The 243,793-nt window shown below is 39.4% G+C and overlaps 1 protein-coding gene, 2 long non-coding RNA genes and 1 pseudogene across 6 annotated transcripts; 1 reads left to right on the top strand and 3 right to left on the bottom strand.

Annotated features, from left to right (window-relative positions):
* Positions 1-5,027: 5,027 nt before the first annotated feature.
* MAP1B (microtubule associated protein 1B) lies at positions 5,028-117,859 on the bottom strand. 3 transcript variants are annotated; one of them, XM_072606304.1, is made up of 7 exons: positions 117,422-117,859; positions 109,912-110,013; positions 29,511-29,593; positions 27,507-27,647; positions 11,961-18,489; positions 7,004-7,242; positions 5,028-5,570 (listed from the first exon to the last, which is right to left on the bottom strand). In XM_072606304.1, the coding sequence occupies exons 1-7, from the start codon at positions 117,597-117,599 to the stop codon at positions 5,415-5,417; spliced, it is 7,428 nt and encodes a 2,475-aa protein (XP_072462405.1). In that variant the 5' UTR covers positions 117,600-117,859; the 3' UTR covers positions 5,028-5,414. The 3 variants fall into 3 exon arrangements, with proteins under 3 accessions (XP_072462405.1, XP_072462406.1, XP_072462407.1); XM_072606305.1 differs by lacking the exons at positions 109,912-110,013; positions 117,422-117,859 and adding an exon at positions 32,275-32,688; XM_072606306.1 differs by lacking the exons at positions 109,912-110,013; positions 117,422-117,859 and adding an exon at positions 32,133-32,260.
* Positions 117,860-118,971: 1,112 nt separating this feature from the next.
* LOC140502025 (uncharacterized) lies at positions 118,972-121,008 on the top strand. Its single transcript, XR_011966483.1, has 2 exons — positions 118,972-119,084; positions 120,767-121,008. It is a non-coding gene; the product is annotated as an uncharacterized lncRNA (long non-coding RNA).
* A 41,289-nt stretch (positions 121,009-162,297) lies between these two features.
* On the bottom strand, positions 162,298-168,588 carry LOC140502024 (uncharacterized). Of its 2 annotated transcripts, XR_011966482.1 has the most exons (4): positions 168,518-168,588; positions 166,117-166,294; positions 164,019-164,120; positions 162,298-162,865 (listed from the first exon to the last, which is right to left on the bottom strand). It is a non-coding gene; the product is annotated as an uncharacterized lncRNA (long non-coding RNA). The 2 variants fall into 2 exon arrangements; XR_011966481.1 differs by lacking the exon at positions 168,518-168,588 and having other exon boundaries at positions 166,117-167,861.
* Positions 168,589-225,656: 57,068 nt separating this feature from the next.
* Positions 225,657-225,941, bottom strand: LOC140498671 (small ribosomal subunit protein eS24 pseudogene; annotated as a pseudogene).
* Positions 225,942-243,793: the final 17,852 nt, after the last annotated feature.

The raw sequence follows: 243,793 nt of genomic DNA, 5'->3' as shown, positions 1-243,793 counted from the left end.
TCCACACCCTCCCTCACTTCTGCCTTATGGAATTCCAAGCTTCTTTCCAGGCTTAGCTCAGGTACTTCCTTCTACAAGAGGCATGTCCCGGTGATTTCCCCTTCCTAGAATTACTTTGTATTTGCTTCTCTATATCCCTAGTCTCCCACTCTCACAAGGAAAAAACCAAAAAGTTGCCTAAAGTCAGGGATGGTTGCAATTTTGGCTTAATATCCCCGGATGCTAGCCCAGTATCTGGCATGCCAAGCCCCCATATTTACAGATAAAGAAGCTGAGCACCAGGGAGAGGAGGTGCCTTGGTTGAGGAGGTCACACAGCTGTTTTATTGGCAGAGCTGAGACTAACAGGTCTGTAGGTTAGCTCAGAGCTTAGCCTAGTGCTCTTTTGGTTTGCACTGAGACTTGGATCCAAAACACTTGGGAAATTCTACAATGCCATGTAGTGTAAAGGTTTATTATTGTTACACCCCAAAGAGGAAAGGAAATTTAATGATATTGAATAGATGTTTCCCAAACACAGCTGTGGAGAAAATTCTGTTTTGTTTCTCCATTGAGTTGCTTTCAGGGAATGAAGGTCCTTCTAGAACCTCTACATGTTTCGTTAGAGATGGTCCCTTTTTTTAAAAAAAATTCCATCCATCTTCCTGTCGGACACACCCACAGGCCCACTAGTGTATTTATGGCAGACATTCCATGGCACTAACGATGCCACCATGCTTGTTTTCAACAGAGATAATAGGGATCCCAGAGTGGAAACTGGACCCTGTTTTAGCTATTGCCCAAGTCCTTAACAAGTGTAGTCTGAGAAGGAACAGTGTTATCAACTGGCAAAACTGTAGGTGGCCAATCCTTAAGCTTTGTGGAACTGAGTCTCTGTTTAAATCCTAGAATATCAGAGCTCTAGGAGGCTTCAAGGATGACTCCATGCAAACCTTTCACATAAAGATTTGGAAGCCCAGAGGTGAAAAGACTTGTCCAAAATCCCAGTGGTGAGGCTGGGACTTGAACCTGTGTCCAACCAACCAGTCAATGACGAAACACATATGCACACACGTACACGCAGAACATCTTTTTACCACTTTTGTATTTTATTGTGGAACTGAGTTTGTTTCCTTTACATCAAATGGAAGAGGGGATATTGCACACGAATGTCATAAAAGCACTACATATTACTTTCACTGGAAACTAATTTTCTACATTAGATATGACTGAGTAGAATAGAATGATGCAGGATTATAAGACATAATACCATACACAGCTGCAGACCGACACAAACACCATTCAGAACAAGAGAGAGGAGTGTGTGAGGTGCTTCTCAGCCCAGCTCAAGACCTTCTCCCCGAGGTCAGCAATGGGGCAGTGGCGTAAAAGGGATGTCTGGCCACAGCCTCCCTCGGTGGTCGCTGCCACCGTTCGGGCAGCCCAGTCTTGAATGCATATATCCTCAGTACCTCTCATCATCCGGAGAGCCAAACTACTTTAGTACAGAGAAGTTTTTGTTGTTTTGTTTTGTTGCGTTGTTTTTCGACTTTTCATGGGTGCTGCCTTGTCAGTTCTCTTTAGCAGAAGTTACAACAAACAGGTTGGTTTTTGTTAGTTGTGGTTGTTTTTTTTTTCAATTTATACCAGGTGAATAACATAATTGCATTTAAAGAAATGCTCGTCCCTAGATCGCTTTTGGTGCGTTGTTCAGTTAAAAGATCAAAGTTTACAGTTCCTTTCAAATGTAAACAGAACCACTTTCTGATCTACTAAATTAAAAAAAAAATACTAAAACTCTCACAATATCACCACGCAGCAAGAACCTCCCAGGGACAGGTGCCTGAAATAGAGGCAAGACAGTAAAGTAGCACAGCAGCTTTGGGGTGCTGTGGGTTTATTGGAGGGAGAATATGGGATGGGGAAGGGACTGTAAAACACCATTAACCAAATGATTAGATCTTAGGGAATGAGCCTTGGAAAGCTCCTAAATTGTGTAAACTATTGGAGACACTTAAAAACATTCATATACACTGTGGGATCTATGTTAAGTAAAAAAAAATTAAATGCCATGGAGATGGTGTTGGAGGAAGTCAATGTATCCAGTCCCACCACAAGACTGAAAAAGCATGCATGGGGAAGTGGGTGGAAGGAAGGAGAGCTGGTTCACATTGTAAATGGAGCGTCTTCTCTAATGTTCATTCTCCATCAAATTTTGTCCAGAGTACTACCACTGAGATCATGATGAGGAATGTTGTCATGGGGAATATACCGTCGTTTAAATTGAGTGTGCTCTGCACTCGAATATTGGAATCTATGCAAGTGGAGGAATCCATATCAAACCATGCTCCTAGAAATCTGTGCTGATTTATAGAGCTCATCAGAAATGTACACAGTACATTGGGATGACTGGTGCTAAAAGAAGTGGGTAGGCTTGTAACTAGCAAATTTATTCACAGGGGCAGGAAAGGCTTTGGGGCCATAGGAGCTATCCCACCATAAACCTTGGTTTGCTCTGTAACACTCAGGCTGTCGCCATCATTTGGAATGGAGGTGGATGGAGGAAGCAGTTACTGTATTTTAGAGAAAAAGCCAGCAGACCAATTGCTTTCTTTTCTTTCTTTCCTTCTCTTTCTTTCTTTCTTTCCTTTCTTTCTCAAATTCTATAGCAGCAAAAAAAGAAAATATACTAGAAGTGGAAATGGCCAAAATATGCGTTCATTTTCTTAAAAGCAAAACTAATGTACGAGCCAAAGCTCCCACCCTAAGTAGACCTCCTGCCAAATAAAAACTACCAGGAGCTGTCAATTGGGCAAGAAGGTGGCAAGTTTGCTCTTCCTCCACTGAAACACACTTTGGAATCTTATCTGCAAAAGACTGTGGCAGAATTCAGATGAATCAATTAAGCAATAAATTGTTTTTTTTTCTTTCATTTCATAAGCTGTCCTATACAATAAATTCTAAGAAAATGATTATGAACTCAGCAAATTTGATTTTCTTCATAATTCATTCCCTTTCTATGTGGGTTTTTTTTTTGTTCCATCATAATTCTGAGGATTTTTAAAAAGGATTTTGAAGATACAGAGTAATAAATAAAGGCTGTGTTACTAGAGACATCTAACAAAAATAGAATATTAATTTTTTTAAATTAAACATTTGAAAAACTTAATTCACAGCATTAAGTGGACTGCATGAGCCCTCAGTGAAAGGGCTCGGAAGCACATTTTTAAACCCTCATAAAAGTTAGCAGTGCAAACATATACCTTATCAAACAAAAATAAACTAACAATGTTAATTCTGAAATAAATAACAAACGGAAAATAAAATGAGGTCATTGTTCAGCTACTTAATGGACCTTAGAGTCTGCAGGAAATGTGAGTTGTGCAGAGCAGCACAATTTCTTTAAGTAAAGTATTCTTTTGAGATTTGGGAGCCGCGATAGCTCATCTGAACCTTAGCTTGATCTGCACCAAGCTTTCCAAACTAATGTGTCAAATGGCTGTGATGGGAGAAATTATCTCCATGTTCTAGGTTATGATTCTGTAAGAACTGGGAACCTAACTGCTCTCAAGTTAAAATTTTTTTTAAGGAAAAAATGCCAAAGCAAAAATTTGCTTGGGTTCTTTAAACGTATTTTGGCTCATTCATCTCATTGCTGAAGGTGTTGGAAGAAGTAAAACATCAGATACTGTTGAGTGCCATACCTGTCCTGCTGGTTCCCCACTCTCAAATACCACTAACACTTCGATGCAAATGTTGTTGGGGGTGGAGGGAGGGGCATGTGACACCAGCTGGTAGGGAAAGAACCATTATTCCTGGCAGTTCAGGGGCTTTCATCAATACATGACTGCAAAACCAGACTTCATTACCATCCAAACTTCAAACAACATTATTGATGGGCTTTCTTGTTGGTCTTACAAGACTTTAAAAATGAAATAAAATTACCTTCACCAGAAATGTTTTTCTTTGCATTTTCCTGTAAACAAAAACTTGTGTTAAAAAGTTCATCTATGAAAAGTTCACACATAGCTAAAAAAAAAATTCTTCTGTACACTTGTTCCTGTAATTGCTCTGAAATTAACTGAAAATAAAAAGCCAATGAAAGACAAAAGAAGGTAAATACTGTACACTCGCTGAGAACCTCTGTCAACATATGGTAAGAATGGTTCACTGTTTCCCACTTCTGGTCACTGATGCCACTTTCAGGCTCGATCTTGCCGTAATATAAAAGAAGCTTTCAAAGACGCTTGTCTTGTTGGGTTGAGGGGCTGCAGTGCACTGATGTGGAGCTGGTGGTGTTCCATTGACATACTGGTCCCTCAAAGCACCAAGCTGTTGGACCAATCAGGTTGGCTCCTAATACCCCACAGGCACACTCACACTCCTTTACTGGTGTATCTATAATCCTACACAGATGTTTTATAAACTTGCTGTCTCACATTAAAAAATAAGTGCATCAAGTATCTTTGTACATTCAAGTCACTTTCTAAGGCAAATTGTCTCCCGTAGGTACATACTCCCAACTGCTTTGGTATTTTGCTTCAGGTAATTGGCTGTTGACTTGGGTGTTCACGCATGCAGGTCGAGTGATTCAGAGTGGACTAAGTGGTGGACACTGGGAGCGTGCCTTAGACCAACCTATTTGCAAGTTCTGAGAGTTCTGAATGGGGTTCCAACTACTTGTGGGTCCAGCCTAGGATTATGATGCTATGTCAGTATGAAGACTTCAGACTAGAAAAGTAAGATGGGAAGGTTGCATGTCCCTGCAGAGTCACTTCCCTTCCTCACGTTGTTGTGGGCTGTTTGTTGGTTTTCCAGCCAACTTAGTTGAGTAAGTGAAGACCCTTTTTTGAGAACTCAGACTCATATAAATTGAAAACTTGCTTTGCATGTGATAGTCTAAGTAAACTGCAGAAGTAAATACACCTATTGCCCGAGACAAGTACAGACCTAATTGTTACTTTCTCCTCCTTACTCTACCCCTCTCTCCTTTTTTCTCTGTGTATCTATCTTGCCAGCTTTCTTTTCTGTTCTCTCTCTCTCTCTCTCTCTCTCTCTCTCTCTCTCTCTCTCTCTCTCTCTCTCTCTCTCTCTCTCTCTCAGACAAATGCCTCTACCTGGCAGAAGTCAGATTGGGTTTGCTAGTGCATGGTTTCTAAACGTTCAGCGGAGATGAGCCAGGATCTGTAATTTTGCAGTAATTTGAACCCTAAGGTGGGAATACTGTTACTTCCCTTTAGCAATCAGCAAAAACTGAAAAATATTAGTGACTTGCATCACCATGACACAGTATAGCATTTGGCAGGTAAATAGTTCAGCATTTGAATTGAATGGGTTAACTTTTTTAGAAAAGGTGATTTCAAACTGAAGAATTTCTGGAAACAAAGTTTAAAGGTTGTGTTGTGTTCTTTCGTTGTTTTACGTTTGTGTTGTTTTTTACAATTCAATCTTGCATGCGGGGAAGGATTCATCTTGCATGACAACGGTGCTGCTGCTTGCCAGAACCATGATGTTGAGGTCCTGCTGTTTCTCGTGGGTCTCCTGGTACCATTCCCTCATCACTTCGGAGTCATGAGTTGGGATCAGGGTCACCTGAAGGGGAAGAAGACGGCCTTTAATAGCTTCAGCAATAAGGAATGAGGGAGAGGCCAAAGTAATAGCTTCATCAACAAATGGTTTTCAGCTCTCAGAAAAAGCACAGGGGCTTTGATGCTCCTACTTTCCAATCTGGTAGAGGTAGCCTCCATTCCACCCACAAAAATAAACCATCTATTCATTTGGGGTAGGGGAAGAGGAGGGAAAACAAAAGTTAAAACTAAAATCCCATTATTTAAAGTGCAATACTCATCTCATTCTAATTCTCCATTATGGAAAAAAGGGTTGCTGTAAGGTAAAATTTTCAGTCTTTCCCCATTGCAATCTTAAAAACAATTGAGTTCATGGGGTTTTGGGAATCACATTCTTGTACACCCATTGGTTAAATCTGGCTATTACATTAACCCCAGACCAAAGGTTCCCTCTATTTTCCTTCTGATTCTAATAAATCTAGAATTCCTGTTTCTTTTCTGGTTATCTGGTATGTGACATGTGACAAATTCAATACAACATAACCCCCCTGAGGGTAGGAACTATTTATCTTTGTCTTCCCAGAATAGTAGTTGCTTGATAAATGTTTGTTGAATAATTGATCTCTGCCTTGGTCTATGAAGTCCAGAAGAGTATAGGCCAGGGCTGGTCTCAAGGCCACATGTGGCCCTCTAGGTCCTCAAGTACTGCCATTTGACTGAATCCAAACCTCACAGAACAAATTCCCTTAACAAAAGGATTTGTTCTGTAAATCTTGGACTCAGTCAAAAGGCCGCACCCAGGGACTTGGAAGGCCACATGTGGCCTTGAGGCTGCAGGTTCTCCACCTGTTCCCTTTCTCTAAAACTTCTCCTAAAGCATGTAGAAACATGATTTTGGTCCACAAAATACTATCCATGAATTGGAAAGGGACCAGTTTTATAAAGATTTGTGGGTGTGAATATGTGAGTAGAAAGTAGTAGAACTATCCACATCCAAAGAAGGAACTATGGCGTCTGAATCTAGATTGAAGCATACTATTTTCTCTTTTTTTCTTTCTCATGGTTTTCCCCTTTTGTTTGATTCTTTTTTTCATTACATGACTAAGGTGGAAATATGTTTAATATGACTGTACCTCTATAGCCTGTATCAGATTGCATGCCATCTTGGGGAGAGGGGAGGAGAGGGAGAGGGAAAAATTTGGAACCCAAAATCTTATAAAAGTGAATGTTGAAAACTATAAGAAAGAAAAAAGAAGTCGAACTTCAGAAAAAACCCCTTTCCTAACTTCTTTGTACCAAAGAACTAACTACCTTCTTCAGCTCAAACCCAGGACCCATACTTTGTTCTGCTGGAGCACAATTTTAAGGCTTCATTATCACTTAAGAGTTTCTGTAACTGTCATCCTATTCATTCCTCTAGGGGGAATACAGTTTATCAGGATGTGTTGGTATAGTTACCTGCATGTTGCTTCCCCACTGAGCCTTTCCTTCCAGTAAGGAGTCCAGGACAGCTCTACTGGGCTCTTCGGCTGCAGGGTCATTTCCACTCACCACGTAGTAGGATGACCGAACTCGCTTGAAAAATTCTACGTCGACGTTTTTACTGTTGCTGTGGTTGGGAATGTAGACAAGGTCCAGATACACAGGAGGTCCTGGAGGCACAGCTGAGGACTTGGCTGTCTTGGTAGGCCCAGATCCTGGGGGAAGTAAACACAGAATGGGATGCATTACACCAGTTTGAAATAATCCTACTACCTTCTACCCATTACAATGATAACCCAATGCACACATCCTTCTTCCTTCCCCCTCCCTCAATGGATCCAGAAAGAGGTTAAGAGGTAGAGTAGGGGTGGGGGCCACCACAGTCATGGAGTTGGAAAGACCACATCTTTTTTCATATGTTCTTTATAGTTAATTTGGGCATTTATAATTGTCAAAATAACCTCTTCACTATCTACATCCAGAGATAGAACAAGTAAATAAATATGTATATCATGTATATTATAGAGAGAATAATTTTACATACTCATACACACACATATTTGTGCTTAATCGTGGCCACCTCCAGGGCAGGGAGAGGGAGGACAACAGAAATTTGCATGACATTCTTGGTGTATATTTGTAAAGTTGTACATAGTAAATTTACAGTTTCACATGTAATCATCTTTTTTTACTGTACTACATTATGGAAATGCCTGTTTTATCCCACAAATTAAAAAAAAAAAGACCGGGGTCAAAGTCCTGCCTTTGACAGATAGTGGATCTGTGACTCTTGGGCCAATCACTCAACCTCTTAGTTTCTTCAGCAGCTCTCTAAAACTGTGGATTGCAGTTGAGTTGCTCATCCATATCTGCGAAGGGAATTTCCATACCACATGTTCTCTATAGAAATAAAATCACACATCCAGAACGTCGCTCCCTCCACTGACCACAGAACCAATGCTTGCAGTGATACAGAAAAAGCAAAAATGGTTTGTGTATCATTTCAATATACGAAATAAGGATGCGGGATGATTTCTCCATAGAAACAATCCCCTGAATGGCCAGAGGATAGCTTTAAGCCTTGCATTCAGGTGCAAATGAAGGTGTTTAGAGTTTCTCCATTAGCCCATGCATGATAGGTGGTTTTTCTCGTCTCACTACTAGAGATGAGCCTAGGTGATAGAGTTGAGATGTCTGGCTACCTGCCCATCTCCAGAGCTTGTTCAACGTCATATGCCAACGTTCATGATCAATGTTGGCCCTGTGTCCCCAGAGCAGTGATCCTTTCAGACTGTGTTGGAAAGTTAAACTGTAACTGATAGAAGGAATGACATTGGCAGGAGGTTTTCAGGTTCTGGGGATAATGGTGTTGTCTAGCCAGCTGGGCCATACCCAACTGAGAGAAGTGAGGAGCATCTTTTATCCAGACCTCACACCTGCAATCAGAAAGACCCACACAAAGTCCAAATCCAGACCAATCAAAGGGCTCACTCTTGGAAGCAGCCACAGCACTGCCTAGTTTGGGTTCTGTCCCTAGCCTGGGAAGGTGGGGCCATGGAAACCATCTTGGCAGAGATCTCTGTCTGCTTCTCTAAGGAGTTATGCACTTGCTGCAGCTGAGCACAATCCTAGAAACAGCTTTTTGTCAGATAAAAACTACCAAGAGTTCCCAACAGCTTTTTCAGAAATCCCTGCATAGCAGTTTCCCTAGCTTTAAGACTAATCTAAAATACTATCTTTTGCAGGTGGCTTTCTGGGTCTCCTATCCCTTCAGACAGATTATTTATATTTTCAAGATAATTAGTTATTGACATGGTGTCTCCATCATTAAAATGCGAGTTCCTTGAGAGCAGAGACTCTATTTTTGCCTTTCTTTGTTTCTCCAGGTCTTATCACAGTGCCTGGGGCATACTAAACATTTAATAAATACTAGTTAACTGACAAAAAGAAAACGAAAAGCAGCTGTTTCAGCAGATTCTCATAGCCTGTCAATCAATGGGCAGGCAAAAGTGCTGGGAGATATCGCTGATGTGTTCACACACAGGGAGAGCAATATACTTCTGCTTATTGAAGTAGGTCATTTGAAGGATATCTAAAAAGGTCAGCAAACCAATTGGGGGATCTTTGGAAACCTGCTTGTGGCTAGAAAGGAGTTTGTAACTAGTACCAAAAGTTTGAGGTTAAACTGGGTATTTAATATTCAAGTTAAAATGAAGTGCACCTTGTGCCATTGGTAAGGATAAATCACACATGTGCACACATGGGCATACACAATGAACTTCTAAATAGAGAAACATCTCAAGTGGTTGAAAGCTTAATAGGGTTGGCCCTAGGACATTTGAAAGCACTTAACTATATTCAATATTTTTCAACTTTATGAAAACTGGGCAGTTAACCCTGAAGGATCCCTATTTTCTCTATGGAATTTACAAAGGCTATGCCTTTAAAAGTTGATAAACAATAACACCAAGGAATTCATTAAGCCAGGTAATTCTGTTTAAAATGCAATGGTGGCTTGTTTCAGTGAAATAGTCCCTTAGTCCTGAACAGCCACAGCCAAAGAATTTTCTTCACAGGCCCTGTCTACCTTTCAGCGGTCTATCCTATGAGTTGTCTTATAGACATGTTTGTCAGGAATTACCTTGTTGTGGAATTAGTAAAGTCCAGCAACCCTGACTAGATGGATGTTGTTGAAATATGTAATGACAGTAGAGAAAATGGACAGGATTTAGGGCATGTTTTAATGCAAGGAATGCCAAAATTTTTCCTTTTCACAAATAAGTCTATTAAATGAGTAGAAAAGCATCTTTGTACAGGATGGGCTCAATCACATCAAGAGTTTCCATTTAAAACTTGACCTCTAAATTATCCTTTTAAATGACTCAAAGGATAATGTTAACCTAGTAGCATGAGTATTACTGGTAGTCGATGACGTATTTCTAAAAGGTCACCTAGTAGCAGTTTGCTTTTACGTCTTTAGCCAGTTCACTTGTCACTGTTCTCAGGCTGAGGGGTTAATTTGGTGAGTTTCATTAATTCTAGACTCTCTTTCAGGGGACTGAGTTATGTTTAAATATGGAGAACTTCAATTTGCCTCTACATGAATGTACATGTCTCACTGGGAACAAGAACTATCCTGATTTGGACTGAGGAGTCTTGAAGCTGATTCTTCACATTTTAAAAAAGAAAGATCTGTAGCGTGGGATTTCATTATGGAATTCCTTTATTTAAGAAGGACCTGAACTTTAGAATCTCAAAGGTTTGCTAGATTTTTTCCAATAAACATAGGACATGCTATTTGTAAAGCATTTTACATACATATTTTTGTTAATTTGCATTCATTTGTATGTACTAGGACTTAAAAATATTGATCAAATATGTGAATATACAAGGAAACATTACTGTAATCTACTGTCATTGTATTAAAGCTTAATATTCAGAACCACTATAGATAGTTGGTAGTTGGTGATTTTTAGTTGGCACAAGAGAGGCCTTTCCAGTAAGCCAAGGTCAGCCCTGGGGAAATAATCCATCTGGAAAATGGGACCAGAATATGATCTATGCCCAGAAACCAGCAATATCTAGAAGTTCTAATGAAGTGGGGTATTAAACATAAATAGTCTTTTATATTTCCATTCATAAAAGGAAACAGAGTCTCTTCAACCACTTAAAAGATTTTTCTGTTTGCAGACCCATAAAAAGGAAGTTGAAGCAGAAAGGTTATTTTATCAGAATTTTCCTCAATGAATACTTAATGAATATTGGCTGGGACTCAGTTGCCATAGAAAATGGTAGATGACAAGACAATGAGCTGACAGGTTAGTGAGTTGACTTTAGTCTGGTGATTCATTCCCCAAAGTTCTAGCATTAAAAAAAAATCTCTTGGGGCTAAAAGACCCATTCCTTGGCTTGGTATAAATTCAATGACTTTGGGTAGGCCCTTGGAGCCTCTAAGCCTGAGCAGAGCCAAGACTAGGGCTAGGGAAGGTAAGCTTGGAGTGTAGCATAAATGGGCACAGAGAGAAAGGTCACTTAATGTGATTTAATATATACATATATATGTATATACACACATACATTACTGTATATAAATATATGTATATATATATATAATTTCTGTGAAGGAATGAAAAAGCACTTACCGTATGACAAACACTGTGCTAAACAGAGGGGATACAAATAGAAAAGTAAAAAAATTTCTCTTCCACTCAAGAAGCTTGGATTCTAACTGGGGGAATCGGATTTTTGTTTTCCATGGTCTTGTGTGCATGTGTGTGTGTGTGTGTGTGTGTGTGTGTGTGTGTGTGTGTGTGTGTATGTGTGTGTGTGTGTCTTATAAGTCCAAATGATCATGGTGATGGTTCAAAGCTATCAACGGGCAGAATTACAAGTGGAAATTTATTTTCAAATTTTGCCAAAGGACACACAAATGCCTAGTCCTAACTCCAAATTCAAGACCTGTTTCTGGGGATCCTGAGGCTAACCACTATGCAGATCCAAAGCTCTAACTAAAGCAGTCTTAGATATCCTGGATGACGGAGTGCAAGCAGAGAGCACCAGAATGCTATGGACACAGAATCCATCCTAGATATCCAATGGCACATCTACGTATTGAACTAGTCCAGTGGGATAATGTTCAAATGAGATGATACTTGTAAAGTGCTTAGCCCAGTGCCAAACATACAGTAGGTGCTTGATAAATGCTTGTTTTTTCCCTCCCTTCCCCCAGGGTCTGCTACAGGACATCTGGCTAGGTTGTTTTTTTTTTTTTTTTGTCATGGGTGAATGGGGCATGTGTGAGTGTTTAGTAAGGGAGGAACAAAACCAGTGAAGGTCTCTTTAAGGATCCTAGGTAGAGGACATCAATTTCTGTTGAAAATGTAATCTTTCTGCCCCAAATCAACTACTTGGGACAGCACTTCTCTTGCCTCACCTGCAGCTGCAGTCTTTGCTGACTTTGATGTTGAGGTGTTGGTGGCATTCTTGGCCTCCTTATCCTTCTCTTCTACACGAGAAGCTTTGACTTCTGGTGTGGCGCTAGTCTTGGTTGTTTTTTCTACAGATTCCTTCTTCTTAGGAGAAGTAGTTCTGGAGACCTTCTCTAACGATTCTTTCAAGCCTGCTGGTTTGGGAGAGGCAGCAGACTGCTTAGACTTCCCATCAGCCTTTTTCACAGGTGAGGAAGACTTGGTCTTTGTACCCGGTTTCTTTGTTTTTGTCTTTTCCTTGAGGTCCTTCTTCAGAGCTTTGCCTAGATTCTGCTCAATAGCCAGGGCCTCTGGATCTACCATGGAGACATCAGGGTGGCGTGGGGATGGACTTCGGTCTTGCATTGGAACAGGGGGTGGGTCAATGTGTTTGTATGTGACAGTTTTATCTGTGGGGATGGTTTCAGATTCATCTTCAGAGTCGATGTTGGCATCGGCCGTGATGGAAGGACACTCTTCTGTCTCAGGGGGAACATCTGAGTCTGTTTGAGATGGGGCTGATTCACTGACTGATGTGGGAGGGGTTTCATCACACTGACGCCCTTGCTGCTTTCCTCCTGGGGGTGGTGGGCCCCCTCCAGCTTGAGTGAGGGGTTTCTCATACTCCTGCGCCTGTTCTTCACTGGCAAACCATTCTAGGGGGTTGGGATTGATGAAGGAAGGTGAGAGCTCTGTCTTGGGGTGCTTATATTCACAGGAAGACACAAGACACAAATCGACATCTTGACGGGCTTGTGTGGGAGATTTCTTTTCCGCAGGGAAACAGTGGTCTGATGTCTCATAAGAGTAGGTAGAAGCTTGAGGAGTTCTAGTAATTTTCTCAGTTGTCTCATAACAGCAGGTGGGAGACTCAGGCATCTCGCTTGTTCTCTTAGATGTTTCATAGGAATAACTTTCAGAATCAGGGAAACTGGAGATTTTTTCAGTAGTCTCATAGGAGTAAGTAGAGTCTCCTGGTGTTTGGCTACCATCCTCAGAATCATCATAGCCATTGCTGATGTCATCTAAGAGTCTTGAAGCCCTCTCTGTCTTTTCATGGGTATACCCTCCCAGCTCAGGGGTCCTCATTATCTTCTCACTTGTCTCATAGGAGTATCCACCTTCTTCAGGAGTCCTTTTGGTCTTCTCTGTAATTTCATAGGCAAAACCACAACCCTCAGGAACCCTGAAGGTCTTTTCAATCGTCTCATAGGAATAGCCACTGTCATGGGGAGACCTTGTAGTTCTTTCTGTCTTCTCATAGGAATAGCTGCCTAATTCGGATGATCGGGAAGTTTTCTCGCAAGTCTCATACACATAGTCTTCTTCATCAGGAGACCTGGTGGTTTTCTCAGTTTTTTGATAGGTGTAGCTGTAGTCATCAGGCTTCTTCCTCTCTTGTTCTTTCTCTGTGCCAGATGAAGGCAGATGACTATTCAAGGATAGATGGTGTTGCATGGTATCAAATAACATGGAGGACCGGAAGCCATAGGTATCATCAGAGGAAGTGGCCATTGATGGAGATGGAGAAGGACTGCGGCAAGTGGCTAAGTTTTCTTTGAAGGCCGGGGTGGATTCAGAAAAACTGGGTGAATATAAAGGAGATGACTCTCTTGGAGTCAGTGGAGAGATATCAGACTTTGGTGAAAGCTTTTCTCCTTCTAGACTTTGCCTTTTCTCAGAGGCGAGTGAAGAATACAGTGAGATCTCTCTGGGAGGAATGACATCAGAAAGAGCATCCTCTTGGAGGGGAGAAGCAATCTGTGAAGGGGTATGTGCTGAAGAAGTAGACGGGGAAGCCTCTACCTGGGACACCGAGATGAGCTCAGAAAGATCGTTATCTTGGGTATAGGACGTGTCCTCAGCTGGTGGCATCTTAGGTGAATAACTGGCTTCCTGCATGTCCGGACTGTAATCCACTTCAGTAGGCCCATTTTCCGATATATGGAGCACACTCACGCCTGCTGCAGGATGGTCTGGAGATTGTCTACTGAAGTCCATTGCCAAAGATTGCTCAGGAGACTCCTGACCAAACTCGATTGACATTGAGGACTGTTCAGACTTATGCTCTTGCACTGGCGTTCTGGATTTGGCTGTTTTAGGGGAAAAATCTGGTGGCGAAATGGACATTGGTCTTGGGCATTCTTCCTTAGATGGAGACATTTCAGTTTCCTGGAAAGTAGTAGGTGTTTGTACGACAGAGACTGAAAGGGAATCATCCACCTCTGTGGAGTGTGGAGAGCCAACTTCAGCATGCAAAGAAGGAGACACATCATCAGTTGTTGGTTCTGGAAAGGAACTAGTGGCGACTGAAGCTGTGGAAACTGAAGCCACACCTTCTATATGGGAGTAGGTGTCTTCTGCTACACCTTCATCAACAGGGGTTGCTGATTTATCAGAGACAGTGCCTTCAGAAATGGACATTTTGGTGTCTTCTTTAAAGGAACCAAATTGACTGATATCTATCTGTGTAGGAGAAACATCTCCTGCTAATTTCCTTTCATCCAAAGTCAGGCCTGGCTGAGAACCCACAGCTTCAAAATCCTCCATTTTCTTTTCTTGGCCCAAATCTTCCTTTATTGGTATAAATTCGGCGCTTTTCTCATCATGTTGCTCTTGGAAAAGACCAGTGGAAGTCATTTCAGAAACAGGACTTATTTCAGATGGAGATTCCTGTTTCCCAAGCTTTTCTTCGAAAGGGCTCTCAATGTGTCTGCCAGAGGTCTTGACATCAGTACTCAGAAAAGTTTCATATGCAGATTCTGATCCAATCAATGGAGGACTGCGTAAAGGAGATAAGACTTTCTCAATTGGAGATTCAGAGTCAGGCACTGGCTCATCCATAGGACTTACTGAAGTTTTCCCATTTTCGTCTTTGGCATCATCAAATTCAAAACTTACAGGAACAGATGGTGCCTTTTCAGTAACATCTGATGGAAGATGGCTGGACTTCTCATCAGTGGGAGATTGGTAGTAAGGAGTATGTCCAGCACTGCCAGCAACAGACTGAGATGGAGAAACAACTTCCAGTGTTTTATCTTCTGGGCTTGCACAGTGTTCTTCAAGGACTTCCTGAGGTAGCTCAGGAGATTTGGGGATGACTTCAGCTTCAGCTGAGACTTTAATCTCATTGGGGGTCAGAGAAAAGTTCACACTGCGTTCCCCGATGGGTGTTTTTGCTACTGGAGATGGAGGAGCTGGGCTCAGGGATGGACTCTTGGCTGAACTAATTTTTTCATCTGAAACTGTTGATGAGTCATCTTTGATGTCTAGCATAGCAGTGGTTTTCATGTCCCTGTCACTGGAATGGTAAGCTTCTTGTAGAATAGATCTGCTAAATCTGTCTTCCTCCATTGATGAAGGTGGTGAGATAGTAGAAGCTGAAGCATTATAATCTCTGCCATCGGTGGCATCTGTTTTTGACCCATCAGATAATCCATTGAAAGCATCAGGAAGCTTGGGTTTGGTGTATTCTTGAGAATATAGTGAAGACTCGTATTTGGTGATGTTCACAAATTCCTGAGAAGGAGATTCACTCTCCTCGTTGTTAGTCTCATCACTCATCACATCTCGAGGAGTGGACATTTCATCCATGGGTGTGGGCTCACTGGAAATCTCAATGGTTGACTGTGTGTAGCCTGATGTAGCAGTGAATTCTTCAGGTTGGTCCTCTCGATTCTCCTCATCAGAAACGGTCGCCTCGCTTTCTGAGCCACCAGGCAAAGTCTCATCATGAATGGAAGAAGCAGGCTCTCTGGCTGGAGACTGGGCTCCTGATTGCTTGCTTGGTGTGAGGAGTAAGCCATATTTATCTTCAGCATCAGCAGCCTCTGCTGCTTTGTCAACTACAGCCATCACATAATCTTCCTCAGCTAGATGTTTTTCCATCTCATAGTCATCATCTCTGGCATCCTCTGTTTTTTCCTCCTCATCTAGTTCCTCCTCTGTTTCTTCAGCTTCTGCTTTCTCAATGATCTCATCCATGTCTTCCTCAGCTCGCTCATCACCACCTGCCAGAGATTCCCTTTTTTCCTTACCATGTCCATCTGCCTCAACTTTCATATCTTCCTCAGCTTCCTCTTCTTCATCAAGTGCTCTTGCCTCCTCTGTGCCATGCTTGGCACTGCTCAGAGGCACATTTTCATCTCCTTCATAGTCAGGCTCCTCAGCTTCCTCTGTCTCTGCCTTTTCTTCATAATCTCCAGCTTCTGATGATTCTTCAAAACCTGTTCCTTCATCCTCAAACTTTTCATTGTCATCTTCTCTGTGCTTCTCTGCTGGCTCCAGCTCCTCGGGGGTCTGTTCACATTCTCCCTCCACTTCAGTTGTGGTGATGCCCTCATCGGGAGATTCAGCAGGACCTTTAATGACTTCAGTTTCTTTTTGGATGACATAAGCTTCGACCTGTTCGGTTTCTGTCAGTTTCTCTTCATCTTCTATTAGCTCTAGCTGAGGTTTGGTCTCCTTGAGAACATCGACTTCTTCAGCTTTAAGTTCTTCGAAGTCCTTGGTCAAGTCTTCAGGGGAGGACATGAGGGATCGCTCAGCTTCAAGTTCCTTGCCAGGACCTGTTGTAGCGATTCCAGTGGCTGCTGCTACAGTGGCAGCTGTTGCGGCTGTGCCGATGGTGGCTGCTGTGGTTTCAGAGACCTTGCTTTCTTTCTTAACTACCTTAATTTTCCCTTTCTCCTTTGGCTTTCCAGCGGCAGTGGTCTCTTTCTTGATGGGCTCTTCCTTCTTCTGCACTTTAGGTTTCAATATCGGCTTTTTGGCTTCAGAGACAGGAGCAGACAATTTCTTTGTGTCTTTAGGAAGCTTTTTAATGTCTTTTTTGATTTCCTTTTCCTCTTTCTTAATTTCCTTTTTCTCTTCCTTTTTCACCTCTTTTTTGATTTCCTTCAGCGGGGTTTCTTTCTTTATCTCCTTCTTGAGTTCTTTTTTCTCTTCTTTCTTGACTTCTTTCTTGACATCTTCTTTTTTAGGTTTCTCCTCCTTCTTGAGAGGAGTTTTTTCCTCTTTTTTAGTTACCTCTTTCTTTGGTTTTTCCTTTTCTTCCTTCTTGTCTTCAGATTTTGTTTTCACTTCCTTTTTCACAATTTTGTCCTTGGTGACCTTGGGTTTGACGTCTGTGGCTTGCTTTTCGGCCACCTCAGCCTTCACCACAGACTGGTCTTCTTTGATAGAAATCTCTTTTTCAGGCACTGAAGGTTTGGCTTCTGTTTTTATTGGTTTTTCTTTTTTCACTATCACTTTTTCTTTGCTTTCAATTTTGGGTGCCTTTTCCACATGGTTGATTTTAGTTGTTTCAGGTGTTTCTTCTTTAGACTCTTTTCTCACTGGTTTGCTGGAGAGTGTCTTTGCAACAGGTTTGAGACTTTCCCGGCTATCTGTTCTCTGCTTCAGTTTTACTTGTTTCACTGCTGGACTAGCCACTTGGCCAGAGAGATCCTTCTGGGTGACCATGGGCTGCTTCAGGAAGTCTAAATGTTTGAGTTTTTCCAGTCCATCTAGTATGTTGTACTGGGTGCTGTTTCCAGGAAACAGGACTCGGATGATTTTCTCTGCAGGGTTTGCTGGATGCCACACGATCAAAGAGGAAACTGAGGTCAAATAGGAAATGGGAATATCTACTTCTTGTCCATTTGGCAGGATTAGTTCAGCCTTGTCTTTGTTGGTTCCAGTCCACTGGTTCATAAAGTATTGCATCTCCTTGCTACTCTTGACTGGGTTGAGCACATACATCTCAAGTTTCCCTACTCCCATCTTCTGAAAAAGGATGACAGGATCAATGGTGTTCCCTACACTTCTAGAGAGAGGTTCTGGTTTCATGGACAACTTGTTTAAGTATTGGAGGGTGAAACAAGCCTCTTCAATGCTCCTCTTCATCTTGATATTTGGATCAGGGTTTTTCAGGTTTTCAGGTACGTTGAGAAAGACAACTCCCAAATCAGGGGAGATCAGGTTTTTCATCCAGTCACTGTTGGTGGTGGAACCCTGGGACTGTTCCTCTTCCAGTTCAGCAATTTTCCTCTGCAGCATGCTATTGATTCCTGGCAAGTTGTCATCTCCAATGTGGGTGAGTAGAATGGAGTCTACTCGGTCCAAGTGTCGAATAAGTTTCCAGAAGCAGGATTTTCTTTCTGATCCTCCATTGATAAGCATATTGAATCCATTAACAGCGAACAGTGCTGAATCACCTCTCCCCCCTGGGAAAATGTAACAGCAGGGTTTGGAGAGCTTCAGAAATCCTCCTGATGTGGGAGGCTCCAGTATGTCAAAGGGAGATGGGACTTCCACTGATTCTGACAAATATTCAGTAAACTCTGAAAGTCCTTCCATTTCTGGTAATATTGAAGCTGAGTTGAGTTTAATGTTGATGAAGTCCTGAAGATTATGTCTGTCAAGGTTTGAATTCTTCCAGTCCCCTTCTTCGGGACAGAATAGGGTTAGGCTGGCTTTGTTGGCAGGATGGGTGGTACTCAGTAATTCCCCAATCTGGGATAAGGGGGAAAAGAACAGAAAGGAGATTTAGGTGAATGTCATCAATGAATCATCCTCATCCTAAATTAACAAGATGCTGACACAGAGACAATGAGATGAATGGCATATAATGAAGTAAACTTCTTTCTCTTTTTTAAATGTCAAAGGAGAAGGCTTTGACGAGTCATTTTGCCATCAACAGAAAACTTTCCCTTTGGTCCCACAATATAGTCCAGATCTAAGCAATCAAAGTACGTATGTAAATGTGTGTACATATGTGTGCATACACACATATGTGTGGCACAGACACATACATACACTTATATGTATATGCACACACCTGCATGCTCTCTGTGTGCACTTGCTGCTATAGATTGCTAATGTTTTGTTTTGTTTTTTTTACAGAGAATGCAGGGCTTCTTTCAAAATTCAGTAGGTGAGATGCTACTAAATTCCACTGTCTGGGTGATAGGGAAATACTCACTGCTCCAAAATGATTAAATTTTGGAATGAATGTAACACAATAGAATGCGTAGGACTGGGCATCACAGAATCTGAGTTTGAATCTCAACTCTTGTCAACTGTATGACCTTGGATAAGTCACTTTTCTCTGGACTTCAGTTTTATCTATAAAATAAAGGACTTGGACCAGCTGTTCCCTAAGATCCCTTCCAGCTCTCTATCTATGACCCTATAAGATTTTTTTAATTATTTTTTTTCAGTTTACCAAGATTTATTTTCTTTCTTTCTAATGCCTCCTGCCTGCTCCCAACACTCCTGTAAGAGTTTTTTAAAAACATGAGTCGTCTGCCCAGTGGAGTCGGAGACAACCGCTGAAAGTTCACAGCTCTGCAAGTACAAATACTGAGGCACAATTATGGAAACACTTGCACAATTTTACAATTAAATCTCAAAATTATTTCTTCCTTCATTTGCTCATGATTAAACGTGAAAATTATGCTCGAATATAATTCTCTCCTATTATTTTGGGTGAAGCTGAGTGAGTGGATGAGGATGAAATTTGGCCCCAGTGGCTCACATGCAGTAGCTAGTTTTTCCTCCACAATAGCTCCACAGTAGGCAGAGAAGGAGCCCACAAAATGGATTGTGGCTTAATATAAAAAGCTCATTTCTTTATAGATTCAGATTTATAGACACAGGTTTGATAGACTTTGTCTAGTAAGTTAGGAGTCAGGGGCCATCCTAAGCCCAGGATTCAGCAAAACTCAGAAAACAGCTGAGATATCACGTCAGCCTGGAGAGGAATCCTGGGTGCACAATAACAAATGATGACGTGGCAAAGAAAAAAGCTATGTCCCTTGGTTTCTAGGCTTCTCCAAACAATGCTAGTCTGAACCCTTATCTTCTCTTGAACGGAGCGGGATTTTCCCTGGCTCATACTTCTACCGCATATTGTTTTCTTAGAGCTTGTTTTATTTGATGATCATATTTGGAAAGAAACTAAATGTAGTCACATTTAGCTTCTTTCCAAATATGATCATGGGAAAGACAATATCTAATGTTTTCCTTCATTTGATTCCAAAGAAAAAGCTCTCTTGATATTGTAAACCTCTTGATTTGGAGCCTATACAATTTTCCCTAGAGGGCCACAAAGTATTTATGGCATGACTATCATGCTTTGGCCTTGGTATTTCTGTAGCTCTGACAAATGACAGAGGACGCCCACCCAGGGGTTGAGAATGCTACTTTTGCATCCAACAAAGATTCTGGGTAATGCTTCATGTATCTCCACTGATTGCATCCTATCTGCATAGTAATTCCCCTCCCCCATCCTGTCAATGTGCCACGTTAATCTGTGCTCTTCAATACTGGTTACCTAGCACCTTAGAACAAAGTTACATGTCCCTTCTTCCTCTTACAGAACTTTCAAATATAACCCCAGGGCAACTTGATCTAACTCAGAGTACTTCCTTCACTCTCTCTATCTCTGTGTCTCTCACTCTCTCACCTAGGCTAGAAGCGCAATGGCCACTCAAGGGCCTGACCCCACAGTTGATCAATAAGGAACCTTTGCCCTATTCCATTTCTAAGTTGTTTTCATGACACTGCTCCATCCTGCCTCTTATCCTACCTGTCTATCTAACCAATCCTTGGACTTCTAATCACCTCTGTCACACTCCCTAACAATGGGTATTTCCTCAAAGTTTGTCTTTGGGCTCCCTTCTCTTCAGTCTCTATACTTTCTCTCGTAACTCCGTAACTCCGTAAGCTCCTGTTTGATTACATTTTTATGCAGATGACTCACAATTATCTATCTGTCTAGCCCCAGTCTCTCCTGAGTTTTAAGCTCAGCATCAAAAGCTTCATTTGGATATTTCAAATTGGATATCCCAGAGACATCTCAAACTTGACAGGTAGAACTATAAACTACTATTATTCCCACCAAACTTCCTTCTCTTCAAAATTTGCCTATTTCTGTCAAAGCTACTTCCACTCTTCCAATCTCTTATATTCATAGAATTGTCAGGTACCACATCTTGCTTTGATTACCTCCATGATACATCTCAAAGCTGAATCCTTCCCTCTACCCACATATAAGATCCTTTTAGTTCAGGTTGTCATCATTTCTTACCTAGATTCCTGAGATCACATTCTAATTGGTTTCACTGCCTCAAGTCTCTCCCTATTCTAGGCCATCCTCCATCCTGCTGCCAAAGAGAAGCACAGAGGTGACCATGTCACTCCCTGACTTTATACACTCCAGTGGTCTCCTACTGCCTCTAACAACTAACATAAATTTTGCTGTTTAGCCTTAAAAGCCCTTCAGAACTTGGCTCCAACTTATCTTTTCAGCCTCATTGTACACTGCCCTTCCTTTCCCCTTGCTGCCTATATTTTTGGATCCAGCCAAACTAGCCTTTTTTGTCCCTCACACTACAAAGGCACTCCATCTCTGTCTCCATGCCTTCGTACCGGCCATTCCCCAGCCTTGGAACGTACTTCCTCCTCAAACTCTGATAGGAAACCCCTCCTCTTTTTGTTTGAGACAAAGCTCAAGTACTATCTTCTACATGAACATTTTTCTAATCTCCTCCCATGCTACTACCTTCCCTTCCTTTCACTCCTAACCACCTTGTATTTATTCTCTTTATGATTATTCTGTACATAAATTACTATGTTCTCACACTAGAAAGTAAGCTCCTATCAAAGAAAAAGAGAATTCATACTTACAAAATATTTATATCAGGGTATGTGTGTGTGTGTGTGTGTGTGGTGGCAAAGAATTAGAAACTGAGGGTATGTCTATCAACTGGGGAATGACTGAACTAGTTGTGGTGTACGATTAGATGGAATGCTGTTGTGCTGTAAGAAATGATGGAGGGGATGGTTTTAGAAGAATCTGGGAAGACTTATATGAACTGATGCGAAGTGAAGTGAACAGAACCAAGAAGACATTGTGCATAGCAACTGTAATATTTTAAGTATGACCAAGTGTCAATTACTCCAATCAATGTAATGATGCATGACAATTCCAAAGGACCCAAGATAAAAAAATGCTACCCACTTCCAGAGAGAGAACAGATAAAATCTGAATGCAGATGGAAGCATATTTTTTCACTATTTTATTTTTTTTTTGCTTTTTTCACCATATGACTAATGTGGAAATGTTTTGCATGACTTCACATGTATTCTCATATTGCCCACCTTCTCAGAGAATAGCGGAGATGGGGAAGGAGGTAGGGAATATAGAACTGAAAATAAAATTAAAGACATTAAAAAATTTTTAAAAAGTAATCTCCTTGAGAGTAGGAGTTATTTCATTGTTTTTATTTGTATTGCGCCAGTACCTAGCACATAGTAGGTGATTCATAAATGACTGTTGATTTATTGGTTGACTTCATGATCAGCCACTTCTTAGATTCAATAGCCACTGGCTTATAATTTCTAACTTTCTACACCTTCTGTCACCCTTGTTAATCCAGTTAATCCTCAAGTCTGGGAATTCCAACCTGCTTCCAGGCTGGTACACATTGTGTGGAGCCATAAAATTGTACTGATTTCATACCTTACAAATGAATGTCATCTAACCTCAGCAGGTCCCTCAATGCTGCTTTGCAATGATTCACTAAAATAGGGAGTCACTAAGAGCTGAACCAGTCATTTACCACTTATTGATTCATTATCTCATCCCCTACTTTTCCTTCTGTCCTCAAGGTTCCAATTCCACTTCATATATAGTCTCACAGCAGATGATCTCACCTTTTACTTTACTAAGAATATCAAGGCAATCTGACAGGAGCTCCTTCAGCTCTGTCCCTTTATCATTTAAAAACTCAGTTCTTCATAAAGTCCTTTACTTTCCTCCTGAGTCAGAAAAAGAGGCCTCTCAGAATCCTTGCCATAGTGGACACCTTCACCTGTGCCATTGATCTGGTCCCTTTTTCTGATGGCTTCAGGACCTCAATGGATGAATCATTAAATCATTCTCCCTCCTTCCCTTCCTCTCTCTCTCTCTCTCTCCCTCTCTCTCTCTCTCCTTCTTCTCTTTACAAATCTCAACCCAGGTACCCTCTTGAACAGCTGGACCATCTCTCTCCTCTTTTCTGCTTCCTCACCACCTCCTCACCCTACCCCCACCAGTCCCTTGAAATCTGGATTCTATTCCCACAACCCTGCCCATGTTCTCTCATGGTTCACTAATGAACCCAATGTCAAATCCAATGGTCTTTTCCCAGGCCTCACTTTCCTTGGCCTGACATTTCAGTTAGTCAATGTGCATTTATGAAGGGCCTGCTAAGTGCCAGTCACTCTATGTTAAGCCCTGCGGATACAAAGAAAAGCAAAAAACAATCCATGCTCTCAAGAAGTTTACTGTCTAATTGGAAAGACAACACACAAACCATTATATTTAAATAAGATGTTTAAAGGATAAATTAGAGGTGATCAACAGAGGGAAGGCATCATTAGTATTATGAGAGATCAGGAAAGGCTTCCTATAGGAGATGAGACTTTAGCTGGGACTTGAAGGAATCCAGGGAGGGCAGGAGATAGAGTTCCTAGAATGTGGACAGTCAGTGAAAATGACAATCCCATAAGAGTGTCTTGTGGGAGGAACAGCGAGGAGGCCAGTGCCACTGGATCATAGAGTATATGGCAAGGAATAAGGTGTGAGTAGACTGGTGAGACAGGAAGGGACTAAATTATAAAGATCTTTGAATACGAGACAGAGGATTTCATATTTGATCTGGGAGGTGATGTAGACACACTAGCCATGCTTCTCCACATTAGACACACTCTTCCCTTCTCTATTTCTACGTTGTCTTCCTTGGCAAATCATCTACTTCCATAGGTTCTTCTTTGTGATAAGACAGAAAGTTAACTATAATTTGCTTTAAATTAAAAACAAAGATGGGAAAAGGAAAGAAAGTGGTAATACTTGGGTTGCTGCTGCTGCTGCTGAGTCATTTGGGTCATGTCTGACTCTCCACAACCCCATTTGGGGTTTTCTTGGCAAGGGCATTGGAATGGTTTGCCATTTTCTTCTCCAGCTCATTTTACAGATGAAAAAATTGAGGCAAAGAGAGCTCAGTAGCTTGCCCAGGGTCATACACAAATATGGTCTAAGACCATATTTGAACTCAGGAAGATGAGTCCTCTTTATTTTAAACCCAATGCTCTATCCTCTGTGCCATCTAGCTGCCCCTGGTAATACAAAATTAATCAAATAATGATGAGATGTCACAACTCCAAGAAGCTGATAACTACTGAATCATCGCTCTGCTCCTTATTGACCTATTTCTCCTAGTCTGTGATAATGAGGTGGTCCTTCTCTTTACCAAAGCCAACCCCTATCCACGTGAAAACCTTCAACAACTAAAGCAGTAAGCTCCCTCCACAACCGATTCCAAAGACAACAACCATTAAAGACATTTCTTCATTATTTCTAACCTCCATCCTTTCATTTTGAGTCTGGCTTCCTCTTTTGTTTTCTCTGGCTGTTGTTCCAGTTTCCTGTGAAGTACCTCACTATCCGCAAATTCTAACTTCATGAATTAATACATTTAGAACCCTGAGATTTAAAGCTTGAAAGGTCTTTAGCTATTGGCTAGCCCAAACTACTCAGTTCCATTAAAGGAAACTCAGGGAGGGAGTATGTGACTAGTCTAAGGTCATAAAGTAGTTCCAACCCAAACCAACCATTTTCTATGTTCTTAAACAAAAAAAATTATTTTTACAAGCCCCCAGTGACTAAACATGACAGTTATTTCATTTAGAATCTCAGCTAAGACAACCTCTTCCTATTCCTGAGGTATTCTGTATATGTAATCTCACTATGAACAAAACAAATTCTGATGTCATGGCATGAGAGCTAGTCCTTAAAGGACTGCTAAAAGACTGTCCATGTACTTGAGAGATTTTTCCTGTAAATGAGTGGGAATATCCAGACTTGGGCCATGGGCGCTGAGCTGACCAGGAAAATGTCCATGACATTGAACCTTACAGCAGATTTTCTAGGCCACTGCTTCCCTTATTTCCCTTCCTCACCAAAAAGTATGGAAAGTGCTCAATATCTCTCAGATAGACTCAGAAATTTTCAAAGGCATGGCTTTTTTTACTAAGTAATAAAATATATCTTGCTCTCATAGTATCAAAGGCGTTTACTGCAGGGGTTATGGGGGCATTTGCAATGAGAATTGAAGTCCTATTAATTTGAAAGAAGATCTAAAACAATCAATAGTTCTCAGGTGAAGTGCCAGAGGTTGAGGAAATGTAGGGATTCCATTGCAGAATCATAACAATAATCTTAATAATAGCTTATGTTTATACTCAAGCACAGCTGTTCGGAAAGGCCTAAGGACCTAAGTCTGCCACATACTGGGTGGGTGAACCTGGGCCAGTCACTTAACCTCTCACTATCCCGAGCAAATCTCTCAGTTGCAAAGGAGCTGCTGACCTGCTTGAGTGGAGGGTGTTCTTCACTATAAAACCACAGGTCTGGTTTTAAAAATAAAAAAATCTCTCTATGTAAATTGAGCTTCATGATTCCAAAGCATTTTCATACTCTCATTTATCCTCCCAACAGCTCTGTCAAGTTTTATAGAAAACCAAAGCTCAGGGAGGGTGAAGGACTTGCCAAAATCATGAAGGCAATAAGCAGTAGCCTTGGGCTCAAGTTTGGGTCTTTGATGTCCAAGTTCAGGTCTTTGAATACACATGGGGAGGAAGCATGGTTTTGTGGGATGGAGCTTGGGGTCAAGTGATTTCTGCTCAAATTCCTCCTTTGAGACTTATTCTCTATGGCATGGGCAAAAGTCACTTAATGACTCAGTTTCTTTATCTATAAAATGGGAATAATAACTCTTGCCTTACTTCCCTTAAAGGATTATTGTGAGAAAAGTGCTATATAAATGTGAGTTGTTATTATCAACATAGTATTTCGAGTTCTAAAGAAGCTTAGAGATTGTTTTATCTACCCTACTCATTTATGGATGAGATGCCTAAGGTCCTGAGAGAGGAGTGCTAGAGAGGTAGTTAAGTAGAAGAGTTGGATCCAAACTCAGGTCTTCTGGCTTCCAATCCAGTGTCCTTTCCACTTGGCTTCCCTCCAAACCTTACAGGAAGGAGTGAGACAGTGGACTCTTGGCCCATCTCTCACTTCCTTAGGCTGTGTCCTCTGCCCTAAGAAGCAAACTTCATGAAATCTGGGATTTCAAGCTACAGGTTAAATGTTCCTTATGGTCCCTTCCCACCACTCCCCTTTGGTGAACTGAGAGAGAAGTCCAGCTATGTCAGCTGACTGGTGGGTTTCCAAAAGCACTCAGATGAACCAAATGAGACAGGACAGTTTGTTTACAGCTCTTGCTAGATAGGAAAAAAAAGCACACCCAGAACCTTTAAGGAGACACTGCAGTAATGCAGTTAAGTCATGGAAATTTGAGTCTTTCATGGTACCTAGAAACCCAAGAGTCTACCATCTTTGAAACACTGTATAAAATATGAAGCAGATCCCTTGTCAGCCCCTCCATGTAGTATCCCGCTATCTATCGGCTGCTGACAGGCTAGAGCTTGTAGTGACAAAGACACTGGATTTGATTTGGACTGATGCATCAGAACAGACAGGAAGGAGCCACCCACTTTAGAGAGAATTCTGTGAATACTGTGACCTTAGCCCAGACTCTCTGTTCTGATGGTTTTCCAGTCTGGAACAAATTAAAATCCTTTATCCATTTGGGCATGGTTTTGTAAAATTCACATCGTAAATGACACATCATTCAAGATGTGAATGGAGCAGAAGCATTGAGGGCCTGGCATTAAGTCAGATACTTCTGCTTGCTTATCCTTTGGACTTGTCTCTTCCGTGCAGGTCTCTGCTGGCCAGCGAATGCATCTTCCCCTTTCTACATTATCTCATCACCTTTCCCAAGTCCACACAAAGAGATTAGGCATTAAAATAGCAGGCAGCTGAGATATATCTAACAGGGATGGAGAACCTGCAGCCTAGAGGCCACATGTGACCTTCTGGGTCCTTGGGTGTGGCGTTTTGACTGAGTGCAAGTTTTACGAACAAATGCTTTTATTAAGGGGATTTATTCTGTGAAGTTTGGACTAAGTCAAAGGACTGTATTTTAGGGTGTAGGAGTGGGAGTCATGGAAGGCTGAGATTGCCTGCTAAATGGTTATGATTCAAGTGCAAGAGAAAACTGATATGCTGGAATTAAGGGCAAGACACCTTTTTACCAGCTCTGTTATTGATTTAATCTATGGCCCGTGAAATGATTATAATGCCTACCTCCTACTTATATCACCAAGACACTATGAGAATTGATTAAAAGAATGAATAAGTGCTTTGAGAATCTGTTGGAGAGAGAGACCCTATGCAAACTAGATCAAGTGTCAGCCACATCCATGCTCATTTCCAATATGAGGGCATGTTCTCACTGTCTTGCCACCACCCCCACTCCATCCCCACCCCCCAGCTACCCAAATTAACCTGATATCATCAAGCTGAACCAACACAACATATTTAATGTTTGAACATAAGGACATGCCTTTTCTGGTCAAAAACCCACCTCTTGATCAGTAAAAATCTCTATGAAGTTCTGGAAGGAGAAAGAGCCTGACTGAAGGATCAGTTCTCCTGTGTTTTCAAAACATTGTCCAGTCAGCACAAGCAGTTTGTGTCTGGCGGCATCTGTGATCATCAAGCGCACCTAAAAACAAGGAGAGATGGATGAGGCCATGGGCTGGCATGACTTGAGACTTCTTGAGAGTGAGTAGGATACCCCAAGAATTCAGGGGCTTTGTTCTCCCATGCAGGGTACTGTCTGTGAATGTCATGCTGATTCCCAATTCCAGCTAAGGGCCAATCCTTGAGGTCAGTAGAAAGTCTATTAATGCTATTTTCAGAGCTAATACTAATTGACAACCTTTCCAACTGCAGTCTTCTCACAGCTGGTCACCCATATGTGGCATGGCTGTTCTGAAGGGTCCACTAACAGCATGTGGATTCTGAATCAGGGGCTGACTTAGCAAAGTTCTCCCAAATTCCACCAAGTACAGGCCATCATAGGATATCGTGACTGATATGACCAGTCTCATCCCTCAAGCGGACAGGCTGAACAGTAATAGGTTACCTGTGGACCGTACTTGGTCAGCCCCTGCCAACAAAGGTTCTATCCCTTCCTACTGGTAGCCAAAGGAATGCCCCCCAAACTTTGATGTCTTATCACGGTCAGCACAAATCTTCAATAGGGTCAAAACAAACCCTTCCATTGGGTTTCCAGTCTGACTACACAGCAGAAATATTCATATACCTCAACAAAAGTCCTCAATGGGAGAAGTCAGCCTGTCACACAGCAGGCTCATTAAAATGCAATCTTCTCCTTGATGGGTCAAGTCAATTTACTCTCCTTTTGGGGAAGAAGCACTGCTGAGTGCACTTTGCCTTCTGGTATGTTGCTACCATCTTATCTGTTCCAAAGGCATTGCTAGAGTCTTGAAAATAAATAAATGCCTGACCTTATCTTTCCTTCCTCCATGACTACTGGCTTCTGCAGGCAGTCTGCCAACTCATGTATAAAACCTCTGGCTTTTTTCAGCCACAAAATTGCTTCCTGACTTGTAAGTCTCTGATATATGGCTGTCAACATCACTTTCCTCATCATCCCTGTTTCTTAATGGATAGTCAAGGGGGTACTGCCAGTTTGAAGGTCAGGGGCAGAAGTGGGAATTAATCTCAGCATATCTGAGCACACTAGGCCAAGCAACGGGATATATGGAGAGCCAGGAGGAGGGATTGTGAAAGTGTAATGGAGGCCTCCAGGGACCAGGGCTACTTTGAATTCTGAGTGCCATTCCACTTGCTAGAGTGTTCCATATAATAAAGGAAATGTGAACATGAGACAGATCAATTCCCTGGCCTCAGTGACGAGACTCAGCCTTAGCTGAGTTCCTATTTCAGAGCACACTTTGAATGCATTGAATTTCAGAGCATGGGGCTTCTGTTGACTTTCTCCAAAAGGAGACATACAGAGCAGTGATGCAGGGGATACCCGAGCTATCTCTGAGATGGGATCCACATTCACTTACCTTACTCTATGTCCCTTAAACTCCTACTTCAACTTTCCTTTGTTCCACATGGACACCCAAGTCTCTACATGGGAGAGTGGATTCTGTTTTTTGGGGGATTTCTTCCCATCCCTCCCTACCCCATCCACATCAGCACACACATCTGGCAAAGAGATGCAACTCAGAATTTACAAGACCAATTCTTCAACCTTTGGTTTGCTAAAGTGAGATAGGGTCAAGTTCTGAGAAACCAATTTAGGATAGACCGTGAGCATAAACTGAGAAGGGATATGGGAAGAGAAATTCTTCCCTGATTAATAAGCAGAAACTAGGCTTGGAGGAGGTGTGTTCCTGGAGGTTGGCAAGTTTCCGGGTCCTTTTTGCTCCCCAGCCCTACTCCTCTACCTTCCTCTAGCTTGGGTGTTTGCCCTCTGTGAGTGGGGTGGGATGGGGAGAAGACGAGGAACCTTAGCCCCAGAATCATATTGTGACTGAATTGGCTTTACCTCGGTGCTGACTGCTTCATCTGAAGGGTTGATCAGAACAACAGTCTCTAAGACGTCACTTCGGTGGTGAAGAATTTTCTGTCCTGTAAGCATAAACACACAGAAAAAAGAAAGCTTTAGCTTTTCCAGATGAAAACCAACAGAACTGTTCAATTTGAGGCAGCAGAAAATTTTCTTTCTCTAACCTGGTGTCCCTTACTCCATCTTACATGTGAAACCAAATTCAACATTATTAAACACAAGTGCACAGAAATACAATCTATACAGTATAGACACTCTCTGAATCCCGTCCATGTGGTCTTAAGAACTTCAAACTTCCCTCACATGCCCTTCACTTTCATGATTAGTAGTGAGTCTGCCTCTCTGGGCTAGGGGCAATTTTCATCTGATACAAGGGGTAGGTTCTAGGAAAACTTGACAGGGATCCTGACATTTCCTTTCTCATGGTAATTGGGATGTTTCTTCTTATCCGCCTTTCTTCTGGTGAGAACTGTGCAGAGATTAATTAGGAGCCTCATTGTGGAATGACTGTCACCCAGAAAACCCAGGCTAGCAATTAGTCCAACGAGAATGGCTGTCTGAGGCAAGCTTACAGACTGTTGGTTATTAATTAATTAATTTTGCTCAGAGAAAAGTACAGGGAAACACAGAGCAAATCTTTCCACTGAGCAAGGTGGCCATATTGCTCTTGGGAGCATGATATATGAAGAAAAAAGCAAGATGTGACACTGGTGGAAAGTCTTCTGAAGATAAAGATTAAAAATTAGTAAGGCATGAATTCTGCTTTACTCGACTGCCTTTCTCCACACCTACCCATGGTTTTCCCACTTGAGTAGGCTACATCACAACTCCTGGGCAGAAATTTCCTCCCTTATCCTCCAGCTTCAACAGTATATGGTCTCTAAATGGGCTTTTTTATACAGAATCCTTTCCTCATGAACTGAGGAACAAAGGGGAGTAGGAGGGAGGTGTGGGGAGGGGAGGAACTGGCCACAGTGTTTCTTGTCCTTTTCATGGAGAGAAGAAATGTTCAGCCTAAAAGCAGGAGGGCATAGTCACATTCCCTGGGTCACACAGACATTTCTGCTACAAAAAGAACATAAGCTATCTAGAGATTTTAAGCTGTTTCCTTCATGTCTCTGTGTCCTTAGCATCTAGCAAAGGCTTTGGCCACAAAGTGGGCACTGAGTAAATTGTTGCTGAGTCTCTGAGCAATTGATTGCCAGACAGAGTAGAACTTGTGGTTCCAAGAAGAAACATAAGACAATAAAGGGGAAAGAGTGAAAGCGAAGGATGGTACTATGGGGAAAAGCAATTGTTGCTCCTATAAAGCTAAAGCCAGGTCAGCAGAATTACAGAAACATCTGAGAGATCCAGATTGCATTTGGATCTTTGCCTCCTACCATCATCAGGGACCAGAAGGGAAGTAGAAGCAGCAAATGTTGAGGTCCTTTGTGAGGGGGCATGAAAAACAGGTTCCTGATGCCAGGTTGGCAATCAGCTTCATTTTCCCTCTCAACTCGTTTTCGGCAACACTCACTGGGTCAGGCACAGAACACAGATGGGCACAATCCAGAGCCACAACAAAAGGACAGGAGGGAGGGGTCAAAGAAAAGTTCTGATAGTGACAAAAGAAGAATCCAGAAACATCTTAGCATCTTTTTAAAGAAGTAGGGAGACCCAAAGCATAAGTGAGAGAGAGAGAGAGAGAGAGAGAGAGAGAGAGATATACTGGATGGAGAGAACAAAAAATCAAGTTGAATGTATGAATGTATTTAGAAGATGGGCAGAGGTTTCTCCAAGAAAGGAAGAAACTCCAGAGTAGAAAAATGTTGCCTTGTATGAACTAGCAAAAAAACAAAAACAAACAAACAAAACCTTAGGAAGAAAGAAGAGCTCCCAAAAAAAAAACTAACATGACTTGACCAAATCAAAGATTCTTTTGTTGCTACCTTACAGTCTGCAACAGACGCCTCGATCTGGCAGCCTTTCTCATGATCACTTTGTGCACTTAAATAAAATGAAATTGAATTCACTAATCGCAAATGATATAAAAGGAATCCAAACTCTTAATAAATAATATAGCCTGCTGTCCAGATTCATCCTGACAGAGCATTCGTAGAAACAAAGAGATGACTGGGGCTTCCCTGAAGCACCCACAGAAACAGATTCTGCTGCACCTGCCCAGTAGTTTCAGACCCAATGGGGATAAAGAGCTGTCTCCTTGGTCACATCTTTGACATGATAGTTTTCAATACACAACAAATAGCCCAATGCCCAAGCCACACATGCAGTCCTAAGTTCCTGATACATGAACCGGCAAAAGCAGACCTCTCCCAGATGTCACTGAAAAAGGCTTTCTGAGTTCTAACCCCACTCCAACAGGTGATAGAGACATTAGTCACTTACTCTCTCTTCAGTGACCTCACAGGGACACCCTCAACATGGCTACCACACTCTCCAAAATGCAGGCATCCTCATCTCTCAGCAACAATAGCCTTGCACACCATCTCTGGGTCACACCCTCCAGCAACCACTTTTGCTCCTGGTTTCCCCAGCTGTTTTTCCTTTCTCAGAAAACTGGCTACAAACCTGACACACAAAACTTGGGCTGATGCTCACCGATCCATAGGATCCTGTTTCTCCTCTGTCTTTGACTTTCAGGGAGGGAACTCAAGCAGGGTCACGTCATGCGGTAGCTGCTGTTTACTCCTGGCCACTCCAGGGGTGGCTTCAGAGCTAACCCTACTGGAATTCAACTCACCCGTTCCTTCTCATCCTGCTCGCTAGAAACGCTCAGCACCTCAACAAAGACCTTCACCTAGGATGCCAGGGTTCCTCCTCCAACAAAAGTTTGTTTTGTTTTGTTTTCCTTAAGTTGGATTTGAATGAAGATGAGGCATTAAAAGAAAAACAGAAGAAAGCCTGCAGTGGAGCTCTGGTCACAGCCAGACTGTCTGTTGGCCAAAATTCCTCCACAGGACGATGTAACCAAGGGCTGGGTCCTTGAGGCATCTGGCAACTCTGAAGCTGGCAGAGTGGCCTCTGAGAGCAACCCCCTCCTTTCTCCCCCCAACACCCACCCGATGACGCCAGCTCTGCTAGCTGCAGACAGTCTTCGGGGCAGGCTGCTGGGGCTCCCAGAAAGTGGAATATTTGGTGTTCCCAGTCTCCAAACTGGGAACATGGCCAGGTTTACTGAGGAAGAAGGCTGCCACCGCATTTGTAAAGGTCTCATTCAGTTGTTTCAGAACAGAAGTTCCCAAGAAAGAAAAGCAACGCATTTCCATCACTTCTTTTGGACCATTGTGCAAACTATTCTGAACCTCACAAGAAAACTGTTATGCAGCCCCCGTGAATGGCCTGCTTTCCCCAAAGCTCGCCAGAGGGAGTGCAGAGTGTGGGGCTTAAGAGGCTCTGATTTTCTCACGTATGGCTTTGATACAGAAAAGAGCCCTCAATTGTCAAGATTCTTCCTGGGCAGTCCATACAATATTGTTACCTTAAGGAAGAGAAATCAGAACCTCTTCATTATAAAGAAAAGACGGGATCGGGGGGAAGAGATACTTGAGAGCAAACTCTACCATCATTACTGATTAAATAATTGTTTACGCTATGCCAAAGATCATGAAAAACTCAAATTGATTGACCTGTCCATAGCTTTGTAGATAAATTTTAGGGCATTGCCGGAGGTTCAGGAAAGTTAAGTGATTTCACAACGATCTTACAGAAGGTAGATTTGAACACAGATTTTCCTGCCAATTCAGGCACTTCATTCACTAGCCCAAGTTGCTCCTAAAATAAGATTGTGGTTTTCCACATAGCCTTAAAACAACAGTATCCTTTCCTTTTCTTAAAAATCTTAAAGATTCAGGAGATCTATGTCTTCTAGGAGTTAGGATACTTGGGGCAGGGAATGGAGGACAGATGGGAACCTTAGCTGTAAATTATTTTAAAATATTTTAAAATTGATTTTTAAAAATTCCTTGAATATTTACTGTGTATTTCCTCCAGACAACTCAAAAATCTTACAAGAATGTTCACACATAAAACTACGTTTTTTTCTTTAACCAGAAGCAGAGATAGAAGGAAATGGGGTACAATAAGGGACAGAAAAAGGAGTATGGAAGGACACAGGATTAGAGGAAAGGGAGGGGAAAAAGGCATTATAAGAAGAGCTAGCCCCTTATATGTTGGTAGTACCCATACAAAACTGGGAAAGTCAACAGCACCCAAGATTTCTTATCATCTTACAATGACTATCCTAGAGTGTGGATCCCAGTTTCCATCTTTAATCTCCATTGAATAATGCTTATCAAGTCTGTGATCATAGTTCCCACTGGCTTTAGAACAGATGAATTAAAAATTCTTAAACAGGGGTCAACAAACTTTAGGTTCTTATTTTTTTCTGTCACTTTGATTCCTATATTTTATTTCCTTTTGTAATCCTTTGTATTTATTTTATTTTATGCATTTAAAAAACATCATTCTAAGAAAGGGGTAACTCGGTGTTGCTGAGCGTCTGAAGTCAGGAAGATTCATCTTCCTGTGTTCAAATCTGGCCTCAGACACTAACTGGGCAAATCATTTAACCCTGTTTGCCTCCATTTCCTCATCTGTAAGATGCCAAAAGAACCCCAAAGGGGGTCATAAAGAGTTGGATATAACTGAAAAACAACTGAGCAACAATTCTAAGAATTCTCTAGATTGCCCAAGGGGTCTGTTGACATAGAAAAAATAAAGAAGCAGAGACCATGATGCTGTGTGCGTAGCTGATCTGAGAATGAGAGATATTTACATTCATTCTTTATGGATCTTACAGGGTGAGATTAACTGATGTTCACATTTGAGAGACTGAACATGTTCTAGATTCTCTGACCCATTCATGAGAAATGCTTGGAGCTGCCATATTTCACTTTGAATCCTGTTGGGGAAGGGAAGGGCATGGTTGCTAAGTTGAAATATCTGAAAGGCTGTCATGTGGCAACCAACTACATTTATACAGCTCCAAAGCAAAGAGCTAGGACCAATAGGTAGAAGGTAAAGAGAAGCAACTTTTCCAAGGGTTAAGAAGCAAAAACAACAACTAATAGCATTTCAAAATGGAAACAGGTGATCTTGGACGGATAGAGAGTATAGGTTGAGCCACCATCCTTTAAAAACTCCTCAAATGGGTGGGAAGGTGGATTTCTGAGTTCCCTTTCAGTTCTGAGACTCAACAGGATTCTATGATGCATTGACATGCTCAGAAGGAGAAGGAGGTGGAATTAGACAAGCTCCCCAGGTTTTATTCACCTCTGAAATTCTGGGCCATGTTTTCATCTGTATCCCTACACCTGTGTTTGTGTCTATCTTGTACATCTTGAGAACATAAGCTCCTTAAGGGTGAATACTTAGCACCTCATGCCTGGATTATAGAAGTAGTTTCTCTGTGTCTGGTCTCTCCCTCCTTCCCACATACCAGTGCAAAAGCAATCTTTCTCAAGTGTCTTTAAAAAAAAAATCATACCATGCCTTTACTCAATGCTTTTTTAACTTTTTAAACCCAACCTCCCTTACCTGGCCTTCAAGGTCCCTCTACCAATTTGACTTCACCTTTACCCATTTCACCAACCCAGTTTCTTCATATCATACTCCCTTGTCACTGATTCTAAGAAAATGTTTAACTCTTGCACATGATTTGTTCATTTCTGCCTCCCTGACATTAAAAAAAAGCATTAATGAAATGTTTACTTCAGGTAGAGTACTCTGCAAAGTTGATATCGGACTTGGTCCTCGCCCTCATAGAGCTTAGTCATGAAGAGTCAGATGTGATAAAAACGACAAAAGACACCAAAAAGAGAAGATCAAGCACAGTGCTGTGCTGAGGCCAAGGGAGGAAAGTCATCATGGGGAGCCAGGCTTTTGCTTATTCATTGATTCAATGTGGAAATATTTTCTTCTGTGCCAATATCCAGGTTTGCCCCTTTTTGCAAAACTTCCTTGGGCCAGGAAATTCCTTAATGAACTTAGTTCTTTCACATCATACCCACATTGTGCTTTTGAAGTCCTGCATATTTGAAATGTCCTTATACTTCTGAGTGTGTAGCTTAGGGATCCCTACTAGGACGAAAGCTCATTGAGAAGAGAAGCCAAGGTTTCTTTTTATTTTAAGGCATTCTTCATAAGATCATTGATTCACAGAGCATGGGGACCGCAGAGATCATCTCAGTAGCTAAGGTATACCAGTAAATAGAGTACTGGACCTGGATTCAGGAAGACCCGAGTTTCAAAGCTGGCTTCAGAAAGTTGCTAGATTTGTAATCTTGAGCATGTCACTTAAACTCTGTCTTCCTCAATTTCCTTATGTATGTTGTTGTTCAGTCGTTTCAGTTGTGTCCAACTCTTCGTGACCCCATTTGGGGTTTTCTTGGCAAAGATATTGGAGCGGTTTGCCTTTCCTTTCTCCAGCTCATTTTACAAATGAGAAAACTGAAGCAAACAGGGTTAGGTGACTTGCCAAGGGTCACACAGCTAGTCTGAGGCCAGATATGAACTCAGGTCCTCCTGACTTCAGGGCCCACACTCCATCCACTGTGCTACCTAGTTGTTCTCTCTATGAAATGGAAATAATAATAGCACCTACCACAGTATCATAAGGATAAAATGAGATAATACTTATAAAGTGCTTTGCAAACCTTTAAGTGCTATATAAAACCATGCTATTATAACTATGTACTTCAAGGGTTCTTAGCTTCTTGCATCATGGACCCCTTGAGCTATCTGGTGAAATCTATGGACTCTTCCTCAGAATAAGGTTTTTAAGTGCATAAAATAAAATACAAAGGATTACAAAGAAATGAATCCTATCAAAATGCCATAATCAAAATATTTTTAAAAAGCAAGTTCACAAACCTCAAGTTAAGAATGCCTGATCTGATCCAAACCTCTTATTTAGTAGATGAGAAAATTTAGTTATAGGAAAGTTTAGTGACAAGGTCACTCAGGTCTATTTATTCTAAATGCACCACTGAAGAATGGACACTAAGGGCGTATTCAGCAAACAGTTGACTGAGGGCTTTGGTTTGCAAAACCTCCTACCTGCCTATCCAACTGGAGAGTCTGAAGGGAGAAGAAGGCTCACAGTGGCTACCAACTTTGAGAGGCAGCAATTTAAAGATAAATGAATCTACATTCCCTTTTTTTTAACAAAGCAGATTTTATACCAATAAATACAGAATTAAAAAAATTATTCCAAGGGGATTTCTTATGTTTTTACTTATCTATCTATCTATCTATCTATCTATCTATCTTTCTAACTATCTTTGGTATAACAATACCAGAGTCATCTCCAGTCATTCTGATTTACATCGAGCCACTGGATCTAAATGGCTCCAGAGGAGAAGATGAGGCTGGTGACCTTGCACAGCCCTGCCTCACTTAAATCCAATTCACTTGCATGTCATGGCCTCATCTCCCTGATGTCATGGTCCCCTTCTAGAACAAAAGATACACAACAATTTTTTTTTTTTGGTAAAACAAAACAAAAAGCAACAGCAAATGAAATTAGAGGTACATGAACTAACAGTCCCATCAGGTTACCTACCCATCAATTCGAATACCAACTTTCCATTTAACCAGCATCCAGGTATCTTTTCTGCTTACATAAACAAAACATTGAGAGTCATGGAAATTTAAGGCTACAAAGGGTCCTGAGAGATCACCTCACCTGATCCTCTCATTTTATAGGTGAGGAAACTTAGCCCCAGAGAGATTAAGTCACTTGCCTAAGTTCACACGACTAGTTAATGGCACAGTCGGCAGAGCTATAACCTAGGCTGTCTGGAGTTCAGGCAGTCATTCTGTTCCCATTACATCTTCCATCCCAGCTGCCTCTTCAGGCATGATGTTGTTTGTCTGGGGAGAGAAGGAGTTGGTGGCCGAGGGGAGGGGAGGAGAAGGAGGGAAAGAGAGGAGGGGTGTGTGCATGTGTGTGTGTCAGATGGCTGAGTCAGCAGAGCTCTCTAATGAATCTTCTGTTTTTCTGGAGAACAGAAAGTGAACTGTTAGCAGCCAGAGTCCCCCACAAAAATCCTCTCTCTCCTTTTTAAATTAACTTTGAGGCACTGGGGATGCTACAGTTCTCAGTCTATCTGGGGTTTTCTTCCTGGGCCCCCTTCTTGAGGGTATCAGTGAGGAAATGATACCCCCCTTTAAGCAAAGCACATGATGATTTTCTCCTTTTTGGGGGGAGCCTTCCTCACCTCAAAATTCCACCTCAAACGAAATATTTGTGGAGTGCTTAGTATGGTACCTGGCATTTAGTGGGTACTATATATATACCACCTTTTTCCCTTCACAATTTCCTTTTTAAAAGGGTGTGGGGTGATAGTAGAAAAAGACCGTGAAAACTCCTGCTCAATTGACCCCAAGAGTCATGTCTGAGAAGCAGACAGTAGCAACATGCCAGTGTTCAGCACATTTAATTCCATGTTGTCCACATTTGGAACAGGGGGTGAGGTCATTCAGAATGGGAGCCCATGCTGCTAAGGACGAACAAAAGGCTCCATTTTGTTCTGCATGGTACGTATTTACCCACTGCCTATTGATTAATACACGAGATCAGAGCAGACCCTGGGAACAAAAACTCAACCAAGCTCCTGGCCTACACAAATAAACCTTTCTGCTGGAGAACAGAGCCAGCATCTAGGCTGCCAAAGCTCCAAAGCCCTGTTTCACTGGATCTGTGGAGGCTCAATGAAAATACACAAAGGTGTTGGAAGACAGCGTTGAGGCTCTCATAACGAGGCCAGGAGGTGGCCAAAACATCAGCTAGAGTACAGAAAATCACTAAATACAGGACCGGGAAATAGCTCCCTGAGCTTGCCTCCCGGGGTGTCCTAACTGTCCAAGGACATGGGAGGTAGCAGTGAGGGGGGACCCTCTGATGACTAGTTCTTTGATTTCCCAGAGAGTCCGACACATCAGACCAAACTGGCCTCTTTATATGCATCTGCGCTTATTTTACTGGAGAGCTTAGCTTCAGGCTCAGAAAACTCCATTTCATAAAGTCAAAGAATCTCCCAAATGGAGAATCTTGGAGTTGAAGGGACACCAGAGGGCTTCTGTCAGTCCAAAAGAAATATAAGAATACTGGATCCGTGGTGGGCAGGGTATTATAGTGGAAAGCACACTGTCCTTGCTGTCTGAAGCCTTGAGTCTGAGATCTAGCCTCACTCCTTGCTTTCTGTATGACCCTGAATGTCACTTTATAATATTTGGACCTCAGTTACCTTATCTGTAAAAGAAGAGGAGTTATATTTGCAGAGAATGAGTCAAAATCCGCTACCATGAATTCAACACTTTAAAAATGTTGGTGATGATAGGGGTGTGTGTGTGTGTGTGTGTGTGTGTGTGTGTGTGTGTGTGTGTGTGTGTGTGTGTGTGTGTGTGTGTATTAGATTTTGGTTGGATTAAATAAATGAACCTGGACATTTCTTGTTTTACAGAGATTTTAGGTGTAATAGAATCTGATCTGCATCTACTTTTTCTTCAGGTTTTCTGGAAGTTTTACAGACTTTACTTCCATTTTCTTACATTCTAAGTCATAAACAGAGCTGGAAGAAATCCTAGAGACAATCCCTATATTTTACAGAAAGGAAAACTGAGACCTAGGGAGATAAGATGACTTGCTAGTGTCACACAGAATATGGAATTAATATTTAAATTCAAGTCTTCATATTTCAAATCCAACGTTCTTTCTGCTATACTACCTCTCCTCTGTTAGATGTGGACAAGACCTTAGGGATTGTCTAGTACAGTGGTAGGGAACCTGTGGCCTTAAGGCCACATGTGGCCTCTAGGTTCTCAACTTCTGTGAGGTTTAGATTCAACCAAAGGGCTACACTTGAGAACCTAGAGTGCCACATGTGGTCTCAAGGCCATAGGTTCCCTTCTCCTGGTCTAGTCCAAGTCCCTCATTTAACAGAAAAGAAAACTGAGAAGGTCTAGAAACAGGTTCATGATCTTTTGTGTACCCTGAACCCCTCTGGCAGTATGGATAAGCCTACACATGGAACCCTTCTCAGAATAATGTTTTAAATGCACAAAATAAAATACAAAGGAACACAAACAAAACCAAGTATGCTGAAATGTAGCTGTAAAAATATATTTTAGGGCCCTTAAAGAAGGATCTATTGACTTAGAAAACTACATATTGACATTATCTATGTTCTACTGTATTTTTATTTCTTTTGTTAAAGATTTCCAAACTGTATACATTTTACTGATTCTCAGTTACCCTTGGGAGTGCTGTGAGTCACAGAGCAGCCTGTGTTTGACACCTCTGATGCAGAAGAGGGATTATGTTTATCTGTCAGTCCCAGAAGACAGAATCAGGAGCAATAATCAGTGGTTGCTAAGAGGCAAATTTCAATTCAGCAAAAGAAAAACCTTCCCAAGCACAGGAGCTGTCCATTGGAAATGGGCTGCCATGCAGGCTGGTGGGGTCCTCACCACTACAGGCTTCCAAGTGGCAGCTGCATGATCACTTCTGCGAGTATTCTTTGGAGGGCTCCTCCTGCTCAGATTCATTGGTCTCACGACATTGAAGTTCCATTTTAGCTTCCATATCCCGTGATCAGGCACCTTGACAAAGCGTCCCCTCACCTTACTAAACCTTGTTCTTAACTGAGAGAAATGAATATTTCTCTCTTCTATTAACAATCAGTTACTGAATTAGGACCAGGACTTTTTCAGAAGCCTTTAGATTGTTCAGTCTCTGAAGGACATTGTTGACAGATGAGATTTTTCAAATCCTCAGCGTACCTGCCTTTCCTTCCCGGATGGGAAACTAGAGAAACTTACAAAGAATTTATTCTAATCTGGATGAAATCTGGCCCATAGTGTTCTAGTCAGACAGGTAAAGTCATGTCCCCCAGCCCCTCACTAGAATAGGTTCCCCTCTCATTATAATAATCATTCTCCCTCTTTACTTGTTAATCAATCAGAGTCACTTGTTACCTTCCAGAACACCTACTCTTCCAACAGCATATAAGCAATGAGTAGGTTTTATGAGGGGTCATTGGCATTATTAATTATTAGCATGATTAACAAAATGATTAATTACTGAGAAACTACCTTCCTTGATCTTTTTATATACCATATACAGGTTACTATGGTCTTGGTTTAAAAAAACAATTTTTTTCATAGCTGTATTTCAAAGTAATTGGTTCCCTTTGTCATCATATATAGGCTGGGTTTTTTGTACTTTATTTTTTTTGGAGGGGGGGTGGATTTGAATGACATTAATTATTCTGAGAAGGGGTTCTTGGGTGTCACTAGACTGTCAAAGGGGGCTAAGACACACAAAAGATGAAGAAATCTTGTGTAAAAAGAATTCATGAGTAGATAGACTGCGCAGGAGGAGGCCTGGACTCTCCAAAGCTGCCCTAATTCCCTGTTATTAGTTTGCATTTGCATTTCACATTCCATTAGTGTCAGCACTTCACTTTGCTATCCATGAGATCTTGTGGTGTGATAAAACACAAGGGGAAAAGGTGTGGAATTCCTTTGAATAATAAAGGTTCACATCTACATAGTATTTTAACATTTGCAAAATGCTTTACATATTTCATTTCATTTGAGCCTCACAACAAATCTATGGGGGTTGTTGGTATATCATCCCTATTTTATAGATGAGGAAACTGAGGCATAGAGAGGTTAAATGGCTCCCCAGGGTCACACAGCCACTAAGTATTCAACATAACATTAGGACAAAACTCTTCCTGCCTTACACAATCAGAGATCTACAGCTGGAGGGAACTGATAGGGCCATCCTATTCAACCTCTTCAAAGATGGAGAACTGAGGGCTGTGGTAGGAGCTCTAAGTGTTTGTTAAATGGAAACAAATAAAAAGTGAGTTAAATTATTATGAGGGTCACTCCCGCTAAGCTTGTTGAGATATTTGAAGTTAATAGTTACAGAATATTTTGTTAGATTGAAAATTATGGATAATACAGTTTTAGAATGTCCTGATTCTCACTAAGACTGGCAGGTATTTTTTTTAATAGTTGGTTTTATATCTTTCAGCATGGTCTCATATATACCTACTGTAAGAATCTCCTGGAAAACCCAGCCTTCCTTAATGGAGAACAAGCTACAGCTGGGTGTAGACACCTATGTCCCTTTGCTTGCCCTCTCTTCAAGTCCAACACTATTACATGGCCCCTTCATTTCTGTAGGCATCTTACAAGCCTCCTTCATCATTCTTCCTTCCTTTATCACCCCTTTATCTTCTTTCAGCTTCCCTCTTTCCTTTTTCTCTCTTCTAATGCCAAGAAAAGGCAAAGGAACAGAAAGACCAGATTCCTAAAGGAAAGGAATACATTTCACCTTTATTTTCAATTCCTCTGCCTTATGTCCTGACTGACTATAACGAAAAAAAAACACCAGCAGAGATGGTGCCAGTTAGGTTCAATTCCCCCCCAGACTGAAACACAGACACTTTAGTAAGGAGCATCAACATTCCTTTTGGTAGCAGCTGAAGAGGCTAAGGTGGAGAAAGAGGTTGTTTATTCAAAGATATGGTACCTGAAAAGGCCAGCCTAAAAAGGCCAAGGTCTGCCATGGCATCCTGGGTCATCTCCAGGTATCCAGATGAATATCTGGTCACTGGACCTAGATGGCTCAGGAGGAGAAAGTGAGTCTGGTGACTTGCACAGCCCTCCCTCACTCAAAACAAAGTCAACGCAAGTAATGTTATCATTTCTCTGATGTCATGGTGTTTGAAAACAAATGATGAACACAGATCTCAGATAAAGTCATCACCCCTAGAAAGGGTGCCAACTTTAGGGGAGTGCCAATTCTAGATGAGATAAAAGTGTCAGTCTACTAGTAGGACAGCAAATAGGAGGCACCTAGGTGGGGTAGTGGATACAGCACCAGTCCTGGAGTCAGGAGAACCTGAGTTCAAATCTGGTCTCTGACCCTGACTGTGTGACCCTAGCAAGTCACTTCACCCTGTTTGCCTCAGTTTCCTCATCTGTAAAATGAGCTGGAAAAGGAAATGGCAAACCATTTCAGTATCTCTGGCAGGAAAACCCCAAAATAAATCACAAAGAGTCAGACAGGTCTGAAACAACTCAACAACAACGAGCAGGAAGGACCAGTGTCTTGAAGTGAACCTTCAATGTTCTGAGCAAATCAGCTGTGGAAAAGGACAAGTCTGACAGGCAGCAAAATGCTGAATTTAGAGTCAGAAGTCCTGGGTTTGAATTCTGCCTCTATTTACTACCTGTGACCCTGGGCAAATCACTTCATTCTCTAGATCTGACTTCTCTGTCCATAAAATAAAGGGATTGGCTTAGAAGCCTCTGAGGTCCCTTCTAATTCTCAATCTATTTCCCTGTTTTCCTTTTTATCCTAGACCAAGAGATGACCAGGGAGGCCTCCTTTAACCTATATTGACAGAGTAGCCTTTAAGAAAACCACCCCTTCTTGCAGACTTTGGGAAAAAGTACAGGATTTCTTATATTGACTAAGTCACATAATTTTTAAGCTAGAAAAAGACCTCAAAGTTTGTCTGTCCAACTCATCCACTTTGCTAATGGAAAAACTAGCCTAGAAAGGTAAGTAGGTGGCTAAAGTCACAGGGCAAACAAAGTTCTAATGGAGCCAGGATTCAAAACCCCCGTCTGTTGACTCCAAATTGGTGCCTATATAAGTCACACAAACTGAATATTTAATAGTCTCCCTTTGGCCCAAAACTTAGATCCCTTTTCCCCCTAGCAAATCTTTCCTTTTCCTTCCCTTCCTCCTTCCTAGTAGGTCTTTAAATCCCCAGAAAGTATTTAAATAACATAGAAACTGACATTTCAAACTGAGTTGAGGCTCCATAAAATTTAAATGTCCTTCTCCCAAGGCTAAACAGGCATCCTGAATAATGCAGTACTATACACAGTTTGAGTCCTTCCCCAGACCCTTCACATTAGCTGTCAATTCCGATTTAACACTGTTCTCTGGATCTCGACCTTCTCCACTGGCAGGAGCTCCCACACCTGCCCATCCAGCCTCATCTACCCAGAAGCTATTTTTCAGGCACCTGTGGTTGACTGTTAGATGGTTTTATTCATGTGACTGCCACATATAATAAAAATCCAGTTCACAGGCATTTCCTATAGGTTTTTCCTCAAGAATCATAGAATTATAGTATTTTCAAACTCTGTGACTCAAGAGAGCATATAACACTAGGAAGTTCTTAACTGGAATCCATGAACTTGGTTTTCACCAGACTGTCAAAAGGGACACACACATACACACACACACACAAACACACACACACACGTTAAAGAATCCCTGGACTAACCCAATTTCTTTCTTTTTTTGGTGAGGTTTCTGCCAGGACAAGCTTTTACTGGTGGGTTATGAAAAATCTCAGGATTTGAGACAGAGATATGTTTAGCTATAACTTCATGGCCATTTTGATACGAGGATCCAAAATTTTGATCTTAACTTGGATGGTGTAATGGAAAATGTACTTGAGAGAGTTAAAAAATCCATAAAGTCCATGTCCACTATAAGCGATGTGACCTTGAAAGGGATATTGTGGAGTTAACAAGTCAAGCAACCTCTTTGTACTTCAGCTTCCTTATCTCAATCAGTAAACATTTATTGAGCATATATGACATGCCAGGCACTATTTTAAGGACTGGGGATACGAAAAGAGGCAAACAAGAGTTCCTGACCTCAAACAGCTTACAAACTAATCGGGGGAGACAACATGCAAGCAAATATATACAAAGCAAGCTTTATACAGGACAAATAGGAGGTAATTAACAGAGATCACTGGAATTGAGTGGTTGAGGAAGCCTTCCTGTAGAAGGGGAGATTTTCATTGGGATTTAAAGGAAGCCAGGGAGGTCAGTAGTTGGAGTGGAAGATGGAGAACATTCCAGGCATGGAAGAGAGCCAGATATGCCTGGAGAGGGGAGATGGAGGTTCTTGTTGGTAAAACAAATGGGAAGCCAGTGTCACTGTACTGAAGAGTACACATTGGGGAGTAAGGTTTAAGAAAACCGAAAAGGTAGGGCTAGGTCAGGGATGGGAGGCCACAGGTGGCCCTCTAGGTCCTCAAGTGTGGCCCCTTTTTTCAGTCAAAAGGCTCAAAAAGCAGCACTTGAGGACCTAGAGGGCCTCAAAGCCACAGACTTCCCATCCTTAGGCTAGGTTATAAAAAGCTCTGAATGCCAAACAGAGCATTTTGGTTTGGACCTGTAGGCAACAGGATGCCTCTGGATTTTACTGAGTGAGGCTAGTGATGGGGTTGGACTTGCACTTTAGGAAAATCACTTTAGCTGCTTAATGGAGGATGGACTGGAGTGGAGAGACTTGAGGCAAGCAGACCCACCCATATTTGTAAAATGGGAGTAAAAATATTTGAACTACCTGTACCATAGGGTTGCTATGAGGAACAAACGAGGTGATGGCTCTCTTCCATTAGAATATAAGCTCCTTATAAACATACACTGTCTTACTCTTCACTTTGCATCCCCAGCCTTAGCACAGTGCTTCGTACACAGTAGGCAATTAAATTTTTTTATTCACCCATAGCCATGAAAGCACTATGTAACCCTAAAGTCTGTACAAATGTGGTTTTTTAAAAAAAACTGTTAACTTATTTATTTTTTATTTTATTTCATTTTTAATTTATGCAATAAAAGAAGCATTTCTATAACAACATAATTAAAAAAGAAACTGCAAATCTATTATGTACAACTTGCTATTATATCTTTTAAATATATAATAAAGTTATCATGTAAATGTCTTTTTTTCCTTCCCCCCATTGCTAGCATTAGCCACAAATATGTATATATGTGTAAAATCATTCTATACACACTTCTTAAAATTCTCCTAAAGACTATGTCATTAATGACAAGTACTAATGACTACAGGCTCCTTGTGCTACTGGAAGGACAGTGAAAGGAGTGGATGTGCAAACTTTCCAAAGCACCGAATGCATTCAATCAATGCCTTTGCATGAACGACTGTACATCAGCCCAAAGCGCTCGGACCTGAGATTCCATGAAATCCTGCTCTAGCCCGACTCCCACTCCTGCCCCCAAGTCACAGGGCAGAATAAGCCTCTCTGAAATCTGACAGCTAAAAAGGGAACTAAATCTGCTTAATGTAGCCTATAGGGCACGTTCTCTACTGGTTATGCTCAGGAACCGTTTAGACAGAATAAGTACACTAAGTCAATTTATCTCCACCAGAAGGCATATCCTGGGAGAGAGGGGGTGGAGCAGAGACAGCTGACTTTTCTACTTTTAGATCCAGATCAAGGGTGGGGAACTGTGTGATTTCCAGGTTACATGTGGCCTTCTAGGTCCTCAAGTGTGGAATCCAAACTTCACAGAACAAATCTCCTTAATTAAAGGATAATAATAGGCTGCAGGCCCAGCCCTGGTCTAGATAGAAATCAAGGTAAAAATGAACATAAAATGTAAAAAACAAATAAAAACAAAAGGGCAGTAACACAGATCTTGATTTTGGAGGTAGGATCATAAGGGGGAAGTGAAAAGAAGCCAGGAGAAAATCACCTTAGTGGCTGAATGGAGGACGGATTGGAGTGGGGAGAGACGTGAGTCAAGCAGACCCATTCAAATATTTGAATAATATTTGCTAGTCACTCAACCCACATCTTTGAGGGGTTTCTAAAAAGAGCCAAGTGAATGTACATATATCAGCAACTTGGATCTTTCTAAGCACCACTCCTTTCCTCTCATTCTCCTGAGGCTGACACCTGGTACCATACCAAAAGGCAGGGCCCAAGATCACAGTCCAGACTTGCTTCTGGGAGGGTCAACTCTACATATGACTTTTAATAACTAATCTGTTCTAATGAAGGAAAGTTAAGACCTTAGAAATTATTTACATTTGATGTTAGAATACCATAAAAACCCATAGTGGGATGCACTTGCATATTGGAGATTCAAATACAATCCCTCAAGACCTGTCTCTCCTAGCTCAGCTAAGATAATCAGCAGCCAGGAGCCATCTGGGCATGTGAAAAGACTGTGGATACTTCACAAAGTCATGGATCCATGCATATAACCCAATTAACACACAGCAGGGTGGCCCATTTAAGGCAGACCCTACTTAAAATCAGGGGAGGTGGTTGTTTCCAAAGAGCCCTCACTCTGTGCTGGTCTATTTATCACCATCCATCCTTAATATCTGAAAATCCTGCCAGACATTTCCCAGGGGTGTCAAGGTGACCAAAATGTCTGATGCAAAGCTCTCACAACTTTTCTCACTCAGTATTGATTTCCTGAATCATTTGCCAGGTTTATTTGACATTTAATTTGTTGTCAAATGCCTGCCATTTGTCAAGTCAAGGCAAACTGCTGACCTTTCACCCTCATCTGTTACCCTCACCCAACAAGGCACCACAATACTTTCCTTCAACACCAGCTGCCTTTAAAAAAAATCACATGTCATTTATGAATGGATTTTTAGAATAAGCACTAATGAAGGAAAACACGAGTAGCAAGCATATGGCATAGGAAACAGTAACTCATCATCACTGGGTCAGGGACCTTGCACTAGGAGCTGAATTATTCATCACAAATCCAAATTTCATAGCACCTCACCATCCTAACATTTTTTAGAATTTGGTACAAATCTGATCCATTCCAGACCTCATCCTTCAGTTTTACTCACTCATTCTTTCCTTTAAAAGATCTTAACGAATACCTACTGTGTACAATGTACTGTGTAATTCAAGTTCACCCAAAGAGAGGATCCCATTGCAAGAGTTAGAGTTAGGGTTAGAGTTAGGGTTTTTAAGCAAGGCCATCCAGGACAATGCTGGAACAAGTCTATATAGTAGTGATTTTCAAAAACTAATACAGGAGAAGAGTGGTCTTAAATGGATCATTTATTAGTTTGCCTGCCTTGAATGCTTACAGTTCTAATTTATCAGACCACAGACTTTATTATCTTACTTTCTAGGATGCCAAATGAGCGAATACAGTATGTCGTCATAAAATGAGAATTCTAGAAGAGTCAGAAGACACTCAGGTCAGGAGATTCACAGGCGCCAAGCTCTTTGACTCCTTCCTAAGCCCATGTTATAAACTACCACGTGCAGTGCAATTTCAGACTAGAGCATTTACTGTAAATGTAGATCGAAAATGATATTGTGTCTGGTTGGAACATTGGCTCAACTGGGATTGCACTTTTAGCACTCTACAATGATAAGAAATTTAAAATATTTCTAGTGGTTGAGAGACAGAAGGACATTTGAATTTATGGTAGATAGGTGGCAACCCACTCCCCGAAGCAAAGCTTTTAACTCTGCCGATTTCTGAAGGCCACAGGATGTTAGAGTAATTGGAGCTCATGATTCAGTTGGTGCTTAGACTGCCTGGTATCTTGGGCTCATCCCAATTCAACTTGACCTACTCCCAAATCAAGTTAATCTCAGTTCTCATGTCTCCCAGTGGCTGAGAACAAATCAGGGCATATCAAGTGTAGAAACTGAGGGTCCCTTTTTCCTTTCTGATTCACTGCCCTCACACAAGTAGCTTTGCCCCTTTCCTCTTTCTCTCCTCACCAAAGTAAAATTTCCTTTAAAATCAGGACTCTCCAAAGTTCTTTATCCAAGAGCTCTTCTAGCACAACTGAATTTGGGGAACACCTTTTCAATTTTTAAATCCATTTTCCTTGGTTGCCAAGGCCCACAACCAAGCCTTACCTTCATGACCCAATCTATTCTACTATTCTTCAGAAAAATAATTACCAGAAAAACACTATATTTACTCAGCAATTTCCCCTAGGATTTCCCTGTCTTTCCCTTGAAATTTTATAGAGAAACATTCAATTTTTTTCTTCCCAGATGATTTGCCTAAAGTGGGGTATTTTTGGTTGTCAGCAAGAAGAGGAAATCCTGAAAGTATACTAAAGAAAAGAAAGGGTTCATAGAGGTGTTCACAACAGTCATTTGCTCTGTCAGTCTTTGGACTGGGTCAGAGGAGAAATTGATCTCTTTAGAGGGGTCTCCGTTTACTAGAACAGAGGAAATTGGCCTGAAGAATTCTACATCTTAAAACCCTTTGACATTGTCCTCCATTCTCCCATTCCTCCTCTGCTGTACTCTCAGAGGCAGAGATGACCCTCCCTGCCAAGGACAATACCTTTAGCTGGAACCTTGATTCCCCCCCTCCTCTGACTTGCCCATGCAAGCCCATTTTCCATCTCTAATTTTCAATTCTCCCCCTCTACTGATTCCTTCTCTGTTCCCTGAAAACATATTCAAGTCTCCTCCATCCTTAAAAACAACTCACTTGACCCTCAGCTATTGGCCTATACCTCTCCTCCTTTCACAGCTAAACTCCTAGGAAAAACCCAACAACCTCCCTCAGTCCATCAGCTTCACGTCTCCTCTTATTAACGTTTCAGTCACTTGCAATCAGGCTTCCAGCATCATCCCTCAATGGACACTGAGCTCTCTAAAGTCATTAAGGCTTCTTAACTACCAAGTTCAAATGAAGCCTTTCAGCAGTTCACATCCTTCTGGAGTCCTCTGCATCAGTCGTTACCATGGACCATCCTCTCCTCCCAGATACTTTCTCTTCCCTGGGATTTCATGGCATTCCAGCTCTCTCTTGGTTTTCCTTTTCCTACCAATCTGACTGGTTTTCCTCTGACTCCTTTGCTGGTTTGGCTCCCTTTAGCATGTGAGCTTCTTGAGGGCAGAAACAATTTTTTGTCTCTCACACACATTCACATATATGTAGATCTGTGTGTACATACGCATGTATATGTATATGTATGTGTATATGTGCATGTATATGTGTGTATACCCAATGATTAGCCCAGTGACTGGCACAAAGAAGGTACTTAAATAATGTTTAATGACTGACCAACTTCATCTTCTTCACCCCATCCCATTTCTTGAATTTACAAATTTATATACATATACACATACACAAATATACACATATACATACTGACACGTATACGTGTGTATATGTGCATATATATATATAAATAACTCGATGATCTGTGTGCTTACTTTTGTGATGCTTGAGCACTTACCACAGTGGAACGCAGTAGGCCCTAAATAACTGGAACACGTGTCCATCAATGGAAATGTTCAAGCAGAGGCTGGATGAACTGCCTGTTAGGAATACTCTCTAGGGGATGCCGACATTTGGCGAGAGCTTAGTTTAGACAAGACCCAGACTAACCTCTTAGGTTTGAAAGTTTTAAGAAAATATCTCCAAAAAGAGTGACTTAGAGACATACGAGCATAGTGACAACTACAGGCAGCTCATGTAATTCACTGCCAAAGAGAACTTTCCCCTTTAATTATTCATTTATATAAGTTTCAGTGTTATTACTTATAGTATTATGTATATACATAAATGCACACATGCCTTTACATACACATATGTATATATATACCGTTTAGTTGTTTGACAACATGTGTATTGGCCAGTCAACAAGAATTTATTAAATGCCTATTACATACAAGGTATAGATGCTGAGGATAAAAGCAAAAAGCCATGAAGTTACGGTTAGAGGACGTTGTAAATACCTATTTTGGTTACTCTAGTTTAAAGAAAATTATATTAATTCCCAATTTTTAAAAAAAGAGTATTACTTGTACCCTTGCAGTTAAGAACTGGAGAAAAGGAGCGGCAGAGGAGGAGGAGAGAGGGGGCAAGAAAGGCGAGAGAGGGAGAGAGGGAGAGACAGAGAGACAGAGACAGAGAGAGAGAGAGAGAGAGACAGAGACAGAGAGACACAGAGAGACGAGAGAGAGAGAGAGAGAGAGAGAGAGAGAGAGAGAGAGAGAGAGAGAGAGAGAGTGAGTTGGTTGACTGCTCAGTCAAGGATTTGACAAGTGAATGCACCTAAGGGGGGAGCTGCTATGGGTCCCAGAATCACAGATTCCAAGCTGAAAGGCACCTCGGAAGCCAGACAGTCTAATATCCTCAGGAAACTGAAGACACTGTCATCTGGAGAAGGTCAGTGACTTGCTCAGTATCACTCAAGAGGAGGATGTGAAGCGGAGCCTGCTGGCTCTAAAAACAGATCTCCCTCTACTACACCACACTGGGTGCACGATCAGGTTCTCCCCTTTGCAGGTTCAATCTCTCAGCTTTATTAGCTCCTGAAAGGGCGGTTAAGACCTAATGAACAAATGCATCCTGACCAAATTTGTAAGGTGTAAGTTTTTCTTTGTCACCCCTTATAGAACCATAGTTATTGGTTGATTGCTTTTGAAAAAGGCCAACTGCATGCACACACACATATGACACACGTTATGTGTATTCGTGTACATATTTGACTTTTTGTACAATATTGTGTACATATTTGACTTTTTAGAAGGGTATCAATTTATTAATTTACATTGAGAAATGTAACTAAAAAACCAGCTAGAATATTTGTGTCGCCACATTTTCTTCCCAATAGCAAACAGATCAGAGGAAATCAGACAACCTTGGGGAATAATTTCCATCAAACTCTGACAGCCTGAGATACTCTTCTCCAGTTGAGGGATACATCTGACAAGTCAATGTGAATCTTACATCTGCCTGACAAGGCACCTCCTCCTCCCTGAAGGGACTGGATATAGTAAATTCTAACTCCTGGAATCTTCTTTTTCTAGACTCTCATGCAGACTTCCTTTTCATTGGATGATATATCAGTTATGTTTTAATTGATCTTGTCCCCACTTATCAGATACTATCACATTTTCATTATCTTGATCAGGAGTGGGAAACTTGTAGTCTCAAGGCCACATGTGGCCCCCTAGGTCCTCAAGTGTGGCCCTTTGACTGAATTCAAACTTCATAGAACAAATCCTCTTAATAAAAGGATTTGTTCTGTAAAACTTGAACTCAGTCAAAAGGCCATACCAAAGGACCTAGAAGGCCATATGTGGCCTTGAAGCCTCAGGTTCCCCACCCCTCGTCTTGATAAATCCATAGTTAAATGTTTTCCCTTAACTAGGTTGGTAACTTTCATTAGAACTGGAAAAGACCTTAATGGCACATAATGAATGATCCATGTCTCACAAGCAACATTTTTTTAAATCATGTTCCCAAATTCTCTCTACCCTGCTCTAGAGAAGGCTACCACCATTGCACACAAATATGTGTGAGTATGCATGTGGGTGTATGTATATACACACATATGTATATATGTGTATATGTGTGTATGTATGTAAAACTATACTATATACACTTCTATTTATTAGTTCTTTCTCTGGAGATGGATAGCATCTCCCTTCCTAGGCCCTTTGTCGTTGATGTGAGTATTTATAACACTCAAAATGACTTAATCGTTCAAAGTTGTTCTTAGAACAATATTGCTGATACATCGTACAACATTGTCTTGGTTCTTCTCATTTCATTTTTCATTATTTCATTCAAGTCTTTCTATATTGTTTTAAAGTCAACAGCTCATCATTTCTTACAGTAGCATTCCATCATCTTAGGATGAGTTGAGAGAGGCTGAGGGTCCAGGGGTATGACTGACTTCAACACCATGTAGACCAGGGCATATTGTACGTAGCTCTGAGTACCATATTTTAGAGAGATCACTGATTAGAGCGAGTTCAGATTGTGGTAACTATCAGGGACCTGTGAAATGAATTATTAGATGATCTCTATGGTCTCTTATAGTTCAAAAACAGCTCTGGTTACAACTTTAAATGTGAAAGCATCTAATGCAGAATGACTGAAACATTATCTTCAGTGTGTGCTATTTATGCATGTGATAAATTTCACGCAATGAAAACTGCAATTTCCACTCTCAACCCACATTTTTAGAAGATCTGTTATTATTTGTATTTTGGCTTGTGGATGTGTGCTGAACTTCAGTAGAGCAAGCTGAGTACTTATATGAATCCTCTGTGAAAGGAGTACCTCTTGGCTGTTATTTTTGGCAATCACTGAAAAATTGAGGGTGACACCATTTATATAACATGGCATGAAGAAGCCAACATAAATATAGCTATCCCTCAGCTGCCACATCCAAAACAAATTTAGATTTGTAAGAGCCTAATGTTTTAAGATCATGTCTATTTGATTTGCCCTGCTTGGTACCCAGTACAACTTTTTTCCATATGTTAATGCTCAAAAGAAATATCATAGAGGGCTGGTGATGGTCTAATATCCAAGAATGTTCCATGTGTTGAGAATGTGCCAACAAAGTACAGATTATTACCCAGTATTCCTTACTTGGTAAAGATAGAGTATTTCCAAAGGCTATGCCTGCTGCTGTAGCAAAGTTCCAAAAGCACCAGACTTGGATAGAGGATCTGGGTTCAAATCTAGCCTTGCTGCTTACTACCAACATGTGTGTGTTCATCCTTCATTGCCAAAGAAGATCATGCCATCAGAGGAATGATGACATGACTTGCACTTGATTTTGTTTTGAGTGAGGGAGGGCTGTGCAGGTCACCAGCCTCACTTCTCCTCCACAGCCATCTGAATTCAGTGGCCAGCTATTCATCAGGATGACTAGAGATGACCCAAGAAGAGGCAATTGGGGTTCAGTGACTTGCCCAAGGTCACACACAGCTAGTGAGCATCAAGTGTCTGAGGTGAGATTTGAACTCAGGTCCTTCTGACTCCTGCATTGGCGCTCTATCCACTGCACCACCTAGCTACCCCTTACTACCAACATCACCTTAGGCAAATAACTAACTTAATCACATTGGCCTCAATTTCCTCACCTATAAAATGAGGGTATTTAGATGGATGGCCTTTAAGATCCTTTTCAGTGCTATGATCCTATGATCATGTATGATTCATATGATACAGTCAAGTGTATCCTATCTCAGCTACTTTCTTTTCCAAAGAAATGAAATTCAGTAAGAGAGCAAGAAAGGACAGCAAATGCAGACATCACAAAGCCTAATTTAGGAGAACAATCCAAGAGGTTTTAGTCAGGAAGGACAAGATTCATTTCCAGCTCCTGCGTATAAGATGACTTCCTATTCTGCATGACTGAATCTGCATAAAAATCTATTTCCAACCCACTATAAAACTAGAATTTCTATATATATATTTATCTCAGATGTAATACTAACCCTAACCCTCTCTCACTCAAAACAAAGTCAAGTGCAAGTCATGTCATTATTTCTCTGATGGCATGGTCTTCTTAGGCAATGAAGGACATACACAAGATAACTTTGTGTCAGTGTGAAGATAGTTTAATTCATTTAAACTGACATCCAGGTAAGTCCAATAGACAAAGGACCGTTGTCCATAATTCTATTGAGAATTCCTCTCCCCAAGTTCCTGGAAACAAATGATCAAAATTAGGATGATCTGACTCTATTCTGGAAAAATAGCCTTCCCAGCTATTCTAGAGAAGAGAATGACCTCCTATAAGGATGTTCTGAAGATACTGGGAAGGTGAGACAGGAACTCATACAACACATTTTCACGTCAGCATCTGATATACCAAAAGCAAGAGGTTGAAATTAAGCAGTGTTTCTGATTTCATACAGAACTATTTCAGCCCTTGAGATTTTAAGGCCAAAAAATAGTTTTAGATATTCATGTGCATTTCCTTCAAATTTGCGTTTCAAAAAATTCCTTTAACTTTCAATTTAAATGCCACTGTCAAACCCATACATTTGTTCCATTACAGAAAATGTAATTCTTTTCACTGGATAATTTTCCATTGGATTTTAAACACTCAATGCACCATAATTAGGTCCATTAGGAAAGTTATTCCTTTTAACATGCTAATTTATATTTATAGTTCGAATGCCTATTGCCCTAGGGTGCATTAAATGGAACATACGCATTTCCATGCTTTGGCACATGAAGGAAGAATTATTTTTAATGAGTCTTTTCATTTAATGGGTCATTATTTTAAGTGGACTACATTGTACACTGCTCTGAACACTGCTTAGTTTATATCTAAATTGTCCAGTTGAGAAAAAACTCCTTCATCCAGAGATGAAGCAAGAAGACCCACAAAATGCCCAGCAGAGCTTCTGAGGAGCAGTGGTAATGATCAGTCTTGGCTCGCACCTAAACTTGCTACGTTTTTAGTCCCTAAGTTAAAAGTCTAATGCGGTGTGTTATCATGTGTAGGAAACTGACCCAGAAGCATGGGGCTTCTGGGAGAAGACCTCCCTTTGCCATGATTGGCTTTTTAACACTCCTTTGGCACCCCTTGGCTCCTAGGAAAATCACTTCTTCTCTCAATGCCCTAGGGCAGGGCTAACAAAACCACTCTAGCCTGCTACCCCATCTGCCTGACCCTTTAAGAATAGTTTTTACATTTTAAAATAAAAGTTTTATTGTACTTAAAAATGTAAAAACTATTCTTAGCTCATAGGTCATACCAAAACTGGCAGCAGCTAGATGTGGCCCTCTAGCCTTGTTCTAGGGTGACTCATTAAAGCTAAAAGTTATAGTCAAGGTAGTAGCCTACATTGGTAGAGTTCACTTAGAACAATGAAATCACAGGTCTAGTCTCTATCTCTAGAATTTAAAAAAAAAAATTGTTCAGTTGTGTCTAGTCTTCCTGATCCCTATTTGGGGTGTTCTTGGCAAAGATACTGGAATGGTTTGCCATTTCCCTTCTCCAGCTTATTATACAGATGAGGAAACTGAGGCAAACAGGGTTAAATGACTTGCCCAGGGTCACATAGCTGATAAGTGTCTGAGGGCAGATTTGAAGTTAGGAAGATGAGTCTTCTTGACTCTAGGTCCAGCGCACTAGCCACTGTGCCACTTTGCTGACCAAAATAATTAGTTGGCTAATTAGCCTTCCTATGGAATCCATTGAACAGAGGCTGAAATGCACACAGGAAACCAGGGCCTTCATTTACCTCTCTTGCTTTCCATAAGCTCCAGACCGTAAACTTTGAAATGCTAATTTTGCACAATTGTAAACCATTTTGCAAAGCTGGATTTGCCACGTCATCTTGTTATGCCCCACCTTTTTTTGCAGGAGAGGAATCTGGTTTCGTTTGTGCTACTTCTTATCTCAGACCTTTCCAACAATATGTTTTACTAGAACAGAGAAAATATGGTAACTTCCAGACAAACTTATCTGTAGTGGTGTAGTAACCAACAAACACACATTGATCTTTTAAATGAACTCCATAAAGCTTTGGCTAGCCTGTGCGTCTTGCTCTGCATCTGACCTCTCATTTGCCAAATGTAGGCACTCTCAGCTTTTCTAGCCAGTCTGTCTGCAAACCTCACAAGTTATTCCTATTTTAAGTCTTTAATGAGCTTTGGCTTCTAGGCTGGCCCTGGCACCCAGCCAGCCTCTCATTCTGAAGCCACTGCTGCCTCAGGCTTGTCTTTCCCTTCATAGCCCCAGAAAGAAACATGAGGATGCTGTGTGGAGGGCAGCCGTAGTCGGATCTCCTCACCAGTAGGATTCACTGTCACACATTACAGCCAAAGCTTGGCTGGTTACAGAATGACGCGGCTATTGGCTGAGGGCTGCCCAAGCCAGGTAGAGAAATGCCTGCAGATTGGTGCAGAAGAGAAAGCACTCCAAAGACCTGGAGTTAGAAAGACCTAGATTCTAATATGGCCTGTGATATTTATTAGTTCTGTGACCCTGAGCAAGTCACTTAACCTGTTTGCCTCAATTTCCTCATCCGTAAAATGGGGCTAATAATGATATCCACTTTCTAGGGTTGTCATGAGAACCAAGCATTTTTTTCTATTTTTGTATTTATTTTTAAAATACATTTATTTATTTACTTATTTTTAACATTCTTTTAAAAAATTTTGAGTTCTCAATTCTCTCCTTACCTCCTGTCCTTCCATGGCCTATCCCCTCACATTGATAAAGCAAAGCAATGTGCTTGCTATCAGTTATGTATATGATATCATGTAAAATATATTTCCATATTAGCCATGTTGCAAAGAAAAGGCAAGAAAAATAAAGACAGTGAAAAAACTATGCTTCACTCTGTACTCAGTCTTCATTGGTGCTCTCTCTGGAGGTGGACAGTATTTTTCAACACTAAGTCCTTTGGAATTGCCTTGGATCATTGTATTGATCAGAGGAGCTGTCTTTCACAGCTGGTCTTTCTTACAATATTACTGTTACTGTGTATAGTATTTTCCTGGTTCTGCTCACTTCACTTTGCATCAGTTCATAGAAGTCTTCCTAGATTTTTCTAGAACCATCCTGCTTGTCGTTTCTTATAGTACAGCAGCATTCCCTCACAATCGTATGCTACAACTTGTTCAGCCACTGTCTTGCTTTCATTATCTTCCCAGATCTTTCCATGTATTCCTTTGGACTTCAGAACTACACTCCCATATTGGGAAACTTCATTCCTCCTCATCCCACTACATTCCCTTTTCAAGTCCCTTTGTATGTTGTCCTTCTCCATTAGAGAATAAGCTCTTTGAGGTCAGGGATTTTTTTCTTGTGTTTCTACTTCTTGTGCTTAGCACAGTGCCTTGCACAGAAAGCATTTAATAAATCCTTCCTTCCTTCCTTCTTTCCTTCCTTTCGAATCCAGTTCTCCTAATGGTGGTCCAGTGCTCTTTCTGCTGAATCTTGTCCAGTCTCATCCCTTCCCCATTAAACTACTTTGCCTTCTCTAATAACAATGAGCCAAAACACACATGCTGATGCCAAGACCTCTCTTCCACTAACTGAGAAACAGCATTCGCTGACAGCCCCCTATCTTTTAAGCACAGGGTAATTTCTTTCAGACTTTGGGCTGAAAGTAAGCTAAGTAAGTAAAGAAAGTAAGCCTAAACTAGACCATACTAATAGATGTATAAGATGACAAAATTCAGTTGTTTTCAAAGGTTATAAAATGAACAGATACATAACATATTCTGGTTTTAGTCTTTCGATGCTCCAAAGATGTTCTAGATGCAAACAGCTGACCAGGATATAAGATACACACACAACATGTTACCTAGCAGATGGACCCAGTCAGAAAGGGAACCACTTCAGGGAGAATTGGACCCAAGCATTACCTTAAAAGTGAGGGCTTCCTAACAGTGGGAATCTAAAATTACTCCAAACAACAAAGGACAAAAAGTCTTTACAAGAGAAAAGCCTAAAAGCAAGCAATAATCAATGAACTGATGGAGGGTTTTCCCCACCCCAGGTGCTTCTAAATAAAGCAGAGTTTCTGTGGTCAGAACATCAGGAGCTTAAGATGTTTCTCCCTCTCTTTCAAAATAAAAAGCACATATCTATATCCAAAGAAAGTCGTCCTTACTTTGCTATCCTGTGTTTAAGTGCCATATTCACTCCTCAGTTAGCCTGTCAGGACTTGAAATGGTTCATGCCAACAGTGCTGGCCTTTAGCAGAGAGGTTCCACCACAGCATTACCCAGAAAGCAATTTTTTGCCCAAGTGAGGATCGACTCTTTTGGGGACCATAACAGGGGACACAATTGGCTTGCCAAGTTCAGGGACTCACGGGGAGAGAAGCCTGAGGCTGCATCAAAAGTTCCAACCCCCAATCTGATGAAAGTTGGGCAGAATTCCAGGCAACAGCTACTTCTGTGAACCATGAGATCCATTGTAGAGTGCACAGGATCACAGAGGAGAGCTAGGTGGCTCAGTGGCTAGAGCATCTGGCCTACAGTCAGGACCTGAGTTCAAATCCAGCCTCAGACACTCACTAACTGTGTGACCCTGGACAAGTCACTTAACCCTGTTTGCCTCAGTTTTGTCATCCATCAAATAAGCTGGAGAAGGAAATGTCAAACCCCTCCGGTATCTTTGCCAAGAAAACCCCAAATGGACTCAGGAAGAGTTAGACATGACTACTGAGCAGGAAAACAAAAAGATAATTTCTGAGGTCATAAGGATTTAGAGCTAGAAAGTATCTTCTGTATCATCTAGTTCAAAGGTCCTTTTGAAGACTATATTTCATCATAATTAGTTTTCCTTGTAATCTGTGTTTTATTTTGCACATTTAGAAACATTATTCAGAGAAGGGGGTCTGCAGGTTTCATCAGACTGCAAGGCAAGCTATGACATAGGAAAGTTTTAAGTACCCCTGATCTAATCCAATAGCTTCTTCTATAGAGGAGGAAACTGATGCCCAGAGAGGTTAAACTCAATGATCTTATGGTTGTTGACCCTGAGTTGGAAGGGACCTCAAAGGTCATTAAGTTGAACCTCCTCATTTTCACATGAAGCTGAGGCACACAACATACTAAGTACCAGAAGCTGAATTTGAACGCAGGGCCTCATCCTTAAAACCTAGTATTCTTTCCTCTATACTATGTAGTAGAATGAGATTCAGAGCCAGCCTTCGAACTCCATCTTCAATGCTCTTTCCACTACTCAACATGCATGATCTTCCCTCAAAAATTCCTACAGCCAGTGATTCTGTAATGGGGAATCCACTTAATCTACTTCAAAATTAAGGACCTCAGGAAATGTTCCATAATAATCCTATAATTCAATTGGGTTGTAATTCTTGGGAAAAATATTTAGAAATGGTGACTCAATGGTCTCTCCTTTCCTTGATGCACAATGGGCATACATATGCACACAAAAAGTCAGAAGGAAGATTTGGTGAACAGTCTTGCTTGACTCCTGAAACCTCTCCAGGATGGTGCAGGAACCCTAAAAAGTTCATCTAATTATGCAGCTTAGGCAACTGAAGGCTTAAAAATGTGTTTGCTTGTGAAGTAAGCCACTACCTGATTCTCTGTCCCTGTAAAAAAAAAAAAAAGAAGCTGTCTAAAAGAAACAATAACTACTCAGATTCAAGCTTATTTCACACTAACGACGGGCATGGAGGACAGAACAGATTTTGGCCCATAAGGAATAAGCTGTGTTTTTTTAATCACAGTTTTTATATTTCCAATTGAACACGGCATTTCTACCTTCTTCCTAGAAGGCATTTCTTTAGGCTTACTCAGAATATTGAAAGTATGGTTTTAAAATTAGAGCTACTAACCTTTCTTAGTACATGTATCATGGTGGATTGATGTGGAGCAATGGAAATCTGGCTCTGACATTAACTACTGGGTAGCTAGGGAGTACAGTGGATAGAGCACTGGAAAGACTCATCTTCCTGAATTCAAATCCAGCCTCAGATTAGCTAGCTGTGTGATCCTGGGCAAGTCATTTAACTTTGTTTGCCTCCACTCCTCATCTATAAAATGAGCTGAAGAAGGAAAGGGCCAACCACTTCAGTATCTTTGCCAAGAAAACCCCTAAAGGGGGTCATGAAGAGTCTGCCACAACTGAACAACAACCCAAACTTCAAGATGAATCTCCTGCTCCTAGGGGAGAGTCCTTGGTATTTGGGAGTTACATTCAGTTCTACATTTTAAGTAGTCAAAGAAGTCTCTAAAGGTACCTGACTGAAAAAGGAGACAGACAGAAAGAAATAGTCACAGAGAGAGGCAGGTGGCAAGGGATGGGAGAAGGAAAGAGAGATCAGGACTCCCAAATCTTGACAGGTTTTGAAAACCAGCTCTCTAAATTGTTCCCTCATGTACATTTCAGGAATAACATGAACACAGCTGTATGGTTTTAGCCAGTCTCTAATAAATTAACACATTTCAGAGACAAGTGTGGGTTTTAGAAATCAAAATCCACAAATATTTATTGAACACATAAAGAACCCCATGTTACAGAAGTGGGTGAATAGCCACACTTCTATAACACTTCCCAGTTCTCAAAGCATTTTTATCACAGGTCTCTGACCCCTCAGGCAGTGAGAGAATTTATTATTCCACTTTTACAGATAAGGAAACTGAGTCTCAGAGAAGATAAGTGACTTATGGTCATGGACAGACCCAGCTAAAAAGGTCAAGGTTGGATTTTGCCCTGTGTTTCCTCTGGGTCCAACCCAGATTTGAGTCAAGTCTGGGTTCTGGCATTCCCTTGGTGGGTTTAGGCAAGTCTTTCAACTTCAGTCTCCTTATCTATAAAATCATGAGGTTATCTGAGCATCAGATGAGCTAATGCCCATGAAAGAGCTTTGCATATTATAAGTACTTAGACATAAGATATTTTTATGATTTCAAGTCAATGTTCCTCATTGGAACCAGTGACTTCGTTCTCCCAGAGCCCCTGGAGGAAAGGGAAGGGCAGGAAGCGGCAGCAAAGAAGCAGCAATGTGAAGAGTGAATCTGAATTAAATCTGTTTACAGACATGGGAGTGGTCTTGGCTCTTGGGCAATTTCAAATATATAAAATAAAATACGTAGGATTACAAAGGAAATCATTTATACTGAATTGGAGTTATCAAAACATATTTTTAAAAGTTTGCTGACCTCAAATTTCAATCAATTTAATTAAATTAATAATATACATAATTAATCAACTATCTATAAGATAATATATCTATTATTTATATAATAAATCCATGCTATTTATACAATAATTAATAAATGAATAAAATTCAATTGAATTAATTCTAGAAGTATTTTTTTTTAAGTTTAGAGACCATGACTTGGAAAAACTTGCATGTGGGCTGAGTCCAAGAGGAGTATGGGTGCCCAGAAATGGCCTAAAGTCCTTCTGTAACCAGCTAAGAGGGCTGCAGAAAGAGTGGATGTTAAGGACTCGCTTGTGACCTCGGGCCTACAACCCAGCCACATCACTGCAATTAACTGAGAAGCAAACTCAACAAACAACTTAAAATCAAAAACTGAGGGAATTGTAGGGGTTGGAGAACGTGGAGCAGAAAGGAGCATTAGAGAGCACAGGATCATAGATGTCGGATTAGAAGGGACGCCAGACGCTCTTTAGTCCAACTGAGGTCTAAAGGAAGCCTTGTCCAAGTGATTTATCCAAGGTCATATGACTAATTAATGTCAATAGATCAATAACTAGCAATTCTAGGGCCCAGAGCAAATGCTGTGAAAGTTACCCTCAATTCAACTTTTGAACTTTTGGAGAAATCCAGTTTGGGAATAAGGGCAGGAGGAAAAGACATCTGGATACAAGGTCTTATGGAGAAAGACCCCTGGGGGATATGAGGAAGCTGATGTGGCCAGAGACCAGGTCAGGGAGGAGCCTATTTGATGAATGGAAGCTAGGGAGAGGAAGCAGGCCTTCCAGTTGCTTCCAATTTTAATAATTTAAATGGAAAATATTCCTAAGGATAATGGGAACTATGAAGAAAAATAGGAATTCTTGCTAAACTCAATTATTTCTAAATAGGAAAGGAATACAAGTGCTATCAATGACCTCTAAATTCTGGCACCCATGGTCAAAGCCCTAGTTCTCTTGCCTTAGTTCTATCTCTGGCACAGCCAGCTACAGAACTTAGGTCTTCTAATACCTAATATAATGTTCTTCTTGCTACTCTGAATTATAAACACTGTGAAGTTGGAAAGGACCTGAGAGGTCATTTTGTCTAATGTTCGCATTTTACAAATGAGGTCCAGGAAGGATCCAAGTTCATCTGTTGAGATGATCTGCACAGGTCAAAGAGTTTCCATATTGGGACATCCATGAAATCAGAGGTTGGACACAAAAAGAAACATCTGCAAAGTGTTCTGTTAGACAATGGGAGAAAGAAAGAAAGAGAAAAAGAGAGAAAGAGAGAAAGGAAGGAAAGAAGGAAGGGACAATATCCCACATGACACTTAGTCTAACACCTTGCATGTAAAGGAAGTATTCAAATTTTGTTGACTTGAACAAATGAATGAGTGAAAACCAGGACAACCAACATTCACTGCATACCTGACATGGCTCCCAATGATGGTGGAAAGGAAGAGGTGTTGCTTTAAAAAAAAATCCCACAAAAGAGAGGGAAGTATGAACCCAGCCTCCTGAATGACCCATCGCAAGAGAGGCAGAGTTGTCTTAAGACCATTTGACCATGCACCAGGAGACTAGAAGCTGCATAGCGCTAACTCCTAGCTTTGTACAGTTCCTTAAGAGATGTTACAAGGAGCGGTGTAGTGCCTCTGACTTATGGGACCCACTCAGTAGCCTAGTGCCCATCACCTCAGTCCTATCAGATTCCATCTATACACCCAGGTGCAAGCACTCAAGCCCAGTGGATAACTACTTATTTCCACTAGGATTCCAGCCTGTTCTTGAGCCTTTCCAGAAGAGGTCCATTATTTCTTGGACCTTCCTCGCTCAAGGGAGGTATCCCACCCGTCTAACTGGCTTTTTCCTCCCTACATTATTTGATTTCAATTAAATTCTGGAGGAATAAGAGGCTTCTTATGACCCATTTGAATGTCACCATATCTTATTGGTTCCTTACAATCTTGCCCCAGGTTAGAGGTCCCCAGGGCTTTACATTTGTAATTATTGGTGCCCATATTTTGGGAGGAGATGATTGTGACTTCTCTCCTGGGTTTCATTATTCGACCACAGAACTTGCAAAAACACAAGGTCACATAGACATTCATCCCCAGGTATAAATACTTCAGGCTTTCTCTGCTTCAGTAATTATGAACCTGGCTTACCTCAACACGGTGCCATCTCTCAGCCTGTTCCCATCCTGTACTCAGTTCCAAGACAATAAACATAGTGGCTTACATAACTTTATTTAGAGCTTTGTTTAAAAAGAATGCAGACTGAAAAATAGCACTTGTGGGCTCCAACAAGGCTAAATCCTAGTATTTCTCCTGATGAACATGTACCTTTTCATCAATGACATTCCCTTTCATGGTCATTCTTGAGAGCCAGCCCTGTAGCTACACCAGCTATTTCCACAACAGACTTTGAAAATAATCCTTTGTTCAGCCCCAAACCCACAAAGTGACAAGGCATCTTCCCTCCTCCAGCTCCCCACTTCTCATTGATGCATTAAGTGAAACTGTAAATAGAGGGAGGGGAGAAGGAAGCAGAGGGAGAGAAGGAAACAGATTTAAGTCTCCTCTTTGTTAAGTAATCCCATGTTGACTGGGTTCAGAACTGTTGATTTTTTTTTTAAAAAAAGTCCTCCCCCAAGGCCTCTTGATTCCAGGGAGATAGTAGACATTTATCTGGATGGTGTCATGTCTGACTATTTAAGTTCTCCCAACAGCAAACCACATGAATATAATTATCTTTCTGTTCACAGAGGTTACTTAATGTAAATATACTTCAGGTTCCAGTCCTTTAAGACAATAAACAACTCAGCCTTGGTTCTCACACTCTACAGTCCTTACATATCTCTCCTTTTCCAAGTCCTTTTTTTTTTACTTCTGAGAATTCTACTAGGGTATGATGGGAAATTGATGTAAAACTGCTTGGTCCCAAGAGGGTCCCTGAAACCTGGGCTGTGCCTCCACAAATGTTCTTTGCTTGATTTCTCCCACTCAAAGAGCCTTGTGTAACTCTCTCCAAAATCCATCAATGCCACCTTTTAATAGGCATTAAGAGGGGCCAGAAGGCACTTCCGCCCTCAGGGCATACATGAGCCAAATCATAGCTAACAATACTGTTCGCCTCCAAATAAGACAACACTGTCAATTTAACACAGCTCACAGTGCTTTACATAAACAACCCAATTAGAAGGGCAGTAAAACATTAATCCCACGTATCCTAATTTCTAACACCATAACACACAGGGTAAGTGACAATGAGCAGGTCCTCTCCTTCTGGTGTGTTTTCATTGTACCAGCTAACCTTTTGGGAATGTTTTCAGATATGCAGCCTCTGAAAAAGAAACAGATGGGTGATCTAGCAGATAGAGAGTTGGACCTGCTCCCTGGGAAAACCTTGGTTCAAAGTCCCCCTTTCATGCTTACAAACTGTTATCCTAGGAAAATCATTTCAATTCTCTGCACCTATTTCCTCATCCCAAAAACAGGGATGATAACTCCCCAAACTGCAAGCTTTTAAGTATCACGTAAAATGTTAGTCGTTATTATGCAGAAAATTTCCCAAGACCTAGAGACTTAATTGTAAATGGAAATTCTAATGAATACATCTTAGAAAGTTAAAATGTAAATTTGTTTACAGTGTTTATTTACTTTTAAAATCAGTTTTATTGACACATATATGCATGTATGTATTTAAATCACCACAGTTTCTTGCAATATTTCTCCTCCTTCCTCTCCCAGAGAATCATCCTATATATCAAAAAGTTGGGTTTTTTTCTTTTTTTAGAGATGATGTTTATTTTCTTAAGGCAGCTAGATGGCTTAGTAGAGTGCTGCATTTCAAGTCAGGAAGGCCTGAATTTGGATCCTTCTCACAGTGGGCAAACCAAACCTAAGCTCAGTTTCCTCTTTTGTAAAAATGAGAAGAAGGAGAACACTTACCCCATAGGATTGTGGGGGGCTAAAATGAGATCACATATTATGGTGAGTTAGCTATCATTAGGAATACGTACTTTTAAAAATGATGCCAATCTTACTTTAGAACAAGTTGTGGGTTTCCTTAATTATCCAAATGCCAAACTGTCATCCCTTTGCTGATAAATATCTTAGTGTCCTTTCCAATAGGCTGTCATAAAAATGAAGAATCCAAAAGACTTCTCCTAATTTAAAAACTGCCCCATCAGCATCGGAATCTCCAAGAAGCTTTCCATAGCTGATTCCACACTCAGCCACATGGCCTGTTTCCAGGACAGACACCTCCAACTGTACAATAAAGGAAGCTTGCTAAGATCATCCTCAATGCTCTTTCTGGTCTCCATTTTATCTGAAGAATTAAAAGCTGGTCCATCCTACACTTCTTTAAATGTTTGTGTATTAACAGGTTAGTTCCATTTAGTGTTCTTTGGATCATCAGATATAGACCCGGAGGGGCCTTAGAAGCCGTCTACCCCATGCTCTTTATTTAATTATTAGAATTTTATTTAATTTTTTTCAACAAACAAAAATCTACTTTTTTTCCCTCTCATGTTCCTTCCCTCTTCTACCCTCAGTTGAAAAAGAAATACAACTGGGGGTAGTCAAACAAAACAAATTCCCTCATTGGCCATATCCAAAAAATATGTCTCAGTTTGCATCAAGTCCATCATCTTCCTGTTTCATGATGAGTTTTCTGGAACAGTGCTTGGTCACTGCCCAACTCCCTCACTTTACAGATGAAGAGCTGAGTCTTTTCAATCATTCAGTCATTACAATTCTCTGCACCTGTTTCCTCATCCCTAATATGGGATGCTGTTCTGTACCAACCAAAGCTTTAAAGTATTATGCAAAATCTTAGGCTCAGGTGACTTGCCCACGGCCCAACATTAAGCAGTAGAGCTGAGATTACTTCTTCTTAGCTGAAATTAAAAAGTCTTCTGGGGTAAGGGACCAATGAAACCCTGGAGGAGAGTTGAGAAAATGCACCCACTTTCATGGCACAATGGGAGCATTATGGGTGTATTTGAATGCAGGGGATAGTGCCAAACATGGTTGATGGACTGGTTAATTTTGCAGAATTGATTTTTATCTGATTCTTTAAAAAACCTTTGTTCCAATACGTTCCAATAGGCTCATTGGTTATGGTAGGGAGGGATGATTACATTTGGAAATGAATATAATGTGAAAATAAAAGGGATTAATCAAATAATGTGATTTTCCTTTTTAAAGAAGGGCTGTCTAAAGACTCTTGGTGTAATTGAATACGTGGTCACCTCTTTGGATTTCCATGAGCAGACACCTTACATGGCGAGTGCAAGAGAATATCAAATAATAAAAATGGGAATAAATTTGGCTTACTTCACATGAAGTCCTCTTACCATCTTCCCTTTTCTTTTGGATGCACTGAAATATCATGTCTACCCCTACTGAACTGCTTAAATAAATTTTGTACTTCCATGTAAAAGAAACTAACTTCACCTGAAATTAATGGTGTGATTATCATTAGTGATTTGCCACAGACCTCAGAAAAACAGGAAAGTGTTCAAGGCCTAGATGATCCTTTCTTTCCAGTCTACTATAGCTTGTACCCGTTATAACTCGTATTTTTTACAGTAGGATTTCACATGAGCAAAGAGTGATTACTGGAAGATCTGGGATTTCGTGTTTATTGCAAGTGTCCATTAGGAGAGAGTCATGAATCCGATTAGGCACCTACAGGTCGTGTCTCCCAGCTTTCAGCTTCTAAGATCGATATTTCCTTTTAGTTTTTGCTGAACACTGTCTCCCAACATTTTCCCCATTTCCCATAATCAAAGAACCACTCTCCAAGTGTCCCCTGTGATTGTCTAAAAGCTCCCACAGCTGGCTGATTATTCCTTGGGAATCCCATTTCCATCTTGTTGCCTTGGCTTCCACAGCCTTCAAGGCATAGCTGCAGCTGGTGACCTGTGTGCTGCTGCCATCTGCACTTCAAAGGAGTTAATAAAAGTGATGAACTAAATAATAAATTGAAGATTTGTCTTGTCTACAACAACAACAACAAAGGCCTTTGATTAACCTTAAATACCAGAAAAAAGCAACTCAAAATATAGCTAATAACCCTTTGTAGAAGAGCGTGGGATGTGGGGGGAGGAAGCTTGTAGGGGGAAGGTCTCTGATACTTTACTGACATTAACTGGTTAATTCTGAGCGGGCCCACCTCCTAGCTGATTTCCAGGGCATTGATCTATAGTCCCAAATCAGTCAAAGTGTTAAGTCTTCAAAAAGTCTTTTCTTTTTTTTGTTAAATATTGCAGCTCAAATGAAGATGGAGATTGCCTTTCCATTCACACTTTCCTCACGCCCTTGGATTACAATGACAAAAGATGCAAGTTTCCTCCAGACTGAGGCTCCCCTCTCTCACTATTATCGCAAAGAATATGCACCACGTGAACAGCTCTTTATTCTTTCAATGATTTCTTAGGCCAGCGCCTCCAAATAGAAAAAGCTGAATAAAAATTTTGGTTAATTGGGGGACTCAGCATAGAAAGCGCATAATTTAGCTGTCAGGTATCCAGTCTATATTAATCTTTTGAAACTGCCATTTGGAAAATGTCTATTGATAAAATGAGCGCTGTGAAGCTTGCCATGAATCAGTGCTGCTACCACCAACAAACGCTTTAACACCAGCAAACATTTAACAAAAGCCATTTTCCTATCGAATCAAGTCAAAAGCAGCTTTTCCAATAGCACCCATCACACTCATATTCCATCACCCACAAGCTTCACTCTGGCTAATTTCCTCCAAATCTGCTCCAACTCGTGCTTCCTATGGAACATCCCCACACACGTATCTACAACTGCAAACAACTGAAATGTTGCTGAAAATGCTGACTCCACACTCCATCAACTCTCCTGAAATGCAGCCATCATCTTTACGATTAGACAAGATATTTCATCTCCTTACACCCCCTAAAGAACTCTACCACATTTCCTGCTTTCCGTTCTCAAGTAATTTACAGTAGCTATTAAAATGTGGCTTTGCTATTTGATCATCAGGTGATTTCTTTTAAAAAAGAAAATTAGATTCTGACTTTTACCTGCCTTATCTTTTGCCTGCCTGGCTCGCAAGCATGGGCTTCATTTGCTCCCATAATGCTCTCGTTTCTCTGTTCAATTCCATGCAAAGTTCTCTGCTTCTGATTCTAATGTTTATTCTAAGAAAGTGCCTGAAAAATTACATATGAAAGCAATTGATTCAATATGATTAGTAGGCAGGCTGTGTTGCAGGTCCACATCTGCAGCTTCATCGGAAACCTGCTGTCTCATTGCCTGAAATATTGATCATGAATGTAAATGGCATAGAGAGAAATCAATATTTTGGAAGCAGAGAAATAGGAAAGGAACAGAGAGAAGTAGGGATGACAGCGAGAAAAGGATGCAGGCTCCAAATTAAGAACCTTCAAAAGCTGTTGCATTATTTTGTCACACTATTAGAAGTGAAGTTCCATCTGAAACCTGGGGAGATTCTTCAGTGGTGAAAATAATTTAAGAAATAGCCTTTCAAAAAGGGAAAATTGAAATTGATAAGTGCAAAAAGACTCACAGACTTTTAAACATAAGCATATAATTGCAAAGTCAAGCTATGTTTATTCATATGGTTATTTAGATCTGGATGAGAAGACCAGTAAGTTATTCCATGACTATAGAATTCTAGAACCTTAGAGATGGAGGAAGTTCAGAGGCTATCTAACCCAACCTTGCTGGCCAAAAATTCCTTCTTTAGCATCTCAGACAAGTGGGCACCAGCCTTTTCAGTGATGAGGAAACCATGGCCTCCCAACGAAGCCACTTTTGGACAGCTCTCATTGTTAGCACTAAACTTTTTGAGTCTTAGGGGCTAGGTGTTGCTGGGGGTAGAGTTTTGGTCTTGGGTCAGAACCTTGCCTCAGACGTTTCCCAGCTATGTGACCCACAGCAAGTCACTTACGCACCGTCAGACTCAATTTCCTGTAAAATGGGATAATAACATCACCTACTCGCAGAGTAGTTGTAAGGTTAAAGTTAGATAATGTACATAAAGTGCTTTGCAAATCTTTAAGTGCCACATAAATGGGGATTATTATTTCCTTATATCAAGCCTCAATCTGTCTTTTCCACCCATTGCCCTTGTTTTTTATTTATAGATGTATTGCCTTCAGACACTCTGTATTTTGGAACATCACATTTACAGTAAGGTTTTTATTTCATCTCTATAGCCAGTGGCATTAATGGGAACCTTCCAAGGACTAGAGAACATTAGACTCTAAGAATACACCGTTTCTTTCCTCACAAAGAAGCAATCCCAATAATCATTTCAACATATTCTACTTCTACTGAGGCAACCTCAATGACTCTCCTTTGTCACGACATTCCTTAGTTTAACATTCAAGACCTTCCACCATGTGATCCCATGCCATTCATTCAACTTCACTTCAGCCTCTGACACCAACCTTCCACTAAAGCAGAGTTGTTCTTCTCACCGCCTCCCCAACACTATGGTCATTTACACCTTTGATGTGTCAGTCCTCTGGCCTGAGATGCCTGCTATCTTCTCTCCTTCTGACCAAATCCAACCGATCTGTCAAAGTAAGACCTCAAGTCCTACCTAATTCATAAGACCATCTCTGAATATTCTAGTTGTCTCCAATCTCATCCTCCTCTGAACTACTCATAGTCTGCATCCTGGGCCAACGCCAATCATTTTGACTTCTGTCCTGCCGCTGGACTTCAATGACTCAGGAAGAAAGAGTGAGGCTCATGACTTTGTACAACTCTACCTCATTCAAATCCAATTCACACCTGAGTCAAGATGTTACTTCATGATGTCACTGGTCCTTTTCGAAAGTGCAAGGTGAGATCAGTGACAGGTAGCAATGAGTGAATGGGCAGGCAGTGAGAAGGCCTGAAGAATCGAGGGGAGCCAAGAAGCAGAGATGAGGAGCTAAGGGGTAGGCATAGGGGAGAACCAGAAGAAATTCCCAGAGCCAAGAGTACATCAAGGGAACCTGTGTCCCTGGATCACAGAATACATGACGAGCTCTACCCACAAAGGGTTTAACAATCTAGCTGATGAAATAAGGCTTAAGCAAATGAAATGATTAGAAAATAATATAAGATAGTCTGCAATGGGTAGAAAATTGGTAGATCAGACAGTAAGTCATGAAGATATTCAGTATGGGCTCCTAGTAGGACCTCAGCCCAAGGACAAGCATGCCAACAGTCATACTAAGTACTTAGCTTTAGCACTAGCTTCCCTTTAGTAGGGTGTGCTCTCCTTCCACATCATAGGCTCTTTCATCTAGCCTTTGTGATTGATAGTTGGATATGGCTTAGGCCTTAAGAGAACATTAGTATCAAGGAATGCTATTAGGAGAGGCCAATAAGGAAGTAGAAATCTTTGTTTTCCACAGATATTATTTACCTAAAATGAATATATTATCATACACCATCATACATCACTAGTTTGAGTATATGATATAGTTTCTCTGATGTAATATAAGCAGAATTTTTTATTCCTGTTTCTGCATTAAGTTATTTTGAAAAGATCCTTAAATTCACCTCCAAAGACCTGTCTCACAAATCTGAAACATCAGCATTTTCCTGTGACTAATTACTGATGGGTCTGGATTTACAAGGACAAAAGTTCACCAAGGTATCAGTTACTAAAACTATTTTATTAATGAATGATGGTTCAAATGTTCAGAGATGAGAAGGGAAGTTCAGGGTTTGTTTTTTTCATTAAGCACACTGAGGGGCAAGAGTAAGGAAAGGGAACGAGGAGGAAGAATCAGTAGGTCTTGGTGTGCCCTAAACTTCCTTCAGCCCATTAGGCAACAGGGACCTGAAACTAGAGAAAATGGGAATGCATCCCCAAGGGCAGACTTGGCACACACTCTGGATTGCTTCCAAACTCGTCTTGTTCAGTCACGGGGACCCAAAGAGATGCCTGACTTGTAAGAGAAGTTCTGAACATAGCACTAGTTGGTATGGAACACGTTTATTTCCCAAATGACTGATCTGCCAGTCTAAAATGTCTGTAAGAGGCAGCTAGGTGGCCCCCATAGTACCTAGAGCACCAGGCCTGAAAGCACTTATCTTCCTGAGTTCAAATCTGCTCAGATACTTATTAGCTGGTGTCTCTGGGTAAGTCCTTCAACTTCTGCTTGCCTCAGTTTCCTCAACAGCAAAACAGAATAATAATAGCACCTTCCTCCCAGGATTGTTGTGTGGATCAAATGAGATAACAGTTGTAAAGCACTTGGCACCAGGCCTGGCACAGAGGAGGTGCTACATAAGTATAAGCTATGATTGTTATTCAGTTAATGACTAAACCGACATGTGCTGGGCAGAGACACCCCATCCGGCTTTGTGACTTTTTACAGCTATATCTATTTGTTGTTAGCAGATAGAAGCAGGAATAAAAAACTCTGATCACTTGCTGAGACCTTAGTTCCTGAACCCTGAAGAGCCAGGACGCCTGAGGGGAAGCCCCCCCATTTCACCATTTGTGAAGCCTAATAGCAGTAGCGGTATTGACTTGGGTCTATCACATTTCTTTCTCTCTGATCACACACACACAGCACACATTAGCTCATTTCCAAAGAATTCTGGGGTAGCTCTATCAGATTCCCTCTACTTTAGAAGAACAAACAACTTCAGAAACATGAAAGATTGGAGTGAGCTGAGAATCGGTGATGGGCAAAAGAGAAAACGAGCTTCCTGAGGGCAAGGATGTCGATACATAATTTTTAAAATACCATAGGATGCTATGAAGTTGTGGATGCTGGCCAGTCAAAATTCCTACTGTGTCCATTTTACTAAGGGACCCTTTCTCACCTTATCCTTCCTCTAGGTGCAAACAGGTTTCTGAGGGACATCCTTGGGGAACTGCTTCTCAATTATAGTTTCAAGTTCCAGGTCCAACAGTCAGAGGCTGTGATTTTAAGGCCCTGTTGTCACCTTACGGAAAAGAGACTTAATCATGGGGCAGTCACAAAGGAAGAAATGGGCTCATTGTGAGGGAGCCTTTGTCCAGCACGCTCACTGCAGGCTTCCACAGCTGGGGCCTACAGACACTTTTCCTTTCCTCATTTGCTATTCAGAGCAGAATAACAGCCTTCAGACAAAGGCAGAACAGTTCCCTTTCTCCGGCCTCTTTGCCCAAGAACAGAAAGAAAAAGAACTCAAGGAAGAAGGAAGAAGGGAACACAGAATTGAATTGGACATGTTCAAGGGTGTGTAACCTAAAAACTTTTCATCTTATTCATCATCCCTCTTCCCCCTTTCAAAAAAAAAAAAAAAATCCAGTAGTTCATGATCTTCTAGCATTCAAGTCTAATACCTCTCACCCTTAATTTTTCCAGGAAATAAATTTCTGTATTTGCCAAATACCAAAGAAATGGCTTTCCCCAAATGGAGTCAAGTGTGACCATCTAAATACCCTTGTGCGGATGAATTACAGTACCTTGAATTCATAAAAGAGCTATTTTCCCCACATAAAAGTCTTCATGAAATAGGATTCTGATTATATTCAAAGTTCAAACTTCAGCACCTACTAATCTGATCATACAATATTTAACAGTATTTACCTCCCATGTGATATTAGCCAGGTTACTTAACCCATTCATGCCTCAGCCTTCTCATTTATAAAAATCAAGTCTGAGGCTTAAGTGGTTTTCTTTGTCATAATTTGGAATGGGGGAGACTAAGTTGTTGGGGTGGGGCATTTATTCCAGACATGACTGTGATGAAAAGATAAGAGACATCAATAATTTATTTACTTTTTAAGGAGAGGGTCTGACCAGATGAGCATTCATATCCCCTCCAACTCTAAATTCTACAATCATCACATGACCTGGGACAGAGGTGGCGAACCTGAAGCCTGGAGGCCACATGTGGTCCTCTAGGTCCTCAAGTATAGCCCTTTGACTGAATCCAAACTTCACAGAATAAATTTTCTTAAGGGAAAAGGATTTGTTCTGCGAAATTTGGACTCAAGTCAAAAGGCCACACCCAAGGACTCAGAAGACTGCATGTGGCCTTGAGGCTGCATATTCCCCACTCCAGTTCTAGGGTGTGAGACCTAGTTTAATAGCTGTGTGGCCCTGGGCAAGTTGCTTCACTTTTCTGAGCCAAAGTTTCCTCACCTGTAAAAGGCAGGTCCACTTCAGCTAACATTTATTAATCATTTATCATGGGCAAAGCCATGACCTTGGGCCTGTTTAATAGGATGCAATTAGATAATGTAAAATATTTTGCAACCAAAGATGCCACATAAATGTGAGCTATTGTTATTAATTAGGGGTACATGCTCCATACTGTACAGAAAGTGCTTTAGCACCCCCAAGCACCATATATCAAAATGTAAGGCATCAGTGTTATTGTCCTTCAGGACATTCTCAAAACTGCACCAAGATGGTAGATTTCTGGAGAGCTACGTGTTCACTAGCGATGAGGAGATAGATTTGCATGAGCTCTATCCATGCTCTCTCAGCCAGTTCCTATACAGAAAACAACTGTCTATGTTTGTAAGAGCCCTGCCTAGGATTATGGGACAGACAGAGCCACCTGAGAGAGGAAGAAAGAAAACTGTGCAGAGTCCTTCTATATATTTGGTTTGGGGGTTTTGTCTTCTGGTTTGGTTTGGTTTGTGACATTTATGTCTTCTCTCCTTTATCCTTCCCTCTCCACTCCAAGAACCAGCTTTTATGTCTAGCTAAGCAAATTCTTATCTAGTCTGATCAGAATTCATAAAAACCAGACACCACACATCCCCACAATGCAATTTTCTGGCTAAATTTTGCTTTCTCCTATTTACTCTCGGGCTCTGAGATAAGCTTCTCTCCAGGGCCTTCATTCAGACAAAACTGCTTTCTTTGTGGTCCCTCTGTCCAATCCACAAGGCTGCCTCCTTAGAAAAGCTCACTCCAGCCTTGCCCACCCGAAAGGACTTTGCAATCAACGACGGCCACTTCAGTACTTTCTTCTTTCAAGGCCCTCCATTCTCTAGGGCTGTGCTGGCTCAGCAGTAAAATTCTCTCTTTGCTGAACAAACAGGCAGCCTAGGGATTTCTCCTCCCCCTGACTTTCTTGTAAATGTTTTTATTTTATAAAATCAACATCCTTTATAAGAAGCATTATAGAAAATCATGGGATTTTCAAATGCTCTCCTTTTCCGTAGAACCTCAGTGAATTAATTTTTTTCTTCATAGATCAGCCTGTGGTCTGTATAGAATAACTCAAAATGATAGGGACATAATTAGGAACAGAGAGGGATAACAGATTTTGTAATAACACACCAGCAAATGCGGACCCAATTCCAGCGTCCGAGACCTCTTTGCTGTTTCTTCCTCACACACAAAGCTTCATTTCTCATCTCGGTGTCTTTTCACTGACTGGCCCCCTTACCTGGAATGTACTCCTATTTCCCTTCTACATCTTTGCATTTTTATCCTTGTTTATTTCACAACTCTGCCCAAGAGATACCTTCTATATGAAGTCATTTCTAAGTGAGGAGGTGGTGGTGCTGGTGGTGCAGTGGATAGAGCATTGGACCTGGAGTCAGGAAGACCTGAGTTTAAATCTGGCCTCAAATCCTTATTAGCTGTATAATCCTGGGCAAATCACTGAATATGTCTGCCTCTGTTTCCTCAACTATAAAAAAGGGGATAATAATAGCACCCACTCCCCAGGGTTGTTATGAGGATCAGATGAGTGCCTGGTACATAGTAAGCACTTAATAAATGCTAGTTTCCTTTCTTCCTAAATTATCCCCCACTCCCTACAACAGCTACTGTCCTCAAATTTACTTTGCATTTATTTTGTATATATGTATATATTATGTGCATGTTGTCTACATCACAGGATGGAAGTTCCTTGAAGGCAGAAACTATCTCATCATGATCTTTCTATCCCCAACTATCAAATAGTACCTAGCATATAAAAGATGCTTAATAAATCCAACTCACAAATACTTGAGTTCCCTATTTAAAATAATCTCTGGAAGAGAAACTGAGGCTGGCCACAGACATCACTCACTGATGTCTTTGGTCTTCCTCAAAAATGAAGGGTCAACCACATCATCAAGGACAACCTCCTCAACCACTAATGGAGCATCTTCTAAATGGATCATGATGAACTGGCCAAGAGACACCAAATCTGCTGTGATGGGAGGGAGTTTCCCCAAATGAATTTCTTTAGACTATGGAAATCGCAGGTCTGGAGGAAAAGAAATAAATCTCCATCTATCCCACAGAACTATATAGAAATTACTCTGATTTTTTCATAGATCCTAAGAGAACCAGTCCTGGTTTTATCAGTAATTTAAAAATGCTCAGGTATCCAAAGGGAGATGAGATTGAGCAACGACCATTAATATTTTGGTTAAGCTATTAATAACATTTGTGTAGCACTTTAAGGTTTGTAAAACACTTTACATACGTTATCTCATTTGACTCTGCAATGTCAATACAACAATCTCCCCATTTTCCAGAGGGAGAATCTGAGGCCAACAGAGGGTAAAGGTGTGTTAGTAAACCTCTAAGATAAGAATCCAACATTGTTCTTCCTTGTTCCAGGTCCCACACTCAATTCACTTCACCAACATTTTTCAGATTTAATGGTTTCAAGACCCCTTTACACTTTTAAAAATTCCTGAGGATCCCAAAGTACTTTTGTTTATGTGGGTTAGGTTTATTGATATACTCTATATTAAAAATCTAAATGGATAAAATTTTTAAATGTGAGTTTAAAATAACTATAAGAAATCTATTACATGTTAACCTACAGATTTATGTGAAAAATAATTATATTTTCCCAGGAAAAAATGAGTGAGAGGAATAGCACTGTTTTACATATTTTTTGCGAATCTCATTAAAGTCTAGCTTAATAGAAAATAGCTGGATTTTCCCATCTGCTTTTGCATTCAGTCTATTGTGATGTATTGTTTTGGCTAAAGTACATGAAGACAATCTGGCTTTACAGATACGCAGCTGGAAAGGGGAGAATGCTTTAAAAGACAAATGACCTTTTAGCATTATTATGAAAACAGTTTTGATCTTGTAGAACCTTCAGGTATCAAAGGCCAACATTTTGAGAACCACTTTACCATATCAAGAAGTAGTAAATCCAGGGGAAAAGTCATTGAATTTAGGAGTCTGGACACCTGTATCACTGGACAGTTCCATCACTGTTCAGTTAAGTTACTTGATACAATCTAATTTCACCATCTATTGTAAAATGGTGATTGCAAGGCCTATTCTCTCTTTCATCTCATAGAAATGTAATGGGAGTAATGAGGTCAACGTGCAGTTTTTTCAAGGCCAAAGTTATTCTCTGTGAGTAAGTCAGGCCCACCAGAAGGCTCATGAATTTCACTTAGACAGCTGAAACATTAAAGCGAGTGGTACCTGAGAAGGCACTTCCACGAGTGCCAAACAACACTGGACAGTAACCTGCAGGGGAGAGCAGCGTGGAAGGAAGTACGCCAGGTACATTCTTCAGAACAACAAAAATATTAACGACAACAACAATAACCCATCTATATAACACTTAAAAATTTACAGAGAGCCTTCTTCTTCACAATCCTTTCGGCTAGGTCATGTAAGAATTGGTCTCTATTTTATAGGAGAAGAAACTGAGGCACAGAAAATTAAGTGACTTGCCTAGTGTCACACAACTATAAGTTTCACAGCCAGTCTATAAAATCATTGTACAAAATTCTAATTTAGCTATTAATATGTAACAAGATGAAAAAAGTGGCCAGAACCAAGAATAATCATTTTAGGGTTTCAATCATAATAACTCACATTTATACAGTGTTTAAGGTTTGTAAAGCACTTTACAAATATCATTTTATTTTCTTCTCACAACAACCCTGGGAGGTAAGTACTATTATTATCCCCATTTTACAGATGGAAGAACAAAGTGAAGTGACTTGCCCAAGGTTATACAGTATCTGAAACCGGATTTGAACTCACATCTTTCTGATCCCAAATCCTGCACTCTATTGATGGTGCCACTTAGCTGCTTCATATTATGTTTCAACAGTGTCCTTAGACAGACACACTCTAAGTAAATAGTTAATGAGAAGAATATTTCATTTCATTTTCATAGCTATATGAGCCCAGTTTCAAAACACAGGCACAGAAGTTGAGTATGCAAAACATGTGTTAGGGGACAGATGGCTAAGGGTGCAAAGCCAGCGGTTAGCCGCACAGAGGGATAGCTTTTGTTTTTACAGGCACACTTAGCTCCTGCGCTGGAAGTCAGGATAGAGTGTCCCTTATGCTGGCCTCTTTAGTCGAGCTGCTGTCACGTCATGAGCTATATAAAACAAATCCTAAAAATAACTTAATCCTATCAAGATTTTCCTCATTATCTTCCTGTGGGGTGCTCAGTTTACAGAGGTACTATATCTGGGGTATTACATCAATATTCAGAAAAAATAACCCAACATTCCAAGAGCCTGGAATGGACTTCAAGATTGTTACTTGAAAGTTATAACCCAGTTCCCTCCTTCTGGCACTGAAGCAGGTTGTGGTGAGCCCGCTGGAGTGACAGGGAGGAGAAAAAACTCTTTCCCAAGGGCCCCTCCTGGATTTGCTATTCAAACCAACTGGGCATGATGCCACTGTCTTGGGGATGTAAAACAGACATCTGTAAGTTCCAGAGCTGAGGCCCCTAAGCAAACAGGAGAAATTTTCATGGAATTTGCATTCATGTGAAGGAGAGATTAAATTTGGCATAAATTTGGAGCTGGAAGGGAATGTACAGAAGCTAACCCTCTTATTTTACAGATGAGGAAACTGAGGTCCAGAGAGTTAAGTGACCTACCCAGGGTCACACAACTATTAAGGATCTGAGGAGGTTTTGAAATCAAGTTTTCTTAACTGTCTCTACTATAACATGTTTCCTCATTCTTTCTGGCTTTACAGGGCAGGACCAGGACCAGTGAGTAGGTAAAAGTTGTAAGGGGATTGATATTTTACAATTAGAGCTGTCCAAAAGTGGGACAGAGCTGACTCAAGAAATGGTGGGTTCCATCTCTTTGGAGGTGAGGGGGTCACTTTTCCAATTTGTGAGGTATAGTGAGGATTTCTTGCATGCTTGGCCTAGGCCAACTGACCTCTGAGATCCCTCCCAACTCTCAGATTCTACAATCTATGATGGTCAAACTGGTAAGGGGACATTTTCTATTATCTGGTGTTATGATCTACAAGATCATTTTTTTAAACCCATTTTCAAGAAGCTGATGTTGTAGGTGTTTTAGAATGCCTGGGATTCCCCGCTTTCCCTTAGCCAAACTTAGTTTTTGAGACATGGGGGGAGAGGGATGGAAGGGGGGGCAAGAATGTAACCATAGTAGAGAAAGACCTGTGAGTGTGCGTATCTAGAAACAAATTAGTGAATCTGTTTATGGTGTGGTGAAAAGAGAACAGAATTTGGACCTAGATTTGAATTTTAGAACTGCCGTGTGATCTTGTACAAACTATTTCACTCTTCTGGGCCTTCCCCAATTCCTCTAGGGTCTTCCCTCTGTTAATTACTTCCAATTTTTCCTGTATATAGTTTGCTTTGTATATATGTTTGCATGTTGTCTCCCACGTTAGATTGTAAGCTCCTTGAGAGCAGGGGCTGTCTTTTCCCTCTCTTTGTGTCCTCAGAGCTTAGCACAGTGACTGGTACATATAAGCACTTAATAAATGTTTATTGAATTACTGAATCCATCTATACAATGGAGAGAGGAAGGGGCAAGAATAGATTTTAATTTAGATGATTTCTAAGGGTCCCTTTTGGTCAACATCTTACAATCCAGTTTGGCTGTAACGTAAGAGTAGATGGATGGAGGAGAGTAATATGAGAGAAGGGTGGAAAGGCAGGGCAGGGAAAGGTCAACTCACGATGAACGATCAATAAAAAACTCCAGCTCCAAATCAAAGAGGACTTAAGCTAGTCAGGAAAGAACTGGTGAGTAAAGACATCATAGCCTCTTTTATTTATCTATCTGTCCATTCATCTACCTATTTATCTATCCATCTACCCACTCATCCACCTATCTTTTGTCTATCTGCCTCACCCATCCATCCATCTAGTCATACATTTATCCATGCACCTATCCATCTACATATCTATCTACCCAATCTCTCTATCATTAATCCATCTCCCCATCCATCCATCTACCCATCTATCTACCTATTTACCCATCTACCTATCACATATCTATCTATCCACACACACACACACACACACACACACACACACACACACAACTATGACCATATGTATAAATAAGAGTATACAAAGTTTCCATAGTTTCCATAAGTTCAAATAGTTTAGAGTTTGAGTCCTGGGAATCAGCAAGACCTGAGTTCAAATCCTGCTTCAGACACTTAACAGACGTGTGACCCTGGGCAAGTCACTCAACCTGTATGCCTCAGTTTCCCTATCTGTAAAATGGGAATAAATAATAATACTACCTACTTTGCAGGGTTGTTGTGAGGAGAAAATTGGATAATCCAGGTAAGGTGTTTTATAAACCTTAAAGTGCTGTATAAATGCTAGCTACTATTATTACTCATAAGCATTTGGAACTCTCAGCCTAACCTATTTTGTATATGTTCTTTTCCATTCTAACATTAATATTAAAATGCTACTTTGCTCATGTTAGAAGGCCTTTTCAACCTGCAAATCAGTTCATAGAGACAGTAAGCTAGATCCTCTTCTACTTCACTTCTTAGTCAGTTGGGTTTCCCAGACAACCACTGCCCAGCTTTCAGCCCACTCCATCTTGTAGCTACCAATTTCCCCTCTTGACATCTTGCGGAGTCTTACCCTCCCCACAGCTATCAGGGACACACCACTAATCTTCTGTCTGAAGGGAGAGAGGGGACTGGCAGTCTTCTGGAGGACACATGAATTCCAGATCTATTAATCACTCAGTAGGGCATTTTCATTACCTAGTATTTTGTGTACTTCTCTGCCCATCCTGCTCAAGTCTCTGTTTAAATACCCATATAGTGGCTAATATCTGTTCTTGTGCTTTCAGCTTCTGTTTTTTGCCTTTCTTTGGAAATAATCCATCTACTCATTTACATTAATTTTAATTTCACATCTAGGACATAAGAGATTTTTCAGAAGTATTTTTTCCCCAATACTTATAGCGTTAAAAAAAAAAAAAAAAGGAGAGGCGTGGGAGGGGCAGGATGGAGGCAGAGATTGCTTAATTTGTCCATGGAGCTAGCAATGCTTTTTCTAAGTTGCTTTGCTATAAGGTCTGGAGTAAAAGTTTTAGAAACTTAGATAAGGGAGGACATTAAACATATGGGGCATGCTATAGGCTTGGATTTGACAATAATGAACCATGCTGGCTCATCTCAAACCTACATGTACAGCCCTGAAATACAGAAGACTAAAGGTAGCACGGTGCATGAGAATGTGAGTGAGAGGACCTGGGCTCTAACCTGATCTCATGCTTAGATGTCACTTTAGGCAAGTTACTTTACTTTGCTGGGTCTCCGTTTCGTCATCTATGAAAATGAATGGCTTAGACTAGATGGTCTCTGAGGTCCCTTCCAACATGAAAAATCTTGAGTAAAGAAATAAATGTTTTACCTTTTTGATATATAATCTTCTGTATAGCCATCACGCACAAAAATCAAGATGAGTCTTTTTCTCAAGCAGAAAGGAAAACGTACATGACTGCCTTGAAAAACTAGATAGCTCTGAGAATGAAAAACCCTTTCCCAAGGGTTTAGGCCTCAGTGGTCCCTAGAAAGGGGGCCTCCATGAAATTATCTTTAGACTCTAATGGAGGAAGAAATCTACTCCAAATGAGATGAACTGAATGAATCTGAGTTCTAGCCTGAGGCTTTATTCGCTTTACTGTGCTGGGTGGCATGCTGGGCTAAAATAAATTGATTTAAATGATATAATAGGAAAAATTGGGTACCGTCATTCTGACAAAACTGTGGAGGTCACAGGTGAATCTAAAACAATTCAACTGAAAAGATTCTATTTTATCCAAAAAGGAATCATCCCCCTGAGGCATGAGGGAGAGAGTTTAAGTTCACATATGGGAACTTTCCCTAAAGGTTTTCATTGAGTTTTTATTTGGGCAGTAGAATTGTAGGCTTATTTGTAAGCTGTAAGCAGCTGAAGGTTTTTTTTTTTTTTAAATCAGGATTTCCTTCCACTTGTGACACCCAGTGAATTGAAGATTTCCTTTCCTCTTGGGCCAAATTTAGAAATTAGCCATTGAAGCCCTCCTAGAACCATGTAGCAGATCTGCCCTACTTCCTACATAATGAGTAAATTTCTAAAAATAATGATGCAGAATATTAGCCATCTCTGTGATATAACAGGTCATTAACATAATTAGTTACACATTTAATACAACTCAATTTTCTAACACCGTAACTTGTATTACTTCTTGGAGTAGGCTCTTAGACTGTAACGAGAGAATTGTCAGGTAAGACTAGATTTCATTCTTAGTTGGGCCACAATTCCATCCCAAATCTGGCAGATTATGCAAACACTGAATAATTACACTGATTCTCTGCCTTCCACTTCATCAGAATGACAAAATGTGAGCACTGGCACTCCACTGCACATCGATAATGAAAAACATCAAGCTTTTAAGACCACCATCCATCAGAGGAAAAAAGGAACTCATTGAGAGGAATGACAGGTGCACAGCAGATTGAATGGGATTTTTTTGTATGGATATCACTGCCAAAGATCAAAATCATTCTATGCTAAATGTCATTCCCCTCCTTTGTGTTCCTGTGGGTGCAGTATTTTTTTTCAGGAAAGAAATGGAAAGAAAGGCATTAGATGGACCAGCTTTCCAGGGGGGCTTTTCTGTAGTCTAATATGATAGTAGTGCCTTTCTCCACTGTTTTTCCATTTTTTTAAAGCAATTTTTTCTTTTTTGTTTAAAAGCTAAAATGCCCTGCCTCGTGGCAGTCCAACCTCACAAGGTCAATTCTCCCAAAATGTTAGCAAGCTGAGCTGAGGAGGAGGTTTGTTCCAGACAGCAAACCACACCAGCTGTACAGAATTTCCCCTTCACCAAAACAGAGTGTAATTCATGGGCAGCATGGAGACAGGCAGTGATATGGGTCACCCTTCTAAAATGGTTCATAAGCAATCATATCTCCTGAAACTCCAGATGGCCTGCAGTAAAGGGGTGTTTATGTTCAAGTCCTTACATTTCAGCAACTCTTGGGGAAAATCATATACTACTCCTAAGAAAGGATTTATTCTAGTTCACTCCCCCTCCAAGGCTGTGTTTTCACATTATTGCATAGCGGAAAAAACTCATTGAATTTAGAGGCAGAAGACCTAAGATCTATCTGCTCCTAACGCCTGTATTTACAACATCTTGGACATAGCATATTACTCTCTCTTGGACTTTGTAAAAAGAAGGACGAGGGCCAGATGACATTTTGTTCATCTATAAATCTTTTGGTCTTATGACCACATTTATAGTTCTAGTCAAGAATACATTTCAAAAATATGTTGGGCTTTTTTTTCCCCCTTTTCCTTGCAAAGCATTTTAAGATTCTGATTATGAAAGTCCAACCTAAATTAGCACCTCACAGATCCAGAGGTGACCTATCTGGCAATCTCAGAGCTCCAGGACATAGCCAAAGATCTGGGAGCAAACAAAATGAGGAGAAGTAGAGAAGCTAAAAATCCAAAGCTCATGCCTATTATTCAGCTTCTGTATATGTATTTTTAACATTTATTTTTTAAAATTTTGAGTTCCAAATTCTCTAACTTATTTTTAATTATTTATTTTTAACATTCATTTTTTAAAAAGATTTTGAGTTGGAAATTCTCTAATTTATTATTTATTTTTTAGCATTCATTTTTAAAATTTCTGAGTTCTAAATTCTCACGCACTTTATTCATAACAGTGCATTTTCATAACCCCTCAAAGTCCTTTGAATGACTTACTCTTCATTTAACCAGAATTCTAACCACCTTGGTTACATGACTTAACAGATCACAGGAAAACAGGAAACTTGGGAGTCATCTGCATAGAGATAATAATTGAACCCAGGAGGATTTTTGAGATCATCAAAAGAGAAGGTGTGGATTGAGAAGAGGGCCAGAGAAAGAGCCTTGGGAGATACCCATAATTATTGGGCATGATGAACTAGAAGAGTGGAAGGGACAGCCAGAGAGGTAGGAGGAAACCCAAGTGGAACCATATCATGGTCCAATGCAAGGGTTCATGACCCTAGTTCTATGAACTAAGCCCTGCTGTCTTCCTGTAAATTCACCTAAAAATATTAAACAGGGAGTAAGAGTATACTGGGCATACCCAAGACTACCCTTGCCCTGAAAATATTTGTTATTTAGGGTCTTCTTTTTTAAATTTGTAATTTTTAAAGTAAAGTTTAGTGGCATGAGTAGAGAATGGTCTCAGAGCCAGGGAACAGCCGGGTTCAGACCCAGCTTCTGATATCTATCTATATATCTATCTGATATCTATCTATCTATCTATCTATCTATCTATCTATCTATCTATCTATCTATCTATCTATCTGATATCTATCTATCTATCTATCTATCTATCTATCTATCTATCTATCTATCTATCTATCTACACTAACCTTGTGACTCTGGGTGAGTCACTTAATGTCCTTGATCTCGGTGACCCCGTTAGAGTCTAAGTCAGAGAGAAGATGCTCACTTGTATTGGTAGACAGAGTTTCTTCATCCAAGAGTTCCCTATACCAATGAAATCACAAGCCTAGTCCCTGACCCCTTTCCTTAGTTAAGCTTTTACTTCTTTAGTTTATCTGGTAATGAAAAATAATATCCTCTATGGCTAAGTATTTAATAAGTGTTCACCTTATAGGGAAAAAAATTTATCTAATTTCAGCCTCCAATGAAGTCATGTAATGTACATCTCCAAGAGGAGTTATTTGTTTCCCAGCACTTCTATAACAAGTATTGATTTAACATGGGTAAAAGCACAGAAGGGAGACAACAATTTCTCCTTGCCTAATTAAACAATGCAGATGCGGGTGTGAAATCCAAGTCTGTGAGGCCCTAGAGACATGCTGGAGTGGCAGGAACCTTTCCGTGACTACCACTTGAAACTATGCGTTGGCACTGAGATTGAATACTAATAAACACCAGCTCATCATGGGAATGGGGGGAATTCAAATCACTTTACTCCCATTTGGCTTCCCTGGTGTTCTAATTAACCCTCTGCCACCTTGGAGGTAGCCAACCTGGAGCCTTAGCCTTCAGGGGTGTGGGGGTGGGGATCAGTAGGTGGATACTGCTGAAGCAGCCAATGCCATCCCTCTTTCCTTAGGATCTGAAGGTCAAATGAGGCATGTAGCCAAGACAGAAGGGTAATCCAAAGGCCATTTATCTTATCTCCCCATGTCTCTTCAGCTCTCTAACCTGTCAGTGTTTTGGGTTTTAGGGCTGAGAACCACATTCCCGAAATAATATAAAACACACCCATTTGCCTGAACGCGTGGCAGGATTTTATGGCTTCTCCTCTCCATCTGAAGCACAGCCTGGGAGAGACAGGCAGGATCTCACCAGCTGGGGATGCTTTTTCCTTCAAATGTTTTTCCACTTGTAGCACAAGGTCCTGACCTGGAGGAAATAGTCGGTTTGCTGCTATCCCAGTTACAACCCAGAATTAAGGTGGAAATGATTTGAGGTCGTCTTTGTTTTTCTTTCAACCAAGCATCTGGGTCAAATGATATCCCAGTCCTAGGTTTTTCACATGTCCCCCTTTACAAACCAAATGCAAAACAGATTCTCAAAACCAGCCACCAGGCTCTCCATATATGGAGCTTAAAGACAGAGTCAGATTCAGCCTGGGTCTTTATTTTTTCTTTTTTTTTGAGCAGAGTCATTTTAGGTCAAGCTTTAGCTTCTCTGAGTCATGAGATATATGGTGACTGGGAAGGGGGTCATGCCCCAAAGACCCTTCCCTTTCTAGGGGACAGGCCCAGAGCCAAATCTGGCCAGCAATGAGTGGGAATGGTCTCTCTAAACACTGACCCAAGTGAAATGAGCTAAACGGTTTCAAGTAGATCTCCAACCGACAAGTCTTTCCAAGACAGAGCATGCATTCTGCTAGGATTTCTGGCAGGAGATCTGTGCAGAGAGACCAACGGAGAATAATATTGAGCTGGCATTTATACAGAACCGTATCTCCATTATCTTATGTGATCTTGCAAAAGCCCTATAAGGTAAAAAACATACCATTATCCTTATTTCATAGATAAGGAGACTGAGGCACAGAGAGGTCTGCTCAGTTGGTCGGTACATAATACTAATAACTAACTTCAATATCATGTTTAGTCAGTGGTAGAGATGGGATTTAAGTCAGGTCTCCTGACTCCATAGCTACCACTCTTTCATGCATGACCCTTCAGCCCCAATAAGCAAACCCTCTGTGGAATTGTTGGACTTTTCTTCTCCTGATAGAATCTTTGGATCAAGCTAAATCTTTCTGGTTCCTAGGCTAACTCTCCAGTCACTCACTACATCGTGGGATCTCTAGTTAACAACATCAGTAATAATTTTTTTAAATTGTCATTGATGTTTAAAGCACTTTGCATATATTATTTCAGTTAATCCTGACCACAGTTTGTGAGATGAATAGTACTTCAGGTGTCCTTGTCCATTTTAGACGTAAAAAAGCAGATCTAAGTTGACCAGACTTTGACGTGTTTATCTTACTTTCCCTCCTTTCTTATTATGATCTTAATGTGCAAATAATTTCTCGGTGGGTAAAATCTTACCAATGGAGAAAATGGACGGAGAAATGATGTTCAGTAAATGAAGGACTTTGGGTATATTCAGGACCTTCTCCAGAACCCTCCAATCACATGAACTGGAGAAGGAGCTAGTGAACTTCTAGCTAGGAGTCCCATATTTGGGATTAAACAATGTACATCAAAGTCACTGGCAGGTCCATGATATAGAGAAAGGGTGGGAAGGAAAGAAAAAAGGGAAAAAGTGAGGAACTAAGATCATAGAGGGGAGAAAAGACAAGTGTGAAGAGGAGGAATGGAAGACTGCCACCACAGACCATAGTAATATCAATGCTACCTTCTGGTCCTCTCCAATAGTGGAACAATACACAAAATAGATTTGGGGCTAGAAGGGACTTCAAAGACCATCTAGTCTAGAGGTTCTTAACTTTGAGGTCCGTGGAGAGATTTCAGAGGATCTGGGAATTTTATCACAAAAGTATTTCAAAAAGTGTAGCTTAGTTAATTAGTTTCTTTTGTAATCCTATGCATTTTATTGTATGCATTTAAAGAATTACTGTGAAAAAGACTCCAGAGGCTTCCCCAGGGTGCCCAAGGGATTGATGACATGCAAGAAAACAGTGAAGACACCTGACCTAGTTTGACATTCCTTCATTTTACATAGGAAGGAAACTGAGGCTGAAGGAGATGAAATTATTTATTCAAGGTCATACATGGCAGTAATTATCAGAAGTGGGATGTAAACTCAGTCCCTTAAGTCTAAAGTCAGGGCTCTCTTGATCATCAGCCTGAGCTGAAGTCAGAGAAGCCACTGGGAAATAGGGAGATCTGGGTTCAAGTCTTTTTCTGAAACAATTGCTGGGGGATCCTGGGCAAGTTATGACCTCTCAGTGTCAACTCTGTACTTGAAGATAGGTTTCCTATACTGACACAATTATAGCTCTGATCTGGAAAAACACATCATCAGCATCTACAGAAACCTATATACTATGTCAGTTGGTTTGGCTATCAGTCTTGGGGAAAGGAGAAGAGAACTGCTCCAAGTGAAAATTCTATGGTTCTTTTTATTCTCCTTAGTTGAAATCCTACAAAAGTGTTCATGATTGAGCCTTGCAGAGGCGTTGTTCAAAAAGAATTGAAGTTTACAGCAATTGGAAGCCTGGTAAAATGAAAAACGGTAATAGGTTGGGATTATTTTTTAAACTGAGTTTAAATTACAGCTTTGTGTGATCTTGTGCAAGTCCCTTAGACTGATTGTGCCTTGGATTCCTATCTGTGGGAGGCCACTCTCTAAATCAGGGGACTTAACTTAATCAGATCTTTAATTTAATTTAATCAGATATTTTGTGTGTCCTTTGGCTGCTTGGAGAAGCCCATGGACCTCTTCCCAGAATTACATTTCTAAATGCATAAGGTTACAAAAGAAATAAATAATTTTTAAATATGATATATGCTGTCCCAAAACATTTAGAGCAGTTAGAAGCATATAGTTCAAGCTTTAACAGTTTAAAACTGCAGAAAGACTTTGGGGATACGTTGTACGGTCATCAAAATGTTTAAAAAATAAGTTAATGGACCCAAGGTTAAGAACCAGAGCTCTAAATTACTTTAAACACAATGAGAGTTTCAAATTCTGCTTTTTCCATGACCAGAAATCTATCACAGAGTAGAAGAATGCCATTTCTTTTCCAAGGAGCAAAAATCAATAACCAATATCCGGTAATCATAAGATGTTAAGAGTTAGATGAGGAAACTGAGGCACCTAAAGGAACCAAAAAAGTTTTGCTCAGAGCTGCATACTTTTTTAAAGGCAAGGCTAGCTGAGTCTAAAACATGAGACTCCTGACTCTCCACTCCATGGCTCATCCCCATTGCATCACACCATATTATAACAAAGATTTTAGTTGGTTTTACTAGGTATTCCAAGACATTAAGAGAAGTACAGTACAGTCAATATTCCTAGATACTAGTTTTTGTCCTTATGACTTTCAGTGTCTACTCCAACTTGCTTAGTTTAAATCAACAAATTGCTTATGTGCCGTAGCATTATTCTCCAAAATACGATCCACAGTCCTTGGGAGAAGTTAGTGTTTAGATAATCTTTCAAATTTCTGATTCCTATAATCTGAATTTTCCTCAAACTCAAACGCTACTAATCTTCATTCCCAAGAGATTACAGATGTTATGCTGAATCACCTATCCAATGCTGGGATCCGTTTTTAATGAGCCAGCTTTAAAAAGTGATAAAACAGCTGGTGACGTTGGTGTTTACTAGTTCACCAACATAGCAATTACCAATGCCCCCTGCTGGTGAAGAGCCAGAATGGAATATAATCCCTCAGAAAGTAAATCCATATGGTATGGTTCCAAGATGGAAGAAGAGTTGGTAATTTTTTCCCATCATAACTGGTTATTTCAAAGTGCCTGAGGGAAAGGAATAGTACTGAATTGAAGATTCTGAAGTGATTTATGCGCACAGCTCCCGATGACTAACACTCTCCATTCTCATTTTCCTGGAAAAAGTTATGAATATATTAAAAGGATCAAAAAAGCTTTGGTGCTTTTTAGTCATTTACAGAGAGGAAAAAAAAGTCCAGGTCTATATTCTTTTAAAGCTAATATGAACATTTCTGGTCCCCATTTTGTCACAGGTGTGATTTAAGAAATACTAATAAATAAAACCTAAATTTGTAAAATAGTAAAAATATATAAAAATGTAATATGTAAAAGAGTAAGAATACGTAAAAAATGTAAAAGTAAATGGTGAGCTCTGTGTGTTGTGGAGGTGGAGAGGGACAAGGGCAGTAAGGGAAGTTCATTATTCACTTTCTAAAGGAGTTCTCTCAACTCTTTAAGTGTTGAGCTCTCCTAGGACACTTTAGATAGTGTACTTTATACCACTTTTTAAAGCAAAAGGAAAGGCACTGATCTACCGGAGAGAATTCAGAAGGGATGACCACGATAGGAAGGGGCCAGAGACTACAGTACCATGGGAACCAGCTGAAGGAACTAGGTAAAAAGAAGAAAAGACTTGAAAAAGGGACAGAGGTGGCACTACGCTAGCGCTGGGTCTAATTTCAAGTTTGAGCATTTCTCTCTCTCCATTTTGCAGGTGCTCCCCTGCCTGGTATTTACCCACTCCCCCTTTCCTGAGTACTTTAGCTGGTCCTCTCCCCTACTAGATTACAAGCTCATTGGGGGAAGGGACTTTTAAAAAACTCATTTTTTCCCCTAGCACTCAGCATCGTGCCTGGCACTTGTAGGCACTTAATAAAGGTTTATTGAATGGATCAGAAGACCACAATCGCTGCAAATCAGGGTTCGTTGTTTGGTGGATTGTTGAGATTTAAGAAAATGTTAATAATGAAAATTAAACTTGGAAGTGTGCGTGCACACAGCTTGCTTTTTTTTCTCCAGAGACACTGGGTGTTCAGCATTTCTCAGAGCTCTCCTGTACTGCTCTGTACAGATGGATTGAGCTCAACAGGAGTACAACAGAAGGCAGGAAATGATGAACGCACCAGCCTGGGGGCCTGGAAGCTAACAGCGATAATAACAATGGCTAAGATTATTATAACATATAATAACGACAATAAAAGTGATCATTTATTGAAAGCTTTAAGACAGGCCTGCACAACCTGCAGCCCATCAAAGGATTTCCGGAGGCCTGCGGAAAATGGAGAGGAAACATTCTCTCCACCTTCTGCGGCCAGCCAGAAATCCTGTGGCATGCCTGCAGGCTGCTTATAGCTCCCAGGTGGCAGGCTGTACAGGCCTGCTTTAAGGTTTGCTTTATATCCATTATCTCATTCGAACCTTACGAGACTCCCGGATACAAATGATCATAGAAGAAAAATAGATCAGCTTCATTATATATTTGAAAAGCTTTTACACAAGAAACGTCAATGCAATTAGAAAAAAATAAGCAACTGGAAAAAAATATTGTTACAGGAAATCTCTCTGATAACATATCCAAGATATAGAGGGAACTGATACAAATATATAAGAACAAGAACCATTCTCCAATAGAAATGTGGTCAAAAGATGTGAATTGTCAGATTTCAGAAGAAGAAATATAAGCTATCAACAACCATATGGAAGAATATGCCAAATTACTAATAAGAGAAATGCGAATGGATCAATTCTAAAGCTACACCTCACAGCTGGTAAGATCAGCAAAGCTTGAAAAAAGGCAAAAATGGCAAATAATCAAGGGGCACACTAATGATGTGTTAGTGGAGTTGTGAACGAGCCCAACTGTTCTAGAAAACAATTTGGAATAATATTTTTTAAAGGTCACTTTATCCCCATTGGAATAAAGGGTCAAGGCGTTCAACATAAAAGTATTCAGAGAAACTCAAAGGCAGAGGGAAAGGTGTATATATATATGTGTGTATGTATATAAACACATGCATAAATGTATGTATGCACACATGTAAATGTGTCTATGTATACATAGTACATGTAATGTGTGTATTGTACATATACATATATATCAGAAAGCATGCCCTGAGGCCTCATTTATAGTAGCAAAAATAAAACAGAAAAACAGAAGAAAAGTTCATATCCATTGATTGGGAATGGCTGAACTAATTGTGGTATATGAACATAATATGATGCACAGTAAGAAATGGCAAACATTAAGAATTCAGAGAAACTTAGGAAAATTTGCATGAACTGATACAGAGAGAAGTATGCAGGACCTGGAGAAAAATTTGCACTTTGAATTCATGATACAGAGGAAAACAAGACTGAAAAGATTAAGAACTCTCATCAGTGATCAACAGTGAAGCATGTCACCTGTCTCTCAGAGAGGGAATATCATAGGTACGTCGTAGGTACAGATTGAGGAACTGAGTTTTTAGACAAAGTCAACGTGCTGATTTGTTATTCTTAACCTTACAAGGTTACAAGGGGAGGTTACAAGGCGGAATGCCTTTGGTGGGAAGATGGAGGAGTGTTTAGGAAGTGACAATGAAAGAGAAAAAGAGAGAGAGGAGACTTGGAAGAAGGAAAAATGAGAATCATTTTCATGTATTTGAGGGGCCTGCCAGGTGGAAAAGGGAGGAAACTTTTTTAACTTAGCCCTGGACAGCAGAACTGGAAACATCATTAGAAGTTACAGAGGGTTCAATTTTGATTCAAGGTGAGGAAAAATTTCCTAACAAGACCTGTCCCCAAATAAAGTGGGATGACACAAGCAGTAATGGGCTCCCATCACTAGAGTTGACACTTCATTACCTTTTGTTAGAGATATTGCCGGGAAAAGGGGTAACGTTCCTGTGTAAGGTAATTGGGATTTCAGGGACCTTTCTAAAGTGCCCCCTCAGCTTTTTACCTCTAAGAATGAGAACCCCAGAATGAAAAAAGTAAACTCATGTATACCATTTATTTAGGTATTTTCTGTGGAAATAGAGAAAAACTAAAGGTAAGCTGAAAAGCATATGGAGGTCTCCTGCTTTGAATCTTGGAAGAAGGCAGGCAGCTGACTTACAGGATACGGTGGAGAAGTCAAAAAACAAAACAAAACTATCTTCCATCATCCCCAAGTCTGGAATTCTTCCCAGTATGGAGATGATTGTGTTGGAGAAGTTGAAAATAAGGGCACACATGGAATAAGAGAGTCGTTCCATGTTTTCTTGCTCTGCTCTATTTATAAATCATTTGGTTCTTATGTATTGGCTCCAAGATCCATTCCATCTAAAGAGTCAATGGTATTCCCTTGAGAAGAGAAGGGCAAGCCAGTTTGATTTTTCCCAATAAGGCCAATCACATGAATTCCACAGAAGTCTGCACAAAAGCCCCTGTAGCAAAGATACTCCTGCTTTTCCTCCATACTTTCCAGAAGAAGCTATAAGACCTGCCTACTTTGGGGAGAAGTGTCTTCTGCCACATGCCCCAATAGCACTAGTGGACTTTGGGGATCATATTTAGGAAAAACAGCAGATTTCTTAGGAATACTTTGAATCACAGATGTGTCTATTAATTCATGGGAAAAGGTCTGCAGATCATTGAGCCACAGAATGTCTGTTGGGGTTTTACATAGGGGTCTTAAAAAAAAAAAAATTAATATGTCCCAGGAAGCAAGACCACAGTTCTTGTGAACAAAATGAAACTCAATCAAATTCTTCTATTTAACAAAACATGAAAACATCAGTAGGATCTCTCTCCTCAAGCTAATCCCCTTTTTGACATGCAGTGACATTATCCTACTGTAGCTAGGGACAAATCCATAATGCTTATCATAATTACAGGGTTTAATAAGCAGGGCAGGCGAGTAGATGTGGGTGAAGAGAAACTCTCCTCACTGAAGTCCCTTCAAGAAATGCAAATAGTGAAGCCATTAGCTCACTTGTGCCATGAACGAGTCCTGTGACTCGTTCACAACCCTCTAAAAGCAGCTAGCACAGGACTAGGATGGCCACCTTTAAGGGCCACTGAAAAATTTACAGACTCTGGTTAGAATTTCTGCAGCCAAATGAATTTTTATAGGTACATATTAAATAAAGTTCACTTTGTTTTTAGTTTTGACCTAATTAATTACTATGTCATACACACTTTGTGTAATCCTCATGTGCACAAACTTTCATATCCCTACAAAGCCAATGCTTTGCTATGGAGCCACCAGGCTTTATTCGGTGACAACAGAAACACAAGCAAGTCTTAAAAGTAAAGACCACAGCAGTATTATAATGTACTAAACAGAACAGACTTATGTACAGTTGAAGAAATCTTTTCAAACCTGATTAAAGAACTGCAGCCTTTATCCCAGAGTGAATTTTGAGTATTGGAGATCTGCAAGTAATAACTGGTGATAAGAACTATAATAAAAAAAACTATAGGACCAAAAAAGCATGGTAATCCTATAGATTGTATAGCATGACACACATTACAGTTTATCTACACGTTCCGTAAAAGCAAATCAACTATTCTTACTGTATTAGAATTCATTTCTTTGGATGGCAAAATGGAAACGATTTGAGGATGTAAAATCATTTTTTCTTTTTTCCCCAAAAGTAATTCTGTCTGAAACCTATAGAAAATATATGACATTTAATTTACAAGTCTGTTGTGAAAAATTTATGCATATTAGCAAGTATAAAAAAGGATGCCTATGACCCAGAGACCAGTAAGCCCAAGAAGAGAGAAAAATGATCCTACAAACAAGAAATGCAGTTCATAAACACCAGATTGACAAACATTTATTCAGCACCTACTATGTGCCAGGCACCGTGTTAAGACTGAGGATACAAAAGAAAGACAAAAAATATTCTCTGTTCTCAAGGACCTCACAGGGTACATTAGGTATCAAAAATGACGAGAAGTAGCAATCCTGTTTCCCTTAGTTCCTCATCTATAAAATGAGCTGGTGAAGAAAATGGCAAGCCATTCCAGGATCTTTGCCAAGAAAACCCCAAATGGGGTCATGAAGAGTCAGACATGACTGAAACAACAATTCACATTAATATAATGCCTCGGGTTACTTTCTTCTCAAAACCCTCTGAGGTACATAGTTTGAATGACTATTTGTAGGCAGCGTGGCATAATGTCTAGAATCCTGGGGAACTGGTATACTGAGGTTTGCATCCCACCACATACATGCTTATTAGCTGAGTAAGCATGGGAAAATCACTTTATCTCTCTGAGTCTTGATTTCCTCATCTACAAAAAAGGAATAATAATGCTTGAAGTCAAAAGCAGCATGGCCTAACTGAGAGACAGTGGATCTTCGACTTAGATGATCTAGGTCCAAGTTTCATGTCTGCCACTTGCAAACTGGCTAAGCATCTCTGGGCAGACCATTTAGCTTCCTGGTTTATCAAACAACACTCCAGACTATAAATTCAAAATCAGTTGCAGATCCACATTGGTTCAAGGAATCTCCTCATCAGGAGGTCCCTAAACTAATGAAATCAAAGGACTGGATGCTCCCAACATGTTACCTCACAAGGCTGTGAGGAAAGTGCTTTGTAAGCCTTAAAACAATACATAAATACTATCTCTGTTTTGCAAATGAGGAAAAGTAAGGCAGAGAGGTTGAAGTGAGTTGTCTACAGTCAGTCAGGTAACAAGTTGATTACTAGGGAATTCCATAAATGGACACGATTATAACTGAACTAGTCTTATGGACTTCAATTTTGGAGATTTACTAAAAAGTGATTTTGTTCAAGATTTAGGGATATGTAAAAGATAAAGAAAAGATTTCTTTATAAGCAAATTTGTATTCTCAGTCTATGTCATCTTTAAAATAATTCTATATGGTGCTAAAATACCAGATAAGTAAATTGTACCCCCAAAACCAAAACAACAGAAGACCTAGGCATGTCAATCAGACAGAAAGCAACAAACGGCAATGCCTGTCCAACCATATTATGTAAACTGAGGGTTTGGGGAAAGAGGGAAAAATTCAAGGAAAAGAAACTACCAATTGGAGACAACTGAACCTTAAAGGTCTGGGGCAACACCACATAAAAATCCTCAGATCCATGACAACGAGGGAGGAAAAAGATCGTGAATGCCAGTGCAGGGAGCACCATGGGATATGGATGATGCAAGAACTTCAACCCTAGGATGATTTTACTGCAATGCAAATCTTACAAATGCTGCTCTCGAGGGAATTTTGATGAGTCAATTCTGCATTTATCATTGAAATTCTAAAGAACTTTTGCAGTCAATTACTCGTATTTTTGAGAGACACTAGTTCTTTGTCAGCGGAGTACACGCATACCAAACTTTAACACAAAACTATTTATTTAGTAGCATGAATACTACTGGAATTTTTATTACCTTTCATCTCTAAATTCATCAGGTTGAAAAGTATTTTATTATAAATCACTGATCTTATGAAATTTAAGTGGGTTGGGCAAAGAAGGCTTATGTGAGTAAACTATAAAATAGTTAATACTATGTTTTTGAAAATGACTTTTTAAAATCTTGAATTATATTTTAACTATCATACTACTACTTGAGAGGTGAGTTCATTTTACTTCAGAACGGAGGAGAGGAGCTAGCCTAAGCCCTTGACTTTACTGATGAGAAGAACTGAGGGTTAGAGAGTTTGAACCGATTGCATTGGGTCCCAAAGCTCTGGTTAGCAGCAGAACTGTTACAAGATAGAACTCAGGACTCAGACTTCCAAGTCCAGGGTTCTTTTCTCCACAGCATTGCTGGCTCTCAATGGCCAAGGGTTTCTCACTCTTTTAAGTTTCTTGGCTACCAGCCTATCCACTAATAATTAATGATCTGTGAACACGGAACAGTGTCAGTGAGCGCCCCATTTAAAGGATCCCCGGGGGTAAAATAGAATCCTTTTAGGATGTAAATAATCACTACCTAACTTCTATTTTCTTATTTCAGATTATCATTAAAAACCCACACGTCTATTCAGGAGTTAAATATAGCTATTCAAAGTGATGACTCCTATTTCTGGGGAGTCAAGTCACTATGATTAATAGACAGACATCTGAAGTCTCTCTTTTTCCTGCTTGGCGACGATAAAGCAAATGCTGAAGAGTTGCTGGTAAAAACCTCACTTTGGAAGTTCAAAACCAGCCCTATCCTGGACTCAAAATTTGGGCCTTCACTTTCTGGACACAAAAGACATCTTTAAAAAAAAGCATATGTTAGGGAGAGGGATGGGCTTTTATTGTTTTAACCAAAAGAATCATAGCTTTTAGAGCTTCAGTCTTCTTAAGGAAGTCTATATGTAGTACCTGTTATGTGCCATCCTCTATGCTAAACACTTTACATCTTCACTCGTTATCCCCAGAGTTGGCAGGGACCAGAGAGATCATCTAGTCCAATGTCTTCCTTTTACAGATGAGGAAACTGAGGGCAAGGCAAGAGTTAATTATTAAGCTTTTTGTGAATCTGTTTAAAATTGGATGGTTAGAGGAGTCCAAGAATAAAAATTTCTGTCGAATGAGGGAGTTATATTTATAAGCTACCCCTGGAGTACATCAACTTGCCAAATTACTTCATTTGTACTTATATTATAAAATGTTGCTCCAAAATACTCTCCGGGCTACGTATAATACAACAAAGATAAAACTGAACAGCGTGATGCTTTTGTTTTTAAAGACATTCATTTTATGATTTGTTTTTAAATAACTACAATCACAGTCATATGTCAAAAGGGGAAATGGAGAGGGGGAAGAAGGAAAGAAGGAAAAAATAGAAACAAAGCTCATGAAAGCACATGGGAAGAGACACACAGGGGAAACCACTTGGGAAAGAAATGAAGGACAGGGGGTGAAGACATAAGAAAAAGGCCACATTTGTGGCCATCTGCCTCTAGTTTGAATTTCTAAAGTTTTTTCTTTTTAAGGGGAATAACAATGTAGTTTCAGACGTTTTGAAAATAATACGAAAGCAGTACCTTATTTAATACATTCAGTATTATCAGAATTCAGCCATGTGAGTGAAAATGAGCATGATCCTAAAACTTAAAGAAATTCATGCCAGCTATAAGGAGATCAAGAAACCATCCTTTAAAGGCTTAAAAAGTTTGATTCTCTTTCTTATTACCTTTTAGTTAAATCTTCATGGGACTGGAGGCAGGGGTGGGCAAAAAAAAAGAGAAAAAGAATTAAGCTGCACTTTCCTCAGGAAGACATATGTGTTCTCTTATTCTGCGCTCCAGCTCAGTATGGTGCCTCGCACATAGCTGGCACATAATACATTTTTCTGGAATTGCTGTTGATTGGAGAAGAAGAAAACAGGAAGGGAAGATGGGATGACTTAGGGGAGAGTGGGCAGAACTAGTCAATGTGGATGGAAATAGTGAAAACTTCATAGAATATAGAATTGGAAGGGCTCTTAAAAGTCATTTAATTCAACTACTTCATTTTTACAAATAAGCAAATTAAGGCCCAGAGTGGTAAAAGAACTCATCCAAAATCACACTAACCATAAAAGGCAGAGAGAGATGAGATTTGAACCCTAGACTTTGTTGTAGTTGGGTCATTTCAGTTGTATCTGACTCTTCATGACCCCATTTGGGGGTTTCCTAGCAAAGATACTGGAGTTGTTTGCCATTTCCTTCTCCAACTCATTTTACAGATAAGGAAACTGAGGCAAGAAAGGTTAAGTGACTTGCTCAGGGTCACATAGTTAATAAATGTCTGAGGCCAGATTTTAACTCGGGAAGATGAGTCTTCTGGACTCTAGGCCCAGAGATCTGTACACTGTGCCACCTAGCTACCCAATGCATCTAATTCCAAATGTGGGTGCTCAAGGACATTTTTGCAACCCAAATCAACCAACAAAAACCCAGATTTTCCCTCTTTTCCTTTTCTACTTTTTTTAGCTGTCTTCTTTTCTGTCTATCCCTCTTAGTTTTGACTTTAATACAATATCCATTATTTTGTTGCATTATGTATAGTTTTAAGTTCCATATTCTATAGGGACTCAAATTCTTTCAAGGTAGCTGGTGCTGCCATTGTGCACAGAGTGCCAGGTCTAGAGTCAGGAGGACCTGAGTTCAAATCTTTCCTTGGACACTTACTAGCTGTGTGGCCCTGGGCAAGACACTTAGCCTCTCTCTGCTTCAATTTCCTCAACTATAAGACAGAGCTAGTAAAAACATCTACCCCAAAGGGTTGTTGTGCGGATCAAATGAAATTATATTTGTAAAAAGTGCTTAGCATATTGCACGCACAGAGTAAGAATTACACAAATACTTATTCCCTTCTCCTCTCACTCTTTATCACAGTGTCTAGTAAGGTGAATCCTACTAACCAGCAACTCTACACCTAAATGTTACTCATAATGTCATCCTGAAGTTCTGTGAGATCTGAACCTGCCTCCTGATCTGTCAAACATTAAACTGCACCCATTATAGTTTTAGTTTTGTGTACTTCAGAGTACTCTAACTTTGAAAAATGACCCCTCATCCCTGGGCAAGATAATACTCTACTAACCAGAGTTAGTATTGACTGGAATACTCAATTTCCCAACTTGTAGAGTTTATTGTATATTGATATGCTAATATCCATATGTAACTATGTGTCCTCTTCTACTCTAGGTCTCCGGGACAGCAAGTGTGTGACAAATTAGAGACTGGCATCTTTGCCAACAAAACCTCTTGGACCATGGGGTCAAGATGAGTTGGACATGACTGAATCAATTCAACAACAACAACAACAACAACAAAAAAAAAAAAAAACAAATTAGAGAGAGGATAAAGTTATAGTTACCTGAATGGTTCTGGCAGCCAACAAGGAAACATCAAAAGACTCATTTTTTGAAATATCACTTTTTTTCTGAATAGTATTACTATGGCTTTCTCTGATAATTACTGTCTCTGTACAAGTTGTGGGTTGTCAGGACTGATTTGATTTAAGCACTGCTTCCCAAGTGCCTTTGTATTTACATGTACTAACTTGTTAAATTATGCAGTGTTAATTAATTGTTCATGTGGCAAGATATGCATTGCAAACAGTTCTGATTTAAATGTAACCCATTCTCAAATATCTGCACTATGGAAAAATTCAGCCTACTGGTAATGGCCAAATCTCACCAGTTTCAATCTTCAGTCCCTTCAGAAGGACAAAAGTTAAAAACCTGAGTCAACACCTGACATGGAGACTCGGGGAAAAATTTCACTGTGTTCATTTTAAAAGTTTCAGTAAAAAATTCAGATGTTTTCAAATATTCAGCATTATATCAACAAACCATCCATAATTTAACCTTGGTTTTCTTTCTTTTTTAATCCATATGTTTGCCATTGTATATAAGAGGTCATGGAATTTGAAGGAGTTTATCTGGTCCAATTCTTCATTTTACAGATGAAGAAAGTGAATCCCAGGGGGAATTCAAAATCTAATTCAAACATCATCTGTTCCAGCACCCTTTGTTTACTGGGGAAGAAAGTGAGGCCTCAAGAGGTCATTTTAATGCAACTTTTCCATTAACATGCCTACTCCTACAAGCCTCCCTGAACCAGCACTTGTACATTAAGATGACATTCAAGCATCCTCACAAGGAAGGCTGTCAGTATAAGGAAGTTTTGGGATCTAATTCAACCAGATCTCACCCTTATGCAAAGATGACTGAAATATGGCTTCTTTGAGACAGCTTTGTGAAAGACTGGAGTCTGGGAATTGGGAGATTATGGCAAGAGTCCAGCCCTGGGGCGACGAGTCACTGAACTAGGGTAGTGGCTACATCATCGGAGAGAAGGAGATAATACGAGAGATGTGCTAAAGGGAGATTTGCTATGAGTTCGAAAAATGATTAAGACTTGATAAAATCCAGAGCAAGAAGGCTGGGAAGGAAGCTTTGGTATAGTGGCATGTCCATGGACTTTGGAATTAGGCCCTCAGTTAAAGTCCTCGCTCCACTATTACGGTCTATGTGATTTTTAGGCAAGTCTCTTGACCTCTCACAACATCTGTCCTCTTGACTATAGGGGAACAGGCTAGAACTTCAGGTTTTCACAATTACTCCCTGAGGTCTACAAAGGCTTGCTGAAATCCCTGTTATCTAGAATTCAGAAAGTGGGAAAATCTTGAGTAGCAATCTGTTTATTCAACCCAGGAGTGTTGCTCTCAGCGGGGTTCATTTCAGAGGGTGTGAATCCTGAACATATGGATTCTTTCTGACATCTAATGAAAGGGCTTAACTCGAAATGTAGACCCAACACCAGTTTGCCAACTTAACCTTCTTCAGATTCAAAAGTACTCAGTCATGAAGAGAATTCCACTGATCAGCATTTGTTGCATTTTTGCTTAGATCTCTTCTTTTCTTTTAAACAGCTTGAATGAAAGCAGATAGTATGCCAACAGACCTAGATACACCCTCCTCTGAGTTTCTATAGCACCAAGTATCCATCTCATTCATTTGGTATTTATCATACAATGCCTCATCTTTTCAGTTATCTTTTTGTATTTGTACGTATGGCTTCCCTGAAGAAATCATGAGCTCTTGTTGGCAAAAGAGGTTTCATTAGCTTCTGTGGATGTCCCAACTACCTACCTTGCCATTGTAGAATTCAATATATAAATGCTGATTTATCATTTGCAGATCGGCTGCTCTGATGAATACAATTCAATTTCAATTCAATTTAATTCAACAAAATCTGTTAAACTCCTACTGTGCAAAGCACTATGTTATACACTAAGAATATTAAGATAAAACAATCATTACCCTCAAAAAGTAAACAGTCTACTAGGAGGAGGAAGAGGAACACAGCCCATATACAAATAAGTAAATACAAAATATATCCTAAGTAATATAAAGTAATTTCAAGGGGAAAGATCAGTAACAACCAGAGATTTGCAAAAGCCTAATGTAAGAGGTTAAGACTTAAGATGTACTTTGAATATAAGGATTTTAAGAGACAGAAGTAAGTAAGGAATGCTTTCCAGATATAGAGAACAGACCATACAAAAGCATGGAGGTAGAAGATGGCTACAAGGAACCAAGAGATGAGTGGACTGGAATGAAAAGTATATGGATCCATGAAGGGAAGTAATATAGAATAAGGCTAAGGAGGGAGGTGGGACCAGATTGTGAAGAGCTTTAGATCCAGGCTGAGGAGTCTGTACTCTGTCTTAGGGAGGCACTAGAGACTTTTGAGGAAGAGAATGATAGGGCCAGATCTTTATTATAAAAAAATCAATTTCACAGCTTTGTGCAAGATTAGAATCTGAGAATCAGGAGACTTGACAATAGTCCTGAACTAGGGTAGTGGTTATATCACTGGAGAGTAGACAAATATTAGAGACATACTGAAGGGAGATTTGCTATAAGTCCAAAGAATGGATAAGACTTGACAATTAATTAAATAAAGGAAGAGTGAGAGAGAAGTAAGAATCAAGGATGACTCTGAGGTGTGTATCTGGGTGACCTGAAGGATGGTGGTGCCCTCAACAGATGGAAATTTGGAAGAGGGACAGATGAGTCTTGTCTGGGTCAAGTTGATTTTGAGATGCCAGTGGGTAGAAATGGGGCAACTAGGTGGCTCAGTGGAGAGAGTGACCTTGAGTCAGGGAGACTCATCTGACCTCAGACACTAGCTATGTGACCCTGGGCAAGTGATTTAACACTGTTTGCCTCAGTTTCCTTATCTGTAAAATGAACTGGAGAAGGAAATGGCAAAATGCTCCAGTAACTTTGCCAAGAAAACCCCAAATGGGGACACAAAGAGTTGGACTTGACTGAAAAACAACTGAGCGGAAATGTCTAGCAGGTAATTTGGTAATGTGGGTCTGGAGTTCAGGAAAAAAAGATTGGAGCTAAATTATATCAATTTTTATAGATATGATGATCAAACCAATGGAAGTTTGTACCTTCCAAGAAAGCGTACAAGGACAGAGAATTGAGAGGACACACATACTTCAGAACATGCTGGCAGAAAGATAACTCAGCAAAAGAAGTTAAGAAGGAACTATGAGACAAATAGGAAGAAAATTAAGAAACAGCAGTGTCTAAGGAGCCAAGAAAGAAAAGAGAATGAGGAGAAGAAGAGGCTGATAGCGTCACAAGCTACAGAGAATCAAGTCAAATAAGGACTGAGAAAAGGCCAATGGATTTAGCGACCACTAGATATTGGTGACTTTGGAAAGAATGATAACTATCTCAGCGTCAGGCAAGGCACAGGTCTTTAAATTTGGAAGAGAACTTAAATAAGACCTCATCCAATGCCTTATCTAATAGATAAGGAATTTGAGGTCCAGGCAGGAAGAGTGACTTGCTAAAAGCTGGTACAGCTAGACAGTGGCAGAACTGGGGGCCTGAGCTCAAGTCTTGACACTTGTATTCCAGTGCTCTTTCCACTTTACCACACTGCCTCATGTCCTTAATTGCAAAAATGCCAAATCTGTTTATAGTAAAATTCTGCTTATTCAGAAGCTGAAGGTACCTCAGACTTCTGGTTAACCAAATGTCTTGATTTAATAGAGTTATCATATTCCACAAAAGATACTTGAGACAAAAATTGTAAAAAAAGATAATTTAACCTTTTTTATTGGCCCCTAAAAAAAAGGATCTCTCTGCCTTCCCCAAGTGAGTTTTATAAGCACCAATTGCTGTTAGGTCATGAAAGCAAATCTTATTTAAATTTGGTGATTGCTAGGACATCCTAGCAGGGTGCTTGTGGTACCTTTGAACATCCATCATGTTAAGTTACGGGCAGCTGATTTTCATAAAGTAGATTCACACCCTGTCAGTTCAAATCCTACAAGAGTCAAAATAAACTTCTATAAGGGGATCTTTAAAATGGCAGAGGACACCTGCTCAAAAATGGCTGACTCTTTTCCATGTCAGATACCAGGAATCTGACTTAATTAGAGACTTATTCTGTTTTGTAGGGTGTAGATTCAGGTTAATTTCTTTGTATGTGCTATTTTCACTGACTGATATATCAGGGATTAATGAGGCCACATCTGTCAAATGCTATGAGCTCTCTGGAGAAAGGTGCTACACACATTTGTTATTTCATTAGTAGGTAAATTGGCATTCTCTTAATCAAATGATCTACATGAGAGGGAGAAGGGGCTCCAAGAATTTGGTGCAATGTGCTCAGCAGTAGCTCGTGCGCAACCTGGGCTGATGAACCTAGATTAATTCGGGAGAAAGAGCCTGACCAGAAACAAAGACAAGTTACCCAACGTTGTCCTCAAAGAGTGACTTGGGATACCATTTTATTTTTGTACCTTTAAAGAGCTACCAGGCAGTTTTTAAGAGGAAGCTTAAAGCTGAATCTTGACAACGAGTTCGTTAAGATTTAAGGACGGAAGGACCATATAGTTCTCTACTCCAAACCTCCCATTTTACAGATGAGATAACTGAGGACCAAAGAGATTAAGTGATTTGTTCAAGGTCTCAAAAGCAAATAGTAGGTAGCAGAGCCACTTTCAGTAATTACTAAGAAGAATCACACCCAATCAAACCCTGCTTTTCCTCTGGCCTTGAGCAGGTAGTAGTCCTCAGAAAGTTTAAAAAATGAGAATTACTACTACATAAACTCATTAAAAAATTATTTTTAGGATTTCATCCCTAGTTGCACAAGCCACACAATCATCTTTTCGGTCATTACTGCAAAGCAGTGTTTAATCAAACTTGGGATCATTTATGGAAATCACATTCATTTTTTATTTAAATTTTTTGTAACCATGTTAATTCTAAAATACTTTGTCTCTAGTTCTTGTGGGACTTTGTGGAACTCCTGAGTCATTCTTCCTCACCCCTCATCTCTGAAGCATTTCCGTTTATGAAGATAACTTAAAATGAAATAACTTTGTCCTCAGGCTAGGTCAGAGTAAATAAGAGAGAATCCCCCGAGTATGAATCGCAGGCGATATTCGATTGTTGCCCTGGTAACTCTTTAATTAGTCCTGGTTTCCTATTTATGGCTGGCACCTGGAGGCAACCTCTGGGAAGGCTTTTGTCATTACAAAGGAATCAGGAGGTACAGAGCTAGAGGGACGAGGATCAAGTCTGTCCTCTGTCCTCAGGGATTTATAGATAGACCACAAAAACATCCTGCTCTGTCCCTCTCTGCTTCTCCATCTCCCCCTCTCTGTCTGTCTCTGTCTCACTCCTCTCATACAATATCAAGATTTTTTTTAAAGTTTTATGTATATGTTTCATCTTCCCAACTAAAACTGTAAATCTCCCTGAGGGCAGGGGCCACGTCTATATTTCTTTGTATCCCTCAGCTTGTCTTCACAACAATGTAAAATAAAACAACCCTGAAAAGGCTTCAGATCTCTGAGCAACACGGTGACCAGCTGTGACTTCTTGACACAGGAGTGGGGGGTGGCTTCTGGGAGTAGATATGGGCATTGTCTTGACTTATTTTGCTTAACTGTAAGTAACTGCTATAAAGGAGGGTACTACTGGAGTGGGACTGGGGTCATAGAAAAATGTCATTGATGTTAAAAAAAAAAAATCAATCAATAAAACACTGAAAAAAAAAAAACCTGTTGACTGGATAATGTGTCTGCTGTGTACTTCCATCCTTCTTCATCTTCTTCCATTGACTAAAGATATTTCGGGAGCCCAACCCCCATGATTCTCCAGGAAAACTCCTTAAACAGAGGAGCCAAGTACAGGTATAGACAGGAGTTGGGTTGGAGAATGGAATGTAAGGACAATTTAGGGACTCTTTTTGTTGATTTTTGTAGGAACTCTAAAGGGTAGCTTGAACATCAACCTGACTTCAGACACTTTCTGAGCTCAGGGATGCATCATGATTGCTGAGAAGCTAGCAGAGCTTTGGAATAGATGTGGTGGGGGTTAATGGAAGAACTACAGTCTTCTCTCAGAACGCTACTGAACTCAAACAGGCAATTTCCCCTACCCTCCTAACTGCCTCAATCCATTTGGAGTGGCTCCACAGTGCACTCTAGAAATCCCTTGAGAGCCATTACTATCCCCCGGGTAAACCATTCCTTCTTAATCCTCAAAAGAAGATGAATAGATACTTCTCAGGAGGTTCATTTACTGGTCTGAGCCATCATTCGCTTCCCATGAGCCACAAGGCACGCCTAAAAACCATGGCTCCATGTTGCCACTTTTTTTTTTTTAAACTAACACCACACAAGTTTTAAAAACAAAACCAAACAAAACCAAACCGACTCACTGGGGCACATTAATGTAACATGAGGATGTGGCCACAAAAGACCCAAGAATTTCAAAGTTGGGCCTGGAACTGCAGTTCTATTGAAATCTCCCAAGAATTATGTATTGTATCGAGTACAATACATAACTCCGAGTCTTATCATCAGAAGGATTTAGTCCCTTTCGATGTTTCAAAAGAAAGGGGAGGGGCGGGGGGAAAGGGGCCTGAGATACCCATGGTATAATCCCAACACAGTGGCTGTTCCTATCTGCTAACATTTGAATGGGAAACCATTCACAAGATCTGGATTGGGAAAGCTTTGGGGAGGAAAGGAATGGGAGAATGGCAATAATTTGCATTAAAATAGGGGGTCTGCTCCCTAAATAGGCTGAGTTTGCCTGAATGGATATTAAATGCAGCCCTGGGTACCTCAACAAAAATCAAGGGCTGCCTTTGTCATCTTTCTTAATACCCAGATACCCTGCCCTTTCCCCATCCCCCAAGTCATTGCATGATGAAATAGAAGGCACCCGTGTGTGTGTGTGTGTGTGTGTGTGTGTGTGTGTGTGTGTGTGTGTGTGTGTGTGTGTGTTTTAACATCAAAACACTCGGGAGTACCTTAGGGATAAAGTATCAGCCTCCACTCTGAAGTCCCCGGCGCTTTCAGGGTTAAGTCAGACTCTTTAATGCTACGGGAATGTAGATTTTTGTGCCTTATTATTTAAAGGCTAAGAGCCTGGCTACACAGTCATTATTCTCATCATAGGGAGGGAGACCGATGCATTCTAGTCACATACAATTAAGCTATAATTCTACAGCATGACAGACTAAAAGTGCATGTCTAGACAGAGAAAGAAGATGCTTTCAAATATAACCTTAGACATTTTCCAAGAGGATTTTATCTTGCTATGGAAAAATATTAGGCACAAAATCTAGCCTCATTAATGTCTATGGACATGAAGGATCTGCATGACTTAATTTCAAAAGGCTTGATTTCCATTCATTATCAAAAAAACTAGAGGCTAGAGATAAGAAATTTCAGGAGAAATCTCACTTAACTGAGCTTTTCTTCTAAGACAAAAGATTGGGCTTTTAAAGCAAAATTAACAAATTGAAAAATTCATCATATCAGAGATTGTGTTAATGTGGTCAGCAAAGTTGTTCAAACCAGTGGCAAAATATTTAAATACAAGTTTTTTGATTTATTTCATGGCAAAAAAGAAATCTCAGTTTCAAAGTCCCTAGTTATTTGTTTATCGAGGCAGGTAGGGGACTGTTGAAACTGTTTGAAGAAAAAGTTAAAGAATCACCTTGTGTGGAGCTATCGCTGCATTTGAAGTCCTGTGCCAGCAATCAACTGCACTAATGAGCTGTGATCTGCTTCCCAGAATCTGCTGTGTCAATAAAATAAACTCTTTCCTGACCTTTCCTATCCCACTTCAGTCCAGTCATATTAATGCTAACGTGACTTAGTGCTCTACAATTCCCAGGGTCCTCTAAAACCATTGGCAGTCTTTGGTCATATAAAACACAAACATTCCTCTAAAAATAGTCTTCAGTGTGATTTTTAAAAATAAAGCTTATATTAAAGTTACAAACACCCAAGGTTAGCATTTTTGGTAGTCGAAGTTAATCATCAAACCTGTCAAGTCCCATCTATTCTCACTGAGTAAAACAAAGAAACAATGGTTTCCATATTTGGTTGTACCACAAATCACTGTCACATAGCTTTAAAAGGAGAGGCAGGAGAAAAGAATTAGAGGGACATAGAACTGGAGGGTAATTTTAAATCCTTTTCACTTCTTTAGGACAATAATATTTGGAGTACTTTCCCTCAGTTTTGTGTTCATTACGTGTGTCCCTTGGACCAAATTCCCATTGTAATTCGTATACTCTGAAATGTTTCCTCTTGTTGTCCTTGGATGTGATTAGCTCCACAGCTCAGCAGAGGAAGGAGTTAAAGTGAGTTGGGGGAAAGAAAGCAATTTAACTAAAAAAAAAAAAAATATGGCAGTCTGTAACTTCTGTGTAGATATTAATACAATGAATCAAAGTTGGTTACCCACAATAAAAGTTGGAAGGGACCTTGGAGTTCATCTCCAACATCTTCTTTTTACAGATGTGGGAACAGAAACAGGGGTGGGAGGAGGGGTCAGAAGAGACTTGTCCAAGGTAGTAAATGCTACCGGTATTAAACGACAGAGCTAGAATTTGAACTCAGGTTGTCTGACTCCAAAGCTAACTGAGTGCCCTTTCCACAGCACTGCATTGTTTTCACATACAAATAGATATTTTATTATATAATTGTATAAATCTAAGGAAAATTCAGGCTATCACTCCATTATTAAAACCTTCAATTCCTGGACCTTATTTTTGGCCTGAGTGAATGATATGAAGCATGAGTATGTATCCAAATGTTCACATCCTGGTAACTGGCCTGGACTAAGGCCAGGCTAAGAGTAACCATGGGATTACCAACTGGTCTCCTATCTGATGACATCTTTGTCGTGAATTAATAGGTAGGTTCAAGGTCTACTAAACAGGTGCTTAGGAAATGAATGGTAATCTTAGAAAAGCCATGAGGCCAATAAGTTCCAAAGACAAAACTGCTCTAATTATTCAGTTTAGGGCTGAAACATTTAAAGAATGGACAACATGTCTTTGTGGTTTAGGCTGTCTCCATCTTGTGCAGAGGATTTTCACATTCAGCATGATCACTCTAAAACCATGACTTCATGGTGATAACAAAATTCTATAAACCAATCTTAAATAGGAATTACAAAACAAGGACAAGTCAAGTAGGAAAAAAAGATAATCTTCTCCCTGGCTGGCTTGAAATCATGACACAGACAAGGTATTTCTTTATTTTGAAGCTTCTGTACAGGAATGATTTGGAATTAGCCATCTGGGTAATCTTATTCAATGATAACTTCAAGGCTACTGCCGAGGAGTTCATAAGAACAAAGATATTAGGAAAGGCAGTAGCTATTGGCATGGGCGTATGATGGCATACTGTCAACCATTATTCCTCCCTTGAATAATCATGGGGACAAAATCTGGGTGGGTGAGGGATTATGAGCTGTGAGGAAAAAAGTGAGAAAGAATTCAACATGAGAGGCTTTGAGAGAATTAGACAGATGGAATAAGAAGGTTAGAAAAAAAGGAACGTAAGTGATAGATGACTAGAGAGTTGAGGAAGAGATAAGATTGGGGGAATTGGAAAGGATTAGATTGGTGCTGCCCACTCATCTTTTCAAGATGGCTTCTGTGTGTTAGGGATCCATTCTAGGGTCTGCTATGTTTACGTGCCCCTGTGGATGAACTCTAGTGTCTGCCTTAAGTTTTGCAGAATCATGGTGAGTGGAGAGTCACTGAATGGGTAAGGAATATGTTAAAGATCAAGAAAGAACTACATTTCTCCCAAAAATTCTTCCTAGTGAGAGCAGAAAAATAGTTAATGCCTTCCTTCTATTGAGTCTGGTATTGAGACTCTACCAAAAATGGTGTGTGATCCAGTAGAAAGGTCAGCTGGATTTGAAGCCAGAATCTCTGGGTTTGAATTCCAGTTCTGTCATTTACTACTTGTGTAACCCTGAGCAAGAAATTTTAACTTCTCTGGGCTTCAGTTTCCTCATCTGTAAAATGGGGAGACTGGACTAAATGCCCTCTAGGTGACAGAGTGAATAGCATTCTGAAGTAGGAATCAGGAAGACCTGAGTTCAACTCTTACCTCAGACACTTAGCTGTGTGACCCTAGGCAAGTCACTTAACCTGTTTTAGCCTGTTTATTCATCTGCAAAATGGGGATAATAATAGTGTTTCTCATAGGTAATTATGAGGATCCAATGAGATGATAGATAAATATCTACATATATAAATATATATACATACACATATACATATAAAATAAATTCAATTTGACTTGATTCAATTCAGCTGATTTGTAAACTTCATAGTATTATATAAATGCTATATATTATTAGTTAATCATAATATGAGAAAAAGTCCTACAAGTTCTATGTCTAAGCTACCATGACTGCCTTGGCGACAAGTTCTTTTTCATGACATATAATCAGGTGACAAGGAAGAACAGAGCCTTCCCAGGCCAGAATAATGAACCACCTTTAAAACTAGTTTTCCTCCAAAAATCAATTCTGCTACATGCCCAAAAGAAGTCTTGGGATCATTCATTTACAATAACAAGGGTTTTCCTCAAAATCATGTGCAAGGCATTGTTGTACTTAAATGAAGCAGAATGTAGACCTCAATGACCATTCTGGGAATCCCATGTTTGTTTTAACAAGTAAAAGAAAAAAAATCTAAAAAACTGCCTTTTAAGGAATTTTGAACAATAACTTCTAAAAAATGAAATTAGACAAGCATTTGTCCTCTTACCAGAATTTTCCTAAAAAGAGGTATCTTGCCAGAAAAAGACTACTTTCTTTTATATTCACAATGTGATAAAAGGAAGCCAAGATTTCAGTGTCCTAAAAGGATTACCTTTAGTAACTTTTAGTAAATTACCTGCTACGGTATGACATCATGAGCTCATAAAAATTTTCCTATTCCGATTTCTAGTAAAATCCAATAGATCCCCACACAGAGAGCACTACATAGCTTCATAGCAACTTTCACTGGTCAAGTTCAGACTGAATTTGACAGTAGAGTTTAGCATTTTTCACTCACTTCCAGCAACTATCCATCGGGATAACTGAAAGCTACACAGCCCTTATTCTGCCATCATCCTAGGGCATTCGATTCAAACCGACAGCCACAGAGAGCCTGCTAGCAGAACCACTAATGAATGAGTCATGAATATACTGACTGGGTTAGATTCTCAGTCTGTGGGATGCTGTGGGATGTCTCCCAGAGTGATATACAAGACAAGAATTTGATCTCAGTTAAAGAAATACTGAGCCCAGCTTCTCCTTGATACAATGCTAAGAGACTAGCAGAAAGATTACGAATGCACATAAGAAAAAGAAATTATGAATTGTATATTACCCAACATTCAAGTAACAGCCAAAGAACAACATGGAATGTCATTGTCTTATGGCTAGTTAACTCAACAGCATTAGGCTATTGCCCTCCCACCTTCCCACCACCTCCCTGCACCTCCCCAGGATGGATCTCCCCATAGGGATGCTTCATTCATTAGACTGTACCCCGGTTGTATAGAAAATTGCCATCCCCAGGAGAATAGGGGGAAAAAGGTATAGCCACATTCACACAAATCACTCTACTCCTTGAATAGCCATTCAGATTATATGCCTACTGAGAAGAGGTCTTTAGCACTATCTACAACAAGTTTCCATATTTTTTACGATCAATCTTTTGCAAGATTTGTTGTAATCTCATGAAAGTTCTTATGTTAGCAGGATAGACTTGCCAGCTCTCTATTACCCCTGATCATTTGTATTTGGTTTGGAATGCCGAAGTGATCTTAGTTTCTGTCCCTAATGGTATCTGGCTAAGATGAACAGTAAGATTATTTGCTTTTCCTGAGCATGTGCCAACTAGTTACAAGGACAGAAGGTTCAGGACTGCATTGTGGGGCAGACAGAAATAAGTCTAGGATTAAAAAATTTCCTCCTAGGAAGCCACACTTCTTAGGATAACCCATATATAGATAACTGAGAGTTGATTACACTTTTAAATACAGCTAATGTCTAAATATATTTGCATATCAATATACAGAAACCTTTCCAAATAAATGAAGTGCTTAAGAGACCCTCAAGTAATGGTTCCCTTCATCCAACAAATTTATGTTTTCATTTTAAACTCTATAACTGAATAATACTGAAAGGAAAATCACCTCGAACATCAGGAGAAAATCGTGCAGAATGTCGAGATACAAAAAGTTTCAGTTCTTGATCTAAGTTGCATTCAATCAGGTTTGTGTCCCATGATCGGATTCCTGAAGAGAAAGAAGAGAAAGAGAGAAGCCATATATCCAGTTAGTCATCCAAATGTGGTTTGGAAAATATCAAATGAACATTTTCGGAATTTTAAGGAAGGATGTGGAAACTCCCTCCTTAGAGAGCTTTATGAAGAACGGTGGGTACCACGGAATTAAATACCCTTCTCTTAGAAAACTAAACAAACTTTAGGGAAGGAGAGGGAAGGACAAGAATAGGATGAACTCTTGACTCCTCGTAAAATTTAAATACTGCTTTTTTGGACAAGTGAAAGAAAATACTCATTAGGGAAATAATAGGTTCCACTACAGGATGGCAACAGGAAGAAAAATGAGAGAAACCCCAAGAGGTAGAGTTTGGGTTAGAAGGTCATTGGAATGCTCCTTTGCTGTCCAAATGGGCTACTCATGGTTTGGGTGTGGCCTAGCCAAAGGAAAGGATATGGTGGAGGGGGTGAGAACAGGGGCTCATTTTCAGGGCTTCAGTTATTCTGTTTTCACTGTGGCTGTGTCCTCTACTCTTCAAAAGCCCTATTCAGAAAGCCACAGTTTCCGAACCTTGACAATAATTCAGGTCTTGGGCAAAGTCCCACACATGAAAATGAAATTTCTCCATTTCTTCAGTGCCAAGTCAAGAAGGTTTTACATAATCCTGAACAAAAGCCAGTCTCTCTTAGTATTCAGGACATGGAATTGGACTAACTATTCTTTTCTAGACACATTACCTGTGCAAGTTGACAGACAGTCCTTTATTCATTGTCATTTTTATTAAGTTTTCATATCCTGGGGTAAAAAGGAAAGTAATATTAAAAAAAACATAAAACCTTTCTAAAATTGGAATTGATGGCTTATCTACTTTGGGAAAAAAATTGTGTAAGCTTCCTTTGTATAGAGAGGAAGCTGCGGTCAGCTGAGAGGTGAGGGTGGGAAGCAGGATGAAAGTCAATTTCCTGCACTGACAACCTTGGTGATCCCATCCTTCTTCCTTCCTCCTTCCTTTGCCTGTTCTGCCATCCTGAGGGGAGGGGTACTAGCCTCTGTATGTATCTATAGGAATGAGGGAATACAAGAAGATTGGGAAACCACAGACTCCTGTATAGTCGACTTTTTACATTTCCGAGATATAGCACTGGGCAAAGCAGGGAGCACTGTCTGACATCATGTGGCTTTTGCGAAGGCCTCTCAATACTAACACAGGCCTGGAAAGAACCCCTCAAAGGTCCACAGATTATCAGAGCTGGAAGGAAAGGGAAGGAGGTTAGACATCATTTATTCCAAGGATTCTTACCCTAAGTTTGTGAACTTACTTTTTAAAAAAAAGACAACTTTTTCCCAATAACTGTATTTCAATATTCAATTTCCTTTGTAATCTTTTATATTTTATTTTATGCACTTGAGTGCATTATTCGGAGAAGCAGTCTACAAGTTTCACCAGACTGCTTCACACACACAAAAAGGTAATCCCTGGTCTAATTCAATCCCTTCATTTACAGTGAGACGATGAGGAAAAGTGAAATGATGTAACCCGGGTCCCACAGCTCGTTAGTAGCAATTGTGACTGGACCCTAGGTCTTTCGCTTACTAGTCCAGTTATCACTCTCCAACCCAGTACAGTTAGCAGGCATTTTGTTTACAAAGCACTCTCCTGGTAACCATCGGACTATTAAACACACCTAACAATGAATAGATTGATTTAAAAGAAAAAACAATTTGGTTGGGTTCATATCTCCTATCTGTTACTGCATAACTTGAGGGCATGTTGCTCACCCTCTCAGAGATTCAGGTTCCTCATCTATAAAATCAGGCTAATAATACCCACCATGTCTACCTGACAAGGTTGTTGTGCAGATCAAACAAGATAATGTATGCCAAGCACTTAAGCTCCCTATAAACATGACCTGTCAATTACTATAATATGCAACCTGGTGAGTTCATGCTTTTATTAGTCATTAGTGGCACAAAGGTAAGAGATTTAGAGCATAAATGCCACTATATAATTTTAATCATGTCTCTAAATCATTAGTTTCATTGCTGTCCTGAGCAGTCTCAGTATCTTTCAAAGCAACAAAGTTACTATTTCTATATTACAAATGTATGTTGCAAGACAAACTCTCCGCTGGTCTCGGAATTTTTTAAACAAAGAAATATTCTAATCGAAAGCCTATTTTAACTTAACATTTTCAGATAGGTGCATAATTGCTTTAAAAAAAAAAAAAGGCTTGCCTAAATCCAGAGAGCCTCTAAAGAGCGATATAATTCCCCTTGTGATAGATGTGGAAAATTCAGGTATGAAAGAGTTAAGTCTATTAAAGAGCACCTAAATTATTACATATGATTTTATTAGTCTCCTTAGAAACATTAATAACCTCAGTTTGCATTTGTGCTAATGGACTACTTAAATTTTAACGTGAAATGCATGTTGAGATTTGGTGATCTTTTTAGTGCAGAATTGATAAATGAGTTCTTTTCCACTCACAGGAGTGCTTGACAGGTTGAGAGGTCTGAATTCATTAGAATATTTTATTTCAATGTATACATTATATACTTGTCTAGTCTGAAGGATTATTGAATTCCTTCCTGAGGCACCTAATTGCTATTGTCTACTAAAATTCTTGACAACTCAGACCTGCGCTTCCACTTTGTCTTTAGGCTTGTCAGCATAGGTCAATAAGCTAATCACGAAACATAACAAGGATTTAATTATAATATGTGTGAATATTTTGCTATTCATTCTAAATAATGCTCAGATTTCTATGTTCTTTGGAATTCTCTTGGAAGATGTATGTTCTGGGCAGTGACTGTCAGATAGTATTCAAAAAGCCAGTTTCCAAACCTTGACAATAATTCGGGTCTTGGGCTAAGTCCCACACATGAAGCTAAACACAGAAAGACATTTATGATGATTTATTTCTCAGTGAAAATACTACAGGCTTATGGAAAAAAGAAGCCCTCAAAGTGAATTAGCTAAGGGTAGGCACACAGTGGAGGCCTTAAGTTCTCAGGATGACTCTAGTTTTGATATAAGCCATGGCAGTTATAGAGATAAAGCCAGATAAGTTTAGAAAGGTTGCTATTTTTGACTATATGTATATAAAGGGATATAATAAATCATCAGAATTGAATGTTTTTCAGAAATCTCAATTCAGTTGCTTAGCTTAATTCTTGAGCCACTACCACCCTCTCCACCCCACCCTTTTTGTCTCAAGTACTATCATTTGATTATCTCAAAGATTCAAAAGAAAAGAATGACATTAGGAAATTAAGGTGAGATCACTTAAATTTAAATCTAAAAGCCCAGGCTAAGTGACTAATTATGTATAGAAGCGAGTAAATTTATTGTACTGTCATAATTTTTAAAAGTAATCTATTCTAAAACCAGTCTCAAGATCCTTGAGAGACTGGTGGCTCCCCAACATTTGCTAATGGAAAGCTATTTGCCATCAACTCTAGTTTGCTTCATCAAACTACCCCAATTATCCTTTATTGTGCAGTTTGGATCATTTAAAGAACTATAATGTAATTATAATCAGAGGCTACAATTAAAATATTTTTTCTTATTGTGTTAGAATCCTCTGCACAAGGTATTAAATCCTATGAATTCATTCTACAGTTATTAAATCAAATAACTGAGGAGTCTGTTTTAAATGAAACTGGCTACCGGGTCTATGTTTTGGGCTCAATAAATCTCTCAAGAACAGCCTAGTTAGCTCTGAGGAGGGACTAGTTGGGCATCGTCATGTGCTTAAGCGAAGTCCTTTGAAAAATCATCCGTTCAAACATGGAAGGAGATAGTCACAAAGGCCATACAGCACTTCTTAACAGCATTTCAGAAGGCTCAGTGATAACCTTTCTCTTGTGAGTTTCAAGAAACATCTGCTAAGCATCCATCTCAGGATATCTAGAGCCTAGACTTACTTCATCATCAAAAGCACCATCATTGGAAGTAGGGTAATACAGGAGAATGAGCTCGGGATTTAGAGTCAGAAGACCTGGGTTTGAATACCAGCTCTGACATTACAGCAAGTCACTTAACATCTCTGGGCCTCAGTTTTCTCATCTGTAATATGAGTGGATTGGCTTAAATGACCTCTAAGATCCCTTCTGGTTCTAAATCTATGATTGTTCTATTTATTCCTGGTATACTGAAGTTGATTCTCCAGTCCTCAAAGAGAACACCACAAATAACCAAGTTATAAGGAGCTCCAAACCAAATCTATAGAATCTCTGTAAAAAATGGTTGAGCAAGATTGTAAAACATTTTCCAAGGGAAACACACACACACACACACACACACACACACACACACACACACCATGGCACAAAAACCACATGAATGCTTGCCAGCTGACCCATCCACAGCTCTGAAACACCATATAATCAACAACCTCCAGAGAGGAGCAATACAGTGACATTCAGTATTGAGAAACCCTCTAATACAAAATTAAGGGTAGGTAGGTGAGTTTTTCTTGCCAAGTCATCTAAAATGTTTTCGAAACTGCCATGAACAGTATCTGGCAGAAAGGAGGTCTGTTTGGCAAAGATGGAAGATTTGAGGACCAAAGAGACACATCTGCAGATGAAGGGTGGCATCTGTTAGCTGGAGAATGGGGAGGAGACTCTGCTTGATCATTTGATTGATTGTTTCTGGGATCAATACTGCAGTCAGATAATTTTGGGGCTCTATAAAAGCTAGAGTCAGGAGTGTAAATAAGAAAGGCAAAGGCAGAACTGAAGCTTTTATGCCAAAGTTTAAAAAAAAGAAAAACAAAAAAAGAAGCAGGAAGCACTTTGGGGTGTTGCTTCTGTCTGACTTGGCTAGTCTTCTACCAGAAGAGGTATAAATAAGTTTACTAACACCATGCCAAAAGAAATTATCAGCCAAGTAACAATGGGGGAAAAAAGTCTATTAAGGTCCAGAGCTGATTGCTGAACCACACCTACAAGACAAAATTGCCCAGAGGCTATGAATGAGGAAAGGCAGGCTCTGAAAGTAACTGCATTTCATTTCTGTCATTTCAATCTCTAGTACATTCTATTTCTTAAATCACCAATTCGGCCAGGAGATCTAAGGGATATACCAGAATTGACAGAATGTAATAGTGCTATAAGAATTATTATTATCTACTTTAAGCAACGAAAAGGCAGCATGGTGTAGTGGAAATCACATTAGGTTATGAGTCAAGATATGCGTTCTAGTCCTGGCTCTCCTATTGAGTATGACCTTGGCAAGTGGCAACCTTTCCGAACCTTAGTGGCTCATGCAAAAAGAACATAAAAACACCTTCCCTGTCTACCACACCGGCTCATTATATGGATCAGATAAAATAATGCCGGTAGGGATGGCTCATTATTTTAGGTTCTGGTGCTGAAAAATAAGGATTTTGTCTTTTTTTTTCCCCAAACTCCGCAGTGTGATAATGAAATGGATCATTACATGATTTCTTTGGATATTATTTTTTTGAAGGTCATATTTTAAAATCACAGTTTGACCACAAAAGAGGAGCAAAATGCTCAAGCAGAGGCCTTTTCAGCACAATCTTCCTTATTCTCCCATCCTCTAGTTCTACGCGATGGACAAATAGCCTGGCAACTGCAAAGGAAAACCAGGGCTTCCAAGTTGGAGAAACAAAGAGCCAGCTCTGGTGCGGAGCCTGGCGGCCATGTAGTTCCGCAGCTCCCCTCCCTTCCCTGCCGCAGCCTTTTGTTCTGGGCGCAAGGAGGGCTTTCCAAAGGTACATGAACAGCAAATAAATTCAGAAAAAGAATCTTTAAAAAAGGAGAAGGCCGTTCCTGGAGCCCCTTATTCCAGAGTAGCCCCCTGTGTGAACGCCCTTTGTCCGCTGCCGGCTGCCGTAGGGACCGCAGTGCGGACTGCACCACGCCCACAAGCCGGTATCTGAGCAGACACTTCTCCAGCATCACTGGAGAGAACAGAGGATGCTAGGGAGACTGGGGCTGGGCAGGGCTGCGGAAGAGCAGGATGACCTCTGCCTGGGACGGGGATGGAGGGCACCCAGTGGGGTGGGAGACAAGGGCGACGATGCGCCTCCCACCCGCAAAGGCACAGAGAGCCACCATGGCCAGGGGTCTAGAAAGGTAGAGGAGAGGGTGCAAGTGGCTCGCGCAGCGCCGGGTGCCCGGCATGCCCTTCCTCACCTCCCCAAGGTGTGGGCGCAGAGAACGCCCCAGCGCCCTACGGATCGTGGGGGATCTTTGTGCAGGAGACAGCAATGTATAATGCACCACCCAGAGGAGGGGGTGTTCGGGGGGGGGCGCACCACCCCTTCCTGCAGAGGCTGCTTGGGCTGAGTGTTGGTGCCTGCCTCCAGATACTGCACCTACACGACAAACCCTGGCCCCGCCTTAATAATCCCAGAGGATGTACCACTAAGGCACCGATTCAGCTCTTTAACTAAGAATTAAACAGAAGGAAAGGGATGGGCTGCTCTCTGCGTCCAAGGACTCCAACCGGTATTTGACACTCTCTATTCACACACTCCCCCTCCCCCGTCTTTTATATATATATAACTTCCATAAGACCTGATTTTAAAAGAACAAAATGAATAAACCCCACCCCACAACTTTGTCTATCCCATTCTCCCTGTTGGAATGAAGTACAGCTGCTAAAGGACTTGGCACACGAGGCAGGGAGTTGGGGATGCGCTGCGTTTCTGAATAAAAGCAGCCTCCTGGTCCCCACCCTTTTCCCACAGCCCCCAGTAGAAGCATCAGAAAAAATGGGGGAGAGGGATGGCATAAAGGGAGGGTGGGGACGGTCTTCATATTAGTCACGCCAGTAGGACCTGGAGGTTTTAACCCAAAAAGATAGCCGGTAGCAGAGAATTTCTATGCAATCCTCCAGGCTACGCAGCACATGGTCCCCGAGCCAAGGGGGCTCCTCTTCCCCCCACCTCAGTAGATGGGGGGGGGGGGGGTTCGTAAAAGGGAGTGGCTACAGGATTTTATCCTTTTTGCCTCGGGTCTTATTGTGGCCCACGCTCCTCCCCCCACCTGCGTTTTAATTAAAAGAAGGCAGTGGCCAAGTCCCCAGCTGACAGATCTTTCAAGGTTATGAAATTGATTGCTTTCTTTTCTATAAATCATCCGCACCAAAATCAGCACAAAAGGATGTTCATACAGTAGGTTGAGGGGGTGGTGGAGGGTGTGTGTGTGTGTGTGTGTGTGTGTGTGTGTGTGTGTGTGTGTGTGTGTGTGTGTGTGTGTGCGCGCGCGTGTGTGTTGGGTGGGGTAGGGTGGGGTAATCCTGCACCCAGGATGGTTTTGTTCTCCGCATCTAGCCTCCGCCCAACCTCATCTTGGCGCTTTGGGATCCCGCGGGCAGACAGGGAGTGCCAGGGCTAGGGCTGACCATTGGGCTGACAGCGCGCTAAGCTCCGCTCTTCCTTACCTTGCTCGATATTGCCTATGGCCCTTCGCAGGTGCTCCTCGGTCACGATCTCCCCGATGACCACCAGCAGGTAAAATTTGCTGTCCAGGAAGCGGTGCGAAAGGCTGGGAGAGGTAGATGCCGGGTTGGGGATGCTACAGGACGGCTCCGACTCGGCTTCCACCACCACGGTCGCCATCCCGCAAGCCCCGCTCCGGCTGCCGCCGCTCCTCTCTTCTGCGGCAGGGAGAAAGGATTATTTCCGAAGGGGCTTCCTCTCCCCCCCCCTCCCCTTCCTAGGGTTTCTTGCCTCCTCCCCCCCTCCCCCCCTTCTTCCTAAGCACAGAGCTGCGGAATGGAGCTGGGTAGCCGGGGAGTGAGAGAGGGCGGGGAGACGGCGGCGCTTTTATATGGAGCCTGGGCAGCGCTGGGAGCCTGGGAGGAGGAGAAGGAGGGAGGGAGGAGGAGGAGGAGGGAGGAGGAAGAGGAGGAGGAAGGGACACGGCACATCCTTACGTTGTGGCTGCTGGCTGCCTCTCCTCCAGCAGCCCCGGGCTGATGTCATCTGCAGCAAATCATCACGCCCGCGGGCCGGAAGCAGAAGGGACGAGGTGTGCGGACAATGCTCCGAGCGAGGTCTCAGGGCGAAGGGTTAGGAGACCCCCCTCGGCCCAGACTGGGCCCCAAAGGCCCCTTACCGCTACATAGAATTGGAGAGCTCCCTTTTCCAACCTCCCTCTCACACGCACCTTTGAGATTCCCCAGCCCTGGCTCCACGTTTCAGCCTTGGGGATAGTTCCCCAGTCCAGAGAATTTGTTTTCCTAGGACCAGCTACCCTTCAAAGGGGGATGAAAGAGCTCCCTCCTCGACCCCACAAGAGTGGAGTTTGGGTTCTGAGATACTGTATACGGTGATAGGAAGAGTGCACATATCAGCTAGGCCTTTGACTTGCCTACCCCAAATTTCCTTCAAAAGTCATTTTGGAAGAGGAGAAATGTAGAGATTTAAAACTTGGTACTTGAAAAAGGTGAACATGGAAGAGAAACTTAAATATAAAACCCAACTTAAAAGAAACCACAGTTTGGTATAGTCCCTGGCACAGAGTGGGTGCTTATAAATGTTAGTTGGCTGACAAAAGGAAATATATTGATTACAGACATGTTAATTAAAGGTATACATTTATGCATGTATATATACATATATATACATACATATATACATACATATCCAACCCAGATATTGACAGTATAAAGATAATGGTGCCTGATAAACAGGGTTACAGTGATAACAATGTACCCTACAGAGACAAATCCTTAAATGTTTTGAGACAATGGGACCTTTTAAGGTAGATATGATACTAGGAATTTTAAAATGCCTTTGTCTGTTTTTGGAAGACTCTGGAAAGGCCAAGTCAGTTAAACTTGCTAATGCTTATTTTCCTAAGCTCTTTATGGGCAAGGACTTTTTTGTTTTTTTGGTGTTTTTTTACTAAACTGTTTATCTCCTTAGCAATACTTGATGAAAAAGTAGGCATCTAATTAATGTTAATAATTTGTTTCGATTGTATTAGACTCATTTAAAGAAGAATATGAGAGGAGTAAAAATGCAAAGCATTGTGCCACCTGTAAGGACCTTGGAAACAAGCTGTAAAGATCAAATGTAATGACAACATCTTGTTTTAAAGTACGTCTGTATGGGGGATGAGGAGGGAAGTCTTCAGCCTCAGGTATCTTGTACATAGCCCCTTTTCAATACATGTTTTACTGAATTGGATTTAGTGATAGGCCATGTAGCATGTAGAAGTCTGAAGACAGAAATAAGGTGTTTGTTTTTAAATTACATCCCACATGACTATCCATAGACTCAGGAGACATAGTTTTGTATAACTTACTCTTGGGTGAATGGGTGTACAATGGTTTGGGATGGTTATATTCATCAATGATTAGTAGCTAAGATTTCCCAGTGGGAGGGGGAGAGGTCTTGACAAGGGATTGAGATATTCATAAAAGGTAGAGTAGACAGTTTTGACTGTATAGATTTGAACATATTTTACATAAACAAAATCAATGCACTTCAAATTAGAAGAGAAACAAGTAAATGGGGGAAAATGTTTGTAGTAAATTTCAACTTGTAAGAGTCTCATTTCCAAGATATACAAGGAACTGATTTAGATCTATCAAGTTAAGAACTATAACCCAATTGAAAAATGGCTAAAGGATAGAAGTAGGCAGTTTTCTAGGGAAGAAATCCAGGCTATCAATAGTCATATAAAAATGCTCCAAATCACTAATAGAAAAATGCAAATTAAAATATTTCTGAGACTCTATCTCATACCCATGACATTGGCAAAGTTGGCGCACAAAAAAGAAAGAAAATGACAAACGTTGCAGGAATTGTGTGAAAAGTGGCACATTAAGACACTGTTGATGGTGCTATATCCTTGTGAGTTATTCTGGAAAGTAATTTGGTACTGTACCTAAAAAAATTACTCAAATCTGCATACCCTGTGACCAGCTGTACCATTACGAGGGCTATGTCCCAAAGACATCAAAGAAAGAAGAAAAGGACCTATATACACTGAAAATACTTCTAGCAGTTCTATTTTTTATAGTGACAAAGAACTAGAAACTAAGAAGGAAACCCATCAATTTAGGACTGGCTAAAAAAAAAATTATGGGTTATAAACAGAATGCTTATATCCATTATATTTATATATTTATTACATATTATTATATATTTATATCTAACAATTGTTCCATTAGAAATTCTGAAACAGATGATTTCAGTGAAACCTGGGAAGACATGTATAAACTGATACAGAGTAAAATGAACAGAACCAGGGGAACGATTTATAAAATAACAACCATTCCATAAAAGAAAAAAAGCAAAAAAACAACTTTGAAAGCCTTAAGAACTCCAATCAATACAATGATGAATCATGATCCAGAGAGTCAATAACAAATCATTATACCCTACTTATTTCATGATAGATGATGGAGTCAGACTGCAGAATGAGACATATTCTTTTGCACATGGTCAGTGAAGGAATTCTCTTGACTATGTATTTGTAACAAAGGTTTTCTTTTTTGTTTTCCAGGGGTTGAAGTAGGTTGAAGTAGGAGGGAAAATAAATTTCTGTTCATTGAAAAAAACAATAATATTCAATACACAAGAATTAGAAGGAAAACAGCTAACTACAAAAATCTTTTCAGTAATTTTTTTGATATATAAAATATACAAAGAATTTATAAAAAAATTTATAAATATATACATATATAATATAATAATGTAAATTTATATATAATAAATAAATATAAAAAAGAATTTATAAAAAATATTTAAGAATGGGGGTCATTTCCCAACAGATAATCAAAGGATATGAACAGGCAGTCTTCCAAAGAAGAAATGCAAGCTGGCAACAACCATGTAAAATTTTCCGAATTAATAATGGGACCAACTATCAGATCAGCAAAGATGACAAAAAAGGAAAATGACAATGGGGGATGCTGTGGGAGGACAAGCACACTAATGGACAATTGGTGAAGCTGAGAATCAGCCCAGCTATTCTGGAAGAAAAATTTAGAAGAATAAATGATAAAATAACAAATATGTTTCTTTTTTTTGGAAGTTTCTATGTGTGGTAGGAGGAGGAGATTGGATGGAAATTATATTCATACATTATTGTGAAGCTGTGAATTGGGATTATTTCAGAACTGGGACTTTCTAGAATTTGGGACTAAATCGTGCCTACCTTTTGACCCAGCAATACAGTAGGGTATATACCCCCAAAAGATAAGAAACAGAAAGGAGTAAAATATAAAATATTGATAACATCACTTTTTATTTTAGTAAAGAAGTGAGTACCCATCAATTGGAGATTGACTAGACAAATTATGGTATGTGAACAACATAGCATATTATTATGATAAAAGGGACAAATTCAGAGAGATTTGGGAAGACTTGCATGTGATGATTCAGAGTGAAGTCAACAGAATCAGAAATACAATTGATACAAGGACTAAAAACAGTGTAAAGGAAAACAGACTGAAAAACTTAAGAACTCTGAGCAATCATTTTGTTGCATTTGTTTTCTTCTTTGTTAAAAGGAGTATCTCTCTGGGGGAGACAGGCTAAATCTAGATGACATGAAAAACAAAAGATACTAATAAAAATCTATTTTTAAAAAGAATGCCAATGACCAAGGCAATGACCAATCACAGCTCCAGAAGAGGGATGCTGAGTCATGCTCCCCAAATCTTGCTGTGGAGGTGATGGACTACAGGTGCAGAATGAGACATACATTTTCAGGGATAGCGAACATGTCCATGTGTTTCATTTTAATATATTTTAGTATGAAAGTGCTTTTATTTTGGGGTAGGGAAAGTTGTAGGAGAATACTAAATGAATAGTGATAGTGATTCAGAAAGAAGAGATAGGAAAAAAGACCATTAATGAAATATTTTTGAAAGCACACAGAAGAGAGCAGAAGGAAAGTCAGCAAGGTACGCAAATAAGCATAACAGTGTTGATCCTACCATTTTCAATTTAACACACACTTTATTTTTTAGAACAATTTTTAAAAGTTTTCAGAGGAAGAGAATTATATCAACTTATATTCCATACAAGTGAGACCACTGGGGATGAGTTTAGATGTTGGTTTATTTGTTTTTTTCCTCACTGTTTTAGAGGAAAGGCAGTGGGACACAGTGGCAAACACACTGAATGTGCAGTCACAAAACATCAGTTTGAATTCTGCCTCTGCTACTTTTACCTGCATGACTTTGAATAAATAAACGTCTTTCCATTTCTTCATCTGCAGCATGAGCAGAATCTAATTTAGATTGCTGAAAGACCTTAGAGTTCATCTATTCAAGCCCTTCCATTTGACAGATAAGGAAACTGAGGCAGAAAGATATTAAGTTACTTGCCTAAGGTCACATTGGTATCCAGTGACCTGGGGGCAGGGGTTGAGGGAAGGATTTGAACCCTATCTAATTCTAGATCCAGTTGGCTCTCCACTATACCACCTTGTCTCCAATATCAGATAAAATAATCTGATTTCCTTCTAAGAGAGATCCCATGATAGAACTGAAAGCTTACTAAGTCTAGAGATGATAACAAATTTGGTGTGAATGATGAAAAATTGATCAACAAAAACTTATTAAGCACCTACTATGTGCTAGGTGGGGCAGCTAGGTGGGGCAGTGGATAGACAACTGAGTCTAGAGTCAAGAGGACTAGAGTTCAAATTTATCCTCAGACACTTACTGGCTGTATGACCCTGAGCAAGTCTTAATTCTATTTGCCTCAGTTTCCTCATCTGTAAGATGAACTGGAGAAGAAAGTGGTAAACCACTCCAGTATCTTTGCCAAGACAACTCCAAATGGTGTCACAAAAAGTCAGATAGGATTAAAAAACAACTGAACAACAATGTGAAAGGTATTTACTGTGCTAAGCATGGAGATCCTGCCTTCAAGGAACTTTAACATTTAAGAAAAGAAAGAGACCTTAGAGTTCATCTAGTTAAATCCTCTCATAAAAAAAAGATAGTTTATATTGTCATATCACCTTTATTTACATATACATCTCCCCACTTAGATAATAATTTTGTAACAGAGAATAAGAGAAAAAAAATCAGTTCAACAAAATTAAGCAATCTAATAGTATGTTTAAAGTTCCACAACCACAGCACTTTATCTCACCTCTTCTGGGGGTCAATTATAATGATACAGCACGTTTAGGCTTAATTCTTAGTTGTTACTTTTTACATTCTTGTAGTCCTGTGTATGTTGCTTTTCTGGTTCTGCTTATAGCACTTTGAATCAGTTCCTGTGTCTTTCCATCCATCTCTTTATTTTCTATTTTAATCATTTTATATTTTAAAAAACTTTAAAGAGTTAAGATGTTTAGTCTAGAGATAACTTTATCTCTAGCCCAAGGTAACTTTTAGTGAATGTTTTAAATATTCAATTACATTCATGTATCGTAAAGAGTTTGACTATTTATTCCCCAATTGATGGACATCTATTATGTTTTCAGTTCTTTACTGTTACAAAAAGTGTTGCTCTAATATTTTGGCAGATATGGAGCCTTTCTGTCTCTCTTTGATATCTGTGGGCATAAGAGTATCAGAGGGATTTTTAGGTCAAATTGTAGGACAATGAAGACATAAGGAGTAATGCCATAAGAAATAGTCTACCTGTCAGATGTATGGAAAAGGAAAGCATTCATGACCAAATAAGAGACAGAGAGCACTAGGAAATGGAGAATAGATAATTTTGGCTATATTAAATTAAAAAGCTTTTGCACAAATAAAACCAATGCAACCAAGATTAGAAGGAAAGCAGAAATCTGGGAAACAATCTTTACAGCAAGTATCTCTGATAAAGGCCTCATGTCTCAAATATATAGAGAATTGAGTCAAATTGATAAACATACAAGTCATTCCCCAATTGATAAATGGTCAAAGGATATGAACAGTTTTCAGATGAAGAAATTAAAGTTATCTATAGTAATTAAAAATGCTCTAAATCACTTTTGATTAGAGAAAGGCAAATTAAAACAACTGTGGTACCATCTCATATCTATCAGATTGCTTAATATGACGATAAAGGAAAATGATAAATATTGGAGAGGATATGGGAAAACTGATACACTGATGCTCTATTGGTGGAGTTGTGAATTGATCCAACCATTCTGGAGAGCAATTTGGAACTATGTTCAAAGGGCAAGCAAACTGTGCATACCCTTTAATCCACTAATACCATTACTAGGTCTGTATCCCAAAGAGATCATGAAAAAATATTTATAGCAGCCCTTTTCATGGTAGCAAAATGAAGGGATGCTCATCAGTTGGGGAATGGCTGAACAGGCTGGGGTATATGAATGTAATGGAATATTATTGTGCAATGAGAATGAACAGGCAGATTTGAGAAAAACCTTGAAAGACTTTTAGGAACTGATGCAAAGAGAAATGAACAGAACCAGGAAAACATTGTGCATAGTATCAGCAACATTGTGTGATGGTCAGCTGTGAATGACTCAGCTCTCCTCAGTAACACAATGATCCAAGATAAGTACAAGGAAAATACTGTCCACATGAAGAATTGATGGACACTGAATGCAGATCAAAAGATACTTTCCCCCCCATACTTTATATTCTTTTTTGTGTTTTTTTCCCTTTTGATTGGTTTCTTCTTTCACAACTGTGACTGATATGGAAATATGTTTTACATGATCACACATGTATAACCTATATCAAATTCCCTATCATTTTAGGAAGAAGGGAGGGAAGGGAGAAAAATTTAGAACTCAAGAACTCATAAAAATGAATGCTAAAATTGTCTTGACTTATAATTGGGGGGAAAATACTATTAAAAAACCCCAAAGCATTTGGATATTTTAGTCATTTTCTTAGCATAATTCCAAATTGCTTTTCAGAATTAGACCAATTCACAACTTCACCAACAGTGCATTAGTGTACCCGTCTTTCCTCAGTCCTTCCAATACTTCTCACCTTCTGTCATCTTTGCCAAGTTGCTGGATATGAAGTGGAATCTCAGGTCAGTCCCCTCCTGCTACAAAAGAGGAAACTGAGGCACAAAGAAGTTAAGTGACTTGTATAAGATCACATAGGTAGTAAATTTCAGAGCCAGGATTTGAACTCAAAATCTTTTGACTCCAACTTTGGCAATAATGCTAAAACAAAGAAATATACATACATATTCACATATGTGGTATACAAAAAAAATAAGCAAATATAAAAAACAAACTACTCAGGATAGAAAATTACTAGTTAGGTACAAATGGAACAAAAAGAAAGAAAAACCCAAACACTCTGAAGGTCATAAACAAACTAAGTTTGAGTAAGTCAACACTGTACTTTTTTTTAAAATTAAGGTAATTTTAGAGGGTAATTTTGAAGATTGTATCATTTACAGCCAGAAACAGTGCTTCTAGGCTTAACACTGATGGTTTATTTTCATTTTTCAGATTTCAAGATGTGTGTGGAAAAATTAGAAGAGATATAGAGAAAAGAACAAAACATTTTAAAGACACATAGAATAGCAAAATGCTATTATTATAAAATATAAAATTACACCTAAAATAAAAGTTTGTAGAGTTTGGATCATTTGGCTTAGAAAAGAAGCCTAAGGGTAATTTTTAGTGAATGTTTTAAATGTCTTAAAGACCAAGCAAGTCAATTTCCTCTGAACTACTCTAACCAGCTGTAATGGGCAAGGTCTTTACCTCTCTGGGGTTCAGATGCAGCATGCTTAGACAGCAGTCCTTTCTCCTCCATTGACTTGCCGGTTGACTTTGGTCAGATCACACTCTCTCGAGATCTTGGTTGCCTCATCTGCAAAGTAGAAATAGTAATAGTAATATATCTTTAAAATAGAATTTGGATTTGAATAGTTCTCATAAGAAGCAGCTGTTTTTCATCTCAAGAAAGCAAATGGATTAAGTGATGGGAGGACATATTCAGGTTAAAAGAGAAACAACCCAGCAATCCTACCTGACAATACATGGCTTTTCTATTCAAAGGAGTGATTAATAATAATAACCATCTGGCCTTTTTAGTCACTCCCACACAAGCCCTACTTAACCAGTAGTCTCTTGCAGTGTATAGCTATGCAGCCTCCTCTTTAGTTTGTGGCTACAGTCTATCCTTGTTTAAAGATCTGTCTTTGTTCTCAGCTCTCTCTTTATTTTGTTAGGCTATATCAAGAGGAAAGATTCTGATCCTCCCTCCATCACTGACTTGCCAAGCATCTTTGAGTAAATACTGGGTCTCAGTTGCCCCACCCTGAAATAAAGAATAATAATGTCTTCTTTATCTGATGGCCATGCACTACTAATCCAAAAGATTCCTTAAGGTCCCTCTTACTTTAAGATTCTGTGATTCTATGATATGCTTTCCTCTCTTCTTGTTGCTAATTAAACATCGGAATAGATTGTAGAAACACTTGCTCTGGGAGTTTGTATGAAACATGCAGCCATTTTCCACACAAAGGCACAAACTTTGGATGAAATAGTACTATTGTGATAGGATAGCAGTAATAATAGTAGTAGTACTTACAGAATTTAGAGCTAGGAAGAGTCTTAGGAATAATAACATAAAAGCAATAATATGGTAATTAATATTTCATACCTTCAATAAATATATGTCATCAGCATGGGTGCTCCTACCACTGTTTCATGCACTCAAGAATGCTATATGATTCTCATTCTTATAAGCATATAACCATAGTATATTATGATATAAGATATTATAATAGACTATATTACCATACTATTATCATTAATATGTAAGGTTTTGCTTTAGTTATAATACTTATATCACTATAATAATAATGCTAACATAATATTAGTCAAGAGAAGAATCAATATGGTGACATCACCATTAATATTATACCAATATTATTTTATTAAGATGGAAATAGTATATGGTATATAAATAATCATACATAATATAAAATATAGTAATGATATATAAATAATACATAGAAATCTATAAAATGGTAGTTTAAAATAATGACTTTACATACTATATTATTATGATGTAATATATTTTATCATATCATATATCATAGGGGCACAGCAGATAAATGGAATATTGGACCTGGAGCCAGGAAAACTGAGTTCAGATCTGGCTTTACGCACAAGATCCTGGAAAAGTCATCTGCTTCGGTTTCCTCATCTGTAAAATGGGGATAATAATAGCACCTATTTCCCAAGGTTGCTGTGAGGATCAAATGAGACGATATTTATCAAGGACTTTATAAACCTAAAGATGCTATGTAAATTCTACTGCTGCTGCTGCTGCTGCTGCTGCTAGGATTGCTACTACTACCAAAGAACAAAGCCAAACCCAACCCAAAAGCAATCGCATTGTCTTTATCAGCTATTGTGTTCTCGTAACTTAAAAAATGACTGAATAGTGGCTTTACTGTAGCACCTTTCATTGATAAATGATGAACTAATGCAAACATGCGTTTTAAAAATGTGAACCAAACCTTAATTGCACAAATCAGGAAAGCCTTGTTGAAATCAGAAGAAATGAATGGACATTGTATGGCCAGCCTTCCTTTAAGGCCAAGAGAAGGCTCCCAAAGAACATTGTAATTTTAGCACGTAGTGAAATATTGTGTTTTATGAAGGGTGTCCCAAAAGTGTTGGTGCTTAAGCTTATTAGCTTAAGATGACTTTTGGCACACACTATGCACAATACAATATGCTTTCCTTCAAAAGAGCTTTATGAACAGAATACTAGAACAAAAGGTAACAACCTTGCAAAGTTAATGAAACTTTTAGAGTTAGATAACTTATAGCCAGAGAATCACTGGACCAACAGGAGAATCTGACTTGACCCCAGGAGTTCCTCTTTTTGGGGGCACTGATCCCTTTCCCCTGCCGCCCCCCTCCTCCACTAGTCCTCTGAACTTCTCCCTTACTGGTGAGGGCTAGAACCACACTTCTCACCCCAGCTCACAACCTCCTTGTCACTTCCTCAGTCATGTTCATCCTACAGATCCAATCAGTTGCCCAAACAGTGTTTTTCTCTCCTTGACATCCCTGGAACACAAGTATATATACTTGACTTATAATTGGGGAAAATAATTTTCCCCAATTATATACTTTTCTCTGTATCTCTTCTAATTTGTCCACACACATCCTTTCTCTTTTCGCAGTTGCCGTCTTAGTTTTAGACCCTTATCACTTCTCTCCAGATAATTACAACAGCCTTCTAACTGCTATCCCTTCCTCTAGTTCCTCCCCATTGCACTTCATCCTTCACAGAGCCATTAAAGGGATTTTCCTAAGGCATAGCTGACCAGGACTCTTTCCTCTCCTTCCCTGCTCCCTGGTAGACCCCACTGGCCCTCTTTTTCCTCTAGGGTTAAATATAAACTCTGCTTATCATTTTAAAGATCCTCACAGGCTGACCCCATTCTGATTTTCAAGTCTTATTACATATGATTCCTCTCCATGTATGGTTCAGTGAGATAGATTTTCTTGCTGTCTGTTGTTGTTCAGTCATTTCAGTCCTGTCTGACTCTTCATGACTCCACTAGGGGCTTTCTTGGCAGAGACACTGGAGGGGTTTGTCATTTCCTTCTCCAACTCATTTTACAGATAAGGAAACTGAGGCAAACAGAGTTAAGTGACTTGCACAGTATCTGAGACTAAATTCGAACACAGGAAGAAGAGTCTTCTGAACTCTGAGCCTGGCACTCTATCCACTGTGCCCTCTGCCCTATGTACTGGTCATCCTCCGTGCCTGGAATGCCCTCCCTCTTCACCTTCTGAAATCCCTGGTTTCCCTCAGGACACAGTTCAAATGCCTCCTTCAGCATGAGACCATTCTTGGTCCCCTCCCCAGCCCCAGCCCCAGCTGCCAATGCTTTCCCTTTCAATGTTAACTTGAATCCTGATGTAGTAGATAAAGTGCTGGACTTATTTTAAGTATGTATTAGCTCCGTGACCCTAGGAAAGTCAACCTTTCTCCATCTCAGTTTCCCCATCTGTAAAATGAGGATAATACCAGCACCTCTTACACAGGATTGTTGTGAAGATCAGATGAGCAAATCAGATGAAATGCTTTGCAAACCTTAAAGTCTTGCATCAATATAAGCTGTGTTTTATATTCACTATATATGCTTGTGTGTTCTTCCTCATTGATTGTAAGCTACCTGAAGGCAAGAATTGTTTCACTTTTTGGCTTTGTATTCCCAGTACCTTACACAGTGCTTGGCACTTAGTAAACTCTTAGTGATTGTTGATTGATTGATTTGTATCCACAGCATCCAACACAATGCTTGGCACATAATAGACATAATACATGACTAATTAAAGTAACTAGATGTCTCCTATTTTTGTATTTGATCACTCCTAGGAAGGAGGCAGCTGACCTCAGACCCTTATTAACTGTAAGACCCATAGCAAGTCACTTCACCTTGTTTGCCTTCATTTCCTCACCTGTAAAATGAGCTGGAGAAGGAAATGGCAACTTATCTCATCATCCTTGCCAAGAAAACCCCAAACAGGGTCACAAAGAATCAGCGAGGAGTGAAAAAATGACTGAACAACACCACCACTTAGGAAACTTACCTTCAAAGAAATCTGGGTACTGACGAACCAAAACACACCTTGTCTATAGGGGAGCTATTCAGTCTGTCCTAGAGGACTCATTCCAATACCTGCGTCTTGGTGTGAAATCGTAGAATCACAAAGTGTTGGAGTTGGATGGAATCATAGAAATAAACAGCTCCATATCATGACAAACTTCCCGATAATTGCTGTCTAAAAGTGGAGCAGGCTGCCGTGGAATGTAGTGAACCCTTCATGACCAGTAATCTTAAGGTGGAGAATGGACTCTCATCTGTCAAGGATGTTGAAGACAAGTTTCCTACTCTCTGTACAGATTGGACTCAGTGAATTTTGAGATTCCCTTTGAGAGTCTATGGTTCTAGCTATGAACTGGTCAAGCACTATCCTTTTACAAACAAGGAAACTGAGGCCCAGAGATTTATGGAGAGATAACACAGTATAGCAACAAGCCTCCTGGACCCGGAGTCAAGAGACCTGGGTTCTTGCCTAGTTTCTGAAACTAGCCATGTAATTAATTAATTAAGTAATTAAGTCGCATATTAATAATGGCTACCATTTATATAGCACTTTAACACTTGCAAGGCATATTATTTCATCTGAGCCTTGCAGCAATGTTGCCTTATCACTCTCATTTTACAGATAAGGAAACATCAGAGAAGCAAAGTAACTTGACAAGGTCACACAGCTAGTAAGCCAAGATTACTGACTCTGAGTCCAACATGCTCTGCACTATGGCATGTTGTCTTTTCACATTGTTAAACCCAGGTTCTTCATCTGTAAAATGGGTACAATTATAGTTATACTATATCTCTCAGTAATATTATATGAAAAGCAATTCACATACAAGTAAGTTCTATACAAATGTAAAATGTCATTGTCCAAAAGGTGCATAGCTAGAAAGTGAGAGTCAAGGCTTGGAGTTGTGTTTTCTGGTCCCAACTCTAATGACTCTTTCTCCATTAGCTTCTAAGGCCCCATATCAATTAAAAACATAACATGAGATAGGAATGCATTCACTAATGTTCACCAATGGAGAAGGCCCAATCTTGATGAGCCCTGGCAAGAAGTAAGGGGTGGTCAGAGTAAATGATCTCCTGTGCTTGGGAGCCAGATGCACCTTCCGTGAATCCCCTGACGGCTGAGAGTAAAGTTGGATCGGTGGGTACTACAGCAACGGCGGAGCCATAACAAGATGCCTTGCCCAAGACGTGAAGCTCATAGACGTAAAAGCTGCTCCCTTCCCAGACTACCAGGAGACCCCAGGGAAATAAATGCAGCATAGCACCGAAGCAACCATGGAATCTGCTCTGTCTGAGAAACCGAATGTGGCTCCGCAAGAGACAAGACTCCCAGAGAGTGGGAGAGACATTTAGAGGCCTCACTGCTGGAGAGCAGCAAAGATGGTCCAGTGGGCAGAGCGCTGATATGGAATCAGTTGAGATGGGCAAATCTCTTAACTTCTCCCATACTCATTTTCCTCAGTTACAACTCTAGCACAGGAGGGGAGGGGGAAAGGACGAGAGAATAATTATTTATTTTTTCCCCAAGTTTATTAATTTATGTGTTTTCAGTTTTCAAAATTCACTTCCATAAGTTTTAAATTTTTTCCCCCTTTCTCTCTCCTCCTTCCCCAAAATGGCATGCCATCTCATATGAGCTCTACACATGCATTCCTGTTAAATATGTTTGCACACCACTTATGTTGCATGTAAGAATTATAATGAATGGGAGAAACCATGAGAAAACCAAATGCAACCCAACAAAACGTAACAAAAAAAAAGAAAATGGTCTGCTTCATTCTGCGTTCTGACTCCATGGTTCTTTCTCTGGGTGTGGATGGCATTTTGCATCATGAGTCCTTTGGAAATGTTTTAGGTCCTTGCATTGCTGAGAAAGGCTAAGTCTAACAAAATCAGTCCTCGAATATGGTGGCTGTTACTGCGTATAATCGAGCAAATAATTATGTAGCAGCCACTAGTGCCTGGCACTGTGCTAAGTGCTTTAAAAATATTATCTCATTTAATCCAGTTGCATCAAAATGAAGAGGTTGGGGTATTTGCTTTTTGACTTCTAAAATCCCATGATTTTTATGAATCACTCTTCATTCTTTTAAGAAATATTTGTTGAGCATCTATTGTGGGCACAGTTTTATGAGAATATACAAAGTTTGATAGATGCCCTATTGCCCTCAAGCAACATATCTAGTAGAGGACTCTAGACCCAAATGACTACCATACCAGACTGTGAGTGATAAGTACAGTTCTTTATATGTGATATTTTATTTCCCATCCTTGTACCTTTGCTCAGGCTGTGCCCCACACCTGGCATTCTCTCTCTCCTCACCTCTGCCTCTTAGAATCCTTAGCTTCTTTTAAGGCATAGTTCAAGTACCACCTCCTATATGAAGCCTGTATTGATTCCCTCCAGTTGCTAGTGTCCCACCAGGGTACGTAAGGAGTTCAGGGAGGACAAGCACCTATGGTATCGGGTTTGCCAAGCCCTTTTCAGGATTGAGTTCACTCACCTTTCCTGACCATCTTTCCCACAACTCTCATTTATGGCTCCAAGAAGCTATAGCATGAGCAGTGACCACAACCCTATACCTTCTCAGAAGATGAGCTAAACCAGACTAAAAGTAACCAACAGGCCTGCAAGCCATCAGGGTGTTGGGGGGGGGGTCTCCCCCAAGTGTGTGAAGACCCTCTGGTGGAATGGGTAGATGAAAATAATTTGTTACAATGACCGTGAAGGTGGCTAAAAGAGGTGCTGTGGAACACTTAGAGCTTGGTCAGATATCAAAAATGCCAAGGTCATCCACTGCATCCTGGGCCATCATCAGTCTTCTTGACTTTTGTCTTGTCACTGCACTTCAATGAGTCTAGAAGAAAGAGTGAGGCTGATGACTGTGCAACTCTACCTCACTTAAATCCAACGATGTGATGTCCTAACTCCTCTTTAAAATGAAGGACAAACAATAGTTTCCTGCCCCACTGAAATTATCTTTCATTTACTCTGTGCATATATGTGTAGATATACATCTATGTGTTTGTATGTTTTATGCATATACATGTTCACAATATACACACAACCATGTATACATTTGACACAAACATCTTTATTTATGTGTATATGTACGTATATGCACATGTACATATGATTTCCAGTGAGTTGGCATATCCTCTGAGAAAACATTAGAGAAATACTCTTAAGAGTGTTAGAGAGAGGAGACTCCACCCAGATGGAGATGATATGGCTTGTGATCTGTGCTGGTAGAAGGAACGCCCGCATCTGTGATATCATGGAACTATTGCCACTTAAAAGCAAGCAAAGAGGAAAATCAGTGACAGATGGTCAGATAGGAATAGTTTTCCAGGAGCAGAGAAGGATGCACAGATATGGGAAGTGGGGGAAGGGAAAGAAGGAATATCTGTAGAGAATAAAACCTCTAGGTAATGAAAGAAAATGTAGTGAGAAAAATGGAACTAATTGTTTTTCATTTTTGTTAATGACCTTGTTACGGCTCAGGATGGCCCCCTTATCTTTAGTGTGAGTTCTTCTGCTTACTGAGAACAATACAGTTATGCCACAGAGGTCTGGTCATATCATTACTCTGTTTCAAACACTTCAAAAGCTACTAATACGAGTAGGTAGCTAGGGGGCCCAGTGGTTAGAGTACTGGACCTGGAGTCAGGAAGACCTGAGTTCAAATTCAGCCCCGACATTTTCTAATTGTGTGACTCTGGGCTAGTCACTTGACTTTTACTCGACTCATTTCCTCAACCTTAAAATGGGGCTAATAATAGCACTTACCTTCCAAAGATGTTGATCCTCAAATCCCAAAGATCTGATCCTCAGACCAAATGAAATAACATTTGTGTTTTACAATCTTTAAAGTGCTATGCAAACGGTAGTTATTATTATCACTCACAACCTACTAATAGGTAAACCTGCAAACCTGCCATTTGCAGCCAATTTTTAAGTAAAATCTAAGAAATTTAAATTAAATATTCTTTATTAAACTGCTTACCTGGTGGCTGAGTGCGCTGGGGTGTAGCTTACTTTCTAGTATTTTACTTCAACCAATTTGTTAATTGTCTTCTATGGGCGACAGTAAGTAACGGGGATATGGAGATTCTCTCTGCTCCCCCAAAAGAAAGAAATTCATCCTTGACTTCCAGGATTTTGCATTTTTTTTACTTTATAAATATTGAATGAATACAGTATTCACACATATCTATTGAATGTACAATGTGCAATGTTCATAAATACCTATTGTAGTTAGTTTTGGTTGAAAAAAGTTTAAAACTAAGTGATTTGAGTTTTTAATAATGGTGGAATGCTCGTGTCTGAAGATTTGAGTTGAGCAGTATTTGGTCTTGTCTCCTACTAGCTCCTGCCCACCCTCTCCCCTGCCCTTACAAACACTCCCTGAGCCACACTCCAGCCATCCTGCACTTTTGCCTGCTCCTGCACACAGCCCATTCCTATATATATTATACCCTTCTTCATGCCCTTGCTTCCTCGATTTCTGTGCCTGGAATGACCTCCTCCTCTCATCTCCACCAGTTAAATCCTGTTCATCCTTGCATTCCCAGTTCAAGTGCATCTCCATGAAGCTATTACAGATCTGCCCAGTCAGTAACAATCTTTTCCCTTGGGATCTGGCAGAGCCCTTGGTTTGCACAATTGATGTGCACTATGTGACATTTTGTTTTATAATTAGCTGTGTCTCTTTTGTATTCCTCTACTAGATTGAAGCCTCCTCCTCTCAGGCAAGCAATATATCTTATTTATCTTTGTATGTCTCATCAAAACATAGCACTCTGCATACAGCAGGCATTGATAAATGTTTGCTGAAGTCAAAGGCACAATTGGCTGCTAGCTACCTGAAGAACCCGTAAGAATTTAGAATAGTCATGGTGATGACAGTTTCTAAAAATGTCATTAATACTTTCTGGAACAGGGAGAGGAGCTGATGCTGCCACCCATGAGAAGGGATCTCGGGACAGGCAGCCCTAGAAAGGTATGATGATGTATAATGCTCCCCAATTTGAAACAGGTAAAGGTGTTTTGTATCTAGTGCCATTTACTAACCACATGAGAAAGAGATGAACTGTTGATTGGCTGAGCAGCTAGAACTGGAGTTCATTCAAAAGGCATTAGCCATCCAAGGTCATTCTCTTTTTTCCAGCTTCTCCTAGGCCAGCTGGAATGGGAAAAGGCAAGTCTTGCTTTAGAGCCTTCAGTGAGAAGAGAGGCCTTAGATCTTTATCTCCCCAGTGGGGCTGCCATGATGTGGCCCATGAATGCATGGCTCTGTTATTTCAGTCCCTTATCTCTATTTTTTCCTGATTTTAGGTGAAGGAGAGTAGAGATTCCTATGATCATGTGAACTTTAAAAGGCCAGGAGTTCAAGCTATCTAAAGGCCTGGGAATGGAGTCCATTTGGGGATTTGCTGGAAGCCAGACAATGAGGAGTGAAATCCTGAGAGACTTGTCTAGTCCAGGCTAACAGTAGCAGAGATGTGTATTCATCAATCTCTTGGTTTTGTGTCATATGGAAATTAACTTGGTGGGGCAAATACCATGTAGAAACTGCATTAAGTTTATGCCTACTCTCCTGAGGGAATCAAGGTATCATAGGGGAGAGTATGGGTAGATGTTAGGGAGAGATGTTTATGATTTCTGTTCTTGCCATGTCTTGTCAGTAAATATCCCTTTGTAAAAGCTAATTGATGTTGAGTAGTTAAATAAGACTAGGGTGCTAATCACTGGCAGTTAATGGGGGGGGGGGGAGCTCACCAGAATTCAGGAGTAAGTAGATAGCATTAGAGAAAGCCAAGCCCCCTACTACCCTTCAAGTAGGGTGCTCCTAGACCCCTGAGAGGGTGATGTAGTTCAGCTTATTCTGGGTAAATGAGGTCAGAGAAAGGAGTGGTGGCTGGTGTTCCTCTGGGAAAGGGAGTCCAGAACCATCATTACATTTTATTTTATCATTATGATAATTTCCCTATGTATTCCCATCTATTATATCTTCTCTTACAACAAAGATATACAGTTAAGCAAAACTGAACCTGACAAAGCGTTTGGGTCTGGCAGGGTATACAGCATTCTGCATCCCTAGTCTCAGACCTTTCTATTAGAGGAGGGCTTGTGATGAAAAGATTGATCATTCTAATACTCCAATGAATCCATGATTTCAATAATGGAGTATTTTCTGCAATGATAAGGACTGTAGCCCATCAAAGCCTGCCCATCCCAATCTTTGGTACAGGATAATGGAATAGTATTCCAGTGATATGAGGAAACTCCTGAGTGTTTTTTTCTGGGGAAGAATATAGGACAATGTTCAGAAAAACAGTAGGTTGGTAAAGATCTCTCATCTTTTGAAATTATATTTGGTACAATAAAAAATAGTATGTTGTAATTGCGGAAAAGTAAAATATATTAAATCTAAAAAAACTGAAATGTGCCACAGCATCGAAAATTTTTTAAAGCTCATTCTGGCAACAACTATGAATGGGCATTTGAAACACGATCTTTATTCATAAGCACTTTGTCCTTCAGATTTCCCAGGGATCACAGACTATGCAGACCAACAAACAAAACAAAGTTGGAATGCAAAATAGATATGGCTACAACATGGGCACCAATCTGTATAACGAATTAACAGTGAAACATCTTCGCAGTAATATAACATAAAATATCAATTGTATATTAAATAACTCCAGTAAGATCTGTCAAATCCAACAACAATCTCTTTGCTTCCTTCCTCAGGGACAGAAGCTAATTCTCTTTGTGCCTTCTAATAATTCAGCCAGTCATGCAGTTTGCAAGAACTTAAATGAAGAAAAATTTCTATTCCAAGGTGTCAGGATTATAAGATTGTATCTCAAACTGTGTCAGCCACCAACCAGAATGCTCTGTTTCTATTTCTTTGAACTGACTCCAGAAAAATCAAAGCCACACCCAGAAAGAATGTTACATCAGGGAATAAGTCATCTAACCACATTGATGGTAAGCAGTGGAAGGGAGAACACAAACAGCTTCCGAAGGGCTAGTTAAGAGACCACATGCCAATGTTGAAATCCACCAAGGCAGCTTACTTTACTAGGAGTTTTGTTCATGGGGAACAATACAATAGAGGCATTTAATTTAAAGCCTTTTAAAGCAAAAGTGACAACAACAAAACAAAATGAGACAAAGCACTTATAACACAGAATGGTGGTGGAGAAGCTGTTGGGGAATCAGTGGCTCAATGGTAGAAATGACCCAAAAAAGTCACTGAGATTTCAAAAAGCCTACACAGCAATGTCTGTCTGATTTCAGGGGAAAGTGGGATCCAAATATGGCCTCCAACCTAGAGGGGTCCCCTCAGGGTGAAGATAATGGGGGGGAAATGCATTAGATTTTTGAAAATTGGATTTTTACTTTTAAATTCGATTTTTTATTTTAATCTTTTTCTGTAAAACATTAATGTGGTATTAATATATGCTGAAGTTCATACATATGCATATATACATATACCTACATATGTATATACATATATCTGTACTAGCACACACACACACACACAGGGTCCCAAAAATCTTAGTGTGGCTTAAAGCTTTACTAGACTAAAGTTGCACCAAGATTTGGGGATGTTGCTGTTGTTTGTCACTCAGTCTTGTCTGACTCTTGTCTGACTACAACATGCTAGGCTCTGCTGTCCTCCACTATCTCTTTTTTCACCCCCACTATTTTATTTATTTATTTAATTAGATTATTTCATTTGTTTTCAGTGTTTGACAATCACTTCCATATATATTGATTTTCCCCCCTCTCTCCTCCTCATTCTCCCCTCCCTCCCTGTCTCCCTGAGACAGTATACCATCTCATATAGGTTCTACATGTACTTTCCTATTAAATACGTTTCATAGAAGAATTAAAATGAATGGGAGAAACCATAAAACAAAACAAAACATAATACAAAAGAAAATGGTCTGTTTCTCTCTGCAATCCAATTTCATAGTTCTTTCTCTGGATGTGGAAGGCGTTTTGCCTCAACAGTCCATTGGAAATTTTTTAAGTCCATGCATTTCAATGAAGTACTAAGTCTACCAGAAAAATTCCTCACACACTGTGGTTGTTGCTGTGTACAAAGTTCTCCTGATTCTGCTCCTTTCACTCATTATCAGTTCATATAAGCCTTTTCAGGCTTCTCGGAAGTCTTCCTGTTCATTGTTTCTCATAGTACAATAGTATTCCATTACATTCATATACCACATCTTGTTGAGCCATACCCCAATTGATGGGCATCCCCTTGATGTCCAGTTTTTGGCCACCACAGAGAGAGCTGCTATAAATATTTTTGTGCACGTGGGACCCTTTCCCATTTCTATGATCTCTTTGGGATAGAGTCCCAGAAACGATATTGCTGGGTCAAAGGGTATGGACATTTTTGTAGCCCTTTGGGCATAGTTCCAAATTGCTCTCCAGAATGGTTGGATCAGTTCACAGCTCCATCAACAACGAATTAGTGTTCCAACTCTCCCACACCTTCTCCAAGATTTATCATCTTCCTGTTTTGTCATGTTAGCCAATCTGATAGGTGTGATGTGGTACCTCAGAATTGTTTTGATGTGCATCTCTCTAATCAGTAGTGATTTAGAGCATTTTTTCATATGATTATAGATAGCTTTAATTTCTTCCTCTGAAAACTCTCTGTTCATATCCTTTGACCATTTATCAATTACACCCCTACTATTTCATAAAGTTTAAGATCGTGTTCATTGTTTCTGTGACACTTTCTATCCCATCTTCTCCTCTGCTGTCCCCTTTTGCATTTGCCTTCAATCTTTCCCAACACCAGGGTCTTTTCCTGCCTTCTCATTATGTGGCCAAAGTATTTAAGCTTCAGTTTCAGTATTTGACCTTCCAGTGAATAGTCTGAATTAATTTCTTTAACTATTGACTGATTTGATTTCCTTACTGTCCAAGGTATTCTCAGAAGTCTTCTCCAACACCACAGTTCAAAAGCAGGTATTCTGCAGTCCTCAGCTTTCTTTATAGTCTTCCTCTCACAGCCATAAGTTGCCACTGGGGGAAACACAAAGCTATAGTTTTGACCACATGGACCTTTGTTGGCAAGGTGATGTCTCTGCTTTTCAGTAAGCTATTCAGATTTGTCATAGTTTTCCTTTCAAGGAGCAAACATCTTTTGATTTCATGGCTATAGTCACTGTGTGCAATGATCTTTGAGCTCAAGAATGTCAAACCTGACACCTTCCATTTTTTTCTCCCTCTATTTGCCAGAAAGTGATGGGATCTGTTATCCAAGTCTTGGTTTTATTGGTATAAAGCTGCAAGCCAGCTTTTACACTCTGCTCTTTCACCCTCATCAAGAGTCTTTTTAATTCTTCACTTTCTGTCATAAGAGTGGTATTGTCTGCACACTGAAATTGTTGATATTTCTCCTGCAACTTGCTTTTGATTCATCCAGCCTGGCATTTCATATGCATAGAAGTTAAATAAATAAGGTGATAACATACAGCCTTGTTGTACTCCCTTTCCAATCTTAAGCCAATTATTTGTTCCATGTTTGGCTGTAACTATTGCTTCTTGATCCTTGGAGAGATTCCTCAGGAGACAAGTAAGATGATCTGGTACTCTCATCTCTTTGAGGATGTCATATTTTGTTGTGATCCACACAGCCAAAAGCTTTAGTGTGGTCAATAAAGCAGAAGTAGATGTTTTTCTGTAACTCCCTTCCTTTCTCCATAATCCAGTGAATGTTGGCAATTTGGTCTCTAGTTCCTCTGCCTCTTTGAAAACCAGTTTGTCCTTCTGGTAATTCTCAATTCGCATATTACTGACATCTAGCTTGCTGAATCTTAAGCATAACTTTGCTGGTATGTGGAATGAGCACAATTGTTCAGCAATTTGAACATCTCTTGGCATTATCCTTCTTAAGGACTGGGATGTAAATTGATCTTTTCCATTCCAGTGGCCACTATTGAATTTTCCAAATTTGCTGGTATATTGAATGCAGCAATTTAGCAGTATCATCTTTTAGGATTTTAAATAGCTCGGCTGGAATTCCATCACTTTCAGCAGCCTTATTGTTAGTAATGTTTCCTAAGGCCCACTTGATTTCATTCTCCAGGATGTCTGGCTCTAGATGAGTAACCATACCATTATGTTTATCAGTACAGTTAAGATCTTTATTACATAGTTCTTTTGTGAATTCTTGCCACATCTTCTTAAGCTCTTGTGCTTTTGTTCAGTCTCTACCATCTTTATCTTTTATCATGCCCATTTTTGCAGGAAACATTCCCTTGCTATCTCTAATTTCCTTGAAGAGATCTCTTATCTTTCCCATTCTATTGTTTTCTTTTATTTCTTTGCATTGCTCTTTTAAGAAATTTTTTGGGGACACACTGTAGCAAACTTGGGATTACAATGTCTGAATCTATGCTTGAGATCCATGTGACTATTTTTGAAAGGAATCAATCATGAAGTATGGGGATAATACTGCTTTGCTTGTACTACTTCCTTGAGAGGGTTACTGTGAGAAAAATACTTTGTAAACATGAAGTGCCTTGTAAATGGAGGTTATTTTGATGGCTGCCATCACCATCATCACCTTCCTCATAAAGTTAGTGTGGCAAAGCAGAGAGAAGGCCACCCTTGGATTCAGGAAGAGATAAATTTACTTTGCCCCTCCGATACTTACTGGCTATATGGGTCTAGTCAGTGGTGCCACAGGCAAGTCCTTGAAGTGATAAATTATGAACCTACATCAGTGGAGGGTATTTATTCATCAGGAATTTCCTACACTGATGAAATGATAAAACCTTTTGTTACCTCTGACTCATTTGGTTCCCACCCAGAGGCCATTGGGTAGTAACTTCCAGACTGGAGGAGAAACAGCCTAGTCCAGCGTAACAACATCCCACTCTGAACTGAGACATTGTATTCATGTAATTTAAAAAATAAAGATTTTGAAAGAGCCTTTTGCGACTTAGTGCATTTTCTTGCCAATATCCTAAATTTGGCATGCTGTAAAGCTAGAAAAGGAGAACATGTTGTTTAAAATGCTGCAGAGTTTATGGTAATACTATTCTCCCAGGTTACTTTGGTAATGAACTGGTTTTGATGACTGCCCAACAGTTAAATGTGAAGGATGCTTTTTTCTGTCGCTGAGACTGTCAAAAACAGGCTAAGGAAACCTAGAGATAATGACAGATGTACAGAAGAGGGAGTGGGGACCAGGCACTTGTAGGACAGAAGAGGCTAGCACGAATAAGGCTGAGGTAGGCTGTTAAAATGGAAAAGATGCTTCACTAGGGCTCAAAAAACCTAGTGTGGCCCTTTGACTGAAGGGTCCAAAGGTCAAAGGGTCGCACTTGAGGACCTAGAGGGCCACATGTGGCCCTACCCCTGGTAGATTCTAGTACTAATCCTACTACTAATTAGCTGCATGATGGTGGGCCTATCATTAAACTGTGGAGTCTCAATTTCTGTATTCGTAAAATGAGAGGGCCGGCCTTTATCACCTCTATGGTTCTTTGCAGCCGTCCTCTTCCATGATTTGATAATCATTTTATTTTGTGATGTAACTGGACAAGCATCCAAGTGAACTACTGCCTTCAATGGCAGCATGCGTACCTTCTAAACTTGAAGCCTGCCACTGTCCCTGAGTCAGGATCAATACGTATATTTGCTATGACCAGTTAAGATCATAGCAAACAATCAAAGTGCACTTTTTATAGAAAAATGATTGTGTTGAGAGTTCGTGATTTATGACAAAAGAATGCTGAAGCTCGTCACTGTTCTATTGATTAGCATGATTAGCAAATCATGCAGACATACAGAGAGAAACTTTCCTTTATATTTTTGTGTCCAGAGAAGTTCGGCATATTTGGGACATGAAGGAATGTTGAGGTTGGGGTCTGGATGAGTAGGTGGGACTCAGCATAGGTTCTGTAATAAGAAGATATAACAACGAAAGTAATGTAGCCAAAAGCCTCAGCCTGGGCTTTCCTCCCCATGCAAGTTTTCACTTGTGAAAGTCATCCAATTAAGAGTGAATGCAAGGAAAATATGGGAATTCAAGCAACATTATCCCTTATTAGGCCATTATGCTTAGAATGGGTTATCCACTCCCATACTCAAGCATGGACCTAGCCATTCCTCAGTTTCCTCAGTGGAAAAGGAGAAAGAATCTTCATCAGTGAGACATGGAGAGGACTTATTAAACGATGTTTACAAGCAACTTTCAGAAATGTGAAGGGTTCCTATAAATTGTATTTGGGCTGTCTCATTTCCTACGCGAGTCCTTATCATGCTATGCTAAATAACTATTGTCTAATTATATGCATGTATGTATAAGAACTCATTTAAAAACCAGGAATTTTCTTAAACAGGAGTATTTAAAGGAAAAGACTGAGGTTTAAATTATTCTTTAAAGTCTGCCATTTGATTGAACAATTAAAAAATTCCTAGTATGTGTAAGGCCATGTGCTAGATGCTGAGGAGAGAAAGGCAAAAATAAAACTTCCCTCGAAGAACTTTCATCCTCCTGGGGGTAGAGAGGGGTAGGAGTGCAAGTGAGGGGTGGGTATATGCAGAAAGTACGTAAATAAGCATAACCCAGGTAGGAAACAACAGGAAAAGAAAAGATCAAAGTGTTCTAGGAATAAGCACTTGAGATTAGATTGTAGAGCAATGGACTTGGGATCAGGAAGATCTGAGTTTGAATCTTGCCTCAGACACTAGACTATATGACCCTGGGCAAGTTGTTTACCCTTTCTGAGTTTCAGTTTCCTTGTCTGTTAAATGGGGACGATAATAGCACCTATCTCATAGGGCTGTTGTGAAGTTTATGTAATAATCATATCATAAATCATAAGACCAGAACTGACATAATGTAGGAAAAGTGCTTTACAAACATTCACTGTTGTGTATTATTATTATAATCATCATTATTAGACTTCCTAAGGAATTGGAACTTGATCTAGATGTCGAGGAAGATAAGGATTCTGAAGGATGACGATGAGGGAGGAATGTGTTCCAGGCATGGGGAATGAGTAACACCTTTATGACGACGGAAGAGAGAATGTGGAATTTGGGGAACATCTGTTAGCTCAATTTAGTTAGACTGAAGAGGGTGCAAGGAGTTATGGGAAATTATCCTCGGAGTTCTGTTGGAGCCAAGATTGTGATGGACCTGAAACGTGCTCCCTTAAGATGATATTCCAGGCTTAGGAGTTTGTCTTTTATCTTCATGGCAATAAGAAACTACTGAAGGCTTTTGAGAGTGACAAGATCAGCTTATTTCAGCAGCTATGGAAGAGATGGGAGAAGATGGGGAGAGAGAGGAGGCAAGGAGACTAAGAGATTATTACAGTAATCTAAACTAGACATGATAAGGGCCTGAGGTTGGAGAGAAGTGATAGGGTATTTTTTTCCTCTATAGACAGACTGTGAATTATAGGATTGGGGAAGCAGGAGGTGGGTGTTTGCTAGCTGCAGGACAGGAATGGTCAGGTAATTTATGGCCTTCCTCAGAAGAGTTAATGGTAATGGCCCTTGGGGAAGTCATGTGCTGAAGGAGGGTTCCTTCAGATCTCAGGCAGTACTTATCATAAGAGGCAGACATTTCAATCTTCTTTTCTTCTCCATCACAGTCCTTTGGGAAGACTGGAGCCCGGGCTAGGAAGAGTTGACTGGTGATAGTGACCCTAAGAGTTGGGTAGTAGAGGAGACCGTAAGCTTTGGAATATGCTGCTTCTTCATTCCCTTTCCACCACAGTCCCAATACAAGGTTGAGGCTGCTAATGGTGAGGAGTGGGGAGACTTATTTCCCTTTCCCCCTTTCCCCCACTTCCATGGTAGTGGTCTGTACTTACATGAACTTTTTGGTGATAGAAGGTACCAATTCCAGAGATAACAATGGTACGCAGCCCCAAGGGATGGATAAAGTTTGCTTCCAAAGATGACAATGGCAGCCAAGAGGTTTTATTTATTTGGGAGGGGGAGGGGAGTAATAATACCTAAAATTTATATAGCCCTTCACAGTTCTCAAGATAATTTACAAATATTCTTTCATTTTGTCCTCATCACTACCCTAGGAGGTAGTTGCTTTATTTATTGCTTCCATTTCATGGAGGAGGAAACTGCAGCTGAGGATGATTAAGGAATCTGCCTAGAGTCACAAAACTAATGTGGAGCTGGGTTTGAACTCAGGACCTTCCCAACTTTAAGTCCAGTCCTATGTAGTTTCCTACAGAAGTAACTCTGCTCCCAGGGAGGCAGCAGCAACATTGGAATAAATAGCAGTGGTGCTTTTTCTGTCTTTGGCATCACTGATTCCCCCACCTGGGACAGATAGTGCCTGAGGGCCATGTGGGTGGTAGCTTCACAGATGGTAATGGGGCAGTGTGCAGTGATGGAGGACAGAGCAGGCACTGCCTTTGAGAGAGGCACTAATCACCAGGAGCTCCCTGTGGAGAGAAGGCTTCCAATTCCATACCCTGTGGGAGGCCAGGACTGATTGTCCAAAATGTCTAGATTTCGAAAAACCAAAAAACAGCTACCTGATACTTAATAATGGGAAGCTAGAGCTCTTGCTTTTAATTATCTCCCCTTTTCTTTAGTTAGGATGTGAAATTTATCTGTTTCCAGGAACTATTTGAGGTCTAAGCCTTGGTTCAAGTTTATATGGTGGTTTAAGAGTTACAAACATTTTCCTCACAATAACCCTTTTAGGCAGGTAATATTTACAAGAATTATTTTCCCCTTTTTATAGATGAAGGAACTGAGGTTCTGAGAGAGGGCAAGTGATTTTACCCATAGTCACATGTTTGGTAAATAGCAGAGCCAAGACTTGGATCCAAATCCTAGGATTACAGATTTAAAGCTGGAAGGAACCCCAGAGGACATGTAGTTCAACCCCTCCATTTTACAGATGAGGAAACTGAGACCCACCAAGGTTAAAAGACTTGCCAAAGGTCACAAAGAATTGGTCACCCACTTCTGTACTGCATGCCTCAGTTAATTGGAAAAAAAATTGGAAAAAAAATTTTTTATTGGAAAAATAATTAATTGAAAAAAAGAAGTATCTACATTAGAGACACATGAAGGGGATTTGTTAAATGCTATTTGTAAGCAACTTCCAGACATGTTAAAGGTTTCCTGAGAATTGTATTTGGCCCATCTCAGTTCCTATAGTATTAGGCGGAGTATTGCCCAATTACATGCTTGCATGTATTTGAGTTCATTTAGAAGCCAGGAATTTTCATAAACAAGTAAGTAATAACAATGACTGATGCTTACATTACACTTTGAAATATGTGATTCAATTCAACATTAAACAACAATTTTCTACTGTACGCAAGGTCCCATACTATAGATGTTGGAAACAGAGTGACAAAGTAAGCCCCAGGAGCTTACATCCTACTAATGGGATGGGACTCAGCAAGTGTAACTCAAATAGGGAACAAGTAGAACAAAGAAAGGCTCAAAGCATTCTGGGAACACTCTAGGATAAAGAAAACACTTGATTCTGGAGGATTAGGTTGTAGTGGATAAAACAACGGGCTTGGAATCAGGAAGACCTGAGTTTGAATCCTGCCTCAGACACTTACTAGCTGTGTGACCCTGGGCAAGTTACTTAACCTTTTCTCAGTTTCCTTTTCTGTAAAGTGGGGATAGTAATAGCACCCATTTCATAAGATATAAAATATGAAGTGATTTACAAACATTCACTTTATACATGAGTTGTTATTATGATTATTAATAGAACTCCTTAAGATTTCTAATAATAACAACTTCCCTAAAACTGCTAAAGTTTTAATAGAACAAAAACTACACTAAAACTTTTGGAACACTCTGTGTGTGTGTGTGTGTGTGTGTGTGTGTGTATGTAAGTGTACATATACAGGACACCTTATAGATATGTTTGCATATGTATGCATACATATTAATGTATATATGTATATGCATCCTTACCTATATTTTATCAATATGTATATACATCTATACATATGGTGTGTATGTGTATGCATGTGTATGCATAATTAGAAAGTGAAAATTTCAAATAAATAAACTATCTCCAAACATGAAGTACATATGTACACACATGTATATGTGCACATATATGTATACACATGGTGTATATGTGTATATATACATATGCAATATATCGTTGGAAAGTAAAAATTTCAATTTCATTTAAAGACATTAATGTATCCCTAAACACAAAACACAGTATATATGTGTGTGTGTATACATATACAAAATGTGTTTGTACATATACACACACACATATACACATAGATATGTGTGTGTATACTGTATGTACATGTGTATATAGATATATATGTGTGTGTGTTTGCCTGTGTGCATATATATATGCAAGTGAAAAGTCAAAATTTCATTTAAAGACATTAACATGTCCCTAAACATGCATGTATACACACATACATACGTATACATGAGAATATGTGTGTGACATGTATATTTATATGAATGTATATACATATTTCAGTGTATATATGTGTGTGTATAGATACACACACACACACACACACACACATATATATATGAAAATCTGAAAGTCAAAATTTTACTTATGTCCCTAAACATCAGACTTCTTTAGTAGACTCTAGGTATGGGAGATAAATATCTGCAACATCTTTATTCTTTTCTAATTTCTAGATATTAAATACCATGACAGCAGAGATTATACCTTAATTACTTTTTTAAGATTTCCCCCACTGCCTAGCACAGTGCACTACATTATAGGCACTTAAGTGAATGAATGAATGAATGAATGAATGAATGAATCTGTTAGTTTCCCTTTACTTGTCTTCTTACTCAGCCTGGAGACCAGGAAGGCCTTGAGATCACTATTCACTCTATGGGCCAGTGACTCCCAGTCTTTGGCACAGCAAGGACTTCCTACAGCAAAGGGATTTTCCGTCCCTCTGATATCCCCAGACCTGCAGGACAAACATGCAGAATGCTTCTTTTGTTCCTGTGATGCCTTCTACAGCTGATGGATGTACCTGGGAACACATTGATGCTCCCTTCACCTCTAAAGGGAGGATGTGTCTTGGAGAATGGAATTTTCTAAAGACAATCAACAAACTTTCAGGTAAGAAAATTACTTGGAGGCTCAGTGTGCACTTTGAAGTCAGAACAAAGCACTCGAAAATCAGCAGAAATACAGAGTCTCAAAGGCTTTCACGGCGGCTGTCAGTTCAAAAAGAGCTGTTTTTCTCGGGCCATTAGGCTGTGTCCAATTATTTTTTATCTGTTATTTCAGAAGATGAAGCCAGAGGTTGTAGATCCTCCAACATGTTAGGCTGAAAAGAACGCCTTGACTTCATTGCTGAGTGATATTTCCAGTGATTGTACAAAGAGCTCTAAACCTAGAGATGGGCCCAGATCCTGCTTAGAAATGGACCGTTGACCTCTGAAGTCCTTCTCGCTGTCCAAAATTCAAAAGACGCTGCATTAATGAGCTTGAGGATCAGATAGAAACTCAGCTCTTTTCAATTGTGTTCATTCATAATGCCAAATGTCTCCAATAAATTTTACAGTACAGTTTATTGTAGCTACTTCTGTTGGCCCTTAGGTGGCACAGTGGATAAAATGCCTCACCTGGAGTCAGGAAGGTGCTGAGTTCAAATTCAGACTCTACTTGCCGTGCAATCTGTCTCAGTTCTCTCCTCTGTAAAAAGGTGATGATGCTTAATAGAATATTCCTCCTCGGGTTGTTTTGAGACTAAAAGGAGATATCTGTATAGTGCTCTGCAGATCTTAACGTACTATATAAATGCTCGCCATTATTATTACATCAGTACTAGCTATTTTCCAATTCTCATACTATCAGGGCCTTTAATCTTCTTAAAGCACTGCTCCTGTCTTTTCACTCACCTCTGTGGCTCTCTCCTATGAACTTAGACCAATATGGAATAAAAATGATCTTATATTTTGATCACAGGCAGTCACATGATTTATGACTGCAAGGTACAGAGAATACAACATCCCATTATTATTTATGAACTGTTTTTAAAATTTGCTTTTCCTGTTTCTCCATCTCCTAGTTACTTTCCTTCTGGGATTACCTTGCATCTACTCTATACATATCTTGCATATACCAGTCTAGATACAGATTACTTCCTTTGCTGCCTGCATTTATTTGCCTTTCTTGAGTTTCTATTGTTTGAGGTTTTGAAAATCTAATAATCTTGCATCTGGATTGTTTTTTAATAGGAATACTTCAAATACCTCTCCTTTATTGAACATGCATCTTCTTTCTTTGATGATCAGGTTCTGGTTTGTAGAATATGCCATCTTGGGTTGCATCTTGAGCTCTTTTATTCTTCAGAATATCCCATTCCCTCCTGTGATTTCTGGTTAGTGTTTAACATTCTTGTGTTATGTGAATTTTCTTTCCTTTATATTGGAAGGTTTTTCTCCTGGTCTCTTGCACAATTTGTTGTTGGTCATGGGAATTATTAAATTTAACCACGATGTGTCTTGGAGTTTGTAGCATAATTTGTTCCCCTTAATCAATTGATTCTTTTGATAGACACATTATTTTCTGTTTTCACAAGTTCTGGACAGTTTTCTTGTATTATTTCTTGCATTATGGTGTTCAAGTTTTGTTTTGTTTTGATCTATTGTGTTCTTCTGAGATTTATGATCCTTAAGGTGTCTCTATGAATTTCGTCTTCAAGATTAATGTTTTACTTGTGTAGAGATCATGTTTGCTTGTTTTTAAATATTTTTGCATTTCTTTTCTTTTCTTCCAGATTATCGTTCATTTCAGTATATTTCTATTCTCAATCAGTTGTTTTTTCTTTCACTTCTTTACAGAGATTCATCATGGAGTACAAAAATTTTTCTGTTCTGTTAATTATTTTTGCTATATAGGTCATAAATTCTGTTTTAATGATTCTTGCTTCTTTCTTGAACCGTTTGGAGATATCCTGCTGTAGATCCATATTCTTGTTGATTCAGAGTCCTCTGGCTCATCAAGTATTGTTTCAATTTCCTTTGACTTGTAATATTTATTTAGAGAAGTTTGGACTCATTTAGATAACTTGCTGTCCATCTTCCCTTTTGTTTTAATATCTTCATTTTTTATTTCAATGCTTGTGCTCAAGAATTTTCTTGACTTTTATTCCTCCAGAGATTTTTTTGTGAATTCAAGACATTTCTCCCCTCATATTCTCTTATAATTCACTTTCTGACTCATCCCACTTTGATGGTGGTTCCCCAAAGACTAGATCTCATAGTTGTCTCAGTTTTCTCCTTTCCTGGTGAATTTGTTTCTCACCAGTCTAAGTCTCTTCCCTAAGTGACCCCAGCTGAATGAAAGTTCCCTTTCCTTCAGGCCTGGTATGGCACACACGCTGTTCCAGCGTCCTCTTTCCTTCAGTCTTCTGGCAGAGCACTGCTACGACATATTGCCACCATAGGAAAAGCCTTTCTACTTTCTGCTCTCCTGTACCTCTCCCAGCTCCATGAGGAGTCAGAGTTAAGTTCTATTGTTTATTGCCACATAATAGTGAGGTGAAAGAATGGGCCAGGTGTGTTGGTAGTGATTGCAGTAGCAGTAAGGAGTTTGCTGAGTGGATCCCAGAGGATGAGCCCAAGGGTCAGATTGTACCACCCCATCAGAGTTTGGGAGTTGGTAGGAGAGGAAGTGCTGAATGAGTGCATTGATATTTAGGGATCTGCTTTCTGTGCTATGAATCAATCAGGTTGTTACATTGTTACACTTCTTAGTGTTTTGGACCAAGAAGAGACCTGCAATTACTTCACTTCTTGCACATAATTCTTATTCTGGAGTTTTGAGCACTGGAGAAAATGTCTAGTTCTCCATCATGTTGGTCATATGACCTAGAGGTTTCTGTTTACCTCATTAAAATGTAAGCTTTTCCAGAGCATGGAGTGTTTTGGTTTGTTTTGGGTTTTTTTTGCTTTCTTTTTCTTTTTTTTCATTTCTTTTATCTCCAGTGCTTAGTAGAGAGCTAGATGCCTAGTAAATGTTTAATAAATGCTTGTTGATTCATTGATAGACTGACTAATTAATTGATAGAGCAAAAAGCCACCTCAGAGACTGTTCTAAAGGTTGTCTCCCATTCATAGGTCAGAATCGAATAAGATTCCCCTGAAAATATAACAATAAACAACTTGTTAAATGAACTTTTGATAATTATCAACAAACAAACTATAAATATGGAGCTACTGCTCATCAAAGTTGTTCATCGTGAGAGGGGAGGCTGTCTAACAGAGTTCCAGTGAAAGAGTTATTCCTTATATAGATGGTGAAATCTTTCATATGTTCCTACTTGCAGATGACATTGTGGGATTTTCTCAAGCCCCAAAACTTTGCAGAACCTTCTAAAGGAGATCTGTAATTTCTTAATAGAGTGATCTATGACCTAATTATCCACATGAGAGAAACTAAATGGATGAAGATACCATCCTGACTAAAATATGTAGTTAGTTAGAAAACACACAATGCTAATCCATCAGAATATCTATATTATACATATGGCCCTAGAATCACAGAGGGAGCCTAGTAGGAAAGTTAAGTTACATAATGGAAATTCCACATTTTCCCCTGGAACAAAGGCCACATTTTCAGCATCAATATTCTTCCAGGGATGCTGTATAACTACAAATCAAGTAATAGAGCACCACAGTCTCTGAAGAATTAAACCTGTGGGTAACTGAAAGGGCAGTGGAGAGATCCATGATAAGCATGAGTAGGATAAAATGTATTACCAACTAACAAGTGTATGAAAGAAACTGTAAAGGAAGACGATTTTAAAGAGATGAAAGACCGAAAAAGAAGGTAGAACAGTCATATAACAAGAGTTAGGAGTAAGCTGTGGGCTCTGCATTAGTATCCAAAAAATATCAAGAGTTATCAAGGAATGTCTCTAAAGTGTTGGGTGGATCTCCTAAGGGGGAGATGGACAAGATTCCCCTAGGGTGAGAAGTCATGAATGTGTTTCATAAGAAATCCATCAAAATATTTGGACTATGTTTTCATAGTACATTTTACCTTTCAAAGGTTTTTACCTCCCTCAAGTCAAATGTAGAATTAGGGAAGAGGAACAACTGGCATAGACATTGATTGTGCATTACAAATCATAGAGATTTAATAAATGTTTGATGAATGAATGAATGAGTGAATGAACAGTTCATTATTTCATCTGTCCTTTGAGTCTTGAATTCATGGATCTGAAAAAGAAAGAAAAGTCCTTGTGACATACCAGCTCTAGAGCCTAGAGAAGTCCTGGCACAGCAGCTTCCAAGCTGGGCAGTTGGTTTGGGCAAATCAGTCGCTGAATCCAACACAACAGGTCCATCGTTGTTTTTCCAAACCAACATTTATTTAGCACTTTAAGGTTTGCAAAGTGCCTCTTATGCACGATCTCATCTGTTCCTCACCACAACTCTGGACTCAAATGAGCATTGTAGGTTTTATTAATCTCAGTTTATAGATATCACACAACTAAGTGTTAAAGGCAACATTCCAATCAAGCTTGGCTCTCCTGACCCTAGGGGAAACAGTCTTCCTGTTAAATCATGCTATCTGTTGTATCTCAGTTTACTCACATGTGAAATGGGAATTACAATCCTTGGACCACCACCTCTTGGGGTTATTATGAGGATCCAATAAAGATGCCATATGGAGAAGATTGTGTTAAACCCTACAGAGGGATGTTGCTGCGCTAGAAAGAGCCCGAGATTTGCCCTCAGTCACAGGTCTGAATCATGCCCTTTCTACTTATGATTGATAAGACATGACTGATCATCTCTCTGGACTTTAGCTTCCTCATCTGTCAAATAAAAGTTTTGACCCAGAGGATTTCTAAGGTTCCCTCCAGTCCTAAGTCCTATGACAGCCACTGATATGTGAGTAATTATTAGAAGAAGCATTTTATTCAAGTGGAGGCCACTGAAACAACTAATGAGACACAGAAATAACAACAAACTTTTCCTCTAAGGAAATTATATTATATTTATTATGTTCTATTATATGACTGAGTAGGATGAATTTAAAAAAGGTAAACATTTGTCTACATATGCTTTATAAATATTAAATGGATACATTACCAAGATCCTTTCTGACTGTCCCCCACTGCTTACAGTGACCAATATTAAAACTGGGGGGGAGGCAATAATGGCCCCATGCCTTCTCTTTTAAATCTAGTATTCAGAGAAAAGGTAAATTTGGAAAACTAAACTCATCAGGAAATGCACAAATTGTTTGTTTAGAATTTTTCTTTGGTCTCCCATTAATCAAATCACCACGTTCTGGGTGCCTGTCGTCAGTGAATCAGCAACTATTCATTGTGACCTGCCGAAGAAATATCAGACACAATTCCCGTGTACGCTTTAGTTAGGAAGATGAGACCTATGCCCATAAACCTATCAGGGAAAAGCACATTATGCTATAAAATCCTGAATTTTTAAGTACCAGCAATAAAATCCTTAAGCAATAAATACTAAGAAGTGAGTGAAAAACAAAATTCAATTTGCTTCAATTAAGCAATTTTTTTAATCTACTCTGTCTAAGCCAGAGGCAGCAGTGGTAGAGTGAGTACAGAGACAGCCTCAGAGTCCATAAGACGTGAGTTCGAGTCCTGACTGACACATGTAGGTTGTGTGATGATGCCAGGTACGCCACTTGACCTCTTAGTGCTACAGACAAATATTCAACATTGGATGTTGTAGAGCAACTGCTAGTGTGCAGAATTTGAATTCAGGTCATCTCAGCCCCAGGACACCTATCCATTCATCACCCTACTTTGTCTTTCATAAAGAAATTACAGTCCCCAAAAGGGAGTTATTCTTGTAGGAAGACCTCTGGGAGGAAGACCTCAGAGCCATGCTAAGCATTTTGGGGGTATAAAAAAGAAACTAAGACATATTCCCTGCCCTTGAGGAATTTTGGGGGGGGAAACAAGGCTTATACACATGAAATTAGACAGATATCTAGTGCTAGATCATGTATTTTAGACTATAAATGTATTTTTTTCAAAAGGAAAACTTGGAACTCTAGATTCCATCAGGGTCATAGATTTGGAGCTGGAACGAACTTTGGAGGCCAAGTGTCCTCATCCCCAAACTCCCGTTAGGGTATGGCCCCATCATACGAGTGACTCTGTTGGAGTTTCTGTCGGTCTAAAGTCCATGTAGCTTTGTTTCATGTACGTAGAGCTGACACTAACACTTGTGCCTTAGTGCCTCTGAGAATGAGTCAGCCACATCTTTGATCTGCAGTATCATGGCATGCATTTAAACATAAGTATTTAAAAATGAAAAGCAGCTAGGTGGCATAGTGGATGGAGCCCTGCACTGGGAAATTCAAATCTGGTCTCGGACATTCATTAGCTGTGTGATGGTGGGCAAGTCATTAACCCTTTCTTGCCTTGGTTTCCTCATCTGTAGAATTAGCTGGAAGAAGGAAATGGTGAACCATTATCTTTGCCAAGAAAACCCTAAATGAGATCATGAAGATTTGGATACAACCAAAATAACTGAACGACGACAACAAATCTAGAAAAGAAACCTGTGAGGCGTGGGACTTGAAACTGCCCACTTGAAAAGGCTTTCATGGCCTGCAAGGTCCAGCTGACATTTCACAGTATAATGTCTTGATTCTCAGAGGATCCCAAATCACTTTGCAAATTGTACATTCTCTCAAAGCTTTCCTCTTTGCTATTGACTTATAATTCCCTTGGAGAAAATGAAGATAGAAGAGAAGGAACTGCTATTCAATAGGGCCCTGAAATATGAAACAACAGCCTAGGGGGGAAAGTGTAGATAAATACAATTAAAATATGACAGGGTGAATCTAGCTTGCATTCTTTTTGTCCTAAAAAGGACATTAGTTAGGCGAACTCAGACTAACACGCGGCCCTTGAGAAAAAGAGGCAGGAGATTTTTGACTGACCTCAAACAGCTCAAAACTTGACTTTATTTATTTATAGTTGGATTTGTAATATGAGCCTTTAGCCTGCTTCCCTGGACACATAAACAAAAAAAAGACATTTAGCTGCAGTAGGATAATAAACAGCCACACTCTAAACTAGATAAGGAAAAGAAAAAACTGACTGATATCACCAATCTTTTTTTCACTCTCTTAAAGAGTCTGCATCCTGTTGAACTAGAAAAAGAATTGTGTTTTTTGTTGTGGGGGGATTTTTTTGGTGTGTTGAGTGGGAGTAGCAGGAAAAAGGAGGTAGGATTATAGGATCATAGATTTAGAGCTGGAAGAGACCTTAGAAGTCGTCCAGTCCAACTTTTTTCAGCTCACAGATGAGGAAACTGAGACCCACTATGGTTAAATGTCTTGTCTTAGATCACATAGCAAAAAAATGTTAGAGACAATTCCAATGTAGTTCCTCCATATTAAAACCAGCCCTTTTTTCCAGTAGGCCTTTTGTTCAAAGATGAGTTAGTCAGTCTTTTGAAACCAATTTCAAGGAAGAATTAGGACATGAACAGATATTCATCATGATAAAGTCTAAACAAGCAGAAGTGAGGGTCCAGCCCCAGAGCTGGTGGGCCCATGCCAGACAATACTTTGGGATGTGTGGCTAATAGGCAGCTTTGGAAGCTATAGCTCAAAAGGGTGAGCTGTTCATCAGTACCATGTGCCCCATAAAGGTTCCATGTGATACTAATGGGGGAAAAAATAAATACTTTTCATGGCAGTTGAAAGGCAGCTAAATAAAATAATAAATAAGTTAATGAATGAATAATATATAATAATATATGCAATAAATAATAACGTGATAATAAATAAAATAATAAAAATTTAAAAATAAAAACCTGGCTTCGCAGTCTGAAAGAGCTGAGTTCAAATGCTGCCTCTGATGCATACTAGCTATGTGGCCCTGGTAAAGTCACATAACTTTCATTTTTCTTTTTTTGAGGTTAAGATAGAGGTGCTGGAGCTCTCTGAGACAGTAAGTTATCAGTCAATCTACAAATAGCTAGTAAGCACACAGGTTCTGTCGGTACAGGGACGAAAGCAATCCCTGATCTCAAGAAGAGTCGCCCATCTGCCCAAATGAAATTTCCATACTAGGAGTTCCCTACAAGGATGAAATCGTGGGTTCAGACTCCTCTGCCTCCTCCCTCCCATTGAGACAAGTGTATCTGAAGTAGTCTTGGCCTATCTTTGTCCTGTTAAATCTGTGGTGACTGATTGGCCAAAAAGAAACCCTTGTTAGTGGAAATAATGATTCCCAGCTTTGCCCTCTCCCATTTGAAAGCATTATGATTTTTAGATCCTTTTTTATTTTAATGGAACCCTGACCAGATAGGTGGTGCAGTAGATAGAGTGCCGGGTCCGGAGTCAGGAAGACCTGAGTTTAAATCTAGCTTTAGACACTTCCTAGCTCTCTGATCCTGGGTAAGTCACTTAACCACTGTCTGCCTTAGCTTCCTTATTTGTAAAATGAAAGGAATAGCACTTATCTCCCAGGCTTGTTTTGAGGATAAGATGAGGTAATAATCATAGAGAGCTTAGCGTAGCGCCCGGCATGAAGTAGGTATTATATAAGTATCAGCTGTTGTTGTTGTTCAGTATAGGGATGGTTTCGTTCTTTGTATTTGCATCTCTAGCACCTCACATGGTATCTGGCATACAGTGGGCACTTAATAAATGCTTATTGATTCAGCAGTCGATTAATTGATTCTCTTTTTACAGAGATAGATGGGCTTATGGATATGAATTTTGCATACGTTGTCCAATGCAGTTGCTTTGTTGGTTGATTTTGGTGACCTATTTTTTCCTTTCTTTTAAAATTTTTATTGCAGGGAATAATTCATTGGATAGGGGAAAGGATGTGTTCAGAAATGATGGCATGAAATATGCCATATTTCATATGAAATATGAAAACTAAAGAGATGAAGAAAAATAAGACAAAATGCGATGGAATAAATCAGATTTGTACGATGACACAGGGGTGCTCTAGACAGCATTCTCTGAGGTCACAAAGAATTTATGAATATCATCCCACATAGTCAAGAGGGGAAATGACTCCAAGAGAGGAACATTAGTTCCAGAATCATTAATTGATGAAACTCTAGTCAAGAATTAAAATCTTAGCCAAATTCTGTTGCTTACCCTGATAGCCAAAGACCTGAGTGCTGAGGAAGCAGGCTTAATATGCTTATCCATGCTTCATTTTTCAGAATTTTAAAAAATGGAGTCAGACTACACAGCCCATAGCTCTGTCCAGTGGGGTCACCAGTAGTCCTCCAATTTGGAGAAGACAGGAAGCTTGGATTGTGATCACAGATGGAGAAGAGCTTCCACCAATATGAACTTTTTCAACCCTGATCAATTTCTTTTCCAAATTTTATATATATATTTACATATATAAAACATATAATTATTCTATATGTAACAAAATAAATAACACATAAATTATAAATATATAATAAATACATAAAAATATATATTATATGAAATATAAATAAATAGTAATATGGCATAATATAATATAATACATATAATTTATTTTCCAAATCACCCCGTCCTTCTGTCTGCCACTGAATGAAATAGTACTCTAAAAGTTCTTCAGTCAAAGAAAAAGATGTGTACTTTCAAAATTATACAATTTAGGGAACACCTTGCAAAGGTGAATGAACCAACAATGAACAACATTATTCTGGGTCTGATGCTCATTAACATAGGGGAACTGGTTATTGGAATAGAAAAGATGGGAAGTTGTGAGGTGGAAGTAACATGATCTTTTGGAGTTTTGTGACAGGGGAAAGGAATCCAGATGTGATCTGACATGTACCCAAGATTATGGGATTACAGCTTTTAGGAAATTCAGATGAAGGGTCAGTAGAAATCCATAGCTCACAATTCTCTGAGGAAAGACAGCCTAGGAGAAGATAAGAGAAACTTCCAAGAATGAAATTTCTTGGGACATAAAAGAAAATAATTTCTAGGAGGAAAAAAATATGAGAGTGGTCTGAAGAAATTCCTGTGGATACAAAGGTAACTTACCAGATAAGTTAGATTTTTAAAAAAATCTACAAAAAGAATGAAAGACACAGCAGGCAACAGGATGAATACAAAAGCATAGCATGGTTTTCTAAGAAGAATGTCAGAAATGCTAAAACTGAGAATGAGTTGAAGCTGACCAGGGGACCTAAGGATAAGGAAAGAGTTGGGGGGGAGGGGTGTGTGTGTGTGTATTATATGTGAAAAAGAGGAAGATCAAAGAAGGGATAGAACTACTTCTTGGTGAAAGATAGGATGATGATAGGGTTGAAGTTTGGGGCACGTGGAGACCCCAAAATACTGACACACCTGGTTCTGCTGAATGCATTAGACTCAAACCTTCTTTCTGATAAAGTAAAACAAAATGTATTAAAGACAGGTGAATTTTGGGGTGTTGAAGAGGATTGACCCATTACAGGCATGGAGCTGAAAATTCTTCCCTCTGTAAAGGAGGATCTGGGAGTAAGCCTTGGGAAACAAAAGAATAAAGAACTTGAAATTTTCCCAATTCCCTAGCGCTGAGAGAATTGAGAGAGTTGGGCATAAACTTCCCAATAGGGTGTCTGTACTTGTCCTCTATGTTTTGGAAGGTGTGCCCAGGTCCATGGCTTTGAACACAGTGACTGGACTGAAAATTTTTAGTGTCAGGCTGAATACAAGACAGCCTCATAGCTGTCTGACCTACTGGGACCTGAGGAGTCAGACCTGAAAAGCACTTCCAAAGTGTTTGAAGAGCAAGAAGAGGATAGGGAGAGGAGGAGACTTGTCAGAAGAACTTGAGATTAGCAATTCTTCCTGGTCAGGGAATCAAAATGGTCAGGTTTGGTGTGCTGGGGCCGCCAAAATACTTATACATCAGGTCCTGCTTGAATGAATTCCACCCAAACCTTCTTTCAGCCAAAGTAAAACAAAATTTATTAAAGATTCACCATATTGGGTCGCCTAAGCATTTCAGATGTTTATATTAACAAACAGGACAGATAGAATCTCAGCTAGATAGTCAGAGCTGGATTAAATCTGAGTGCCTTCATGGAGGTGAGATGGATCTTATATACAGAAGGACTAGGGGAGGGATCTGGGAGTGGTCTAGTAGTCTAGGGGTTCCAGAGATGGTCTTAATGGGAGTGGTCAGTAGCCTGGGGTGTCTGGAGGTCTTGATGGGAATGACCAGTACCCTGGGGTGAATAAAGATAGAATTTAGGGAGGATCTTGAAGGAAGTGGCCAGTAGCCTGGAGAATGGGATTTTGATAGGATCAAGGGTGGGAAGTATAACAGAGATTTGGGCATAACCACAATGAAAAACTTATGGGCCTCAGGAGAATGCCAGATTAAGAGGGAAGATTCAAGAAGAGTTCAAGGAGGTTCCCACAGTCTGTACCCCATCATTATCACAACAGAGAGAAGACAGTGCTGCTCAGTTCTTCTTTTGACTCTGTTTTGTCCAGCAATCAAAATGACCTTTGAACTGGAAAAGACAGAACAAAAATGGTTAATAAACAACTGACATCAAAGATAAGTAGGAAGGTAGGATAAGAACACTGGCTGCCTCCTGAAGAATTCATGTCGTTAGGTACAGATGAAGTACAACCTTAGCTATGGAGAGAATTGATGGATGTAGGTGCAAAATCAGTGTCGTTGATAATTGAACATCATAGAGAATGGGAGAGTTGCTTTAGGACTGGAAAAACACAAATGTCATCATTTTTTTTTAAAAAAAAAAAGGAGAGGAGGGAGAAAACAATAACAGAATCTTCAAACTAGAGGCCATTGAGCTTGACTTTATTTCCTATCAATATTCTAGAATTGTTTATTTAAGAATGGACAACTAAAGGGCTTGGCTGCATTAAAAACAGGTCAAATCAGATTGAACTGATCTCCTTTGGGGGAGGGAAGAGTATGATGAGGGGAATGTTATAGATATAGATTACCAAGATTTTAGCAAAACACTTGATATAGTGTCTCATCTATTGTTGCAGAAAAGATAGAAAGATGTGAGAAAGACAATACTACAATTATAGATTTGGGCTAGAAAGCCATTAAGTCTGACTTCCTCATTTTACAGATGTAACCGGAGGCTGAATGACTTGTCCAGAGACTTACAGCTAAGTAGTGCCCATGTTGGAATTTGAATTTTATTCTTTCTAACTCCAAACCCAGCATTATGCCACTTGTTACCTAGGATTTGGAATATGTTGAATAGGAGAATTCCTTCTTAAACTGTGGTACTCAGAACTGAATAATACTCTAGGGGAAGTCTGATGAGGCAGAATACAATGGGACTGCCATCTCTCTTCCTGGCAGCCAGGCCACTCTTAATAATCAATAAGGATTCTCCCTAGAGACAGCATGGCCTTCCCACTCTTCTTTAAGATTCCTTCCCTCTCTTGCAGTTTTCTTTGTTGACCTTCAGAATTGTTTCTCTTGTTTTTCATTTCTCTGCATGTTTTTCTTTAACAAGTCAAGCAATAAGTGGAATTTAATGCTGTTTGGGGACATTGTGTCTGTACATCCTGAAAAAGACTAAGTATCCTCTTTGTGTGCTTCTGTGACTGACTGGCATAATAAACAAAACATGAGATTTTGTTCTCAGCTCACCACGTTGATCTTATTTATTCGGCTTATTTAAGATAATTAAACTACTGCTGTTTCTTCTATATTCTTGTAAACAGACTACATGTAACTTAAAATTACAGAAAAATGTCTGTTCTTGAACTAATAATAATAATAGAGATGGCAACTGTACAGTATTAATGAAACATAAGACCCATCACAGCTATAGAAAGATGAACACCTCTCCATCAAAAAGAGGGAAGGAGATCAATAAACATTCTCAGAACAATTGTAAATAAATAAAAAAAACCTGAATAAGCATACATCATTCCAATAAACAATCATAAAGGATAATATCAGGTACATACAATTGGATCTGTCCAACATAAGCAAAAGTAGTTTACCTCTGAATGAAATTTACGTAATGGCTAAGTTCCAAGAGTGGAATCAAAAGGTCCTCCGTGGGCAACGTCCTCATGAACTTGACCAACAATTTGTTGAGAAAGAAGTATTGAGTTGTGGAATTCTGTTCATCACTCTGTTTCATGAAATTTTTATTCTTAAATATTTTTGTTACTTTAAATGTTTCACAATTACATGTAAAAAATTTCCAACAATCATTTTTTTAAAAAAATTAGTTTTCAAATTCTTTCCCTCTCTCCTATCTCTTCCCCTCCTTGAGAAGGCAAGTAATTTGATACCAATTAAACATGTGAAGTCATGCAAAATATATGTCTATATTAATCATGTTGCAAAAGAAAAGAAACAAAATAAAACAATAAAATAAAGTTTCAAAAAATATGCTTCAACTTGCATTCAAAGTTCATCAATTCTCTCTCTGGAGATGGATCAGCATTTTTTTCACCATGAGTCCTTTGGAATTGTCTTGAATTATCATCTTGATAAGAATACCTGTCTTTCATAGTTGATCATCATTACAATATTATTTTCCTGTCACTTCATTTTGCATGAGCTCACATGAGTTTTCCCGGGTTTTTCCAAAACCATCTTCCTTGTCATTTCCTATAGCACAGTAGTATTCGTTTGTAATCATATATCACAACTTGTTCACACCTTGATGGGCATCCCCTCAATTTCCAATTTTTTGCCACCATAGAAAGAGCGGCTATAAATATTTTTGTATAAAGAGGTCCTTTTCCTTTTTTCTTTTTCTTGAATTTCTTTGGAATACAAAACTAGTAGTGGTATTGCTGGGTCAAAGGGTATGTGCAGTTTTATAACTCTTTGGACATAGTTCCAAATTGTCCTCCAGAATTATCTCTCTCAGACTAGTCCGGAATTCCACCAACAATGCATTAGCATCCCATTTTTTCCATACCCCCTTCAGCATTTGTCATTTTTCTTTTCTGTTCTGTTAGCCAACCTGATGGGTGAGGTGGTATCTCCAAGTTGTTTTAATTTGCATTTTTCTATTCAGTAGTGATTTAGAGCATTTTTTTTAATGTGACCATTGATAGTTTTGATTTCTTCTTTTGAAAACTGCTTTTTCATACCCTTTGACCATTTGTCAATTGGGGAATGGCTCTTATTTTTATAAATCTTGCTCAGTTCCCTATATATTTGAGAAATTAGGCCTTTATCAGAGAAACTTGCTGTTAAAATTTCCCCCCAGCTTCCTGCTGTCCTTCTAATTTTGGCTACATTAATTTTATTTATGCAAAAAAATTTTAATTTCATGCAAAATTATCTGTTTTGCTTCTCATAATCACTTCTATTTCTTGTTTGGTCATGAACCAGAAAAATTATTGTTAAGTAGCCCTAAGTAAAGTGATCAATGCAGATTATTCAAAAAATGTTAGAAACTCTATATCAAGTAGAAAATATCTACCAAAAAAATGACCAGGTCACTAGAATTGTGCACCAGAAATCTGATATCTTTCAAGAACTGATAGAAGACAAGTCCTCATACTATAATAAAGACTCAAAATATTCTTGATAACTCAATTAACAAAGTGTATTGGAACCATAGCTTCATCACAAGCCAGATGTTGCCCACAATTGCATGGACATAATAACATTGATCCATAAAATCTACTTGAGAACATTTTTAATAGATGCTGCCATATCAAGTAATCATAATATCCCAGATCAGTAGAATGGAAAACTTTAAAAAAAATTTAGAGACCTAGAAGAAATAAAAAACCATGTGAGAAGGGGATGAGACGCTCATTCTCCCCATCATTCCATCTGTTATTAAATCTGAGGCAGTATACTGCAATGGAATGAGCACTGCCCTTTGGGTCAGAAAGACCTGAGTTTAAAACCTGCCTCAGACCCTTATTAGCTAGGTGACCCTAAACAAATCACTTAATGCCTCTCTGCCTCAGTTTCTCCATTTTAAAAATGAATGGATTGTACTCCATGACCTCTAAGGTCCCTTCCAACTCTAAATCTATCATCCTAGGTAAGTTGTACCAAGGATGCTTTCCAGTGAAACTACAGGAGATGAAGTTAAGTCCTAAAACTTTTTCAACTATTTAAACTTTTTTCAACTAAAAAAGGCAATGATTTCATCCTTGTGCTTAATAGTCAGCAGAAAATTAAATACAGAATAATAATAGCAGGATAATAACTTGCCAGGACTGTTCCTATCTGAATTCCCTTGAAAAAGATGAACAGAACAGCATTAATAGTAATGCAAGACACCACCCGCCTTAGTAAATAGAGTACTGCTCTCTGAGGCAGGAAGTCCCACCTTTCGCTTTCTTTTAGCCTGGTGACTTTGGGCAAGTCATTAGCCTTTAGTGCCCCAAGCATCTCTCCAAGACTATATAAAGCAGAACATGTGCCTATTGCATTGGGAGAGAGATAGTTTCCTCACATAGGATTCTCTTCAACTATGAAACCACAGTTCTGGTCCAAAAAAATAATAATGAGGTCTCCTTCACAAGTTTATAAAAATAGTCGGAAGGAAATTTCCATAGACAGAAAACCAAAGCACTAATACCTGGCCCAGTGACTTGTCTAAGGCTCCAGGGTAACACCAAGCCTTAGACTCTGCCTCAGGCTTAACCACATGTAAACTCTATTGGGCGCCTGGATGGGCAAGTAAGAGCCAAATGTCCAATGAAGAAATTATTCAATACAGAAATGTCAGAAATGACAAATATATGGACTTTAATCACATTCTGAAGAATTACAAATCCAAAGCTGACTAAGAAAAACCTGCACGGGAAAGCAGATAGGTTCATTAGGCACCATTTGCAAGATATGGGAAAAGATGATTAAATCTGAGCTCATAATGTGTTTGACATTTTTATAGAAACATGGCAAAGGAGGCCACCAGTTTTATTAACCTCATTATGCAGTGTGTTGAGTTTACAGAAATTCTGAAAGTTGATCACAGTAATTAAGCAGGAGCGCATGACAAGTGGAATTTTATTGCCTCATACCAGAACGTCTAGGTGAGTTGCTAGGCAAGGGGCCAAGTTTTTTTTTTTTTAACCACCTGGAAAAGGGGATTTTTTTATGCATTAAAAAAGACTGGAAGTAGAATGATCTGTTTTCCTTCAGCCATGTAGTCATGGCTTTTTACTATGTTGATCCCAACTCAAGTGCTGAGTGACCATATTGGTATTGATCGAAATAAAAACAGTCATGGTTGGGACATTTCATTCAGATTGATGTGCAGCTGGTAAAAGTTGAAGAGATGAAGTACGGCTGAGGGCCATTAACCTGACCTTCCCATTCATCTCCAGCAGGTGCAGGGTATAGATTTCCTTCTTGCTCTGAGGAGGAAGAAATGAAAAGAACATTGGAGTGAGGCAGCACCCAACCAAACTGTATTCTTCATGATATACACAATAAGATACATTCAGGAATGTACTGAGGTCCATTCAAATCAGCTCCTGAGACAATTGTTAAATTTTCAGGTTGAGATTTTGCAGCTTGGGAATGGCACAAATTAAGGCTTGATTTACTGTTAGACTTAATAATGGAGAAAATATTAATAATTCAGGTTAAACTTAAAATTGTTTCATGAATTTTTTTTCAGACAGCTGGTTATTAAACATCTACCAGCACACCACTGTATATCCTACACTCTTTCTGAGGTGTATCAGAGATAGACTGTGGTCGTACTCTAGGGTCTTAGTATTTCTAGGGCAGCTTAGTATTTGTGGACAGCTAGATGTTATAATGGATCAAGTGCCAGGCCTGGAGTTCAACTCTGGTCTTAGAAACTTACTATCTGTGTGACCCTGGGCAAATCACTTAACCTGTCTTTGCCTCAGTTTCCTCATCTATAAACTAAGGATAATAATAGCACCTACTTCACAGGGCTGTTGTGATGATAAGATTAGATAATGTTTGAAGGGCACCTAGCCTAGTGCCTGGCACATACTAAGCACTATGTAAATACTTGCCATTATTATTCTGGAATGTCATAAGCTTCAGTGATTAATCTTCAGAATAGCTTCCTTTGCAGAGGAGAGAGGAAGAGACTGTACATTGGTCTTTCCACTGTTCCCAACTTTATGGAAGTTGGAAGATATGTATTGAGGTGGAAGGTGCTAGCATTTGGGGGGTAGAGGGTGGGAAGGTTTTCATTGGTCATAGGAGACTTGGCTTTAGTTCCTTTTCCCCTATTACTTAGTAACTACAAGATGGTACAGTGAATGGAATGCTAGACTTACAGTAAGGAAGACCTGAATTTGAATACTACCTCAGATACTCCCCAACTCTGTGATCCTGGGCAAGTCACTTAACCTCTCTGTGTCTCAGTTTCCTCATCAATAAAATGGGAATAATAATGATAAAACCAACCTCACTGGGTTGTTGTGAGGATCCCATGAGTTATAGGTAAAGTGTTTGTTGAACCTTAAAGTGCTATATAAATTCTAGCTCCTATTATTATTAGTACTTGCATGATCCTGGACAAACCTTTAGCCTCACTGATTCTCGATAAGGAGGTAAACCTTCTTGAGATCCTTCTTCTTAATCATCCAATCAATAGCTACTATAGACCAGATTCCGAGTTAGGCACTGGATAGATACAAAGACAAAAGTGAAAGTTCCTGCCCTTGTGGAATTAATGGGATTAGCAGGGAGCAGGGAGACAATATGTACATTTTTATGCACATAAGTAGATATGAGGTCATCTCTGGGGGAAGGTACTAAGAGTTGGCAGAATCAGGAAAGTCTTCTTGTAGAATGTAGTATTTGGTCTGAACCATGAAGGAGATAGTGGTTCTAAGAGAGTCAAGGAAGGAGGGAGTTCCATGCATGGGAAATGTCTAGTGCAAAGACATGGATGGAGACAAAGAGACTGAGAGTCTTGTATGAGGAACAAGAAGAAACCCAGTTTTGCTGAACCTCTGTGTATATGAAAGGGAGTAATGTACAATGAGGCTAGGAAGGGAGGTTAGGGTTTAAAAGGGCTTTAAATGCCAATGACAGGAATTTATATTTGATCTTGGAAATAAAAGGGAGCTAAATTGATCAGATTTGTGCTTTAATAATATCAGTGTGACAGCTGTACAGAGAACGGATTGGAGAGAGAGGAGACTTGAGGCAGGGAGAACAATTAGGAGGCTTATTGCAAGTAAAGAAAAAGGCTGGGAAAAATGAGCAAACAACAAGAAAGGACCTGCCCATAAAAAGCTACTATGCTGACAGAAAAGCTCAAAACACAAATTTAGAACATGACAATGATGCTATGTGAAAATATCTACAAGCAAAAACAAAGAAAAGTGCAGATTGGCTACAATTAAATAAAAATTCCTCAAAGAAATAAAAAAGAGCAATTAAAAAATATAATAGGAAGCTTATTGCCATAGTTTTGGGAGGAGATGGTATCTTGTAGTAGAGTAATTGTTCTGTGTGTGTGTGTGTGTGTGTGTGTGTGTGTGTGTGTGTGTGTGATGGATGTGAGAATTCTTTGGGATCTAGGATCCTTCAGAGTACAACTTTGCCTGTATCTACTCCTGTACCTACTTCTTTTTATTTTATTTTATTTTTTTATTATTTTTTAATGTTTAACAATCACTGCCATACAATTGAGATTTTATCCCCCCCACACCTACCCCCCACTACCCCCCTCCCTCCCCACAACTGCATACAATTCTGTATAGGTTCTACATATACTTTCCTATTGAGTATATTTTCACTATAGTCACACTATGTAGTCAGACTAAAATAAATGAAAGAAATCATATAACAAATCAAAACATGATACACAAACACATACACATACACAAACATGATCTGCTACATTTTGCGAATGACTTCCATATTTCTTTCTCTGAGTGTGGAAGGCATTTTGCCTTGAGAACCACCATTGGGATTTTTTTTTTTATAAGAAGTTCTTGCGTTATTACAAAATTCCAAGTCTACCAGAAAAAACTCTCACACACTGTGGTCATTGCTGTGCACAAAGTTCTCCTGGTTCTGCTCCTTTCACTCAGCATCAGGTCATATAAGTCTTTCCAGGCCTCTCTGAAGTCTTCTTGTTCATCATTTCTTATGGCACAATAGTACTCCATTATATTCATATACCATAATTTATTCAGCCATTCCCCAATTGATGGACATCCCCTTGACTTCCAGTTTTGGCAACTACATAGAGTGCTGCTATAAATATTTTTGTACATGTGGGACCCTTTCCCATTTTTATGATCTCTTGGGGATACAGTCCTAGTAGCGATATTGCTGGGTCAAAGGGTATGCACATTTTTGTAGCCCTTTGGGCATAGTTCCAAATTGCTCTCCAGAATGGTTGGGTGCGCTCGCAGCTCCACCAACAATGAATTAGTGTTCCAACTCTCCCACATCCTCTCCAGCATTTATCATTTTCTTGTTCTGTCATGTTTGCCAATCTTATAGGTGTGATGTGGTACCTCAGAGTTGTTTTGATTTGCATCTCTCTAATCAATAGTGATTTAGAGCATTTTTTCATATGATTATAGATATCTTTAATTTCTTCCTCTGAAAATTGCCTGTTCATATCCTTTGACCATCCTGTACCTACTTCTGCCCTTACCTTTCCCTTTCTGTGATGAAACCATTGCTACTTCCACAATTTCTGTTCAAAATGAGATTTCAGGGTATGAAGCAGGCTGGCAATAGTGCAGATGCAGGAAAGTGGAGGCAGCTCTAGGAAAAGGTTAATTCTCTCTTCTGCAGCTCCTGCTGCTGGCCCATGGTTGTTCAAAGCAGAGCTGAGGATAGAGGAAAACTACCACAGAAAAATATTTTAGGAGAATGTATTGAATGTGTGTGCCTATATTCATGGGTGCAATGCTTAACGTTTTCTCTCTCTCGTTCTCCCTGGTGGCTCCATTTTTTTGAGCTGGTGAGCAAATGTGGTTAGTGAACCATATTTAGACACTCTTTTATGAATGGTTGTTTCCAACTGACTGCCTGTCCCTGGTAGGATGTTATCTTGGCATCTGCATTTGGTCCTGGATATTTAGCACAGAGAACTGAAGGTCCATTGCTTACTGCCTGTCTTCCATGAGTTATGGGTTTCATATTCCTTAGCAAGCAGTAGGGAAGCTAAACCATTATCTTTGTCATCACTTGAACTTAAAGGTAAATGACAGAAACCTTCCACCCTGAATATACAGCCATATGGGTAAATATAAGCATATAGGCAGATGGATTTGTGTGACTCAGCAGAAAAACCAAGAGGGGAGAAAACATCTCTGATTCCACATCAATATCACCCTCAAATCATGTCAATATGTAATGTGAACAACTGCAGTAGTTAATCTATGATCTTATTTTCTGTACTTGGAGTAAAAATTAAAAGAAATCTGCAGAAAATTGGCATATCTCAGAATTTACTGCAAGTAACATGGTGACCTTGAACTGGGAAGAATAATTACCATTGGGAAAGCACAAATGGGAGGAATTTTAGGTGTCCCTTTCCAGCAGAGAAGCTTCTGAAAGAGAGAGAGAGAGAGAGAGAGAGAGAGAGAGAGAGAGAGAGAGAGAGAGAGAGAGAGAGACAGAGAGAGAGAGAGAGAGAGACAGAGAGAGAGGCTTCTTTTGAAAGGGATGTCAGGCTACAGGAAGAGTCCCTAACAGAGAGGGAAAGTACCTCTTTGTTCTGAACCCCGATATGATCCAAAACTGCCATATGTATTAGCAAGATACCAGTGGGAGAGGAGAAAATATGTCCTATAAAATTCAGTTTGGCTCTAAAAGTGTTTATTTAGTACTTCTCATGTGCATTGTGCTAGTTTCTAGCAATACAAAGATAAAAAATTCAATAATACATGCCAGTTTTCCTACATGCTGTATAGATACAGTACGGAAAGCATTGCCACTTCTATCTATAGCAAATGCTTCAGCTATGAGGGAACTAATAGTATGGCTGATGGGAGTGGGAGGAAGATCTCAAAATTTAGCCTTTTTTTTTTTTATCGGTGATATACTGTCATTCCGAAGATAGAAAAAATTGATTTAATGCCTATAATTTTAAAATAGCTTGAATGTTATTTAAAGTTAATTGCTGTGGTTTCCATTTGGATTCTTTAAGATCTGAATTGGAATGTAATTCTTTTCCATATATACTAGAAAAGGTATGAATACAGGCTCTCAAGAAGAAGGGCTTTGGAAGTATATTTTCCTATTACAAACTTAAGTCACTCATTGAAGAACTGCGTGTATTTCCAGGTTATGAATAACACATATCTATATGAATAACACATATATAATACACACACAGTGTATATGTAGTAGTATGCATACACATTACTATAATACACACAGGGTGTACATAGTAGGTGCTATATGTTACATACATATTGTTAGTATTATATGCAAATACATATTTTTGTATTTAATAAAGTATTGAATTTTGTATAATAATATAATTTTATATTATATTATATATCATATTATTATACATATGATATATAATATAATAATAATTTATATAAATAAAATATTTAATTTTGTTTAATAAAGTATTTAAATTTGCTATTTATATTACAGATATGTGTGCATATATGTATATTATATATATTTTATATATAACATATCTAGTATATGTAATATATAGTACATATAATATTATAATGTAGCATATATTATAGATAGATAGATACATACATACCCCTACATACACATTTATTTCATACTTACTCGGTACCAGGCACTGTGCTATACATTTCACAAATATTATCTCATTTTATCCTTACAACAACCCTGAAAGGTAGGTACTATTATTATCTCATTTTACAAATAAGGAAACTGTGATAAACAGAGATTAAATAACTTGCCTGTGGTCATACAGCTAAGAAGAGTCTAAGGGAAAATTTGAACTCAGGTCTTCTTGATTCCAGGCCAAGCACTCTGTGCAGTATGACATCGCCTAACTGCCCTTCATCAAGGCTTCATCAAGCTTTATCGTGCCTTATTTATTAAGTACTCACAGGGCAAAAAGAAATTCTGGGGAAACTTTGATTGCCTGTGTCTATGTCTGTGTGTCTTGAGATAGAGGAAGCCAAATTCTGAAGCTTCCTAAATTCTAATTCCAAATTCTAATTCCAAATTCCTAAATTCTCTTAGACAACAAGTACTGACTCCTCCAAAGTATCTGGAAAGGCCTGAAATTGTCATCATCCACAGGTGAGCCATCATAGAGCCTGGCCTTCAGATAGGACCACACCTAAGTCAGCTCAAGCAGGCACATGAGGAACGGCCCTGTGTCTGAAGGAATTTGGCTCCCTCTCAGTGATTCAGACACTGTCTTCAACAATGCACTCCATCAGAAACCTTTCCTTAAGTGAAAATTAAATTGTTCTTGCTTTAGCTGAAATCCTGGGCTCAATAGCTATCTATATACTTCACATGGAGTTTCTGTTCTGTTGGTTTAAGCTAAAAAATGTCAGTCCCCTCCCCCCATCCCAGCACTGGACTAGCTATCTACCTTTGATTTCTTCTTATGATGTCAACTCTTGGAGATTTTCATTTTAGGAGCCAGCTTACAGGACAGGAGGTTTTTGGAGCTTGTTCAAGGACTAGTGGAAGACTGAGCTTGTTTCCTGGGCCACTTCCTCAGTTTCCTATGACAGAGGAAGAAGGTAGCTCCAGGGGACCAAATTAAGACTGTGAATGGCATGGAAGGGCCATCAACTTCACGTGAGAAAGCACTGATTACCTAGGCCCCAGGCATGAGTGGCAGATCCCCATCAGGGCTTTTAAGGGGGCAGGGAAGGTGTGTGCCCAGGCAAGGACTGAAGTCCGCTGTCACCTACCATCCAGGTGACTTGGAGCAAATCTCTTCAGTTTTCTGTGAAATAAAGAGCTTGGATTAGAAAGTCTTTAAAGACTCTTTTAGTTCTAAATCTCCAGTCCAATGATGCTCCAAGCCATCTTCAGATGCTTTCCTGAAAATACTAGGTTGGGAGATAGCAAAGGAAAGAGGGCAAATGGGATTGCACCAGACCTCTTGGCTTAATTTAATTTTACACATTTGGAATTGAGGGAGAAGAAAATGGGACAAATTATATACATGCATACATAAATACGCATACATATCTATTCAAATATAAATACATGTCTGCATGCATATATACATTGTGTTGTATATATAAAATATGAATATACATACATACACATGTTATATATGCACACTGTTTTGTTGTTCAATTGTGTCCAACTCTTCATGCCTCCATCTGGGGTTTTCTTGGCAGAGATACTAGAGTGGTTCGCAATTTCATCCTCCAACTCATTTTACAGATGAGGAAACTGAGGTAAACAGGGTTAAGTGACTTGTCCAGGGTCACACAGCTAGTAAGTGTCTGAGGTCAGATTTGAGCTCAGGTCTCCCTGACTCCAGGCCTGGTGCTCTACCATTGTGCCACCATATATAGACATAGCATATGGAGGGTGGGGGAAGGGCAGGTATATCTATATCTATATCTATATCTATATCTACCTTTCTATCTATCTGTCTGTCTATCTATCTGTCTATCTATCTATAAACACACCATAGTGCAACCTTCTTGCTTATAAGGGAATGCATTAGGAAAATTAGCATTTGGGGATGAGGCAGGTAGAGGTAGAACTGATGGGAAGGGGAGAGACTGAGGGTTTTGGCACTTAAAATTTTAAAATAATTAAATAAAAATTTCATTCCCTACTCATAAGTTAAGAAGACATTGTTCTTGTGGATGAAATCAAGGAGCATTTCCAACTGTTCCTCTTTAGATTTCAAAGTGTCTTCCACATCAAAAATAAAATAAAGAGAGGAGAAGGCGTCAGGGGAAAGAAAAAAAATATTTTCTATTCATCAATAACTGGACAATTATAAAAATAGCTACATAGATAGGACAGCATCAGATATTCCTGCAGTGTTCCTAGCCTGTGGGAGGATATAAGTTCTTTGGCTGGTATCTGACAGCTCCTTAGAGATAGCTGGCTTTTTTTTAAAGGTTGCATATACCCAGCATTCCCAAAGCTCACTCATTTTTTTCTTAAAGATTAAAAAATGCCTCTTCATTGTACAGTGCTCGAAATAGCCAGGTGCCCTTTAAATTTACTATCCACCAAGTATCTAAGAAATATGTCATTTGACACTATTGTAGAAATTAAGCCCTGTGCTAGTTAAGCTAATAGGATCATGAGTTCAGAGTTGGAACAGACCCTAGAGGCCATCTGGCCCAATCCCCTCATTTTACAGAAGAGGAAAATGAAACCCCAACAAGAGGGGATATTACAGTTACCAAGAAGCAGATTTCAACCTGAATCTTGAGTCAAATCCAACACTATCCTCTGAAATAATTGCACATTCTTTTTAAAAGTCCACAAGCCAATCCTTAACATGGAACTCTTCTCAAAAGACCATGGGAAAGGCGGAAGAGATGAGATTCCCTTTCAGTGATGCCTAAGGGAGCTATAGACTAAGAAAAGACCCTTGGAAAGAAGATGTAAAATTGTGCCTCCCTCCTTCTCTCTCTCCTTCCCTCCTCTCTCTCCCTCCCTCCCTTCTTTTCTCCCTCACTCTCTCTTTCTTTCTGTCTCTCTCTCCCTCCTCTCTGTCTCTCTCCTTCCCTCCCCCCTCTTTCTCCCATCCTATACCCCCTGTCTTCTCTCTGCCTCTCTCCTCCTCCCTCCCTCCTTCTCTCTGTCTCTGTCTTTGTCTCTCCCTCCTTCTCTCTGTCTCTGTCTTTGTCCTTCCCTCTCTCCCTCTCCCTCTCTCTCTTTCTCTCTCTCTTCTTTTCTCTCCCTTTTTCTCGCTGCCCCACTCTCTTTTCCTCCTAGGAGTCTTCACTATGCAAGGTGGGGCTGGAGAGCTTCAAGGGGCCCTTTTGCTTTGGGAAAGGTCCAAACCAGACAAGGGAATTGCCTATGCTCTATTTTTCAAAGTGTTCATGGAAAAACCAATACAAACCTTAGGTCTAAAATTGCTCTGCCCTCTTCACTGCCTGCTCTGTCCAGCTGCAGAGCCAAGTCACCCTCCCCCGGGTTTCCTGGCCCAACTGTTACTCATGTGTGAAGTTCTCCATATAATACCCAAGGCTGAAATTCTTTCATACATGCATAGCTCTCCACGGCATTGTTATGTGTTATTCTAGGGCTGATTTGTGACCAATGTCACTGTAACCAATGTTGTTATTTTATCATAAAACTCAAGGTCTTGTGAAGGTGAGGAGAGGCTAAGGAATCTGTTGTGCTCAATGATTATAACATGAATAAATCGTCTTGATCAAAATGGCTATAGGAAAAGACATTTAACACAGGCAAGTATCAAACTCAGAACTTTTATGACTGGCTTCCATTCTTTTGGTGGTTTTGCCTATCCTCATTGGAGGGATGTAATTGGGTTTTTTTTGGTCTTTCGCTGCAAATACAGTAGAGGGAAACCTGAAAATGGGGAACTGTTTTGAAGGCATATGACAAAATATGTGATGAGATCGTTGACCTGTATGCAGTTAGCTAAGGAGTGTCTCTTAAGAATCATTTCAGAAGAAGAAGTTGTAGCCATTGGTTTTATGGGTAGATCCTTCCCTCCCAGTTTCCTCTGAGACCCAGCACATCCACTGTGTGTGAAAAAGGATGGATTTCTTGTTCTTATCCACTATCACCCAAGAACTGGAGCATAAAGGGAACAGGACCCTTCCTGGACTCCATCTTCTCTTTCAGAGGATTAAATCCAGGTCAGCAGAAATTTTGAGGCATTTTCTATCTCATCCACATTGTTTGTTCTCAGTAGCCTCCTTTACCTCTCCTAGACCTAATTTTATGTCCAAGGCAAAAGATCCTGGAGCTAGATCCATGTGGTGGAAAGTAAAGGCTATGGGTGATACTGTAATTAGCTAGCTAACTTAGATTACAGAGACAAACAGAATAAATAATTCAGGTTTAACATCCACTTTGAGAATTTTATCTAGTTTTACCAATGGAGTTATTTCAGGTTAGCCAAGTTGGGCCTGAATTTCCCAGCTCAGCTTCCTACGTTGATAAAATGAACAAATCTGCCCTTTGCATGGCACCATATAGACAGAACTTTGTTAGCCTTAGTCCAGCCTGGACTCACCAATAATATGCCCAATGCTGCTAGATAATGCTCCTATTTATGTGAATATCAGTAAGACAGAAGACCTCCAGCCTCTGGGAAGACTACAAAATTAAACTGAAATTTGTATCTTATTGTCCTCCTAGATATTTTCCTTCCTGGCAATGTTTGGAAGGTACCAAAGGCCTTAAAAAACACAAATAAATCAAAATCTAAATCAAAAATCTCAAGGATGATAAGATCAGAAATTTAAAGCTGAAGGGGACCTTCAAGGTCATCCAGTCCATTCATATCGAACTCAAATAGAACCAAGGGTCACTAAACTGTACATAAGATCCCTACAGGCAGCAGATTTACTTGGAAAACCTCATATTAACATTATCTATGTTTTATTGTATTTTTATGTATTTTGTTAAATATTTCCCAATTACATTTTAATCTGGTTCTGCTACACCTGGGAGTGTTATGAGTAGTGAATCTGATACCTTTGTATTCCAATCCCCTCATTCTACAGAGGAAAAATATGAGACTCAGAGAGGTTAAGAGACTTTCCCAGAGATACTCAGAAAGTAAGTACCAGAGTTGGAAATGAGCCCCAGGTCCTCTGATTTTGGGTTACTGCCTCACAAGGTTTGATTTAGAGTCATCCAGGAGAAGGCATTTTAATATGGCTCATCATTAAGTAGGTCTGGATGGATCACTGGTCAAAATACGTCTCTGAAGCATATGTACGTGCAACAAGAGGCCCAGAATCTCAGAATTAGAAGACACCTTTCAGTCCAATCTACCTTTGAACAGGAATCTCCGCTAGAATGTGGTTGACAAAAGATGATCTAATAGCACCTAATTCCAAGGGTTATTATGAAGATCAAATGAGATATCTGTAAAGCACTCAACCCAATGTCTGACATGCAGTAGGGACTTAATAAATGCTAACTTCCTTGTTTTCTTTTTATCACATGAAAAATGCTCTTTAGGGGTGGCTATATATTCTCATTTTGAGAATTTGTCCACCTCATGAATGCTATCAGACACTGTCACTTCCATTTGTCCTACAACAATATGGGAAATGTATATTGATGGAAATAAATAAGATATTTAATAAATATATTTAATAAAAATAAATTAATAAATATTTTTGAAATTATTTCTAAAATAAACAATATTTATTTACTTATAAATATATAAATATTTGTATATATGTATGATATATAATTTTTATAAAAATATTTAATAAATACATATTTATAGAATTATTTATGAAATAAAACAAACAAATAAATAAATGGGTTTTTAAAAAATTTTGTCTTGCTTAGTTTAAGCAGTTACCAGAAATCCCTCCTGGAACCATTGTAAACGGTTTCCTCTAAGTTGTAAGTTCTTTTAGGAGAGGGATGGAGTATGCTTGTAGTCTATAGTTATTGCTTACTTTGCAGTCAGAGTCATGGCCTTTTCCCATGTCCCATATTGATAAAATAATTCAGCTTCAAAGGCAGTGTAGAGCAGTGCATGGGGTGTATATTTGGAGTCAGGAAGACCTAGATTTAATTCCTTCCTCTGACATTTACTAGAGGCATGAGGCTAGGCAAGCCATTCGATGGATGTCTGCCTTAGTCAACTCCCTAAGGCTTATTCCCTGGAGGACAATTTGCTCTTGGCGAGGAGAATTCTCACACTGATTAAAAATTACCCATTTTTCATGTTCTCCTTCACTGTACTCCAGTATAGAAGTTCTGAGAAATCTCCCATGAGTAAGAGCATCGCATGTCCCCTCTCTCTGCTTTACCAAGCTTCCTCCATTGGCTACTTTGGACTCTGGGGCCAAAGGTGATGAAGTTTCTACTGTTTCCTTGATGGGCAAGAGAAGAAGGAGGGCCCAAATCCAGTACAAGTCTGAAAGGAAGACCTTCCCAAGAGTAGGGATTGTTTCAATATTTTCCTTTTATCTCTAGCAGTTAGAATAGTACCTAACATATAATTAGTGTTTAACACATAATAATTTTAACAATTAAATAAAGTCATTTAATAAATAACCAAATAATGATCTGACAAATCATTAGATAATCTCTTTATTAGGAATTCATTGATTTTTAAAATTGATCTCTAGCTTAGATTTCCATTATTTCTCTATCCCTCATGGGCGTCTCTGAAATGTCCTCCTAACTAAGAGTGGGTGAAGGAATCAGACCAGGAAAGGAAATTCAAATTTCTTGCTGCTAAAAGCATGAGTGATAGTCATTGACAATAGCATCTTACTCACCATACTCACATCTTTCACCTCAAAGATACCAAATATCCAAAATTACTTTAAAAACAGAGATCATAGGGTAAGGAAAATTATCAAAAGGTTTTGTCTTTTAAATTTTACAAAATGATTCATAGTAGGTTTCTGCAGAGGGAGATACCCTAGAGTCCTTTGAAGTCAGAATTTGAGTTCTGAAAGGTTGATTTGTACCCCAAATTTTAGGAAAATATTTTTTTTATATTATAAAATGTCTTAATTTTTTGCAGCATTTTAGACATAGCCATACTGCTTATTTTCATGCTCCCTGTACAAAGCACTTAATCTACCTGCGAGGGTTTATTTGGTTACTAAAACAGCAGAGTCTTCTAGATCCCAATCAAACATATCCTCTGATATCTGGCAGAGTCTATATAACTTCTTCTCTGTTCATAAAACTCAGGATGCCTCCCCTGCCCCCACCCCTACCCCACAATCAGCACCTTTCTAACAGCATAGTTAGCTCACATTTTATTGATCTTCTTAGGTTCCAGCTCACTAAACACAGCTGCTCTCAGTGATCAAGGGACAATATGCTGAATAAGCAAAGGGAACATGGGCCAAACTCAATGGCACCCAGTGGACCAATTCTTTTCAGCATGCTCAGTGGCATTTCCATGACTCACAAAAAACAGAAACCATTCTACCATTGATGGTGGAAAGCTGGTACTTGATACAGCCCTCTCTTGCTAAATTGTACCCAGAACTGAACCTGGGATACTGTGCTTGGCCCTGGCTCCATGTCTTGTGCCCATATCTAGTGTGATAGTTAGGAGGAAGCTAGGTGGTGCAGTGGAGAGACCCTGGGTCCAGAGTCAGGAAGTCTGGAGTTCAAATCCTATTGCAGACCTTATTAGCTGTGTGACCTTGGGCAAGATTCTTAATCTCAGTTTCTTCCACTGTAAAATGGGGATAATAATAGCACTCCTACCTCTTAGGGTTGCTGTGAAGATCAAATGAGGTAAAATGAGCACAGCAGGTACTACATAAATACGAAGATTATGATGATAATATAATCCAGTCAAGGATACTGCGTTTGCTTTGGACCCATTCAGTGCTTTTGGAGTGAGGATTTGAAGTGAAGGGGGATCTTAGGTAACATCCAGTCATAAGGTCATAGATTTAGAGCTGGAAGGCACCTTTAGGGTCATCTAGTCAAACCCCTTATTCTTAAAAATGAGGCATATGAGGCCCAGAATAATAATAGTTGGCTTTATACAGTGTCTACTAGGTGCCAGATGGTTTATAAACATTATTTCATTTGATCCTCATAACAGTCCTGGGCAAGAGGTGTTATTATCCCCATTTTAAAGATGGGGAAACTGAGGCAGACAAAGGCTAAATGATTTGTCCAAGATCACACAGTCATTAAATGTTTGAGCAGATATATGAACTCAACCACTGTACCATCTGTCTGCCTCTAGGCACCACAAGCAATCAGTAGGAGTCCTGGCATTTGAACCGATGTCCACTGACTCTAAATTCAGCCTCCTCCTGGAACAGTTAGGCAGTGTGCTTATCAAAGAGCAAGATATGACAAAAGCTTCTTTGACACAGGAGTTAAAGAAGCACTGATGATCTGCTTCAGTTTTTCAACCAAGGGGACTTTCTCTTCAGGTCTTGAGTCTGCAGTCATAAACTTCACATCCTTGATGATTTTCACCTTTAATGAAATGAAGGAAGAAAGAAATAAAGAAAGAAAGGAAGAAAGAAAGAAAGAAGGAAGGAAGGAAGGAAGAGGGAGGGAGGGAGACAAATATAGGAGGAATTTATTAAATATTAATGTAATAACCATTTTAAGAAGTACTGAAAATTTAAAGATAAAGAGATAGTCCCTGACCTCAGGAAGGGAAGGGTATTTTGTTTGGAAAAGGAAAAAAGTGGGATGTAGGGATTAATGAGCACTGGCAGGGAGATGGAGAGGTGACCTGGGTGACTGCCTGAATGACTGGATAAGATATGAAGCTGACACATGACCTGGGGTCAACCAGTAGGTCTAGTGGTATGAGTGGGCTAATTTGAACTCAGTCACTACTGAACTGGGATCATTCTAAAGATACAAAAGTCCCAGAGATGAGTGCATCAACTTCCCCAGGGCCTAGATTATAGATTCCAGAAAACCCAACTCTAGGGGTCTAAATCTCAGGTCTCGTGTGGATGGTGTTGGTCTAGGAGGGTAAGAACAGATGAGTGGTAGCAGACAGATAGTGATACGGCCCAGATGGGATGGGAAAATAAAGATTGTTTTCAGGTGTGAATGAATTCACCGGCATTACACCAGGCACTATTTTCAAACTGACTAGCAACATATTTTCAGGCAATGATCTTGTATTTGTATGAATACAAATAAAAACAAAAGTGTAATATACTCACCTGAAATCCGAGAATGACTCCATATCATTCTCTAGCCAGCACAAAGCCAGTGATGCGTCTAAGAATATCCTAAGAGTGGGTTAAAACCACCTAACCCATTTTAGCCCTGTTCGCTTAACTAGATGAGAACATTATTCAATCAATCAATCAAAAGGTCTTAGACTAAGTATGAAAAGTCTTTGAAAGCCAGTGGATAAAGCAGGATGCCTCTAGACAGGAAATCTGTTCCAATAAACTGGAAAATTTGATCATGACTCTGGGGATCATTTATAAATAATTAATGCTCTGAGGATGGAAAGGAATTTCAGAGAGTAGTGGCTTTTTAGCATATATCTGAGAAACAAAGGTAGGACAGTGCTATGACAGAAAATGGAGATATTCAGGAGGGTCATTAGCCCTACTAGCATCTCACAGCAGAAGACTCAGGCTGTGGGAAGTCACAAGAAAAGGTAGTTCTTTCCTCCACTTTCCCTCTTGGTGTCTGCTTGTCCAGAGACACTAGAATATAACCTGTTGCTTCATTACTCAAATGTTTTCTCTACAGTGAATTTGTCTCAAATCAGTCACAAAAAGGCCAAGGATCAATTAAAAATATAAATATAAACTTAGGCAGAGAGATCAACTTCTGCTCAGATCTCAGGAACTTTCCTAACTGGGGGCTTGGAGCTACTGTAAATTAACTCATAACTTCTTGCTTAAACTAAAATCTGAAGAGGAAGGAACCATGTGGCCCTGGGGAGCCATTATAATGCCCCTCACCCTAGCTTTTAATGAGTTAATACTTGTAATGGGGGATCTCCCACCCACCCACAAAAGGGTATCGACTTTAAAAACTGTTTTGACTTTTTATTTCTTTTGGACATCGCCTTCAATTTCCAAGTATGTTCCTGCTTCGCTCCACACAGAGAGACACTTCTTGTAGCAAATAATTTTTTTAAAAGAGGAAAAAAAGCAATTCACCAGTACTGACCGCCATACCAGCTGAGTCTGACCACACGTGCAATGCTTCTTACTTACCACCTTCCACCTCTGTAAAGAGGGGAGAGGGATGCACTTTCTTATCTTTTGAGGACAATGTTATTCATCATTATTACGCAACATTTTTTGTTTGTTTTTTATTTACATTGTGGTTGTTATTATGGACATTATTTTCCAGCTTCCATTTACTTAATTCTCTTTTGGTTCCTATGAGTTTTCTGAGACTTGTCTTAATTTTTCACATTAATTTTTTTCTTTTGATGTGATAATATTCTATTACATGAATTACTCATCATTTATTTAGCCATTCACTAATTACTGGGACACCTACTTGGCTTACAGCTTTTTTTGCTACCACAAAAAGTTTTCTGGTGAATATTTTGCTGCAAATTAGTTTTCCTTCTTTCCTTCCTTCCTTCCTTCCTTCCTTCCTTCCTTCCTTCCTTCCTTCCTTCCTTCCTTCCTTCCTTCCTTCCTATTTTTTTTCTTCTGTTTTTTAGCCTTCTTGGTTTAGATATCCATCAGCGGAGTCATATCACGATCTCTAGAAAAGGCAAATTATAGCTGTTATCTCATGTCGCTCAGCTTGACATAGGGTCAAAGTATAAATCAATGCTTCCAATTTTTCTACATTTCATTCCTTTTTCAGGGTCAGACCTCAACTCTAAGCTTTGATAGTTTGTTGTTTAACACCACAGTCATTTCTAGGTGTACATCCCCCTCCTTCATTGATACCTTCCTTGCAACAAGTAAATGCGTAAAGGAAAACCAACTGAAAAGGCAGCTGCATTTGACAGCGTGTGCAACCTCCTACATGCACAGTCACCCACCTTTTAACTAAGAGGGAGAAAGTGTGTTCAAAGGATCAATGGACAAGCCTTTACTAAGTGCCTTCAATTTGCCGGGCACTGCATTTCATCTCTCCAGAAGCAAAATTATTCATTGCAATTAGGCTGAGTTCACAAGCTGCCTGGTTCTGCTGTTTTCATTTACGTTATTGAGGTCCTTGCAAATATTGTTCTTTTGGCTCCATTTTCTTCATTCTGCATCACTTCTTATGAGCCTTCTCATGTTTCCCTTAATTCCTTATGTTTGTCCTTTCTTATGGAACAAAAACATTCCATTGCATTCCTAAACAATAATTTATTCTTTTAAATTAAATTTTCTTTTTTACTTTGAACTGAATGATCATTAGCAAACACAAGGAAGAGACTTGTATAAGAAACTAAACTATTAATATATAGATACATACATATATATAATTTGATTTTTAAGAAGTATACACATATATAACATTAAATTTAACAGGGCAGCACCAAAATGGCTCCTTTTTGATTATATCCTCCCCTTTATTGTTATCTTGTGTATATTTAAAAATGTTTTATTGATTTATTTTGACAAGTCTATCAATATCCACTAACCTACAGCCACCCTTTCCATTAGAACTCACTTCTAACAAATATGTCGAGACCAGCAAAGCAAAGAAACATGTTGGCCATGTCCAAGGATTCCTATCTCATTCTGCATCTCTAGCCCATTACCTTTTAAAAAAGAGGTAACAGTTATGTTTCATCAATTGTCTTTTGAAGTTACTATTGTTTGCTGCATTAAAAAGAGTTCTGAAGTCTTTCAGAGATGTTTTCCTTGATATTATGGTGTTGTCATAGCACTATTTGTTCTCCTGATTCTATTTATTTCACATAGCACTAGTTCCTACAAAATTTTCCATCTATCTCTGAATCTTTACTGTCTGTACATTCTTATGGTATAACATTTCCATTACATTCATATGTCAAAATCTATTGAGCCTTTCCCCAAATGATGGGTACTTTCTTTCCAGTTCTTTGCTAATACAAAAAAATGCTACTATAAACATTTTTGTGTGGATGGATCTTTTCACTCTCTCCTTGACTGGCTTGGGGGTATATGTCTACTAGCAGAATCATTGGGTCAAAGTATGTAGTATGCAGTATAGAAATTTTGGAGGTATAGTTGCAAATTATTTTCCAGGATGGTTGAACTACTACAACTCTACCAATAGTGCATTAGCGTGTACATTCTCTTACAATCCCTGTAATAATTGCTATTGCCTTCTTTTGTCATCTTTGCCAGTCTTATGTGTGTGTGGTGGGGAAGTTATGGAAAAAATGTGAAGAAATCTGGCAGGAATTAGATTTAGACAATTACCTTGCTCTGTATACCACAATAAACTACAAATGAATACATGAAGCAAATATAAAAGGTCATTTCATAATAAAATTACAGGATAGGGAAATGAGATAACTTTCACATCTATAGTTTGGGAGAGAATATTATGTAGACAAAATATAAAGTAGATAAGCTTGTTATGTAAAATTGAAAAACTTTTGCATAAACAAAGTTAATATAGGTAGAATTAGAAGGCAGATAGCTGGGAGAAATCTTCATGGAAAGTTTCTCTGACAAAAATTTAGTGTTCAAAATATCGTTTTTAACAGGGACAAATATACAAGAACAAGGCTTATTCCCCAATAGATAAGTGTTCAAAGTTTATTTAAGAGACAGTTCTTAAGTGGAGAAATTCAAACTAACAGCAAAATGAAAAAATGTAATAACTGTTTTTAACAATTCCCCAATCAATGGGCACCCAGTTTATTTTTAGTTTTTAGCAACTGCAAAAAGTGCTGCATTGATGATTTCATATTATTTGATACTTTTATTTCTGTCTTAACATCCTTTGAATGTATGCTTTATGATTTACTTTTTTTCCTAGTCCATCATATTGTAACACTCAAACTTGGGTTTAGCTCTCTTACTCATTCCCAAAATAAAGTATCCTAGCACCTTTGGACAGGGTACACCCACAATCCTTTAAACTCTTGTCAAACTATAATTATTACCCAGTCCAAGAGTTTAGTACTTCTCACACCTATTTATTTCTAACCGACAATGTGAAAACAAAGGAGTAAAGAGCAGTCAACAACTTTACTGGATTTAAAGATCTTTGAAATTAAGGTTTGTTTATTTATTATTTTGTAGCCTGACTTTGGTCATACCACAGTAAACAGAGAGTTGATTGAGGTGACTGACTAGCTGGAAGTATGGTATACCCCAAATCCCAAGTCCTGAGATCTGCCCTGATTTTTATCTTGAAAGGGCTTAGGGGAAGAAGGAGGAAGTAACAACAAGGCAGAAGGTGCTGGAGGATCTGGAATGAAGAAGTGAAAGGGGGAGATTCAGAGCATGGGGTAGATTTGATGGTGGATCATGGACTGAACTGGGCATTGTTGATCAAGTGTGAGCTTAGAGGAGAGATTGGGATGTCTTCTTCCTCTCTCTTTTCCTCTATGGATCAGGCCAGGGTAGGGTTGAATGTTCTGTGTGCTGTCAATTCACTTTCTACTCCCCCATTCCCTCAACATTTCCATTCATCCTCTTAAGATTTCTAGACTAAGTAATAAGCAGTCAGGGCTCTGGAAGGTCTGGTTTCTTTCCTTAAACTAACTTTAACTTCAAAGCATTTCAAATGTGATAAACATGTTGGCCAACAAAAATCCAAGCTGTTTGATGTATTTTGTGCAAGGTACATAAAGATAGGAGAAAGAGGAGAACAAGAATTCATCATTTAAAACCAAAAGATAAACTGTTCAGCAGAACTAAGCTGAGAGCTGACCCAAAAGAAGCAAAGTGCGGTGGAGGTGGTGGTGGTGATGGTGTGTGTGCGCGCGCGTGTGTGTGTGTGTGTGTGTGTGTGTGTTCTGAGATTGAGGGAGAAATTGCATATAGCATTCATAGCACTTTAGGGGGAAAAAATCTGAGATGGAACATGCACCAGATATTACTGGATTCATTCATTTTAAATATACAAATCTAAAAGCAGGGCTAGGGAGAAACGGGCATGCCCACTTAAATTGAGAGCATTTAGGTGGGTGCCCTCTGCATACATTTCAAAGGAAAACTTTACTTTTAAAGGGGAGGAGGGAACAAGAAGCTAGGTGGCACAGTGGTTAGAGCCCTGGGCCTGGAGGCAGGAAGACTCATCTTCCTGAGTTCAGATCTAGCCTCAGAAACTAGCTATGGGATCCTGGGCAAGTCACTTAAGTCACAAGTTTTCTCATCTGTCAAATGAGCTGGAAAATGAAGCGACAAACCACTATCTTTACCAAGAAAAATCCAAATGGGGTCCTGAAGAGTCAGACACAGCTGACCAACAAAAAGACAGTACCCCAGATTGGAAGGTTTAAACACTTATAGTAGGCAAAACAGAGTGACTATAATAACACGGTTATACTACCAATGTTTAACCTCATAGTTTCTTCCAGGGATGAGATTTGTTTTTCTAGTGCCTCACACATAGCACACACTCAATAAGTATGCATAAAGTTATTGGGGCTTTCTTGGTTAGTGTCATTCTTTCTGACATTCCTAGACTCCAGGACTGGGGTGAATTGTTAAGTCAATGCAACCAGCATTTATTAAGCTCCTAATATGTGCCAACCTAAGTGCTGGAGATACAAGGGAGGGCAAAAACAGTCCCTGCCATCAAAAAACTTACAATCTAATGGGGGAGACAAGACGCCAACAACTAAGTACAGAAAACATGTCTGCAGGATAAATCGGAGACAATCTCAAGAGACAGGCACCAACATTGAAGCGATCTGGGAAAGGCTTCTGATAGAAGGAGGGATTTTAGCTGAGCCTAGAGCCAAGGAAACCAGGAGGTAGAGAAGAGAAGGGGGAGAATTCTAATCACTTTGGGAGAGTTTGGTTTGCTTTTGATTTGATTTTGGAGGGGAAAGGAAGCAATGCTGTTTTTTGTTTTTTTTTTTTACCATAACATTGTGTAAGCATTAAGCCACATACAGTATTTCTTTCTAAATAAGAAGTGACATTTCAGCATCAAGGTGATTACTGTCGCTCAGATACATTGTCGTAGTCTTAAAGTGAGGAAAAATACAATGGAGAAGCAAAACCTAAAAATAGACTTCAGAGAAGCAATGAGTCATGGTCCAAATGAAATAAATATATTAAACAGTATTTTTTTTAATAGACTGGACTCTCCAAGGGAATATTTATTATAGCCTGTTTGTTTTGTAAGAACACAAGTCTTTTCTCAGGAAAGTCAGAGGTTGCCAATGTTTCTGTTCCTAATGCCTTTTTTCTCCTCCACAAAGATGAATGCAATTTTTTATTATGGGTCTAAAACAAGGCTTAGTGAAGAAAGTGTTTTTCCTTGAACCTCTTTCCTCTCCTTTCCCTATGAAATAAAATTATCTCAGATAGCTAGACAGCAGGGCTCACTAGATATAGAGACAGACCTGAGGGACCATGTCCTCTGTACTATCGCCTGATCAGTCCCTGACAAAAAGCCACCCTGCTCATTGCTTTCCCTGTGCAAACAGACACTGATGAATATGCACCAAAGATCTCCTTCTCTTATCTGAGCAAGCTGTGGTGAAGACTAAAGAATGAAGAGGTAAGGAAGCATTTTGGCAGAGAGAGAACATTTGATGAGAGAGCTGAGAGAAGAAAACCCTCACCTCAGTAGGGGATAGGACATTTGGGAGCTGCCAGTTCAGAACTGACTATGATGCCTAAGGCTATTGCAATGGATAAGTCGTTAGTGAGTGTGTTTACAATGTGTAAGGCACTGGACAGGGGACCTACTGGGGACCTGTCTTCAAGAGGTTTACAAAATACTTGGAAAGGTGCCCATCTATGTATAGAAAATTCCATAACAATGCAAGGCAGCCATACGAGCAAAATTATAGACAGTTGAGTGTATGTATCTTTCATCCTAGAATCTTGTCCAAGGGTTCCACGTATAACAGGGGGATGTCTAGTCGGAGCCCAGTCTTTATGAGTGTCCTAACTTTTACATGGAGTCCTGTCACTGGACCTCTGGTCCTCCAAACTTTTACATCTCACAAGGCCATTCTATCTCTAATTCTCTTTCACTTAAAGAGTAAGAAAGAAAAGACACAACAGGGACAGAATTGACTTCAAAGCTACACGGTGACCAGGTGGAGAAGGGACTCTCCTATCCAAGGACTTACAACAGTTTGCCTTCTCACTTGAATTCAGAGAGAAACGGAGGAGGGTTTGGCAGGCAATGCTTTTGGTAGGCAGGCACACTCAGGTCTCCGCAGCCAATCAAAAGGCTCCTCTTTACTGTACAGACAGGAAACAATTATAGAAGACAAACTCATGCTCTAGAGTCCAAGTGGCAGAGAATGCTGTACATGCTCACCAGGACTGGGCTCTCATTAGCCAGGGCCTTGTTACACACAAAGACCCACGTGTTCTCTTCTCTGAGTCCCCTCTGTGCTTCTAGTTTCTTCTTCACAATATTGATAATACATTGGATTAGCATTTGAGAATACAGTCACACTCCATTTGTTGTACCTCTTCTCTAGTCCCAGGGCCACCCCTTCAGAATAAGTCCTCATGACCACCCGTTTGTATTATTGAAATAGCCTAGCCCCATAATGGGGCAACTAGGTGGTATAGTGGACAGAGTGCTGGGCATGGAATCAGGAAGACCTGAGTTCAAATCCAGCCTCAGATATTTATTAGCTGTGTGACTGTGGGCAAGTCACTCTTTGCCTCAGTTTTCTTATCTGTAAAATGAGCTGGAGAAGGAAGTAAACCACTCAGGTTTCTCTGCCAAGGAAACCCCAAATGAGGTCATGAAGAGTCAGACATGCTAAAATGACTGATCAACAACAAAAAGCCTTTTAATGGTCCTTCCTACCTTTACTCTCCCTATTATCCTCTCCCCACAAACTGTCTTTTCTGCTTCTGCCAGCCTAATTTTCTTTTGCATAGTTCTACCCAGGTTCTTCTTCTGATCAAAAAGCTTCAGAGGATCCCCACTAGCCATGGAGTAAAGTTCAAATTCTTTTGCTTATCATTCAAGGCTTTCCACAGTCAGGTACCATTTTATCTTCCCTAGATTATTTATTATCCCCCTCCACATCTTCTTTGCTCCAGTGTAACTAGAAGACTCCCCATTCCCTAAATATACCCTCTACTTTCTTTCCTCCTGGATCTTAATTTGAAAAAAACAAATAAACAATTGTACCCACGGGTAATTACTTGACCAACAGTGCTAATGTTTCTCAACTTTCTGATAGAGTTCTGTTACAAGGTATTGCATTGAGAAGTCATTATATAACATCACTAGTGAAGGCAACCTATTTCCAAGTATGTCTCAGTCTACTGTCTGGTATTGTTCACAAGGTGTTTCACACATGAGTCTTGTCTCCCAAACTAGTGTTAGGGTAGGAATTATGTGTTACATTTCTCCTGTATCTTGGGTATGCAGCAAGTACTCAGGGAAAAACTGTGGACGGCTTGATTGTGAATTTGTTGTGTGATCTCTGACAAGACAGACAAGAAGACCTCCCAGGATTCTTTGGATCATCAAGCATTGCATAATTTTTGATTACTTTTCTTCTTATAGATCAGGACGGGGATGACAATAGTGACAAGCATTATGGTGATGCAGAGCTCTGTGGATCAGAAGACCCTTAGTTAAACTCTCTGCCATTTACTATTTGCATGTCTTTAGGCGAGTCACTTAACTTCCACAGATCTCAGTTTCCTCATCTGTAAAAGGGAGTTAAAATCTGCTCTCTCTCTCTCTCATAGGATTGTTGTAGAGATAAAATGAGACCATGTATAAGAAAAAACCTAATAGTCATATAATGCTACATCAATTTAGGTAATTATTGTCATACTGGTTATAACGATGACAATTATGCCTATCCACACTATGATAATGTATATTTGTCCCCCAAAATTGCATAAATTCTAGTTTAAAACATGTCATTGAGGTAGACAGTAAAGGTATAATTTTCGTGTGTGTTTGTTTGCTCTTTTAACGACCCCAATAGCTGCAGGGTCTCTCCTACAGCAAAGTGCTTCACATGCAGGAAATAAAATCGTATAAGATAGGCATAACAACTGAGATAATTGTTTTTGATGGCCCTGATTAGAAATATCAAGCAAGGCAGAAACAAGGGTAATATATGCTTGCCACAGGGGCTGTCAAACAGGTTGTCCAAGGCAGAGTCCAAATGGAAAAAATGTGACCCATAGGATGGTGAGGTTCTCCAGATGCTTCTATTTGCAGATGACATTGTCTTGGTTGCCTCAAGTCCCAGACCACTGCAGAAACTTCTTAGTAAAAAACAAACAGACAAACAAAAAACATCATTCAGAAGGACTCAGCCTAACTATTTAAACTGGGAAAAGCAAGTGGATGAAGATGGCCTGGTGTCCATGTAGGTTGTATAGATAGTTCACAGAGTTGGTCCACGGGCACTTAAATCTTGGATGGTTACTAGAGATGGACAGTGAGCTGGGCCCAGAATTGAACAGGAGGTGGAGAATATGCTGGGTTGCAGCTGGAAAATTGTTCAGTACTCTAATGATGTCAAGTTTTTCCTTTAAACAATGGTCCATCTCTATTAATGCCAATATTTTTTTGGTAACTTGTCTGAAGTTCTGACTAGTATTGGTTATTTAGTTGTCTGAGTCTTTGTGACCCCATTTAGGATTTTCTAGGCAGAGATACAGGAGTGGTTTGTCATTTCTTTCTCCAGCTCATTTTGCAGATGAGGAAATGGAGGTAAAAAAGGTTAAGGACCTTGCCCAGGGTCACAAAGCTAGTAAGCGTCTGAGGCTGAATTTGGATTCAGGTCTTCCTGGGAGCAGCGCTATGTGCACTATGGTGCCACCTAGTAAAAAGAGTGGCTAGAATACCCGTCTCAAAGTCAAGGAGACCTGGTTTCAAACTCTGTTTCTGACCAAGATTGACTGAGTGTCCAAAATTTTCTTTACCCTTTAGTAACTCTCTAAGACTAAGTTGCAGATAAGATGCCCATCTGCATTTACATAAGGAGTTTCTTCACCTAAGAAGTTCCCTGTACCAGTTAAATCACACATCCGGTCTCTCTCCTGTTCTTCTGATAATTCTATGTGGGCTGATGAGTCATGTAATACCATAGTCTATAATGACTTAAAGCTGTGGGTTGCTCAAAGACCAACAGAGAATGCATGCTGGGCCTAAATGCACTATGTAATACTTCCATTGAAGACTTGTGCATGGGAGATGACCAAAACAAGTGAGGGAAAACTAATAGATAATCTGTATGTTCCATTGATACCTCGATAATGTCAAGAAATCTAGAAGGATCCCAGAACATTGGGTAGATTCCTTGGGGAGTATTTGTGGTAAGATATGAACAAGAGTCAGATCTGATGAAAAGGTTTAAATGAACCATGTGACTGGAGGATGTACCCATATTAATGAAATCATAGCTCTATCAAAATGCTGAAGTAATATAGGAAAATATATGGCATTCAGCAGAAACACACACCAAAGTATCCCTGCATTTCATTTCATGAAATGATTAACTTATTAATATAGGCATCTATGAATTATAAAGGAAATTTCAGACTTTGCTGCACATTACAAAAAGAGGAAAAGTATTGTAATGGAAAGGACATTGGATTTGAAACCATAGTCAATATCTCCTAAAATCTGACCTTGGTTTAGATCTGTATTGTTATCCTGATGATGATGATGATGATGATGATGATGATGATGATAATCATCATCATCATCATCATCATCATCATCGTCATCGTCATTGTCATCGTCATCATCATCATCGTCAACATCATCATCATCAACAACATGATTGTGGATAAGTAGAAGATACATCCCCTAATAACAAAGTCAAATGCTGATGTTACCTTCAATTAATTTGACCCCATGAAGCACCTGGACAGGGCTGATATTCTCACTTCAAGACATTTGGCACAACCATCTCCTCTACCTGGTCTGCTGTCTTTGATGAAATTGCCAAACTCTTCAGGTCAAGACTATCCCATTACAATTTATTCTGGCGCGGTGTTACAACCCCTGTGAACAACACCTAGGCTAGCAGCCCTCAGCAAATTGTCTCCAGTGCACATCTGTAGGATTATCATGGTGCTTTGAAGTGTAGCGTGACTCGTCTAAAGGATTTTATTCCCTGCTCCCTTGTGTATGAACCAACTTCACAAGGGAGCATGGATGGGTGAAGGAGCAACCTCCATGCTGTACATACTGCCAAGATTCATGCTTTGTCTGAAGCTCAGAAATAGTTTCCAGAAGCAGTTAATTCCAAAGGTGATACTCCTGTATCAGTCCTAATGAGGTTGGCCCCTTCCCATAGTCCTTTAGAAAAATCCCAGGTACATTTTTGCATAAAGGTACCTAAAGGTCAATAGTCTCACATGCTCGTTGGTGTTATCTCAGTCCTAAGGAACTGCAGTCAGTCTCCTTTTTTTCTAGCTTCCTAAGAGGTTTCTATTACTATAAAGGGGATTTTGGACTTTGCCACACAGTTACAAAAAAAAGAGGAAGTATGTTTCAGTAGAAAGAACACTGGACTTGAAATAATAGGACTAAATCAGGAAAGGACATCAGAAGTTCAAGATTAACATTTGAAAAATGAGGAAACTGAGGTCCAAGAAAATGAAATGACTTGACCAAGGTCACACAGGTAACACACATCAGAGGTAGAATTTGAAACCAGGTCCTCTGACTCCAGAGTCAATGTTCTTGCTGGTTAGACCACACTGTCTCTTAAGGTTGAGTCTCAGTTCTGCTATACACAAGCTGGATGACCTTGGGCTAATAATTTAACCTCTCTGGACCTTAGTTTCCTCATCTATAAAATTGGGAAGAGGGGAATAATCTCTAGGATCCATTCCAGCTTTGAATCTATAATTTCAAGTCCCTTGAATGCATAAGATTTTTTTTTCTGCAAGGGAGTACAGATACCTCCTCTATTATCTTTTCCCGAGCTCTCTAAAGTGTGTTTTATTTGGCAGTTTGATTGATGTAGCACTAAAAAGGTAAATTATTTTAGGTAACATTATTAATTAAATTACTATTAAAATTATCATTGAATAATAATTTAAAAGCATTATTAAAATATTAAACTTAAAATCAAATTACTAAAATAATTAATAAATTAAATTATTATTAAAATCAATCACTTATTATATTGGCAAAGCCCAGCTATAAGTGACAGCTATCTCTCCATCTATTTAGGTCTGTCTTTATTTCTCTAAAAAGCATTTTTGTAGTTGTATTTATAGGCCTCCTGTGTATGTTTCAGTAGGGAAACTCCTGAATATTTTACATATTTTTAGTTAATTTAAGTGGAATTTCCTTTCTAAATCTCTTCCTGCTGGATTTTATAGGTAATATATAGACAGCCTTAAATAAATATCCTACTGCTTTGCTGAAATTATTTCAATGAATTTTTAGTTGACTCTAGGGTTCTCTATTATATACAACACTATCATCTGCAAAAGGCAATAATTTTGTTTCCCTTTTACTTTTGCTTATTCCTAAAATTTCTTGTCTTGTTGCAATAGCTAGATTTCTAACATTACTATGTAACATTTGTAACTATGTTACAAATGGAAATAGGAATAATAGAAAATTTTGCTTTATCTTTGATCCTGTTTTTTAAAAAGCCATTAGTGTATCTCTCTTACGTATAATGTTGATTCTTAACAAATGGATATGATTTACCGTATTAAGGAAAGGTCCATTTATTCCTATGCTTTCTAGTGTGTGTTTTTTTCAACAGAAATTGGTGTTGTACTTTAGCAAAAGCTTTTCCTGTACCTATTGATATAATCAATGTCTGCTCTCTCAAATAGTTCACTGTCTAGACTCTAGATTACTCTAAATTTTCATGAGGCACAGTTCTGACAGGAAGCTTGACTCTTCAGGTATAAAGAAAATGGCAGTAGCAAATTGGTAGGTCGGATATTTCTTTCTTTTCCCATTGCCCTACAGCCTTATAAGAAGTGTATCCACAGCAGCAAATGTGAATCTGAATGTTGCAGTGTCTGAAGGCAGATCCAGCAGGAAATTCTAGACTCAAGACATTTCTCATCTGATTACCCAGAAGGCCACTGTCCAGGCAGTGAGTCTCCACAGTATTAATAACACCACTGCCAAATGCCCTCCTACTCTGGAAGTTTCAGGCTTTTAGCTTTCGGATTTCTTCCAGCTGGAAGCACCAGCAGTGATGATAAAGCAAAGCTTACAGCTAAGCTATATGAAAAGTAATCTCTTAAAAGCAGACAAAGAAGGTTTCTTGTCACAGACAGTAAGCTCTCTTGATATTTCCTGTGTATCTCTTCCATCCCTCCCCACCTACAACTAAGCATATTCTAGCTTAACTCTGTTAAAGAGAAGCCAACCTCTTCCCCACCTACCTGAAACTTGAAAACCAGTCACCTGTTGGCTTCATGCAAATTCCAAAGATAGCAAAAGAGGGGAACAGTCAGTGTTGGAGGGCTTACAGGCACACTAATGCTCTGTGGGTGAAATTGTGAAGTGGTTCAACTCTTCTGTATTTCAATCTGAAATTATGCAAAAAATATTACTGAAACTCTCCAAAGCTTTTAACCTATGTGTCCTGCTTTGGGATATATACTCCAAGGAAGTCAAAGAGCTCTTTGTGGTAGCAAAAAACTAAAAGCAAAGTGGGTACAACATCAAATAAAGAATGACTGAAAAACCTATAGGAAATGACATAATGAAGTATTGTGGGCAGTAAGGAATGGTTAATATGAATCAAAGCATGGGGAGATCTCTATGAACCAATGTGAGGGAAATGAGTAGTACCAAAGAATAACATACTCAGCAGCTATAAGAATGCAAATGAAAAGAACTTTTAAAGAAAACTGAACTCTGAGTAATTAAAAAAAACCAATGAAGGTTCAAGAGAATAGATTCTCCAGACCTCATGGCAGAGAAGAGGGCCTCTTTTAGAACATTCAATTGTTATTCTTGGTCATGGGGGGGTTGAGCAGGAGGGGGGTAGTGCAGCATTAGTCAATAGCATACACACACACATTTTAATAAAGTCACCTGTTGAGTCAGAGAAGGAGCATCCTACTTTTTAGGGTATGATCCCACATGAGATACAATCAGTATCTATACCTGGTGGGAGCACAGACTAAAGATAACAGGAGGGCAATTACCTGGAAGGATTAGAGGTATTGTGTCTCCAGAGGACAGAAGTAGGCCCAATGGGAGAGTGGAAGTTTTAGGAGACAGATTTAGGCTGGATACAAAGAAAAATTTCTGAACTATTTGTGCTATGAGAAATGTTTATTTCGTAAAGTGATAACACATCTAGCACATTCTCTTGGAGGCAGCTCTATCAGTGGATAGAGAACCAAGCCTGGAGTCAGGAACTTCTGAGTTCAAATCGAACCTCAAACACTCTCTAGCTGTATGACCTGGGGCAAGTCACTTAACCCTGTTTACCTTAATCTACTAGAAAAGGAAATGACAAACCACTCTCACTATCTTTACCAAGAAAACCCCAAAGGGTTCAAGAAGAGTCAGACATGGCTGAACGACTAAGCAAGAAGTCCATTACTTAGAAATATCACTCACCTTGGTTTGGAGATACCTCAGAGTGCTTTTACTCCTCTCAAGGGGGCATCAAACTTCTTAAAATAAGCTAATATTAATTCGCTTTTGTTTTTAAAATACGCAACGTTAGCAAAATGCACAATAGTCATGTGGGTAATTTTTGAGGCGACCTGATTTTCAGGCTGTTCTAGGGAAAGAGAAAGATAATAAATTCTGCTTCCAAGTTTTGTAGGCTCTTTTGACTCATTAAAGGGCTTTCAAATCTGCTATCACAATGACCCTATAAGGTAGGAATAAGATATTCTCATTTGAAAGAGAAGCCTTAACAGTGAAAACTGACTGTCAGAGTATTTGAAGGGTGATCTGGGGGAAGACTGGGATTTGTTCTGCTTGGCCCAGAGGGTAGCAGCAGCAGCAGCAGTAACCAGACTATGGGAAGCAGGCAGTTTTAGGCCAGATGAGAAGAAAAACGTTCAAGCAATCCAAAATCATCCAAAGGGAAAGGGGCTACACATTCGTGAACTCCCCTCACACATTCACACACTGCAGGGCTTCAAGCAAAGACTGGATGACCACTTATGAATGATATGGAGAGGGAATGGTGGGTTGTCTTAGACTTGTAAGAGAAGACCTTTCAACTCTGCCATTTGGGAATTTAAGTTTTGTGCCATTTGTTCTTGAAAAAATCTGCGTGGCACTGCAGCATTTCTCCTTCTCCCCTGCCCCCATACCATTTCCAGCTTTTTTTTATCGACATTTTTTTCATCCCCTTCCAAATTCCAAATAACATTTGGAGAAGGACAGAAGCCCTGCTGAACCTGGCTCCTCCCCACCCCCAGCAGGCCCTGCTGCCTGGTGCCAGTGCATGCTGCAGTCTCTGTGGTGCAGTACAGCTCTGTTGCTTGCTGCTCCTTCAGGCCAGAATTCCTGCCCAAGGAAACCCCTCCCCCACCAGGCATGCCCAGAAACCATAGATCGTGCTTTAATTACTGTCAATCTGCTGCTTCAGCCAGCTTGCTCTCTGGGGTCAGCTACCAGCCCCAGCCTCCTGAGGACCTTTAAAGGAACACAGTTTCAATCCTTTGGTGCCCAGTTCTCCAGCATTTTGACTCTGGGAAGACAGAAAATGCCATTCTTGCAAATATACCATGTACCTGTTTGGGCAGCCCCAAGACTTAATGGAAGGACTGGTTCAGTCCTAGCCTCCATCTTGGCATCCACAGCAAGGTTTCTATGCAGCAAACAGCTGCTCCCAGGACTGCAGGAATTCACTTTGGTTTTATATCATGAAAATGATAGAAAGCCCCTTTCAAACGGAGCACTTTACTATCTATTTCTAATTACTAAAAAGGAAAACAATTTAGAATGGTATTCTTGAAACTAGGAAACAAGCTAATTAATCCATGGAGGAGAAAAGAAATTGAGATCCTTCAGTATGGGAGATGCTTTAGCTTAAGGAAGTTAGCAGAGGAAATTAAAGGGAGATGCTACTTTTAAATAATCACCCACATGATTAAGATGTCTTGGAGGGGAGGGGGCAGATCACTTAGTACGACTCATATACTCCCAACTTCTGGCTTTACTGCACTGGAAACCTGATCACTTCCAAGAATGTGGGGACCCAGGAGGGGGCTCCCACAGAATGGTGTGTGGAGTTTGGGAAATGGAATGACAACATTTCAGCTGTGGGGTAGAGAAGGGCACGATTGATCTTCTCTGCTACATACTCCATCAGAGGAACAGGAGAATCTGGTCACTCAGAACGGCCTCTGTAGAGGGTGAACAAGGGGGGGCATTAATGGGACGAGCCTGCCCTTCCTGGCAGCCTCCAAATCACCGGAACAGAACGAAGTAGAAAAGGAAACTCTCTTTGCTTTCTCCTTTTCCCTGCTTTTGTTTTCACTCCTAGTCTAACTGTGACTCCTCCCCCCCGCAGAGATGTGAGTGTGACCAACACCTGCTCACTGAGACTGGTCCCTGAGGCCAGATGATGTCAGCGACAGCCTGCTCTTCTTCCTCCAGGCCCCTTGTGTGTAAGGGGGAGGGGGGAGGATCAAGGGGAAAGAGCCAAGTTAATGTAAAGAGGGGAGAGAGAGAGACAGAGACAGAGACAGAGACAGAGACAGAGAGAGAGACAGAGACAGAGAAACAGAGAGAAGGAAAAAGAGAATGAGAGATCCCCCAAAGACTATTTTGTATTCATTTTATTCTTTTATTTATGTATGAATATATTGAATCCCTTGATAGAATATAAGCTTCTTGAGGGCAGGAGCTATTTTATTTTTGTCTCTGTCTCCTCAGTACTCAGCACAGAGTCTGGCAAATAATCATATGCCATCAATGTTTGCTAATGTGTGCCATAAATTCATAATAAATTTGTTGTTGTTATTCAGTCACATCCAACACTTTGTGATCCCACTGGGGGTGTCACTGTTTCCTTCTCCAGCTCATTTTACAGATGAGCAAAGGTAAACAAGGTTAAGTCTCTTTCCCAAGGTCACACAGTAGTAAGTGTCTGAGGCTGAATTTGAACTCAGGTTTTCTTGACTTCAGGCGTAGCACTCTACCAACTGTGCCACTGTGAAGTTAGGTAGACAGAGACAAGCATATACACATTTATATCTATCAATAAGGAAAAAGCCAGACAGCTTCCTAAAGAGCATCCTTATTTCAGCTTCAGAAGATTCATCATTTTACCTCTGGGGGAACTCCATCTGCCACTCTGGCCACATTTATTCCAAGTTGTTTCCATTTCCACTTGGCGTGATTGATGGGTGATAATCCATCTCTCTCCCAAATCTTCCACTTCTGACCAGTGAAAGGTCATTATATTTAACCTGTCAAACAGTACTTTGGCTGTCTTCCTCTCATGCCATCCTCTGTGTGTGTGAGTGAGTGTGTGTGTGTGTGTGTGTGTGTGTGTGTGTGTACCTTCCCCCCATCTCTCATCCCTACTCTTCAACTTTTTATTCTGGGAACAGGAATCAAATAAACACTACCATTTCTGGAAGGAATATGTCAATCAGTGGTCCTATGACTACTCACTTTCCCTCTCATTGCCATATGAAAACATCCTCCCTGGCCACCACCTTCCTGTATGTGTTGTGTTCTCCTATTAGAACAGAAGCTCCTTGAGGGCAGGAAACATCAGGTTTTTTATATTTGTATCTCCAAAGCTTAGCATGGTACCTGGCACTTAGTAAATTCTTAAATAATTGAGCAAGTATAGACTTCACTGAGTAAATCAATCAAATCATTCCCATCCCATTTAAAGTGTCCAGACACTAAACCTTGATATCTTAACTAGGTGAGAATGTTTCTTCCCTGGATCAATTATAAGATTCAGAAAAAGTACCCCAAAATCCCTTGATCAACTGAAATGAACATAAAAAGTGGATTTGAATTAGCTGAGTAAATTTGGCCATTTATGAAATATCAAGCTAGTTTGGCTTAAGAGATATGAGTAAGCATAGGGGTGAGAAAGTTCTAACTAAGCCTTGAGAAGAAATTGGCTGGGAGAAAGAACCCCCGGCCTCAATCCATCCAAACATCAAAGGAGAGTAATTCACAAATTGTGTCATATATTAATAAAAATTAACCTTCTGGTAATAAGTGCTGAACCAGGGGAAAACTATCCCAGACAAATTCCAGGCCTCTTCAGAGCCAGATCATCAGAACATCAGAAAGGCACTGATACCTTTGAGATGATAAATTGAAGTTTTACTAATAATTTCTAGATGATTTGGGTGTGTTAATGAACCAACCCCAATGTGGCACAGAGAGTTGGTTCATTTCTCAAAAAAATTCCATAAAAATGAAACTCAAAACTCCTACTCCCCAAAGTACTCTTTCATTCCTTGAGTCCATAGCTCTCCAAACTCTAAACTGTGGTCACATGAGTGATATTCTCTGTCTCTCCCCTCCTTTGACTTCTTCACGATCCCTTCCTTCACCATCCCATTCCCTGTCGCCATGTTGCCATCTGCCTCTATATCACTTTTTGCCACTTGTCTCTGCCTTTCTGGCCTTTTTTGTCTCATATCCTCTGTATTTAATTAAAGTGTGATTGCCAGCCCATTTCTTGCTTCCAATAGTAGTCTTTCCCAATAAGTACCCAAAGAACTGGGGGTGTCTACCCCATTTCATAATTTCAAAAATTAATTATCAATTCATGTACTAATTACACGACTATACTAAAATACTTCTTACTAAAAGCTAATGAAGACTATAAGCCATAATCAAAATGGTGTACTTCCCATGGTGATTATGGATTATCATATTCATTAGCTTTTAGTTATCCTCAACTTAGTTTAGTTATCCTCAACTACTCAAGGCCACGCCTAGAACCCTAAGGGGATGTAGTAGTCACATTCTGAAGACTCAACTCCTCAATTTGCATTGGGGTTGGAAAAGAAGCTCCAGAGTCCAGGCTAGAAAGGCCTTTTCATTGATTAATTGATCCATTTGTTCATCGACCTTTCCATGTCTAGTAGTCAGTACTCATGACTGGATGGGGCAAAAGAAACAACGTCTTGTAGCCATCTTTTTAGTAAGAAGCCTCCCTGTGCTCAGATGCACTGATGCTTCGATAACAAACTTCTGGCCCTTGCCAGTATATGAAGACTTTCCAGCTTTGTAGAACCTTTGTAGGACACTACTGGGACTCCATCAAGATTCCAGGATTGCCTTTGCACTACCCTGAAGCATCAGACTTGGATCTTGGAGAAGGAAATGCTACAAATAACAAAAATATTGAGTACTCAGTAATGACCAGACCAATCAACAGATTCTCAGTCTTTCTAGGTTTCTCTAAGTTCCAGCAGCTCAACAATCAATCAAAGCTTACAAAAGCTTAAAGTTATGTTCCATCACTCAAGACAATAGAGTCAGGCTTAAAACTGAAGTTCAGGTCTAGGACATCCAGATTGTGTCTTCTTCAGAGAATAAAAAATAAAATGGAACTTGGCTCCAAGGGTCAGATCCATGAATCAAGTACATTAAAACAGAGAGAGGAGATAGCACATCATCTGTGGCCTCTGCCACTCCAGTCCACAAGCATCTGGCATCAAAGCCAAAAGGGATCATGCAGGTCATCTATTCAAACTCATTTTATAGATGAGAAAACTTGGACCCATAGAGGTTAAGTGACTTGAATAAGATCACATAAGTAATAAGTGTCAGTGTTAAGAATTATACCCACATCCTTTGACTCCAAATTGAGTTCTTTCTACCATACCCTGCTGCCTCTACCTTCCCCCCATTTTCTTAGTATAAACTTCACTATAATTACTGTCATCTCTAACCACCTTTCTTTGCTGTTGGCCTTTCCTTTTCTCTCTGAAACAAAGGAAATGCTATGATTGTTCTCGCCTTCTTAACCCCTTGGAAATACTATCAGCATAGAGCACCAGTCCAGGAGTCAGAAGGACCTGAGTTCAAATCTCCCCTCAGACACTTGACACTCACTAGCTGTATGACCTTGGGCAAGTCACTTAATCCCAATTGCCTCATCCTGAGTCATCTCCAGTCATCCTGATGAATATCTGGTCACTGGATTCAGATGGCTCTGGAGGAGAAGGGAGGCTGGTGACCTGCACAGCCCTCCCTCACTCAGAACAAAGTCAAGTGCAAGTCATGTCATCATTTCTCCGAAGGCATGGTCTTCTCCAGCAGCGAAGGACGAACACAAATTATCACCATGGACAGAACTGACACCCACATAGTCACTTTGCCAGGCTTGGGCACAAATTGAGGGACCCCCCAGGCAGACTTTTCTGGAGAGCAATGAACTGATGAATGGGAGGAGGGTTTGCTTGAAGGCCTGGAATTTATGTTTATGCCTCTGACTGCCATCCTCTTTCTTGTGTATGCCTATGGGAGATGTTTTGTGGCCAAGGGAGATCATTGGAGCCAAGAAAGGTGAGATAGCACTCCATATTTCCTAAGCACCAGGTTGCCATGGTGCCTAACAATGTCATCAACTAGTCCAATATTTTTTGGCACAATTTTATCCCAACCTACAGAAGTACACTTTGTTCCTTCTGCTCAAATTGAAAAGAAGACATTTGCAGGCTGAGCAGCCCTAGTCAGAAAGAGTGGGCCTGTAACCACTGGCATCCTTTTCAAGCATCCAAGCTCCAGGAGCAAATTGGAGCTTAAACTCCAAAATTATGCAAATGAATGGAGGGAAATAAAGGGGAAATTGGGTAGAGGAAAAGGATAAAAAAAGGGGCTATAGCACTAATATAAGGTGCCCCCTCATTTTGGTTTTCTTTCTTTAACAGAAAAAAAATCGCTCCTAAATTTGAGGGTCACTGCCACACTCCAAATTAAAAATTTAAATCTTAGGAAATTTCTAGAAAAGCTAATGCTTTTAAAATAGGTCATGTAAAAACCTTGAGCTCAGCCTGGGTTACTTAGAGGAGGGAAGATGGATTCCCTACTTTGGATTCATTAAAACTTAGTCTCTAGAGAAAATTTCTCTTCCTGTGAGTATTTCTCTTTGACCTAGTGTTTGGAACATACATTGGACTCATTTATATCTAAGCAAAATGAAAAGTACATTGTGCCATTTACCACTGCCAATCTAGAGGGTTAGGTTTATAAGACTAGTCCTCAAGAAGTTATTTCCTCCCAGATACCAAATGAAAGTACTGTCTTAATTATGTCCCCATGGTGTCCTCAGCCATGTTTCCAGAGGTATGGATAACTGAGAATGTTTTCCAGCTCATATGTGTAATCTGTCTATTTATCTATCTATCTGTCTATCTATCTATCTATCTGTCTATCTATCTGTCTATCTATCTATCTATCTATCTATCTGTCTGTCTGTCTGTCTGTCTGTCTGTCTGTCTATCTATCTAATCTGTCTGTCTGTCCGTCTGTCTATCTATGTATCCACATCCATACATATATATTACTATATACATAACCAAATACAAGTACATTTTATTGCTATAAAATAGCAAACCCTAAATGCCAGGAAGTTATCTAAACATAGGATAGAACAAACTTTTTAAAGGAAACTGAAATTCAGGTCCATTTTGGTAATCTTGCTCACTAATCCTAAACTCTTTTCTGTCACTACTTAATTTAACCTTTTCTTTTCCTAATCTCAAGTTGAATGTTTATTTTTTTCTCTTTCTCCTTAACATTCATTTTTAAAAACTGAGTTCTGAATTCTTTCCCTCCCTCCAGTCCCTCCTCCATCCATTGAGAATGTGATATCAATTACACATGTGAAATCATGCAAAATATATTTCCATACTATCTATGTTGCCAAAAATTCAAGAAAAATAAAGGGAAAAATTATACTACAATCTGTCCTTGGTCTTTATTGGCTCTCTCTCTTGGTCAATTGTATTTTTCATCATTTGTAATTGTCTTGGATCAGTGTCTCGCTCAGAGGAGCTAAGTCTTTCACAGTTACAATGTTTCATCATTACAATGTTGCTGTTATTTTGTATCATGTGGGTTCTCTTGGTTCTACTCACTTCACTTTGCATCTGTTTATGTAAGTCTTATAAGTCTTTTCTAAAGCCATCCTGCTCATCATTTCTCATAGCACAATAGTTAGAATGTTTATTTCCACTCACTCTGAATTTCTTAACTTTGAACCAAAAAGTTCAGATGGTGTGTCAATGACCTCAATGCTTTGAGACTTCAGGTCAGTTTGGCATCAAAAACCCTTCCCTTTGAACTTTTCTCTAGGGGCAAAGACCTAGCCACATACTCACAGCTACTCAGAGGCAGGCTCTGATCTGCCGTTTCCAGATCAGCCTCATTGTTTTAGCTAACAAGACAAAGAAAACATTATGAGAGAAAAGGAAGAGAATGTCTCTTTTCAAATCTCCTGTTCCAGGTATTTCCTACTTCTCCATACAAACAGATGATAGAAAAGAATAATTTGTTATACTATATGGGATTTCACTGTTTTGGAAAAACCCCATGTTTATTTGTTTTCAAAGAAGGATTTCTCAGTCCTTTACTAATTCCCTCCCTGCCATCTACCTCCTTTCTGATCAATATTTTAACTGAGGTAGGGAGAAATGAAATAATTGGCAGTATTACTATAGCAACCAGCTCTAGCATATAGGACTAGTTACAGCCTGCTCCCTAGCTACAAACATCCAGCTTATACCCTTTTAAAACATTTTATTTGTATTTTAAAAATTTTAATTTCCTTCATTTTTTTAGTGTATCCATCCCATCTTCCCTACCCAATGAGTCATTTCTTGTAGCAAAGAACATAAAAGAAAGAGGGGGAAAAAGTTTAGCAAAACTAAACCTTATGTCATTGGCATCTGATAGTTCATGTTATGTTCCATAGTCATAGTGTTTCATCTCTGCAAAGAAGGGAAAGAAGTACATTTCCCAATAGGATTCTAATAGAAATCTCTTACAACAAAGAAGCACATTCAATCAGATCATACTGGCATATTAGCCGTGTCTGACTGTATATGCCTCTTTCCTCACCTGTCATTCTCTACCCCCATAACAAAGTATATTTCATCCTTAGTCTCCTGGAGTCAAGGTTGGCCATTACACTGATTCAAAGTCTGACAGATTTTAGTGATTTCCTTTATATTATGATTGGCATTTATATGTTGTTCCCTTGATTCTATTGCTTCACTTTGTATTAGTTCATAGAAGCGTTCCCAAGTTTCAATGAATTTCTCATATTTGTAATTTCTTGAAATATACACCATACTTTGTTCAACCATTCACCAATCTATGGGAACCCACTTTCTTGCCATGTTTTTACTATTACAAAAAGTGTTACTATAATATTTGTATATATAAGTGACTTTTCCCTCTGTCTTTGACCCCTTTGAAGTATATGCTTAAGAGTGGCATAGTTGGGTCAAGTGGTCACAGAATCAGAGCTTTTGTGGAAGAGATTTAGAGCATGTAGTCAAACATCCACAATTTGATGGTAAATAATCTGAACTCCAGAGAAGTTTAAGTGACTGGTTCAAAGACTCAGGTAGGACGTGGAAGATCAGGGATTGAAACCAGATTCAAATCCAAATCCTCTGGTTCCAAGGCCAGAACTCAACAAAAACTTAAAAGATAGAAAATTGTCTTGCCCTAAATGTAAATCTTAGAATGAATCTAGACCAGGGATTCTTAAGCTGGGGGGTCCATGAATTTGTTTCCATTTATCTTTTTAATTTTGTGTTGATTTTTGAGTTACTTCCCTCCCTGTCTTCCAACCCTGCATTGGAGAAGGTCAACATTTGATATACATACATATGCAGAACCATACAATACCTATTTCCATGTGTCAGTTCTTCCTCTGGAGGTGGATAGCATTTTCCTTCATGAGTCTTTCTTAGTTTATTTGAATGATCATCTTACTCAAAATAGCTTAGTCTCTCATAGTCACTCTTTGAACAGTATTACTATTATTGTATACAATGTTGTCTTCTGCTCGTTTGCTCTTCATTATTTCATACAAATCTCTCCAAGTCTTTTAAAAAAATTCTTTAATTTATTTTTAGTTTTCAACATTCATTTCCACAAGATTTTGAGCTCTAGATTTTCTCTCCATCTCTTCCCTCCCCACCACCCCAAAATAGCATGCATTCTGATTAGTCCTTCCCTCAGTCTGTCCTCTCTTTTATCACTCTCCACCTTATTCCCCTCCCCCATACCTTCTTGTAGGGCAATAATAGATTTCTATACCCCATTGCCTATATATCTTATTTCCCAGTTGCATGTAAGAATAATTTTCAACATTTGCTTTTCAAGTTTTTAGTTCCAAATTCTCTTCCTTCTTCCCTCTCCATGAGCCCTCATTGAGAAGGCAAGCTATTCTAAATAGGTTATACATCTGTAGTTATGCAGAACATTTCCAGAACAGTCATGTTGTGAAAGACTAACTATATTTCCCTCCATCCTATCCCACCACTCACTTATTTTATTTTCAACTTTCATCCTGTCCCTTTTCAAAAGTGTTTGCTTCTGACTACCCCCTTCCTCAATCTGCCTTCCTTTCTATCATTCCACACCCCCCCCTTCCCTTTCCCCTTACTTGCCTGTAGGGTAAGATACCAGATTGAGTGTGTGTTATTCCCTCCTTAAGCCAAATTCAATGATAGTAAGGTTCACTCATTCCTTCTCACCTCCCCCTTCTTCCCTTCTATTGTGAAACCTTTTTCTTGCCTCTTGTATGTGAGATAATTTACCCCATTCTGTCTCTCCCTTTCTCCTTGTAATATATTCCTCTCTCACACCTTAATTTTATTTTTTAGATATCTCTTCATATTCAACTTACCCTGTGCCATCTATCTATCTATCTATCTATCTATCTATCTATCTATCTATCTATCTATCTATCTATCTTTCCTCCAACTACCTTAAAAGTAAGCAACACCTCATGAGTTACAAATATCATCTTTCCATGTAGGAATGTAAACAGTTCAACTTCAATAAGTCCCTTATGATTTCTCTTTCCTGTTTACCTTTTCATGCTTCTCTAGATTCTGGTATCTGACAGTCAGATTTTCTATTCAACTCTGGTCTTTTCAGCAAGAATGCTTAAAAGTCTTCTATTTCACTGAATGACCATTTTTCACTTGAAGTATTATACTCAGTTTTGTTGGGTAGATAATTCTTGATTGCTATCCTAACTCCTCTGACCTCCAGAATATCGTATTCCAAGCCCTTCGATTCCTCAGTGTAGAATCTGCTAGATATTGTGTTATCCTGATTGTATTTCCATAATGCTCAAATTGTTTCTTTCTGGCTCCTTGCAATATTTTCTCCTTAACCTGAGAACTCTGGAATTTGGCTACAATATTCCTAGGAGTTTTCCTTTTGGGATCTCTTTCAAGAGGTGATTGGTGAATTCTTTCAATTTCCAATCTAACCTCTGGTTTTAGAATACAAGGTAGTTTCCTTGATAATTTCTTGAAATATAATGTCTAGGTACCTTTTTTTTTTATTGTGGCTTTTAGGTAGTTCAATAATTTTTAAATTATCTCTCCTGGATCTATTTTCCAGGTCAGTGGTTTTTTCAATGAGATATTTCACATGGTCTTCTATTTTATCATTCTTTTGGGTTTTTTTTATAATTTCCTGATTTCTCATAAAATCATTAGCTTCTATTTCCTCCATTCTAATTTTGAAGGAATTATTTTCTTCAGTGAGCTTTAGGACCTCCTTTTCCATTTGGCCAATCCTGCTTTTTAAGACATTCTTCTCCTCATTAGCTTTTCGGACCTCTTTGCCATTTGGATCAGTCTATTTTTTAAGTTGTTATTTTTTTCAGTATTTTTTGAGTGTCTTTTAGTAAGCTTTTGACTCATTTTTCATGATTTTCTTGCACCACTGTAATTTCTCTTCCCAATTTTTCCTCTGCTTCTCTTACTTGATTTTCAAAATCCTTTTTGAGCTCTTCTATGGTCTGTGACCAATTCACATCTTTCTCGGAGGTTTTTGATGTAGGTGCTTTGGCTTTGTTGTCTTCTTCTGGTTGTATGTTGTGATCTTTGTCGCCAAAGTAAGATTCTATAGTCTGAGGGTTTTTTTTATGCTGTTTGCTCATGTTTCCTTTGTCGAAGTAGGACTCTGCTTCCAGTGGGGGTGGGGTTGGGAGTGGGTGTTCTGTCCCAGGCTTCAGGGATTTTGTATCAGCCACATAATCCCCCACCATCTGTGAGCCCAGATCTTGGGAAACAGCCACTGCCACTATCCCCACTACCCTGGGTTGGACTGGACAGGTCCCACAGAGTTTTCCCATTGATCATTTTGGTGTTTATAGGTTAAGGAGTCTGGAAATTGCCACAATTGCCAATGATTCAGTCCCTTGAGGCCTTCTCTGACACTGTCTGTGCTGGTGTGGCCCACGCTGGACCATGCTCTGTTTGCTCTGGTCCCAGCCCTGTGCAATAGATGCTTCCTGTCATCCTGCTAGGCTGTCTTGGGTTAGAGAGTTGTTTTACTCTTTTGCTCTGTGGGTTCTGCAGCTCTAGAATTTGTATAGAGTCATTTTTACAGGTATTTGGAAGGGTTTGAGGGGAAAGTTCAAAGAAGTTCCTGCTTTTACTCTACCATCATGGCTCCACTCTTCCAAGTTTTTCCAAAATCAACTTGCCCTTCATTTCTTCCAGACAGACATATTCCATTACAACCATATACTATAAGTTATTAAGTCATTCTCTAATTGATGGACATTCCCCTCAGTTTCCAGTTCTTTGCCACTACAAAAATAACTGCTATAAATATTTTAGAACATATTGGTTCTTTCCTTTTCCCATGATCACCTTGGGAAACCAACCTAACTTTGGGGTCAAAGGGTATATACAGTTTTATAACTCTTTGGGCATAATTCCAAATTGCTCTCCAATAGGAGTTTGCTTTTATTTTTAATATTCTGATAACTATATTTCAGTACAATTATTTCCCTTTGGAATCCTATGCATGTTATTATATGCATTTAGAAACATTGCTCTAAGAAGGGATATGTAGGCTTCAATAGACTGCCAGTCAAAAGTGTTTATGATACACAAAAAAGATGAAAAATCCACAGTCTATACAATTTCATTTATTCAGATCACTCAAGTAAAGAAATCTCACACTGGATGTAACATCTCAGATATTACATATCTCAACAACTCTTTTGGAAAAAAAAAACAACTCTCTCTTTCCCATTTCGAGACCAGGCTGCATTCACTTCAACCATCCTCCCATTAAGAATCTACTTTGTGCCAGGGACTTCACAAATATTATCTCATTTGATCTTCACAACAACGTTGAGAGGTAGGTGCTATTATACCCACTTTACAATTGAAGAAACTGAGGTAGACTGAGGTAAAGTGACTTACCCAAGGTTACACAGTTAGTTACACAGTTTTGGACTCAGGTCTCCCTGATTCCGGGGCCAGTGCTCTTTATTCACTGCACCACTGAGCTGCCTGGTAGGTAAGTTTTCACCTTATGTTGGCAGGAACAAACTTCTTGTCACTCCCTAGACATTTCCAAACCATGCTGATGCCTGCATTGCCTGTCTACCTTTTTTAGCTACCCTTTAATTGTTTTCTTCCCCCATTAAAATATAAATTTCTTTAAGGCAGACTGTCTTGATTGCTTGCTTATTTATCCCCAGCACTTAGCGACAGTACCTAGCACATAGTATGTAATAAATGTTTTATATTACCTTCCCTCCCACTCTCTCTTCATTCTTTCTTCTTTTTTCCCTTCCTCCTCCTTTTTTCCTCCTTTCCTTCCTTTTTTCTTTCCTTACTTCCTCATTTCTTTTCTTTCTTCTTTCTCCCTCTTTCCTCCTTTCCTCTTCTCTCCTTTCTTCCTGCCTACTTCCCTCCCTCCTTCTTCCTTCCTTCCTTCCATCCTTCCCAATAATGACTCAGCTTTCCCTTTGCTTTACCTCTTCATTGTATTGCTTACCTCAGCTATTTTGTTGTTGTAATTTTTTCATATCATTTTGTTCTGTTCAATAGAAAAGGCTTCAAGTACTAAAGCTGCAGGGCTCCATACATCAAACTGTATTCTACATGACTTTTAGCCAATATCAGCTCACTAAACCTATAGACTGCAACACACAAGGCAAAACCCAAACTATAAACACATTCCCAAATCTCTAGGTGAATAGCACTTCTACAGGAATGATGATGACTCAATCAGAAATGTGATGGTTGGTAATTCTATTTTGAGCTGCTTATTGAGCCTACAAAATGTCCCAAGGGCTGATGTAAAGCAAGCCTGCTAGCAAATCTAGTCTCTCCTCCACCCGCAAAGACCTAACTGTTCAGAATGGCAGGTGAAGGAAGAGGGCATATAGCTTTCAAAGGGAAACTCATTCACATAGACAACCCTGAGATCAGCCAGTGGAGGACAGCCAGGATAGAGTCAGGGCTTAGGGAAGCCATATAACTTGAAAAATTATAAAAGGAACTGAGGAAAATGAATGGTAAGAAATGATGACTAGAGTAGAAGCAGAGAGGAAAGACAAGACAATAGTGATTTACTACGAGAAGGCAGTTAAGTTGTGCCATAGTGCATTGAACATCAGGCTTAGAGGCAGGAAATTCATTGTCCTGAGTCTAAAACTTTCTAGCTGTGTGACCCTGGGCAAGTCACTTTACCCTATTTACCTCAGTTTCCTCATGTGTAAAATAAGCTGGAGAAAGAAGTGGCAAGTCACTCTAGTTTCTTTGCCAAGAAAAACTCTACTGGTCTTGAAGAACCAGAAATGACTGAACAACAACAAATTATACAAGACAAGGATTAGACTTGTTCTTTGAAGCTGTATAAATCAGAATAAGGACTAAAGGGAGATTGAGTTCTGACTGATGTCAAAAAGAGCTCTCTAATAGACTTTCTAATAATAGGATGGGCTACCATAAAATAATTGTTGTTTATCCTTCATTCTTGAAGAGGACCAATGACGTCAGGAGGAGGTTATCTTGGCTTGCAAGTGAATTGAATGTAAGTGAGACAGAGCTGTGCAATGTCACCAGCTTCACTCCTCCAGAGGCAGTGGAGTCCAGTGGCAAGACATGCATCACAATGACTAGTTATGGTCCCAGATACAGTAGGAGACCTTGGCCTTTTTAAGCTAAGGTCTTTTCCAGGTCTCACTTTGTCTGGGGCAACACCCATTCAGTGATTAAAGGCTAGTGAGTTCACCAATTACTAGAAATGCTCAAACAGAAACTAAGTGACCATATGATGACACAGAGCAGATCTGTGACCTGGAAAGGGAGGTTTGAGCAGATAACTTTGAGGGTCATAGGATCACAGATAGGTGCTACAGAAGACATTTAATTCAGTCTTCTCATTTGATACAATGAGGAAATTGGAACACAGACTAGGGCAGTGGTTTGACCAAGATCACACAGGTAATAAATGGCAGAGGAAGGAGTTGATGAAAGGTTATCTGACTTTAAATATAATACTTTTCCATTGCACTGTTCCAACTTTAAGATTCTTTCATTTTATTTTTTTTAAAAAGATCTTAAAATGGGATATATTTTCATCTTTCTGAGTAAAAAATGTTAGCAAAAATCCAAAACAAAACAGGTAGATTGTTGTAGCTAATAGCTCCAGGGAATATATTAAACTCTTGTCTATAATGGAACTGCCTTAAACCAGCACATTTGGTAAGAGAGAAGCCAGGTTTCCACTTGTGTTTAGAAACTAGCTTCCATGGCTCAGGAGAAGAAAGTGAGACTGCTGACCTTGCACAGCCCTAGCTCACTCAAATCAAAGTCAACTACAAGTCATGTCATTCTCTTGATGTCATGGTCCTCTTCAAGGACATACCATAACAACAAGAAACTAGCTTTCAACCACTGTGCTCACAGAGCTATTTAGTGTTTGCAGAGAGGAAGATGATTCATAAGTCTGAGTGGGTCTGGTAGGAATATTTGCTTTTGTATCATGGGTACTGGGATAGGCTGCCATACTACATGGAGTTTGACTATCCATTGTGCCACTGAAGAGGTCTGTGGAACATTGGTTCGGCAGAGGCTGCATTCCTGATCCATACCTTTTGAGATCATTTCCTCCCTCTGTAAAGTATGCCTGAGGAGCCTTAGTCAGGTGACGCATTTTAGGGGGCTAGCAAGTTAAATACTAGCTTACCTAAAGATAGAAAAATGAGCTTGATGTCTTCTCAGTATCTTTCTGTCTCTATGTCTATTGGTTTGTGATCAAAGTTAGAAACTTCTGAGGAGGTTGACAGTCATCTCTTTGAGGCTTGGAGAGGCAATAATCTCTGTAGGTCTAAGTTTCCAACTTTGAGAAAGACAGAATGTTAGAAATGGAAGGGACTTTAGAGCTGATCAAATCCACCTCATGAGGAAGCAGAGACCCACAGATGTAACACTCCTTGCCCAAGGTACTAGGATTCTAGATCTAGAGTTGGATGGGATCATAGATGTCAACTAATCTAAACTCCTCATTTTACAGATGAAGGAACCAGATAGGTTAAGGGCTTGCCTCAAAAGTCACTCAGTAGTAAGTGGCAGATTCAGAATTCAAACTCAGGTTCTGTGAACCCAAGTTCAGTACTGTTTTCATTACATTGTATACACAGCTAATAAGTAGAAGAGCTGGATCCTGAATTTAGATCTAATGAAAAAAAATCTCTTCTTCTTCATCTTGTTCTTGATCTTCTTCTTCTTCTTCTTCTTCTTCTTCTTCTTCTTCTTCTTCTTCTCCTCTTCCTCCTCCTCCTCCTTCCTTCCAAATCATATAGCTTTTTGATGCAAACAGTATCATTTGTTACCTATCTTAAAGAGATACCAGGGATACCAGGACTGGAGTGAAATGTCTATGAGGATTTAAAAAAATTATTTGGAAAGAGATGGCAAAAACAAGATAAATTACTAATGGTCATTAATTCTTCAATACCCCAACCTTCCTTTCATCTAGACAGAATGATGGCTGAGAGGAACAGCTCTAGAAAAGGGTTTCTGGTATGGTAGAGACCTGAAATAGTAACAATAGCTATCATTTTTGTGGTACTTTAATGTCTGCCAAACTGTGTGTGTGTGTACGTATGTAAGTATGTGATCTCCTTTGATCCTCACAACAAAGCTGTGAGGTACCAATGCTATTATTAGCTCCATTTTTTAGATGAAGAATCTTATATAAACAAACAAAACAGTGAATATCTTCAAGGAGCTTGGGGTGTACGGGATGTGAGGGCTTGCTGAAGTCTTTTCATGGCTGCTCATCCGTGGGTCCCATTGGTCCCACCTTCACCCAACTCTCACGTGTGACTCCAAGAAGTTGTAGCAGCTGTAGTGGCCATACCCAGTAAAACTGTCTCAGTAGACAGGCTAAACCAGGCTGAGGGTAACTGACATGTCTCAAATCCATTAGTGAGTGAGGGGGATGTTTATGCCAAGCATGTGAAGACTTCTGCTAGTGGAATGGTATATTATTAATGTATTTTTGATGGAACAGGAAGATCTTTCCCATTCGTTAATAGAACCATGTGACCTGCCTGAGTCACATGGAAGCCTGAGTCACATGAGTTTGTGGAGGAGTTTGCTGAATGGGTGGACCAAGAAGGGGTAGAGTAGGAAGGGTAAAAGAGGAAGAGGTGAAGCTGGAACAGAACTAAGAAGAAGTTAGTCAGACTAGTCAGATCTGGGAGAGAGAGAGGAAGTAGGGAGCTGAATGTGAGTGAGAGAAGGGCATTTTGCTTGAGGGTGTTCATTTGTGGGAAGGCCTGGTAATGTATATAGACTTCTTGGATACTATGATGGATTTCTTTGTTGCTATGATGGATTTGGTTTTCTGGTGTTGAGATTCAGCTTTCTGGTGTTTGAATAAATGTTTTGGTTCTGTCTTCCCATGTGGAGAGTCTGTTGCATTTTGCAATTCAGTACTATGCTGACATATGCATAGCCACCATAGGTGCTGTGAATATATTGCACTGGTGCAACAAATGGGCAGATGAGAACAATTTTCCCAATGGCCATGAAGGTGACTGAATAAGGCTCTGAGGACTACTTAGTGAGTGGTCAGACATCAGAGATGCCAAGGTCATCCACCACATCTCAGGCCATTGCCCGTCATCTTGACTTTTGTCTTGCCACTGGACTTCAATGACTCTGGAAGACAGAGTGAAGAAGATGACTTTGTGCGACTCTGCCTCACTTAAATCCAATTTAAGCATGAGTTAACACCATCCTGTGATGTCATTGATCCTCTACCAAATGAAGGACAAACATTAAAAGGTAGCTGGTAATGGGGGATGGTGACCACCTGGGATCTAGTTGGATGAATGAAGTGAAACATGGCAGGGACCCTTAATGAAACAGGGCAGCCTTTGATGGAGTCATCAGAGGAGACAGCAGGGTCTCAGGGTAGAAGTCTCTAGGGTGAGAAAACAGCTGACAAAAAGGAAGAAAAGTTTGAGGAGCAATTTGAGGTATGAGCCAGATACAAAAAGGAATAATTTTATTTCCTCTTTGTTTATGCTTATTTAGAGGTCTATTTTTTCCCCAAGGTATTTATTAGCAACTAGGAAGACTTGTTTGTGGAGTTGTAAAACAATCCAACCATTTTCGAGAGCAATCTGGAATTATGCCCAAAGAGTTATTAAAATACCTATACCCTTTGGGTATAATAAGAGAACACTGTATACAGTAAGAGCAATATTGTTTTATGAACAACTTTGAGTGAATAAGTTATTTTATCTATTATAAATACCCAAATTAACCATAAAGGATGCATGAAGAAAGATGCTATCTGCATCCAAAGAAAAAAACTGATAAATAGAAGTTTGTATACAATAATTTTACATACATACATATATATGTGTATATGTGTGTGTGTATGTATGTGTGAATATGTGTATATATACACATACACAAACATAGATGGATAGATAGATATACCTATTTGTATCTAATGGCAGTCATCTCTGGGGAAGTGATGGCAAAAGATGGAAGAAAAAAATTTACATGATAATTGTGGTGTATATTTGAAAAGAATAGTGAATTGTACATAATAGATCTGAAGTTTCATGCGCAATCATCTTTTTTTATAGTACAATGTTATGAAAATGCTTGTTTTATTCCATAAATTTAAAATAAATTTTAAAAAATTTAAAAGTTAAAATAAAGTGAACAACTGTACAATGAATTATTGAGGTCCATGTATTGAAATCTCATCCCAATCTAGCCATAACAGGCATGAATTAGGCCTGTTCCCACGCAATTAGTCAGTGGTTCAGGTTCCACGATGTGGCCAGAAGCTACTGGATCCCTTCAGAACCTTCATGCCACAAATTTAGAGTTGGAACAGACTTTAAAGGTGATATAGTCCAACTCCCTCATCTTTTAGTTGAAGAAACAGAAGCTGAATCACTGCGACTTCTCCAGGAGGGAAGTAGTTTCATAAAGGTTCCAAATCCACCACCTTCTTCGTTATACCACTGAGACCTCTCCATGACATTACTAGTACCTAAATCAATAGTAAGAGAAGTATAACTTTCTTCACATCTTTATGTCCTAACATGAACCTTGACCATAGGACAGGCATGTTCTCTGTCTTGGAGGAGCAACACTATGGTAAAGGAAAGAGGGAAATAATAGAGAGGAAAGGTGGGGTTTTTATAGGCACAACAGTGAATATGGTATCTAATAGATACTCAACAGAAAAGTTAGGACTGGGAGGGACCTCAGAGGTCATCAAGTTCAAGTTCCATTTTACAAATGAGGAAACTGAGGTTGACAGAGGTTAAGTGACTTCCCCAGAGTCACACAGCTAATCATTATCTGAGGGGGGATTTGAATTCAGGGATTTCTGATTCCAAGTACAGGATCCTATTCACCTTACCTTGCTATCTCTTAACTTGAGGATTAGACTGAATTGAAACTATCTCCGAAGGCCAGGCCATTCCTCTTGTAGAATCTCAGCATGGAGTTCTGGAGAGAGTATTACTGAGTGCCATGACTCACTTCCCCTCTCTAGGGAAGAGGGAAAGGACAAAAAGGCCTTGTAGGATAGTCCTCCTCCTTTTGCAAATCCTGGAACTCCACCATCCCATAAGTTACTTGAAGATGTGCTATTTCTGCTCCCTTTTTAACATGCCTCCTTCCTCCTACTTCTCACCCTAACCAAGGAGTCAGAGACTGTGGGAAAGATTCTCTTAGGAGTCAGGTATGTACACAGAGAGTTGTAGGAGTCTTGCTAGGTCAACAATGTAGCACTGAAGCTTTGGAAAGAAGAGGGAAGGCTTTTCATATGGTATAGTAAAACACCACCACCACCCCTACTCAAATAAAACAAAACCCATTGTCTCCCCTTGCTTGCATCAAGTGATTCAATTTTCAGTTGCATGGCAAGTCCATTTCCTTTACACTTTGTGGAAGTGAAAAGAGTCCTATTTATATCCAATCCACTAATTCCATAGTAGAATCCTGGGATTGGCTGTCTAGCCCAACTTCTTACTCCATACAGAAATCAATGAGGGGCTCCTTGGCCCACTAACTCCTAGTCTCTTCCACTCAGACCGCCCATATTGTTTGTCATATGGAATTGCAAAAAGAGTGCTGAATTTGGAGTTAAAGAATCTAGGTTTGAAAATCCTTCCCCTTAATACCTGGGTGACTTTGGGGAAATTGCCTCATTTCTCTGGACCTCATTTTCCGTATTTCTCATTTGTAAAGTGAGGGATTGTTAGAAGACCTTTATATTCTTCCAGTTCTAAATCTATGATCTCATCTGTGTACCTCCTCATGACTTCAATTCATTGGTTACTGTTCTTCCCTCTGGAGCAAGAGAAAACAAATCTACTTTCTCTTCCCCAGATCTGCTGCCTAAAATATATTTTAAATGTTTTTTTTATTTTTTTTTACATCAGTCATTTCCCCCTTATCCCTGATATGGCCTTCCAATATAGCAAAGAAAAATCTTTGGGCAAAATCTGCCAACATAGTCACAATATCTAACATTATATATACCATATTCCCTAAAATTGAAGAGGTAACTGTGGAGCACTGGATTTGGAATCAGGAAACCCGGTTTTGACCTTCATATGTGACCATGAGCAGATCATAAGAGCTGTGTGACTATTGTCCACTTCCTCTTATAAAGTGACCAGAGAAGACCACTCATCATGCTGGGAACCTTTCTTGAGTTTCTTGACAAGTGGGTTGTCCCTTACTCTTTTTCCACAATCAGCCCATATTTTTCTAAAATATATTTCTTTGATAACATCGTTTATCCCCTTTTGGGTAATTTCTTGTAATAAAAAAAATCCCTGACTATCCAAGAGTTAAAGCAATGAAGCCTGGGTCCCATGGCAAGTGAGTACTAAAAGTAGAATTCAAGTCCAGTTTATCCTGTCTCAGGTCTCTCTGATTCTACTAATGTGTTGCTGGCTCCTTAGACCCATTAAATACCTCTATTATCTAACTTCAGTTCTTTGGATGCAATGATTTCCTGTGGCTTATATTCCTCCATCACTGCCTTGGCTTCAGTGAGAAGCTTGGGTTCATCAAGAACACTGTTTAGTTTTCCAAAGACAATCTAGCCCACTCTCCTCTCCTTGTTCAACTTGAACCCAAACCCACTCTTTATGTGAAGTGTCTACCCAAGATATTGATGAATGAGCTGTAGAAGTTGTCCATGGCTTTTCCTGTGAAGATCATTCATATTCTTTTGGAGGATAATTATAATCTCATTTAGGAAACAATAGTCTGGGGCTTAATAAAATAATCGCCACCATGCCCAAACAGGAGAATCTGGTGGACATCGTCTTCTTTGACTTGAACTTTGTGCTGGATCTCTTCCATGACAACGATGAACATCTTTGGTGACTTCACATCTTGTTTTACATTTTGCTTGAAGTTTATCAACAGAGAACCATCAAACAATGTTATCTCCTATTATAGCTCCCAAGGAATTTTGTGTTATTCTGACCTGTTCATGGGAGAAAGTTTCCATCAGAGAGGCTTTAAGGTGGCATTTCATGCTAGTGAATCAAATGCTTTCTTCTAAGTCAAAAGCATGGTGACTCGTGTTCTTTACATCTTTTAGTCAGTTGTGTGATGGTAAAGAAGTATTGAAATATATTCCTTGTGTAAATCTGCCTGTCCTTCTCTAACATCCTTATCACAGATAACATTTATATGTATTTAGATTACAATCTCCAAATTTTTATGTAGCTGGGAAAGTAAGTACATGAATAAATAATTATTGATGCTTGCTTAGTCATTCTTTTTTTTTGCAATAAGGTCTGAGATTTTTTACGTCTTACCCTCCAGATTATTTTGAGGACTGGTTTCTTGACATCATCAAAATTGTGTTATCTTCAGCAAAGACCTTCTCTTGGTTTAGTAAAGGTGGCTTTTCCTGTCTTTTCTTCAATGTCATTTCTACTTCCTCTAAAAAACCACCTGTGAGTATCTGTGAGTGTGATGTCGGTGAATACAATGTCCTGTTTCTTATTCTCCTAGGTTTATCCTTAAAAGTCTTTATATTGACTTAGCTAGATTTCTCTCTCTCTTCAAACATTCTTTAAAATGATTTTTCTACCCAAAGCTTCTTACTGTTTTATGACCCAATGTTGCTCATCATCTTTCACTATCTTTCCCCACAAGATTTTGCAAATAAGTTAATATTATAAGCCAGTTTTCCCCTTGGCTGCCATATCTTTCTTCTTGAGAAGTAGGTCATGTTTGCTGACTAAGGAAGCTTGGATATTCCTTTTGTCTCCTTATGGCAATTGACTTACATTAATCTCCTATATGAAAGTATTATAATCAGCATTAATTTCCTTTTCTCCATCTTTTGGTGTCAGCATCTTATTTAAATAAACTTATTTTTAGCACACTGGAGTTGTGTAACCCACCATATCTTTTTCTCAGTTTCATTCTTCTACCTTTTTAAAAATTAATTTTATTTTTGCTTTAATGTATTGGTATTTTGACTATACATAGAAAATTAATGCAGAAATGAATCATTTCCTGATGTCAAAGCATAATCAGCTTCATTTGGTGGTGATGTAATTCAATGCTTACCATGTCCTCTATTTCTTTATTCTTTTCTTGAAGAAAGTACTCATGATTTATAGGCTTTAGACTTCTGTATGTCTATAAGTCTTTGGACTCTCTATTTCTTTGCTCAGGAACTATATTTTCTAACATAATTTTCATCATCTTCCCTTCTGCCAACTTTTATATTGAATTCACTGCATACTAAAACATATGTTGACACCACCTGAAACCTTTTAATCAAGTTCTTTATAGTGTTTCTCTCCCTCCTCCTCTGCAACAGATGTTAGTGCACTGATTTTGGTGATTTTCCGAAGAGTCTTCTTGCAAAAGCTTATCATGAGCTCTATGCTATGAGGTGACCAAGTGTCTTGTAGAATAACGTTTCTTGCTTCCTAGAAATAAAATGAATTCTTTGATTTGCCTCTCCAAAGAGATCTTGTGATCTAACTGCCACTACTTTTTGCCTTCCAGTTTCATTTACAGGAAGAAAAAATATTAAGACTGATATAATTTATTTCTTTCTACAGTATGTCTACTTTCAGTATAACAAAAAAATTGACTAATATTTCTAAATGGTACGATTGACTCTTTTCTGCCTTGGTCCCCTTCTCACCACTCTGCCACTCTTCTTCAAAGCAAAGGGAAAACACAGATGTCTGAGGATCATTTTCAATTTGTCTTTGCTTTATGGATTGCCATGACCAAGAATTTATCATGACGTGGCTGGTCTATTAGTAATGAACTGCCCCATACTTCGTTTGACTCTTTCTTGCTGGAGCCATATTAGAAACCTTTCCAGAATAGCAGAACATGCCAGATCTTGCGATTTGATCTCAAAGCCTTGGAGAACTCAGGGACTCCTGCACACAATTGCGATGCATCAGAACAGGACTTGGTGGAGGATAATCTATATAGCTTCCTCTTGGCCTATATCTACAATTATAGCTATAGTGAGTCAACAAAAATGTATTAAGAACCTACTTTGTGCCAGGTACCCTGCCAAGTGCTGAGGATACAAAGACGGGCAAAAGAGTCTTTTCCCTCAAGGAACCAATAGTCTAATGTCAATCAATTGACAGGCATTTATTAAGTGTCTACTATGTTAGGTAACATGCTATTATTATTAATAATAAGTTTGCTTGGGAATGAAATTCTAGGATCAAGGTTTTATAACCATCTCCAAACAACTTATTGTAACTGTCAAACATCCATATTTCCTTTTTCTATTAGAATTGCTTGTTTTTTCATTTTTCCTTTTATTTCCTCTGCTTTGGGGGAGGTGGATCTCTCAACAATGTGTGCTCTCCAGCCCACTATCTGGTATAGACCTTAGTTACCAAATTCAGTTTCTATGCCTTGCAAATTAAAATAAAGTCAAAGCAGAAGGGAAAAGCAAATGGTGTCGACCAGCACAGACAACCATGGCATGTTTGGTCCATCTAGAATAATTGGACTACAGTTCAGTTAAGTCAATTGTTTTTCCCAACCAAATTTAATTATAAATTCTTTATGGTGAGGACCATGTCTTCTATTTCTTTTGATTCCTCAAAGTTGCTAGTGCAGTACTGGGTACACAGTAGTCACTCAGTACATTGATGGGTGATTGAATAGTGCCATCCCCATAAACCCACTTGATTCTCATGTAGAAGTTTCAACGGCATGGAATGGAATATGGAAATGTTCACTAAGCATATGTGAAGAATACAAAAGGAAAATTGAGTATTCCTGGCTCTCACATTTTATCTGAGGAGACAACAGATGATTCAGAGATAAAAATGGTTGAAAACATTGGAAGAATAAATTTCAGCACCTGATTAATGATAACGTGCCCCATAGCAAGTGCCCAACAATTTTTTTACATCATGAATATTCCCTGTCTTGTATGGTGATACAGAATCAACCCTGGGCTTGAAATTTACTGACCTAAGTTTGAAGCCCAGCTCTACCCTGGGGTAAGACTTTGGGCAAGTCATGTCCCCTCTCAGTTTCCTTATCAATAAAATGAAGACATTGCAACTGATGATCTCTAAGTTCCTTCCATCTTTAAAACTTATAAGCCTAAATCATGGCCAGATAGCAGTGGTATCTTAAGGACAATATTGCAATAATTCCTAACCTATTGGGATTATAAAGTTGTCATGAGGCTAAAATGAAATAACGTAGGAGAAAACTTTTAAAAACTAGAAAGTTCTATACAAATGTCGAACAACTAGGTGGCATAGTGGTTAGAGCACTGGGCTTGAAATCAGGAAGACTCATCCTCATGAATTCAAATCTGATCTCAGATATTTACTAGCTGTGTGACTTTAGGCAAGTCACTAAATCTTGTTTGCCTCAGTTTCTTCATCTGTAAAATGAGCTGGAGAAGGAAATGGCAAACCACTCCAGTGTCTTTGCCAAGAAAAACCCACATGAGGTTAGAAAGAGTCAAACATGACTGAATCAATGGAACAACAACAAAATATAATTGCTTAGTGTTATTATTTCCAAATGGACTGTTATGGCACACCTAGCATCATTAGCTCTCTGATTCTCACTGAGTTTCTACTTTTCTTCTTGCCACTTAAACCAGAATTCCAGAAGCACCGCCCAACCAGACTCTATTTCTAGCCTTGGGAGTCCACAAGAGCCAATAGAATGAACACTAGTGCTGACAGGTTTAAATCCTGGCTCTAACCACTTCATGCTTGTGTGACCTTGGGGAAGTTAATTTCCCTGGGTCTCAGTTTCATCATCAGTAAAACAAGAAATTAGGACTAGAATTAGATGACCTTCTCTAGGATCTTTGCTATCTCTAAACTATAAGTCTATAGTTAGATGTCCATTAAGCCCTAGAGAGACACCTTTAGGTCCGCTGAGGATGACTGCATCTCACGAATAGCTGTGATTCAGAGGCCCTGCTGCTGGTCCTTTGCCCCAATTCTCCCACATGCTGAGCTGGCTGCTTTTGAAGGCAATGGGAATCATAATCAAAGGAGTTCTGTGCATTTACAGATGGGCTGGTTCTACTTCAAATCATTTCTTTGTGGCAATATTTTTTTTTTTTAGCGTTTTAAGAACTCATCTGCCAGTAGCTCCAAGGTCTGATCAATGCTACTATCCTTCTTACAGTATATTCTGCTATAAGAGTCCTGAGAGGCAGTACATGGTATCACAGAAAGGGAATAAGATCAGGAGCAGAAGTTGCAGTAAAGCTCCTCACCCCCTGTAAGTAAGGAGGATTTTGTTATCCTTTTTAGAGTTTAGTTTCTCAGAATCCATGACCATGGTAACGTCTAGTTTCCAGGTGTTAGATAATAATGCCCAGAATAGTTCTTAGGATTTTAGATAATAATTCCTAGAATCATAGTGACGGACAGTCCTACTGAGACTGTGAAATGAGATAATAGGTGACATGTGATATACTATGCTTGCGCTGAATGACGACATTGCTAAAGTTAACCTGTGAGGCCATCACTGGCAATATGCCTTTTTTGTCTGTTGCCCTATAAAGCAAGTGGGCACTGGTCAGTAAGTGGGGAACTCATAGGGGATATGACAGCGTAACGCTGTAGGTGCCTTGACTGGCCCACATCAAGGCTTGAGGGGAATCTGTGTTTGCCCCAACTGGCCTCAATTGAGGCTTGAAGGGATTTAGGGTAGTGCGCAAGCTGTGCCTGTCTCGATCGACCCCATCAAGACATAGAAGTAACTTGCTTCCCCCTTCTCACTGGCCGCTGCCAGAAGGGTGATTAGGGAATGCTGTAGGAGTTGGTGCTTCCATTATTAGCAACTTTTTTTGAGAAGATTAGACTGGAATAAAGTAAGATTATTAAACCCTCTGCAGCTGTCTTCCTGTCTGACCAGATTAAGAGTGAGCTTGAAACTGGAGTTTGAAGTGTCTCCTGTGTGTTATTGTGAAACACACTTTTTCTGAAGGCCTAGGGGGAGGGAGAGACAGACCACTGAAAGACAGAGCAAGACAGAAAGAGACACAGAGAAAAAGATCAAGACAGAGACAAAGAGAGAACTTCATTAAAGCTACATCTACGATTCCTTTCCATCTTTCCCACTGAGTGGTCCACTCCTTCATTCACTCAGCACCTTCACTCACTTAGAATATGATTTTTAAAAAACATCTTGGCTTTTTTGGCAGACAAAGTCCATTATGAGATTGTAGACAGCAGATAAAAAAGATTTAAGGGTAAGAAAGACCAGTTAGACAGGCAGCAATGAGGGAGGGGAGGGGAAGGACATGAAGAGGTGGTAAATTCACCAAGCCCTAATAGAAGCAGCAATCAGGAAAACAGTAACATTCTGTACTAGAAGATCTCTCCTTTAACATGTCAGAGAGCCAGACAAGGCTCAACCTCTCGATTATATTTCATTTGTATTAGCAGCACCCTTTCTTTGCACTCTACTAGCTGTCCTGAGAAGCATCTGTTTCCCATCATCCTTTGCTATCTCCCTCCAGCTGGGAAAAAGCTATCCTTTCCATTAGTTACTCATATCAACAAGAAATGTTGTTCTCTTTCTAACCTGTGATCCACGAAAAGTCACTTCACTGCTTTGGTCCTATTTTCTTATTGATGAATGAACAAGATGATGCATGACCTTGGGCAAGTACTTAAGCTCTCTTGGCCTCAGTTTCTTCTTCTGTAAAATTATGAAATTAGACTAGATAACCCATTTAATCACTAAATCTATACTCCTAGGACTCTTGCTATAATAGGATTTTAAAAAATGTATGGACATTGAAACCACTCCCTCTCCCTTTTCCTATCATTGTTACTGGCTAGTTGAATTGTCTCTCTGTACCAGGTCAGTTGGTAAGATTTTTAGTTGATAGCCACATCCGTGGCTAGCCTGAGGCTGATTGACAGTTTAGTGAGCCAGTAACATGCGATTTAACAAAATTTGAAGAAACTGAAGATGCCTACTTTCTCTTCTGATGATTCAGTCTAAGAAGAAGGTCCTAGGCTGTAGCCTAAGCATGTGAGGTGTGAACTGGTAATCTAGAAACACTATAACAACGGCAGAACTAACACGGCTGAAGCAGTGTGATAGTAATGGGATATGTCCTGGTCTTGGAACGGAAATTCAAACAGAGTTCAAATTCTGACTGCTGTTCGTTAGCCAGCAGGGGTGGGAAACCTGTGGCTTCCAGGTCACATGTGGCCCTCTAGGTCCTCAAGGGCATCACCCCTGAGCTAGGCAAAATCAGGTCATCTTTCAGAGTCTAAACAGTGAAATCTGAGGATGAGGCTAAATCACCTCTAAATTCTCCTCCAGCTCTAATGCAGTCTATAAATGATCAGACTCTTTCTTAGTATTTCTTTCATTAATAAGTCTAGAAATGGAAGGGAATGTCCAGTTGGAAAAAGGCATTCCCAAGTGGGAAAAAGCTTGCAAATATTCCAGTGTGGTTAAGCTCCTGTTTCCTTCTCTAAATATCCTTTGCTTTTAAGATTTTTATCTCACTCTAAAGCCCTGCCAGCACAGAGCGCAGGAAAGGGAACTGAGTTCTACAAATAAATTCTTATCAATCTGCAGTCAAATAATGGCTCAAATTTCTCAAATTAAATTTAAAAAAATCTTTATGTTTTTCATAATTTATCCAGAAACAAATGGACATATTTATATAAATTTTGTCTTCGTGAGGAAGCATGACTAATGAACTAATAAGAAACCCTAAAAATAAGTTACAATGTTTCTTTCTTTCATTCAGAATGTTTCTGTGCAGTAATTGGATACAAATTTAAAAATTAGCCCTCAAATCAGATGTTCAACTTCATAAAAAAGAAACTGTTATATTTGGTGCCACTTAAATAATCATTGTGTATTTCTTCCACAGATCATTTCTGTCTTTGCGCTGGAAGCGCACAAGAAAATTCAGCTATTTTTATCAAGAGATAATATTTTCTCCAGCTTCATTTTCTCCCTCCAAAGTTCTTTGTACAGATTTGCCAGTGATCAGAGAGCATAGCTGGATTTTGAGATGGACTGGCCTGGTTCTGGGGGAGAGGTTGAGGTGAGTCTTTCTCACACATATATACCCCAGACACACACTCATATATACATGTATATACATACATGAAGAGAAAGATGGAGGGAGGGAGGGAGGGAGGGAGGGAGGGAAGGAGACAGAGAGAGAGAGAGAGAGAGAGAGAGAGAGAGAGAGAGAGAGAGAGAGAGAGAGAGAGAGAGAGAGAGAAAGATCAGTCATTTTCAATCATTTCTGATTCTTCATGACCCCATTTGGGATTTTCTTGGCAAAGATACTGGAGTGGTTTGCCATTTCTTTCTCCAGTTAATTTTACAGGTGAGGAAACTGAGGCAAATAGGGTTAAGGGACTTGCCCAGGGTCACACAGCTAGTAAGTACCTGAGGCTAGATTTGAACTCAGGAAGATAAATCTTCTTGATTGCTGGCCCTGCACTGTATCCACTGTGCCACTTAGCTGATATGTATACATGTGTGTGACACACACACATGCACATACACAGAGAGCACATACATACACACATATGTATATATTGTGCATATAGAGGGTGCATATATACACACATATATGTACCTACATACACAGATATTTATAGATTTGTTTAAATTTATGTGTGATAAAATGTTATAAATATACCAACATAATATATAAATTTTATAAAATTATAGCTAATACATGCACACCACACACATATACATATGTGTGTGTATATCTTTCCTCTTACACGTCAAGGGGGTTGATCCCCAGTGTGGGTATCCCCAGATACACACACACACACACACACTCCAAGAGGGTCTGAACCAAACTACAAGAATCTCAAAGTAGTCGAGAAAAGCAATAATTTTGTAGTCTTAGAGGAACAGAAGCAAAAGGCAGGAGTCTCTGGACTGCGAGGAGGCATAGATAATAAAATCTATGGAAATGTTCATCCTATTAATGGACAAATTCAAAGGTAAACTGTTGAGACCTAGCCATATCTGAGAGTCTTCAGAAAGGTAAAACATTAACAGATAATGGATTAACAAAGTTATACAAGCACAAACACAGACCTTTCATTTTTCTCCCTAGAGGCAAGAGCTTCCTCAGGGGCCTCAAGGTCTATAACGCCTAAGCTACGCAGAGTCAGCTATAGTAATGTCAAACAGCTAAAAGCACAAGAAAATAAAAAATAAGCCTCTACCTAGTGAATCTCAACTCCTGTTCCCATATAAAACATTCAGGACTATTTTAGAGAAAAAGAAATAGAAGTTAAATTACTCATTAGTAGAACTTTAAAAAAAAATTGTAGCAGACCTATTTCAAATATGTCTTTGGAATAACAATAGCCTTTCTTACATTGTACTGGACCTAGAGATCTACAGAAGGTCCACAGCACACAGGGGGCAGGTCCCCAGAGAACTAATGGGGGAAGGTGAGCACGAGTGAAGTAAGATGAGCTGGAAGAAGTAACCTCCCTGATTAGATCACAAATCCACAAAATTATGAAAGAAATAGTGGGCCCAGGGATCTGCGAGCAGCAGTCTGGTCCTATGGCGATAATGACACCTTAAAATTCACAATGAGCTATGTGCACAGCATCTCATTTGAACCTCACAAAGATCCCACGAGATAGAAGCTACAGATATTGTCCCCATTTTGTAGATGATGAACTAAATCTCAGAGATGTTAAGTGACTGGCATGTGGTGGTCAGAGCTCTGTCCACTTAGGCCAGTAAGCCTACAGCTCATAAGATTAACAGCTATAGTAATAACAAAGATATATATGAGTGAATGTTTGGTCAGTTTCAGAAATAGGTAAATGTTACAAATCAAGGCTTGATTTGTTATTTGGTTGATTGAACTAAATTACATAATATTTATTAAACAACATTTACTATAGCATTTAATAATAAATAATAATAATGAAGATCAAATTTAAAAGTATGTCATGCATACTTTTTTCTCTAGAGAGCTGATTGTTAAACATTCACCAGCATACCACCAACTATGTATTGTATCATTCTGCTTTCCATTAACTTTTGACCTTTGGCAATCTACTTCATCTTCCTAAATGGCTGCTGTTGTGAAATAGTAGAAAGAAGTATTGAAATTGGATTCAACTGGGCTTGGATCTCAGAATGGCCACTTCTAACTGTGTGACCTTAGACTTCTAGATTCTGAGCTGGAAGGAACCTGAGAGGCTGACCACCTTAATCACTTCACTTTACAGTTAACAAAACTGAAGATGAAGAAGATTAAATGCTTTCCTTGAGGACAAGATCCTACAAAGTCACACTGATAGTATCAGAGGCATTATCTCAACCCAGGTCCCCTGACTCAAGAATTAATGCTCTTTCCATTCAACTACCAGGGCTTCCTCCAGTCACTGCCCAGCTCACTCTCCTTATTTACAAAGGATGGAGAGCTAGATGGGGCAGTAGATAGAGTACCAGGCCTGGAGCCAGGAACACTCATCTTCCTGAGTTCTAATCCAGCCTCAGACACTTACTAGCTGTGTGACCCTGGACAAGTCACTTAACCCTGTTTGCCTCCATTTTCTCATCTATAAAATAAGCTGCAGAAGGAAATGGTAAATCACTCTTTGCCAAGAAAGCCCCAGATAAGGTCATGAAGAGTCAGACAGCAAAAAGAATTAGTCTCAGTGAGTCCTAAGGTCCCTCACAACTATGACAACCGGTGACTGAATCTCATTTATTAAGTCATGGGGGTAGACCAAGTTTTCTTCCAACTTTAACAGACCTAGGCTTATGAAGTGCTCTCTGTATCTTTGTGTCTCTATTCCTGTCTCAATCTCTTTCTCTGTCTCTCTTTCCATCTTGCTCTGTCTTTCTGTGTGTCCGTATCTGCCTCTTTCTCTTTCCTTTCTCTCTCTCTTTCCTCTCAAACCTTCACACAAAGGCTCGGTGGGAGTGGGGAATGTTTGCAGCTCCCAGATTCCACTGCTAGTTCACTGTGTGACCTCATTTTGCCTTCTGTGAGCTGCGCACAGAGCATAGCACAAGTCTGATCCTTCAGTGGTTACCATCAGCAGCTGCCCTTGATCACAACCCCATGCATCCCATAGAAGAGATGAATTTTGCTCCAGTGCAAAACCTCAGAATCCAATTGTCAATACTCAGCCTGGGATACGAGAATTCTTCAGGTTTCTAGTTACAAGTTTTGCTCTTGAACGTTAGATAGTAACCATGACCTCAGTAAACAAACATAACAAGCCTGTGTCTTTCTAGGTACTCACAAAGAGGCATTGCCACTTTCAAGATTGTTCTTCATATGAGAAAAGACAACAGGGACCTCCATAGAGAGAGAAAAAAATTTCTTACTATGTGAGATGTTTTCCAAGAACCCACACTCTCCCTTTTCCATGTCAAGAATATGCCATTTTCCTGAGGACCTTTCCACAGAAAAGTAAACACATCTTCCCCCCTTGCCACACAGCTCCAGCTGCCTCCAACAGGCTGAGGCCCCTACACCCAATATCCTAAACCACAACGTCCTTGGACAAGCCCATACATGCTGCTTTCTTAACTCTTCTATGTTACGCTGACAAGAACCATATTCTTATGTGGTTTTGGTTCTGTTTGGCTTGGTTCAGATAATGGAAAATGTTTTCTGCACTGAACGCCAGCTAGAGTTTGAATTCCTTCGTCCAATTTGTGTCCAGCTTCCCCTTCAAGGGTAGGACTGAGGCCTCATCCCTTCTTTCTTGGATAGGCTCCGGCTGCTAACAGCTACTATACCCCCAACTATGAACATGCTAACAACTCTGGGTTGTTTGTTTTTAATACCAATCTTTGTAAAACTTTTCAATGCATTTCACTTAAAAAATGTTTTCCTTGTTGCACACACATCCCCTCAAGAGTGTTCTATGACTTAGTTGATGGATCTTGGCTGTCCCTCATTAACTGTGTTTGTAACAATAACTATGAAGAAGGCTATTCGTGCACTAACCTTCCTCTGGGCTTTTCTCCTTCTCCATACGACTGTATTATGCCAAGGAGGATGCTCCGCATAGCAAAGTGAGTAGAGGCTGAAGAATAACAGAAGGCTCATGCTGTCTAGGGGTGTGTTGGAGATAGTTTTAAGCAGCTCTCAAGAGCTGGTTGTTAAATTTTCAGTAAGAGCATTTACATCTTAAAAATCAGCAAATGCTACAAATCAGGACTTGATTTATAGTTTAATGGATTGTCTGTACTTAAGAAAGTGATGGAGAAAATGCTAATAGTACAGATTAAACGTGAAGATATGTCATGCATACATTTTTGTATCCAGAAAGTTGATTGTTAAACACTTAGCAATGCATTACTGTTTATCTTGACTGTGTTTGACTGAGAATTCTACTACAAAGTCTCATTATTCTTGAACTTAATCATGCTTCAAAAAAAAAAAGACATTTTTGTGTCTGTGAGAGTATTATGCATATGTGTGTATGTGTGCACACATAAGTGTATGCATGACCATGGGTCTTCATGTATATTTGAAATATTCAGGCCATATTTAATGAGTTTCCAAAATTCAGAATAATACCTTTTATCTTTTAAAAATCCTCTGCTTTTCAGCGTTCAGTTTGAAGATTACCATGTGATTCTCTTAGGGGAAATCTATAGGAACAATCTATGAGCCGTGAGCTAGTCCTAATGGTTACTGCTGCTTGCCCTCAGTTCGTGAAAAGGACCAAAGACATCATGAGGGTGATGTCTTGACCTGCGTGTGAATTAGACTTAAGTGAGGCACAGTTATGCCAGGGCATCAGCCTCAGAGTCTCCTCCAGAGTCATTGAAACCCAGTGGATCATAACGGTTTTTTTGTTGCTGGCTTTTGACCTTCATTTTCAAAGTGGACCATGATGGTAATGAACCCTTGGAGGCGCTGGCTTTTTAGAAACAAGCAGACACAGCCAGGGCAAGGAGAATGAAGAGTGGCTCTCAAATCAGATAGCTGGACATAGGGGTCTAATAAGAACAAAGACTGCCTGTGGAGATTTGCAGTGAGTCAGTCACTGACCCTACTGCTTCAAGCTCTCATTCCTTTGGGCTCTCTAAGCTTAATGTGTCTGCTGCTCATGGGTCTTCCCACAAACCTTCCTTTAGAAAAGGATATTTAGATCTTTAGGGGAGCCAAAAGGGGGTCTGAGTTAATTTTGCCTTGGAGTGACTGAAGAGAATGAGCGATCATTTTCAGGGCTAGCCCTTGAAGTACTAGTATATGAGAGAGAGTGAACAGCCATTTTATATTCTATCTGAAGGTTGATCCCTGGGGAAATATTTACCTTTCAGTTGGGAGAAACTTGGGCCAGAGGTAATAGAGAACTTCCTGATTGCAAGACACAAGAGACATGCTTTTCTAAAAAAAGTTTTTATATCGTTTATTTATGCTCTGATGAAACATCTATACTGTCTTCGTGGATAAACATCATCTATAGTGTCTTTTCTTCCTTCTTCCTTCAGCACCAACATTTGCCTTTGTGGTAACCCTGACTTTCTTCATTCTACTCTTGTATTCCTCTCATTGTTTTCTTGATATCTGTTTCTTTTCATCTAGACCATGCCACGCAAATCGGTGCTTTGGTTCATTTTTCTTTGCAAACTCAAAGGAATCATAAATCACACCAAAGCTTGTTGTTTTTCCACCACTAAAATGGATTCTGAATTCAATGACAAAAACGACATCTGGCATTGTCTTGTACACCTTGGTCACTTTTTCTTGAATTTCAATCTTAGACACTGTGGCTTTCCCAGGATAAAGGACATCTAATACCACACATTTGAATTGAAGAAGTTTGTTTGTCATGAACTTCTTGGTTCTTATGGTGGCACTGTCATTTGACCTTGGGGTTCAATTCCCCTTGGGGTTTCAATACTGGAACAGACAAGTAGTCTCCAGCAGAGTCTAAGAGAAGAGTTGTGAGCTGAGCCAAAGGATAGTGTAGCTGTAAGATGGATGACATTTAAACCCCTGAAAGACTCCCAAGGGTGGATGAAATATGCTTTAATTTAAAAAAATGTTTTACATGTACAAACTGATTGAATATACAACATCCAAAATAATTGTACATAAGTCCATAAATTCCTATATACTACATTAAAACATTTTAAATTAAATCTAATTTCTTCTGAACTTAAGAAATAATACGAGTATTTCCATAATGTAGAATAAACAAAAAGATAATTGTATGTGAAACTGCAAATCTATTATGTTCAGTTTGCTATTTCTTTTAAATATATAATAAAGTCATGTTTCTTCCCCCTCCCCCTTTTTTCTCCTATCATTAGATACAAATATGTATATATATGTACGTATGTATATATACATACGTACATATATGTTTATAAAACCATTCTATACATACTTCTCTTTATCTTTCATAAATGAAGGGAATATAGAAATTTTGGTTTCTGGAGCGAGATGGGGCAAATGTCGCCACCTTCACTAACTCTACCTAGCCTTTTTCAGTCTTGTTCTCAATATGCATGGAAAGTAATTTGCTCCATGAAAGTGCAAAATAGTTGAAAAGATTTTTTTTTGTTTGAAGTCAAAGGTTAGACTGAACTTAGAGTATTAGCCTGAGAAAAAACAAAGAAGTTCACTTCAAAATACAAAGTTAATACCAAAAGTTTCTTCAACTAGTTGGGTGGGGTCCAGTCAAAGAAGAGCTAAAATCATCCCCAGGGTTATGAGCTGAAAGAGTTTTTGGAGGCCCTGAACCTAGAGGTGAAACATATAACTCTGTATAGTCTAAAAGCATCACCAGCAGGCATCAGTGGCTCTGAGGGAGAACTGGCATCAGAGATAGAAAAGAAGCTGGTAAGCATTTAAGTGGGGACACCATCTTAGATGCATGGTTGACCTGGCTCCATGTTTTCTCTGGCTATGAATTTCTCTGGTTATCCATGCTCCCTAGCCATGTGTGTTCCTGGTGTATGTCCTGTCTCCCACTGCTTTGTGATAACCCATTGAAAAGTGTGCTCATGTATGTGGGAGCGGGAAGGTGAAATGAAGAAGGTATTTTGCTATGTTGTCTAGTTAAATATCTTTTGTTTTAAACTAATGCGCTTTCTGATAGACTTGGAGGGGTGGAAGTATAATTGGTGGGAGTTTGTGAGCTGTGATCTGAATGGATATTGACCCATAGTGCTCTTTGGTCTTGTAGCAGAGTCCATGAATAACCACCTGTCTGGGATGGGAGAAAGAGGTTGTAGTGGATACACAAGACAATAATATGCCTTATTTATTCCATCAGCACTTTTTTCTTTATATTTTTTTCTGAATTTTGTGGCTTCTATTATTATATTTTATATAGTTCTGTTTAGTTTATATATTGTTCTGATTTTTCATACTTTGCATATTTGTTATTTCTTATAGGTACAATAATATATTCCATTATGCCTATATCACATACTTTGCTTAGTCATTTAACTAATAACCTCTGAGGACACTTCAGCTCTAAATCAATGATTCTATGATTTTCCAATTATTAGACACATAGGTTGTTTCTAGGTTTTGTTGGTTTGATTTTATTTTTAATTTTTTGATTATAAATAATGAAGATATGAGTATTTAAAGATTTGATTATGAACAATATAGATATTAATTTTTGAATGAATAAGGTAATTTTCCTGTCAAATAACATTCTTAATGTATTACTCTAAGTATAGGATCACTGAATAGAAAAATATAAACACTTTTGTAGCTCTTATTATATTGTACATACTGCTTTCCGAAAATATTACTCTGATTCACATGCCTCCATCAGTGTAGTTTTAAGAAGCTGTAGCATGTACAGTGACCTCATGCTGGTAAATCATCTTGACCGATGGGCTAAACCAGGTAGAGGGTAACTGCCATGCCACAAAATTAAAGGTGACTTAGTGGGGTGTCTACCCTAAGCATGTGAAGACTTTCCTCCTCCAGCCACGGAATGGGCAGAGGAGAATGATTTATTCCAATGGCCATGAAGGCTGAAGTAGGCACTGTGGAGAGCTTAGAGCTTGGTCAGGCGTTGAAGAGTCCAAGGTCATCCATTGTGTCCTGGGCCATTGTCAGTCACCCTGACTTTTGTCTTTCCTCTGGTCTTTGATGACTCTGGAAGAGAAAATGAGGCTGATGACTTTGTGCAACTCAAATCCAACTCATGCATGAGGCAAGACATCACCCCATGACATCATTGGCTCTCTTTAGAAGCCAAAGGCAAACAACCACAGGAAGCGTCAGTGGAAAAGGGGGCCTAATTCTCTGCAGCCCTACTAACATAGAATCTATTTTTTTGTACTGTGCAGAGGAATTTGATGGGTGTAGCATATCTTAAAGTTTTAAAATTTATATTCATCTGATTATTAGAGTTTGTAAATGTTCCAAGTATTTTTTGTTAATTTTTGTTTCTTCTTTTGAGAACTCCTTGTTCATATTCTTTGACCACATCAATCAGGGTAATAGATCTTGCTTGTACAAATTTATGTTAATTTCTCATAGATAACTTGATGTCTAAATGTTATTAAAATACTTACAGCAATTTTTTTTTCTCAATTTCTTTCTGTCTTTTTTATTCTGGATCCATTACCTTTTGCTATTTAAAAAACATTTTTATAATCAAATATATTTATTTTATTTCCTATAATTTCTCCTATATGTGACCATGACAGAAGTTTGAAAAGGGGCAAGCAGCTGTCTATAGATTGCATGGAAGATAGAATTTTGGGCCTAGAGTCAGGCAGACCTCAGTTTGAATCTGGCCTCCAACGCCTGCTAGTTGTGTGACTCTGGGAAAATCACTTCTTCTCTCTAGACCTCAATTTCTTCACCTATAGAATGAGGAAAATAACACCTACTCCCCCCCCCCCAAGTCGTTGTGAGGATAAAACGAGATAATATTTGTAAAACACCCAGCACAAAGTAGCCATTAAATAAATGCTTATTTTCCTGTTTAGCAAACAGCCAAATATTTCCTCTGTTCCACAAACTTGTAATGAACAGATCATTCCATTTTCTTCTAATTTAATTTTAAAAAATTTAATTCATCTATCTATTTGCAATGTATTATGGTGTATGGTGTGAGATGTGGCTTTAATCCCATTTTTTACCAAACTGCTTTCCAAATTTCTCAGCAGCTCTTATTAAATAATGATCCCCTTCCCCAGTGTTTTGGAAGCTGAAATTTATCAGCCACTAGTCTATTGCATGTCTTTGGTTCTATTTCTGGATTGTCTAGTCTGTTCCATTGTTCTCTTTTTTCTATTTCTTTATCCAGCACTAGACAGTTTTGATAATTACCACTTTAAGATGCAATTTGAAAACTGGCAGTGGTCTTTTTCTTTTTCTCTCCCCATAATTCCCCTCAATATTCTTGTCCATTTCTTCCCCATATACATTTTGTTATCACTTCATCTGATTCCAAGAAGTATCCCACTGGATTTGGAATTGTATTGTATCAAATATACAAATTATTTTTTTAATTATTGCTATCTTTACTATATTGATTCAATTTATTCAAATACATTTGATAGTCAGTTGAACAAGTATTTATTAAGCATCTACAAAATGCCCAGAGTTAAATCTTTTCAATTATACAGTAGCTCCTTTATTTCTTTTCAAATTGCTTAATAGTGGAATTTATTCAGATCTTTTTGTGAATTTTAGTAGGATAATTCCCAAATAAGTGCTACATCTCTTTCCATCACTTTCTTCTTTTGAGGGAGTCATTATTGTGTTTTTCATGTTGTTAAAACCTAATAAACATACTACCGTGTCATTTGAAAATAGAACTTTTTTTCGGTTAGATAATATCTTAAAAGATGTCTACAGAATCACTTCAGGAGATCTTTAGAAAGAGTAGGTCATTTGTCCAAGATGATCTTCATTGCACTATTTCCTGGAGACAATGAGGAACTCAAGAAGGTCTATCTGTTTTCTTCCAACTCTAGGATTTCATTATGTGAAGATTATACATGAGCCAGCTCTGAAAGGGAAGCAACTGATTGATTGACAGTAGGATGCAGAAATTAATTTTGAACTTTCTAACTGATCTTTCCCAAACTTATGCTATACTTACATTTACAAAAATATTTTTCAAGTTCTTTTTATGGTGGCAAAAAATGGGAAAGTAAGGGATCACCTATCACTTGGGTAATGAAATGGTTAAATAAAGTATGGTAGTCAATGCAACAGAATGTTCTAGTGCCTCATGAAATGACGAAATGTATGCTTTCAAAGAAACCTGGGAAGACTTGTAAGAACTGATGCAGAGTTAAGTGAGTGGAAAAAGAAGAACAACTCATGCCATAAAAACATAATTGTAAAAATGAACAATTTTGAAACACTTAAGATCTCTGATCAGTGCAGTGATCATCTCTGATTGCAGAAGATTGATAATTAAGAACAATACATATGTCATGAGGGCATTGTGCTGGATGAAACATGCAGAATGAGACTTACATTTTTAAATAAGGTCATTGCGCAAATTTGTTTTGTTTGATTACAAATATTTGTTACAAGGGTTTTCTTTTTCTTTTGTTTTCAGTGGCTGTGGGAGAGAAAAATAAATGCTTTTCTAATTGAAAAAAGTCAAGAAAATGAAAACAAAAACTTTCTGTAAGAGAAGGTTAGAGAAACAGGTTGGGCTGAAAAGGAGAATTAGTGGAGGTAGATGGAACAGAGCACGCATCACATTTGAGAAGAGGAGAATTGAATGAAGAGAAGTTTCACATTTTCACCTTTTTTTGGTATGGAAATGCCGATGGACCTTGTGTTCTAATCCTAGCTATACGAATAGTTAGGACTTTAGGGAAATGTGTCCTCCTTGGATGTTTGTTTGCTCATCTATAAAACAATTGAGTTGAAAGGAAGCAGCGTGGAGGAGTAGATTTGGAGTCCAAGAACCTGGGCTCAAATCTCTCCCTTGCCACTACTCATAACTTTGGGCCAGTCATTAGGGCTTTCTACATTAATTTATTAATGTTTCCACATTAATAAAATGAATAACTTAGACTAGATAACATTGAGATTTATGAGTTAGACGATCAGTAAGATTCCTCCAGAATTAAACTTTCTTTATTCATGGGCTACTCAAGTTCCATGAACTGTTCCCTTTCTACCTTCTCTTTTCCAACCCCTCATCAGTTCAAATTGAAATCCATCATTTGTTAAGCAGCTTCTGTGTGTAGACCTCTTTGCTAAATATAGAGTGGACATAAAAAAAAAAAACCATTTGTGCCTTAATGAAGCTTAGAGCCTAGCTTTTCCCTAGAACCATTCACATCATGGTCAATAATAACAATAGTAAACTAGGATTTACATAGCACCTACTGTGCGCTAGGTATTGCACTCAGCATTCACCAATAGTATCTCATCTGATCCTCACAATAACCCTACAGAGTAAGTGCCATTATTATCTCTATCTTGCAGCTGAGGAGTCTAAAACAAACAGAGTTTATGTGACTTTGCCCAAGGTCATAAAGTTAGTAAATGTCTGAGGCCAGATTTGAACTCAGGTTTTTTGATCCCAGGCCCAGAGTCACTGCGACACCTAGTTGCCATCAAACTTTTGAATGGTTATTCTTATTTTGTTCATCCCATCTTCTGGAATCCTATCACAAAATACACTTAAGAGAATACAATGGCATATGAAAATGAGCTAATTTGATTTCCTGGTAGGTAAGTGGGGCAATGGGTAGAGCAATGGGCTTGGAGTCAGAAAGACTCATCTTCCTGGTTCAAATCTGACTGTAGATGCTTACTACCTGTGTCACCCTGGGCAAGTCACTTATTCCTGTTTGACTCAGTTTCCTCATCTATAAAATGAGCTGGAGAAAGAAATGGCAAACCACTCCAGTGTCTGCCAAAAAAACCCTCAAAGGAGTCACACAAAGTTGGATGCAACTGCAAATGACTGAATGACAATGACCAATGAGATCTGTAGTCAGATATTAGCAGAGATGTCCAGTGGAAGAGGGATTAGACATGTTCTTCTTGGCCCCTGGGCAGAACCAGTAGATGTGGATAGATGGTGCAAAGAGTGAACTTCAGTCTTTGGTGTCAGGAAAATCTTACCAATTACCTCCAAGAAATAGAATGAACTACCTTGGAAGGCACCTCCTCTGTGGTTTTTAGGCAGAGAGTGGATAATACTTGGCCATTGTTTTAGAAGGGGCACTTTTTAAAAAATGTAATGTCTAGATAGTCACTGCAATACCTTTTAGATGTCAGATTCTGTGATTCATTCTGAAGCAAGGTCCCTCTCAAGCATCCCTGTTCTAGCAGGGGCCTAAGAATGACCATTGATGTCAAGGATCTCAGAAGAACTAAAATTATAGCTAATCCAAGGGGTTGGAGAAACATGCATTTTTAAGTAGGCTGCAGGGTGGAAATCAATGATAACTCACATGCAAGAAGTGGTTAAAGGACCTTATCAAGAACACTTGTAACCAGAAAAGGGGATGGACCAGTCTGATAGGCAAGATAAAAGATAATAAATGGACGGCTGAATACTTCAGTGAGCTCCACAAAATATTAAAATATTAATATTCATTATTAAAACAAAATATTAAAAGATTGAAAGGAAGGCTTCCAAATAATTTTGTCTTTAGAGACTTCATGGAAGGACAAAGTCAAGAATCACACAGAACAAATCAACAAGTCAGTCAGCAAACATTCATTAAGCATCTGCTATATGATAGGCACTATATTAAGCACTGAAGATTCACAGGAAAGAGAAAACATAGGCCCTGCTCTTAAAGAGCTGAGTCTGATGGGGGAGACCACATGCAAACAAATAGGCACAAAGAAAATCTATATATCTCTCAATGCACACAAAAAAGATATATGCACATATGCACATCTAAAGAAATATGTGTATGTGCACAAATACGTCTTTTTTGTGTGTATATGATACATGTATGTGTGTGTACATATAGATAAATATGTGTGTACATATATACCTTCTTTGTGTATATGTGATATGTGGGTGGTATGTGTGTATACATATATATATATATGACAAAAAAGAGATAATTAGTAGAGGAAAGGCACTAGTATAAAGGGGGATACTTCTTATATTTCTTGTAGACAGTAGGATTTTTGCTGGGAAGGAATCCAAGGAGTTCAGGAGACAGAGGTGACGAGGGCAAGAATTGTAGGATGAGAAAATATTGATGGCTTCTGATCTTAACTAGTATACGTATGGAGTGGCCAAATCAATTATGTAATGGAGCTATCAAAGTGTTATTGTGTAAGTAGGTAATGAGTTTATAGTGAATCCCTTGAACTCTTTGACCCCATAAGACTTAAGATTCCTATCACACCATTTTAGAGTCGTAAGGATGTGGGATAATTTAGAGGCAGAAGCCCTATCTGGAACTTGTGGGCACTCGGTTGCAAAGAATCAATGTCAAGACCTGGTCCATAGATTTCCTTTAGAGGTCATCCATCTGAGCAGCAAGAGATTTAATCTGCTTTATCACCATCGACACCATAGCAACAAGTCCCGCATTTATCTCCAAATCCTGACGCAATGACCTCTAATTTGAAACATCACTTGAAATTGACTTGGTTGCAGGGGTATTCTGGTAAATATTTAACAACCAGCTCTCTGGGAGGAGGAATGCACACACTTTTAAGTTTAATTTGCGTTATTAAAATTTTCTCCATCATTTCTTAAACTCTATCATGCAACAAAACAACAAATCAAGCACTGACTTATAACATTTGTCAGTTTCAGAGGTGTTAAATACTCATGCTGTAAATAATCGACGCAGGTAGGAGTTGGTTCTAGCATACAATTCTGCTTGAGTGCTTCGTTGTTGATGTTTAAACCAAGCAGGTGGAATGGGACTCATGGCACTTCTGCACATTGCACAGTTGGAATTTATAATCATTATTATTGAAGAGTTTGAAATTTAAAGAAACTCCGTGAGTCGGCTTCTCATTAATTACAATGGGTTCTGACTAATGTTACTGCGTGCTCCCCTGGGATACTGTGTGCAGCGTTGAGTCATAGCATCACCAGGATGAGAAAATGGACGTGGACAAGGTCCAGGGAGGAGTAACTTTACTAAATTATATGATTCTAAAGTTGCTTTGTTATAAAATTAATATTTATTTAAATTGATTATCAAATTAGCTATTAATTATGGAATTATTAAGTTAACTTCAAATTAAGAACTAATAATAATAGCAATAATATTAAACAACTACCAGTAAAGTAATGAATAAACAAAAATTTAAAAATAAAATCATAGCTAAAAGCATATCCCCTAAACCATTCACATATTGTGCTAAAAATGAAATTATTAATTTTCACAAATAACAGTAATGATATCTTACTTGTTTGGGGGTTCTTTTCCAATCACTTTTTTCAACTATGAACATCATCAGATGCATACATGTATACATATATAATACATAAGTGTACTGCATCTATAGAATATTGTTTCAGTTCTGCTGTCCTCATAATTTTATATTTACAAATATATGTATATATATTTTAGATAATTGTACTGCATGTATATATATATATATATAAATGTATATAATTGTTTCAGGTCTTCTCTCCTCATCCTGCATCATTATGATAACTATTTCGTTGTATTCTTCATATTGAGGAATTTTACTAAAGTGTCAAGGATATGGGGGGAAGGGAATTGCTACTGCGTGAGCGTAAACTTAAAAATGAAGGCTCTACCATTTAGAAAGACAGTGGCAGAGAGCAGACCATGAAACACATCCCTTGAAATACCAACTAGACAGATATAGAAAAGGACAGAGGAAGCACTTCTTTATAGAAAAACTAGGATTGGAGAATAAAAGATGGAACTGGAAGGATGATAGGGGGCAGAGTTGGAAAGGACTTTGTAAGAAGAAGAAGGAGAGAAAAAAAGAAGACAACAAGCTTTTGTTCAACGCTCCAGGCCAGGCACTGTGTGAAGACCTTGGAGGTATATATACAAACAAAATGAAAGACAGTCCCTGTTCTCAAGGCAGGGACTTACATTCTAACTCAGAAGAAAGCTGAAAGGTCTACGTGCAGGTAAGGGGAACAGGTGAAGAATGAAGCTATCTTGAGCAACGGCATGATTTTCAAGTCTAGAAAAGTCAGAAAAAGGTCCAGGAGGGGAATGAAGGCAAGCTGGCCTGAGACTCTTCATAGGCATTGTGGTTCAATCATTTTCAATTATGCCTGACTCTTCATGTCTCCATCTGGGGTTTTCTTGGCAAAGATGCTGGAATAGTTTGCCATTTCCTTATTCATTTCATTTTACAGATGAAGAAATTGAGGCAAACAGGGTTAAGTGACTTGTCCAGGGTCACCCAGATAGTAAGTGTCTGAGATCAGATTTGAACTCAAGAAGATGAGTCTTCCTGACTCCGGGCCCAGAACTCTATCCATTCTACTACTTGGTTGCCTTATAACCATTTTGCTATATCTGAAGAATTGTGAAACATGGAGTGCAGTCCAAAGTGCTGTGGTGGGTGTTTCAAAAAAAAAAATTACAATTTACTGTCTATAACCTTAGATTTTTTTTTTAAACCCAATATAGCTTCTCAGAATGGCTTCCATGGAAAATAGAAAACTCTAATTCTCATGGTTTTGACTGGTTTTTTCTTCCTAGGAGGCATAACCTGGGTGGCACAAATAATAAGGAATCAAAAGTCTTTATTCTGGTCCTTCCTGATCTGCGATGGGCACCATGATTCTGATAAAATGGCTGTCTCAGCCTAGTTGAAGATGAATCTTTCTGCTACAGCCTGACTTCAACCTCAAGGCAACATTTGGAAGGACAGCTGCTGCATTTCTCAGGGAGAAATCGGATGGAGTTAAAAGCACCATAGACCAGAATTTTTAAAAATAACAACAAAGAACAGGACGGGAGTGACAAAATGTTTCTTTTTCCCCTTCTGCTTCCAATAGAGGATCAATGTGCCTGATTGTGGTGACACAAAACCTGAACAGACTCTCTGCCAGGGAGGAAAATTCCCAGCCTGAGGCAGAGGCCAGGCCCAGCCCTCTGAGTGGCCTGAGACCTATGCTGTGTGGAAGTCTCCTTGGCTCCAAGGCTCAGAGGGGGACAGGGAGATAAAACCCCTTGCTTCAGGATGAGGAGATTAAGTGTCTTTGTCTTCAAAGGATTATCCCTTTCTGTCCTCTAATATTTTGTTCCAATGTCCCAAGGACTCTAAAGATAGCAATCCGTCCTTACCCTCTTTTTCTCTCCCAGTGTAGGTAGGTTTGTTCAATCATTTCAGTAGTGTCCAACTCTTGTGACTCCATTTGGGGTTTTCTGGCAAGGATACTGGCATGATTTGCCATTTATTTCTCCAGCTCATTCAACAGATGAGGAAACTGAGGCAAACAGGGTTAAATGATTTGCCCAAGGTCACACAGCTGCTAAGTATCTGAAGCTGGGTTTGAACTCAGGTCCTCTTGATTCCAATCCAGACTCTCTATCCATGTATCACCTAGCTGTCCCTCCTACCCAAGGATTTTAATTCCTTCTCTATTGTCTTCCTATCCAAGAAGCCAAGAATGTACAATGAAGAAAAAATTGTAATTCTTTCACTTGGCATGATACAAGATTCCTGTGGATTCCTGTGTCTTGGTCTTTTTTGGATATAAAGTTAGAATTGGAAAATCATCTAGTTTGAACATCTCATGCTATACTTGTGGAAAGTGAGGTACAGAAAAGTCAAGTGACTCCTCAAAAATTAAGCAGAAAGCCAAGACTTGGACCAGGGTCTCTGATTCCAGAATCCATACACTTTCTACCACAAATTCTTAGTCAACATCCAAAAAATTCTGTATCTCTGGTTTTGTACAGGCTACCTCCATCTTGTCAATGAGTTATGTTGCAAAATTCCTTGTAAATTGATATTTGGATCCTAGAACGTATTGTGCAGGAGATGGTGTCATAGAGATAGCCAGTCTTGGGATCAGGAAGACTTGGGCACAGGTCCCACCTCTGACTCAGATGGCCTGAGTGATCATGGCCAAGGAAGTCACTTGACTTCTCAGTACCTTGACAGACTCTCTGAAAAACAGGCAAGTTGCTGACCTCCATCAGTGGAAAGAGCCACCACCCTCAGGGTTCCTTTTAATAATGAAATTACAAGTTCGGATGAAAATAAGCAAATAAAATGAATCTTCTCATATAAACAATATTATAATGGGTGGTTAGGTTCTTGGAATAGCACACAAAAAGTCCTATTTGGAAGGAGAGGACCAGCATTTGAATAGTAGATTCATAGGATCATTTCTTGCAGTCTTCTTGCCAAATCCTTACTCTCTGACTACCATCTTTCTATTGGAAATTTGTCCTAACCCCTACCCTAGATAAGGTTTCTGCCTTATATTGTCAGGCTTCCATGCTGCTTCCTCTATCTATCCACCAGAGTTCAGTACAGGTACCTCCTCTCCCCTTTCTCCCCCACATTCTCAGTAATCTTTTATGTGTTGTCTTCTCCAATTCCAATGTAAACTTCTAGATGACAGAGACTATGATTCTTGGTTTCACTTGTAGCCCCACCTTAGAACAATGCCTGTCACTTAGTACTGAATAAATGCTTGCTCAGTCATTTTTCAGTCATGTCCAACTCTTCATGATCTTGTCTGGGGTTGTGTTGGCAAAGATACTGGAGTGGTTTGCCTTTTCCTTCTCCAGTTCATTTTACAGATGAGGAAACTGAGACAAACAGAGTTAAGTGATCTGCCCAGGGTCACACAGCTTAGAAGTATCTGAGGACAGATTTGAACTCTGAAAGATGAATCTTCCTGACTCCAGGCCTGGTCCTCTATGCCCTATGATGCATAACTAACTGCTCCTTTAGCTAGCTAGCTATTATCAATCTACCTATGTAGATAGGTACATATGTATGTAGGAATATATTTATCTATCTACCTATGAATGTATATATCAATCTACATATGTATCTGTCTACTTTTCTATGCATCCATAAATCTATGCATGTATTTATCTGCCTATGATTCCATATGTCTGTCTACCTATGTATGTATATCTGTATGTATCTATCTCTCAATCATCTATCACCCTATATGGCTCTGTCAATTAGTACCTGTGTGATCTTGGATAAGTCACTTACCTTTTCTGAGCCTCAGTTTGCTCAGCAATAAAATTAACTGGTTGGATTTCATGACCACTAAGGTCCCTTTCAGTTCTAAACCATGATCTAAAGACCTAATCCCTATTTACTGAAAAATATGATTTTAATGGGGAAATGCTTTTGGTTCATAACATCAGGAACACATCTGTCATCGTGGGAGCGATGGTACTGTACCGGATGAAGTAAAGGAGTGGGCAAGGGGAGGTGGAACTAGGATAAATAACTCTAGGCACCAATTCTTGTTAGCTTTATGTATTTACCTAAGAGCAGGTAATGATTTTAAATTAATCACTCCCTGGGTGTTCTGGTTTGGGGCACAAAGAGAAGTTGAAATAAGGTGTTGAGGAGTCCCAGTGTGGACTTCCCCACTACGTGGTCATGTAGATACATTGTTCATAGTTAAGGCATTCATAAATTACAAACTGTCATGTGACTTTTTTTTACATTATTACTTTTCCACAAGCCATCTCAGGACTGAGGAACGCAGTCATTTCCTATTTATCCTGCTTCTAAATGCTTCTGACAGGTGTTCTAAGAAGCCTTCTGGAGTAACAATCTGTCTCTTTCTTCAGCTTTGCAAATTTCCTCACCCTATTTTAGTTGTCAGGGAAAGGATCGGAGATGGAAGATGTCCCATCTAACTAAGTTTTTCTGTCTCATCGTGCACAAAATGCCGTAGGGGCAACCAAGGCAGACCGGCAGGTTTCTGGACGTTCTTCTGGTTCTGTGGATGGGTGGGCAAGTCAGATTACCTGATGTTTGCAGTGTCTGGCTTCTATGACCTGTCTTTGCCCCTGTCTCTAGGGTTCAGATGTTGTGCTTCTGTATGTGGAATTCCTCTTGATTCTTTCTCTACCTAGACCTAAGAGGACTAAGAAGCATTTCAGAGAGCAGGACTGGTCAGAAGAGAAGACGAATCACATGAAGTTTGGCATCTGTAGTGAGTGTTCTTTCCCACAGCATCTGTAGTAGGTTATTTTTTTTAAAGGAAGATATCCAATTTAAACCAAATCAGATTAGGATACATCTCTAAAGCCAAGCCATATTTTTCCTGTTAGTCCTGCTACAAGATTTTTAAGAAAAGGAAAGGGAACTTGGGGGTGTGGGGAGGGAAAGGTATGCTGGAAAATTACCCAAGCATGAAGTGAATGATTGCTATGGTACAAATCTGTCAATAGTGTTCTCATACAAAACTGCACTCTCTGTTCTACTATATCGAAGTGTTAACCCATTGTGGTTCCTGAGCCAGAAAGGCGGAGGACTTTTACTCTTGCTCCATTGGAGCACAGCAGACTAAAAGTCCAATGAATACTTCACCCACACCTCAGTTCAACTCTTGATGGACTTGTTTGTTTACAAGACTCTAAAAACCAAACCAAACCCAAACCTTCCATAGTGCTGAAGACTTTAATGGTAACTCACCTATATCTATAAGGTGGTATGCCATAGTGAATAGAAGGACTGCCTTGGAGTGAGGAAGATGGGTTCAACTATTATTTTTAATATGTACTGTTTGGGTGACCAATTATGTAGCCTCTTAGTGGCCTGGCCAGACCTCTAAGATGTGAAGTTACAGATGAATTTCAGTTCTTCACCGGTTGAAGAGTTTTCATACTGGGAGTTCCCAGCGACTTCACAAATCTGCACCCTTTCAAACCCCATTTTTCTCCAATTCTGTGTTCAGTCATTTCAGTCATGTCCAATCCTTCATGACCCCCCTCTTCCCTAATATCCATACTTTATAGGACATATCAGTAAAATGACATGGTATTAGTTACTTTCTGGTCTTAGTAACAGAACATTGTCACTTAAGTGTGAGTTCCTTGACGGCAAAGACTATTTTGCCTTTATATATCCCCAGTACTAAACTGGCACATAATAGGTGCTTAAAGGGGAGAAAAACTTGTTGAAAACAATTTGAGTCCTGCTTCTAATACATAGTAAGTTTTAAGTTGGTTCCCCTTTCTGAGTTACAGTTTCCCGATTTGTAAAATGGGAGTAATAATTTATCCCCACAGTGTTATTGTGAGGATAGTAAACTCCAATGTGCAACATTAATGGGAGTTATTATGAAGAATGAGGAAAAATCATCTCTAGCAGGCTGAGAACTACAGTTAAGGTCAGGGATGCATGAATACTAACTTTTCCTCTACAAACCCCTATTTCCTCTGAGTTAACTCCCTATCACAGCTGGTCTGGCTCATTCTTAGACAGCACAGATTGAGTTCCATCTTGTTCTCTGGCAAGAGACTTACCAATAAAGTATTGATAGTAATGCCTTACCTATCTGGAGGCAGGGGGATGGTCATGATGGTTTTAGATTCGCTGGATTTTGGATTTGGAAAGGAGCTTAAAAATTATCTGAGTCAATTTTCTCGTTTTTCAGAAGAGACAACTCAAGGGGCAGCTAGGTAGTGCAGTGGATAGAGCACCAGGCTTGGAGTCAGGAAGTCTCATCTTCCTGAGTTCAAATCTGGCCCCAGATTTGATCTTATTAACTGTGTGACACTGGGCAAGTTTCTGAACCCTGTTTGCCTTAGTTTCCTCATCTGTAAAGGGAGCTGAAGAAGGAAATGGCAAAACACTCCAGTATCTTTCCCAAGATAAGCCCAAATTGGATCACAAAGAGTTGGAAACAACTGAAAATGACTTTGAGCTTTTAATCTTATTTTTAATTTTATTCTTATTTGATTTTAATTTAATTTAATTTTAAATTTTAATTTAATTTAAAAATAAAATTTAATTTAAATTTAATTTAATTTTAATCTTATTTCCTATAGTTTATAAAACAAGTCTAGGTCCCAAACAGTAGTTGAATCAAATTATTGGGATATGTTAGGTGTCAGATCCACCATGATTCATGAAAACCTGTTGTGAGAGAGGCAAGAACTGATATTACCAGGGCCTGAAAACCCTGGAGATTGACTATAAAGACTATTCTTGTCCATTTTTAGTGACATCAGATTTTGCCCCCATTTGGCTTTCTTTCTTTTGAATAGTATTTTATTTTTTCAATTACATATAAAGACAGTTTTAAAGATTCATTTTTATATAAAATTTTGAGGTCTAAATTTTCTTCCTCCATCTTTCCCCTCCTCCTCCCTCAGATGATAAACAATTTGATATAGGTTACATATGGGCAGTCCTATAAAACTTATATCTGTATTAGTCATGTTGTGAAAGAAGAAACAGAACAAAAGGTAAAAAACCTGAAAAAAATAAAGTGGAAATAGTGACTTCAGTCTACATTCAGATTCCGTCATTCTTTCTCTGTGTGTGGGTAGCATTTCCCATTATGAATTTTTTGGAATTGTCTTCAATCACTGTTGCTTGTCCTTCATTCTCAAAGATGACCAATGACATCAGGAAGATGATGACTACTTGCAAGTGAATTGGATTTGTGAGGCAGAGTTGTATAGAGCTGTCAGCCTTACTCTCTCCTCCAAGGTCATCAGGGTCCAGTGGCAAGACATGGGTCAGGATGACTGACAATGCCCAGGATGCAGTGGGAGGCATTGGCCTTTTTTAGGCTAAGGTCTTTGCCAAGTCTAAGTTTGACTGAGACAGCAACCATTCAGTGATTTAAAGCTAGGTAACAAATGAGGCAAAAAATCAGCCTGGGAGGGGAAGATCCTCAGGGTTACTGGCCAGAGCAAAAGCCCTTAGATTGCTGAGAAAATCTAAGCCATTCATAGTCGTTCATTATACAATATTGCTGTTACTGTGTAAATGTCCTCCTAGCTCTTCTCACTTCACTTCTCTGCCCCCACTTGGAACAAGGATGGGAAGAATGATTGGACCGATGACTTCACTGATGTAGAGAACTTCTGGTTGAGGACACTCTCTACTCTGATATAGCTTGGCATTTTTCTGCTATTTATAGTCTGACTGTCTAGAACATTAAGAGCTTAGCTGACTTGCCCAGGGTTATACAGCTAGTATATGTCACAGATGGGACCCAGGGCTTCTTTGCTCTGAGACCAATGCTCTGTCCTCTGCATCACTCTATTTCTACTCTTGGCCAAACTCAAATGCTTCTCTTCCTTTCCTCCTCTCCCCCAGCCTCGTCCCCCCCAACACTGAGAAATCTTGAACCTCCTTGGGAGGCTGAACATTCTAGATCATTTATTTGATCTCAGAGCCCATCATCATACAAAAGACCATCACAATATATCATTTTTTCAGATGCACTGGATGTTTACTTGGCAGCTGCATTTGCTGACTGGCTTTAGCAGTTTTGAAATATGAAATATTCAGGATTCGGAGCAGGAAGCACTGGGCATCATGCCTCACATGTCCATGAAACTCTCAGTCCTCCATCCCACTCTAGAAGACAAGCACTCTCAAATTGTATAAAAAACTGAGCCCTTGTTGGGCCTCTTGGGCATAGAACAATGAGAAAAGCTCTGAACTGATCTGGAGCTTGGGCCTAATGCATAAGTTTCCATTAATTTATTACTGGCCAGTATTTATTTTATAAATGCCCGCTGTGGGTATTTCACTACTCTAGATGTCCTGGGTGTTTCCAAAGAAGTATAACTTACTGTTCCTGTTCCAGGGAGCTCAAATTATAAAGATGCAAGAAAACGATTAACAATAAAAAACCAAGTGACGAGGCAGAATGAGCCATAGCTACAGAAACAAATGAGCATAATTGACAAAAGAGAGAGATTGTTCCAGAACCTTAGCTTTGAAAGACTTACTGCCCCCCCCCTCCCTCTCCACCCTTCCCTGCCCCCCAGGGCAGATAGGTGGTGCAGTGAATAGAGCACCGGTCCTGGAATCAGAAGGAACTGAGTTCAAATTTGGCCTCAGATATTTGACACTTACTAGCTGTATGATCCTGCAAGTCAATCAATCCCAACTGCCTAGCCAAAAAAAAAAAAAAAAGACCTCCCCTTCTTCTCCTCTCCTTACTGGAAAGAGCACTGACCTTGGAGTCCAGAGATAGAGCTTAATATTAATATAATATTAATTATACCTTAACATCTCTGCTGTAACATTGATTAGCATGTGCCAATGACTTTAACCTCCCTACGTCTCTATTTCTTCAACTGTAACGTGGTGATACTGACATCTGTGCTCCGTGACTCTAGGCTGCTGTCAGCAAGGTTGTTTAGAAAGCTTAGAGAGTTACAGAGGAGGGAATTATTCTTACCACACTACAATTTACATTGCAGAGAGCCTCTATTGCTTGTGCTGGCAAAACTCAATTCTCAATTTGTCCTCAAGGTACACACAAGGAATGAAGTTTTTTGAGTCACCCTTACATGAGATGATACAGTCTTGAATTTCTATTTCTAGTATCAGTGAGAATAGAAAGCATAGTTTTGAGTGACATCAAGAAAGAAAAATCAGATCAGAAATCTAGGGCTAGGCTTAAAAAGGCATTGTGTAGTCCAATAACCTCTTTGGGTGAGAAAACTGAGTCCCAGGAAAGGTAAATGATTTGCCCAAAATTACATAGGAGTAAGGATAAGAGGTAAGACTTGAATCCAGATCCTGTGACTGCAATCAGTGTTCTTTCATATATGGCT

The sequence above is a fragment of the Notamacropus eugenii genome, chromosome 4 (assembly GCF_028372415.1).
Source record: "Notamacropus eugenii isolate mMacEug1 chromosome 4, mMacEug1.pri_v2, whole genome shotgun sequence".
NCBI lineage: Eukaryota > Metazoa > Chordata > Mammalia > Diprotodontia > Macropodidae > Notamacropus > Notamacropus eugenii.
The sequence above is the reverse complement of the archived record's forward strand: the minus strand, read 5'-3'. Positions and strand labels throughout refer to the sequence as shown.

Coding starts and splice junctions, on each gene's coding strand:
- MAP1B (XM_072606304.1), bottom strand. CDS start 117,599: ATGGCGACCGTGGTGGTGGAAGCCGAGTCGGAGCCGTCCTGTAGCATC. Junction 29,594..109,911: donor ATTTTCTCCTGATGTTCGAG/GTGATTTTCCTT, acceptor TTATGCTTACAG/GACAGAAAATTCTTCACCAC. Junction 27,648..29,510: donor ATGAAGCAGTCAGCACCGAG/GTAAAGCCAATT, acceptor CCTTGTTTTTAG/GTGCGCTTGATGATCACAGA.